Source organism: Amblyomma maculatum, chromosome 6, assembly GCF_055883805.1.
Source record: "Amblyomma maculatum isolate TAMU_Amacu chromosome 6, ASM5588380v1, whole genome shotgun sequence".
Lineage (NCBI taxonomy): Eukaryota > Metazoa > Arthropoda > Arachnida > Ixodida > Ixodidae > Amblyomma > Amblyomma maculatum.
In genome coordinates this window covers 50195009-50483366 of record NC_139349.1, presented here as the reverse complement: position 1 = coordinate 50483366, position 288358 = coordinate 50195009, and the positions used below count along the sequence as shown (strand labels likewise).

At 45.7% G+C, this 288358-nt stretch overlaps 3 protein-coding genes and 1 long non-coding RNA gene across 4 annotated transcripts; 3 read left to right on the top strand and 1 right to left on the bottom strand.

Annotated features, from left to right (window-relative positions):
* The first annotated feature begins 51213 nt into the window (after positions 1-51213).
* Positions 51214-200678, top strand: LOC146185721 (protein turtle homolog B-like). Its single transcript, XM_084607902.1, has 14 exons — positions 51214-51277; positions 81836-82171; positions 118871-118981; positions 122320-122526; positions 129394-129708; positions 135148-135438; positions 154418-154717; positions 171067-171378; positions 177942-178067; positions 178643-178670; positions 182222-182304; positions 184779-184912; positions 190495-190848; positions 199654-200678. Exons 1-13 carry the CDS (start codon positions 51214-51216, stop codon positions 190792-190794), a joined length of 2607 nt encoding a protein of 868 aa, XP_084464028.1. The 3' UTR covers positions 190795-190848; positions 199654-200678.
* A 6848-nt stretch (positions 200679-207526) lies between these two features.
* On the bottom strand, positions 207527-212302 carry LOC146185720 (acetylcholinesterase-1-like). Its single transcript, XM_084607901.1, has 2 exons — positions 210792-212302; positions 207527-207851 (listed from the first exon to the last, which is right to left on the bottom strand). Exons 1-2 carry the CDS (start codon positions 212300-212302, stop codon positions 207701-207703), a joined length of 1662 nt encoding a protein of 553 aa, XP_084464027.1. The 3' UTR covers positions 207527-207700.
* A 6770-nt stretch (positions 212303-219072) lies between these two features.
* LOC146185719 (uncharacterized) lies at positions 219073-229304 on the top strand. The gene is made up of 3 exons (XR_014707813.1): positions 219073-219443; positions 221435-221495; positions 229050-229304. It is a non-coding gene; the product is annotated as an uncharacterized LOC146185719 (long non-coding RNA).
* A 6028-nt stretch (positions 229305-235332) lies between these two features.
* Positions 235333-242044, top strand: LOC146185718 (uncharacterized). The gene is given in 2 exon segments (XM_084606645.1): positions 235333-237923; positions 237925-242044. Coding segments are annotated over 2 exon segments (4512 nt in total). The 5' UTR covers positions 235333-236435; the 3' UTR covers positions 240949-242044.
* The last annotated feature ends 46314 nt before the right edge of the window (positions 242045-288358 follow it).

Below are 288358 nucleotides of genomic sequence, written 5' to 3'. Positions count from 1 at the left end.
AAAGCACTGTGTACACCATAAGTTCATTTTCCTCGTATTACTGTGGATGTAGAGTTGCCGTGTAAAAAATAATAAGGTCATAATTGGCTTGTTTTTAATTACAGGCAAACCGCGGTAAGTGTCATTACAAAACCGGCTCGTTAAACTCGCGAAACTCGAAAGCCCTAGCGAAAGAAAAATATACATATAAAGTATCGAGAAACATTGTAAAAAAAAAAACAGCGAGAAGATAGGGACCGAAATTAATTAAGTGACCGCGTAATGTTTTCAGCCTCATAACTGTGTCGACACCCTGCCCATGTGTTACCGCTTTTCGGGTAGTTAAGCAATATAATCCCCCGAACTACGTCAAAGCGCACGTTGCAAAAGACTGAACGTGGTAATGTCATGCATTCAAACCTATGCTTCTTTCGATAGCTGCGAACTTTCCAACGTATAGATGTATCCTCCTTGTTTCGTTATGCATCGTTGCCTGCATTTATTGCGAAATGAAAAACCTTACTCAGAGGGTAACAGCATGCAGGAGCTAATTAAGGTTTCAATACAGGACAGCGTTAGTGCTAGTCTGAAAACCATTTAATACAACTTATTATGAGGCAGTGAAGGAAAATGCAAGCCTATAGCAAAGACAGGAATTAATTGTGCGAATTGTCTGAAGCCTCCGACGAAGGAAACGCCAATTACATAAAATGCTGTACTCTGAATATATAATTATTGATCTGGTTGCAACATATATACTCTCGCAAAAGGATATTCCGCAAATTTTATTCGTCCCATATCATCTATTAGTTATCCTTGAAAGGTACTGTCTGGTCAGTTGTGATGTTGCAGATAAAATAAAAGTTCATTGTTTTTACTGGGACTACGGAAAATGATCATTTTATAAATCGTTCCACTGGTTCTGCTTTATCTTAACCACATTGGCCACACCACCATGAAGTAGAATTCACGTCAGAGATGTGTTTTATGAACTCAACATTTCGCTTACAGGAAGCTTCCGAATGTTTCGCAACCCAGCAGGAAAAAGAGTAGATGGAACAGTGCATGTTCCAGACAGTGGGGCTATTTTAATTTCATCTTATTTATTTTGCCATCTGCCGTTTATTAAAATCTGATCATGTTGCTGCTGTCGACAAAGTGGCCTGTTCGGTGGGCTTGACGATAATCACGAAATGGAACGTAAAAAGAAAGAAATCCTGTATGACATGGTATGCAGGAGCCTGACACGGGCTGAAATGAACATACGTTGCTCCTGCATATTTCTGTACTCTTCCCTCATTCAATGAGAGCATTGCTGCAAAGTTATATAAATTTTTAGTTACGTGACGTCACCTTTTAATTCGGAAACCCTGTTGATCACCTGCTATTATCGCGAAGAGAAACACCCTCACCGCAGACCTACTGGTAGGCGTCAAAGAAAACTTGACGTCCCGCCACTTCACGCTTTGTTAGAGTGCTAAATTACCTGCTCAGTTCGTTCGGCGAATCCGCCTTCTCTACTCACCTTCCCAATTTCTCCGAACCTCGAGAGTTTAGAGTGACTATGATGCTCAGTATTTCTTTACAATACCTTGGGCAATAATGAGCATACCGACTATGCACTCCGTTTTCACGGGACGTAACAAACACGGATTTCGTACAAGTCAATAAGTCTGATACATGCTTGATTACACATTTGCTTTCGGTAATGGCGTATAGTCTCCCGTGCCCGTTACATCGGTCAACCATTGTTCCCTCTGCACACTAGCAACACTAGTGCTTTCACTGAAAACTTAATTCTTTTTCTGATGCTCGTAGGAGACAGCCGCTGTCACGGGATGAACACGAAGCGCGGAAAAACAAAAGCCGGGACGAAGTAAGAGCGCTGTTCCGCGAACATATTTTTGCCCCGCTTTTGACTCGAGGCCTGTCTCCGACAAGATGCCTTTTTCGTTCACGCACAATGCAGCCGGTTGAACGTCGCGCGTGCCCTCCCCCTCTCTGCGCCCGTAGCCGCGGCCCGTAACTGCAGCGTAGAAAAATAAAGGACAAAAACGAAGATGCAAAACAGCCCAGCGTAAACAGGCACATCGGAGGCGCTCGTGGTGCCTCAGACAATCGCAGCTGGAAAAGCGCTGACGATAGGGCGCGCCGCGCGCTTTGCCTGACATGCGGGCAAATGAAAGGCTGCTTCCTCTTTCATTTTCTTCATCGCCCTCTCTCTCTGTCTCTGTCAGTAAACCCGCACGAAGCCGGCGACGCGAGTCTCCGCGACTCTGAACTGTCGAGTTAGTTGGGACAGAAAGAAAGAACAGCAGCAACAAAGCCAGGGGACGCGGAAGAGAGGGGAGCGCGTTCGTTTAGCGAACGCGCGGGACAGAGGTTTAGTCGAATCGGTTGTGTTTGTCTTCGCGCGTCTCCGGACGCCAAGGTTTGTTCTAGTCCATGTCTTTAGCTTTCTTCTTCGTTCTGCTTGCATTTTTCTTGTAGTTCGCGACCTGCCCCGTCAGCGACGGAAAGGATGCGGGCACAATTTGCGCTAGAATTATCGATTCGAACTTGCCGTAGTCGGCTTCGCGCCGTGTGTCGATTCTGTCGTGTAATTAAGAGAAGTTGTCTCCCGCACAGCCGGCTTATTTCTTCTTTCTCTCTTTCAGCACTGTTAACGTCTTGATTCTGCGTTTTCTTTCTAGAGCGCTGCACGGAAGCAGCACTCGCAAAGCATCTTGCGTACATGTCCCTAGTAATGAGGAATAACGTCTAGAGAGCTCACCCGGTTGTACTCGTCGGAATCAACTCCACTTTCGTTAAAAGCATTTTTAACAACCGTGGGTTCATATGCATTAGCGTCAGCCTTAAAACTACACATAAAAACAGATTAATTCGCATGTGAGGCTTAGCGGGATGTATCATTATGGAGCGTCTTCGAGATCGCTTGATATAATGAGAACCGAGGTTTGGTAGGTAAGACACTTTCTTGGCCTCATTTCCGCCAAGGTTGTTCTATATATTGGAGCGAGAACAGCACTAATAAGCAAAAACAGGCAATAAGCAAGATGACAACAGCAAAATTATTAACTGGCGCAAAGTGCGTAAACAAATGCAAATGATTAATAAATATGTATGTGTTGTTGATTTCCAAGCAGTGAACAAAAAAAAAAAACACGAAGAACCTCGGATTTTTATATTACCGCCATTATCGTCCAAGCTGAACGCATGGATGATCAATTAACCAAATTATTGAGCGAGCTGTTCACAAGTTCATAAGAAGGCCTGAAAAAACATGATGAAGCACGGTGTGCACTTAAAGCAATATGAAGAAAAAAGAGAAATACTAGATTGACTTCAGCTACATTCTTTGTGATATTCTCAACACAGTAAATTTGAGATTCGCTTTAATACACATTATAGAGTCACAGTAATTTTTTTTTTAATCTTCTTCTTGACATCTAATCTTCAAGCCCTTAATGCAGGTTGTTTATTAAACGTGACGCTTCTATTCTTTGGAACCATGAAGATTTGATAAGGAAGGAAGGAGGAAGATGAAAATGAGGAAAGGCAGGGAGGTTAACTAGTAAAAGAAACCGGTTCGCTACCCTGCACGGGCAGAAGGAGTGAGTGGATATAACAGTGGTGGATAAGAGAGGAATGGGTGAAGTCAGTATAGTCACATCAAAGCCATGTAACGTCACATCACGTCACATCACATCCCGTCACAGTCATATCCCGTCACATAACGGCGAAATCACATCCTATCAATCAGGCCCGTGGTTTTCATGAAGCGGAGCAGTGCCTGCGAGGCCTTCACCGCCGACGATCGCCGCGGCCAGTGCCTTAGAATTTTTATTTCAGTGAGTGGGCGTCCATCTAGGCGCTCCGACGCATGGCAGAGACACTGTCTTTCCGCACTCTATATGCGGCACTCACAAAGAATGTGGCCTATAGCCTCGTCGCACACGTAGGTTGCCCATGCAGGGCTATTTGCCATAGCTATCACAAAAGTTTGTGAATGCTGCACCAACCCACAGGCGGCACAGCAAAGTTGCTTCACGTGGGGTAGGCCAGGTGGAAGCCGGAGCTTCAGGTCAGGAAGCCGCAATTAGCAAACTGGCCAGAATTCCACAATGCGAGCGTAGTCTCCCGCTCAAGTGCGCGAAGCCTGCTCGCTCCTTCTGGGGTCAAATTTGACCTACACATAACATATATATAGACGGGAGCTGTCTTGTTTTGAGCCAATGTTTTTGAGATGAATCTAACCTGTAACACGTAATACTGTTGCCTTCATGAGGCCGGTATTTGCTCCTGCCGAAGAGTGAGAACTAGGAGCGCATAAAATAATAAAGGTGAATCCGCTAAAGACTCAAAAGTGATAAATTTTCACACTGCTGATTCGGAATATTTTCCAGTTATTTCACCATAGGCTCAAATCGCTGTGTAACGCCTCCAGGAGAAGCTACTGCTTGGACTTAAATACTTAGCCTACCTAAAGCAATGTAATCAACAACGTAGTTTCAGAGAGCTACTGAAATCCAGATACCATCGGTGGCCCATCGGTTTTCCACAGGTTATAAGAGAGCCGAAGCCTACATCTCGACATACTCGGTGGTGAAATGTTTAGAAAGATGCCACTCCATACTTTCTTTTTAACCATATCGAATCAATTAACTGGCCAACCTTATTTGGTTTTTCGTATAAAGAACACTTTTAAACTTTTCTGCATATAGAAGGCCGAGCGACTTGACAAGCTACAATTTAAAGCATAGGACAAACGATGACTTCTTTGCTGCGTTCGCATTGTGAAGTAGTAGTCGCTAAATATAGGGTTCAGGCTTTACGAGATTCCTTAGTTCTTCACTAGCTGCCATATGGGCCCGTAAAAGAAACCGTTTGGTGGTTCCTGGTTGGTCGACTAGTGCGCTAACGGCACTAATATAGGGAATCCGTATCGGGTCCTAAATACGGTCGGCCTGAAGGCCAATAGCCCTGAAAAACCATCAATTTCTTATTTAGTGCAAATATAATGCAGGCTTCATTTCCCAAGATAGTGACATAAATCCTGAATATATATTCATTTCCTACTCCTTCCTCCTCCTTGAAGCCCCTCTCCAGCATCTCCGAGCAAAATCTTGCATCAGATTGCATTACGCACAGCATGGAGCCCTCGAATGTGGCATTGGCACTCCAAGCTACTCGAAAATAATGACTGTACCTCAAAATTGTTCCATTGAAAAACTGCTATTCGCAATGTTTGTTTACAAAATGTTGCAGGGTGGACTAATCAGTTTGCTAATGCTTGAAAGAGTATGATATCTGGAAGGGGAGAAATTGTAAACAGTATTTTTTATTTTCATTCAGTTTCTGAAGCTTTTGTTTCAAAGTTTTCTTGTTTATTGCAAAGTCACTAATAGTACGTGAGTGCCTTAGTGTCTAACGGAAGTAATATGATAAGAAACGCATTGCCTCTATTGATAACTGAAACACTAGCTTCGCAAAGAAGAATAAAAAAGAGACCTGCAGTGGCTGTCTCGGCATGCCGCACGAAAAACCTTCGAGACGACAGGATCCTTTGTCTCTATTACCCACTTCGCGCGAAGGTGCGATAAATTTGAACAAAGGTGCCCACATTTTCCGCCCTTGTTCCAAGCAGAGCTTCTCTCTCCGTCCTTTAGATTCAATGTAACAACAAAGAATTTTGTCACGCCAGCGCTGTCATGTCACGTTATCTCCACTTTTCGCATGAGCTGCGGCGCTTTGTTCTCATTTCCGGAAACTCCAAAGTTTTATTCTCCGCCGGAGTTCCCGTATACATTTCTGTGTTGGCCTTTTAGCGTAGCTACGCTGTGGTGAAGTTGTGTAGGTAAGAGGTTTGCGAAATCTCATTTTGGTATTGAGTGCGTCGTTGAGCCTCCGTACTATTTTCTCATTTGTTCACGTCATCTCTGTCGTGCGAGGACTACTTGTGCTTTGTTATTTCCACTTCCGATACGGCGCAATCATTGCACACACACTCGATGTGTTAGGCTGTCTGATTTACTGCGCTTCATTTCTGGCCAGCGCCTACGTTTATATGCATTGTTTATTTTCTCTTTGCAGCAGTTGTCTACTCCTTTTTGCGACGAAGTGCACATACTTGCAGTCAACGTTTGCCTAAGTGTAATAGTGACCATTTACCTGTTTCCAAACATATTACTCCGTGTCCACTGGAGAATTTCTTTGATCTTTGTTGTAATGAAAGGTGGTCATAAAATATGCGAACAGACTTCTTTCAATGTTCATTGCGCGCGCTCATTAGGTAGTCAAGCTGCCCTGTGCTGTCAACATTGCAAATTCACGCTGAAAGGCTTAGGAAGCGGAAAATATGTGTCACAACAAACTTATTGCTTTCGATTAGGGATTTTCAACCTCCTTCTAGTAAATCAATTCTGCTGTTAAAGAGAAAAAATGTTTTTCTTTCTGCAGAACACGATGAACTCACTGTTGTTCAAATTTTGGCTGCCGATAGCCTATTACTCTGCCTTTTCTTTAAAACCAAATGGTAACTTTGTGAATACATATTGATGTGTCCGCAGAAAATGCAATACCGCCACTGCCTAGTCCGGTTCGTATTATCCCCCAACACTTGTGGCTGCCATGCCAATGACCAGTATAATTTCTTGAGTCACTCTTGGACTTGGTCTTGATTATCTGTAGATGACCTTAATTCATCGCATCATAGCAGAAACGCATCTATACAAAATAATTAACAAAAATACATTTTTTCGTCGCACTATGTAGAAAGAATAGAATTTATCACATGAACCACGTACCTTAAAGTAATGACTCTGGCCAATTATATTCCTGCGCTCCTTTTTTTTTTTTTCTAGATCTCGATACTTTTTAGCTCGAAAGCACTAAAAGCGAAAGCATGGATTACAGAGTGTGAAAGCACTGATCAGTTCCGATCAGCAATCTTGCTTGTGTCTCACTGGTTCCCATAGTAACTGCGACGTCAGCAGTTGCCGAGCCACCGAAGCGGCACAACGGCGCGCCCAATAGATACCCTCATGGCAGGACCCCTCCACCCTCTTTCCTTTAGCTTGCCATCCCTTTCTCCTCTAGCGTGCCTCGAGCATGCATCGCTAACGAACCTTTATGTGTCGCCAGATTCCTCCTCTCTCGTATCAAATTTGGAACTAAACATTTCTTCATACAGCCCTCAGGGTGGTGTCATACCAGTTCGCTTTTAATTTTTCATCCATTTCCGAGTGAAGCTTAGCTTAGCTTGTGACAGAGACTCGAAACGATGTCAAAGGTACCTTCAGATAGGTCATGCAATAAAGACAACCAAAAACTTGTCAGTCTCTCTGTCAGCCATACTAGACCGCTAAACAAACCCATTCCAAGTCATGCCAAATACTGTTTTCGCGTGTCTTAATAGGTATAAGCGGATTTCAACCCCTGCTAATTTCTTTAGTGAGGTAAAAACAATAACCGCGAGACGGCGCTTTTAGGTAAGATTCTCAAGCAGTGCCGAGCCAATGACATAAGCCTAAACGGAACCCGATCTCTCTTCGAGATTCCACTGGCCTCTAGATCTAGATCTAGATTCCACTTGCATTCGTTTCTTATTTCCTTCATTTCTCCTGGACTCGGCTCACACGTCCTTTCAGTTTGAGACAATTTCAGGTAATGTTTTCCCTGATTACTGACATTTACCAAGTGGCGAAAGTTAGCCGAATATATATCAAGCTTTTAAACTGATGAAAACTGATGATCAACACACTCGCAACACACGTGCACGGGCAATCACCAGGTGTTATTTTCAGTGTTTATTAATTATTTTTCTCTGAACAAAATATAAAGCTTTGCGATCAATCATAGCTCTACACGAGCGCCAATTCTCCATGGTGCTCCAAGTATCCACATGTTTTAACTCAGCTCGCAGCGTAAACACTCCGCATACTCCAGGGAAATCACGGAAAGCGGGAAAGAGCCAGCAAGTGATACGCTGCAACATCCCTTTTGCAGGGCACATGAGCAACTTTGCAACAGTGGACTGCATGATATTCAGGGAAGAATAATAGTGGCAATAAAACTTGAGCAGGATACCGTCAACACCACCCACGGCCGCTTTTGTCAAAGCCATTCGGTGTGCTTGATTGGGGAAGCGGCAATGAAAGCAATAGAAATCGCACCGTCACTTCCGCACAACACAAAAGGAGCCGTTGGAACCGCATGAAAACACACCCAAAATCAGCGCCATCTTTTCAAGAAATCGGCTCCGCAATTCTCATATCGGTATAAAGAAACAAGAGGAGTGAGCGGGCGTGGAGATTCTATACAGAGCAAAAGCACCTCGCAATATTTCCAGAAGTGCATCCGCAATTTATCCTTAGCTGTTAATTGGTAAATTTCTGCGGAGCCTTTTCACTAAGCGAAATTTTTTCATTGTTATACGCCGGCCAAGGGCTAATAATTAAAATTTGAAGCCGACGAGAAAATCTAGTCGCCTTACGCACCACGGACAGCTTATTTATTTTTTTTTTTACAGCTAATGAACTAGTTCTTTTAGATATTTTTTTTACATAGCTACGTATTAACTTTATGCAATAAATGAGACTTGAAAATTTGGATAGCACCTTTAGAAGCACATATTCCATTATTTGAAACAAGTAAAACCTCGCATGTATCTTTTTTTTTATTTAGAGCAAGGAAGAGAACCACTCATATATATATATATATATATATATATATATATATATATATATATATATATATATATATATATATATATATATATAAAACCGTCGCATAATTATCAGCCTGTCACCGCAACGAGGCTGTAGAGCCAGAGACAAACCACGAATGAGAGCAAGTCAATCATGGCGCGCGAATGCGCTAGTCGATTGAATTTGTTGTGTGTGTGTGTGTGTGTGTGTGTGTGTGTGTGTGTGTGTGTGTGTGTGTGTGTGTGTGTGTGTGTGTGTGTGTGTGTGTGTGTGTGTGTGTGTGTGTGTGTGTGTGTGTGTGTGTGTGTGTGTGTGTGTGTGTGTGTGTGTGTGTGTGTGTGTGTGTGTGTGTGTGTGTGTGTGTGTGTGTGTGTGTGTGTGTGTGTGTGTGTGTGTGTGTGTGTGTGTGTGTGTGTGTGTGTGTGTGTGTGTGTGTGTGTGTGTGTGTGTGTGTGTGTGTGTGTGTGTGTGTGTGTGTGTGTGTGTGTGTGTGTGTGTGTGTGTGTGTGTGTGTGTGTGTGTGTGTGTGTGTGTGTGTGTGTGTGTGTGTGTGTGTGTGTGTGTGTGTGTGTGTGTGTGTGTGTGTGTGTGTTTCGTGGGTTTTGCTTGAAAGTCGAAAAAATAGATACCCGTAAGGTTTTTCTTATCGCGAATGTTTGAATGAATGTTTCTGAGGATGCTCTCCTACTTTTCAAGTGTCATTTTTGTCTGAAGTAAATATGTAGTAATATAGAAATATTAACTGATTATTTTTGGGAAACAGGAAAACGAATTTTGTGCGCAAGACGGCCGGTAGCTGTACGCAACTGGCTTCCCTGTCCGGCCTCAAATAAATAATTTTTTAGCCATTGGCTAAATTTAGCTGGCACACCCGGTATACGCCTTTTCACTTGATCAAGCGGAGGCCTTTTTTTCGGCTGTGAAGTGTAGTTGGCCTCAAACTGCACCCTATTTGCACTTTAGCGAAGAGGAACACGTGTTATAGAGTATGTGAAGCTAACGCTTTTCGCATACCATCAGCCCTTAGCATAGAGACATGGTCCATTACACTATCATTACCAGTACATTTACATTCGCTTACATACCAACATTACATGACACCAATGAATTCAACACCATGTGTACACCAGTCAACTAGAATGACAAACCCCGCCCCATTCTCGAAACACAGCGCATACTCAGGCTATCTGCTAGACCCCAAAAGGTCAGTAGCTATCTAAACAAGTTTCCATGTAGACACTATCCAATATATCGGGTTGTAGACCCGAGGCACTTCACGTCACTGAATATAATATGCAAATCTACTGCATAGTGTAGATTGTAAACTAGACATAAATTCTAGAAGACCTGGTCTGCCAGCTTACAAGGTTTGTCGCAAAAGCTGCGTCAGCACATTTATCCTAGCTATATCGTGTTGCCTCACCATCTCGTTAACCTTGAACAAGGTCATAATAGTCAGTTTGTAGGAAAATAATGATGTGATAACCTCTCAAAGTGTTATAAAAACCGGTAAGGCCATTAAAGTAACCCGACAGTCACGCCGTATCCGACAGCGGAATCGTTTTTAGTTAGTAACGGGATCATTTTAGCCAGGGCTTAAAGTTAGGGGTTCTCGGGTGGTCTGAGATGCCCCACATGTATTTAAAAGGGGTCTAAGGCCCCCTGCGCTCGAATGTGTAAGGAGTGCATGAATACAAAGGAGGCTGTCATTGCTTGTTTGTTTTTGACGGTGGCTTTCAGATTAATTCTTATCTATTGTTTCCGCAATCTCGCTGTGAGTTTTAACAAGAACAATTACCATATTTTTTAAAAACCCACGACAGAGAACAATAATTCCTCCCCTTTGTAAAAAGTGATGTGCGAAGCAGGCCACTAGTCGCTTTCTCTATCCCTCTGTCTATTTCTCTTTCCACCTGTGCTCGAATCACTAGAGACATCCGTCCGATAGAGCCAAACTTTAAACACCTCCTTAATGTTAAAGAAAAACTATACTAACCCGCAGTTCGAAACTGTTGGCCTGTGAAAGCATCACCTAGATGAACCTAAACTATGAGCAGCGTGTTGGATAGGCGCCGTCACACTCCAAAATTTACCCTCTGCCGTTATATAGATGAGATGAGCTTACAAGTTTGTGGGCTAATGAAAACAGGCGCATTCTCGGAAGAAGTTCCATTAGCGCAGGGGAGGGGGCGATACAATTGTCGATATAATATCCCAGCCTCGTAATGAATAAATCTTGTTCATTTTTTGTTTGTCACTTTAGCAGATACTGCGGTGTACGTTGATGAAGCAACAATACTAGTGACTTCTGACAGATTGCTTTTACGTGACCAGGTCGTCGATGTAGACGAAGTAAAATGCAGGAAATACGATGAAGAAAAAAAAAAGTGTAAAAACTGTTTCAGCACTCTGTCCTTGCTTCTGATCTCCTGCTGCTCTTCGATCAAAGCTAATAACAACGTCTATCTGATCATAAAATATGTAGCTGACGACTCGCATCTGCAAAAACTTCTAGACGTGGTCGATAATACCCCTCAACCATCTGTGTCTGGTGCAGTCAAAACAATACATGTCTGAGTAGCGGGGCAAAAAAGTAAGTTCATCTGATCAAAATTCAACTTATTACGTGCCCTTTTTTTTGTGTTTCTCTTGGTGCAAAAGTGGCTCAGACTTCTTTTATTTTTGAACTAGGTACCAAGCTTTAGTGTTATTTGGTTGCCGTGAATGTGTCTTTTTGTGAGCAGCACAGAAAAAAAAAAAAAAGAACCTTGGTGAGAGTAAAGACATTTGCGCATAGTGCAAGATATTCGTATGCTGCAGTATAATAGCTGAATCACCTCAGCTTGGACTAAGTTCGATAGGAATTCCTTGGTGTACACACCAAGACCCCAATGCCGGAGACTTCCAATATCGACGTGTTGTCCTTCTCTTCGACTGTTTGTCTCGCTCGTGGACAGAAAGGCTCCTTCAAACGTCTGGCACTCAGCGTGTCGTCGTAAAATGACCGAGCTAGAGACAGACCTTCAGCCAAGACAATTGACTTGGCTTCCCGAGGTCACTGACCCGAAGTTCTTAGACCAATACCTGTAACCGCCGACAGAAGGTAGTTTCTCCCGCAATAAGGGTAGTATTGAGGCGGTGCACGCTTTACAGGCGGCCACAGCATAATGTATTTGTTGACATGCAATTTTGAATACATCGTTGGTGTGACCCGTCTGCTATAAAATGAATAGATTAAAGAAATGGAAAGAAGAGGGATTTCAGTTTCGTTGATTCTTTTTTCGTGGCCTTAAAGGGTATTCAATAATCGGTATTCGCTATCCGTGGCGGCTTTGGGTTGGTGCTCTACGAAAAGTGTGAAGTTGGTGGCTCCGTTCCAGATACTAGTGGCAACATGTTGATGCACACCGAGCTCGAAAACTTCCATGTCCTGCAATTTCAGCTCACGTTGGGAAAATGAAATAGCACAAATCAAAGCGTAATCGTTTACTTTGATGTTTCATCAAGCCGGCTGTCTAAACATTAAAGCGCTACTATTAAAGAGGAGTTCTTTAAGTATGGTGCGGTGTCCATGAGGAAAGATCATTTGTTTCTCACTTTAATTTATTCCTTGCTCGGTTTTCGAGGCGACATGTGTCATATCATGTATTGCGTTTCACTGTATACAATAAGGAAACAGAGTGCAAATGCAGAACACAGACAGTCTCGTTTGCTCCTTCCTCCTTCAGTTGAGAAGACGATCTTCGCAAAAGAATCTTCATAGAAAAACTATGTTTCATGTTGCATATCACCTAAACTGCATGGCAGCTCGCACCAAGATCGTAGATGTGTAGTTTGCGGCGCTTGTTGGGGCTAGTCGATGCATGTCGATTTATACGAACATGCGCTGAGTTAAGGAGTGATATCGGCCTAGCCTGGCACTGCGACCAAAGCTGATCTCGATCTTCAGGTAACGTCCGTGGAATAAAGACATGGCAGTGATAAAGATATTTCTCTGGATACCCAAACTTCTCATAATCTGCGACTTCAGTAAGTTAACTGCGTCATTTTTACGCTGACAATATACTTTGTTGTCTTGAAGTCACCTTTCATAGCCCCCCCCCCCCCCCTTTTTTTTTTTTTTTTTTGCTCTTGAGAAATGAAATGTGTGCATGTTATTTTCATTATTATTCTTTATCCCGACAATTCGCGTCGCCAAACGTTTTGCGCTTTATCTTTGTCGCTGCACAGTTAAGGTTTCCGTCTCTAAGGTGCTCCCTGCTTCCCTGACTCGCTGGCGACCCATAAAGCCTCTTTTCTTTCTCTTACATCACCGTATTACTCGTGTGCTTGTGGACCCTTGTCTACCTACCCAACAGCTCTCAAAGCGAATTGCCGAGACAGCGGCACTCTGTCATTTCCACGCGGCGGGGCGGCTGCGATGTGTTACGCCTAATGGCGCCGCACGCTGCTCGTTCGTGTCACCACGTTTGCCGCCGGCGAACGAGGCCAATTGTTCGCCGCGTCCAGAGCGCTCGCGATGATGAGGGGGAGCGATGACTGCTCGCTTGGCGAGGGTTGCACGCCGACGTCCAGACGGGTTGGATCAATTCGCGCTGAAAATGGCGATCGTCGGGCGCCTTCTTGCGAAGTGTCGCCACGGTTGGACCACGCTCCCTCAGCCGGCGTAGCTTTGTCCGGCTATTGTTGCACAAGTCCTGACAGCCTACGCCTAATGATTTGCTAAACGCGAGCGCGAGCGCCACTTCGTTGCAGCCGTTGCGCTGCGCCCTATCTTGTACTGTATCTTGGCTCTAACGGCAACTGGCCGTCCATTTATTTATTTTGTATTCTGTGCAATTTCCCGCAGTGATTGCTGTGATGAATGACGGCTCAGAAAGCAGGAGCAAGTTCGCTGTCATGACGTACAGTTATGAGTTCTTTATTTAGCCAGCTCTGAGAACAGTTTTACAAAGAGAAAACCGAAGCAAAGTATGTCTATTGGACACGTGCGATTCTCTTTGCCTCCGCTTAATCGCATATTCAATAGCATCTTTCTTTAACTTGTGCAGACCTTCTACTCAAAACTTGTATTAATATGATAGTAAATTAACATTGCGCAGATGCTATAGTACACACAAACTTGCTTTCTCAGTCGCCTTTCGGACAGACTTGCTGTACGACTCACCTAACTAAATATCAGCAATCAGCAATGTGTACTAGTATAAATGTTTAGTGTGCATACTTTAGTAACAACGCTCAAAAAATAAACTCTTGATGAAGTGCCAGAACAACCCAATATCTGGGGCTGTTTCGCTATGTCTCACCATATATATCTTTTTTTTGTTTTTTAATTAGCGTTCGACGCTTTACATCATCGGAATACGAACAGCATGCGCTTCAATCATGTTTTGCTTGACGCCGGTTAGAGAAGGAACCGCGCTTTATACGCGGTTCCATAGCGTGCGCACTGCGAGCAATGACACCTCGAAACATTCAGGGGCGTCGTCCGGGCGCCAGCGTCCACTGACGGACAGCTCCACCGTAGGCCGAGGACAATGGGGCACTCTGCAACAATGCGAACCAACGGCGGCAACTATATTGCCGCTTCGCCGGTCCCCGCCACAGGGAACGCCCCTTTCTTTTGTCGTGCTGCGGTTCGTGAGAAAATGAGAGCGCGCGTCTCCCTCGAGGCTGCTGATACATCCTCAGCATCAACGCGAGACGCTCTGCTCGCTTTTCTTCAACGAGGCGAGCGCTGGACACCTTCGTATGAATATTGATTTTACTCGGCCCCTATTAAGTATTCCACTTTTTGTTCTCGGTGTGTATAAGCAGACGCTGAGCTCTTTCTCGCCGCATCTGGCCTGAATTGGCCGTTGCTGGCACTTATTTCCCCTTTTCGTTTCTGCCGATCTTTATTTATATTAGACACTCCTATAACCATGCTGCTGCCTGCTTCCTGAAGGCCATAAATCACTGTCGCAGCGTAATGACACCAGAAATTTCTACCGAGCTTCATAACCAATGCAAGCAAAAATCTCGTTTCGCGTTTTACAGCTAATGTACAGAAATAATGGAGACGTTTCTTGTAGAAATTTAGTTTCTGCCGCCACATTTTACCACACTAAGTGTAAGCATTTTCCTAACGGAGTGCTCTACCCTTCTAAGGTAAAACAATTAAGAAAAGGGGCCTTTGATGTGAGTGATAACAAGCCAAGCACGTTGGTGTGGCGCTATTTTGCCAAGCTTCTTTGCTTCGTTGTAACAATCACAGTTATTCTCCTTCGAGAATCATTTCGAAGAACGTAAATCTATGCTCTAGCAGCCAGGTTTCTCTAGGCCTTTTATAGCTACATTTGCAGGAGCATAGCGGCCTTAGCTGTGCCGTCTAATCTTTACTTGAATACGTCCTCTTCGAAGGCCTTTCATAGGAAAATGAAATTTTAAACATTGGTGCCCATTTCTTTTGCGTTTCCGAGAATCAAGAGACTTTCATGACGGCTTATTCTTCCGCCAAACGCACTCTTATTTCTTTGGATTATACGTCCTGTAGAATATATTTTTTTTTATAATAATTGATCTTCACTGGGGCTCAGTTCAAGGAAGGGTTCATAAAAAGCCTACCAACTTTAATTTTCGGGAAAGACTTTTATTAGGTTCTAAACCCGGACTGCCTAAGGCGATTCTTTCGCTTCGACTTTATAAACGTTTCATATAATAAGCGGTACGAATGAACAAATGATAATGTTTTACTTGCTTGTTGCTCTTTTCTCGTAGTTTGCCACATAGTTAATATCGACTAACAGAATACTAAACGTGCAGCTTATGCTGCATGTGGGGCTAATCGATGCAAATTCTCGCTTCACGTCTGCATTGAAATAGCCTTGTCTATGCACTGCGTTGTGATATGAAACGCAATATACACGAGATGAATTATAGGAGAACCTAAACAGCAGTAGCGGAAAGAACAACGATTTCTTTCTTTTCATAGGTGATATTACGTGAATCCAGGTGAGGTTCCCGACATTCCGCAACTAAGCTAAGGCCTCAAACAGTCGAGGAGAGCCAAACAAGGTAAACTACGGAAAAAATGGCGGGGAGGAGATGTGTGAGAGGGATGTAGAACGGTGCACATTGCGTTACAAGGTATTTGAAATTATCTCAGAACAACCAGTTCATAAATGCGACGTCCACAGGCATGGTTTCATACCCTGCAGCGGATAAAAAATTACGGGAAAGAATCCTGAAAATAGGAGGAAGCGCAATTCAGCTTCAAATGTATGTGTATATATATATATATATATATATATATATATATATATATATATATATATATATATATATATATATATATATATATATATATATATATATATATATATATATATTACCAGCGGTCCAGATACCACCGCGGTTGGATTACCTGCAAAGCACTTCCACAGTAAAGAAATTCGGCATGATTTCGCTATATGTATAAGCCAAATATTAAATATCGTCTTTATAAACGGTCTGCGGCCAGGTTCCACGAGCTCCAAAAGCTTTCTGAAATCATATACGAGCGTTTCCTTCTTTTATACGTTTTAAACGAACGTTTAAAAGGGAAATAGGGTGAAGGCAAATTACCTTTTTGGTATAAAGTTTCCCGTTTTGTCGGTTTTACGCCCTTATTTCAATTTCTTAAGAGTCTCGACCGGTTCGTCTTAAAATTCCGCTCGTTTCTTTCCGTTACGACTGTACGCTTTCAAAACGCCTCCCGCCGCCCAGCGGCGCTTTATCCCGGTGCCGTGTGCGGCTGCACGGCCTCCCGCATTCTGCCGATAGTCGCGGGCTATAAAGCCGGCTCTCAATGAGAGTGAGAAAGAAATGAATGCATCTATAAATCGGTGGGGGCCGCGCGCGTTCCCAAATGAAAATTGAGGCTTCCAAAGGCAGCGACGCGAACGAGACGCCATTTTTCTGGGGAAAGGGCAAAGGCAGAGCATAGATGCGGAAGCGACAAACGAAGAACAAAAACGGAAGAAGAGAACAAAGATCGCGAGGGTGGAAGAGAGGCGTGTCATCCCGACAATGGCGGATGTATTCACAAAGCGTTGAGAGGGCGCTCGCGGGCGGCTGCTCGGTTTCTTAGCGTGGCGACCATCGCCCGTTCGGCTATGATGCGCGACCCGTCGAGAATGCCATGAGTAGCGGCAGTAGCAGGAGCTCTCCACCTAAAAACAGCGCAGGCATCGGGTTTGCACATAGTAGTGGGAGACGGCGCTCTCATATAATCCTGCCTGGTTGCCTGTCGGCGCCATTTGCGCTGTCCTCCTTTAGCAGAAGTGCTTGTATGGCGACACAGAGCGGCTGCTATTTTTGCGCTAGCTCATTTTTCGCTTTATTTGTTTCGTCTTTTGTTCCTCTACTTTCTTCTTTCGATCGCTCGTGCCGGGCAGCCTCTTGATGTCGAAAGGGAACACGTTTACCTCTTTCCCAGCGCGCAAAAAGAGATAGAAAAAGACGGAGAAAATGCCTTTTGTCGCTGAGGCCGCCCGGACTCTGGTGACCAATGAAGAGACGCCTATAAGCTGCTGACCCAACTCTGAAGGAGTGAGCGCGAAAGCGGAGGAGATTCAAGGGGAGTGCTGCGCATGGCGTAAGAGAGTGTGTGGGCAGCGAATGCAGCTCTCTTCAGGAAGCAGGACTGCGCGAGGAGCATCTCGCTATCAGAGACGCCGTCTTACGCGCGATGCACACCTCAACTTTTCTTCTTTGTATTTTGCCTCTAGGCAAACTTTCTCAATTGGTCTTTGCTTTGCCTACCTTTTTGCCTTATCTTATAGTGCAATCGACCATCGTTTGCTTGTGTGGCACACCTTACTCGAGCATATCTTGCTGTCCTGGTTCCCTTCCTGGCTTCTCGGAGTTCAGCTGTGTGCGTCCAACAACTCGCGTGTTTTTCCAATCGAATGCTTGTGCGTTCCTCCTCATGCATAGATGGATCCTCGCTGAAAAAGGAATCGTCGCATCGCTTTGAGCGCCTGCTCGCATGGAACCTCTATGCATCCCGTATCCTCGCGAGGAAATATTCGTTCCCATTCTTTTCCTCAGCCGCTCCGCACACACGCACCACTATTGCCGTGGCGTTGCTTTCACCAATCATTTCCGTACTGTGCGCCCTGGGTCGCGGTTTGTCATTTTTGTTTGGAGTGTTGTGGCACCGGTTGGGCCCTTTCGGTAGCACGAGATCTGAAAAGAGCACGTTTCTCCCTCAACGACGTCATTTGCCTTTGTTGACGACCGTTCTCCAAAGTCGTCGCATAGGTGAAACTATTTACGGCGACTTTATTGCGTGAATGGACGCCATTCCTTTTATCAAATCTCAAAACGTTGTAACTTCACGCAAGATGCGACGCATTTCTCCTCGTATATAATGTCCCTAATATGTCGTTAGCGTCGGGTCCCTTCCGGCCACCCGTTCTCTGAATACCGTATCACTTTTATTTTTTATATTTTTGCGTCAAGCGTACATTGTCAGGAAGCAGGGGTTTAATGACTACATCTTCTTTTTCTTTTTTTTTCTTTTTTTCTAATGCAGAAAGCGAGCCTTGAGAACGACCGTACTCTGAAGAAGCGTTAACTTTAAATATACTTCTGCATAAATGGAGCTTTTCTCCACCTCGCAGTTGGCACCTAGGAGTCGGGTACGTTCATTTTGGCGTGCTATAAGTGCATGCTGCCTTTAAACGACAAGATGCGCATAGTGAATATTTTGTGCCGTTGATTAACTTGTGGCATTAATATATTCATTTTATGTCTGAAAGATATTTGAATAAAACGAAAGAGGAAAAACAAATAGTGCCTTAGATGTGATTCGAATTCATGAACTCAAATTTCGCGTTCGATATTCTGTTAACTCTGAAATAACGACGGCTTTGTGAAAATATCCTACCATCATATGGTGTGTAAACTATTATAGATGGTGTTAACTCGCATCACCCTCTTCCTTAATGGCGGGCGTAGTACGTCCGTTACTACCGAGCCAGTTGTTCTGGAATTACCGGCGGTAGTGAGCAGTGGTGCCGATTGATTTGTCAAATCAATCACCAAAATTAACATGTTCAGGCTACAGCGCGGTATCAAGCTATGGGATGCTAAAATATGACAAAACGCACGTTTGTAGGTGCCTGCCAAGCTCTGGCCCGCGTTTTTTAACTTTTTTGCCAATAGTCTTGTTGACACATGCTTGGCCCGCGTGGGAGGCACAATGTTCGGCTACGGGCCGCGTGGTGTCACTTTTAACTGCTGGCTGCTCAGAGTCTTATAATGTGGAATGAGAGCAGCACATATTGCATGCCAAGGCATGTAATGTGTGCTGCTCTCAAGGCATGTGACATAGAAATTTTTTTGTCCTTTTGGCTTCGAGACGTCCGTCCAGGTCAGAGCTCACATAATCAAAGTTGTCTACTTCTTGCAAACCTGTACCTTTTAAATCACGTTCACCTTCCTGGACCAAAATGAAACATAAACCTAAAATCCTTCGATTTTCTGTTCTTTAGTCATCGCCAGTCGAGTGTCGCCTGCTCCCAACGAAAGTTAAGTCTTGCATAGTGCATCGGGTTCAATAATGAGATCTCGGTAAGCTTTAAAAACGCAAAAAATGTTGCCGGCAAGCCAACGTTCCTACTGATGTCTTAGCTGGTACTCTCCTTGTTATTGTTATTCGCAAGAAATCCCGCTGTCAAATGGCTGTTCAGCCATGTGTCACTCACTAAATCCGACCCGCGAAGCAGAATATCTCACGAGACATTGAAAGCGCTAATTTATGTGACGTTTGGCTTGACCACGGACAAAGACTGCAAACGCGGCCAAGACCCATCCTATTGATGGGTCGGGTCTTGGCTACATTTTGCGGCCTGAAGCTGGTGCGGTGGCCCCTACTAAAGTTTTATTTTCGCACCGTGGTTTACCTATTACACTGTCAAATATGCGTGAGCTATCAAGGCATACTATAATTCAAAATTTAAGAATTCGTTGCAACCTAATCCCGTTGACGAAACCCTGTGTGTGCACTCTATTCAAAGGAAGTTTCTAATGAAATTACGGCGACTTATGCGTTGACTTTCAAGGTAGTGTGCACTAAATAGTGGAGATTACTGAAATGTTCAAGCGCCGGCTCTTCCTTTCTTTCTTTCTTTCTTTCTTTCTTTCTTTCTTTCTTTCTTTCTTTCTTTCTTTCTTTCTTTCTTTCTTTCTTTCTTTCTTTCTTTCTTTCTTTCTTTCTTCGCAATGGAAAATGCAGAGGGATTAAAGACTCAAAGTACAATATCACTAAAGGCGCCATCATTCGGTACCCTGTTTTTCTACGTGCTAAGCTGCCGGTCTTTCATTTACCCTTCACATGTATCCTAGTCTTCATCTCCTGTGACAAAGTTGCATTAAATGCCGCAATAGGTTATAGTTATATTGAATTGGTGGCTGTATTTTGAAGCGTGGCGCAAAAAGAGGGTGACGTTGGTGCTACACGCGCGATCGTGCTCTGCGAACGCCCCATTTTTCTGCCGCGTTTTATAGGTTTTCTGGGCAAACCTGCACCATAGAATAGTCTACACGCGTGAACAGAAGGAGCCAGGGATAGCCTCTCTGCTTATCCGGGCCGGTTGGATTTGGCGCCGTATATCGCCATGCTAGACAGTGACTCGAAAACAGAATATACAAGCTGTGTGAAAACGTTCAGGTTATACGACTTGATACAAGGAGCGCTCAAGCCCATGCGAATCTTTCCGTAGTGCTACAGCGCCTTATTAGTCGTCATCTATCATATACTCTCTGTAATTTGTTGTTTTTCTGTCTTTATAACGGCTAGTTTATGCGAAACCCCACAGACTATATTGAAGTTTAAGAACCAAGAATTTGATCAGAACCGCGGACTGTTGCATTTATGGCTCTAAGTGAGGCTAGTGAGAAATTGGAAGGTGGATATTTTTGAGTACTTGCAGCAAAAAATGTCCTGCGAAAACAAAAAAGATGAAAACAAAAAAAAAAAAACATTTAGTCTTGGTATTCAGGAAGGGAGTTTTGGGCGGAGTCCCTAGTAAGCAATAGTCCGGCTGGGATCACGAAGTCTCTTTGGTTCTCAGGGTTCCGAGTCGGACAGAACAGCCTCCGACACCTCTATATTTGGCGTTCTGTCCCCGTGAAACTTTCGATTGGTCGCGCAGAGCCACACCATATGGCGCAGGTCCGCCCCCTGCATTTGGCATCAAACGAGCCAGAAATAGTGGTCTAACTCACTATTGTACACTTCATTCATTTGATCGAAGAAAAACACCATTGCAATTTAAGCTACAATTAAGCAGAAACCAACATATTGTTCTGCTCACACAAGAAAAAAAATGACATCTGGAGTGATACATTTGTAGAAAATACAAAGAGTAAAAAACATCGGCCTCGAAGAAGGGGCCTCGATATAATAACTAAAGAGCGACCCTATAAGATCATCGAGGATCTGATAAATCACGTCAGGAACCGGCCCTCCACTGCTCCATTGCACCCAGCGATGCAGAAATGTTCCATCAGCCTTTCCAAACCGCACTGCTGAGAGCGATGCTTTAAACTATTTCGACAGCCACATACGTTCCCATTCCGCCGAGAGTCGCACCGCAGGCAACAAGGCCAGAGACAAATGGTTCCTGTTTTCTTTTCTCCTCGCGTGCCACGAACCGAAAACGCAACTCGTAGTGTATTCCGCCAGTCGTTCTTCTTTATAAGGTTCCCCCTTTCCCAAGTGGGATTCACTCGCCCCGGGCTCGCTTGCCTGGCGCAAGCCTAGAACAAGGACGACGAAGACGAGAGGCAAAGCACAAAAGGCCGTTTCGGTTGCCAGCCCACGCATCCCGCGATCACGATCGAAGTAGCCGCGCTTCCAATGAGCGGCAGAGCCCAGCAGGTTTCTCATGCAGTACTCCTGCTCGAGCCATTGCTCGCGGCGCTGCAGCCAGAGAGCCACACCAGTGTCTCGAGCTAAGAAAAGTGGCAATACCTTCTTCTTCTTCTTCTTGGCGGGGACGCGTGCTATACGAGAGACGTCGCCTCGCTCGGCCGACCCAATTTTTTTTTTTTTTTCACGCACCACATCCGCAGCACCTACCACGGCTGGAGAGAGTGGTGGCAGCAACAGCAATGCGGGCACCCATGCGGGAGCGCCCTCCCAGCGCACAACAGAGTTCCTGGGCCGCGCGTTGATTCTCGCGCGCAATTCACCCTGCAGCACTGGTGAGCCGTTGCCTCTGGTTCCGAGCGACTCTCCGCCGCTTTGCTTCCACTTGCCAGGCCGGTCTTCTGCGGCTACGAGCAGCGAGGACGATGCCAGAGCCAAAGAAAAAGCTAGGTGAAGGCCAAAGGGCAGAGCGCTTCCGGTTCGTTCCGAGTCATTTCCGCCCGCGCAGTTTTTCGCCGAGGCTCATATCTCGAGATGGAAGAAAGCAGTGAGTGTGCGTGAAGAGGAGGGAGAGTGGCGGACCTCGTCCAGTCTGCTGGCCAGCCGCCTACGAGGGAATAAGTGCAGGCGCCGCGACCGCCTCGCCGCCGACCAGGGCTCACTTGACCCTTGCCAACCCGAGCTCGCTCCGGAATCGGCCCGCGGGAAGAAAGCTCGACGCTTAGGCCTGGCTTTGAGGAAGCACAGCACCACCCGCAGCGTGACCGCCACCCTGCGCCCCCGACGGCGTTGCTGCCTGGCTACGATACTCACGCGTGCGTCCTGCGGTCATATTAAATATATCAGCCCCCTCTTTTTCTTCCTTCTCGTGGGTGTCGTTTTCCTCGCTGCTCTCGCGCCTGCACCGCCAGATGTGGTTATGTTCTGAAGAACGCAAGAGCTTGCTTTACTCCGGGCGCTCATGACGGGGCAGTTCCTAAATTGGTGTTCGAGACAGAGTATGGGAGGGGGCTAAATATGTTGCGCAGAGCACTCGGTGCGACCGTTCTGAACATTCATCATCAAGGCTTGCGCAACTTCACGGGAGCGGAACGATGATTCGTTTTAGGTGCAAGAAAATCACATCCTGCTCTGCTAGCGCACTTTCCCACTTTTAGATCTATTATCATCGGCCGCAGCTGAATTCACTTCAGTATGAAACTCTCTTTCAATTACGTAAAAGACGCGTATGGCTTACATTTCTCGTCTCGAGCTTACGTCTTGTTCTTTCCACTTTAATACTCGCTGGGCGAGTGGCCTGTGCGGTGCAAACAGAAGGTTGCTATAGCGCCTCTCACTTGTTTTCGCTGTCTACAAACAAACCCGACCCGGTGCGAGAGCAAGAAGGACGATGGGAATTGGATTTCGGGGAGCGTGCGATCTGTTTTAGAGAGCGGTTTTGTTGGCGTAATGTTTGAGGATGTAAATAAAAGTGGTGCCAGGGCAAATGCCCCGCGCACTTCTAATGCACTATCTTCCCCGGACCGCTCGATGTGTAGCCAGCTTTAGAGGGTGCTGTAAAATCATTGTTCTTTTCTCACCACGGGAAACAAAGAGGACAGAAATGTAAGTTTGAATTTCTGAAGCAGGCGATGTCGCCGCACTGAGATTTAAGTGATAAAGTCTGAGCCCTGCGCTTTGCAACCGTGTTAAAACAATTGCTTCATCATACTATGTATCGACGGGTCTGTGGAATAAGCGCGATTTCATTTTCTTTGGACTCGTGCCTTCATTTGAACGCTTTAGAACGGGCCTTTTAAGCTATCGAAAAGTACTCTGCTGCCGTCTAAGCGCGCATGCCAGTCCTACTTTTGATTCCATCGAGGTTCCATCGAGGAAGGTCATAGAGCATGCGCTTTTGAAGAAAAAGTGTATTACCGCTCTTTCAATCTTAGCCAGTATGTTTCCGATTGACCCATTGAAATCGAGCAACTTTTTATTATGTAAGGGAAGTTTGCGGAGTACGCTTTTATCTATTTGTCTATCCTCGGTGAAAAAAACAAACAAAAAAAAAACTAGCTTGGTAAGCCCTGCATGCACTTTTTCACTTTTCGAAAAGGATCAAACGAGTATAAACATGGTCCGGACTGCTTTTTGTTCCATATGTGAAGCTTCTGCTTTCTATATTTTCTAATATTGATTTAGCAGCCCCACGCCACGTGATTGAAACTTCCAATCATGTACTTTTTTTTTAATTACTGTAAAATACAGTTCCATTCATGTGTCGTGGTCCGCAAAGGTGTCTTTGTCCATTTACGCAAATTTCTGCGCATATGATTAAATTTTGCGCACAAAAGCAGAACACAAGAAAAAGACACTTCTTATTTAGAAGGGAGCAAATTAAGAAAAAGATCGATATTTTCCTCTATATAATTTTACCTAGAGGCCTTCAATGCGGCACAGTCCCATGCTGTGCCGTGCGACACGAAGTGGCATTAGCAGTCCGGGTCTTTTCCCCACCGTCCTCCGGCCGCTCCCCGTAACAAGCACTCTGCAGGCTTCGCCTCGAAATGAACTCAGCGACGACGTAATATCGGCGCCAAAAAGAGCCTTTTCTTCCCGCGAAACCGCCTCCACTGACGAGATGAACAGCTGCGCCTGGAGTAAGTTATAATCAATTAGGCGATAGGAGTGTGTAAAAGCCTCAAAAACAGACTTTACGCAGCCACGCTTTCGAGGCTGTCGAAAATGCGAATTTTTCATCGATTTCCCATTAGTTGGCATGTGTTAGTCGGCGCCAGTTGCATTGACAAACAGTTAGGCGCGGCGTCGCTAGAACGCTAATCTACGAGTGCGCCGATCAATGTCTGCTGTTGTTTTATCACCGGGAATTTTCGGGCGTGACGTTGGAATGTGGCCACCGATTGAAGCGTACGATACACGTAGCAGCAGCAAAGTGTATTAAAACGGATACCCTGAAAGGCCGAGACGCTCCTGCCATTGTCATTAGTTTTTGCACCCACTGAGAAGCCAGAACGTCGCATTTGAAATATAAGCGAGGCTATAGTAACCAGTTTCCACGGCAACGTTTCTTCTCGACTTTCCAGCCTCCTGAAAGTCCCCCATCCAAATTTTACAGCAGGAGATGGCTATGGGGCGAATACCTGCAAAAGGCTTGCGAATAACGAAATTAGACGCTTTCATCTCGTGTCCATTGAGTTTTTGCGCCGGCTTTTTTATTCAGAATTTGATTCTTAGTGAAGAGCCCGCAATGTTTTCACCTCTCTGAAAGCGCGCACGTGCGGTTTCCGGCTTACTTGATAAGACATATATCTCAATTTAATTACATACCTTGGTGTTGGTTATTTCGTCCAAGCCGCTTATTCTGTGCCAGAAAAATATGCGTATGAAAAGAGCTATATGCAGCTGGCCGAAGGCTTTTCTTTTTTTTTTTTTTTCTATAACACTTAACGCTCGTCTTTCAATCGCATTACAACAGGATCCGAAAAGAAAACAAAATGTAGTCTATTCCTCACATACCACTGTGAAGCTTCCTTTGTGTAAAGGGTGAGGAGGCACACTTTTGAGCCCTTTTTTTCGTGCAGATTAAAACAGGTTCTTGGGGAAAAAAACAACATTCTTGCACGCCATGCTGCACAGTCATTTTTCTATGCTCCGTTAAAGGGCCACTGTCCAGGGAAGGCCCTTTTAAGCAAAGGAGCCCAGTGTTTCAATCAGGTACCGGAGATAGTCTGTGCAAAATTCTACAGCGACACGCGCGCCGCAAAGCATCGAAAATACAATTCAAATCTCTCTCATGCTCTCCTTTGAGAAGCCAGCTTCACCGCCTCCTGCGCTGGCCCGACGGGCCCCGATAATGACGTACGTACCGTGAACGACGTCCATTGGTCCGTCTCGCTGACTGACGGGAGAAGGATGTGTGTCTACCGCTCGCAGCCAGCTCGCAGCGCGCTTTTCCCTCGCCACGGCCAGACTGAATCCAGCGGCGCGCGCTCCCTCGACCGTATTTTTTTTTTTTTTTGCGCTCGCGGAGAGCCACGCCCACCTCCCGCCAAACGCGGAGGATGAAGGGGAATTTGTATTGCGGAGGCTAGACGACCTCGGGCAGGAGAGTGAAAAACCTTTGCGAGGGAACGGAAGGAGAGAGGCATGACAAAATCGGGTGATTGCGGTGGCTGTAACTGCGTTATTAGTTACTCTTTTCAAAAACATTTTGCGGCCTTGCGTTCTAGGGGCGAAGTCTCAGTCACCGGGGAAGAAAATATTTTCGACCGGAGGGTGGACAGTGGGCCTTTAACATCTAACTGTGGATGGAGCGACTGGATCAACTTGAGCGGCCACCTCTGCATCCAGAGTGGGAAGGCGCCCTATAGAAATGCATGTGAACGAACATTTTTAAAGATCTGTATGATTCCACAGTGAACCTGTGAAGTCTTGATGAGCAGTCGTGTCATTTTAAATTTCATACTTTTTACCCGCCTTTCCTTTTTATCGCCCAGAAACCAGGGCTTGCGAGTAATACGTGGTCAGCCTGTACGGCAGCTCCATACGGTTTCATGCTGATTTATCCTGCACAATAAACTGACGTAACCAATCCGCATAAATTTCACACCAGATATTGATAAAAGCAACCGCTTCCAACGCGTGAACTCTGCCCGATGAGAACTTAGACTTCCAATGGCCCTCACTTGTAAACCAAGGCCCAGCAAAAAATGAAAAAAAGAATGAAAAAGAAAATATGTGGGCATGCAAGCTGCATAGCTGTGATTGCGAAGAGCCGACACGGAAACTTACCGAAAAGAAACTAACTTCCTGTGGCACCGCAAATCGCAGCTTTTCTTTGCCTTCCAACATTCAGTGTGTCTTTTTGCCGCCTTCTTTGGATATAAAGATGCGCATGCAGTTTCGATCAAAACTTGCCTAACAGTTCAGATATGCAACCCTCAAGCACATTAGACAGCCTCCGCTATCTCTTGCAAGTAATGGCGTCTTTACGAGTGATAATGGACTATTACCGCGATAGCTGTATTTCTGTTCTCACTCTCCTTTGTCTTATAAGAGCTTTTTTTTTTTTTTTCATTGAGAGTGGTATTTTGGGGATTATGGGGCGGTACTTTATCGATACAAGTCAACTACATTTTTATCATCATTTACCCAATAGAAAGGTACTAGGTGCGAATCATAGAGCTAAATTCGGCGAATGCTAACGTACAGCAATAAACTGGCGCTTGTAAAAGGTGACTCAACAAATCGGCAAAAAGGAGAGATAACCGGGCTGGCGCAAACTCTCGATATTATTCGGGCGTACAGATAGGCGAACAGGATAAACAAGAAACGGCGTGTGTGTGGAAAGGTTATGATATTTTATTTGCACGCCTTGGAACCAGTCATTGGGCGGTGAGTGAAAAACTTCATAAAGCTCACGTGCTGGTCAAAAACTTTGGATTGAAACATCCGCCACGATTTTCATTATTTTGCTTCCACTGTAAGTTAATATTGAAGAGTCCTTTATGCGCTAATTGCGAGCTACCGCTTTCCTTGTGGCTTAGTGAAACAACTTCCCGTTTGGCTAATGTGCACTGAAACGCACCGTCACGATTTTTGCCGAAGGTACAGAACAGTAATTGACTGCGCAATCTGTCTTTCCAGCATTGACACGCGCTGCCCATTCGTTCCCACGTTCTAGCTCATATAAACACAGTAGGGAACACCAAACATGTCTCCCTAATTTTCAAGGGCAAATTACAGAAAGGACGAATCACACTGCGTGAAGCTGGTCCTGGAACGAGATAACAAGTAGGAATGGAGCAGAGAACGTGAAACGTGTCTCCTCGTTTTTCACCGGCAAATAATAGAAAGGACGAATGACCCTACGGAAAGCTAGTTCTTGAACAAGAGACCAGCCAGAGACGAACCGAACCAACGCGTGATCTCTGATAGTAAAAAAGAAAAAAAGGTCACAGTCCATAGTTGTGATCACTTTAACTCCGCGAGATTCTTGCGGCTTGACTCCTGTTCGAGGAAATGCCTTAAGACCTAGTCGCACGCACTGCTGCCTCTTGCAATATTCGACGATTCCTCCTGCGGCTTGTTTCCTGGGGCAAGCGTAGCTAAGAAAGAATAAACGTTCTTTGCGCCGAAGTAGGTGGATGAGTGGAAATGTTTTGGATCAAAATAAAAAACAAGGTGAAAAATAGATGTTAGAAAAGTCCTGCAGATGCGATGCGAAGTCAACGAGGTCCAAGAAGCGAACACCCACAAACTCGCCGAGATTGCGTCCGATTCGGCTCGGGCCCGCTTTTACGACGAAATCGATTGGTCTGATACACGCTCTGTGAAATAAGGACGACCGGAGGTCACATGTTGGAGATACTTTCTCTCTCGGTTTGGACGACTTCTTTGTCGTTGTTTACTTCCATGTTCTTAACCCTGAGACATTTCCTGCACCTTCTATCGCTTGCTTCTTTGTAGTTATTCTTTTCTTCTCTAGACCTCGGCGGTCCTTCCCCGTCTCGTCGTGCCGTGCGCCTCTTTTCACTTCCTCGCTCGTTTGAGCCGGCGGCACGGCGAAGGTTTGTTGGCGGTGAAATAAAACTCGACAGCTTGGGGTATCGCATTCCGTTTTCGAGAGATCGAAGCGGCATTCCATCGGAAGAGTCGCGAGCGCGATCCTCGTCGGACGACTTACTGTCGCGACAGCACGGAAGAACCGGAGGGGCACCGGGGAACTTCGCCTACCCGTGCCTTCTCCGCCCCACCTCTCTTCCCTCTCCTATGCCCATAGCCTTTCTATGCGAGCCGGCGCCTACGCTTTTGAAGTATCTTCTGAGCCTCTCGTCTAGCTGCCGCCTTCGGCCCGTCTTACCGCAGTGCAGTCGGGTCTTAGCGAGGACAACTTCCGTGCTGTTGCTTTCACGTTTGTTTCATATAATGTTTTGCTCTCTTTCGGCAAGTCAATGTTAAGTCTTAAAGTGCATGGTTATTGGTTTTATATTTCAACCTTTTTAGAAGGACAAACACTAGCGAGCTGTGAATTTTCAAGTCTGAGTTAGGCCACTCTTGATTTTTTTTTTTTTTAATGCACTTGCTACCATATAATCCCAGAGTGGTGCTGTGAAGTAAATGTACATAAAAAATTCTGTTGCCTTCCTATCAGAAAAGGACTGGGCTCGAGGATTTGCTTGCTTCATCTACGAAAACTCTCAAGACTTTCGAAAGAATATGTGAGAGTGGCTGGCAGGTCTCAAGTTTCTTATCCTTATTACCATAGTGTGTTTTCTACTCCGCTCTTAAAAGGCTTTGGTGAACGTGTACCGAGCAGGAACATCTTCAATGAGTTGTGCTCTTGAGCTATCACTTTACATGACCTTGAATCCTTTCATAATATTTCAGCGCGAACAAAAATGTGATAGGTGGCAGATGATGTGCCTGGGCATTCGCTGGTCGGCATGTTATGCTATGCCACGAACCATGGCTGATTTAGTGTTCTGTTTTCTTTAGTAGTTAGGTTTTATGATGCTTTGTTTATTTATAGTTTCAGATTTCTCGCTCGAGCGCATTTTTGCTACACATTCATTATTCCTGTCTCATTCACCTTTTTTTTTTTTTTTATACACAACGCGTAAGTAATCTGGACAAATTTTATTTTATGCTGCTGACAATTTCCGAGTCCGAATGCGATTTCTTCCTCAGAAACCATTATTCTGAAAGTTTTATCTTTTCACACCGCAACAAAAGAAAACTGCGGGCTCCTTAAACCCATTTGAACTTTTCTACAACCTTCTGACTCGCTCGAGGCTCTCAGCAGGACAAAGGGCACTGCAGCAGACAGTTACTTCCGATCAAAAACGGAAAAAGCACAAACTGTGTTCATTCTTTTTCGCACCGGCACGCTGACGGCGCGTCGAGATGTCCAGAGCTCGCCATTTTCTTTCGCTTTTCACAGTGGGGTGCTTTTCTTTTTTTTCTTCGCTTGTTTTTTGCGTCTCTGAGCGGCGGGCGTCGTTCACCGCTCGGGGTCGCGGGGCGTCAATGTGTGGATGTCACGTATCATTAGGCCACCGGCGCCGGAAGAACGCCAGGAGAGGCGCTAGAATCTCAATCTCTCGCGTGGATGGGTGGTCAGCCAGCGACACGTCTCTTCGCGAGTCCTCCGGCCGCCATGGAGGAGGTTTGTTCCAGAGGGGATAGGTTAAGGAAGAGACTTAAAGAGGGTAAGGGAACCGCGATGTGAAGCGACCATGTGGCGGACATCAAAATCGCCACTCATAGACGCGATATTCCTCTTGCTTTTCGCTACGCAACCCCCCCCCCCCCCCCTTCCCTCCTGCCTCTTCGCTGTGGCAACAAAGAGGGGGAAAAACGACTCATCTTCGGTGCGCGGCGTATCTTCTCCAGAATTTCCGGAGTTAGTTCCGGTCTCGTGGTTCTCTAGCGACCCACGCTGCGCTCCTGCGTGCTGCTTAAAACTCTGCGGCGCGCCACGCATCCCGGACGGTTGGCTGAACGACGCCACCGGCTCCGCCGGAACGCCACGAATCGTGCACTTGGTTTCTCGGGTCTTCTAGCGCCCATGACGACGGAGACGACTCTGCGCCGTTCAGTTCTGTTAGAAAAGAAAAAAAAAATAAGAACGAAAAGCGAAAGGACGACTGAGAGCTGTGCCAACGGGACTCAGTGCGCGAGCGGAAAAGCTGTTTGGCTTTCCCGGTGTTCCTTCTTCTTTTTACATATTGCCAGTGCCTCACCTCCACCAAGCAAACGTCCGCCCAAGCGGAACGTTTGCTTGGCTTGGCGCACGCGTACTCGCTTCTCGCAGCGGGCATCTTCGACTGCACCGACTGTGAGCAGCTCTCGCGCGAGAGGGTTCCGCGAACAGCATACGGTATCCCGAGCACGCATACCGTTCCCCACGGGGAGCCCGGACCCCGCGATACGGCGGCGCGGCTTTAGTGTTTGCCTCGTCCGCGTCGCCGACGCCGCCTCCGCGCCCGCATATACGACCCTGTCCCCATTCCTTCCACTGGCTCTGCTTGGGCTTCCCTTTCCTCGTTTTTTTTTTCCTTTTCGTCCTCAACAGCCCCCTTTCCTCTCGGTCTTCTCGGCTATTGTTATCGTGAACCCTGACGAAACCACTATGCCAATCTCTTCTGTTCCTTGCCTAGGCCGGTGGAATTTTTCCTCTCCCGCTTCGCTTGCCCCCAGCCAGCGCTATACTGCAATTTCCCCGGCATCTCCCTTAGAAATCCAATTGCACTGTCTCCCAGGGTCATGTTTTCACTTCTGTCCACTTCGTGCCTGCCCACTGGGCTATACGTCCTGCTTCGGCATCGACGTCCTCGCTTGACCATACGGTGTTCTTCCTTCTTTTGTATTCTTCTTTTACTGCTCCCTGAATCTTGTATTGTTTCAGAATTAGGTTTACTTGACTTTTATTTGTTTTCGTGCTTGCTTTTCTTTTTTCTTCTTTACCGGATTTTTACGCCTCTTTTTCTCATTTTCTCCGTTTCCTCACCGTTTTATGTCCATGGTTCTCTGTTACGTGATTGGCTTCCTGTGAAATGAGACAACTTTCCTGTTTCTTCTTTTGTTTGCTTTAATTGGAAGTCGTGGTATTTCAGCAACCGAATAATATTAAAAGAGCCCGACTTGTATAAAAAAGGCAGTGTCATGTAAGTGAGGAAAAAAAGTAAAAGAAAAGAAAAGGGGGAAACTCGGGGCCTTGATCCCACTTGATGAAATAATATGAACCTTGCATGCGCAAGAAATTAGTTTAGTTGGAAAGCTTCTGGCCGTAGCCACCTTATCATTTTTTTTTTCTGTTTTGTTTTGCCGCTTCCTGTCGTGGGCATCAATTTATAGCTGATAACATCTCTTCTGGTCTTGGTCCTCAGAAATGAGGGAAAGCGGAAGGTGGGGCGGGGGGGGGGGGGGGGGGGGGGGGGGGGGGGGGGGGGTGATGCTGTTCGGCTGTCAGTATTCTTGGCGCAGCCGGATCGCGTCCTTCGCTTAGGTATCGACAAAACTAACCCGTACAAACGGCATTGTGAATGCGCTATTTTCAAAAATAAACAAAAAAAAAACTACCCGGGACAGGAATAGTTTTTCGCATGTTCTGGCCGTTTTCTGCCTAACCGTTGTTCTTTCTTTCGTGTTATTGTAGCGAGCAGCTGCTTCTATAGGGAGCTTGCACGAAACGCGGAGATCGAGCGCCATTTTCCTGTACAGTGCAGCAGTCGACGGTGAAGCGGGCTGCGGAAATAGCGCCAAAGCGAGGGTTTAGTGCGGTCGTGGGCTCCGCCAAAGCATACTAAAGCGTTAAAGTAAAATCCGGACAAAACTACTGCGGGTTTTTCAATGTACCAAAGGTACGATTGCACAAATGCGACAGGACCGGGAGCGATTGGAAAGTCGCAGACAAGAATAGCTTGCACGCATCAACAGACGGCATTCACTGAAGTCCGGACAAATACCAAGTGTGTGCACGTCATTTCGTATCAGGATTACAGTCGTCGAAAAGTTTAGACGGCCGACCTGCAAAATGAACACGTGAAGCTATAATGGTGAACTCCTGCAGCAATGCCTCAATGTATATAACATTCGAGGTGCGCGAAGCCACTCTCGTCTGCGACGTTCCGATCGCTGGTCTGGTCGCATTCGTGCAAGCGTACCTTTGGTATTTTGAAAAACCCGTAGTCATCTTGTCCTGGCTTCACCTTTTACGCTTTAGTCTGCGTTCGGCTATTACAGCCCACGACCGCACAGTAGACCATAACTTAGACACTATTTGCGCGGCCCGCTCCACGGTCGACTCCTGCACTGTACAGGGAAATGGCGCTCTCGGCGTTTCGTGCAAGCTCCCTATAGCCCTTCAGGCCAAGTGTAGAATATGGCGGAGCATCTCAAATATACATAGGAATTCTGAAATATGAATCCACCAAAAGCTGTAAATCATTGCATCTAATGTTGTTTGTTATTTCGTTGCTTCTAAGCCAATCATTTTATTTAGCAAATGGAGCAGTAACGACTGATGTTTTGTTTGACTAATTTTCATTTACTTGTCGCCCGCTACGGTCCAAACACTTGTTCATTGCTCATAAAAAGACCAGCGCAAAATACGGGGACAAAGGAACAGAGAACGACAGGACGGGTGCTTGTTCATTTTCTGAGTGTTGTTTCGCATTCTGCTAACTGCATCGGTTAATACTGCTAACAGAAACCCTAATTAGGTAACGTAAAGTTGGACCACTTCTTTCTTTTTAACCCCGCAGCTTCCACGTCCGAGACAGATGAACTCATTACACGCGGTCTGCACAGGGTCTAGTCTAGTTGGGCAGTCTGGCTTTTCAGGTCTTTGTAAGTCGCGTTGGACAAAAGCATTCGATATTTGGTCTGCTAGCTGAACAAACCAAAATAATTCGGGAAACTGGGCTCGTTAGGCTACTTGGATTTGGGATTGGGCACAAAAACATTTTCATGCCCCATTTCTCGGTCCCTATTATTTTGTTTCCCAAGCCTGATTGCGATCAAACAGTGCCCATACCGCAGCAAACAATTCCATTCTCTGCAACGGCGCTTTTGGGTTACTGCCAAAAGTATGCGTCAGTTACCTGCAGCCCCGGTTGCAGCATCTCGGATGTATAAGCTCTCGCTAACTTTTTATTTTGTAAGTACCTCGACTTGACCTTACTCCAGCCTAGTAATAGAATGGTGTACAATCATTATCATATTTAAGGAAGAAATATTATTCCTGCATTCGTCAAAGTTGGGTCAATTTTAAAATTTTATTTGACCAGTCACCTGAAGTGGTCGTTCGTCCGTAAAGTGAAAAAGCATACAGGCATTCAGACGTCTTGTTGTTTATTTCTTAATATAGGGGAGTGACCCGACTGACCAGAAACTAGGTATATTGCGTCTATATGCGCGAAACATTGTCCGAGCTATTCTCTGACAACATCGAAATTCTCTAAACATCATGATAAATAAAACCGACTTATAGTTATGGCAAGTATGTCAGTAATTCAAACACATAGTTTTAAAAACAGTTTAAAAAGACCATTGATGCATATTACTTATTACCTTATAAACACTAAAGCCGAGTAAATTTCGGACTTAATTTCAAAGCTTTACGCTACGAGTAGTGGAATAAAATTCTGAATATTATACTGATTTTAAAATAATGAGTGCTTTACCAAAACATTTAGATACTGCCCTAAAGTTTCAAGAAATCTTCAACCAAAATTAGGATCATACTTCTGAGCTCAGTTCAGCTTCTGCCTTTTTTGCTTCTCCATTCTCTCCTAACCGTTCCCATTTGCAGCATGTGGTTCTAAGGTTGGAACAATGCGAGCGTTGAAATTCGAGTGGTGTACTCACGTCACCTGGTAGGAATGAAAGTGACCCGAGTTTTTGCGTAGCGTCAGCAACCGAACGAATTGTACAATACCCAGTGGTAACCATTGTGGTAAGTGCACTATCATTGCCGAGTCTTTGATAAAGCAGAGAATGCCGCTCAAGAATTACTACTGTAGAACAACCAAGAAATACTTTGCAACGTGAGGAGTGCAAGTTTATGTGACGATTCAAATTAGCAAAATTATTAAGCTAAATGAAATCAAGCTTTACGTTAGAGTGCAGTCATTGAAAGTGCATCTTTGATAGGGGTGAAACGAGGCACGCGTGTACCCTCTCTATATTGCCCGGTTTGTGTTAGTACATAATGAAACGCGCACTGTCCGGGCCATCCCGAACGGTTTGGCTCATCCCGCAGCTGCTATCATGTTTCACCGCCGCCACCACCGAAGTTGCGAGCTGCTCTCAAGTCACCGGGGGATCGAACGACGGTCGCCTGATCACACCGCTTCCAGCCGCCGGCCGCCGATACAAGAGTCCGGGGAGAATCGACGTCAGCGTAGCGGGACAATGCTGAACACAATGTATATATATATATATATATATATATATATATATATATATATATATATAATATATATATATATATATATATATATATATTATATATATATATATATATATATATATATTATATATATATATATATATAACCACTTACCTCCTACCGCCCACCCCCCTTTCTGTTTTCTTTCGTTTGCTTCCGACACTTTTTTTTTTTTCTAAGCTAACACCTTTCCTTACCCACCTCCATCCCCCCCCCCCCCTTTTTTCTTTTTTTATTTTTATTTATTTATTCATTTATATTTTTTTTCCCTACTCCCACTCTTCGGCCGTCGTGGCCAGAAAGAGTGAAAATAGCCCGCATTCTTTCGCAGCAGAGACGATGCATCCAGGCACCTGTGTCAGCGCAGTTCGACAGGCCTGTCCAGCACCTGCGATGCACCTGCGATGGCACACCTGGACATCATCCTTCCCTACTGTATCTGTCTCTTTCCTCTGTCTCCCACGTTTTGTTTTCCTACCCAGTTGTGGTCTATGTCCAAATGCCTAAAAAGCCGCAACACTATCCAAGAAGATTCACTCTGAGAAAGATCGGTCTCCGATGGAAACGAAAAATTTTTAAAAAGAGTCTAATAGAATGTTTCTTTAAATGAAGCGTACCCTTCGCTCTATTATTTTTTAAGCGGCCAAGTACGTTAAATGTTCTCGCATCCTCTCTCTCTCTCTCTCTCTCTCTATATATATATATATATATATATATATATATATATATATATATATATATATATATATATATATAGCTGAGCGGCGTTACAAACTACACTGTGTGCCTCAGAATCAGACAAAAGTTTGAAAAATGGCGTACTGTGCAGCATGCGTACAAGAGAAGACAAAGCAGGCGGCATGTTTGCTTCAAAACATTCGGGGCTTATTAGACCAGGGCAGCTGCTTTTCGATGTTTTTGGTGCCATCGCCCATTTCGGCACTTAGAAAACAGAACTGAGTGCAATCGACCCCGCCGTGGTGGTGCAGTGGTTAAGGCACTCGATTACTGTTCCCAAGAATGCGGGATCGAATTCCGGCAGCGGCGGCCGCTTTTCGATGGGGGCGAAAAGCAAAGCGCCCGTGTGCTGTGCGAACCCCAGGTGGTTGAACTTTCCGGAGCTATCCATTACGGCCTCTCATGGCCTGAATCGCTTTGAGATGTTCAAACCTCATGAACTAACTAAACTAAACTAAGTGAAATCATTTAGCATAATTTATGTAATAAGTTATTTACCATGAATGTATCAACCGCGAAGCGTGCATTTAGTGTTATTGAACACACTGTTAGAAACAAAAAGAGAAAGAGAGAGAAAGGGATAGAAAATTTAATCAAAGGTAAGTTGGAGAGGTGGAAACAAAGAAGGCACAGAGGTAGTAGAGAAACTCTCTTGGACCTTGGCAGCGTGTTCAACCAGTCGATTAAAACAGATCGCAAAATTAATTCGTCCACTTCTTTTCGAAGACTCTGCTTTGAAATATTCTGTTTTATGTGTGTGTAATATCAAACATTAGCGTTACTTAACTATTTAACTAATTGGAATGCCTCTAGGTACTGCACGACGATACAGTAAGGGTCGCTCATACTTCAACTTCATTAAAGTATGTTTGCGGAACATCGATTAACGCGGGCCTCTTTTTCAGCCAACTCTAAAATGCCCCTAATTAAAACGCGGCCCCTCTGGGCCCCTTTCTTTTATGGATACGTGACCGCGAAATTGTTTTTATAAAAAAAAGTTTTTTTTTTCTAATACGGTTCGCTTGATAAGTATCGGTTTTCAATTACCGCGCACTCATTTTCGCTTTGTTCTGTCCTGTTATGCGTACAGATCTCGTTTTGCGGAGAGGTTTTCGGAACTGCTTCCACGTAGCTTTTTCGTTAGCCATTCAAAGTAATCTTGCTAATCAACATGAGCTACAGTAAAGTGTCCCTCGCTTTCCATACCCTCTTGAAAAATTTTATATCACTACGCCTTAGCTCGAATGCAGCAGTGCTTATCCTCTTGCCGCAACTTGTAGTTACGCTAGGTCGACTATTTTTCTCCGTCTGCTGGCAGTTTCAGCTGCTGAATAGCTTTACGGCGAAGCGACAATTATTTTAATCAACTGGACTAAACGTCACAGTAGAATTATTACGGTGGCTTTACACATATTCAAATGTGAAAACAACATAAGGTGCCATTCGAGAAAGCTTGGCTAAATAATCTCAGTATTTTCCAACGTTTGCGTCACTTCCTAAGATTAAAGAGCGCTTTTCACCGCTGCAGTAACTGTCATTGTAGTGAGTGAAGCTCAATTTATCCTCAGCTTGAAATTTTCAAGCTAAGTTTCTTGAAGAATTTTTTTTTTTGTTCCGAATGCACTTTTGTTTTTTATCCTTTTCTGTAGCCTAGTCTGAATTGTAAAATTTTTCAGTATTTCCCGGATGATAAATTGGCGCCCCGTCAGCGCAAATTCCAATAAAGAGCCCTTCATTTACAGTGACAATGCCGGTAAGATGAGGTTTCCTATTTAGCTTTGTTACTGTTGGGCCGTGAACGCGGATGCCACGAAGAATTTCTGGCTTCGCAGGGCAAGACTGTATGGTCAGATTAAATTACTTTATTCGCGCCTCTCACAGTTCTTCTATACATTTAACGCATTTGAAAGTTCGGTGTTCAGCTGGTATACATGAAACTTTCACATCATTTCTCTAAGGCTTGCCTGAAGACTACCCGCCTTATTAAGGCTGAATACGCATTTTGTGTCCCACAGTAGAGAATTCGAAGCCCAATGCGAAGCCTCTTCATCCCGGCATACCAGCGTCCATTTATGTTTGAGAAAGTTCAGCGCCGTAACCACTAGGTAACATTTATAAGCTCTAAAATCCTGATAGTGTCATTTTCGTACCGCGAATTTTTACGCGCTAAACCGATGTGCTAATCAGAGTACTGCCTTCGTCACTGTGAGAAAAGCTTCTACGACGTAGCAGTTATTATTTCAGTCGGTTTCTTTCTCTACTAAAGTAAGCAGTTGCGCTCTGTAATTGCTTGTGTTTTGCGGTCAAGTAAAAGGTCTGGCCTAGGCGCGACACCTTTAATCTCACTGCATACGAACTAAAAACCACAATCTTTGTCATTATTCATTATTTCTTGCATAACAGGGCAAGGTGTCCTGCGGCAACATTTATTAACTAGATATTACTTGACGAGCAGTGGGGCCTCAATGCTCGATTAGCGTCTTAAGCGAGGACGGCACGACTCTTACAAGCTACAGTCCTTTTCTTCGCTAATTATTAGCATCTTTTACTAAGCAGCGGAAGTTATTTATACCAGCTATTTACTCTGCAGAGCTTGCCTCCAAAAGAATTCACAATTTGCAGACAGCATTTATTTATTTATTTATTTTTTTTTTTTTTTTTTTTTCAAAACAGTTCACGGCGCTTTAGATTTTAAATGCCCGTGGCTCTCAAGGATAAAAAAATAAATATTTACGGGTATGAGCATGTCATTATATAGACTCTTGTCTGTTGTTCCTGAAATGATTTTTTTCTTTATATCACTGAGCCATCTGGAGTATTTTATCATCATCGTCATCAGCCTTACTAGCCTAACTAGCCTAACTGCATGCACACATTACAGGGCATGGGCCTCTACCATATCCCTCTGACGAACGCAACCCCCTTAAACGTCCTTATCTCATCCGTCAACCAACCGTTCTGCCGCTTCCTGCTATGCTTTTCATCCCTTGGAATCCAGTTTGTTACCCTTAACGATCATCGGTCATCCTCTCTGCGGACTACATGTTCTGCCCGTGCCCATCTCTTTCTCATGATTTCGGCTAGAATGTCATTAACTCAAGTTTTTTCTCTAGCTCACTCGGTACGCTTTCTATCTCTTAGAATTACACGTAGCATTTTCCGTTTCATAGTTATCGGCATTGCCTTCAATTCAAGTTGAACTCTTCTCCTTTAGCCTCCACATTTCAGCCCAATATAGCGATCACCGCTAAGATACAGATGTTATACACTTTCCTATTGAGTGATGCTGATAAGCTGTCATTCATGAACTTAGAGTACTTGACAAATTCGCTCTCTCCCAGTTTCATTCTCCTAGTTATCTCCCTCTTGTGGTCGTGACCTGCAGCCACTATCTCTCCTAAGTAGGTGTATTCCCGTACTAGTTCCATTGCCTCTCGAGCGGTCGCAAACTGCTATTCCTTTCCGAGGCATTAAACAGTATTCAGTCTGTATATTATTCTTTAGACCTACGGCTCCGCTCTGCCTGCTTAAATCATTGATCACTCTAAACAATTATATCCCCAAATCACTTATCAAGGCACTGTTATCAACAAATTTTAGATTATTGAGTCATTCTCTATCAATCCTTGTCCTCTACTCAGGTCTGTCAATACTTCCCCTAAGTAAGAAGTGAATGGTACGAGAACATTGTGTCTTTTTGCCTAGCACCGTTCCTTTATGGAAGTTTCTTTCTTTCTTTACGAAGGATTGTGATTGCTGGTTATCTACAATACATATATTCCACTACTTCCACATATGGCTCACCTGCACCCTGATTTTGTAATCCCTGTATGGTGGCTTAGGTTTCAGCTGAGTCAAATGCTCCCTCTCTCAATACGTAAATGTTGTGTATAAAGATTACTTGCATTTCGAGCATTTTTCTATCACCTGGTTGATAGTATGGATATGAACTAGTCCAGCCCACTTAAAAGGAACTTGATCTTCACGCGGCATTTGTTCGTTGTATCCAAAGTTCGTAGTAAGTGGACCACCTATAATACGGGCAAAAAGAGCAAGCGAGACGAAAGTTTACTTTATTTTTGAAAAAGCAGACGCGGCCTCGCCGACGACCCCCTTGAAAACAATTCCGTGGCGAGCCTTAAACCGGTGGAGCCATCCATTGCCTGGGCTGAAATCGGGGAAAGTCCAAAAGGAAGGCCAAGTCTTTAGCCTTGGAGAGCATCAGCGGTCCACTGATCGGAACGTTGCGAGACCGGGCGTCAGCGAACCACTTCAGCAGAGCGTCCTCAACGTCCGCATAGGTCGCCTTCCGAAGGCGCTTTCTAGTCGTCAGGTCGGCATTCACGGTAGCACCAAGAATCTTTTCCTTGCCCTTAGCAATGGTTGAAATGGTCGATTTGGACAGTCCGTACTTCTTGACCAGTTCGCAGTTTGTTGCACCTTGAGCAAGTTCATTAACAACGGCCATCTTCGTTCCGATGTCGACAGCTTTCCTTTTAGCACCTGAAGAGGTCGGCGTACAGTCCTCCATCGCACCAAGCGCAAGTCAAGCCCTTGGGCTCGCGCGTTGAGGCAGCCTTCAATTCCCCGATCTGGGAAAGGCGCGGATGCGGCAACGATGTCAACGCAGTGCCATCGCACAGAAAGAATCGACGGAGCAATGCCCTCAGCACGGGGTGGCAACGGAGCAACAAATGGAGAACCGGTTTGAGCCGGTAGAACAGGCGCCTGACTTTCCGGATATGCCGACGCAGATCACGTGGATTCCTTTCTCTTTCGTTAGCGCGCGCGCGCGCGCTTTTTCGTTTTCATTTTTCAACGCGCTCTTTCCTTTTTTTTTAATTTATTTTACCCGCAAAGGAGCGCCGGGGGACGCTTTGTGCGCTCTGTGTTCGCGTCGTGTCAGGGGAACATATAGTGCGCGAAATTCGCCTGCCGCGGGTTCGCAGTCGAGCGAAACCGCGCCAAACACCGCAAGCTCGGTCAACTACGGGGGCCTGACAGCTTCGCGTTCGCTCTAACCGAGTGTTGAGGCCACAACAGTTCGTTCTATATGAGACTCTGTGCCATTGCCCCAATATATATTTTGACGGTAGAACCGCCCTCATTCGTACTAAGTGAGCGTTCGTTATATCTGCGCTGCGGCTGTTATAAGTGGGCTGGACTACTGTGGAAAATTATTTACAAAAATCTGCCTGATCCTTTGGTTGATTGCAGTCTACAGTTATTTCAATACTCTTAGCGATTAGCTTGATAAATACCTTGTACGTAGAAGATAAAGTGATCGGCCTGTGTTTTTCAAGTCACTGACGTTCTCTTTCTTATGGATTAGATAACGGTATCATTGTTCCTAGATTCCGGTGCCGTCGACGTTAATAGGCAATGTTAGTACAAAATAGCTGTGTTCTAAGCATGATATCTTTATCGGTCCTCACCATACCTGCGCTTGCCCGATCCTCATCAGCTGTTCTCCCAATATTCATAGCTACCAATTCTTTCACTACTTTTTTTTTTTTTTGTTACCGACAATACATCTGAACGCTCTGGACTTCTGCCCCTCTCAATATTGTCCTGAATAATTCAGCTACAGTACAGGTCAGCGTATAACTTTTCGGATATGCTTTAACTACATTATCCCTATCGGGAGGAACATTGTCTGCCTTGTCTCTTAGCATATACATCTGAATTCTGGCCATGCGTATATGTATCCTTTCGACTATTTTAAGGCGACTGCCGCTCATCACAGCGTGCTCAGTTTCCTCCTTATTGTACTTTAATTCTTGTGTCGGACACTTTACGTTTATTAGTTACCTTTGGTAGCTCTGCCAATCCTATCCTGTCTGTTGGCATAGAGCCTTTCGTGCTTTGGCATTTCTTAATCAGATATATCTTCTCCTCAGATAATTCATGACCATAGGATGGCCTAAAGGCATCATTTATTGAATCCAAGTACCTAAGTTAGATTGAATAAATTTAATCAGACTCCCAAAGTGGCCAGAGCAATCCGCCCGTATGCGTATACGCAGAATATATTACAGCGCCTCGTGTTTTCTCCATCTGACCTTTCGGCCGAGCAGCCGACACGTTCAGTTCTCCCACGCGTCCTCTTTACAGAGCGACTAAAAGGCGTTCCCGCATTTTTATCTCCCTTTTTTCTTTGCGCGCAGCGAGCAACCCAAGACATAAAGAAAAGGGAAAGAGTTAAAAGAATTATGCAGCAAAGGTGCTTCAGCGGACAGAGTAGAAAAGGGCACCATGGCTCCGAAGACATTCGAGCCACCCGCAGCGGAGCGCTAAACGAAGGAAAGGGGCTCGAACTTGCTCTGGCGACCGAAAGAGCGAGCGCTGCTTCTACTGCGCCAATGGCAGCAGCAGCGGCCGCGGCAGAGCCCAGGATTATTGGTCGTCCGTGTTGACGATAATGACCGCGGCGATTTCGGCGGCCATTAATATCCGCCGATAACCCTTAACGCCATCAGCGGCACACGTCAGGAAACGAGGCCATGCGCGCAGCCTCGGCTTCGGTGACGGAACGCGCTGCACCTCCCAACGACGGCGGTATCCGTGCCCGAGCGCAATTAGAAGAAGCCCAAGAGGGCTGCCGCGATGGATCCTGCGCTGCGGTACTCGCCGGGGCAGAGGAGAAGCGCGGCCTGCGGCGTTATAGAACACGGACGAGGAGCGCAGCGTGCGTGCCGAAGCATCGGCTCCCGTCGCCGCGTGCCTCTATAGATGCGCCTGGACGAACACAGCGGCGGTCTGCGCGGCGACTCGTTTTAAGTAGGAGAGGGGACTCGGCAGCAGCCGACGCCTCCGCACGCAGTCCCGCCTCACGCATCTTCTATTGTACGCCTCGTGACGCGATACAATGGGCGCCTAGATTTCGGTGACGGCAATTGAATGCTCTCGAATTAGCGCTCGCGCGGGCGTGAGTCGGCCAGGCAGGGCCGGATATCAGCGGGAGCCTCGTCGCAACGGGTCCTCCTGCACTGTGGAGATTTGCATGTTCGAAACGCTAGCTATCTCTCTCGCTTTCTCGCTTTCTCACTCAGTACCTTCCCTTTGTCCTCTCGCATCCAAATGCCGCATCTTCTTGTGATTTCTTTTTTCTTTCTGGAGAGATACTTGCCGGTGGCGAAAAAGTGCCATCGGTGGCGGGCCGCCCGAACGCTTTCTGCGGTCGTAAAGACCGCCGCCAGCGTAAGCGCCCGAAGGTGCCTGCGTGTGCACGCAGTTCGAATCTGGCCTGTTCGGGGTGCTTTGAAGAGCGTGGGAGGCTCCATGCAAATGTCAGAGGGCGGCTTCGGTGCTACGGTGCAGATCTGCATTACGAGAGAAGGCTCGCTTTGAGAGACTACTAGCTTTTGTTCTGGGCTTCTGGATTTGCCTCACCTTCATACTGGCGGCCAGCACCTCTGTGTTTTTCCTTTATTTTCTGGCACTCTTTCCTTTCTTTTGTGACACTCGTATAGCCCACTTTCAGCTATCCGTCCGTGCGTCGGTGCGGTGCACTTTTACCGCTCGCCTACGTGTAAGGTTTAGGTTCCCTCTTTCCAATGTTGACCGCAACGTATGTACATCAGATGTTAACCTTCCTTTGTTGCTGGCCGATTCCCGCGCTACAACTGCGCGTTGTTTTCTTGTCTGGTCCCTAATGAACTGAGGTTTGTCTTACCAATTTTTTTTAATTGGTTATCATTTCTTGGCAAACATCGTCATCCCAGTCCCGGGCAATCTGGGTTTCGACGTGTCTCTTGATGGAGAACTATGTACTACAATCTATATGCGCTGAACTTCGCTCAGGTGCATGTTTGTCATATAAGGCTTGTATTGTCCTCAACAATCTTTTTTCTTCTCTGCGTTAACATTGGACAAATCAGGAAACAATGTATGGATGCTGCTTTCAAAAATGTAAGGCAGCACCCATACTTAGTCTATAATGTTTCAAAATGCATTATAGTTCGTCGCACAAGACGATACCCGCCAAAGCAGCCTTCAAGACGTTCGGCTATGTTCCCTCTGACCGTGTGCGCAGTTATTTCATCCAGATCTTATTCATTCCCAAAATATTACGAAACCACTTTCAGTGGTAGAATTTTTAATAATTGTTTCTGAAGTAAAATAAAGCAACACGATGCATGGGACTGTGGTGTTTTGGTGGCTAAGAAACAACCTTTCTCCAGCGTTTCACCTTTATTGCAGTGACTCGCCTTAAAGGAATCAAGTGTTCTTTTTGCTGAAGAGAAGCTCATCGTACGCCAAAAAAACATGCTCGCAATAGATGGTGGGAAACGTTCAAATCGAAAACAAAATAACTTTGCCCTCTTTATTCCATTCTGACTCAATCATATCTGTGCCCGTGTGAGCTGTACCTACTCCTAGGGCTTAGAATCGGTTATATTAGTTTTAGTTTTTTTTTCTCTTGATACCTTTGAAGACGACGGACGCCTGCGTTGATTGACAGTTTGCAATTTCCTTTGCATACAGATAACTGTAGGTAATCGTGGACAGAGTTCTAACATACCTGCGTTCCTCACCTGGGCAAAACTAATTAGACGAAAACAAAACGCTGTTCCACAGAAATAAGTGCGCTGTCGCAAAGGCCCCCATTCTCAATTTGCCTCAGGTTTTCTTACACCTGCTTTCACTTTGTCACTTTAATTCTTGAATTTGCGCGCTTATGATTGGTTCTCATCGTAATGCTGGCTTTTCAGTACTTTCCAGACATGCTTAATATTGGACAGGAGAGAGTCAGAGCATGCAGACTTGTTTACGGTTTTCGTTCGTTGCAGCGGGTCTCTAGGGCCTGGAACCACTGGCATATTCATCGCCGACGTATCCTCTAGGTTTGAAATATTCACCTCTACGCACCGGTGCACATCTCTGCCGTTTCTGCGTGCTAGCGCTATAAAGATGCTGTTTGAAAAAAAAAAAAGAAAGAAAGAAAGAAAGAAAAAAAAACATGTATGTGCCGATTTCTCGTTTACGCCGCGTATCAGTCGTGCTTGACCAAAGTTTGTACAATGGTCCACATCAAGTTGTGAAGAAGTAATCGAAGCCAAGAAGTAGATTTCGCACTATGAAATTGTAAATAATAACATATAGCATGCATAGTCAACCTTTCTTTATAGTAGAAATGCGGCTGTTTATAAACTTGTTCACATTTGTCAGTATTAATTATTTGCTTTGTAATTTCTCTACTTTTGAAATTTATTATTATTACGTGCGACATTCTGGAGGAAGACGTCGCTTTACGGAACTGCGCGTGAAACCATATGGCCCCGCTATGCAACCTGGAAATTTCCCGGAATATAGCTTTTGCTTTTCGCTGTTTTTATACATTGACATGGTTTCATCCGTGGTTCTAGTATTTATTTTTATTTTTCAGTCACTACAAAGTCTTACAAGGACATCGCGATGCGCGCATTTATGCACAATTAATCAATCTGTCCCGTTGGAGGGCTGGACACATTCAAGGTTCATGTAAGAAGATAAAGATGGGTGCTACCGATACAAAGAGGCGGCTTTCTTTTCTTCGCTGTATCTTTTCGTCTTTGTCAGAGTTTAATTACGGGCATACAAGCCATGGCGCGAATTGCTTGTCTTGGGGGTTTTCGTAAGACGCCTCGGTACCGGGCATGTATTCTGTCTGGGGCTAGCTCACCCACTTCCTAATTTTTTTTTTATATTTCCTTTTCGTTCTCGCGTCTAAACTCCACCGCGCTTCTTCTCCATACTACCCATTCTAGTTAGCTGTCGTTTTTTTTTTTTCTTCTTCCTTCGCCGCTCCGCCCCTTCACTGCCTTCATACCCCTATCGATGGAGCCAGCTTGCGCGGTATTACGCCAGATTGAATGCATCACTGGTCCTGCATTTAAAAGTTCGTCCGGCCGGCACACCGTCTTGCAACATCTCTGCGTTCGTGTCTTTATTGCTGACGCTTTTTCGTACCGCTCCTCGGCTGGATCCCCAACGAGGCTCTGGAAACCGCTGCAGCGAGCGATCTGGACCACGGGTTAAAAAATACACTTAGAATAAGTGCAGGCGGAGGGACAGAGAACCTGTTAGGGAAAAATAAAATAACGGCAGAAAGAAGCAGAGAAGACCGCGATGCAGTCACGAGAGCGGAGGCCCATCGAAAATGCGAAGATGCAGTGCAACGAGCGTCAGGAGAAACCGCAGGGGCGGCGGTGGTTTCATTTACATACACATTAGCATACACACGCTTCCCAACGCGTCGTCCCAGGGACGGACGATATTCAAAGCTTGGCGCTGGCTTTGACACCTGCTCAGACGCATACTCTGCTTTCTCCGCTTCGCTAGTGGAGGGGGTTTATTTTCCAACTTCATTGCCGGGATGTTATCCGCGAGGTTTCCTTTGCGCTGCATAAGTGTGTGCTTGTGCTCCTATGCTTATGTGTCTGTGTATCTTTGTGTTTCTAGTGCGCTCATGCCTGCGCATTCTGTGAAAGTGTACGCTGTTTAAACTGTATGCATAGGGCAGACACGACTGACCGCGCTCTCTGAAATCGTTGAGGCGAAAAGAAAAAAAAAAGATATGTCGACGGATCACGCCCAAAACCGTGCGTGCTCTGTAAATAAGGAAGAAGGGATTGCATTAAAAGGGGTTTATTACGTCCCGGGGATTAAAAAAAAAATCACGAATCCGATAAGTTGTGCGCGAACCACTTATTCCTGAAGCTCGGTGCTTTATGCGACAACACGCATTGAACGCGTGGGAACAGTTAACACCACCCCGGACTCCCGATTCCGTTTATCTTATGGAGGATTAAAAGTGCTGTTTATTTATTTCATTGACAGTATGCATAATTGAGCTTTCGTGAATCATACTAGAACAAAAGGCTTTTTCCCGCTCAGGTGCAGAAACTCGCATGCGGTACGGAAGAAGTTAATCCTCTCCTGCCAGCACCACTGATCTCGTCTCATTTAATTCGGCTTCCTACGTGCTGATTTTAACCCGACAGCGTTAAGGCTCCCAATCAGTGGCGAGCCCGGGGGCGCCGTAGCGAGAAAATCCGGATTGGTCTGAAATGTTTTGCGTCGCACGTGACGCGGCAGAAATATTCAAAAAAATTGTAGCGGTTCAACTATCCTTGAACCAAGTTTCACGAGCATAAATCATCTGCCGCAGCCACAGTCGCTGCTTCGATTTTCGCTCGCTTTCTCGGCCATGGAGGAAGGAAAAATTAGGAGGGAGCATGACGTCACGCGGCCAGCCTTCGCAAGCCAAGTGCCGATGAAGCAGCTCCCTCCCTGGTTCTACTACCCACATGCGCGCGGTAGTAGATATCACCGCACGCTATCAAGAGATCTGATACGTAGGGGCCGACTCGCTCCCTTTTATTTTTTGACTAGGCTTCACGGATATTGCCGCGCGCTCCCTCCTAGTTTTTCCTTCCTCCATGTTCTCGGCACCGGACTAGTCTGGTTTCCATTTGCTCGATGGCCTCGGCAGCCTGCCTGGCACGGCTTCAGTCTCTGTTGTAGCTAGAGTAGCTTCCTCTTAGCCACGCCGCCTGGTGGATTCATCGAACACTACGCTCGCGGACCTCTTCCGCAGTCGCTAAAATGTCGTATGATGAAGAAAACGTTTTATTGAAAGGAAAAAGGGAGGCGATTTATGGGAAGATTTGTAGTATCCTTAGTCCGAGATTCCTTTGGCTAATGCCGCCGCCCTCGCTCTGCCCACGAGAACTTGCTGGTCTTTGAAGTCCGATCTGGACAGATCTGCCTCTCATCCTTCCCACTTCGACTGTGTTATAGTTACTAAGGCATTGTTAGCCTGCAAGGCTCATACGATATGGTAGAAATCTGGTTTCTGCCCGCTAAATTTACGTTCCGCTGAGAAGGATTCTGGCGTGATTGCGTGAAGCTTTACTGGATTGCTAAATAACACGATTTGTCGTCGGCATAAGTTACACCATTCTGCTTTATCTAATCGCTTAATTGACTGGGCACTGAAACTTTTGTCTTGATAAGCGCGAGCGCTGTAATACGTCTGCGCAGGTTAACAATGGCTCGGTGCAGTCCGAGACGTCAAGGAGGGAGGGGGAGGGTCCCCGAGGAAGGAAACCTGGTACGGCGAGGTGTGCACGCAAATTTCCCTCTACACCCTGATGACCTGATACCCAAACAAGCTCTTTGCGCAATGCACACATTTCAGACTGTTTAGGAATATGAAAGGTTAGCGGCACAATTCTGCCCTGCATACAATTCCTGTACGCAGTCTGCGAAGCCGTAACGATATATTCGGAATTTAGATGCGAAGCTGCCATGGCGATCGCCGCCTCTTCCAGCTCTGCAATTTTCCCGCGCCTAACAGAAAGTCCATTGACCCTTTGCCCCTGATGCACCATCCGTACTGTCGACACCTCTTTTACAGGACCCGCAGCGTCCACAAAGTTTCCATGTAATTTAGAGTAGCTCGTGTTCATCACCTTGGTTCTCGCACTCCTCCTTGCTTGATAATATTCACGAAGCGTTTTTTAGGGAAGGGTAGTGTCCTAAACTTGCCGCTCCACTCCTTCGGAATGCCTTGTCTGGCTTCAACAAAGCAAGGGCAGCTGGGTTTTCAAGTCTTCCAGCTCCTACCGCACTGATTTTGTTCCAGACAATGTGACATACCATGCCATTGCGTACGTGCATCGCGTATTCACCATGGATAAACGGATTCCTGCGGCTCACGCTGCGCAGCAGTCATCTAGCTCGAGCACATAGGTAACCCAGAATGACGGATCTTACGGCAGAAACAGAGTCCGAAGAGTAGAATTTTCAATGCGCTCACTGTCAGCAGCCGGCTTCTTCAAAAATGGCGCGCAAATTTTCTGGATCAAATAAGAGGGACTTCAGGTTAAATATTTCTTGATTGCCTGTTAGACTTTAAGTACATGCGCCCGAAGAAAGCTTTTTGTGAGAAAATATAATGGTTCAGATTTTTTTCTTTCATTTTTTTTAATTAGGCTTGTAATCATGGCCTCCTCTATCAGCCCCTCTTGATACCGAATTAGCTTACGTATATCTTTCCGGCGTAAGATCCCCAGGTGGCCGAAATTACTCCGTAGCCCTCCACTACGGCTCCTTTTTTTTTTCTCTTTCCACTTTCGCTCCCACCTTCATCCCTTTCCTTACGATGCGGTTCAGGTGTCCACAAAGCAAGCGTGACAGATACAGCGCCTTTCCCTTCCTGTGAACCAATTATTATTATTATAGCCTGCCGGTGCAAGAGTTTCGCTAGAAACACAATGCGGAATGGTCTGGAACCAATTGAATATACTAATACCTGTCACATGCCCAGCCGGGGTGATGCAGTGGTAAGACGCCCGACAACTGTGCCGGAGTTCCCGGGTTCGAATCCCACCACGGAGGCTGCGTTTCGATGGAGGCGAAACGAAGTGGCGTCCGTGTGCTATGCGATGTCAGCGCACGTTAAAGATCTCCAGGTGGTCGAAATGACTCCGCAGCCCTCCACTACAGCTCCCCTTTCCCTCTTTTCGCTTTAACTCCCGTCTTCCTTCCTTCCCTTACGGCGCAGTTCAGGTGTCCATAGAGTAAGTGTGACAGATACTGCGCCTTTCCCTTCCTGTGAACCAATTATTATTATTAATATTATTATTTTTTTATTTGTGCTGCAGCACGAAGACCACATGGTTGTTCCTGCGCACATTAAATAAAGATTGATTGATTGATTGATTGATTGATTGATTGATTGATTGATTGATTGATTGATTGATTGATTGATTGATTGATTGATTTTTTTTGTGGGATTTAACGTCCCAAAACGACTCAGGCTATGAGAGACGCCGTAGTGGAGGACTCCAGAAATTTGGAGCACCTGGGGTTCTTTAACGTGCACTGACATCGCACAGCGCACGGGTGCCTTGCTTTTCGCCTCCATCGAAAAGCATATTATTATTATTATTATTATTATTATTATTATTATTATTATTATTATTATTATTATTATTATTATTATTATTATTATTATTATTATTATTATTATTATTATTATTATTATTATTATTATTATTATTATTATTCCTGTCACACAACTGCAAGGTGTACAGCTGTGAAGAGATTATTGCGTCGCGTCGAGCAGTTCTTAATTAAAGAGTCGGAGTGGACAGGTTGACACTGCGGAAGGAGACGGCATGTATGTGTCTAGGTGCGCTTGCGCGTGCGTGAGTGTACGTTTCTATTGAGCGAGCTCTTAGCCAGTATAGTAATTGTTTTTTTTTTTTTCGCTATACCGATTAGTTCTACCGGCTTGCACTTGATGTAGATTTTTGACTGACCAAATCACTATGGTGGTCAAACTTCTTGTCCATAATATTAAAATCGCTTTACCGCTGTTTTTGTTTTTATGATAAAATATTTTTCCCGCACAGCGCAGTAAACTAAAATGCGCGCACGAAATGGCTGTGTGGCAGAGAGTAAAGCTCGCTTGAATGATTAAAGAAGAATCGCCATGCAACTTTGTCCAAGGCGTAAGAGAGACCTAGTAACGAATATGTGTATTACAATGATATTTCGAGAACATGAGTGCAGCTTGAGTTTGTAAAATTTGAGCAAATAATTTTCTGTGTCCCGCGCGCAGCATTCACTCACGATACTTCTCGGCCGGAGCTATTAAAATAGATTATATTTTTCTTGCGTTTCTTTTTTTTTTTTTTCGTGAACAATTCAGAAAAGTACATCGTTCTACCTTTATCCCACTCTATGAAATAATTACTGAAATGAGGGTTTTCGTCATAAATAAGTGGAAAATTCAAAAGCCGAAAAAATAACTTTCTTCTATTTGCGCAGAACATTCTCTTACTAATCTTTTTGAAGCTGCATGAGTTATCGGAAGACAAAAACTTCTCTCCAAAAACAAAGCATTACTGACTAGAAAGCACTTTCCTTTAATAAGCTCACACAATGTTTTAATTTTATGAGCGTATAAAGTACAGAAATCTGCCCATTTCTCAGAATATTTATCAATAAGCAGTTCCCCACCTGGTGGTTTAAGTTCTCGTTTTTCGCAGAATGAGAAACCAAGAAACTGTTTCTTTATATCATAATTAATGAACTTGAGAGGACTCTCGTTTTTTTAATGAGCGCTTCTTGCGTGATTTTTCTATTCTGCTCGATTTTTTTTTTTCATACATTGAACATATAAGGGAAAACTTCGCTTTGAAACGCTAGCTAAAATGAGGATACGATAGCAATAATATTTGCATACCACTATTGGAATTCATTTAAACCGTCTGAATAAGCTTATAGAAAGTGACGGAGTCTTTCTTGTAGAGAAGGAAGCAGATAAAAGAGGAAAGCAGTTTCTAGTTTTTCGCATCATATCTAAATCAGTTTTCGAAAACTTTATTTTTGTTTTTAGTTTTAGCTTATGAGCGTTTCTTGAATGCTGTGCTTCTGCTTTCACTAATATCTCATAAAGTCCGCCTGCGATCTTTATTCTTTCTAGGCTAAGCCCTCTAAAGGCTTCAACAATACGTTAGCCCTTTCTGTTCTATATTTTCCTGTCAAAACAAATGCTTTTTTTTTCTTCAAGAACCACAGCTATTTCCTGGTTTCATTTATCAATTATACTCTATACTGATCATTATCTGCCATTTTATTCAAGTTTAAGTATCTTATATATTCAAGTCATTTTATTATTTGGATCCTCTTGTCTACAGCATCTCAAAGGTCAGAATGGGAGCTCATCGATCTATATCTTCTGTCCTACTGTACTTTATCTCTTCAGCTGAAAAAAAATTTCTTTTTGCTTATTCTGAAAGGCACGCAAGCAGGCACCTCACCTCTCCTTAACCTCTTAGTCATTTCCCCCCTCTTCAGTGCAGCCAGCAATCCTTAACGTCTCAAATCTGATAGCAGTTTGTCCTACCTCTTCAAACATCTGGAAGCCGAAGATGGGATTTCGCGGGTTTCGCAAGCTACCGCAGGATCCATCGGTCGCACGCAACTGGATCGTGGGTGAGTCCAAACCTATGCGCGTCCTAGACTGAGCCGAGCGAGGACGCAGTTAGGAAACCGACGACAAAGGTCTCAGGTGTCGGCGGAGAGAAGGTTAAGAGAAAGGGAAGGAAGAATGCGGTGAGCTCGTAGAAAAGCAAAAAGGAATCAACGAAAGCAGCGAAGAAATACAGAACGAAACACAGCGTCACCTTCCCGCACGGACAAGAGAAGGAAGGGACCGTTTAGAAGGAGGAGCGAACAGATTTCCGGTTCCGGTGCAGCGTGAAACCGCTTCGCGATAGCGGCCTGCCGCTGCACAGGAGCGAGGACCGGGGAGGCGTAGATATTTGCGGCGTTCTCTACGGAGTGAAAGCCAGTGAAGGAAGAAAACCGGAGTGGAATCAAGTGCAGGATCAAAACAAATATAGACGCAGCGTAATAATATTAAAAAAAGTAAGAAAATGCCGCATAAACTGCGATACAGGCTGCGCCGCATCGCCAGCGAGGACGACGACGAGCGTACAAGGCCACGCGCAGGGGTTGCGGTGGAGGCAAAGGGTTAGCGTCAGGGGGCCCGGAATCCATTTTACCTCCGCCCTCGGGGCATCATTTGCGTCGTCGCTGCCTGGAAGCTCGCCCTGAAAAGAGAGCAGGAAAGAAAGCGGGGGAAGAGATGAGGAAAAATAAAAATAAAGAGCGTTGATGCAAGGGAGTCTTCTGGGGGGCTTCAGCATAATACAGGATAACGCAGCCCGAGCGCTTGCGCGCGGAGTATTTGGCAACAGCCCGACTGGAAATGTGTTGAAACTTGTTCGCTCCAGCCGCGAGATTTCGCTTCCTCCATACTCGCTTTTCTTCGGTTTCATTTTTTTTTTTTCTTCGCAAAAAAAATTTGCCTCAAGGTGTTCATCGTCCGGCCAGGTTTGCTCTGGGCGCTTGCTATATACATCTCGACGCTCGCAAGCACAGATGCGCGAAGAACTTTTCGTGCCTGTCCAACATGCAGGCGGTTGTTTACGCTTCCTAATCTAGAGCAGTAAACACGCCTTAAAGCAGGCACCTTTGAAAAAAAAAAAAAAAGAAAGCATACACAGCGCCTTCCACTGCGCAAACTTCGAGTGTTGTGCTTACATCTATGTTTTCTTTCTTTCTTTTTCTGGGCAATTACAGTCGCTTTGTTAGCGCACCTTTGCCTAGCGTGCAAGGAGTTACCCCTTGCAGATGTGAAATGAGGGTATGGAACAATTATCCTTCAGAACACTTTAGCAAACAGCGAGTGCTTTTGCCCAGCTTCGTTTACAACAACGGCGCCTTGCTATGTTAATGCTGAGGGCTTTGCGAAAGTCACCACGAAAAATGGCTCGAAATGTTACATTTAGCGCATGTGCTCTTGGCACGGCAGAGTGCCATCTGTTCTTACTAATGCGCTCTGGCATTTTCGGTCCCTTGATGCTAAGGTCTCGCGAAGTCCTCAGTGTGTAGGCTAAGCTTCCAGCGGTGCGTAAAATGCTGCCGTCCACAGCGAGTTTCTTTCGCGTTACCGAATTAAGCGCAAGGGTCGCGCTACTAGTTAGAAGACGTCGTATTTTTTAGGCATTGTAAACATAATCACTTGATAAGTACAATTGCGAACTAGAGAAGTTTGGTGTTGGATAGATGGACTCGCACATGGGGGCAATTTCCTGAAAAAACTTGCTTTCAGGTATAAGAACCTTTTCTTCGTTTCACGAGAATCGTTTCGTCAGTCGGACTGAGATTTAAAGTATTGGGAAGGGGCGAGATGGAGCGATAAAGGGCAAGGCTGTACGCGATGGGAGGAAGTGAGATCCAGAGGCGCTTAGCTCTCATCTACCATGTTTAAGCTATTCCTCTTTCCTGGAGTAAATCACGGAGATTATTTAAACAAATAGTGGTGAACGTATGAACTGACATATCTTCAGAGTTTGTAGTTATGTGTGCAGTTCTGAGTTTATTTAAGAGGAGAATATAAACACATGCGCTTTTCAACTGCATAAGTATGTTCAGTTGAACCGATCATGCTCAGTCGAGGTCTGCTGACCGTGAAAGTCAGTCTTTCTTTATTCGGAATCTTTGCTAAGCAGATGCAGCCGCTATTCACCTCACATGACGATATTATAAGACAGGTATAAACAAATGTTGTCACAGATTATCTACCACCTTTGCTGAAAAGACGGTGACCTTCAAGTGACCTATGCTGAGTTCGGTAGCGTAGTTTTGTGCCTGGCGATCTAGCTTTGTTAGATAACATATTGGAGTCAGAATTATGTATACAACTAATTTTATATGTTCCTAAAGTGGAACAATTTGCGGCATTATTATCGCAAAGTTGGCCCGACCAGTAGTTAAAATCTCAAATGAACTCCATCTTCGCTATTTCATCCCATGATGATGTCTGCTGACAACACTGCAAGCGTTATGAGTGGCCTGGATTTTTTGTGTACATGAAAACGTACAATTTTGAACGTGAATATTACATATCCAGGATGAGAACTGAAAACTAAGTGCTTGAAAAAAAAAAGGAATGATTCTTATGCCTTACTCATTGCAGTGCGCAGCACATCGCAATAGGCAGACGGAAAAACCGGGATGTACCAACGCAAGCATGTACTTTTATCATTTAAAACGATGAATTGAACAGCGGTAATGTACTACGCACAGAAGTTTAGATAATTGCATTATAATTATCAACAACAGCAGGAGTCTGTAAATGCGGAGATGTATATAGTTCAAATTTCAAGTCTTTTCTTTGTCCAGTCGTGCCTGATCGTACGCTTATACTGGTAGAAAGCGTGTTTAAACGAGATCAGAACGCTGTTGGCTGTAGAGAAAGGGATTTAATGTAAGGAAAGGTGGAGGGGTGCGGGGCTGAAGACCATGGCCTGCTACTTCAACTGGGGAAGGGGACTTTATGTAGGGTTTAGGCCCCAACAACGTGCCAGCTGCATTATAGCGAGGTAATCCTCGTGCGAGTACTTTTGGATGTTTTTCTTCCCTTTTTTTTTTTTCTCTCTTTCTTTTTGAGAGAGACACGGACGAAGTCGAACACCTGCCGTGCCCCTTGAAGTGACAATAAAGGTTTCCTGTAATGGCTGATTTAACAGCTAGTCCATGGAGTGCTTCTTTGGCAGCTACGACAAAGTGATAATTCCTTGAAGAATAAGCGAGAGGGCCTTCGGTACCTACATAGATCCCGCTCCTACAGTGACTCTAGAGGCCTTACCAATAGTCGCCACTATTCAAGGCCTCTCATTAGCACCCCATAAACCTTCAGGATATACCATATCATCATCAGCCTGACTATACCCACTGCAAGGCGAAGGCCTCTCCCATATTTCTCCACTTAACCCGGTTCTGTGCTAGCTGCATCCACCTGACCCCCGCGAACTTCTTCACCTCATCCGCCCACCTAACTTTCTGCCGCCCCCTGCTACGCTTTCCTTCCCTTGGAATCCAGTTTGTTACCCTAAGCGACCATCGGTTATCCTCTCTTTGCACTACATGTCCTGCTCATGCCCATTTCTTCTTCTTAATTTCCACTAAAATCTTGGTAACTTGAGTTATTTCTCTGACCCACTCAGCACGCTTCCTATCTCTTAATGTTACCCCTACCATTTTTCGTTCCATGGCCCTCTGGGTTGTCCTCAACTTAAGTAGAACTCCCCTGGTTAGCCTCCACGTTTCAGCCCCATAGGTGAGTACAGGTAAGATGCAACGGTTGTATACTTTCCTCTTGAGCGATACCGGTAAGCTGCTAGCCATAATCTGCGAGTGCTTGCCAAATGCGCTCCATCCCAATCTACCATATACAATGATTCAACTGATTCAATACAGTATACACGCTCCATTCATACGGGTCGCATTCCTGAAGAACTGCAGGATGAACTACATAGAGCTCTTACCAAACTACGTCCCAAGACTGTACACTGAGGTGGATTCCTGGTTACGCAGTGCATCGCCTCGCCCGCGAACATCAGAACCGGGCGCCTGGGTTTCCCTGGCCTTATCCACCCCGTGGGACGCTACTCTTTACTACAAGAAAGAACAACAATTTCGTACGCTTCCTATTGCGGGTAAAACTCTCATTACCACGCAAATAAGTATTCTTCGACACATACACCTAAGTACACTTCTTACTCATACCCGATCGTTTCTCTACCGCACCAGACATTCTCCCGCATGGCAGAATTGTCCTGAGCCTGTGCTAACTTTGAAAACTGCATGTTTTCCAGTCCTGTTGCAATTCAGTCACCTTAATTTCTGCACCCTTCTCCCGCAACGTGGCAGACTTGGTCATATTCTGAGCAGCTGAAAGATCAGTTAGCCTTGATGACCCTGGCCTAGGATATACTCGACGCTTAATACTGCGGTTTACTAAAGTTGTTTCCTCCGCATCCTCCTCCTCCATCTTGTCCACGCCACCCCTGAGACAAGGAATGATTTGGAATTAATACCTCAGTCTTGGCGCATTTTTCACTTCACTCACTCGCGTTCCCGCTTTCCGCGTATTTCCCTACGCGCCACCAGCATTTATCAATCCTTCCTCTAGTTTAATCCGTGGCCTTGCCCAGAACGCATAAAAATAAAGAGAGAGAACCACTTTTTCGAACAGCGTTGTAAACGAAGGTCACGAGAGAGAAAAAATAAACAGAATACAAAGCGAAGTAGTTTAAGCATACAATTCCAAAAAATATATACATATTACGGCGATTGGAAAGGCGCCAAACCGCTGGCGAATCTCGCCGACTGCAATCTTCTGGCGGCGCACACCGCGCCTCAAAGCGGTGGCAATGGCGGCGTCGACGTTGATGACAAATAGTTACCCATCGTTACCAGCAGCGAGTCATGAAGTGGCAATGCATACGATTGCCATTGCACCCCCCGTCGTGGCGGCCACCGCCTTCCACCGCCCCTAACCCATTTAGGAGGAAGGAGAGAATGCATGGCCCGTCGGAACGCTGTTTTCATTTGTCTACTCCACTCTACTCTTTTCTGTTTCTTCATGTACCGCTCTCTAGCATTCGGCGCAGCGCAGGGCGTCGAAGTGCGTTCGGTCGCCGTGAGCGTGACTCTCTCGGTCGTAGGGTCTATGGTAGCGTCGCGAGCGAGTGTGCTCGCGCGCCCTCGCCAGCTCCGTCGCGCACCTCGTCGCGCACCTCTCGGTGGCGGGTCGGCTCGCTCCCACCATTTGCAGCGCGGCGCCTAAAATTCCAGTAACGATAATGCCCCGACGCCTCTGCACGACGAAGCAGCACTACGACGGTAGCGACGACGAAGGGGAAGTTGTTTCATCACGCAGCCGGGCCACGCGTGTAACGGGTAGGGCCGCTGCCAATTACGGGCGTGGCAATTTGGGCCCGGAAGTTGGAGATGCGCGCCGCCACCGTCTATCTCTCTCACTCGCTGCATTTGCAGGGAAATAAGGGGTAAGCGGCAGGCCCGCAAACTAAGGGTGAGGTTTTATGTGGGAAGTGCGTACGTGTGTGTATTCGGGGGCATGGAAGAAGGAGGGACGTAACAAAGGCGGGGTTATTAGATTTGCTTCCGGTGGAACGGGAAACGCCTTCCTGTCGTTCGTCATTTCCGACCGTGATGGATTTTGACGTCACTGGGAGACGTGCTTGCACCGGCGCACTTTGCCGCTCGCTCTTAACGGTAAACAGGCGAGGAGTGCTGCCAACGGTGTCGGTATTGCCGTAGGCGGCTGTTTCCAGCGCATATCACCACCTTCCTTAGTGCCAGCACCCCACCCCCACTCCTTCACTTTCCTTCAACGCTTTCGTTGAATTAACGAGTGCAAGAACAAACTGCCGCTACTCTCCTTTGCATATGGTCTCGCTATTGACGAGTTTGTGAACCTGCTGGTGTCTCAATGTGTGTAGAGGTCTCCGACCTTCTAATCTGCCGGTTTGTTTACTCCGTCCCACCTAGTTCTTGCTTGAGTTACGCGTGTTTAGGACGTGCGATATAGCGAGGCTGTCGTAACGCCTTGCAAATACAAGCAACATCAGGGAGCTAATGCTGCACTCGGAGGCTTGCGTAACGAAGAGTTCTTATTTGCTCTTCAGCGCCAGTGAGTAATAGTGACGGAAAGCGTTGACTACTGTCACATCAAACGTGAGTGCCTCAGAGAAATTCAACTCAAGCGGGGAATGTGCTATATCCTGCCCCAGCCAAACGAATTAGGGGCCAATTTCGCCTGCGCCTTGTTCTTTTTATTTTTCATCGGTGAGTTGGCACAGGACGTGGGCATCAACCGCAAAAATGTTAACATCTGTTTTTCGTTCTCTTACTAAAACCCTTCCTTAGCTGGACCTTTCTGTCCGCCCGAACTTATCAAAGGCCGTTCATTTAGCCTTCTTAGAGGTACATTCAAGCACGTAGATTGTATGGAATGAAAGTTATCTTGTGAAAAAAAGTTATCTCTTTCCTCTTTTCTCTTTTCCACCCAGCTCGTTCAGTCGGGCACGTCTTTAGGCAGGAAAGAAGAACTTCGAATTCAGACACAGTGAAGCGACAGCAGGGTTGTTAGCTGCAATGCGCTGCAACTGTGCCTTCGCGCACTAGTGGTCCCATACAATACAACGCGTTAAATCATGTCACTACTTTTGAGGTTAACATGCTGCCACAGCAGCGTATCTATCGCAGATGGGCTCTTGTCTGTATCATTTACTTGTCATTTCTGTTCTGTGCCACCACCCTGGAAAGAATTTCTGTCCATATATTAATCCGCATATGCACGGCACTTTGTCGAACAACTCTCAAGGACCTAGCACAATTTTCAAAACTCCTTTCAATAAATTGAGGACGCACTGTATAAAGTTTATGGCACCAAAAGCATTCAAATCGTTCTTTATTTTTCCTTTTGCGAAGAACTTTTGTCTGGAGCACGCGATCACTTGCTGCAAACAATATTCTGAGCACCAGCACTGTAATTCCACAACAGAGAAAAACAACTCATTCGCTATTGAAGGAAGTTTTTTGCTCAAAACATAAATCGAGCGAACATCAAATATTGGGCACCCTAGCTCGCACTTTCCTCTAAAGGAAGCGAAGCCAATAGCGGCTCGTTCGCTTACAGCCGGAGTCGGGTGTACGCTCGGACCAATCACCAAAACCTGAGTATGTTGCGAGATCAAAATTCGTGGGTGTGCCTACTTTTTTTTCTTTTTTTGTTATTATTTTTTTATCTACGTTCCTTGTTCCTTATGCCCCTTTCTCTTGCGTCCTCTCTTGTTTTGTTCTCCATTCAAGACCATCGTTTTGGGGCGTACTTTGCGGGTCGACCTCTCATGACCATTTGCGTTGGCCGGTCAGGCCCGCGAGGCAGTGGCGTTGGCGGCAACGGCTGGGGCTTCAAATCCGTCGGCGACAGCTGGCGTTCGTGTTTCTAGCCTGTCTTTGAAATGCGCTTATAGCCGGCATAAACTTTTCTCCGCTGGCCACACGTTCTTTATGGCTTGGCCATTGGCTTCCGGTCCTGAAAAGCTCGCAGACGCTTATTGTTTACGTTTTGTTGTCGCTGTTGTTTCGAACCTAGCGCACGTTTCATTTCTCTTTAGCTTTTCCACGCAATTCTTCTTTCCGAGTACCGAAATTTTCATCACTTCTGTCTCACTCTTCCCTTCGTCCTTCCCCTCTTTCCTGTACTGCTGTTCACTCTTCAGGCATCGTGACAGGGGTTTAGCGTCTTTTCTGTTACATTTTTATTGCGTTTCCTTTTCCTTTTGTAACCGCATAGAGGTGCCTCTGGCGCGACTTTTCGACGCCAAGTTAAAGAATACTTCGATGATCAGACATAAACTGTCGACTTCATGCGTCACTTTTCATTTTCCGCGTCCGGCAGCGGCTTTGTCGGTCTCCGTATATCCCCGCACAGTACTTATTTTTGTCACTGAGAGGGCCTCGCTTTGTCGCTTCACTTGAAGGCTGGGCTTGGTTCTCCCCGCGTCGACAGTTCGGTGGCCTTATGGATTTCAATACCCCCCGCCCTCTTCCTTCTCCTCTTCGTGCCTTGAATTCTTGGATAGTCTCCCTTTATTTATTTATATCGCACCTTCATGTTCACTTCTTGGCTGGTATCTCACAGGATACTGCCGAAAAAAAAAAAAAGAAAAAGATGTCAGTGCGAAAAGGAAGACGTACGAAAACGGCGAAACCATTCGCGAAATGAGTGCTTCGACGCCATCCTTTGTCCCATTCGTTCTAATTTCAACCGTTGACGTGAATGTCGCCAGGATGTTCCCGCTATTTCACTCTCTCTTTTTCCGTATTTATTTTATTTTTTCTTCCTGTGGTGGGGGCCCTACCGCTTTTCTCCCTCCTCCTTTGCTGGAGGCTTCGTAAATATCTGTCTATATATACGACATACTTATCGTTTGTTCGCGTGACGATAGGTTTCCCATCTTTTTTTTTTTTTCGAGGAGGAGAGGGGGGGGGGCTGATTTTATTGGGTTTCAGGGCAGAGAGAGAAAGAGCTGAGCTGCCATGCTTCCATTTGTCGAGGAGGAAGGGCTGCCCAAAGGCAAAAGCAAAGCTATAGCAGCGGTTCGAATCTTGCTTCGCTTTGATTTTGCTCTCCGATTGTGGCGCGCGCTTTTCTACGTGCTCTCTTTCTTAGCGTCTCTCTCTACTTTTCTACGTCATCGCCCATTTCAACCGGGCTCCTTGCGGCGTCCTCCCCGCACTGTCTTCGAATGTGTAATCCCGTGGGTTCGTTCGTTTTCGCGCTCAAGTAATGGCCCGCCTCAGGAAGCAAACTTCTTTTACCCGTCCCCCCGTTAGCCCCCTTGGGTCACGTTCGGTTCGTTCTCAGATTAAATAAGAACAGCCGTATTTTAGCCAGTCCCTTGCTCTAGCGCTCTTCAGTTCTAGGTTGTGTGTGTGTGTGTGTGTTTTTTTTTTCGCTGATTTCGTCTCTTTCTTTGTGTGCTTTTGCAAAAAGAATTTGTGCCATGCTTAAAAACGAAGATTTCCCGCCGAGGTTTGAATGCATTTTCCTTTTCAGCGAGCACTTTCGGGCTTCCTCTGCATTAAGTTGAATGTCCTTAAATAGGAAAGCGCTTTAAGTAGGAGGCTTGTGAAAGTAGGCCCAAGGGCTTAATCGGTTCAAGCAGACATACAAAGCATTCACTCGAATCAGGTCCCTCTGTAAGGTCGAAATTTTGTCCAGGTTGAAAAGGTGGTTTGCAGAAATTCCTCACTTGAGACTCATCGCCTTTGGCCAGCATAAAAGAGAGGAAAAGGAAGAAACTGAAAGCGAATTAAGCTGCACGCAGCATTTCAATGTCTATCTGATTAACGGTCAAGAGTTTCTTTCAGTGCTTAGCGGGTGGTCAGCTCAAAGCCAAGTTGTTTGCATCTGGAGCTATAGCAAACCGTTTATTTTTGTTCCTCTCATTCGTAAATCTTTTTTACGCTTTGTTCGTTTTCCAAGCTAACGGGTACGTGAGAGAGCTGATGGTTGGCATAGTCATTATCTCGCTAAGCTCAAACAGGGCAAAGTAAAAGAGTAACTTCTGTAAGGTTGAAAGTTGAGCGAGTTGAATCTGGTTCATTTTGTAGGTAGCGCGAAAAACGAGGACCAAGAGTAGAAGGACACAGCAATAGCGCTTTTTCACCACATAAATAGCTATTAGGGTGGCCAGCGAGGCTGGACTACAAAATGAACCAGATTCAACTCGCCCAACTTTCAACCTTACTACTATACATTTCTTCTACAACGGGTTCTGTTACGTGTTTTAACTCTCAACTCTCCAGTCCAACCTCGCTGGCCACCCTAATAGTTATTTATGTAGTGAAAAAGCGCTCGTGTTGTGTCCTACTCTTGGTCCTCGTTTTTCACGCTACCTACAAAATGAACCAGATTCAACTCGCCCAACTTTCAACCTTACTACCACACATTTCTTCTACAACGGGCTCTGTTACGTGTTTTAACTCCCGAATCTCCAGTCCAGCCTCGCTGGCCATCCTAATAGCTATTTATGTGGTGAAAAAGCGCTCGTGTTGTGTTTCTACTCTTGGTCCTCGTTTTTCACGCTACTTACAAAATGAACCAGATTCAACTCGCCCAACTTTCAACCTTACTACCACACATTTCTTCTACAACGGGCTCTGTTACGTGTTTTAACTCCCGAATCTCCAATCCAGCCTCGCTGGCCATCCTAATAGCTATTTATGCGGTGAAAAAGCGCTCGTGTTGTGTTTCTACTCTTGGTCCTCGTTTTTCACGCTACCTACAAAATGAACCAGATTCAACTCGCCCAACTTTCAACCTTACTACCACACATTTCTTCTACAACGGGCTCTGTTACGTGTTTTAACTCCCGAATCTCCAGTCCAGCCTCGCTGGCCATCCTAATAGCTATTTATGTGGTGAAAAAGCGCTCGTGTTGTGTTTCTACTCTTGGTCCTCGTTTTTCACGCTACTTACAAAATGAACCAGATTCAACTCGCCCAACTTTCAACCTTACTACCACACATTTCTTCTACAACGGGCTCTGTTACGTGTTTTAACTCCCGAATCTCCAGTCCAGCCTCGCTGGCCATCCTAATAGCTATTTATGTGGTGAAAAAGCGCTCGTGTTGTGTTTCTACTCTTGGTCCTCGTTTTTCACGCTACCTACAAAATGAACCAGATTCAACTCGCCCAACTTTCAACCTTACTACCACACATTTCTTCTACAACGGGCTCTGTTACGTGTTTTAACTCCCGAATCTCCAGTCCAGCCTCGCTGGCCATCCTAATAGCTATTTATGTGGTGAAAAAGCGCTCGTGTTGTGTTTCTACTCTTGGTCCTCGTTTTTCACGCTACTTACAAAATGAACCAGATTCAACTCGCCCAACTTTCAACCTTACTACCACACATTTCTTCTACAACGGGCTCTGTTACGTGTTTTAACTCCCGAATCTCCAGTCCAGCCTCGCTGGCCATCCTAATAGCTATTTGTGTGGTGAAAAAGCGCTCGTGTTGTGTTTCTACTCTTGGTCCTCGTTTTTCACGCTACCTACAAAATGAACCAGATTCAACTCGCCCAACTTTCAACCTTACTACCACACATTTCTTCTACAACGGGCTCTGTTACGTGTTTTAACTCCCGAATCTCCAGTCCAGCCTCGCTGGCCATCCTAATAGCTATTTATGTGGTGAAAAAGCGCTCGTGTTGTGTTTCTACTCTTGGTCCTCGTTTTTCACGCTACCTACAAAATGAACCAGATTCAACTCGCCCAACTTTCAACCTTACTACCACACATTTCTTCTACAACGGGCTCTGTTACGTGTTTTAACTCCCGAATCTCCAGTCCAGCCTCGCTGGCCATCCTAATAGCTATTTATGTGGTGAAAAAGCGCTCGTGTTGTGTTTCTACTCTTGGTCCTCGTTTTTCACGCTACCTACAAAATGAACCAGATTCAACTCGCCCAACTTTCAACCTTACTACCACACATTTCTTCTACAACGGGCTCTGTTACGTGTTTTAACTCCCGAATCTCCAGTCCAGCCTCGCTGGCCATCCTAATAGCTATTTATGTGGTGAAAAAGCGCTCGTGTTGTGTTTCTACTCTTGGTCCTCGTTTTTCACGCTACCTACAAAATGAACCAGATTCAACTCGCCCAACTTTCAACCTTACTACCACACATTTCTTCTACAACGGGCTCTGTTACGTGTTTTAACTCCCGAATCTCCAGTCCAGCCTCGCTGGCCATCCTAATAGCTATTTATGTGGTGAAAAAGCGCTCGTGTTGTGTTTCTACTCTTGGTCCTCGTTTTTCACGCTACTTACAAAATGAACCAGATTCAACTCGCCCAACTTTCAACCTTACTACCACACATTTCTTCTACAACGGGCTCTGTTACGTGTTTTAACTCCCGAATCTCCAGTCCAGCCTCGCTGGCCATCCTAATAGCTATTTATGTGGTGAAAAAGCGCTCGTGTTGTGTTTCTACTCTTGGTCCTCGTTTTTCACGCTACCTACAAAATGAACCAGATTCAACTCGCCCAACTTTCAACCTTACTACCACACATTTCTTCTACAACGGGCTCTGTTACGTGTTTTAACTCCCGAATCTCCAGTCCAGCCTCGCTGGCCATCCTAATAGCTATTTATGTGGTGAAAAAGCGCTCGTGTTGTGTTTCTACTCTTGGTCCTCGTTTTTCACGCTACCTACAAAATGAACCAGATTCAACTCGCCCAACTTTCAACCTTACTACCACACATTTCTTCTACAACGGGCTCTGTTACGTGTTTTAACTCCCGAATCTCCAGTCCAGCCTCGCTGGCCATCCTAATAGCTATTTATGTGGTGAAAAAGCGCTCGTGTTGTGTTTCTACTCTTGGTCCTCGTTTTTCACGCTACCTACAAAATGAACCAGATTCAACTCGCCCAACTCTCAACCTTACTACCACACATTTCTTCTACAACGGGCTCTGTTACGTGTTTTAACTCCCGAATCTCCAGTCCAGCCTCGCTGGCCATCCTAATAGCTATTTATGTGGTGAAAAAGCGCTCGTGTTGTGTTTCTACTCTTGGTCCTCGTTTTTCACGCTACCTACAAAATGAACCAGATTCAACTCGCCCAACTTTCAACCTTACTACCACGCATTTCTTCTACAACGGGCTCTGTTACGTGTTTTAACTCCCGAATCTCCAGTCCAGCCTCGCTGGCCATCCTAATAGCTATTTATGTGGTGAAAAAGCGCTCGTGTTGTGTTTCTACTCTTGGTCCTCGTTTTTCACGCTACCTACAAAATGAACCAGATTCAACTCGCCCAACTTTCAACCTTACTACCACACATTTCTTCTACAACGGGCTCTGTTACGTGTTTTAACTCCCGAATCTCCAGTCCAGCCTCGCTGGCCATCCTAATAGCTATTTATGTGGTGAAAAAGCGCTCGTGTTGTGTTTCTACTCTTGGTCCTCGTTTTTCACGCTACTTACAAAATGAACCAGATTCAACTCGCCCAACTTTCAACCTTACTACCACACATTTCTTCTACAACGGGCTCTGTTACGTGTTTTAACTCCCGAATCTCCAGTCCAGCCTCGCTGGCCATCCTAATAGCTATTTATGTGGTGAAAAAGCGCTCGTGTTGTGTTTCTACTCTTGGTCCTCGTTTTTCACGCTACCTACAAAATGAACCAGATTCAACTCGCCCAACTTTCAACCTTACTACCACACATTTCTTCTACAACGGGCTCTGTTACGTGTTTTAACTCCCGAATCTCCAGTCCAGCCTCGCTGGCCATCCTAATAGCTATTTATGTGGTGAAAAAGCGCTCGTGTTGTGTTTCTACTCTTGGTCCTCGTTTTTCACGCTACCTACAAAATGAACCAGATTCAACTCGCCCAACTTTCAACCTTACTACCACACATTTCTTCTACAACGGGCTCTGTTACGTGTTTTAACTCCCGAATCTCCAGTCCAGCCTCGCTGGCCATCCTAATAGCTATTTATGTGGTGAAAAAGCGCTCGTGTTGTGTTTCTACTCTTGGTCCTCGTTTTTCACGCTACCTACAAAATGAACCAGATTCAACTCGCCCAACTTTCAACCTTACTACCACACATTTCTTCTACAACGGGCTCTGTTACGTGTTTTAACTCCCGAATCTCCAGTCCAGCCTCGCTGGCCATCCTAATAGCTATTTATGTGGTGAAAAAGCGCTCGTGTTGTGTTTCTACTCTTGGTCCTCGTTTTTCACGCTACCTACAAAATGAACCAGATTCAACTCGCCCAACTTTCAACCTTACTACCACACATTTCTTCTACAACGGGCTCTGTTACGTGTTTTAACTCCCGAATCTCCAGTCCAGCCTCGCTGGCCATCCTAATAGCTATTTATGTGGTGAAAAAGCGCTCGTGTTGTGTTTCTACTCTTGGTCCTCGTTTTTCACGCTACCTACAAAATGAACCAGATTCAACTCGCCCAACTTTCAACCTTACTACCACACATTTCTTCTACAACGGGCTCTGTTACGTGTTTTAACTCCCGAATCTCCAGTCCAGCCTCGCTGGCCATCCTAATAGCTATTTATGTGGTGAAAAAGCGCTCGTGTTGTGTTTCTACTCTTGGTCCTCGTTTTTCACGCTACTTACAAAATGAACCAGATTCAACTCGCCCAACTTTGAACCTTACTACCACACATTTCTTCTACAACGGGCTCTGTTACGTGTTTTAACTCCCGAATCTCCAGTCCAGCCTCGCTGGCCATCCTAATAGCTATTTATGTGGTGAAAAAGCGCTCGTGTTGTGTTTCTACTCTTGGTCCTCGTTTTTCACGCTACCTACAAAATGAACCAGATTCAACTCGCCCAACTTTCAACCTTACTACCACACATTTCTTCTACAACGGGCTCTGTTACGTGTTTTAACTCCCGAATCTCCAGTCCAGCCTCGCTGGCCATCCTAATAGCTATTTATGTGGTGAAAAAGCGCTCGTGTTGTGTTTCTACTCTTGGTCCTCGTTTTTCACGCTACCTACAAAATGAACCAGATTCAACTCGCCCAACGTTCAACCTTACTACCACACATTTCTTCTACAACGGGCTCTGTTACGTGTTTTAACTCCCGAATCTCCAGTCCAGCCTCGCTGGCCAACCTAATAGCTATTTATGTGGTGAAAAAGCGCTCGTGTTGTGTTTCTACTCTTGGTCCTCGTTTTTCACGCTACCTACAAAATGAACCAGATTCAACTCGCCCAACTTTCAACCTTACTACCACGCATTTCTTCTACAACGGGCTCTGTTACGTGTTTTAACTCCCGAATCTCCAGTCCAGCCTCGCTGGCCATCCTAATAGCTATTTATGTGGTGAAAAAGCGCTCGTGTTGTGTTTCTACTCTTGGTCCTCGTTTTTCACGCTACCTACAAAATGAACCAGATTCAACTCGCCCAACTTTCAACCTTACTACCACACATTTCTTCTACAACGGGCTCTGTTACGTGTTTTAACTCCCGAATCTCCAGTCCAGCCTCGCTGGCCATCCTAATAGCTATTTATGTGGTGAAAAAGCGCTCGTGTTGTGTTTCTACTCTTGGTCCTCGTTTTTCACGCTACCTACAAAATGAACCAGATTCAACTCGCCCAACTTTCAACCTTACTACCACACATTTCTTCTACAACGGGCTCTGTTACGTGTTTTAACTCCCGAATCTCCAGTCCAGCCTCGCTGGCCATCCTAATAGCTATTTATGTGGTGAAAAAGCGCTCGTGTTGTGTTTCTACTCTTGGTCCTCGTTTTTCACGCTACCTACAAAATGAACCAGATTCAACTCGCCCAACTTTCAACCTTACTACCACACATTTCTTCTACAACGGGCTCTGTTACGTGTTTTAACTCCCGAATCTCCAGTCCAGCCTCGCTGGCCATCCTAATAGCTATTTATGTGGTGAAAAAGCGCTCGTGTTGTGTTTCTACTCTTGGTCCTCGTTTTTCACGCTACCTACAAAATGAACCAGATTCAACTCGCCCAACTTTCAACCTTACTACCACACATTTCTTCTACAACGGGCTCTGTTACGTGTTTTAACTCCCAAATCTCCAGTCCAGCCTCGCTGGCCATCCTAATAGCTATTTATGTGGTGAAAAAGCGCTCGTGTTGTGTTTCTACTCTTGGTCCTCGTTTTTCACGCTACCTACAAAATGAACCAGATTCAACTCGCCCAACTTTCAACCTTACTACCACACATTTCTTCTACAACGGGCTCTGTTACGTGTTTTAACTCCCGAATCTCCAGTCCAGCCTCGCTGGCCATCCTAATAGCTATTTATGTGGTGAAAAAGCGCTCGTGTTGTGTTTCTACTCTTGGTCCTCGTTTTTCACGCTACCTACAAAATGGACCAGATTCAACTCGCCCAACTTTCAACCTTACTACCACACATTTCTTCTACAACGGGCTCTGTTACGTGTTTTAACTCCCGAATCTCCAGTCCAGCCTCGCTGGCCATCCTAATAGCTATTTATGTGGTGAAAAAGCGCTCGTGTTGTGTTTCTACTCTTGGTCCTCGTTTTTCACGCTACCTACAAAATGAACCAGATTCAACTCGCCCAACTTTCAACCTTACTACCACACATTTCTTCTACAACGGGCTCTGTTACGTGTTTTAACTCCCGAATCTCCAGTCCAGCCTCGCTGGCCATCCTAATAGCTATTTATGTGGTGAAAAAGCGCTCGTGTTGTGTTTCTACTCTTGGTCCTCGTTTTTCACGCTACCTACAAAATGAACCAGATTCAACTCGCCCAACTTTCAACCTTACTACCATACATTTCTTCTACAACGGGCTCTGTTACGTGTTTTAACTCCCGACTCTCCAATCCAGCCTCGCTGCTACCACCCTAATAGCTATTTATGTGGTGAAAAAGCGCTCGTGTTCTGTGCTTCTACTTTTGGTCGTTTTTCGCGCTACCTACAAAAAAAAAGTAACTTCTGTTTGTTCAAACACTGCCCTCAGAAATCAAACCAATAACGTTCTATACAAATATCCCTAAAGCAATTACGTAACCGTGCTGCGGTCGAACTTACAACGGTGCTGGTTAAAGTTGCCGTTTCTGATTTTTTAACCGTGGTCAAGTACAAGGTCGGCAGTAGCCGCCACAAACCATATCTCCGTGGCAGAAAGTATACTGTTGTTACAGCTTCTCTAGTTAATTTACTAAGAGGCTTAGCATCAGAAAAACTATATATGTAAGAGTTACGGTGCCACTGGCGTGTGCGGCAAATAACATATTTCAATCCATTATTTTGTTTAGTGTTCAGTGGAGCAATATTACACACGACACGCAACATGATTGAAAGTTAGGAATTGCTTTTTTGTAAGTTATATTCTACTATAAGTTGTTAGTTGAGCAAGTGTTGCATCAAGTAGTCAGCCTGGCCATCGTATTATGCATAGCATCTTTTAGTTTAGCATCTCAATACCCCGCTTAATTAAAACTAACATACCTTACCAGAGTCTGGATGAAAAAGGTCTGAACAATCACTTCCACATCCGAGATAAAGGACTACACTGCAGTCTTTCTTCGTGCCCTCGACTCTCCCTTTCAGTCTTTTCTCCGAACTTAGTAAGCGCTGGCTGTTAGTGTTTGAATTGTCTCTAATGTCTGTTCGCGGAACGTATCTAACGAAGTTGCGTAACCACATGCACAGCGCGAATGAATCGGGTTCTTATTTGCTGATTTATTTTTATCTCTCGCTTCCGCATCCAATGTCGCTATTTGTTCTTCCTTTATTGGCCTGTGTTCGCATGCCCCGATCATTGCCCGAACAAGCCTTCTCTCACCTTCTCCTCCAATCCAAACATGAGAAACCATTAGACTTTTGGAACGCTGTAGAGCTTTTTCCAAACCGAACCGAAAAATCGACTCGGGCAGATTATTTGCACGCTGTGCGGGAAAAAAAGGTACAGTCCCAACTCGAATAGTGGTAAAACGACCCGCCCGCATTCGCTCTCGTCGCTGTATCGATCGCGCAATTTGCTCATTCGTCGCGCTTGCATTCGGCACTCGCGCCGAAGCCCCCGCACCCCCATCGGCCTCGAGCGCGCAACTACAGGCGCCAAGGCGTCAATAACGATTCACTCATTGGTGCAGGCAACAGGCCAAACCGGCATGGCGTCGTCGCTGGCGTGTCACTTTTACGCCGTTGTCTTCTTTCCCCAGGGGCCTTGTGCTGGAGTCGGCAAACTTCCCCGGGGTATTGCTTCCGCTTTCCCTTTCCCGTCATCCCGTGGCTGTTTCTTGTTCCATGCATCTCTCTTAGTTTCGGCAATCGTCAAGCGTGCGCTCTCTCGCCTCTCCGTTATAACAGGTTGAAAGCGGCGTGTTTGTGGCCGGGCATTGGCTTCGTCAGCGCCCGTTCCAGCGGTTCGTCGGGGCCTACCTTTGCTGACTGTCCCCGAAAGGCGAATAAGAAGTGCTTTAAATTCCGCCAGCTCAGTCGAGCGCCGAGAACCGTATACAGTGAGAGCCTCGAATAGGTGCGCGCCTCCCTGACCTCTTCCCCGCACCAACTGCCCCATTCCCTTTCCCTTCCAGGCCAGCCCTTTCTCGTGCTTTTTACCTACCTCTTTGGTGGGAATTGATTTTCTCTCCAAGCTTCGCTCTGGGTCCCCTTTTGCACAAGGTCTATCCATAGCGGATTGCTTTTCGTTGGCTTCGCGCACCGCATAACGCTGATGTCAGACCTTGCGCTTCGGGAGATAATTAAAACGAGCGCAGGAGAAGCAGCAGTATTGGCTGCGGACGCCACTGTTCTGGTTTCGCGGGGCATCGATTTTCCTGAGGGGCTCAGTTTTCGTGGGCTGCTCTCCACTGACCACCGTCCGAAGTGGGCTTGTGTGTGGGATGGCACGTGAGTAAGTTCGACGAGATAAAGAATAAACAGGGTGAGGAAGACGGGAAATTTTTTGCGTTGTCGATGGCGGCAGATACATTCCTTTTCATTACTCCCACTCTTGTGTCGGCACTGACCGCCACAATTTCTTACACAGCCTTTTCCTAGCTTCCCTTCTTCCGTTTACTTTTCGATGAAAGGGCGCTCGAGACTGCTCCACAAAACACTGCGTCTAAATGAAGTAGGCTGTGCATATTTTTTGAGCTTTTTTTTTCCTTGATTAAAAACAACGCATAAACCTCTGCGACACTTAGCGATTGCTTCTCGTTTATGCAGGCTAAATTTTTATCACGTTTTCGAACGTATTACAAAACAGTGTTAAAATATTATATATTATACTGCTTTTGTAAGTGGCACGCTCTTGCAGTTTCCGCTAGATAACAGTGGGCTAGATACTATGGGTAGAACTTGACTTCTCTCACTAGATTTTATTACACTTTGCCTTGCATAACCATTTTAAAGAGGAAAATGAAGCGAAAGTCGTTAAAATTAAGCCTATTTATCGCAAGCTTGGCTTCTTATATCATGAGTAGCGTACCCTCCAGTTATAAAAACGGTCCTTCAGCACGGACACTCCTGCAACAAAGAGGCAGCGACCAATAAGTCACCATTAGCAGCAAATATTACTAAACCAATGCCTATATCATCGCAGAAATTGTCTTCTTCCTATGAGTTTTGCATCCAGCCGTCAAATTCCTCTTTACATGCAATATACTAAGCCACTTCTATTTCACCAACATGCGCTCGTATCTCTTAATATGAGTGTCAATAGCGCTGCCTAAGTAAGACAACTTTTACCAAACATAATTGTAATTGTTTATAGGTGAAAAAAAAAAAAACCTCACACCACATACGAAAGAACGACGCAGCAGAGCGATGCTACTCACAACAGCTTTATTTTACAGAAAACACGTACGCTGCTTGTCAAAAGTTTAGTGCCTATAAGGGGTCTGCTTATAAGTCGTGTAGTGGCGCTCTTTTTATCAATCGTGGAATCCGTTCCCGTTGGAAAGGCTAGGACAAAAAATCTTACCTTACGAGTCACACGATGCAGCTCAGAAGCCAATCCCTTGGGCTGTGAACATTCATCCAAAACTGTTACATACGCGTTTATCCTCAATCAGTGACACTCTATCCTGTTTCCCTCTCTGTGTGTGCGTGCATGCGTGTGTGTGTGTGTGTGTGTGTGTGTGTGTGTGTGTGCGTGTGTGTGTGTGTGTGTGCGTGTGTGTGTGTGTGTGTGTGTGTGTGTGTGTGTGTGTGTGTGTGTGTGTGTGTGTGTGTGTGTGTGTGTGTGTGTGCGTGTGCGTGTGCGTGTGCGTGTGCGTGTGCGTGTGCGCACACTTCACTCGCCCCTTTACCGCAACGGTGTGGCGAATGGGTGAAAATTAAAGGAAGTACTGCAGAGAAAACAATATTTTTTTAATCGAAAAGTCAGGAGAAAATATACCTACTTTGTAGATACCTACTTTGTAGTGAATGATGCAAACCAGGAATGAACGAATATACGCACTAAGAACCACGTTTCCAGCTGGCAGTTCACAAGAGCATCTTTTATTGCGGGATCTATAAGCCTCCTCCAGTCACTGGTGCGAGTCTGGGTTATCGAAGGTCGGCTTCAACAAGCCAAGAAACTGCTCTCCGACAGCCATCAATCTTGACTGGGACGCTTACGGTCCTCTTGCTTCCTCGACCTCCGGCGGCCACGGCTGCGGCATCCGCCTCAACGGCGACGCTCCGACCCGTTCTTAGCGCTTATCGGTCGTCAAGTCCCCCTTTATGATCCTCCATCTTTGTTCCCGGTCTGCCCTCCCTTTTCTGGCCATGCGTGTATCAATTTCTCGACCAAAAACGCTCCTCCGCCGGCAATTTCTTTTTTCCTTATTCCCACTCTGTCTTTCCGGCGGGATGTTTTCGCTTACGCTTCTTCGGAACGGAATAAATAGAAAAGGGGAAGAAAACACCAACCAGGGAAAGACGAGCCAGCGATTCTCATCTCACGCGTTTCCCCTGATTCGGCCGCTAGCGCGCGTGCACTCGCTTGCTTTGGCGCGCTTTCTCCCTTGCGCGCGCTCCGCCGCGACCAATCTCAGCCACGAGTCGCCCACACTCGCAAGGCGCGCTTGAATTCCTGAGTGGTTTTCACGAGCGAACAGCTTTCCCGGCAATATCCATCTCTCTCCTTGGCTCCCTGTCTCATCTCTCTTTCGCTTTCTACTGCTTCAGCATCACCGATGTCGTGGTTCCTTTTTTCTTACCGTCTTTCATTGCTGCTCCGCCGTCTTCGCTTGTTCCTTGTCGTCGTCGCCGTCTTGTCGCCTTCCTCTTATATACGCCTCACCGCGAGCAATGAGGGTGCGACGTTCTCCGCGGTGGCCACCATGTAATCGACGCCGTACGTCTTGACGATGATGGAGCATCCACTCGACCGCCCACCGTATAGTGGTGGTCTCCTTCCGTCCAGCGCACCGATTCCCACTGGCTCGAAGGGTGCGACGCAGCGCGCACGCCGAGAGTGGTGGCGCTTGCTCCTGAATACGCATGTATCGATCATCGCTACACCTGCGGGAGTGACAAATGGCGTGACTGCTTTGTGGCGAGACAAACATCCTTTTCGCTGGCTCCGCCGTCAACTAAGTCCGCAGTGGACAGCAAAGAGTGGTCTGGTTCACCCTCTCGCCGGTCAGAATAAGCATCTGTAATACCTTCGTTTGGAACCACCCCCCCCCCCCCCTTTTTTTTTACTTGCACGAAAGCACTATTTAATTAGGTTTAACCGACTCGCCATTATTTGTGTCGTCTGCCCATCCACAATTTGCCACCCAGTGGAGCGCATACATATATTTGATTTAGTGTTTGTGCAGGTTAAGATCGCCTCTCATCTTGTCCAGGAAAATCGCACAATGGCTGACTTCTATATTCAAACGATATGACTGTATTTTTGAATATAGACTGTATAGACTATATAGACTATCTTTAGGCAGATATGACTGTTCTGCCTAAAGATAGGCAGAACAGTAAATATTGACCTTGGCTTCAACCTGTGACCTATAATATGTAAATAATCTAGAGCGTAATCAAACCTAAACTATAAGAGCTAAACCAAAGGCATACCAACAGTTGAACCAGGTCAAGCGTTGCTTTTGTACGTCTAACTAGTTCAACTCCTGCTAACTCGTTTTTTTTTTTTTGTTTTTTTGCTTCAATCCTTACCTGCATAAATTAAAACATGGCGCAGGAAAACAGTTGAAGCACGTGGGGCTAATATTTTCTTGCGTGCTTCGTCTTCATTTCCTCTCACAAGGTGTTATTTATGCGCGTATGACACTAAGAAACTCTTGAAGCCAGCCCACATTGTGTTATTTATGCAGGTATGACGTTAAGAAAGTCTTGAAACGAGCCTGTGTTACTTGCCTCTGCGAAAATAAAGCCGAGAAAAAGCAAAATAGCATGGCTTCCGCCCCTCTTCACCCACAGTCATGACGCCATTTTTTTGTAACACTGGGAAGATCACCTAATGCTCCTAGCAGCTTCCTGTTCACGTTATCAAGAAACCCATTGCAGTGTAGTCCCGCTACTGAACCCGATGTCGTAAGACAGCAACCTGGCCGCAGTGGTCGTATTTCTACTAATAGTGGATTCAAAACAAGCTCATTTGTTTTGCGCTGTAAGTGCACGCTGAAGGTATTCTAATCATTGCAGTTCTTTAGATTCCCTCAAACACGGCGTTTCCCGTGAACCCAGATGCCTTTTTTCGTGATTTAATACCCCTCTCCTATAGAAAACTATGAACTCGCAAAGTAGCCTGAAAGAAAGTGATTTTCCTCACATCATATTTGATGCTGGCACTGAACTTTCTTTTAGAAGAACACTCCTTAGTAGTTTGCTTCCAGGGCGACGGGCGCCTGAAATGGTTGCAACTGATCCTTGCTTACCGAGGGGAGCAACCAATTTCAAGGGTAGAGGGACGTCAAGTATGTTTCACCGCAAAACCAAAATTATTTCCTTCCTTGCTGCACATCATAGTGTAGCTGATAAAGCTTGTTCACTAAAAGAAAAAAAAATAACATATTTGGCTTACAGAAGAAAAATCTTTTAGTGGCAAAATTTGAGGCACTCGTACAAATACTAAGGAAGATTGAATACATTGAGTCAGAATATATGAGAATACATCATGTTGGTTATACATTTTGGACAATGCCATATGACTAACTACAGTATACACAGTGACAGAATTCTTCATTATCAGGGCCAGACACCGACGTCGGCTTGGGCGACAAGCGCGTCTCGATTTATCCATTTCAGGCGAAGCTTAAGGAAGCTGCTTTAAACGGCTGGATAACTGAATAACAAAATACAGTTACGACTCTGAAGTGTAGTTATTTTACAATGTACTAAATACTGTTGCTTATCCGGAAGTCGCCCAATTTCCTCAGAAGGGGCATTTCGTGCAACCAAATATGCACGATAAGCAAACAGCTAGTCGATATAGGAGCCGTCGTATAAAAAATTGAACATGGCCAAACTATAATTTAACTGGGCATCAAAAAGTTTTCAGGAGAGTAGAGTATGCTTAGGGGTTATTACTCTTTCTTTAAATATTTTGTTGTCATTTTGTTCCAATGTAGACGCCTCCTTCAACGACAGAGTTAGAGAAGTTGCGTTAAGTACGCACTCGTACCAAATTGAGAGTTAAGTTCTGCACTCACAAACAAATGAAAGCTCTCCAGAAAAATTCCGCAACGTTCACGAATATTTTTCCGATCTACCGTTCGCGGACCACGTACTTCCTGCTATCCATCATCCGTAGAGCCCTCAACCGGCGACAGCGAGACAGAGAAAGTAAATTACGTTGCAGCAGCCGCACCGGGCAGGCGTTGTTTATCGGAGGGGCGAAACCAACACTCGCCAAAACAAACAGTACTCATACGTACGAAGTGGGCGATCTCCTACAAAGCCGTTCTTCATCACGACCTTCTCTTCTGAGCTCACAAAAAAAAAAAAATAATAATAATAATAATGATGCACTCCTGCACTACTATAGAGCCCCGCGCACACCATCTCACCGCACTGCCTTTGTTCCATACTGGACTAGGAAGTCGCCTAAACGCAGTACTGGCTCACTCGCACGGCGAGCCGTGCCTCGACCAGCGAAGCTCCGCTGGCGGCGGTAGCTCTGTTTGCATCGGCGTTCCTCGCATTCGCCAGTGCGTGAGTAGGCATGCCTGTGTGCTCGCTGCTCCTGCTGGTGTTCCTGCGCGTGCTACTACCACACGGTCACTGCCCGTTCTTGCTTTATGTAGTGTTTGCGCTCGAAGCAGCGTTGCTCCTCTTCCACGTGTGTTCCCCTTTTTCCGCGTGCCATCGCTGTCTTCCGCCAGCTGGAGAGGCCGAGGTATCTGTTTACCCTGGTCCGGGCGGCGAAAAGAGCCTCTGTATGGATTGCGGGCTTTCTAAGCTCCACGAGCTTCCCCCCCCCCCCCCCCCCCCCCCCTCCATTCCTCGTCCTGCCTGCCCCGCAGCCACCGCCCTTACGCGCCCCCTGCTCTGTTTATACGAATGTTCGCGAAGCACGAGCCGTGCTCATGAATAGCTGTTTGGCCAGCTATGCCTCCGGCCGTCGTTGGCCTTGTACGGACCTCCACTAGTAGCTGAAGGAGAGGAATCCCGGCGAGTGCTCACGCACTTTTCCAAACACGATTTGTTACTGCTCCGATTAGGCAAAGAACGCCTCGCGCGTTGTGTGGGACTAGGAAGGCAGTGATTGGCGCAGAAAAGAAGGGGGAACAGGTTGTGGACTGGCCGTTCAGTCAATACCCGTTCTGAGCGTCACCGGTTTCGTTCTATAGGACACGCAGATGGGCACATCAGTCGATAGGTTTTCCTCCTCTTTTTATTTAATCTTTTGACTTTCTTTGACCGTTCTTAGAGACTAGACAAACAAATTTGTACAGAATTCTTACGGTTGCTTCGGCTATTTCTTACATGGTCCAATTTTTTCCAAAAATATTCAGCGAGAGTGCGCCCGTGTCAGTGGAACTTATGTGTTGATCGCGAGAAGTGAAAACAAGGAGAGGGGGAGAGGGGAAGGAGGAATGCTATATTTTCTAATGAAATAGTGAAACCGACGTCATGCGTACGTAATTAACTGTGTTGAATTTCTCGATGAGATTTTTCAGAGTTTAAGACATCATATATTTAGGTTTGGCGAGTTTTCTGAGTGGCCCACTGAAACCAAAATATTCCAAATTCATTTAGTTTAATCCTGGTATTCAAGATGCGAATTGATGGCAGCAGTAGAATACACTTATAGCTGTATACTAACGTATTCATCAACGTCACAATCATTTATTGTACATTTAAACATTCAAACATTATGGAAAGTTAAACTTCAGTCACCTTCAAAGGGTCTCGCAGCTTCTGAAAATGATGTAGATTGCATCGTTATAAAAATAATTATTGGTAAATTCGGATCAGTTTTGTATTTCGGTCAATTTTATCTCATTTTCTCTTTTACTCTTCGAGGCACTTCATTTGGCCTATGTTGCACCTTTGCAACTGCAGGCAAATTGACGCTAACATTACGCCGCGTATCTGCTCATCAAATTTGCAGTGTCGTTGTCCCGAATTTTTTTCATTTAATGTTGCTCTGTAGTTGTCATTGATCATCATCAAACAGAAATAAAAAAACAGCTGTGCGCACGTGGTATAAGGTAAAGACGTACTGAGAGAGAGAGAGAGAGAGAGAGAGAGCAACTATTTAATGAAGAGCAGGGAATTTAATCGGAATTAGTAATTGGCTGGCATATTACTCTGCGTAGGAAAGAGAATTAAGGAGAGAAGGGAGGGAAGAGAGGTGCCCAATCAAATTTTAAAAAATTAAGTTAAGGGTGATAGAATGTGACCATTAAGTGTGTACTAAGGTACATCGTCGAGGAAAGTTATGACATGAAAATATGAAATGCGTAGTCAGACAAATGGGCTCCCAAAGTTCGTAGCGTGAGAAATGCCTGAGGTTAAAATACGTACTGCGGGAACAAAAGACATACCATTCGGCGTAATATCATTTTTAGCACAGAGCTCTCGATGTTGTGTTTGTATTTGTACTTCTTGTTGTTATTAAGTTTTGAATAGTCTGTCAAAGCACGTCTCTTGAATACATATTTCAGTTCAGTAGTGAATGAAGATCTTTTTTTTTTTTTCACATTTTCTTCAGCCTAATGACTTGAGCATAATCATCACAGGGTGGCACTCATAGGGTGGCACTCAACGTAGGAGCGCGCGGAACTTGTAAACAAAGGAGAATAATTCAACTTCAATTTTATTCTGAGAATGTCTTCATTTTAGGTTCTGTTTAACAACGAGTTGAAGAATGGTGCGCTCTTTCGACTACCAGCTCTGTAACTGTCACCGCTCGATGCCAGAATGTCGCAACTAATTACACCTCTGCTCATTTGCATCTATCGCTGGTATTCCTCTAAGACGGCCACAAAGAGAGAAGAAAAAAAATGAAGGAAGCAATCATGATAAACACGAAAGCTGCGCAAAAAAACGGGAACAGAAAAGACAACAAACGCACTGGCTACTACCTACAGAAAAGCGATTTATTTGCTTGAGCAGTATACCTTTAAGAAAAATAAATACGGTGCGTGGTCGCAGGGGCAAAACAAACGAAAACGGCCGGAATGAAATCGATAGAGACCGGGATTCATAATTTCGAATAAAAGCAACCATTTCTTCGGGAGCAGGATAGAATGTGTGCTGACGCTAGTGTATGTCCTCGTCTGAACGATGAATAGCTCGCAAATTTGCCTTCACATTCTTTCTTTTTTTAAACCTCGTATGAAGTAGCTTCGGCCTCCTATAATTACGATTTTTGCAGTAGATTACTAACGTCGTCCCGTCTAGCCGATGCGCCGATATGTGTGACCATATTTTATCCGTATCTCCTTACTGCATTGTACACAGCAGATGTCGTTCTTTTTTTGTTTCTTTTTTTTTTATGCAGGACACACCTTTAACCTTTTTGAAATTCATTTGCCAGCATAGGCCACGAACCTTGTTAAGGGCAGGAAAAAACATACAAGCCTAATGCCGGCGGGGCTTAACGACTTCTTTAGCCGATTGGCTACCTAAGATACATGGGGAAAGATGATGGCCCTCGTTTTTTTTTTTGTTTTTTTTGTTTTTTTTTTAACATTTGCACTGTTTAACTTCGATTAGCGTTTGCAAAATTCAGACAAAAGCAATTTTACCAATTTTCTGAGGATGACCACCGCAAACTCCGCTGCTTCCAGCCTCTGTATGTATGTTCTAGTTAATAATCGCGCACGCTTACAGAGGCGCGAGAAACGTATAGTTACGATAACGTAACAGTAATGCCCGTTCACCTTGCATAATACCAGCTCCAGCTCACGTTGTGCAATCTGCCCACATTTCAGAAAGTAAAAATTTTAATGCAGCTCGCAACCATTCTTTTCGTATCTGACAAACGCTGACTTTAATTAAAAATGTAGGCCTGGAATAGAAAAACGCATGTATACTTAGCTAAAAATGAGTGCGAAATCTGCAGCAGCGAGTTCTTTGTTGTTGTTGCTTGTTAGTCTAGCTGAGAAGGTTGCCAAGATATTAATGTCAGCAGCAACCGTTGTCATTTACCTTATTCATCTTGGCTAAGGTATACATATTGAACTGCCTATTCTTTTAGGAAGAAATGGTAATCGGCCCGCCGCGGTGCGCAGCGGTTAGAGCACTCGACTGCGCATCCAGGTATGAGAGATCGAATCCCGGCCGCTGCGGTTACTTCTAGATGGAGGCGAGAAGGCAGGCGCCATTGTGCTTTGTGATTCAGTGCACGTTATAAAGCCCCAGGTGGTCGGAATTTCCGCAGCCCTCCACTACGGCTTCTATCATAGCCTGAGTCGCTTTGGGACGTAAAATCCCGTAAACAAGCCACACCATGCTAGTCAATTATTTGTTGTGCTGCCGTTTGAAGAAAACTTTTTCGCGTTGTGAAATACAAGGCCCACCGAAAAAAACTGGCTGGAGCTCACTGAAGGTCAGAAGTTCTAGGTATCTTGTTTCAAAGCAGCATCTCTGCCTTTCCATATATCGAACTTTCGACTTGTATTTCATTGTTACTTCTCATTTTCATTTGTATGATAGGTCAGTTGAGCAAATCTGCCGTCCGATAAAAGCAGTCCTGCACAGTCGGAATCTTTTCTTGAACCTTGCAAAACCGGCGCCTTCTTTCATAGTTGTACTAAACCTTTTTTATTTCTCGTTACCTTATTTTTCTATGTTTTCGCAGCTTGAGTTCATTCGATTCTCCATCACATAAGATGAAATTTGTTCTGTGTTTTGCTTTGAAAGGAGGTGACCTCCGGGGACCTTTCCCATAGCGTAATGAATCCACTGCCAGGGTAGACAGAGGGCAATCCTTTAAATGGGCATTGAGCAACTGTCGCTTGCGAAACTCTCCTCCTGTTACGTTCGTAAAGGATGTACGTGTGCCGTTCCAGCATCTCCGCTCTTTCAGTCAGTTTGGCGTGGGTGATATATGTCCGGCCAGAACAGTATCCAACGGATGGCTATGTTGCTACACTTAAACGGTATGACAAGGCTAAAAGATGGCTCGAGGCGGCATTGGCGGCGTAACTTTGGTGGCATGACTTATGCGATGCCGCGCACAGCCGGTGACGCAACGGCTAGCGGCGTTTTACTGCTTTTCAGGGGCCAGCGTCACGTTACTAGTCACGGAATTGTGAAGCAAGCAAGTTTTAAATAGGTCGATGTCATAAAAGGACGACGTGTTTAAACTACTTTGTCAGCACAAGGCCAACCCGCCAAAACGGAGTGAACGCTAGTACCTTGTATACTGCGTATATATAGATTGAAGGGGTAACAACTTGTGCGGTTATATGGGATTAATAAAGCCCGAAGTAATATCGTACACCTTCTGGCCTTTTCATTCCAATTGTTCCCTGGTTGATTTGTAGCACAAACTGCTACTTGTATATATCGAGTTTCCCAGGTAAACTTAAACAAATAAAGACGGTGCGATAGTCTTGTAAAACCGACTTACTGAAAGCCACAGGGCCTAGTTTGCAGTATACTTCGTTTTTCGAGCTTTGTAATTAGCAGAGACTAATTAACTAAAATTGATAGTTATTGGCTTGAGGAACAAAATGGAAATAGAAATCTGCTGACTATATTCGAAAACAACTGACTGAAATGTATGCACCGAAGCCACTTTTTTCGCAAAGCATCCATAGAAGTTGTGCCTCGTAATTTGAGCCACGGTTTTAAGTATGATAGTCGATTTCACGCGAATGAAACCGGATGCAAAAAGGTTGGCGCTCGCCCAGAACTACTCACGTGAGTTTTGTTTTCCCCGTAACTAACTGCTTAATAATGTATATTTAGTCAACTTTTTCTTTAAAGTGCTGGCTGCAGACACCAACTGTGATACGCAAAGTTGTAGAGCACCTTGAGAAACTGTTATCCCCAAGATATATATCACGCAGTTTTTCTTACCACATTCCGACGAGAGCCTGCGAAAAATTTAAGAAATGTAAAAAATATATTGAAAATATTAAAAAAGGAATAATAAAAACGTGACCGGTTTGCTGCTTTCAAACATGCTCCTCGATGCATGAATAACGTTGGCTGCAGTGCGACAGCTCCCCCCCCCCCCCTCTTCCTGCGAGGCTCCGGGTACCGAAGCGCCGGCTCGAACTGGGGGGCTAAAAGGGGGGCGGAACTAGTTACGAGGCCGACGACGCCGACGCCGACGCGAAACCAAGGAACGGGCGCCAAAGAGTTGCGCTCTAAAACATTAGTGGTGGTTTAAACCTGGAGTTCCGCGAGAGCAATCTACATGGCTACGCTTAGGTTCGGCTTCAAAGTAAAGAAATGGCGTTTGCACACAGTAGTTTACTCTATGGCTTCGGCTTTATTTACGCCATAGGGGAATCACTTCACGTATGAGCACCCCTTGCCTCTCGTCGTTGATTATTCTCATTCGGGTGTAGAAGACTTTTAGTGATATGAAATGTCTCTACGTCGAACTCCGGGGCACACCGCCGTCACAACGTTCGACTGAACCTTCTGTCCTAGCAACACGTTGTCGTTCGTCTCTACCAACTACCGAGTTATCTGTCATCATCATCGTCTTCTTCTTCTTTATCTCCATCTCCTCGTGACCACAGCCACACTGCAGCTGACCTTGTTCACCCATTGCACGTTTGAGCGCAGCGCTATAGCTTTGCGAAAGTATCCTGTTCCGCGGCTTTTCTTTTATATTTCGCAGTTTCTTTAGAACGCGGGGAAAGGAGCAAACTAAGATATTTCGTGCAGAAAACAATTTATTCAGAGTTTTCTGAAGGTTCTCTACATTATTGCATATCACAGTAGGGGCTCCAGTTAATGCTTAAAAAATAACTGAGTAATTAAACATAACTGGCAAATTAGTCAAGAAAAATATAACTATTCTCAATAATTTGGTGCTTGTACGAACATTATGCACCAGGTTTAATTCGCATCCGAAGCGCCTTTTATTTTGAAAACCTTGGCTGAAGTGACGTCGAACGGGCTGTATATCATCATTGGCCCCTCAGAATCCCAACACACGCCTCAGAGAACATCTGGGCTCATTTGCCTGAAACGCTCATTAGACTGTCTTAATTAAGTCGTCTTAATACACGTCCTAACCATTCATGGTTTGCATTGTGAGATACACGAGTCAGCATCCGGTCACGTGATGGCTTTTGCTGACATTAAATGTCGCTGAAGTACATTAAATAAAGCTTCGTAAACCGTACCTTAACAGAAACATCGCAAACAGCCTATATTCACGCGGTCTCGTTTGTATTTCCGTTTTCTTTCTCCAGCCAATAATTAGACTTTTCTAGTTCTTCACTAACTGAATACTCAACTTTGGTAAAAAAAAAAATTATAGGGGACACCTAAGCTTTGCCTTTAAAAGCGTGATGCGGCCGAGCATTTTTGCGTGTGTCCGCTTTTATATAATGTTTTGAAAGATCCGAAACTGGCTCTAAGAACAAATGCGTCTACGTTCATAATTATCTAGAGTAGCGTGTCGTAAAAAAGGAAACGCCCGAATAGAAATTGGCTGACAATTCTTCTGTCCTCTTTCGCAGCGTCTATCCTGTACACTGCCGTGATCAGGGGCAAGGTGGCGCTGCCTTGCGACATCACGCCCCCTTCGGCGGACGACACCGTGGCGCTGGTGCTATGGTACAAGGACGAGGGCCCGGCGCCCATATACACGCTGGACGCGCGCAGGGGTCATGTGGACCAGGCGCGGCAGTCTGCCGTGAGCGAGCTGGGAGCCAGAGCGTACTTCAACATGATGAACCGGCCGGCGTTCCTGCAGCTGGATCCTGTCGAAGAGGAGGACGCCGGGGAGTACCGCTGCCGCGTCGACTTCCGCAAGGCGCGCTCCGTCAACACCGTCATCAACCTCAAGGTCATCGGTGAGTGGAGCGTGCCTCCTTTCTTTGTCAGTGGCGCCATCTGGCATCGTCAAAATCAAATGCAATACGCACTGGCAGTGCGCGCTACGCAGTAGCCTATGCTCCCATTCCCGATATTAAAGTTTATTTCAAAAAGAAGGTATACGTTTAGGATCGGATTCTATTGTAGAAGAAAAACGAAGGGACTTAAGGTGTACTTTTTGAGACCAAAGATACCTAAAGCGAACTATTTGACTTCATTCTTCCGCACACCGAAAGTGCCCAAGAATACGCTGAGACAAGGTCAAAAATATTATGAACTGCGAACTCCATGCCTTGCAGTAGTTTTCGTGCTTTTTATTTTTGTAGCATATGGTAATACATTTAATTGTTCGTATTCAGCATTAATTTTATTTTAAGACAAATAATGTAACCAACGCTCCTCGGCCAGCAAAGTATTGCGACACGGAAAGATTAGCCGCAAAAAAAAAAAGAAAAAAGGTATAGCTGAACAATAGTCATTACTGAAAATAAACTTGCAGTTCACATGCACAAATTATGCCTTCTGTACAAGTTGAAAATGCTGATGACTTTTCGGCAAGAGTCGTTGAGCGCTGCATCATATTTCTCGTCGCTTGCGAAATGTACATGATTGCACAATGGTAAGAACTCCACTCCCATTCCATTCTTTATGGGCATAATTAATGCTGCTTTTCTCATCACCCAGTTTTTAAAATCTTTCGCAATTACCGCGGCTGCTGAGTTACTATACGACGCAGAATATCACAGTCAATTAAAGTATATTAAATGGTGCCACTGGCTAAGGTCGAATTTACCACACACACAAAAAAAAGAAGAAAAGATTGAAAAACGAACATATACTCATTATCATACAGACATAAGCTGCCACATATGTGAAAGACCACTCGACAATGATATAACGCCGCGCTTCAAACAATATGCAGGAAGATGTCTGCGTTGCCTAGGAGTAGCGTGTCTGTCTCGGGATTCAATCGTCCCGGATAGCTGTTCTGATCTCATTTCATCCTCCCATCTCAAATGTGCTGTCTGTATTGGCAGCTCCTGCCAGACTAGGTCATGCCATGTGGTCATGCGACGTCAAGCAACCCGACGATCAGTCAGTTCCCCTGCATGTCACCTGTCAAATATAACCTGCCAAACTTATGCCTGTGATTTTTCGTTCACAATGCCAACACCACCAACGCCAGATTTTCTGGGAAGCGAAGCATTTAGTGATGTCGCGTTAAACACATTGCACCCAAACCTCTGGTCGATCACAGTAATGCGCGCAATCCGGTGCCCAGGAAATGTACCACAAGTAATGCTTGACTCCGTCGATGTGTCACTCTGCCCATTTGGTCACACTGAGACCCGACGACGTCTACTTCAGTGTGTCTCCGAATTGAGAGCCGCGTTAGTAGTAACAAGCTTCATACCAAGCGTTGACCAACGCCCTCCTTTATAGGCTTATAACGAAAGAATCTGGTACCCTTTGCATTTTGTATGGCTGTCCTTCGCTGCATGCCTTACAGCAACGGTCGCTCCTCACCCAGTTCCTCAAGGATGTACTTAAGGCGGTGTCGAGCATAGTACGCAGGACATTATATATTTATTCCTATTTCTCATCGGCAACAAAGAAATCAATCGGCTTTCTCTTCAAAGTGTAATGTTGGGAACTGTTCTTTTCTTCTTTCATTTTTATTCTATAGATAATAATCACAAGCTAATCCAATTCAGCCGTATCAGAGCAAATGCAAGGCAAAAGAAAAGAACTATGCATAACGGTGACAGTACAGTACATCTCCAGATGTCTTTTTTTTTTTTTTCGTTTATGAAAACGGCTGCTATAAAGCAATTGCGTGACTTGGTGAGTAGTAAAGCATTTTCGATTATTAATTTACGCTATGAGATAGAGAGCATCACAAAGTGCTTAAGAAGCAAATTTCGCGTACACAGCCAAGAGACTGCTGCGAGGAATCGTCACGTTCATTTACGTACGCAGCAGCTTCCACGAAGGTTCATTAACCATTCATTATGCCTCTAGCTAGTCATATCAACAAGAAATGGCAACTGTTCTGTTACAAAAGCACCGGATTAATAACTTGTGCAGTCTGAGAAGGATGCAATTACTAAGGCTGTGTGCGCAGTCATACAAAAAAAAAAAAAAAACAAGATGCTCACTAATGTTCTATGAATGCGTTATATAAGGGGCAGAATAATGGTTGCCCCTTGCGAGCTACTAGCGATTAGTTGAGGTAATCATCACTGACGACACAGCTATTTAAGTTTCGTTATTATTATTATCGGGCGTGACTTGTACCAGATAACTTAAAAAGAGAAATACTTTTCTTTCACAATATTTTGCATCTGTGTGTGCAAGTCTGCTTTACTGATTTTACATGCCCTGGCGTGGTCTTAGAAAGGGTGCATGAAGTATGAGTACTAACTATGTAATGAAATAACTTGTGCGACTATTTGGTTTAGCCATCCAAGAGTTACGGCGTAGCGTAGTATAGTATCTTTGGGCTTGGTTGAGAACACGTTCGACAAAGGTCAGACCGTGTGAAAAAAGGGAGAATGTATTAACGTGTCTGCCGCAGAACAGACCTTCGTCGTACACACACACACACGCGCGCGCGCGCGCGCGCACATACATACATACATACATACATACATACATACATACATACATACATACATACATACATACATACATACATACATACATACATACATACATACATACATACATACATACATACATACATACATACATACATACATACATACATACATACATACATACATACATACATACATACATACATACATACATACATACATACATACATACATACATACATAATACATACATACATACATACATACATACATACATACATACATACATACATACATACATACGTACGTACGTACGTACGTACATACATACATACATACATACATACATACATACATACATACATACATACATAATACATACATACATACATACATACATACATACATACATACATACATACATACATACATACATACATACATACATACATACATACATACGTACGTACGTATGGGTAAGGGAACAAACGCAGGTCATTGACGTCATAATCGAAACCAAGGAGAAGAAATGGGCATGGGCAGGTCATGCAATACGAAGGCAAGATAATGGCTCCGGTGGGATAGACTGGATTCCAAGAGAAGACAAGCGCAGCAGGAGTTGGAACAAAGTTACTTGAACGGATGAGATTAGAAAGTTTGAGTGGGTTATGCGGATGCACCTGACACATTGACTGCGTCGACTGGGAGATGGAAGAGGTCTTTGCCAAGCAAAGTGTGTAGCAAGGCTGGTGGTGATGGTGATTATGATGATGATGATGATGGTAGTGGGAAATTTATCCCTCGGTACCCTTGGATCTTGGCTCAGACACACAACCCTTCATTACGGTAGGCACCGTAGGACGGTTTGGTTAAAGTGGTGTTTTATATCAACGTCGCGTAGCATTTCACATAATTTTGTAACAGGCGACTGTATGCGCATGAGCGCTTGCTCGAAACTAGACGCACAAATACGGAATTAGTGACTGTGCGAAAAGCAAAATGAATTCACGCTGAGAAGGATTCCCAAGAGTACGAGGATGCCATTAACGTTGTCGCGTGGTACTCTTAAACGAAGCTAAGTATATGCCCCCCCCCCCCTCTTTTTTTTTTCTTTCCATCTGGTCTGCTAGACGTCTGCGATATAATATGTGTAGCTTGCAAAGGACGTAAATCTCTATTTGATTAGAGCCCTTTACGAGAGGCACCAGCATGTCTCGCTAATCGTTACATTTTCTTTTCACTCGTAAGTCACGAAAGAAAAGCAAAATAAAAAAGTTGCGATAATTAGAAGTCTGCTCCTATTTCCCACTTAGGACCTAGCCTAGAACGTTGGCTAAGAGCATAGCGATACCTATCATATAACCGAAAAAAAAAATGGCAGACAAGTGCATTGTGCTGCCCCGTTATGACAGTCGGGCACAGGAGGGATGTAGTGGGTAGCTCTGGTCTTTAGAGCATTTCAAACTGCCAAGACCGGGGATGGTCTGCCTGTTTATCAGTAGTTATCCCTGGTTATCCGCGGAGACGGTCTCCTTGGTTATCCATGAAATTGCAGCAGCTTTACCTACTAAGGAAGACGCGGGAGCGCCAAAGCTCTTTTGGCGCATGGTTAATGCGATGATATATAAAGCAGTCCTCGCCAAATAAAACCTATATCAGGTTAGCTCTCGTCCTATTCAATTTCTACGTCCGTGTATTTTTTTTTTTTTTACACTCATATGTCTTCCTGAATGTACGCTAACACGCACAGCTACAAGTACTTCTCAGCTTTCACTACCTTTACTCCCGCCTAGCGTGGGCAGGATTTTCAGCTCTCTTTTTGCCAGATAATTTTTTATTGTCGCTGCGGGCAACATGCAAAGCTCAGTTATAAACACAGCGAAATTTTGTGCAGATTTTCTGCAAAGGCCATATATAAAGAGCGAACAAAGGACATTGTCCCTCAGAGCAGCGATCCAAAACTGTATACTAACCTTATTTTAGCGCCACAACTTGTTAGTGAGCTGACAACAACGCGTGAGTCAAACACATACTTCCACCTTCGATTCCTTATGCCGCATAACAAGGTCAACTTTCACTATCGTGACAAGTTGGACAAGCTGGTAGGTATTTTTTATTGCAGAAATTAGCCATGACAAACCCACAGAAAGACGACAGCCTAAGCCCTCACTCAGTTGAAATTTTATTGGGCTAAATAAAGTGTTTTCTTCATTATCATGGTGAGAAAGAGCAACATGTTTACAGGGCAAAGGAAAACAACCATCAGCGTAGCTGCACACAATTATCAAGTTAAGTAAACACGGACAAAATAAAAAAGAAGGGGAAAAGCGAACAAAGACGAGGAAAACTAAGAAGTTCCAAATCAGTCGAAAACACGAGGCGCTGGTTATGTTCTATCAAGAAATGCAATATAATCTGACGTGAGCGCGGTTGAGAGCTGCTGATAGAGGAGCTATTTCATTTTTCAGTATATTTCCTTCAAGTACTGTGTCGATTGGTTTCGACAGGTGATACGTGAGGCTCAACCTGGGCGTTCAGTGCCTTTTCTCGGTAAGCTCTCAGCTGCTTATACAGTGGCCAGCCGTTTTAATGCTGCTCAGTTCCCAAAGAATTCTTACTAACAAAAGTATAGCACATCATAACGGCAGCAGAACAGTAACGATAAGAAAGGATATAATACCAAGTAGTGTACGGGGTGCCAGATGACAGTACAGGCCTTGAACGATTTTGTGGCATTAGCAAAAAAGATGCATAAATAGAATTTTCCATACGCAATTAAGGACATGCCGCTCACTGCTGTCACTGACCATAAATATATCTACCTACTAATAACTCATCAATGTAGGGAGAACGCCCACGTAGATGGGATTACTTCAACAGCTCTAAAACGGCTTCTTTTACTGGACAGCTTTTACGATTAGCGCTTCAAGCTAAACTACTAGATGATAACCGATTAACCACATTTTTTCTCGAATATGCTTATGTCGTTTTGTTCCCTCGTAATAATCAAAATTTCACTTGAACCCAACAGTGTGAAGCTAGTATTTAACAAATATGAAACAACTCATTAATCAACTGAAATAATGAAAAGAAAGGAGTATAAACACTGCAAACTTGAGCTAACTCTCGCGGCTTAAAGCTTATTCGTCAACTAGTTCATCGCCAGCCAGCATCGGACGCTGCTAAATATATTTCTTTTTCTGAAGCAAGAGTAACTTTTCATAAACATGTGCATACGCTTAACGATCATCACTTTTACCCTGACTACTTAAATACTGATGTTTCCATTTACTAATTAGTGAGTAAAGCAATTTAAATCCTACAGATATTAACAGTTTATTATTGAGGGCACTTATGCTCCGCCTTTAGCTGTATGACGCGACTGCCTTAATGGCTGTAGCCTGCGGCTCCCATTGTGGATCCTCGTTGGAGTACGCGCTTGATCACTGACCCCTTAAAGTGTATCTCTGTTATCTCATGCATATGCATAGCACACAGGCAAGTGTGACGTGCCAATTCATGTGAAGCATCGACATAGATATCAAGCCCCGCGGCAACCGAGCCGTACGAGCATGCCTGCGGGGCCAATGTCTTACTCCTCCCACCAAGCTTAGCCGTGTCACGTGGTTTCGTGACGTCACAGAAACCGGCGACCAGTCAATGCGCGGCCATGCCACCTGCCTACTACTACCTGTCAGGAGCATGTCGGTGGATTTTCACATATAAGGCTGGCAGGCCGACACCAACTTTCCTCGACAGTGCGGCCTTAAAGCTGTTGCGTTAAGACGGAGGGAAATATTTGCGCCAGCTGTTGTATCTGCAATCGAATGCTGAAGCATCTGAGCTGAGGGGTATAGCTTTTTAGGGTTTGATTAGTTAACGCTAGTACTTCTGTTTTAGCTTTGTGTTCGTTTTGATTAACTTGCTCGCCTATATTGAGGGTATCGATTTTCACACTTTATCCCTCCTATTACGACCTCTTGCAAAACATTTCAACTGAAGTTAGTATTAATAATCACTAATTATGCAGTCAGCTAAGCAGTCAGTGATCCATGAACCGAATTGTCAGGCGCTGGCTATGTAGCTAATATTCAGTTGATGCAGTTGGCCACGGGCCATCGCAAGTTTACATACTCGCCTTGTAAAGTTGCGAAATAAAGATACATACATTTTCTTTCGGCATGCTTATTTACATGCTTAAAAATAGCGGCGCCTTCCGCTGACAGCCCTAATTTCTGCTCCTGCTTCTTTCTGGACCGCATGTCATGGCGAAAAACTTACCTAAGGTGAATAACCACGACATCCATATCATGATTACCGCTAAATATGCATTTATTTACCCGAGTGCGTCATTGCGTCGTTTTATAGCTCCTTGTGTGTCTTCATTGTGCTCTATAAAAAATAACTGAGGCTGTACGCAAAACGTTTCGCAAGACCCGAGTACTTCCATTATTTTTTCACTTTTTTTTTTTTTCAATGCGACGATCTGATCTTAGGTGGCCGTCTGCATGTCAGTTAGAGAAAGATGCAACAACAAAATAGGCGGCAGCGCGTCTAGGTCATAGGCCTCAAACATAAGGCCCACAGGCCGAATGCGGCTCGCGGAGTGGTATCATGTGGGCCACCGGCTCCAAAAATTTCGGCCTTTGTTAGGAAAGCAGCTGCCACCTTCGCAAGTCGGCTTTACCACCAGACTCCTCTTCATTCTTAACTCAACCAAAAGGACTCGTCCCCAGACGGTACACACTCTTTTCCGAAATGAAAAAAGGAATTGACCCCTTAATCTGCGCGAACTTTGGACGGACGTCATCTTGCGGCAAGAGCAAGGCGTCAGACAACCCGCCCTCTCTTTCATCTCCAAATCCACTTTTCTTCTTCGTAGGATAAGTTAGTGCTGTACCGTTCCACTAGCTCTCTCCAAGCGTACGTCCGGCATTTGGTCAGAATTCAGAAAGAATTGAAGTGTGTGTGTGTGTGTGTGTGTGGTAGGGGGGAGCCACTGGGAAGAAGATAGGTTGGTTGATGTAAATATATTGCATTACTATTTAATGGTCTTTCTTTTTTCCTTTTCTATTCGGACTTACAGGAAGCAGAACGAATTGATTCGACATTGTAACTCGTCGATCGTATAAAGGTTAACGAACGTACAAAAAAGGGAACTCAGATACTTGTACCGCTTGGGTCTTTCATTTTTCTCAGCATTTGGTTTTCCCCTCGAAACCTGCAAAATTCGACACGTGCAATGGCTTTTCCAGCGCCGCTTGCATAATAAGGAAAGGGCTGTTCTTTGCTTGCAAACTCCTGTGTCGATCTCGGTCGTACCTTGCTGGAGAAGTATGCACCAAAAGAACCGAAGGACTATCGCCGTGGGACAGTTGCGTAAATATTGTACTTTGGAATAAGAACTTCGCGCCGAACGCGTACTTGAGCCCTCGGACGCATAGAAAACGAATGCCTTGGAGACGAACCAATTACGACCTGGCAGCTCGTCTGACACCGAAAAAGGATTTTTAACACATGTAACACAAAGTAGACCTCGGAATTTCGAAATTGCAACAATAAGTCGTGTTTCAGAACATTTCGTACCGTCCTTTTTCTCTTTCTCTTTGGCCCCGCCAAGCCCGTGGCCTACGTCACTAGAAGCTCCGATCAGCGATAGACGGGCAAGTAGAAAAGCAGAAAATGAAACAAAACGTTACATAATAGGATCCAAATAAAGAACATTGAAAGCAGCTTTGACTGAGAAGTTCATTCGCTAAAACTTTTCGCGTACTCATTGCATGTTAAGGACTTCAGTTTCAAAGAAGTGTTTGCTTCTTCGAAAGAGAAAAAGAGAAAGAATGCGTTAAAACTTTTGGCGCCATATCAAATTGAAATTTTGCTTTGCAGTTTAACAATAGAAGTAGCTTGCATGCGTCAGTCTGTCTGCGTATTTCACTTTTCTTTCCCTTGGCATTTCCGAATTCGTTATTTTTGAATTGGCACACCACCACATTACATTTTACGGATTGATATATATATATATATATATATATATATATAATAGCTTTTACGCCGTTTCTAAACATGACCAGGCTCATTTTACTAACGTTTCGACTGGAGACCAGTCTTCATCAGAAGACTGTATATAATTAAGAAGATGTCTGTATAAATTAGAAAGAAGACTGTTTAATTTAGTTCTCATTTATTAGCTTGACTTAACCATGCTTTGTTACACTCCCCGCATTGTTTTAATACCCAGAAATGCAGGGCTGACGTGTTTTTCTAAGAAAAGCCCATACCTGACATATAAATTTTAATTAAAGTTATTATTCATGTTAAGTGCGTATTCTCGTAAAAGGCATTCTCTAAATTTAAAACCTTCATCGCGCTCTGCCTACCTTCCTCGCCAAGAAAAAAAAAATACCTTCTTGAAAGAAATAAATCACAAGGCTGACTGTCCTAGGAATTCTTTTTTTTTTTTTGCAATTGATTGGGACATCATATTGGCCGCCATTAATCAAGTCACGTGCTGTTCACTTGCTGTACGTACAAAAGCTACTTATAGGATTTCATACATGCTCACACAGTGCGTTCGTGTAAGCTTATTTCAATATATCAGATATCGGCATTTCATTTCGTAACCAATGTATAGCGTTATTGTACGCTTCGATGGCAATGCTTTATTTGAGTCGATCAGGGACCAAGAACGTTGCACCGTTTTTCGGCAGATAATGTGATGTTAAATGTCATATTCAAGTAGTCCTTGCTATATGAAGCAATCGCGGGGAGCCAAACGGTACAAACGAAAACTGGTGTATAAAACGCTGAATACAGAAGAGGAGGGAGAAAACGTCCCTGCCGGGCCATGCATCTTTCCTTCATTTGCATGACAAAGCATGGTGTTGCAATCACACCAGCTCACGACCGACTAATACGTTCTTTCACTGCTCGAAAACGGTGCGGACTCGAGCATTTTCAAAAATAAATTATTCATGGGGCTCTTATAGACGACAGTAGAAGTAAGGTAAGGTTAAGCGCAGAGTAAACACAAGGGGAGCTTTTCACGCGCTCTTGAACGGGTGAATCTTTAGACCACACTCAGAGCTGACTGCCTTGGTTCCGCTGTTTGAATAGGGTAGTGTCGAGTGCATAATGGGCTAGCTACATGGCGCTAACAAATTAGCGAAGTAACTTTGTTTTTTTTTTTTTTTTTTTTTGAAGTCGCCGCGCACACAGGCAATTTTGAATAGGCGCTGGATGTAACGAATTCCTTACGTTTCATGCTGTTTCGCCATTGAGATGGAAATTGTGCATTTTCGTTTCCTTTATTCTCGGATTAATCTTCCCTGCAGCACGAAATCCCGATGCAAATGTCAGCATGAGCGAAATGCATCAGCACAAAAGCCTTTCTTTGCGCTATCATATATTTTGCTCGCGCTATGCATCCTTCTTGCGAAATATGCATATACTCACCGAAGCGGCCAGATAAAAAGAAGTTTTCTACGCAGCCCAAGAACCTAAGACGAAATCTGCAATACAAAGAAAGCGAGAGAACGAATGCCTTTCTTCGATGTGCGAAATATCGTTGGGCTCACCTTTATTTTTCCTCCTTGCGCGCGTCGTCTTGCAATACGCTGGCCGTGCATTCTTTTCGCATGCGAGAAATCATAGATCTCTGATTCCTTTCTTGTTCCCCCGGAGGCTGATTTATCTCGATGGAGCGCGCGTCGGCACAAGCGTTGGCATGCGGTCAAATATGTTCGCGGGCACCCACTTCTCGCAGCGCCGCTTCCCGTCTACCCGTTGTACAGTGCTTGGAACAGCGCCTGCTAGACGAGCCGCGATGCACACAAAAGGAAAACACATTCGCAACAATCATCCGCGCAGTAGTTGGACATGGGCACCATGAGCTTCCTGCTCTTTGGAGGCCGAACCATCAGAGCGATATGCGGCGTGTCTGTCACGGCAAACTGCTCACGCGGCCATCGAAGGAAATAAAATAAAAAACGGGAAAAGAGGGAAACGGAGAAGAATCATCTCGCCGTAATTGATGATGACTGGCATACACGTTCGGAGGAACCGCGCCGTCTTAGTTTCCCAGGCCAGCCGCGAATGCAGGCAAGAAGAGCAAAGCAGGGACAAGAAAAGCACATTTCGATCATTAAGGTCGCACGCCTTCCGCTGCGCGCTTTGCTTTGCCTTTCATCCTCATTTTATTGCGAGCTTCCTTTTTCCCGCTGTGCTTCTAGCTTGTACTTTGCGTGCTCGTTTGGCTTTGATATCGCTTATGTCAGCATGCACAGCCGCAGTTTGTGTTAAGAAAACATATACGCGCATTTTCTGGGTAAAACGAAAACAGAGTAGGGGCAAGGAAGGAGATGGCGAGGGGGGTGGAGCCTTTCGCGACGTGCCGCAGAAGGCTGTTATTGCAGCGCCTCTTCGCTGGGCTTTCTTTAACGATCCGCGCCATGGACGTGCTTTGTGGATGAGGCGTCTTTGGCGGTGCCCCACAGACCCCTTCCTTGCCTTCTTCTGACGATCGGCGGCCATTGTGCTGCTACACATTTTTCTTCCTTGGGAGAGTCTTTTGTGGGATGTTAGAAAACTTGCGGATTCTGTCAAAATTTTCCCTTCTTCTCCGAGCTATCCCTTCCCTCGGTCATGTCGCTCCCGCCCCCTTTCTTCTTAATTTGTCGTGTTTGAAAAGGCCGACTTGGTTCCGTAATTTTCCCATCCTCCAGGATTCGCTTTTTCTTCTCAGCTGATTCATCTATCTACCTCGTTTCATTGTGCATTCTTTTTTTCTGCCGTCTCTTGTTCGGAGGGTTCGCTCCTCCCATTATGCGGTAACCTTTAATAATCAGCCCTTTTGACTTTTATGCATGCCTTAGCAGGGAGCTCTTCCAAGATTCTCGCTTGCTTCGTTTTCTTTCTTTTCTCGTTTTTTCATGTACTTTTGTACCATCGCTTCTCTCGGCATCTAGCGCACTTTAGCCCCTGGCAAGCTGCCTGTTCAAGAGCACGTATGTAGTCAGTCTCACGTTGCATACACAGAACGCTGCAACGCTTGCGAGCGCCTTCCTTTGCCTCGTACTCGCCTTCGGGGAATGCTGTAATGCCGATTTCGTGTTCAGTGTTTCCGAAAAGGGGTAGAAGAATAATGCCCTCAAGAGGTATGCTGGGTTCGCTCTCCCCTCCTCTTTTTTCTCCTCGTTCTTTTTGCGGAGTAAGCCTGTGGGCGAGGTGGAGAAGCTCGATGAGCGTGCACGTGTGCGTACACGGACAATGTACTCCGGCAGCAAATGCTGCTACAGCGCCACGTCATTAGGCTGGTATTCGTGCTTTACCGGAAAAAGGAGAAGAGTGCATTTATTTTTCTTTGCCCCGTGACCTTCCTCCTGCAGCGCACTGCCGGGCGCTTGCCGTGGTGTGGGAAAAGCCGACTGAGAGAGGAAGATTGCTGAGCCTAGGAAGAAAAATGGGGAGAGGATAAGGGAAGGGAACATGGTTGCGGAGGCGGGTACTGGGAAAATGAGATTTTTCGCACCGTTGCCCGACGGCCAAGAATTTGCGCAGAACTGGGGAAGAGAGTCGGATCTCGGTGGATGTGGGGGCCTCCATTCCCCGCCCGCCATGGTGGCCACGGCACGGTGGTCGCCATGGCTGCACGAAGACCCAGAGCTCGCGGCCTGCGGTGCGGGCTCGTTCGAACACAACCCCAGCGACGAAGGCGACGTTCGAGGTGAGAACGGTAATTAAATTGGGCCACGAGAGAGGGCACACAGCACATTCGCTGCTACTTCTTTCCCTGTTGTAGTGCTTCTTCAAGTAATGGCGCTTCCTCCTTCTCTTCTTTCCCGGACTGCCGAATATTCTTCTTCTTGGACTCGAGACCAGCTCTCGTCACAAGCAACCGCATCGCTCCGGGAGTAAGCAGTGAAGGGTAAACTGCACATCTAGCCACTCAGCCCTGGAGACCGATAAACACGCAGGGAACTTAGCGAAGAGATCTGGAAGCACGACGCAAGTGCATAAGTGTGCGCCGTGGGCGGAATTCTTGAAACTTGGAGGGAGAAGAAGCGAATAAAGATGGCTGCACTTGAGAAGAAGCAAGTAGTTACACAGAAAAAGTTTTTGGTTCGCCAGAAACGCTCTTGTTCTTCGAAATCTCTAATCGTTGTCGTCCCGACGTCGTTGCTTAATCGGAGCAGTCTGCTTGGAACAGCGTCGCAGTCTGCTGCGGTTTCTCATCCACTGCACTTTTCAACAAGGTCTGAGTACAAACTTACTGTGACAGTGTTTTTTGAAGCTTGTTTAGCGCATACTGCTATGTGTTCGTGGAAAAAAGCCTTCCCGTAGATTTCTTTTTCGTCGAAAAATGCATCGGAGGTCTGCTCACATGTGTCGGTATATGACACATTATTTTGTAGTCATGATGAAGAGTGAAGACAAAAATATACGACGTGTTGAGAGACGTGCAAATAGGTTGATTTTTTTTTTCGCTTCCTTTATATTATGTGATTTTGCTTTTAACACACACTTTGTTTTTGAAGTACATTTCACTTGATTTGCGAAGGAATTATGAGTCGTCAGAATTTTTTTTTCTTTGTAAGTGGTTGTTTGGTTGGAGCCACTGTTTGTGATTTCATTCATTGTTAACATGACGGACCTTTCAAGATGCTTATTCTGACGACGAACGGATCTACGCGGAACGTCATAGCGGGGAGAGCAAAAATGAATTTAATCGCAATGAATTTTTGACGGCACTTATCTGAATAACCACATTAACTTGCCAAGATAAAGAAAATTAAATTGCGCTCGCGCGACACTTCGTTCTTTCCAGTACTTGTCAATGGGCTGATTGTTACTTTGTTGACATAATGCTTCCACCCACTCCTTTGCTTTTGATGTAATACTTAGGATTCACAACAGGGTAAAATGATAAGGAAACAAGACTAAATAGACAAAAAGAGAAAATTTAAAGCCCGAGATCAAAACGGACGTCCACTTTCAGTGCACGAAATGGAGGCAAAACGTATAGTGTGGCATGCGCAAGCGTTTCGGCTTGAAGCCGTTTACAGTCGGATTATTCAGTACTTCTTCACACATGTTTTTAGCGATAGTAGTTTTTGAGTGCTAAATTTCATTTGTTAGGGGAGCTGAGATGTCAGGAGCATCCTAGGCATACGTTAGTCTAGTATGCGCGTCACTGCGGCCCGTCCGCAATACTAAATCTAAAGAAATCTGTTCCATACCACTCATCTTTCCGTGAATATATCTGTTGCAAGTCTCAGCAATCATGGCAGATACATTTTCGTTTTTAGTGAACGTGCTGATTTAGCCACAGATTATGTGCCGATCCTTCAAAGTTTTCAAAACGCGCATGCAATAAGTCTGAGGCGCCAACAGTGGCGGTAGAAAGGGAACATTGATTAGAACCAAGTCAGTTCAGTTCAGGCGTTCAGTCGTGTCCGACTCTTCGTGACCCTATGGACCATGTCACGCCACGCTTTCCGGTCTCTCACTATCTTCTTAACATCACATAGCTTCATCTGCAATGCCTCGAGAATGCCATCTAACCATCGCGTTCGCTGCCTACCGCTTCTCCGGCGACCCTCAACCTTTCCCAACATCAAATCTTTCTCCAGCGACTCCTCTCTTCTCATCAGATGACCAAAGTAGCTGAGCTTTAACTTTAGAATTTGACCCTCCAATGAGCAGTCAGGGTTTATGGTCGACAATATCGACTGATTTGATCTTCTGGCAGTCCAAGGAACTCTTAAGAGTCTTCGCCAGCACCACAATTCAAACGCGTCAATTCTTCGGCGGTCAGCCTTTTTCACAGTCCAACTCTCGCATCCATACATCACAACTGGAAAGACCATAGCACGGGTTATACGGATCTTGGTTGGCAGACTAATGTCTCTGCTCTTTACTAGGCGGTCAAGGCTAACCATTGCTCTCTTTCCCAGAAGCAGGCGTCTCCTAATTTCATGGCTGCAGTCTCCTTCCGAGGTAATCTTGGCGCCCAAGAACAGAAAATCTGTCACAACTTCCACTTCTTGTCCATTGATGCTCCAGGACTTGATAGGGCAAGACGCCATGATCTTCGTCTTTTTAATGTTCAGTTTAAGCCCAAGTACTTCTTCACACATGTTTTTAGCGATAGTAGTTTTTTAGAACCAAAGCGTCGTAATAATTTTCAGGTACGATTACAGGAAGGAGACTCGCATTTCTAAACGGGAGCTTGAGAAATGAGAGGTTCATATCGATCGAACAAGCGCTACTACACATTCATCTGCTCCTTTATATTTTCTTCTACGCTGTCGTTGCATGAAACTTGGCCATTTTCAGTTACCCTGTCTTTTTTTAGCTTCTTTCGTTGTGACTGTCTGTGTCGTGTTTCACCACCATGAGCCAGAACGCCTCTAAGACGCTCTGGCAGGGAAAAACGACGGTCCCCGCTTCCATCGAGGAGGATCATTCACGTGTATATTCTCGGAGCATTAGGCTGATACGCTGGCTCTACACTTTTAAGAACCGAGGTGGCACCCTAAAGAGGATTGACAAAAAGACTGAAAAAAAAAAAAAAAAAAAAAAAAAAAAAAAAAACAAGCAGCGCGCCAGGGCCGCTTCTAGATATTTATTGCTGATCGTAGGCTTATTTGCCGTCGGACTCGCTAGCACTTGGGATATGTCACACTGAACACGCTTATGCAGCAGGTTTTCTCCCAAAACAGCGCTCGCAGAAAATGACGACGTTCCCCGGCTAGCTGCTCTGTCGACACAACTGCTTCCTTCAGTACTCCGCGTAGTCCGAAAAGATCTGGCGGCTCGTGTCGCAACGCTCCACTCGGTTCATTTTAAACGCCTCTCAGGTTTCGCAAAGCCCTCCATGCATCACTTGTCGGTGCAAAAAAGATCCATCTCATAAAGCACCGCACGGCAAGCACGAACGCGCAAATGTATTATTAATCAAAAATTATTCCTCATAAAAGAGGGGGAAAATGCACCACGAAGTGCTGGAGCCTGTTCTTGGAATGGGAAACCTGATATATTTAATATGTACGCTCTTTCTGACATTACAGCAACTGCCGCCAATGCGCATTCTGCCCTTCACCTTTCCCAAATATTTTTAAACCTGGGTTCATAACTGAGCTCGCTGGTACATACTTAGGTCTTTTTGTTGCAGCAGATTAAAAAAAAATAACAGGGATGCAGAAAAAAAAAAAGCAACTTGTTCTCGTTCTGTGTGCTTTTTTTCTGGGTCTCCGTTCTTTTTATTCTGCTGCAACAAAAAAAAAAATACCCTGAATTTTAAACCTGCACTGGGACAGAAAGTTTTTACTTATAAATACTGCACGTTAATGCAGGTTTAATAATGGCTGCGTTTAGGCGAGTTGGTTAGCCATGCTGATTGTGAAAGCGCTCGTTCGTCTGTCTTTCTGCTGTTCGTGTTCTCTTTTTTGTGTGTGTGCGTGTGCTTTCACGATCAAAATGCAGGTTTAATGACGCGATATTCCACCTCTAGAAAAAAGGTTGACTAATAAGGGACTGTGTCATTTATTACTAACACTATCATTGCATCACAGATTCAAAGAAAGCTGAAGCACGGAATAACGGGTGCGGATTGCCTTAGTCTCAAATTCAACTCGATCGATTCTACTCTTCTCGATATCTTTCTCCTTTAATTTTTGTTTTGTGTCTCCCCATGCGACAGTGTGGTAGTATAAGAAAACATTCATAGTGATTAAGAACAAGGAGCGGTGCCATTTCGTTGCATTTCAGCCAGAATTGATGCTTATTTTGTCTGCGTGCCTGCTTTACGCCACTCCTCCCAGTTTTCCCTGCTCTGTTTCTTGGTGCGTTTTATAAGAGACGGCAGCACCACGCACTTGAGCTACACTGTTTATGCGAGGTTCGACTGTCACTGAGACGCGGCTTTGAGTAATACATTGTTTCGTGGTGGCATGACAAGCAAATGGAACACGGTGACACAACAGAAACAGAACGGCGTGATGACATGACGATGAAATATGTTTTAATGGCCATCGGGCCTAGCGCGAGTACACCGCCCCGCGCCACTGCCCGCTTCGTCGTCTTCGTAGCATGACCCGGGGCCATCAAGCGATCGTCCCAATCGATTGCTTGTAATCCAATGCATGATGTGACAAATTAATACAAGCGGAGGTCTCGGAGATGAAATGCTTGCCACCACAAAGAGTATACACGCATTGGTTGAAATGCACAAATTGAAGACCACTATGCCAGACTGGATTTCAAGAGTCGAACCACTATGCGAGCTGAAGGAACTTTAACTTGACAAAGGCAACTCGTATGAGCCTGCCGGCTTCTGTATTAACAGTGTCATGCTTGTGGTAACCGCTATGCTGTGAGCATTCTGTTTGTAGCGCGTTTTCGTTGGTTTTGTTTCGTGTTGGTGATGACCGGCAATAAAGAAAAAAAAAGCCACAATGAATGCGAAATAGGATGAATGTTCGCCTTTGAGAATCAGGTCCAACGTTCACCATTTGAAGAAGGCCAAGGCACCTGGACACGCCGGACGGCTTGGGCGGGGGGGGGGGGGGGGGGGGGGGGGCTGTCTTCGCTCGAGTCGTCGTGAGGTCGCTTCGTCGTGGGGTTGGTCGGGTCGGCTTTGGGCTCTTCCTGGTCATCGTGTGTTGTGGTCAGGGCTGGGGACGGGTTTAGGGAGAGCGGCTGGTCGGATCTGAGCAGAAAGAACTGGGCGGATCTGTACGGCGATCTCCACGGGTTTTCGGCCGACGGTCCCGGCTTACAGATGGCGTCGATGCTCCAATGCGAGGATGGGGATGACCAGCGCCTCCAAACAAATGTTACGTGGTGGCATGGCAAATGATGGAACACAGCGACTCAACAGAAACAGCACGACGTGATGACATGACAGCTGGCCTAGCGTGACCACTCCGCCCCGCGCCACTGCCCGCTTCGCCGTCTTCGTAGCAATATCATTGGCGGTTGGCGGGAGCTTCTAAGGTGTCAGAAAGCCCAGTAGTATAACAAGCAAACATTATACAGAATACCCAGTGCATTGGGATCATTAAGTGAACGATTAGTACGATAACAACGACGGATCTAATTCCGCACAAAATGCTGTCGAGCCAGCTGTTCTACCCCAGCGAATCTCTGTCGGGCGAACCATTGAGATAATCTACACAGCATTTTTATTGGACAAAGCTCTCAATACTACGGGGACATTTCCGGATGGTAGTTATTTGCAAAATATATTACTTGCAACTGAAAGAATCATTCCAACCTTTTTACCTGCATTGTAGTGAAAAAGAAAACTCTGACAGGCGCAATCGCTAGGTCATTCTAATCTTTGCCACCATGTCATCAGTGCAGCCAAGTACAGTTTTATTAGTCAAATGCCGCTCGAACTCGATATTACATTTAACAACGCAGGCACGCACAGACGCCCTCCCGTCCACTGGCTCACTCCCTGACTCGCATTCACGCAATCCCTTTGATTGCATTGCTTACTTTTTTTCTTTTTTTTTTTTTTACTGACTCATTAACACCTTCCCCCCTTTGCACGCAATTTGTCCTTCAGTAGTTCCGACCATCAAAAATATGCCTTTTTGCTGCCATTTCAGTGTAGCTGTTTAAAGTCAGGGAGGAGAGAAATTGTCAAATTTTCAGCCTTTTATGTAGTTTGTTGTCGAGGCGTTATATGCAGCCTCAATAAAAAGGCTTGTCAAAAGCACGAATGGCGGACCGCCGGTGAGTTTCGTAATATGCATTGATGGCTTCCTAACTGGACGGCTTGTTCTTCAGTTGCGTCATCGTGGCATCCTTAAGTGGATCGATATTGCTCCTTTTCTTCGCTCAAGATACCTAGTAATGAAATATTCCTCAGAGTACATAGTGACTCGGCTTGTCCAGGAACGGTAATAAAAGAGACGAAAATACTAGGAAACCATGCAATCAGCGATGAATGTAACAAAAATGCTATACAGTAAGGAGAGCATGATGGGTTCCATGGATACCGAGGGCGAAAATGCGCCTGTTGGAACAAGCTCGCTTTGAGAAGAGCGGATAGAGGAAGGCGCTGTTCCCTGAGCACGCATAGAGAGTGTTACCGGCGGTGTTGCTTTACCAGACACACAGGTGCGTTCTTTTCAACCATAGTTTTGTATTCAGAATAATTAACATTTACTTTATTCGCGGACCCGTCTACCATTACGTCATGGTACATGGTATAGCCATTGGGACATAGGCTTCCCTACTTGTAGACTTTTTTCAGTGCAGTGAGCGTATATACATGCAAGTTGCGCTACTGCCCACTGACACTTCTGTGGAAATGTATTTTGGACTTCTTACTGGTTAGTAATTGAACATCCTCTAAGGCCACGCGTGCACGAGGCGTGGCTGGAGCGAGCTTTCCGAATAACGGAAAACACGTTGAACGTCTAGCTCTTTTTGTACACCTCAGCAAGCAGCATTTTGCTTTGACCAACCTTCGGTTTCGTTGAACCCATGTCTTACCTAAATATGTTTTCCAGTTCGACTGCGTTTAGCAATCGGAGCGTGGACATATACTGAAATCTAGAATCTTACACTGACGCTTCTCATTAAGCCTTCACACCTCCCGAGTGTACCGAGCGCGTACCGGCATAAACACTGCTGTGCGGCTTCTCATATGTTGTTACAATGTTTTTCGAGAATCTTCTGCTGTTAACAGCGTTGCTTTACAGCCACCTTGCGGTACTTTGGGATGTTGCGGCAGCCTCCAGTAGTGATCCTGCTTGCATGCTCATGGCCTTTTCTAACGTAATGAAATAGACAGATTATAAATAAATGTCGCACCCTTGTGCCCTTTGAAATGTACGCGTTCCAAGTTTCATTTTTTTTTTTTACTCATGGCTTTTAATTTTTTTTACTCTCTTTAATACTTCTCTCTAATACCGCCTTTCAGATAACTCTATATTTGGTATTCTGTTAAATAACTTTATCCGTGTGCAATGGTCAGACCCCCTCTATGTGCTTACGGTGAATGGAAAACGTAAGCGTTCGCAACTGTGTACTGATGAAACTCGAAATCGTTCCCTGGTACGTTGTGTCGCTGAATGTGTGAGTTTTTGGCTCGTTATTAGGCCTGCCTAAATTATTATTATTATTATTATTATTATTATTATTATTATTATTATTATTATTATTATTATTATTATTATTATTATTATTATTATTATTATTATTATTATTATTATTATTATTATTATTACCTTACCACATCCAGTCGGCTCCGGCAAAGAAACGGTCGCATTTATGTGTTACCGTATAGGTAATGCACTGGAAATATATTTATATGCATATATATATATATATATATATATATATATATATATATATATATATATATATATATATATATATATATATATATATATATATATATATATATTTCACTCCGAGTTTTGCATCGAACAAGCGGAAGACGTGACGTAGAGTGAAATGAAAGACCGAACGGTCGGCTCAGCCCAGCACTAGTTTTTATTCTCAACAGCGACGCCCATGAAACGAAATGCGCTCCGCTGACCGAAGGGCCTTCGGCGGCCGTCAGACTGCCACCGACGTCCAGTACGGGCAAATATAAGGAGGGCGTCTATAGGGAGGAGCGAAGCCACATCATCGAGAGCCACCAGCGCCAATGCAGTCGCGTTTGAGTGACTCTCCGAGGCCGAGAGTATGTGCAGCCTGGCTGGCCTTTATAGTCGCGTCCTTCTTTTATTGCCGGCCACTGCTCGCTACGAGAGCAAGGCGCCTGGTCGAGCATATAGGGCTCCGGAGCTTATTATTTAGCGCCGCTACACGTGTCCCTTTACTGCCAATAAAAACAGTTGGAAGGCAAGAGGCCACTTTATAGGCCCCTCGCGAATGCCCGTCAGTGGCGCTGCGCGCTCTTGTTCCGGCCTGTCTATCCGTGCCTCTTTTGTGCCATTAACGCCATGTGTAACGACCACTTTAGGGGGCGCCCCCTGCCGACTTGCTCGCTCATCTGGTCGCACGCCGGTCGCATTGCTTGTTTCCTCGTTATATCGAGCTGGCTTGGCCAGCGCAGCCGAGGGAAAAAGAAAAACCTGTGGAGGAAAATAAAGATGCTCAGTTGTGGATCTACATATATAATCAAGTGTGGTACAGGGTCGCTGACGATATGAGAAAAAGGACTGATTACTGTGCATTTCTGCGTGAGCGGAACTGATAAGAGCAGTATTTGGTGCAGACGCTGCCTAAAAACACTTTACGTGACATGTCAACTTTCTGCTGATACCCTGTCGAGGAAGTAGGCGTGTGTCCGATAAAGACGTCACAGGACATAGGAAAGTGAAAAGAAAGCCTGGCCTCTGAACAAGTACCTCGATGAATGAGAGTCTTGAGAACTTCGCATTCGATCTAAAAGCAGTGTGCAATAAAAATTATTTCACAAGCTTGGTTTGGTTTGGTTTGTGGGGTTTAACGTCCGAAAGCGACTCAGGCTATGAGAGACGCCGTAGTGGAGGACTTCGGAAATTTCGACCACCTGGGGTTCTTTAACGTGCACTGACATCGAACAAGTTTCGCTCTAATACGGGGTAACACCTTATGTCTGAGAGGTGGTGGTAAGAGAGCATCTCGAGGCACTAAATTTGTCAAAACATCACAAACTCCTTTTGCACACTTTCTTGATTTTAAGTCAGCATCACGTCTTCTTTTGTTTAAACCTATTTAAACTATTTAAACCAAACCAAACCAATCAAGCCATGTGGCGCCAGTTATTTTATGATGAACTATCAATCTCTTCGTTGCTGTTGTAGCTGTCTGAATTGGTGACACGTTGCAATGAGAGAAGAGAAAACAATTACTTCTCGAAATGTACATGTCTCTGTTAGCTGTTTAAATGCAGTCCTCAGATGCTACCAACATGCGACACAGTTTCCAAAGGTCACTAGTGGTTCACCTGCCAGAGGCTGGCAGAATAAGGCCAGAGTACGAACGATGCAAATCCTTTGCCTTCCGACACATAGGTTGGAGCCTGCACCAAGTGGACCACCGTCAGCCTCGCCTTCGTCCCACGCGACCGTCACGGCTTTACCGCCGCCTGCCAACCGCACTCTGTACCCTGCGAAAGAATGCCGTCCGTTTCCCGCTGATTTCTCGGCTCTGAGCAATATCCGGTCGTGTCGCTATGCTTCATATATTCACGGCGTCCGGCGTCCTGTCCCACTATTGCTGTCAATCATTCTGACAGCCGCGCCGGGCACGTGAGAAACGCATCTTAGTTCTCCTTGTCTATAGTGTCATGTCAGGCAGGTTGCCATGGAGACCGCCACCGCTAGTTAGTGGTAGATAGTAACTGATAATGATAGTTAGGAGTAGGTAGTGTCTAGTGATAGTGATGATAATGACAAGATGACGGACTATGGCCTCATCACCTGGTGACGTCATGATGTCACCAGGCGATTCACGTATATACGAAGCTAACCCTGCCGGGCGTCCGATCCAGGCGTCTTTTTGGCGCTTCTTTGAACTCCGCACCAGACAGCAGACAGAAGCAGACGCAGAAGAGCAAGCATCAGCGGCAGAGATGTCGTTGTTGTAGTGGTAGGAAGCACGAAAAGAAAATGCACGGGCCTGCTACTGTCTCTGTAACTGAGCCACTGATTTATTTATAGGAAAGGAAAGACGCGGTAACTGTCTCACTTGTTTTCTGTGGACACCGCAACCGCGCCGTAAGGGAAGGGAGGAAGATGGGAGTGAAAGTGGAAAGAGAGAAAGAGGAGCCGTAGTGGAGGGCTACGGAGTAATTTCGACCACCTGGGGATCTTTAACGTGCGCTGACATCGCACAGCACACGGACGCCTCTTCGTTTCGCCTCCATCGAAACGCGGCCGCCGAGGTCGGGTTCGAACCCGGGTACTCCGGCACAGTAGTCGGGCGTCTTACCACTGCACCACCCCAGCGGGGCAACTGAGCCACATCCGCTGCCTCGTGCGGACAGAAGAGAAAAAGTAGAAAAGACAGAAAAAGAGGAGGGAGAGAAAAGCGCCATCGTCCACCACCGCGGGTGGCGGGTGCAATGACAGCCTACAACAGATAAAAATTCGGTGGCAGGCTAACCCCCCCCCCCCCCCCCCCCCCCCGCAAGCAGCGTTGACTTACCAGTCCCAGCCCCGTAGGGCCAGGAACAGCCACCCTGCACACCCCTCAGCGGCGGAGTAGTGGACGACGGCTGTTGCGATGCGCGTCTTTCTCTCCCTCTTTTTCTTCTCTATTTTCTTTTTTGTCTGCTCGAGGCAGCGGAGGTGGCTCAGCTACAAAGCCAATATCAGGCCCGTACATTTTCTTTTCCTTCTTCCTTCAGTCGCAACAACAGGCTTCAGCGGCGTTTCAAATTGGTTTACAGGAAATAAAAGGGGCAGTGTATGTCCCAATTCTCCGCGGACAATTTAAGCGAGCCGTAAGGAAAAGGACGAAGGTGAAAGTGAAAGAAGAGAGGGAGTTGGAGGTTAGGTAGTGGAGGGCTACGATCCACCACGCTTTAATGGCTTTCTCCTCATCGTGCTTTAGTGGTCCAACGTGCCCTCGATTTTTTTCTACGAAGGTCGCTCATTGCAAAGACCACGTGCGACATAAGCAAAATACCCAAAAAGAACTAATTTTACTAATTGAGGGTGAAAATACAGACAGCACAAGAGTGGCATCTGGGCTCTAAGGAATGTAAACAACTTCTTACCGGTTTTCGAGAAGCGTTCCCGGCGACCTTCAATTTTTAAACGTTTACATTGCTCTGGAAATTAATTCGACAAAGCGACTCAAAGAAAATTAAAATATCCTTCTATAATGCCACTCGGCTTCTGGTCTGTGGTCCTGCAGCTGTCGTGCCATCGCTGGAAAGTGCACAGCTCGCGAAAGATGAGTTTACTTTTGTGTCTGCCAAAAGCTTTTTGTATTTTCCTTGAAAATTTATTTGCGCCAAATACATCCTGGCAGCTGCATTCTGAAGCTCATATAAAGGTCTTGGGTTCGACTTTATACTGCGGAGGCCTTTCTTTTTTCTTTTACTCAGACCAAATTAAAAAAGAACAATTACGCACGCATTGCTTTCTGGAAGACTGAAGAAGAAACACCAGACAGTGGAAAAATAACACGGAGCGGTTTGATGCTACGAGCCTCATTATCTAGACGCAGCTATGGCATCCAAAATTTTGAATAATTGTTTATCCACTGCGGGCGGTTTGACCATGCACTTTACGCCCATGTGAGTTCGCTTTTTTTACCCCTTGAATGTTTCATTCTGTCTTCTACCTCCCAAAGCATGGCAGCTATTTCTGTGTTTTGTTTTGATCTTTCTCTCGCTCCACTTCACTTTCTATTCCTATATATACCTCGGCTTTGTTTCCCCAAATTCAAAGTGCTGCCGACGTTACCTGGTTATGCCAGCATCTCGCTTTGTATAAAATGTCTTCTTCGGGTTGTGGTAACATGTAGCTGACATTCAACCGCCTTTTTTCTACCTCTTAGGAATTTTTTTTTTTCTTTCCATCGCAGCGAGTGCGTCCTCTGCCTGCCATGACTGCGTGCAATAATTTTTCTCCGGCAGAAGTCTACAGATAATATCATGGTGACGTGAATGAGGATGAATGGTGCATCGCTGACGGCAAGCACAAAATAAAGCAGGGTACATTTTCCACTCCCTGGCTGGCTTTTGTAAGGAAAGCGAGGTAACTAGGTCAGACGGAATTTAATTACACAGCTACGCAGTGAAGTAAATCTCCTTGCAGTACCATCGATGCAAAACAGGGCTCCGCACAGAGCGTCAGGGAAGGAAGGAAGTCTCCCCCTTTGTTGAAGATACCGCACAAGCACGCGAGGCAGTCGAGAGGATCTAAGTTGGCGAGATTCTAATAGGAAAGAAAAACGAGCAACGTCGGGTAAAAAACACGACCCTCATAGTATCTCACGTCAGAGCTGCGTCGCTTTTAAACAAGCAAGCATCCGCCTGGCTGCTGGCGTGCTTTTGAAGCTCTTCAAGCGAAGGCCCTTCTCCTATCGCGCCTTCGTCTTTGGTTCCCGGTCGTTCATGCGCGTACGGCCTGCCGAAAAAGAGAAGAGAAAAAGCACGCAAATGGGATGCAGTGTGAGAGAAGGGCGGGCTTTCGGGACTAAATCCCTCCGTGCTCTTCCCTCGTCTGGTGAACGGCCGCCTGAGCTGTCTTCCCCGGCTTCCTGGCGGAGCTCGTGCTTTTGTTCTTCACTGCTCACCGCGGCAAACGGCAACGCCAGCAGAGCAGCGGCGGCAGAAGCAGTAGTAGGCTTGAGAGAAGAGAAGGAAACGAAGGCGGTGGCGGGCGCCGTTCGACGCTGATAACGCCCGCATTGCGCTTCGCGCACACCCGTGCTCGCGCTTAATCGTTAGCGTGCCGTCGCACGTCCCTCACGCCGGAATGCGCATGCGCCCGGAGATAACGCGCTTCGAGCCGCGCGACTAAACACGTCGAACGATGTGTCCTCGTCGACGTTTTCGAAGCACCAAGTGTTTCTCTTTGCTCGCCCGAGGAGGAGAAAGGGAACGAAGGCTTCGTCGATGCACAACGACGGGTTTTAGTACGCCTCTTCGCGGCCTTCGCCTCTGCTCTCGCCTCTCTTCACTCTGCGTGGACAGACACGCGCACTCACCCTCGGTTTAGGTCCCTTTTTCTAGCCGTTGATGACTCGAAAGGACTCGCGCTTCGTTTACGCTACGAGCCGTCGTGCCAACCTGTGACGTCACGCGCTTCACCACTGCTTTTAAGAACAGCACGCGCCAATATAATGCGGGCGCGCCTGTCTGTGTCTCACCAAAATACTTTGTTGGGCGAGTTGGTACTTATTCATTATTAATGTAAACAGCGCGAACACGAAGACAAGGGACAAGAAACAAGAAAGTCACAGTCAGCGCATGTACTGTGACTTTCTTGTTTCTTGTCCCTTGTCTTCGTGTTCGCGCTGTTTATATTAATAATGAATGTGTGTGTCTCGTTTATATTCTCGGTGCTTGTTTCTCCGCCAGAAAAGAAGAGAACAGAGATATAATACAAACGTCGCCTTCCACAAGGCGTGGAAAGAAAAGAATGAGAAGCGAGAGAAGCGAAGAAAAAAAGGAAAGGAACCTGTTTTGCAGGCGCTAGTCATATTTTCTGCGCATAGTTTGTCATTTGTCTCTACTCGTTGTCGTTCTTTCCTCCTTATGTTCAAGCGTGGCTAGGGTACGACGTCGGGGGTGTGCGAGACGGTATTTGCCTGTCACCGACATATGCACCAAACACGACGTTCGCTGACGTTCGCTAAAAGGCAGCTTGACTCGCTGGCATGCAGCAAACAATGAAAGAAAACGAAACTTGGGCTCTGCTTTATCGTTTCATTCCCTTTATCCTTATTTTTTTAAACTTGCTGGCGCGCATCTATGGAAGAGACTGACGGAGCACTGCTGTCCTTTAGTATCAGCGAGTCAGCTAAGAGCCCACGGAGCAGGTGCATTTTCCGTCGGCCCACTTGTCATGGATTTGCTTCTGTTGTCAACACGCCCAGACAGGGAGTGTACAATTCAGTCGGGATTGCGCACTCATGCCTGAATTCCGTCGACAGGCGTCTCTTGTTCGCGCTGTGCGCCCACAAACTGTCCCGGGGATTTCCGTGTCGCTGGTCGCGTTCGTGCCGCGCTTGTTGTCTCGGAAAGAAGGAAAAGCTGCTTAGATGAACTCTACCGAATCCCGCGACAAACATTCAGAACCCTATTTACGACTTCGAACGATAAACGTTTTGCAATGTCTTTGTAGGACCGTTGTTATCACACAGACGTTAAATATAAATGATCAGAGGTAGCTCTTTATAATCTGAACTTGAATAGCATTCAGGATCCTTGGGAGTCTGTGTAACGACGCGTCTACTTTGAGAAAGAAAGAGAAAGAAAAAAGAAAGAAAGAGAAATGACGAAGAGGAAAGGGAGAAGGAAAGGGGGAAAGGAAAGGAAAGGAAAGGAAAGGAAAGGAAGGAAGGAAGGAAGGAAGGAAGGAAGGAAGGAAGGAAGGAAGGAAGGAAGGAAGGAAGGAAGGAAGGAAGGAAGGAAGGAAGGAAGGAAGGAAGGAAGGAAGGAAGGAAGGAAGGAAGGAAGGAAGGAAGGAAGGAAGGAAGGAAGGAAGGAAGGAAGGAAGGAAGGAAGGAAGGAAGGAAGGAAGGAAGGAAGGAAGGAAGGAAGGAAGGAAGGAAGGAAGGAATGACGAAGAGGAAAGGGAGAAGGAAAGGGGAAAGGAAAGGAAAGGAAAGGAAAGGAAGGAAGGAAGGAAGGAAGGAAGGAAGGAAGGAAGGAAGGAAGGAAGGAAGGAAGGAAGGAAGGAAGAAAGGAAGAAAGAAAGAAAGAAAGAAAGAAAGAAAGAAGGAAGGAAGGAAAGAAAGAAAGAAAGAAAGAAGGAAAGAAAGAAAGAAAGAAAGAAAAAAAGAAAGAAAGAAAGAAAGAAAGAAAGAAAGAAAAAAAGAAAAAAAGAAAGAAAGAAAGAAAGAAAGAAAGAAAGAAAGAAAGAAAGAAAGAAAGAAAGAAAGAAAGAAAGAAAGAAAGAGTCGGGGCATAGTTAGACGCATTCTTCCTTTCGGTGTTTCTCTTCGCCTTATGCCCGTAAGCTTCCGTTTCGTACTTTTGCTTTCTCCTTTTGGTATTTCAGACCAACATGTACTATGGACACCTTCTCTACTTGCTGTTTCTAATTTTCCTCGCGGTAAGCTAGACTCCATTTACCATAGTGACGTAGACAGTGAAGGACTGACAAAAACAATTACGGTCTCTCTTTTTTTTTTTTTGCGCCTTGTTCTTCCTTCGCTGATTGCACAGTAGTGTTGTAGGACGATGCGAAGAACGCCTGTCAAACTCTACAGCTTCTATTCGCTGCATCTCTCATTCGACAAAGCCGCAGATGAGTTGAGGGCAGTGCTAGAGGACCAGGTGCCGTTGTCTGGGTAGGCTCCGAACGCAAACAAGAGAAGCAGCGTAGTTCAATATCGCTCTCAAGCAATCCAGCAACACCGGCCCAGGTGCCGCCGCAACGACACCCTCCCTCATGCCCCTTCCACGCATACAGAAAAGACCACGGCTTCCACCCCAGAAGCGGCCAGCGCGCTTTCCCATAATCCTGGATGGAGGCACTTCACCACAGATCGAGCCCTCATACAGGTTTAATGGCATATAGAAACCCCTCCATCGCAGCATTGCCTCCTCCTCCTTCTTGCAGAACGAGCAACCGAGAATCGATGGCGGCCGTCATAAACTGGGAACACCTCCGACGCGAAGGGTGGAGGAGTTATGCAGCCCCGAGTGCCCATTGTGTCCTGGCAGAAGCGCACGCGCGCGCACACAGCCGTCTGATCGAATCTCCAATCTTTGAGAGGAAGATTGCGGCTGAGGCCAGATCCGAGATGACCGTTGCTGGGGGCCAGGTTTCGGCCACTGCGCGTTTCGACTTCTGTTGTCCGCATTATTTGAGGAGAGAACACCTCTCTCTGCGATTCAGCTCCGAATATTTCTGAAGCTTTCTATCCCTCCGCGCATTTCTTGTACAGTATGCATTATTTATTATTTGAGCTCACGTTTCAACATCTTAAACGCACTCCAGCCGCTCGGCGCACGGGGCAAGAAGGTAATATATTGTAATGAGCGAGCATATGTATCACATCATTTACATATGAGCGCGCTCTCCCTTCCTCTATCTCTCGCTTCGACGTAATATTTAGCTTGAAGCTTTACGCCAATTTCAATACTTTAGGCGCGAAGAGCTTATGAAAAAAATATTAACAGAAAATTATCTTTTTTTCTCTTTTATAACATCAGCTTCTCACTTTTAAAAATGGCCATAATACGTTTCTTATTCAGAGTGGGCACCTCAGAATGAGATGAAAAATCCGCCGTGAACTCTGCTGCGGTAGAACGTGAAACTCGTCCATGTCATGTTAAGCAAAAATAATTTGCATTGACTGACCCCAGTAATATACGAAAACCGCCTTTACTTTCTCAGAACAGTTTCAGCTATCTTGGAAAGGTCCTCTCAAGTCATTTTTCTTCTCGTCCTACTCACTTTGTAAAAAGGAAGTAAAAATCTTTCTTTCCTGGCCTTTCCATCTTCGGCATAGGCGTCGGAGGCACGACGAGGAAAATATTACTGAAAGTGCCACTCCTACCCCTTCATGCGGCAACGCTGGACTCGTCGCAGAGCGCCTTGGAGGCATGTGGTGGCCTTCCAAATCTCACCCCCATCCCGCAGGGAGGAAGCTGCTCCGGCGCAGCGCCCCCGACGATGCCGGTCACGGGCCCACGACCGCTTGACGCGCCCCCAATGTAACCGCTGACGCAACAAACCGTGTCTGCAGGAGCGCCTGCGGCGAGTGTTGCGGCCTCTCGGCCCAAATTGGGGGCGACGCGCCACGTCATATCCCATCCCACCAAGACGTGGTGGCTGTAGCGGCTGCCGGAGGAGTGAACGCACAGGGAGATAAGGGAGGAGGAAGAGTAACGGGAGAGAGAAAGGGAAAGACGCTCTGCTTGGGCGTGCTACGCTCCGGGCGTCGCGTGACTGGTGGACTCTTGGCGGCTGGACCGTGTCTGCGTCTATCGGCCGTGCTGCCTGCAGCCTCCGTTCTACTTGAGAGGTGCCGCGTAATAATACAGCGCACCACCACCACTGTTACTCACGTCCCGTGCACATCGCAAACTTTCCCTCTCTCGCGCCCTCTCGCTGTGTCTCACGCTGAAAAACATGAAGAAGAAATATGTATTAAAACAGTCCGAGATTGGATCGATTTTCGATTTCGAAAGCAGGAGAGTCCGGCGATCTTCATCTATTCCTACGCTTATGCTTTTCTTGCTTGTGGCTCAATCTGTGTACGCTCAGATCTTTCATCTTTTATTCGTTTTACTTAGCAATTTTTCATTGGACCATATGTGTGTGTGCGTATACTTGTTTGTGAGTTCTTACAGGCAGCGTACATTTCCAAAGCGTGTTTTGTTGTCCTGCGTTTCGGTCCGTCTCTTGCTCGCTTCAGTGGCGCTGGTTTATTTTCCCGATTTGTAGCCTCCTTCCTGCTTCTTTCTGCTGCGCCACCACTGACTGGGACGCCATGAAAGCAGTAAGATCAGGAGCAGGAGCGCGCCGAATAGTCGCGGCAGCAGCAGTAGCTAGATCAGATGCAGGAGCATCATCCGGCCAAGTATACAAAAAGCACTTCGATCCACTCGCCTCCTCCAAATCTCTGCCTGATGAGTTTCAATTGGACATCGACCTCTCTTCGATCGCTTGCCCTTTCTACCCTTTTTCTTTTTCTTCTTATTTCCTTTCAGTCGCGTTTATGGCTCCTCGTCTGCCTCCGTATTACTTCATTATTATGGTATATCTGTATTTACTTACCACTTCCCCCTTCTTATATTCCACACTCTTGCCCCCAAGGCATTCCGCAGGCGCCGTTTTTCAAGTCGTTTGCAGAAACGAGGCTCTACCCAGAAATCGCTGCACTTTTCATTTCCTTGATGCGCGAGCGCCTGGATCGTCGATTCGCTCCTGCTTATTTACTGCTTCTTCGTGGCGATGCTTCTCCGTCACTTCAAAAATGAAATCCAAGAACGAGCTTCACATTCCATTCTCGTTTCTTGCTGCGTTTTATTTCGCTTCTCTTTCCTAACTTCACAAGACATTTGAAGGGGCTTTGATTGTTAGCACGCCCTTCGAGCTGCCGGATTTAAATGATAGAAAATTAATTACGGCAGCGCGCAATTATCTTGGCTGCGAAGTGAACTCTCAGCAGACCTTTGCTTTTATTTTTGTAATCTACTTTCATGCAGGGCTTCTCTGGACGGAGATCTGCCTTCCTAGCTTTTAATATCTCGTCTCATTGCTTTTTTTTTTTTTTTCGAACTTCTGTACACAGTCACGTTCAGCAAAATTAACGCGGACGGTTAGCGCAAAGAATAATAGCCGGAAATTGGCAAATGTTACTCTTTGTATCAGTGTGCCCTTTTACTGCTTCAAGTATCATATTACTCTTTAACCATTCCATAACGTAACTAATAGAGCATGCGTCTTTGAAATTCCGAAGAATGGCTAAAAATATATTTTTTAAATACTGGTATCCACTGACTTTCCTTGCTTTCAATGCTACCCCGAAATATTATTACTGAACTTCACCACGAAAATACTTATTAACAAATTTTTTCTTTAACCCGCGCTGCCTCTGCATAGCGGGAAAACACGAACAGTCGTTCCGCTTTGCTCCGTTCCGGTTTTGTGACTAACTTGATCGCGTTGCGAAGTAGATTTCTTCAAGGCTGTTCCATGTATTCTAACACAGTCTGTATTGCAGCACTCATGAAACCGCCTATGGCAGGTCAAGACATTCTTTCGTTTAATACTTTGGAAGTCAGATTTGTTGTATCCAATACCTTTTTCATTTTAGACACAGCAACGACAATTGCCTGGCAAAAATTAAAAGCTGAAACTTTGTGACTTGAGAGTAAGAGGCTGTAGGAATGGTTTGACTTGTGGCATACCAAAGAAGTGCTAGAATGTTTTTAACCAGCCTTCTGCGAAATTTTATTAACTGTGCAGGCTTTTCAAGTAATCAAGGAAGAAGTACATTGTAGAAAAGAGATCTTGAGATATATCCATGAAATTTGTTAGAGTAGTCATAGTGCTAAATATACTAAGCTGGTATCCGCTAGTAAAAACAAAAATTGATTTTTTTTTTTTTTTTTTGCTGAAAGTTGCGTCGCCCCCTCTTTTTAGCCGAATTAACGATTTCGTTTTATAATATTGCATAATTTACTTGGCTGAGAAAAGGTTCTCTCACAAGGCTTGTCCTAATTAGACATATCCATTGTCACCGGCCACTTTTTTTTTTTTCTGCAGTACCTGTGCGCTGCACATCGCTGTTACTTCCTTTCTCTTCCTCATCTCGCTATTTATTTTTATTTGCTTATATATTCAGACTTTATTTTCAGTTAAACAGCAAATCGTGTATATGAATGCCATTCTTTATGCAAAAGGAAAACCAAATAAATTTTGTCGCATTTGCTTTCCGCAGTACACAGCAATTTACCGGATGTATTATGCACCAAAATGCTTTCTGTGTTCGATCTTCTCACCTCCAGAAGAATTACCGTATCAAGTCTACTTACCATGTTCATATTTGTACCTACATTCTGTACTTCCTGTTCACTTAAGCAAGTTTCAGTGCTGCTTTGCTGGAAGGTTCTCGCTGCTTTCTTTATTCTGCAAACCAGTTTTGTTTTCCTTGCTCTATTTTTTTATTTGCCTTATTTTTTCATCAAATTGTTTGTTTCTCTGTTTTTCTCTTCTGCGGCGTATTTGCTGTCTTTTTCTTTTTTTTTTTTTAACTCGCATTTCACCTTTATGAACGCTGCCGGCATTAAAACCATACTTTCCGTCACTTGCAAGAATTTCTATTGTTCAAACTCTTTCGTACTTTCCGCACTCAAGGATTTCAATTTGCTGCCAAGCGTGATGCCTAACTTGTCTCTGTTACCAACGGAGGACATCCATCCCGGGAAAAGCATCGGTTCTTGTTGCTTTGTAAAGCGTGCTCTGTCGCAAAGCTGACCTTGTAGCGGCGAAACAAACTTAACAGCAAAAACTAAGTTTGAAGTTGTGCGTCTCTCTCGAGTCTTATGGATAATCTGTGTTGGCGGGTAGTGTCCAAAACTTTAGGATATCGTATTATCATTCTCATTTATACGCTAAACGAATGAGGTTCGACATGTCCGATATCATTATAAGGAAACAGTAAATGTTCCCAAATTTTAATGAGAAATCATTTCTTATATCATGGGCGGCGTCATCAGTGCGTCTCATCAGAGTGTCATCAGAGCGTGCCCTCATTATTCATAATTTAAAAAAAACTGTCCACGCCAGAACTCAAGCCAGCATCCTTCCGTGCGCCAGCCGAGCTCGCTGTCCACAACACTACACTGACTTTTTTTTTTTTGTTTATTGCCAGGCTTTGACAGACTTCAAAATAAACTAAAAAAAATAGAAGCAGCCAATTTCTACGAGTATGACTTTGACACACTAAAATTCTCTAAGTGCAACCAAGGGCTTTAATCTTAGAAAATTATAATGATTAACACATTCACAAGAAGTCAGCGTAGTATGGCCAAACTAGCTACGCTACGCTGACTTCCTGTGAACGTGTTCATCACTATAATGTTCTAGCGTAAGGATTCTGAAGAGCGTTACGGGAAGTAAAAATGAATATAAAAATAAAAACACTGATCATCAGACAAAATAAAACAGGCTAAAAATAAAAATGATGATGCGGCGAGCGTCACAACAGCATCGGCAACCTTCAAGCTTGCGCATTTCTCCAGTGCAAGTTCTGCAGTGCTCTCGAAGCTCTTTAAGAGATGGCTTATACAACCTGTTCGGAAACGCCGTCTGCGTTGTAGTAGTAGTAGTTGTTGTTGCAGTCGGCGCCACGTATCGGAAAAAATCGGGGGCTGCGTAAAAAAAAATCGTGTCATGATAATTTCTGATTCTAGTGATTGATTATTGATTGGTGTATGATAGGCGATGACGATTTAATAAAATTATTACAATTAATCGATTTCTTTATTAATTACAGAAATGAAAACCAATTAAGATTGTAAAAAAGGTTTCAGTGGTGTCAAATACCCATAATTAAAATCCAATTCTTGGTGATGGTAAGCAATAATATGCAGTGCGTAACTGGTAAGGTTTTCAATTTAAATAATAAAAATGAACCATTGGAAAGAGATGAAGTTAAAGATGTCGAAATGCTAGGAATGAGAATCCAAAGCTTGATCATGATAATTAATAATTAAGGTGTTTAATTGATCAAACAATTGAAATACTTGAAAAAAATGAAACATTAAAAAAGAGTGATAAAAAGGTATCAAAATGCTCAGAATGAAAAGCCAGTGTCTGCTGGTGCTAAGTATTTGTGTATAAAAATTTTATAGCGTAAAAAAGATGAAAAAAAAAACTGTCCGCGTGTGTCCTGCGTCATATTCTCAACGGTGGAGTCCCCCGGCGTTGCATAAAACAAAAAACAGCGCATTCCGTTGAACGCGCACTGGGACGTATCAAGTTTCAAGAAGGACGTCCGAGCTTACCAGTGACGTCATCACGCGGCCGGCTGTAAGAAAAAAAAGCAAATAAAAATATTGAAAAAATATTGAAAAATCAGCATCCGTGAGTGTTTACTATCGCATCAAGCCCTTAACGGCGGAGCTTAAGTGTCCTCCTAATTTTTTTAATAGTTTTCGAATTACAAGCACTAAGTTCTACTATGCCACGTCGTAATTTTCTTCAACGACAATTACAAAACCAACACCCACTTTGACGCCTCAGAGCATAATTCGCTCATCACTATGCGCTAGGTGAACGGTTCAACACCGTGATGGGATCCGTTAGTGCCGCTGTATTCAGATTATTCATACATGGAGCCCAATTTTATACGACGCAGCCAGCTCTCAACAAATTTACTAGCAAACCTTGCTTTGATGCCCTACTACAGTGGCTATGGCACAAATATAGCTCTCACCCTCTTATCTATTGAAATGTGCAGCTAATTTATTCGATGCTGCCATCACCTGCAAAAATGACATTTCCTCAATTTTTAATCTTACGCAGTACAGCTAACATGTTGACTTAGTGTTACAAACTTTCATTTGTTTGCTGTTGCGTTCTTTAGAGCTACTGCAATAATTACGAATACCGCGGCGCCACCACTACTCCACTGTTTTACACGATAATTCGTTTCGTGCAAAAATATCGCTTATCCGTAAAAATAGTTGACTCACGCTTACTTCGATTTCTAGCTACGTCTGTAGCAAAGTTACTCTATTCGCATCTGATTCAGTTTTGAAATACGTACTTAATGGCCGGCTTTGTTAAATTTCTGCCTTTTCAACCCGTGAATGGTGTTTTGTAAAGCCTGCTTCGCCGTTGCAAACATATTCTAACGGCAAAGCCAACCCTACAGTAAAACTAAACAATACTAACAAATACGAGTCCCTTCACTCTTATAGACCAACAGGCTTCCCGAAAACTAATCATCGGCTTATGGAAGCCCACGAAGCTCCACAGCGAGGCTATAGCATGGATTGAGAGTACGGCCTGTTCCTTTTAATGAAATGGTAATATGTTGGCACATCCTCGCGAGCAAGAGAAAAAATATCGGCGTGTTGTCTCGGCAACTTTCATGCAACCGATTTTCAACACGTCTAGGTCATTCTGCTGGAAAAGCTATTTGGGTCTGTCAAGTTTTCAGTATTTTTGCGAGGCAGCGAAGGTAGAGGTAGGCCTTCTGGATGGGATGCTTTAGTTGACGGACACTGGTACCTGTATCTTCAACAGCAGCATAGAGCCCGTTATTACTTTCTTTATGCAGTAAGGTTGCAACATGTTGTCCTCATTGTTTGAATATAGTAGAAGTATTTAACTTAGAACAAATAAATAAATAAATAATAACTAACTTCGAATCTACTTAGGTACGTTGAAAAGCAGTTTATCGTCGCTTGCATTTGCTGGATAAGTATGCGAATGCAAATGCGCTATTAAGGATGCGTGCAATTATCGCAAGGAATCAAAGAATGCACTCGGGAATTTAAAGTGCAATCACATGCTCGCCGACCGTTATTCGAGGAGACAGTAAGGCGTCATTATCGGCGCGCTGCTGGCTGAAAACTTGAAAACTGAAAACACTGCTGGCTTTGATGACGCCACAGCAGCCCTTTTTATCGCACATTTAGCAGCGTATTTCGACTCCGAAAAAAAAAAAACATAATCATATTTCTTTCCACTTTAACACATGAACGGGTATATTACTTCGTCGACACGGAAGCACTAATAAGAACTTCATTGCGCCTAACTTCATTTTACAAAAATGCCGTTATGTGCTACTGCGGACGAGATTGTTCACTCACGGGACGATTAAATAATGCTGAACCTTTTACTTCCTGGTTTGCCTTTTAGAAGCGATGAAGGTCGTCCTAAAATGAAGGCGTGCATGCAATTTTCGTAGGATTATTCGCATAATATATTTAACCTGAGACTGAGGGGTTTCTGCAGGAGCGTGGTACAACGCGCCAATGGTGATTTTGTTTTTGTTTTTCTAACGCAAAACATGAACTGTGGCATTGCTCATTAAAATATTTATTCTTGTTGTTGAACAAGCAAGTTCAGTGGCCTGTAATATAAATTATTCACATTTGTCAAGGAAAACCTGGCTATTTAAAGTAGACGGAATGGATTCTGAAGAGTGAATGCAGAGTCAGTAATTTCGCGTACATCTTTACATCACCCAGCCTTCCGAGGATTATTTTCTTTCTATTTTGTTGGCTAGAAGAAAGTTATAGGCAACACATACTTCTTCGAATTTTTTTTCTCTTTTTCTCTTAGTCATCAAGGAAGAAAAAACAAAAACACTCTACAGAACTATGCAAAGCAGAAATGGACACTTACGTGAAGTTTTGCGTTTTTAGGCCCCTTTTTTCATAACCATATCTTTCTTTTTTTTTCTGTATTTTAACATGCCAGCAAAATAAAATATCCATTCCTTCGAGGTCTCCTTGATTTAAAGGCTCTGAGCAAGGACAAAACACTGTTAGCCAGCGAGCAACATCAGTCTGGCTTCGAAACAATCCATCTGCTGTCATCCCTTCCGAGCTCTGTTCCCATGGCGCAACAGTGCCGCAGCTGCGCAGACAGTTCTGCGTATTGCAGCAGGCCGCATTTTTTCTCTTTCTCCTCATTTGCCGTTTCGCTAGCCGTTCGCCAGCCTTCGGCGTCCCGTCACCGCTTTCATTTCCTTCGCTACCAGAGCTGAGCGGAGATCTTGGAGTGCAGCTCCTCGTGGTGGTAAGCAGAGTTTTGAGAATGCTTAATTGCGCTCGCCGCTGGCCGGAGGCGGCGGCGCCTTTGTTTCCGGCTTTGCACAGTGAATGCTTGCGGTGCACCACAAGGAAGCGGCCACCGACGCCGCCGCAAAGATAATGAGGGAGCGCTTTTCACTTGTCTCTCGCAGTTCCTCCCGGCGATCCTGTTATCTTGGACGAAGACGGGAAGCAGCTGCAGGGACTGGTGGGGCCCTACAACGAAGGAGACCCCCTCACACTCACGTGCCAAGTGGAAGTTGGTAAGGGTCGTCGCCTCCGCAAACTGCGTGGCACTGTCTTAACTGGCGAAAACTTTTGGTGGAAGACCATGGTTACATTACCAAGGCTATTAAGAGTGGCTGGGCAAGGCCCCGCTGAGTAATATTGCGGCGCTGTAATGAGACACTTGAGCAATTTCTCTCTCCAGTACTCAATGTTCTAGCTTTTCCTGAGGGCCCGTAGCACATCTTTGTAATATCCGGATGCTTGATTTACGCCTTGACGCTCTGCACGTGTCTCCACGTCTGACCTCTAGCCGTCTATGGCGGACAGTGCGGGTCGGCAATACAGCGCATTGCATCGCTTGAGCTACCTGCATACTAGGCTGAGTACTTGTGCTACTTGGGGCTATATTACAGGGAAACGCTCTGAAGAGATTGATTTCAGCTTCTACTATCATGTATCTTTGCTCTGTGCATCATCATCTGCATGAGCGTGGTGCGTGTTTCTAATTGTTATATTAAGGTCATGTAAATTCCCTTAGCTGCCTGCTTAACACTTAAATCAGTTGGGCAGTGGTTCGAGCTAAACTGGTTGCAAGATGGAAAAACGCAAAAGAAACAATTATCCAGACAACTTTAATGCGGATCCCTGCCCAATAGAAAATGTGTGTTGCTATGCAACAGGCATAGTTTTTTCTTTGATGGCCAAAATTTTCTTTTATGATAGGTTGTTAGGGCTTTAATTTTTCTATTCGCACACACTATATTTAGTGGTTGTTCCAAGCTAAATGTGGAGAAAACGGGCTCTGAACAATAGGGCCTACACTTCCCTAGCGAAAAAACAGTATGAGTCACAATAACCTCATACAGATTTCTCATACTAAACTCATACAAGTATCATACAATCTCATATATTTCTCATACGTTGAATAATATTTGTATGAGAATATGTGAGATTTATACGAGTTTTGTATCAGTTTAGTATGAGAGATCTGTACGAGGTTATTGTGACTCATAGAGTTTTTTCACAATGGTTACGGAACTATCCTTGCCTGCTTTTCTTACAATGCAAGTTTTTGCTCATTTAATTTCTTCTCCTTGTCTCGAGACTCAGAATATCACATTTCCTGTTCGTCACTCAGTCTGGCGAATGACGATGCCTGTAGGTCAAGTTGAAGAGGCTCGAAAGTGAAACTTTGCCCAAATATAACAAGAACTATAATCTTAAACTGAGGTTCCCTGAAAAGGGGTTTGTTTTATTTTGCTAACCGTTTCTTGGCGAAGAATATTGAGCGTGATATGTTCTCGTCTCGTATGCTGCCACTGTATTGTCTGATAACGCCACGCTTTATAGCTAGATGATCTTAGAACTGTTAAATTGGAATATTAAAGGATTCTGAGGAGTAGAATAACTTGAGGCCTTTAACTTATAATGCTGAGAAAACTGCTAGTATATTCCTCACGAAAGAAACTCATCACGATTGTTTTCTTAATTAGTTGAACGCACTGAGAAAGGTTGAGATTTTTGATCAAGTGCATGGCAACTATCTTCTAGAGGGAGCCACCACTTACTTAACTGTAGTATTGCAAACCATCTTGTTCCTCTTTTGTTCTTCCCGCTGAATGAGTGTTGGCAATGCGTAGCTGTGTAATGCAAAATTCCGCGTACGCTGCGATGTAACGATGCTCCTGCAGCCCAGCGGTGAGGTTGAGCAGTGTGACAGATAAACAGGCGCCCACGGCACAGCTAGCAGTTCATACTTCGTGCAAGAAGCAGCTGTTTGCCTGTTTTTTTCGCCGGCGTATAAACAAAAGCGCTGAAAAAATGAACAGCTCATGCTTTGAAGTATCTGCGATGACACATGCCTTCTTTTCAGCAAAGCCGCAACAACCCGCAACAACCCGCACTTCTATCCTTCAGGTCCATCTAACAGTAAACTTGGACTAAATTTAGTGCCGAATGTAGAAAAGAATTAAGAAAAGACATGTTCACGGCAATGTTTCAGACTACAAGTGGGTAGTCATCGCTCCAGTTACATTTGCAATAAATCCTTGAAGAACGTTAGAGAGAATTCAAAGCACTGAAATGCTAACGCGTGTTTGGTAGAAAAAAGAAAAGCAGAGCTCTAACTCCTCGAAACTCGCTTGGAGTCCTTGTGCAAACCACTCTCCAGACAACCATCGGTCGTATGAAAACACTTAAAAATGTTAGGGAAAAAATGGCAGTGGCTTAGCTCTACTATGCCTAGATCTGCGCAGCGTAAAGTTACGGTTATGCTTGGTGCTGAGTTTGCACTGTCACTTAGTTTTATCGTGTGTTTAGTGCACCGACGAATCTTGGACTCACTTTCTTCCTCCTCTTGCTCACTTTCCTCCGGCTGCGGTTGCTGTTGCTTAGCGGCGGTTATAGCACATCGTTGAGCTTCCTGGCGACGTCTTTTCGCTAGGCGCTCTTCTCGTTCTGGGAAGATTCAGTGTTCCGGGCCTCTCTCGCGGCCGCTCTGGGAAAGCGTCTTGTGACGGTACATCGCGCCCCTTGTCGAACACAACCAGCATTTTATTGAATGCATTAAAGTTCACCGCCGTTCTATAATTCGTCTACAGGAAAGGAAAGGCGCAGTATCTGTCATTCACGGAATCTCGTTATCATTCTCGCTGTAGACAAGGGGAATTATGAAGAGCGTTTCACGATCAGGAGCATGGCCATTTTAAAGACCTACCCGTGGATGCATTCAGAATTCGATTTTTACCACTTGAAGATGATGATGGGCTACCGCTGGACATTATCATGTTATTGGACCTGCACAGTATCTGGAAATCCAGAATGACTTTCAGGCATGCAGATGTTGAGGCGAGGAAAATATGGCAGTATTTTCGCGAAACCGTTGCGAGTGTTATGGATGTTTTCAAAACACAAAGCGAAGTGCCTGAGTGCCTTCCGAGAATGAAAGTGTTGCTGCACATGCCTGATTTTTAATGGATCTCGCAGCCCTAAATCGCGTGGTTTTAACCATGTATTTGTGGAGTAATATTTTTATGTGTAAAATCGGATTATAAATTTGACGATAAAGAAACAAAATCCGGGGCGCGGCTCAGTGGTAAAGCGCTAGGCCTCCATACAAGGGATGGAGATTCGTTTCCCCGATGGAAGACAAGGTTTATTAATTTATTTTTCAAGTATCGCTTCAATGGTGATTAGGTATGAGACTTCCGATTGGTCACTTCGAATTTGGCGGCTCTCGCGCATGCGCAGAACGGGCGGCCAAGACTCACGCGCAACTCGGCTCTGACCCGCGTAGTGTAGCTTTACGCTACAAAAAAAGAAGCGCGAAGCGTGTGGGCTGCTGAAAAGTATTTGGTTTGTGTGCTATGCGCAGGGAAGCCCCGGCCGGCCGTTACCTGGTGGAAAGACTACGCGCAGCTCGACGAGTCGTACTTCTTCTCACCAGACGGCTCACTGGTCAAGAACAAGCTCGAAGTGGCCGCCATTACGCGCAACGACCTTCTGGCCACTTTCACCTGCCAAGCGGCCAACAACAACATCACCATCCCGGCCTCAGTCTCCATCACGCTCGACCTCAACCGTAAGCAACGCCCAAGCGACCCATATCGCAACTCAGTTCAGCACCCTTTATTCCCGGTGCCGTCCGTCATGGCTTAAAGCGCCATCCAAGTCGCATTAGCCGGACTCAGAATATAACCGCTCTGGAACTCAGCGCCGTTTGTGAGGGCACCACAATGCACGCGTCCGTAAACGGGATAAATGGCGACGACTTGAAGATTTTCAGTGAAGATCTGAAAAGAATTGTTATTTAGGACCATCTTTTCATGCACACCAAAATCTAGGCGGGGGCCAGAAACGGCTGGTATGAAAAGAGGAAAGAAAACTTATTAAAGAATATTCCACGCCGTAATGAAGAAAACTATTCTAAGAAAGAATGTATGACAGGAATTTCAGGCGTTGGCGGACGCGTAAAATGGCGAGACCGGTGAAAACGATTACCGCGTCCTTAGCGCCATCAAACATAAGCGGTCAACGCTCGACGAAGGAAATGGAGGGAGAAGACGACTGGTGAAATAACATAAATGCACTTTCTATAACTGGGCCGCACAATAATATCCCCATATCCCCCCCCCCCCCCCCCACTCCCTTCTGCTGTTCTCCCCTTCCTCGTTCCGATAATAATGTTTCTCATTGTGCTTCTGCAGAAACAGGGGGGGGGGGGGGGGGGGCGAATTTTTCTTTGTCAGTTTTCAGTGTGGTTTGGTGATGACAATCGTCCATGGACGTCTGCTAGCACACGACAACCCACCACATTTATGGGGTCGGATTCCCTCCTGCTGAATATATCTAGAATTTCACCTAAGTCAGTGCCACCGCTTTTCAAAATCAAAATCTGGTTTAACGTCAGCACGTTCTAGTCGACACTTTCGTGGTTGTTAGCATTGTCTGAGTAGAACAATGGCAGGGTGAAAATAAAAATAAAACGTAAACGCTAGCGATGCTTTCAAAATGGCGAGAAGAAGGGTGAACCCAGTTGAACATCAGTTGCTTCATCAGTGCTTCCTCATGGCCACAGGGATGATTCCCCTTCAGGGCAGGGCATACTGGTTATTTTCGAAATAAATGTTTTACATCATCGCCATTGTAATCATCCTTTTCAGTCACCAGAAAGGGACAACAGAAGCAAAGAGAGTGCTCATGGTTCTAGAAAGTGGCTGAAAAAAAATAAAAAGAAAACATGCAGCATGAGGGCTTCTTCCCCCTACCAATTTCCAAGAGAAAAAAAAATAAAAGCAGTTCTTGATCTTTGTATTACAGACTTCTACTTCTGCAGATTTTTGGAAGATGTTTGGAAAAGGTACCTGTCTATTGTCCGGTCCATATATAAGTTGACTGAAGTTTAGTTATACTTAAAGTAGTCTGCATGAATATGTATGGCTTTTCCTCAATTAAAGTAGTTATAATCCCTTAGGATCTAGCGAAGCTTTTATTTTTTATTGTCTTCCAGTGTGTATATCTTCCGTATGGTTATCTTAACACATTCTTTACTTGCAGTCTAGTTCTATTTCAGGTTTTAGTTTTAAACACATAATGAGTTTAGTGTTATCAGTCGCTTGCTAACAATTTATCGCATTTATTATGGGTATTTTGCTACAAGGTCTATTCTGTGCTCTTGCTCACAATGGGCCACGGGCATCGCTTCCAGGCCGTATTCGTTAGCAATTTGTGCAGCGTTTCGAATTTTTAAACTCAAGACCGCCGCGTATGGCTAAAACAATACAGCATAGGTGCCGAAGCGGCAGAATCACCTGTCAGATCGCTGAGATCTTTTCTCTGCTAACATTCTTGTGTCAGAAAACAAACCTGAATACTATTGCTTGTTTTCAAGGTGCTGTCTTAATACAGGCTACGATTAATAATTATACCCGAGATTTCGATCGAATTCGACTAAGTGATTCAGAAAGATCTAAGCATGGCTGGAAAAAGACAGGGGTTTCAAAAAAAGGGAAGATAATTGACAAGTGAACAAGACGACAAACGACGTGCGATAAATCGAAATTGCGCTCAACCTGCTAATGAGGCTTGCCCTCATTACACCCATCATTAGCCAGGCGAAAGCAAATGCGCCGAGGTCATTTGCGCAGGTAATCAAAGGAACAGTAAAATCTACCTCGCTTTCTGCTGAAGAATAGGGCGGCAAAAACGTCTTCGCATTACCATTCGTTTCCTGCCGTCTTTTTGACTTATTTCGCTGACCCTACTCCAGCTTCGTTGATACGAGGAAAATGAGCGTATGCAGTCTCTCTTTAATGAGCTGTGCAGAAGGAAGGAGGAGAAAAAAAAAGTAAGTTTGCGAAGGAAACGCTCAGGCGAACTTCAAGTCATCCGTATGAGATCACTTATACCAACGTTTGTACAAGACCCATTTGCGCCGGTTTCTTCCCTTTTTAATGACACAATATTTGTCACGTGCCCACCTGTTCTTCCTGTTCGCTTACGTTTGGATTCTCAAATAATGCCTGTGTCCTGCGTCGCGTAAAATGACATTCTATCTAAGAAGAAATTGAGCGCCCAGTGTAATTTTGGCGGGATGTTTAGTAGTAAGATATCGGCTGTAAAAACTAATGGATGTTAGAACCGTTGCAGGGCAAACAGTTCTCAAATAATGAAACACGTGCTGTAGATAATGCTTGATCAATTCATCAGAAAGAAGTCAGTGATAGCGAGGGGCACTCCTATGAATCCGATTCTTATTGGCTTCCAAGGCCTCTTTTTTTTAGGAGGGGGGGGGGGGGGGGGCAAGGAGAGAGAAAACGTGAATTCTCTTCATTCACGGTAGACTCAAAACAAGGTCGAGTTAGCGATTGATTGTATTATATCGGAGCATCTAAGCCTGTTTTCTGGCCGCTTACAGCACTCGCTGGGATGCCATTAGAAGCCGACGACAGCGCGAAAGGAGCAGGATAACTTTAGGCGTCATGACACCAAGGACTTCCATCATTTAATATACGCGGGCCTAAAAAAATCCTGAAAGCCCTTTAATATCCGTGTTCATGTTCGTGAAAGCCTGTTGTTATAATATTGCCTCTTTAAGGGAAACTATGAGGCTACATAGCGCTGTAGACGGTTTAGCGTAGAAAAAGAAATTGTAGCCTCCGGCATTGTCTGCTGTAAAATTTCCTAATTTGGTCGATATGGTTCGTGACGTCACGAGACTACTTGACATTGCCGAGTTCACATGAGCGCTGGTCACATGACATTGTCGAACTTGATAACGGGCTGGTCGGCAGTTGTAAAGCCGCCCTTTTTTTGTCCGCTCACGTGTCTAGACAGACCCCAGCATTGGGCTAGAATGAAGAAAGTATCAATTTGAGCTGTGTACACCGTAGTGAAAAATTCCCACAATCGGAGAGACCGACTACGGAAGTATGTCGCTTAAGAGGCAGCATCAAAGCCTCCACGGGTTCAGCATAAGTAGCGATAAATCTTCACAGGTGGTTCTGTGTGGGAGAATAGGGGAGCTAGAGCAGCGGTGTTTTATATTCCATCTGTGAAAATGGCCTATTCTGTGCACTTTACCCCAGTCGTGTCCTCCGCAAAGGCTGAAAGTGTTGTCACTGAGGCAGCCTTACGATATCTGGGGTCTTGCCCGTGTCAACCTATAGGCATTTCGACGAATCCAAAATCTCTTCTTCAAATGTTGTTCCCACTATAGAAGGGTGTCTCTTAGAACTCTGCACACGAGGTATATACTGCACAACAAAGGCTTTTCAGTGAGTTTTCAGTAGCTTTCCTAGCACATAGATGTCCTGGGTGACAAAGCGGCAGACAGTGTCGCCCCCCCCCCCCCCCCCCCCCCCCCATGCAGGGCTGTCTGAAAACTCAAATGAAAGTCCGTAAACACATCAAGGTAAGCTTCGAGAAAAATGTGTCCAATCATTTTATTGCCTAGTGATGTCTACCCAACAAACCATGTGTGACAAAGAGGCTGTGAGGATCTGAAGCCACTTTACTGCACCCCATTCGCACGCGCTCCGCTCGCATATCGGAGTGGATTCACAAGAAGGGCTTGAAATAGTATTCTCGGTGTTCCTCGTGTGATGTGTGCGGAGATTTAGAACGCTGTTTTATGATCTTTAAAGTTGAAAATGCGGAAAAATATGTTTGCTACTAGAAGGCTGGAACGCTGCACAATTCACTTCAGGACTTAGTTTAAATGCATAGATACCAAACAGGCAGAAGGAGGTTCTTCGTCTTCGACTAAAATTCCTACAAGACTCTGAAATGAGCTCGAAAGGGTGACAGCAGCCATTTCCTATTTTGGATGACAACACACATGGCGACACACATCTTGCAGATTATTGGTATGTGCGTTAATTAGTTCATTCGATTCGAGACTTTAATCAACATGTCTAAGAGTCAATCCGGTGGAAAAATTACCGGCAGATTTTGCAAGGTTAATCCTGGCAGTCATGTAACACATCATGCAATTAACTACCCCCGAATTTTTTTCAACACTATAAGCCCGCTGGAAAACCAGTCCACTGGAAAATCCAGCGGGCTGGTTCTTGTCAGCCCAGAGCAAGCGATTCAACTGCGCTCACCCGAAACAGAATAAATGCAATAAGGCAGTAGATTCGTGCTCGATCAGGGTGATCGAACAAATTAATCATGCGTCCGATGCGTCCGTAGCGCGCCTAAGGTTACACAGATCAGGCCGACAGAAAACTCGATCTCAGAGTCATAATTCGTTTACCTTTAACATAGCTTGCTGATAATCAGTGACTTGATGACAAGGAAAGCTCTCTCCGCGTTTCAAATCATCGACCATTTCCATCATGTGGATCCATCTAAGGCAGCGTTAAAGAGCCCGTATCCGTAGTGCATATGCTCGTAGTCAGCGAGTCATCTATATCTGTCGTCATATATTTATTTTTTTAAAACAGATCAGATGTAAATCCCATAAGGATGAAAATTATCTACGTCGAGCTAATCCGGAATCAGGCTGCAGCGAAAGGTTCATATTGATCGCCGCTATCACGCAACCGCTTGAGTAAGAAGCATTGTACCAATGAAACCAACGTCGGACAGGAGGGTAACGCCGTTCAGCCGAAACTCTCCAGAGGAGCCCGAACAAATTGCGCAGTATGTGCTCTGCCATTACTCAACCGCTTTTAGCAGCGGAGCAGAGGCGTATATAACGGCTCGCGTCGACGAGATACGGGAACGTTTCGGACCTAAGCAAAGGTGTAGCTCAACATGGATCACAATTGGTAGCAGAAACGATTGTCGAAGGTTATGTGCGGCGAGCTATCTTTAGTACGTGACAAGAGACCCCGGGCGAACGAAACATGCCTCACGTTGCTCCGCTCTAGTTTTACGCTGTCAGCCATACGCCTCCCGTTCTCCCGACTTGTTCCCGTACCTCACCACAAGGCCGCACTTTTCTTTATATCTTCCTTTCCAAGTGGTAGCTCGCAAGCTGCGCGTGTGTGTTCTTGGTCAACAAGGGAGGAAGAGGCACTCTCACGCTGGCCGTAACGGCAAAGTAATTGAGCGCCGTTTCTGTAACGAGGCATGCACTAAGCAGGGCCCTGTCATGTGCACAGCGCCGAGACAGTGACAACAAGGCAAGGGCCCAGAAGAAGCAAGAAAAGGCTGAAAATGGCTAATGTTCGGGATGGTAGTTGAGGCCAGCAGCGTTAAATACGGCTTCGGACCAGAAAACCAAACAATGGCCCGTGCGTGCCCGGCGTATCGAGAATCACCCTGACGTGTCCGGACTGGACAAAAAAGCTACGCCGCTGAGCCCACGTTCTCTTATTATTTTCTTTTTCTTTTTTTTTTCTACCCTGTTTCTCTTGCGCCTTCAGCTCGGAGCATGGTGTCGGCCTTCGAGACTTGAAACGATTGTAGTTTTTTTCTCTGCAAGTGAGACTCGGTGCTGTTGGTTAGCAAAAAAGGCAGGACGGATGGCCAACAGCGCCGCGATAACAAAACAGAACCAAACTTTCTTGCCTTCTTTTCACGCTTTCTGAACATAAGACATTCTGCTCTGTGTAGACGTTAAGCTATCACCGTATAAAAACCATTCAAGCAAAAGGAGAGATCTTCAGCACGTGGCACATTAGTATGCAGTTTGCCCGGTTTTTATGGCTCACTGCGTCATCAAGGGTCACTGCTGTACAACTGGAAACACTGCAATAGCTACAAGGAATCACGCAAACGTTTTGTCTCTTTTTTTTTGTTTCTTTTTTTCGTAGTATTTCTTCCCCCTTTGTGTCGTTCTCAGAATTCTGTAATGCAATTTAGTTTCCATGGCTCTACTGCCGGGTTCCATGCAAGTGTGCAGCAGTATCATCATACAGACGCTTAGTTCATGCTCTGCGTTTTAACAACCATAATGCGTCTGCCTCTCAAGAGTACGTTAAATATAGAGGTGATCTCGATTGTCTCTAGCACGCGAGAAGACTTCTACGAAGCGTACGAACCGAAATTTATAACCGGATACTTTGGTTAAGACAGAAATCTAGAAATTAGACGAAGTCACTATAAGAGGAGAAAAAAAAAAGAGCCCGAGAATCGTGCTCCAGAGAAAATAGATGTGCTGTTATTTCGCTTTATATGTCATATGTTATATATATGCAGTGACAAACTGCTCCAATGCTGTAGACAAGTTTGGTCATTTCAGTGCATGCAATATTGGCGTCAAGAACTGTGGATTCACACGAAAGAAAAAATTAAACTTAACACACCGGCACACGTTTTGAAAATGTAGAGCCTGATATATATGCGAATGGAAGGAACTCACTGCGTTAAAAAAGAAAAAAAGAAAGAAAGACCGGTATACTTAACTGTTCAACGACAAAAGAAAAATTATTTTACTGATCGTCTTGTGTCTTTTTTATAACTTTAATCTCTTTATGCGCGCCTCTGTCGCTCACAGTGAAACCGCTGGACGTGACAATTCAACCTCCCGAGCGGCCCCTGTCGGCCAACAAGGAGGTGGAGCTGGTGTGCTCGTCAAGCGGCTCGCGCCCGCCGGCGACACTCACGTGGTGGAAGGGTGGTCAGCAGATCCGGCCCGCGCGAGACTCCGAGGATGCCTCGGGGGCGGCCGGCGGAGGCCTGAGTGCCAGCAACTCGGTGCTACTCTTCACGCCTACTGTGGACGACAACAACCGCATCCTGTCATGTCGCGCCGAGAACAAGGCCATACCGGGAAGTGCGCTCGAAGAAGGCTGGAAGCTGGAGGTGTACTGTAAGCAAGCTTCTCTTTCTTTCATTTTGTCGGGGCTAAAATTTATCTTCGACGATTAAGGAAACATTCGTTCCAATTAAGTATCAATAACATCGTTGTTGATACTTAAGTGTCAACAACAACATAGCGGGAACATCGTCGTCGTTCTCGCTATTGTTTACAGAATATCCTCGCAACCATCGTCACTGTAGTTTCACTTTCTCGTAAATATTTTCTTATAACTTCGCTTTACACGTTGCTGTATAGTTATGCAAAAGCCAGAAGTGTGCAAATAATGAGAACTTTCCTCCTATTCGTTGTTGCCCTCGCAGCAAAGAGCAGTCGCTAACTTTTATTACGGACACGTTTAGAATGAATCTAGAATCGTTCTAAAAAATTTTGAATCGACCGCTAACCTGTAAACATTAGTGGTAAATCAAATAAACTATTGTTTTTCGTTACACCACGCGTGAGAATAAACTGCGGAAAACGTGCGTATAGTTTTGTAATAAAGTGACTAGTGCGCATGAGTTCCCTGCTACGACCAGTGAAATCTTTCATTCAGAATTGTTATGTTTGAATTCTTTTTCTCTCAAAAGGTTTCTTTTACTTCTCTTTCTTGTGTTTTTGAAGACTGTCAGGCGTCCTGTTCGTGTGCATAGCATCAAATCTGTGTCCAAATTCAATTTACTTTTATTGATCCAACTGAACAGATTTCTGCAGAAAAACTAAGGCGAGTGGGGGGATAAGGGTACTAATTTTCCTCCTTTCCTGAAACGCTATTCCTACTTCAAGTTTGTTGCCTCAGTGACACCGATCAATCATTTTTGGACACAACGGCGACTAAGCGACGAAACAATTTAGCAAGAGTAATGGGAAGCGGTCGAGTCGAGACACCCGCTTGTCTACTGCTAGGCCACTCAGCGGGACAAACAAATAAAGATGACAGAAGATGATTGAAGAGCGCAGGGAAGCTATGCAAATTAAGCCATGTTTACATTATCTGCACGTGTACGTCGGGAATCAGAGTTTGCAAAGATCTACATGTATACAAAGGCTCATACAGATGCATGCATACAGGCACGTTTTTATGGATTCTTCATTTATCATCGCAACTTATTTTCGCCATCAAGTATGCGTACTGTGCTGCTGTTTAAATCGCGAAATTGTACTGACCTTGACGGGTGAAGCTGCGAGCACTACTTTCGGCCGCAAATCTGTTCACGCTTTTTGTGTGTTCGCGAAAAATTCGCGAATGGTTATGAGCGCGCTGAGTCTGCGATGCATTTTGTAGTTCTTGTGGTTTTTCTGCCAAGAATGCGAGAAGAAGAAGAAGTAAAGAAAGCCTTGAGGAATGGGAATACGAGAAGCCTGCCGCAGCCGACACATTGCAATCCGCTCACGTTTCTTCGCCGGAACTCGGGAAGAAAGTTCTGCTTCCGTCTTTGGCCTCGTCGGTTCAAGAGACGGCTGCCTCCAGCTTCTTTACACCGATTCTTCTTGCTTGGTGTACGTTTCGTGCATTCCTCATTGTTTCGGGTTGCGATAAAAGAAAGTAAGCACCGACAGAATGTCTGTAAGCAACTGGCAGTTATACAATAAGTGGCAAACGAAGCACATTGTCTCTCTGGCGAGTGAAGGCCTCGAAGGGTAAAGCATCCTTTTTTATTTTGTTTAAGAACACTTTTTAACTCTTAGTAATCGCCATTGAACATGTGGCAAATAGTAGCACAAATAATTTAACTGGCAATTTTCGTGACTTAAGATGTGTGCGCAACAGTGAATGGTTTATCAAAGCGTCCTGTCGTACCGTGTCTAAAAGGCAAGCTCCGACATGGTAAACGCTCTTCTCTCAACCATGCATTAGTGTGACAACAGCTGTGCGGTGTGCGAAGTATGGGACGAGTCACTTGGAGAGCGTTACCGTAAAATTTGTGCTCAAGAGAAGCGACACTACACCGCTGGTCGAGAATGAGGTCTAGTGGCGAGCAAGAAGAATGTCATGTAAAAAAAGAAAGGAGAGCTAGGTGCAAGGTTAAACGTTCTTCTTTTTCATTTGTTATTACAGTTTCGTTTTCTCTTTATTTTTAAGCCTGGTGGCGGGGTGGACGGCTGGGAGGAATGTACGAAAACGAGTGTAAATACGTTCGTGTTTAATAAAACATTGCTTTTTTTTTTTCTTAATGACCCTGCGTTCCATACTTCAGTCCGTGTATAAAAAATTACTAAATTGTAAACAAAGACATTCCGACAGGATAAACAACGCCTATAGGAGTCTTTTAGGTGTTCATAAGCTAGGAATTTCGCACCTTTACGTAAGCGCATTTTCAGCGTGAGCCATGCGCTGAAAGCGCCCCGCTGCGAAAGCCCCGCAGGGATTAGTGTTAAAATAATCCGATGATCGCATAGAATATACCAGCTCCTTTCGCGCTTTAGTAAAACCGCTTATTTGCCTACAGATATGGGCAACCTTTTACGACCCGCATTGTTTGTTCGGCCTCTTTAATTCCTTCGTGATAGCATGCTAGCAATTGAGTTTATTTTTGTCGAATTTACATACTTTAACGCAGCGGCCGACCTTCGTTAAATACAGGTCGTCAGTGCTGTTTTCATGCCCTATTACTGCGTGTATGAATATTTTAACCATTTGTTGAAGGTTCCTCGTACCCTTCGCACACTTTTTATTCTCGTATGCTTCTGAGTTGTTTGCGCTATAATTTAATATGACTGAGCAAATTTTCTCACTGAAGTGACAATTCCTCCGACTGTCTTGGTATCTGACCAGCCAAAAACTGTTTTCATTAAATTATCGTTGAAAACCGATATTAGCAATGATGTCATTAATTTATCTGCCAGTAAAGTAACTATTTGTACTTGCAGTTTTTAATTCTTGTTAGCCGAGCGGCTCTTAGTTTATATTGTACTTATTTGTAGGATAAGTATTTATTTCCCCTGCGTTGTTTGGTGGCAGAAGAACAAAAGAACTGCTTTTTTGCTTTAATTTTTTACTACACAGATTTTATGGTTATAGAAATGATCGAACTCAAAAATTGGAATGGGCTCTTAAAGTATAAAGAGAGACTTGTCACGCAAATAAGGATAGTTCAAAGCATTAAAACTTCTAGACCCAACTTGGACTTCCATTTTTATTTAGATTGCATTCTGGCGTGCATTCTTGTCATTGAGTTTCTGGCATAAGTATGAGAAGCTTCGCCGAATCAGTAATTCACCGCGTAAATAACAGTGCTTTAGGTGTATGTACTCGCAAATTCACCGTGCTCTGAGTGATGAAAAGTGAAAGAAGCACTGTGTCTATTACATTCAAGTTTTCACTGCCTTCCTGATTCGACCTTCCAGAGAATGTATTACACATGCCGCATTATAACTCCGCTCCATCGTCAGAGGAGGAGGAGGAGGAGGAGGAGGAGGAGGAGGAGGAGGAGGAGGGGGGGGGAAGAAAGGTAGGGAATCGTCAGAAGGCACGTGCAAATTATTTATGGAGCACGAATGCGAAATGCTCAGGAAAAATGCAAATAGGACTTCTCGTAACCAACAACAAAGCCGAAATATATATATATATAGAAAATTCATGTATTAATAACGTTGAGTGCGGAATGCGTGTCTTCACTTTTTTTTTTTTTTTTCTATTAAGCAGACCCCGATTAGGTTTCTGAAGATATACTACCGCAAAATATTGGCCTGCTGTAACCCTCATGACATGTGAAGAAGACGATGTCCTGCACCACACCAAGTGGTCAAAACGCCGAGGGCTCGAATGAAGCTGAGGAAGGCGGGGCATTTAAAAATATACACGGTGTCCAAGCTAACTTTAGACAAGTGGATTATCGAGTCACAGCTAATTTCGTTCAATCAAACCACGACAGAAAGCACCACAGTCGTGAGGCGCGAATTCGCTATATTTTTGCATTTCGCGGTCTTTTTTTAGAGCTTGGAAAAAGGATACACGTGAGGCTTGCTTTATCGGAAATAAATATAATGGGGGCTTAAGAAAGTCCTCTTGAATTTGTAAATCACATTTATTTTCTAAAAGCAACAAGTAGTAATTTAGAAAACATATCATTATTACTAACTAGCTGATTGCAAAATGAAAAATTGCCTGGGGTGCGCCAGATGGCTGGCAGCTGTACACAAGTGGTTTCTCTGGCCTACCTCAAATGTTTATTATTTAACCCTTGGTTAAAGTTAGCTTGGCCATCCTGTATAATATTACCCAGCATGCACCGGATCTCGGGGTCGTTAATTCACATTTCATGATATGTGACAAAAACTGTTTCTGACATCCAATGCTGTTTGCTAGTCGTCGCGGCCTCTCCTTTCATTCGGCTCCTATTTCTGTCGATTTATCACTTAGTGACACCTGTTGCCCGCATCTGCCCCGAGTCCCAGAATGAATTGTGAGCCAGAAACTTAATCTATTAGTTGACCTACTTTGTCAACTTTCACCGGTGCACTTTTTATTTATTTTTTTTTTATTTTTTTTTAGTGACTTCTAGATGAAAGTCTTTTGTTTTACTGCCGTGTTTTCGCTACGTGTTCTTTTAGAAGAAATAATTCATGAATCAGTGGTGGCCCGGCTGCCTTCACACGTTCCTTGACCTCATTATTAACACCAGTATGGTATTGTTTAACTATAATGCAACAGCCAGAAGTGTGAGAATTCGTTTACCTAAATTTGACGCTTATGTTACGATTTTTCATTTCATATTTGTCATCAGTGTTTTATCAAAAGTGGTCTACGCGTCACTTATGCCTGGGTCATGGGAAAACCAGCTTCCTTTGCTGGCAGCGATGCCATTATTAATGCTATAGCACTGGAGTCCACATCACAAGAAAGAAACCTAGTGGCGTCCTGCGTTTAAAGTCCGCCCTGAGAGTATGACGCGATAGTGCATACCCGTTTGCAGACTTCCCTTGCGGACCCTCGTTCACATGCATTGACTTATAGTTGCTCGCTTAATCATTATCCCTTTAATTGTGCCTCTATTATCTCAAAGGTCCTCATCATAGGACACACACTATAGTAAAGGTCACAGCGACGCTTTCCGTTGCAACAAATCTTGTAAAGCGATTTCTTAAAGATTACAAAAGTGCCACTGTGCGGCTTAATAGACAACCCGGTGCCGTTAAGACACTATCACTTACACTGAAATTCACTGTCATTTTTGACATCCTACATCTTTGAAGGCATTCTGTAAACATTATGCCAGCGTCTACCTAGAAAGAAAAATCGCGAGAAATTTTAGGGAGGTTTTACATAAACAAATAAATAAACATAATGACTAGAATTGCGAGCGTCGTGATCCGGATTTTCTGTTCAAAAGCTGCCCGTAGTTTCTGTGCCTGCAGTACGGAATGCGTTCTGCTGAAGACCCCTGAGCGCAACAGTATTTTTTTGCTTTTAGCAGGATAAGTTTCAACCATTTTCTCCCGTGCATGCAGACACACCAATGGTAACTCTTCAGTTGGGCGGCAAGCTGAAGGACTCCGAGATCCAAGAAGGTCGGGACGTATACCTGGACTGCAAGATCGTGGCCAACCCGTACACCACGGACGTGGGCTGGCTGTTCGAGGGGCGCGAGCTGCCCTCCAACGCCTCGGCCGGTGTCATAGTGAGCACCCAGAGCCTGGTGCTCCAGCGAGTGCAGAGGGCGCAGCGCGGCAGGTACGCCTGTGCTGCCACCAACAAAGAAGGCCGGGGTGTCAGCAACGACCTCTATTTACGAGTAAAGTGTAAGTACAAGACATTCTGCAGTGAACTTTATCGGAGCCATAGTGAGTTCCTGCTTTGACTTGGTAACAATAACAAGGTCACGGAATCTAGGCCGCCGTTTTGCTACGGCATAAGGCCACCATAGCACTTTTCGAGATAAAATTACAGTGAGTGAGTGAGTGAGTGAGTGAGTGAGTGAGTGAGTGAGTGAGTGAGTGAGTGAGTGAGTGAGTGAGTGAGTGAGTGAGTGAGTGAGTGAGTGAGTGAGTGAGTGAGTGAGTGAGTGAGTGAGTGAGTGAGTGAGTGAGTGAGTGAGTGAGTGAGTGAGTGAGGGAGGGAGGGAGGGAGGGAGGGAGGGAGGGAGGGAGGGAGGGAGCGAGCGAGCCTCATCACCTCGACTAATTTTCTGCCACCCCCTGCTGCGCTTTCTTTCCTTTGAAATCCAATTTGTTGCCCGTAGCGGCCATCGGTTATCCCCTCTTCACACTGCCTGTCCTGGCCACCTCCATTTCTTCATATTGATTTCGACAAGAGTATCATTATTTCCCTGACTCACCTACTTAGTATGTGCAAAGTAGTGACTTAGTGCATACGTAAATTTGCCAGTGACCCATACCGCGAGAGAGCCAGTGAGTAAGCGAGGAAGTGGTCACAAAAAAGGGACAGTGATGCAGTCTTTCTTCGAATTCATTTTGCGCAGATTAGGTGCACATTTGTTGCCCTACTATTTTAGTTATGGGACGAGCATCAAGCACAATTTATGAGAGAGTAGCGCTAGAGTCGCCTGTTGTCTCTTGCCACCAAGTTTTAGCTGTTTCCAACGACTGTCTTCAGTGGTATGACAGTTCTAGTTATACTATTTAAAGCACGATAGAAATTATTTACCCCAATTGTCTAGCCATTGACATGTGAAAACAAACCTTAGCTACCCAACGTTTATTTTACTTTATTCTAACGAGCATTATACCTAAGAATAAAACTGCCATGGTTTATGACACTACCTTTATACGTGGGTTTCCGATCTTGTCACAAACGAAGCGTCAAAACTTCATCTGCACGAGGTTGTGTTACAAGGTTTCAAGCACGAATATTCAATATTCATGGTAAAAGTTTTGCGCATTTATCATTGCCCACCAGGCAAAGATAATAAATGCGGACACCGACTTTGAGAAGTAAATATGGCCTTGCTGATACAGAATAGAAAAAGACGAAGCAGCTTCAGCCTTCCAATTAGCCTGGCCAGTAATCTCCATGTTCTTATTGTTATTTCACCAGCCTCATCGGTCTCGACGCAGACAGCCGAATCGCGATTACCATCAGAACGTTCAAGTCAGAGATCGCTCTCTGGGCCGCTGCTTAAGCATCAGACGCAGTACGCGTATAAGCGGCTCACCAGGCGGGTTACATATGCGCTAGCAATACCGCGACTTCAAGCGCTGTGACAACAGCTCTTTTTCTTCGTCACTTTCCCACTCTGACTATGGTGCCTTCACGCGCCATTCTCTTTTCCTCTCGTGACTCCTCCCGTGACGCGCGCCCGTACAAAGCCTGTCCCTCTTCTCTATATCCGCTCTTTCCTATCTCTGATGAAGGGGTGGCATCCCCGTGCAGTTTATTGAAAGCGCTCATGGGGCTTTGCGTCTCGAGCGGCCCCGCTTTGTATGCATGCGCTGGGAGTAGCACTCCCAGAAGCGGAAGTGCGGAGAACGATGCCGGCAGCAGCAGCAGCAGCGGCGGCACTGGCAGTGGGTGAGGCTGTTAGATGCAGTCGAAGCTGCATTAAAGCCGGACTGCGCTTGCAAACAGTCAAAACAGCCCATAACGACGACGACTCGCTCCACGTATACATCGGCTCCGGGGCCCCGGCGCGAGCGGGAACCCCGGACCACTTCCCGTGTCATTTTTCAACAGATTTGCCATTCAAATTTCCTGCCTCTGTTCTTGAGGGTAATGCGAGCGACCCGAGCCTTTTCTAGAAGCCTTTTTGACTGTTTGTTTTTGTCCTCGTATCTGCATCTCTCTCTCTTTCTATCTCAAGCTTTGCATTTTCAGTGGGTTCTAATTTTCACGTGCGCGCATTGCTTTATACGCTTTTCCTGCCTCGCATTTGAGTTCAAGACTGGAGCCGGACGCGAAAATGCCATTCTTATTTCTTTCCTCTGTTTCTGTTTTCTTATCTTTTTTTCGTAGCTGCCGATGTCCCTCGCACCACGTCGTCATCGCGTACTTCTTCCTAGAGCATGTTTAGTGGCCTTGTTCCATAACGCAGGCGTACCGAAGCGCTGCTGAGGCATCCTGGTAACAGCAACGAGATCGGCAGCACCTAAGAGCGAACGAGCACGGCGTGTGCCTGTACGTGCGTTTCTGTGCGGGTATAGTGGAAGAGCTATAACCGGAACAGAAAAAAATGGAAGCACTGCGCGTCGTACGGGCTTCGAAGTTTCTTTTGTTTTCCTTCCTCGTTTTCTTTCTTGGCGGAACGAAGGTTATTTCGATTTTATGGCGCCGTAAAAGTTAACGGTTTGCGTCACACCAGGAGGGAAGGAAAGAGTGGAATACAGGAAGCAGGAGCGGGTTGTGTAAGGGAAAGGGTAAGCAAAGATATGGGAGAAGAGGTGTTCACCGCGGCAAACGTTGAGTGTCGAAGGCGGTATATAAGCAGCGAGAGACATGATGCAAGTGCAAAACAAACGCGAACAGCTATAGCATACACCCGCTCATCTCGAGGATGGCGTATCGGGCCTAGAATCGGAGGGGAGGGGTAAGGGCGACTTGTATACTGCAGCTTCGGCGCGAAAGGCGAGGAAAGTGAAGGCGAAAAAAAGGGGGTGTATGAGAGGATGCGTAAGTGGGCGGGAAAAGGGGGAAAGTAAGGGCAACGAAGGGACGGTTTCGGGATGGCGACCGGCTCCCGGCCGCTTCAATCTTTGATAACGGCTGCGCCGAGATGCAGCGCAGGTTTTGCACGAAGCAAGCGCTCGGAGCGAAGCGCTCGCTCTTCACAGAGTCGGTTATCCGACGCGATGGTTCTTTCGTCAGCGCCGAGCGAGAGCGCGTGGAGACGGTTATACGCGGCTGCCTCGAGCTTTCTGCGCCAAGGGAGCGTCCCACAGGGACCCAAAACAAGGAAATATGCCGTGTGCTGCTCTAGGCTCGGGAAAACCGGCGGCGGCACCGCCGTCGCCATCACTGGCTTCTCCCGCGAGCACACAAGCGCAAGGCGAGACTTTACTCCATCGAGCTGAGCCCGTATTTTTTTTTTTTTACTCGGTCATTTTCTGCTCTCTGTTCACGCCGTTCTGAGCAGCTCAACTTCTTTCGTTCTAAGGAACGAAGGAAACTGGCCTCGATAATGTATACGTCTTCCGTCTTTTCCCAACTCTACGCAGGCCTCCTCGCGTCCTTCCTCTCTCATTACCTAGCGACCGTTGGTGGACACAGTGTTTTATGGCTACTGCTCTTATAACGGTCAGCTTCGACGCCAGCGCTACCGGCACCGAATGTATTCTAACAGCTCACATTTCTTTGTCTTCTTGAAGAAACAGGGGAGAAGGAAGGGGATCATAATCATGACGCGTATTCAGTGCAGTTCGTGCCTGGAGTCCGATCCTGCAGCAAAAAAAAAAAAAAAAAAAAAAAAAACCTTCCTTTGCATATTGCTGTCTCTCTCTCCTTCCTCTCATCTTCCTGCTCGGATGAGAGACAAAAAGGAGAATCTTCAAATCAAAACCGCCCGCAGTGTTTTATCTAGGGCGCTTTCCAAAAAACGGTCCGCAATTTTTATATCTTTTGCAGACTTTATGGGCGCCTGCTTCTACCCGCGCATGAATTGATCATTGCCTTGGTGTTTAATGGTGCCGTCCGCTCTTGGGGACTGCCGGAATGGCTTCTCCAAGCGAGAACGTTCTTTTTTTTTTTTTTTTTTTTCACCTCTGTTCGTGCGAGCGGTGTTGTTCCCTGTTGTACTTGATTGAAATGAGGCATCGTTTCGGAAATCGTCCATGAACTGAATTCTTCGACACGCATCGCGCGCGCTTTATGTTTTTATTATGAAGTTTCTCCCCTGTGCCAGCTCTGTTTACGCTCGTGCCCTTAAAAAGGAAACGTTTATTTTGCTTTTAACGCACACGTGCTTGATGTCATAATTTGCCATTGCTTTCTTTTTCTACGCGCAGGCGATAAGGGTGAGCTTTTTAATGCGCATCTTAGCAGCTTCAGTGGTGCAGGTCGTCAAGTGTAGCTAGGAGTCTGTGATCGAATTATGACACCGTGCGCCTCGGGCCATTCGAGATCGGAAATTTGTTTATACGTCGCTGCGCTTAAATTATCACGTGTTTTCTCTCTTTCTTATTGCTATTATCTATTATGTCTCTCAATTTTATTCTTATTTCTCGCTTTTCTCTTCTTTAAATCTTTCTCAGAGCGCCCGTTGAATTTCATCATATTTCGTTGGCTTTATCAGTGTTCATAGCCCTGTCCAAACAACTGCATTCAAGGGATCATTTTCAAAACTCTGGATGTCGACTTCTCTGCACCGTGCAAAACATTTAATAGTGGCCGCTGAACTTATTCTGGGGGCAGAAATTGGATACAGCGCTGGAGAGGTCTATTTTGGTTAGTAACTCCACGCTCATTCCCGGCACGAGTCTGAATAGTGAGCGCGCCTCTTCCAAATCACAGCTTCCTACGTACAGTACACCCTTCCCGAGCTGCGTTTGCAAAGAAACGTTGCTCGTCAGGTTTGTGTGCGACATAGCGCTTGAAACTGAATTCTTTAGTTGCGCCTAACTTCTACCTCCCCCCCCCCCCTCCGCGGAGGGCCACACCGCCTTGGTAAAGCTTTTTTTTTTTTTTTTTTCATGTGCAGGAAAGCATGTCTTAACACAGTAACTGTCTATGGCGAAGATAAAAGCTTAAAAGCTAGACGCATTAGCCTAAATTAAAGCCTTGGCGTTTTTATTCCTTCTATATACTGATAGTTGTCATCGTGAGGCATTTTGTTGCACTGCAATGAATCGTTTACCAGTCACGGCCTTTTTACTTTAAACCGACATTGAGCGCTTGATTACGCAAAGCAACGTAACCTAGAAATTTTCGCGTTTTGTGTCTTAAACGCATTTATGACTAACTTAAACCATAAAAAGCAAAAAAACGGTGAAGCTTTTATCTTTTCAGGTAACGCTCTGATCAGGCTGGAAGTACCGATGATATTTCATTCGCTGTTTGCCCAACACCTACATTCATGTTTTGCTTGTTTGTTATTCAATTATTATTTTTCCCCAAGGCTACAGGGGCTTTCACATTGTGCTGGTCGTACAAAAGCGTCCTTAGAAAATTCGAGTTACCACATCTTTCATTCATATCTGTCCTGTTCACTTTACACTGGGCTTAAACTTCAATTAGGCCTACGGCACAGCCATCTATGCTAAAGTGGAACCTTATCGCGTTTTCGCGAACCAATCCATCAGTGTCGTAGGGCTTGAAGTAATATAGGGAAGGCCACCAGCGGCTGAAAGCATTCAGGTCTATTTTACTCTTGTAATAAAGATCATATAGACGGTTGTAAGCGATAATTACCTTTGCGTATAACAGTGAATGCGGAATTTTTGCTGAATGATTATGGCAGCCAATAATACGCCACCTATTTTCTTTTTGGCTGGTGATCCCGGTGACATTTTTTTTTTATACGTGTGTGTTAGTGATATCGATCTCATATTGTCTTCTCGCATTTCGCGCTCTCTCACAAAATGCAAGTGGTTCCTGAACTTTTCCTTTGTGTGACGATGCGGCACAAGTTTGTAAACGAAATAGGCAGTGCCTAAAAGAAATATGATACTGCAATGAATTTTTCGTTATATCCCATTGAATTTCAATTTACGCATAGATCCTTCGCATTGAACTCACGCTAGGTGCACACTTCTTTGTACCTGTTCTCCACGGGGTGTCCTCGTGTTCATTCGTGGGCTCCGGCTTTTTGTTGTGATTATTAATCCGAACACGCCGAGAGTTCCTTTTCTTTTTCTTTGCATCAATTCTGGCCATTTTGCATAATGTGTCGCTGCTCCGTTGCTGCATGGTTGAACTTTCAAGCGGATGATAACAAGCCCTGTGTATGGCACGTGTTGGGTACAGCCCCTAGTGAACATACAATAGCACAAAATTTAAAAATTTAACGAAAATATTTCAAGAGTGTTATCGAGGACCTGATACTTATCTTTTTTATTATTATTATTGTAAGGCCCTGATATATTGCGCTTTCTTTACGAAGCAAAAATATCATGTGGAGGATATAGACCCATATATTTTCTTTCCTTTTTTTTTTCCTCAACAATGAAGTTCGCTTTTGTGGTTTTCTCTTTTTCTACAAGCCGTCTATTTGTATTATATCTTCCCTGTGCGTTAGTACGGTCGAAAGCTTATATAGGAAAGTGTCCAGCGTGTTTTTCTATTTTTTTTTTCATATGGTCAGTTTGCTTTTCTAGACATTACCTTGTTGTTTTTATCTGTTTGCGGCTTCCACGTTCAGTTCTAAAATTCGCGCACAAGGCCGGGGGGGGGCCCTTACAAGCCATGTCGCTAAAGCATTCGTGCTTGCTTTTGTTGCTTGGTGGCCTGTTAATTGCTGCTTCTGATGATGCTCACGTTTGTTCTTGGGTCTTGGCCCTAACTTTGGTTCAACTGCGTCATGCGTTCGTAATAGGAGTGTGCAAATAGTACTTTTTTTCCAAATCGAATCGAATACGAATATTGTAGCTAAAAACCGAATCGAGTACTACTTGGATGCGAATCAAATACTCAGCAAGTTAGGGTCATATCGTCTGTAGGCTGTTTACGAAACATGAAAAGAGTCTAAATCAAATTTTATTCAAAATGGTATTTCATATATAGTTCACAACAATGCACAGCTGCATCAACCTTGTCTTCAAGCGCGATCAAGCCTTGATCCTATAAAACAAAAATATTGCCCAGTGCCATAATCAGTAATCAGAAGAAATTAGTGCTCAGTAAAGTCGAGTATAGTTGGCACGGGTTGATAAAATTGATGCAGATTGGCTAGATCTACACGCTGTCATTACGAGGACGCGTCCTGTCTTCCTTTGAATGACTTTCGTTTCTTTCGCTCTTTCTCACTTAGCGTATTTCCCGTTAGCTGGCGTTAGGCTACCGGAGATGGATAGTGGAGAGATTTATGAGTATGAGCTCACAAAATTCACACAACTTTCATTTCATTCGCTGCAGGCATAACAAACTTAACCTCAAATATTGCTGATTAAAGTGAATGAAATTTTCAGTGACTAAACATGTAAAGCGCCACTTCTCGGCAGATTAGAGACGTGTGAGCCATGACACGACTATGAGAATTGACTTCCGCGATTGTAGATATGTCTGATATTTAAGGCCTGTAATATTAATGTTTCCATACAAATGGACCGCGCCACGGCCGTACTGAAGCATGTAGACTACATTACACGGTAATCCCTGGTACTCGCGTAGGTTGATTGAGGCAGCAATCTGTAGTGGCTCGGAGCTGACGCTGCGTTCGATAGAGTAGTCCGAGGCAATGTTGCTTCGTGCCAATAGCTCGAAACGTATTAAAAAATTATTCGACGTCTTGCGAAAATGTTTGAACGGTTTCGTATAATTTTCAATGTCCACTTTTTGATTCGTTTAATGAATCGAATATGAGGATATTCGGTTCGGTATTCAAAAATTTCGAATATTCGCACAGCCCCAGTTTTTAACCTATAACTGCGTTTTTAAGCAACTTTGCATTCACTAGACGCGCCGTTACTCAGATTCAAACGTCGAAGCTTCGTGAAGGGGACAGCGGTCAGGCTTAGATTGCCACTGTTCATGCCTGAGCTCAAGGCACTTTGCCCTGTTCACACCGCTACAGGTAACTTGAGAGAAGTCACGGACACAATTCACAGCCTCAATTATGTTGTCCCTGTCAACCGTAAAAACAGCAAAGTCGTCTGCGTACGCCAATAGCTTCCCTTCGGCTGCCTGTAACTTAACCCCATTAATATTTTCGTGTTTCATTATCTTCATGCAAAAAGTGTCAATGTAAATACAAAATAAAAGAGGGCTGAGGTGGCAGTCCTGCCGCATTGATCGCTGCACGCTAACTGATGCCTCCATCACACTTGTTTACAATCAGTCTTGTCGCAGAGTTTCTATACGCCAGGGCCATGCCCTTGCGGATAACTGAGCCGAAATTCACATGTTCCAAAATTAAAAACAAAATGTCGTGAGCTAAGCAATCAGATCCTTTTTGAAGTCAATCTGGAGCATGGCAGGCCATCCCAGTAATCACAACACTCAAGAACACTTCGCACCTTATGAATGTTGGAAACAATCGACCTCCTATTTATACAACATCTCTGGTGGCGACCAACTTCGTCCTAATCACGGTCTTCATGCAACCTTGTGTCTAATACCTTCAAAGAATGTTTGTATTCAAAATTTGTAAGCGCTATGGGTCTTTATGCTCTAACCAGTCGTATTTATCTATTTAATCAGTTTTAGTAATTAGTACCGTGTTAGAAGACTCATATGATGGAGGCAGTGCATCTACCTTGTAAGCCTCGTTAAAAATAATGTTCAAGATAGGCGGAATTTTGTGCTCGAAGTATTCGTAAAAACCCTCGCTGAACCCATCCATTATCGGCAATTTCATCATCATCATCATCATCATCAGCCTGACTATACCCACTGAAGGACGAAGGCCTCTCCCATATTTCTTCCATTAACCCGGTTCTGTACTAGCTGCATCCACTTGACCACTGCGAACTTCTTAACCTCATCCGCCCACCTAACTTTCTGCCGCCCCCTGCTACGCTTTCCTTCCCTTGTAATCCAGTTTGTTACCCTAAGCGACCATCGGTTATCCTCTCTTCGCACTACGTGTCCCGCCCATGCCCATTTCTTCTTCTTGATTTCCACTACAATTTACCGTGGTTTAAACTGTCAGTTTTCTCGACTTCAGCCTCACCTGCACAATTCTAATCGCTATTTTACTTCGTTGTCCAGGTGCGGTATCTTATCGAGAAACTTCTTTTTAAATATCATAGTGTCTACTGAATGCGACGCAAAACGAACTTGAGAATGTAGGTTGAAAGCTGCTTTGATATGGTGTTACGACCAAGCATCCGCAATTGCGCGCTCTATTGTTCGCCTGTGGGCATGGATAAGTTTTGTGAATATGTGGTGATGGTCCAATGGCTCTAAGTGAGCCTGTTTCCAGGAATCCTGTTTTGTAAGCATGTTTTGCTTTGTGGACAACCTGCAAATGCCAAATTGACCCTGTCAAGAGAACGTCTGGAAAAACACAAAGAAACGTCCCCCTGAGGGAAATAGCAGGAAGTGCTTTCTTTCTTTTGTTCACCCTTCCAGTCGAGAAGTGCTATCCTCCAGTGATGAATGCCTCCTATCCAAAGGAGACGACAGAGTGACATGTCCGCTGACGTGCAGGACAAGAAAGGAGCATGACTCATACGGCCATTAAGTGATTTCCCGGGAATGCAGGAAAGATTTGCAATTGTCGAAAAGGGACCATGTTGGGAGCCCTATGCGGCGCCACGTGCACTCGGGTTTCTGAGAAGTAAAACCCCTTGTCAGAACCAGCTTGTGGTTTCTTTGCTGAAGAATAGAAATGTACCTCCTCTCCTCGCCGTACCCAAGCTTTTCCCGCCAACAAGTGATCACGCCCAACGAATGAATGCCGGACCAGTCAGTGCTTCAGACCATCAGTGCAGTGAAGTGTTCGATTGGATGCCGATACCTGAGGGGCGTGCCCTGGATTTGGTTGGTCAGCATCTTCAGAGAGGGGCTGGACATAGGGGGTTTTTAAGGACGCTGCAGAGCACGAAATGTCGCTCTGAGCCCTGGGTAAACGGCTCATCCAGTCGCTTCTCGCTATGAACCCTTAACGCTTGCCATTTTGCTGATGTACCCTTCTTTTTCGTGTAAATATTGTAAATACGTTTTCTCAAAGTGCCAGTAAACCTGCTTGTACATGTTTTACCAACTTCAAAGATTCAGTCCTTCTTCAACCCGGAGTCTCTGCACGCTACCAAGTGAAGGCCGGGTCGCCATAGCCCCAGCGTCACGACAACTGGTGGCAGCGGTGGGATCTGAATCTACAAGCCACAACATCTGATGACTGGAGTTGGGATCTGGATCTACAAGCCACAACATCTGGTGATTCGAGGTGGATCAGAATCTACAAGCCACAACATCTGGTGATCGGAGGTGGCATCTCAAGCAACAAGCAGGAGCAACAATCGGCCAACAAGAAAGCAGCTCGGAACATCGATCGCATGTGTGGGTGAGTGCTTGGCTTTTCTTCTGATGTGGACCAGGTTCTAGAACAGGGTTAGATTTTAGAACTGGTAAAAAGTGTTGAAACGCCTTTAGGTTTGGTAGTTTGCACTGTTGTTTTGGAAGTAGCCGACACTCGGAGCGATCATGGACCTACAAAAGCTGCAGAAACCGGACCTGTTGCTATTGTGTGAGGAATTGGGAATTGATACAAGTGGTTTGGCACGAAAACCCTTGATTATAAAGGCAATCACTGATCTGGGAACCGATGATGAGGAGCTCAGTGAAGCATGGAACCTCATCGGGCAAAAAAAGGAACAGCTCAGACAGCAGAAAGAGCGGGAAAAAGAGGAAAGGGAGCGCGAACGTCAGAGGGAAAAAGAGGAAAGGGAGCGTGAACTTGAGAGGGAAAAAGAGGAAAGGGAGCACGAACGTGAGAAGCTTGAGAGAGAAGCAAAAAAGCGGGAGCTAGAAATTGAGCTCCGGAAATTAGAAGTAGAGTTGAGCAAGAGGTCGGGCAATTGTCCCCAGCTAGCGGTACCTCTTCTCAACAAGGAGGCAGATTTCAAGATGTCAAAGTACATGCAGCCATATGTGATATCAGGGGATATCGGTCTGTATCTGGGTAACTTTGAGCGAACTTGCGAAGAACTGTCCTTCCAGCGAGACACGTGGTCTCAGAGATTATTGACGGTTCTGCCCTGCGAGGCAGCGGAGGTTGTCGCGCGGCTAAACAAGGAGGACGCGGACAACTACGAGAAGGTCAAAGCTTGCCTTCTGATTTTCGGAGACAGAGATGTGCAGGCCTTAACACGTTCAAAGGCGCGAGAACTAGCTACACTGCTCATTTCAGAAAAATCAACAGCGGAGGAAACGGCAGTTAAAACAGTGGTAAATGCGGAAAATAGCGGGCCAGAAAACTTTGAGAGCGAGGCATCTCAGATAAGTCAACATGAAAGTGAGCTTGATAAGACACGGAATGAGGACGTTCTTGAAAGTAACCTCTTGCCGCCAGTGTCTAGTAATCTCACGAGACTTTTAAGTGGAACCCGAGAGGACTTAGCTATGGAGCAAGCCAATGATCCCAAGAATAAGCTCGAAGTACAGTGGGAAGGACCTGCTAAAGTCGTTGCAGAGCTTTCTGACACTAACTACGCAGTGAAAATCCCCGATAGGCGTAAAGCAGTGCGCATTTATCATTGCAATCTTATGAAGCCTTATGAGCAGAGGGAAACCATGGTAAATCTAACGTTAAACCTTCCTGAGGAGATTGGGGATAACTTGATTTGCCTCAGCGGAAAAGGAAGCAACGCTCAGGAGCTTCTCAGAAAGACGGAGCAGAGAGGAGAACTAAAGAAATCCCAGCTCTCCGATCTGGGCGAAATAATAACAGAGTTTGAGGCCTGTTTCGTGGACAGGCCAGGCAGGACTGATTTGACTGAGCACGATATTGAGCTGACTTCAGACGTGCCAGTGCGATCAAGGTGCTACCGATTCTCTCCAAGGCAAAGAGAAATTCTGGATAGGGAAGTAACTCGCATGCTGGAATTGGGAGTAATAAAACCCTCGGAAAGCGATTATGCTTCGCCTATGATCTTAGTAGAAGCTCCAGGTAAAGACCCTAGGCCTGTGGTAGACTACCGAAAGCTAAATTCTCTCACCAGGGATCAAGTGTATCCTATTCCGAATATTGAGGAGAGAGTAGAACAGGTCAGTAGAGCGGCATATGTGACTACGCTGGACCTTACTCGAGGATACTGGCAAGTACCGCTCACTGAACGCGCCAGCAGATACGCGGCTTTCGTCACTCCGACGGGCAGCTTCCAGCCAACAATGATGAGTTTCGGGCTCAAAAATGCTCCATTTTGTTTTTCACGACTCATGGATAGGGTTTTAAAGGGGTGTGAAACATTCGCGGTGCCTTATTTAGACGACATTGCGGTTTTTTCCGACTCATGGGCGGACCATATGGTACATCTAAGAGCTGTACTGAGCCTTTTGCGTCAAGCTGGACTAACCGTAAAGGCCGAGAAATGTTGCCTGGCAAGGGCGACCGTGGACTACTTGGGTCACAATGTAGGTCAAGGTTTCAGGAAACCCAGCGAGATTAAGATTTCTGCGGTAGCAGACTACCCGCGGCCGAGCACGAAGACGGAAATTCGAGCATTCCTAGGTCTGACTGGATACTACAATCACTACATCCCTAACTATTCAGCTTTGGCCAGCCCTCTGACCGACGCTCTCCGCAAGACAGAACCGACAAATGTAGTCTGGGACGAACAAAAGGAAGCCTCCTTCGTAAACCTGAAGGCTGTGCTGATTAACCGTCCGGTATTGCGAGCTCCAGACTATGGCCGAGAATTCACGGTCCAGTGTGATGCCAGTGATCGAGGGTTAGGTGCTGTTCTCTGCCAGAGAGATGACGACGGTAATGAGCACCCCGTGCTCTGCTTGAGCAGAAAACTGAGTTCTAGAGAGAGGGCTTATTGCGCGTCAGAGAAAGAATGCGCTTGCATTGTATGGGCCATTCAAAAATTGCAGTGCTATCTTGGAGGGGCCAAATTCACCGTAGAGACGGACCATTGTCCCCTGGCTTGGCTGCAAACTGCGACATCGAAGAACAGTCGCCTTCTTAGGTGGAGCTTGATTTTACAGCAGTACAATTTTGAAATAAGATACAAAAAGGGGAAGTTAAATGGGAATGCGGACGCGCTTAGCCGCTCTTTCTAAGCGGTCCGAGATGTTCCTCACCAAGTATCCAAATTGATAATCAGGTTTTTTTTTTTTTTTTTTTTCTTTCTTCGTGCGCTTGTATATGTGTGACTATGTAAAGCAGCACGTTTGGTTTTCTAGGAATACGTGGGTCCTGAACGTCTTGAGAGTGGGCTTTTCTCGAACAACAATGGCAGTTTTCTTTTGACCTGGTCTCTTCAGACGGGAGCCGAGTGCTTGCTTCGACATGTGGTTGAGTTTCAGACAGCTCGAGCAATTTGGCCTACAACAATCAAGACAACGCGACAAGCAACAGCGAGCTTCAAGCGTTCACGTGCAGGCCATTAAGTCGTCTCTTCATGCAGCAGCTGGGACTGCTGCCCTCCGAGACTCTTCTGGCGGGGGAGGAGGCTGTTACGACCAAGCATCCGCAATTGCGCGCTCTATTGTTCGCCTGTGGGCATGGATAAGTTTTGTGAATATGTGGTGATGGTCCAATGGCTCTAAGTGAGCCTGTTTCCAGGAATCCTGTTTTGTAAGCATGTTTTGCTTTGTGGACAACCTGCAAATGCCAAATTGACCCTGTCAAGAGAACGTCTGGAAAAACACAAAGAAACGTCCCCCTGAGGGAAATAGCAGGAAGTGCTTTCTTTCTTTTGTTCACCCTTCCAGTCGAGAAGTGCTATCCTCCAGTGATGAATGCCTCCTATCCAAAGGAGACGACAGAGTGACATGTCCGCTGACGTGCAGGACAAGAAAGGAGCATGACTCATACGGCCATTAAGTGATTTCCCGGGAATGCAGGAAAGATTTGCAATTGTCGAAAAGGGACCATGTTGGGAGCCCTATGCGGCGCCACGTGCACTCGGGTTTCTGAGAAGTAAAACCCCTTGTCAGAACCAGCTTGTGGTTTCTTTGCTGAAGAATAGAAATGTACCTCCTCTCCTCGCCGTACCCAAGCTTTTCCCGCCAACAAGTGATCACGCCCAACGAATGAATGCCGGACCAGTCAGTGCTTCAGACCATCAGTGCAGTGAAGTGTTCGATTGGATGCCGATACCTGAGGGGCGTGCCCTGGATTTGGTTGGTCAGCATCTTCAGAGAGGGGCTGGACATAGGGGGTTTTTAAGGACGCTGCAGAGCACGAAATGTCGCTCTGAGCCCTGGGTAAACGGCTCATCCAGTCGCTTCTCGCTATGAACCCTTAACGCTTGCCATTTTGCTGATGTACCCTTCTTTTTCGTGTAAATATTGTAAATACGTTTTCTCAAAGTGCCAGTAAACCTGCTTGTACATATTTTACCAACTTCAAAGATTCAGTCCTTCTTCAACCCGGAGTCTCTGCACGCTACCAAGTGAAGGCCGGGTCGCCATAGCCCCAGCGTCACGACAATGGTCTATGGTCCGACAAGATCCTACTCATTTCTATTTGTCGATATTGTCACGTAGTGGTGACGAGGTCGACGACACAAATGAAGGGTCGATGATTGCACTAAAGAAAGTCTTTATTTGGGCTGACTTGCGCCCGCAAAAGAACTAAGCGACACGGCGGCGGCGATAGCAACAAACGTGCTGGTCGATCGTCGAACAAAGAATGCCCGTCACACTCGGCAACGCTCAATTTAAAGGCTGCACAGAACAATCTGGATAACGTCGCAAACAGCTACCAGCACGGGCTGGAACATTGTGGAAAGACACCCAAGAGGCCGAAACCTTCGAGACAGATCTCGGTGCATCTTGCGCTACAACAAAACTGATAAAGGTGTGACTCGCGACATCGAGCATTAACAAACAAAGATTACGGAACTGATACGCGGTCCAGAATCAAAGTGATAAGCCTGTATGCCGGCGGCTGTCAAAAAACAACAAATACTGTTTTGAAGGTTTCGCGGCATTACTCCCCCCTTAAAAAAACATCGCCTCGAGCTCAATTTAAAGGCTGCACAGAACAATCTAGATAACGTCGCAAACAGCTACCAGCACGGGCTGGAACATTGTGGAAAGACACCCAAGAGGCCGGAACCTTCGAGACAGATCTCGGTGCATCTTGCGCTACAACAAAACTGATAAAGGTGTGACTCGCGAAACAAAGATTACGGAACTGATACGCGGTCCAGAATCAGAGTGATAAGCCTGTATGCCGGCGGCTGTCAAAAAACAACAAATACTGTTTTGAAGGTTTCGCGGCAATATGGTTTCTTTCAGCGTTTGCTTTTTCTTACCTAAGTTCTCGCTTGGTTGGCGTCTCCCCTACTGCTGTGCTTTCTGCCCTTGCCCTTGCTGATGCTCCTCGATACTTTCTTTTTCCATTAATTCCGGTTATGGTTTTGTTTCCCTTATATCTTCCATTCATTTCCCAAGCGCTAGAGCTTCCATTTGAAGTAACTTAAGAGGCAGTTGTTTTAACTTCGTCTCTTCCTGTTTTTCATCAAACCGCATAAAGGATGCCCTGTCTATTGCTTTAATCTTTAAAGTTTCTTTACACAGCTCCCACTGTTGCAACATGTGTTCTTTCCTGGGTCTACTTTACCAATTTTTTCTATAACTGCATAGTTATAAAATTTGTCCTGCAGTAGCTCATTAGTAGGTCTGCAGCAGGCTAAGGCAGAGATGTCTTAGAGAGAGTTAAAATAATGCACGTGCCGCCAGGAGCAAAGACCTTTTCCTTTATATTGCATACTGAGCGTTACCAGTAAAGATGGAGAAAATAGATTTTTGTTTTTGTTAACGTTGGGAACGCATTGTCTAATATGCAAGAAACCGGTTGACGACGACGATGCAGCGCCGGCACGACTCTGACCTGAGCGCGCGCAAGCGTGGCCAAACGATCGTTTACGTCGTCGCCCGGAAAACATTAGACGCGCCCACAATGCGCTGCCGACCGGCCCTGATGCCATGTTTTGTTGTGTGTGTGTGTGTGTGTGTGTGTGTGTGTGTGTGTGTGTGTGTGTGTGTGTGTGTGTGTGTGTGTGTGTGTGTGTGTGTGTGTGTGTGTGTGTGTGTGTGTGTGTGTGTGTGTGTGTGTGTGTGTGTGTGTGTGTGTGTGTGTGTGTGTGTGTGTGTGTGTGTGTGTGTGTGTGTGTGTGTGTGTGTGTGTGTGTGTGTGTGTGTGTGTGTGTGTGTGTGTGTGTGTGTGTGTGTGTGTGTGTGTGTGTGTGTGTGTGTGTGTGTGTGTGTGTGTGTGTGTGTGTGTGTGTGTGTGTGTGTGTGTGTGTGTGTGTGTGTGTGTGTGTGTGCGTGCGTGCGTGCGTGCGTGCGTGTGTGTGTGTGTGTGTGTGTGTGTGTGTGTGTGTGTGTGTGTGTGTGTGTGTGTGTGTGTGTGTGTGTGTGTGTGTGTGTGTGTGTGTGTGTGTGTGTGTGTGTGTGTGTTTACATTGTTGGGTAGGGGTTTCTTTTTTTGGGTGTGCTGCAGCCAACAATAAAGAAGGGGTTTCCACTAGACTAATACGGAATGCAATATATGAGCATACGTAATGAGAACTGCGTACCTTCTGATGCAGTTATGCTTCTGGCCTCCATTGTGTACGACGCTCTATAATGACAGTCTATCACTGTGAGAGTGATGCAAGACCTGCTCGAATTTACTTTCGAGAGATAAATGAGATTTTGCTGAAAACAAAAACTTACGTAGGCTCTTCTGTCAGTGCTTCTTTTCGGTTAGGTCATGGTTTCTGCTCTGAGGTCCCACGTTGAAGTGACGGCCAGTCTTTGTAGTTATGTCAGCGGCACGAACATTCGCAGACACTTGGTAATAGGACGTGCCTGCAGTGTGTGCCAAGGCAGTGCGCGCCGAAACACTCTTGATTTTATAACTCACGCACCATTCTCTCCTACATTTTCGGGTTGCTCTGCTTGGCAAACAAAATCACACGGCTCTTAATATTTTGTCTAATGTACTCAGCTCACTCTGCACAGCGCTGTCCTCTTTTGTTCCGATAGTAATGGGGCGTATATTGTGATTACTGTACCGCATTCCTTATTATTATTATTTTTTTTTCTTTAGCCTATGCTGCATTGCCCATCACTTTAGCAACGAATGGGAGATGAAAAAACTACGCGCACATATGCCCTGTTTGGTGAGATAGGAGCACTTTTTTTTCTTTGTTCTTCTGTGTATATTTCGGGAAAACTAGACACCCGAACAAAATACTAAAACAAATAAAAAAATATTTCTCCTCGGGAAAACTAGCCACCCGAACAAAATACTAAAACAAATAAAAAATATTTCTCCTTCATTATTCTCCTGTCGGCATATGAGCCAAGAAAACGGAGCCGTGCTTGCTTATTACTGATCATTATCTTCCAACAGCGGAACGATAAGCCCAACCATCATCTCTTGAGAAACCACATAGTACTTCCGTTTTCGATTTTTTGTTTGTTCATGTTTTGCTTTTTGTGGCGTGATTTTAACAGGAAAAGCATGCTCAGGGTAGCCTATATGTAGTTCGAAGGGCTAGGGAACTTTAATGTGCAGTTGACAAAAGTAAATTTCGTGGTTTCAAGTTTAGTCTTTTTTTTTTCGTCCGCTTCTATATTTTTCGTCCGCTTTTATATGCTTAGTCAGTTATTCTCTGAATGAAAACAACGAAAGCTAAAAATAAAAATAATTGAAGAGTAAGTGCATTAGTCTGCTGAAGTAACTGTGATGCATATTTATTAGTTTTTGAAAGGAGTAGCTTGTAATGTAATTTAATTACATCACTGCGATATTCTTCAAATTAATTAGCAACGTAACATTAATTCCTTTTTTTTTAAGTAATTTTACCATACATGCCAATCAACTTAATTTTTTATTTATGAGATAGGTAGTCGAGGTGATAGAATTTTGCGATAAATGCGAGCAGTTTGGAAGATGTTTTGCCATTTGTGAGGCAGCGGTTATTGTGTTATTTCCATAGCCTGCAGCGGTAGCCACGAGAACGAAACAATATTTTGTTTGTGTACCTTGTGCAATCCGCTTTTTTATTGTGTCTTTTCAGTGCCCGAAGGCGGGAGGGGGGGGGGGGGGGCGTAGGCTGTATTCAATAGCTAAGGTATTCCATTATGTGGCCGGAGGGAACCATTTGAACAAAAAACCTCGGCACAGCTAGGTAAAGCAAGTCAGGCAGAACTTGCATTTTTTTTTTACCAAAGCCATTGCTCTGATAGAGCAGGCTAAACAACCTCAGCCAAATTCGCTGCCCTCGCCACAAGACGTTTGCAGTGTAGCTTACGACGCTGCGTAAGTCATTGGAGGTGCACCATTCCTTCGTGCACTGTTACTCTCGTCTATCGTTCGAGGCATCTTTATCCATGTTACATAAGGATCGTAGTTGCAGTGTGGCTGCTTAACTTTGGCCTTGCGTTGAAGTGTATTCAGTATGGCATTCAATAAATGCCCTTTTCATACTTCTCTAAGGGTGTAGTTTCTACGGTTCCTGTTAAGAAACATTGGTTTATTTATGTGCGCTTGCCTCTTCCTAGAGTGGGCGTTGATACATGTTCTCAAGGGACGTTAACAAATTCAAGAAGATCGAAATTAATTTGCAATTCTCCACTAAGATATTTCTCACGGCGCATGTGCGGAACTGAGACGCTCAACCCTACATATACTATATATATACCTACCATACCAACTTTATTGTCTGCAGCAACCTGTCATGAGGTATTTAAGGGTAGAGGGTAGCTCAATAGTTTCCAGACCACAGGGTGTACATTCAGGCTCCGCAATTGGGCACCCAAGGTAGCTATGAAGTCATCAAGGTCATTAGAGGTGAGAATGTTCTCCCTCTACTGCCTACAAGAGGTTTTCATTTTGGTGGTGTCGTGAACGCCCCGCATCATGGCTCAAACGCGGACAGTGCGGCATGGGAACTTTCGATCAAGACTTACGTACGTCATCCCAGTTCTCATTAACATACCACGTCTTTCTCCTCTTCTTTATGAAGACAGTTCAAAATGTTCGTTGTGTCCCTCCTGCTGCAGACGCGCCCGTCTGCAAGAGCCACCAGAAGTGGGTCTACGGCGTGTCGAAGCAGGAAACCGTGTCCGTGCGGTGCGAGCTGGACGCTGACCCTGCGGAAGCCACCTTTCGCTGGGTCTTCAACAGCTCCACGACCGGCCGACGTAGGGACCTGTCCCCGCAGGACGTCTCGTCGAGCGGCTCACGAAGCACGCTGTCGTTCGCGGTGCGCTCGGACGACGACTACGGCACCCTACTCTGCTGGGGCACCAACTCGGTCGGCATCCAGCGGGACCCGTGCGCCTTCTCCATCGTGCCCGCAGGTAAGGTTATACTTTTGCTCGCAGCCAAAGAAAGCGTTAATTCAGCAGAACCGTTCATTCCTGAAGCACCCCTTCATTCTGCGTGCGGAGTCTGGTGGTGCAACGTCCGTACTGCAATGGGCAGGGATCTGCTGGTTGTGTCAATAGGCGCCATTTTGTTTCTTTAAAACCCCGCATTCAGAGGCTGTACTGCAGCGGTCACGCTGGGTGCACCGCCGCTAATGGCGGCCACATAACGGAACTGAATGCGGTCCTGATAAAGAAAACACCTTACACTTACTTTTACATAGAACATCTCTGAGTTACAGATTTTTTTTTCCATCACAGCAATGCACTGCCTATGTGTCCTCAATGATATCCGAGAGCGCCATTTCTAACTAATCGAATGACGAGGCACAATGGAGAACAATCCTTTTTTGCACGTCACGCTAAGCGCCCTTAGAGCCGTTGATTCCAACATTCAATCGAAGAACGGTACAATTTGCATTCTGCTTTAATTACGTGCTTTAACTCCATTGACGCGAATAAACAGTGGTCGTTATCTACGTTATAGCCAAATATTCAATTTCTGTAAATCATACCAATTCTCAATATATTAGAGCAAGAACTCAGTTGCGCCAGGTTTCGGCAAAGTGTTCGGGTAGGACAATTTGACCTTGAAGCCGGGAACTTTCTTAGTTTAAATTTAAGTAGGCCGCTTAAACACGGCGTTAACCAATTACCTCAACAACATTGCTCTTGGCATTTATTGACTTGGAAGCTTAACAATAAGTGTAACCAATCCTGCAGAGCTCTTCCTCTGTACTATGTTTAGTGCAGTTACGCCTACATAATTTTTGTTGAACACTAATAATTCATCTGTCGTTTATGTTTTATGTAGAAAATGTTTTGAATTTATCTTATGTCATACCGAAATCAGTTAACCTTTTCAACAATTAACAACCAATCTAACAGCCTGACAGTTTTTGAAGCAAAAGAAATGGAGGATAATAAACTGGCAGCAATGAATACAAAACATTCTCAGCAGCCCTCACATAGCACGACCCAGCAAATAAACACGCTGTGTAAGACGACCCGGCATCCAACTCACGCACTGCGCCTCCTGAACAAGAAGATGACTCTACGCTCGCTTGCGCGTGCTGAATAAAACAGCACTAAAACTTTGCAGGTATTTTCGCGGCCCGGATCCTGTGTCCGATGTTTTTAATGAAACCAGACCTGCCCTCCATTTGTAGTAAGCGACTTTTCTCCGTTTAGGCGGTGTTAAATTTTCTTTCATGGTATAGTATCCTCACAGTTTTTAATCGCGATAATATTTTCGGTAATTGATTTTGTAAAATAGCCTGTTGTACGCACGTGCCCCCATGTCATTGTATAAACGTCGTGACGTTATACTGCTATCCGAAGAGCTTTTGGTACTTGCCTGAATTGAGTCTATATTATGAAGTTAGAAAATTGGATAGAATTTTTAACTCAGACGACTTTTGTTGGCAGCTGTTTCTGTCGACGCGACTTTGCACATTAACGTTTCATGCGATCTGTTTGCGCACATTTTCGATTATATCATCAACGTACAGAGCTTTACGTACTAGGTTTAAACTTGATTTGTCAAGAAAACCAGTGTATCGAAGAACAAAGTCTATCACGTATGCGCATTGATTGGGCTTGAATGCTTGGTTAAACTCAACAAAATAAAAATCGAATCAGAAGCAAAAAGTGCTTTCCTGCTAGCGCTGTCGGACATCTAAAGTAAGTAGATAAATGGTTGAAATTGATGCAGGGTTTCGTGCTAAACCTGGCGCTCAGTGAAACTGCGCGGATTTCGCTCCTTTCGCGCACCTAAGCGCCCCTTCGTTTCGCTTATGCACTCACCGAGCACTTGAGCTTTCATCGCAGCACCCTTGTTTACATTCCTTGCACATTTTTCGGCATTCCCCCTTCCCGCATCATGCCCCTTTCTCATTCCTAATCTCTTCGCGTTCAATATTTCCAGCTTTTCGGCACCAAAACCAAAGTTGCGAAAGGGCGAACCATAAAAAAAAAAAAAAAACATTGAGGTAACACCAAAAGGAACAGAAATAAAGGTTGCGAAGGAAGAGAATAAGGAAAAGGGGACTGCTCGACCCTGCGCTGTTCGCAAAGCGCTCGGCTCGAATTCTTCGACGGCGCCGATAGCTAGAGGCATGATAGGAGGGAGGGGGTGGAAGAAGATGCAGAGCTCCCGCGTACGGATAGAGCCCATTCATTTTCTTTGCCCCTTAAGGCTCCGGCAACGAAGGACCTTAGCGGTGGCTTGTCTGCGTGCAGACGCGAACGGCCTGTTATGAATCTGCGGCGGCGGCACTTTCGCTTACGAGTGATGCACCATCGCGCCCATATATGCATGTTATTGATTCTTCGCCATTCGCCAGTGACGCTCGTTCCTCGAGTCGCGGCGGTGGCGACGACGACGAATAGGCCTCGCCCAGCGATATCCGGCGCCCTCGCTAGCTCCCGGCGGGATGTGAGCGCGTCAGGAGAGCGCCCTCACGCGCGGGTCCTCCTCCGCAGCCTCCTCTTTTGGCGCAGACAGCCGTGGTGGCGACGGCGGCTGTAGCTTCGAGACCGGCGAGAGTCGTCGGAGCGCCGCAAAGTCATCGCTCTTCCTTTGTGCTCCACCATCGTGTCTTGTTGGCTTTTGCGCGTCTTCGACCTCAGACTGACTGGCTCCCACCAGGCGGCGCGGGATGCCCCGCGCCACCGCGGCCGCCAGCGACGACGCCGTGCCCGGCGGCCCGCCGATGGGAAGCGGTGGCGACCATTCTTCATTTTGTGCGATTACTTGGCGTGTTTCGCCGGCGAATAAATCTCCGTTAGCTCCGGCGCGAAGCCCTCAGATAAACGGGCAGAAGCGGGAGCATAGCGAATGGAGAAGTGGGAGCAAGGGGAGGGGAACGGGTCTGGTAGATACACTGTCCTTGCTGACGGTGCCGAAAGTGGAGAGGCGGAGGTTGGGGAAGGCAACAAGCAGAATAAGTAAGACTACTGTCGGTCTCCTGTTACCTCGTTCCCTTTTAGTTGTTTCTTCTCCTCGCTTTCTAAGCGATTTTCATCTTTTTATCAAACTTTCGTTTATTTCCTTCATTCCTTATATTTGTACCGCGAGAACAGAAACGTTGTGGGTGGTAAAAAGGAATAATTGTTAAACTCGAAGAAAGGGTGGGAAGGAACTGACGATGGTAGCCCGCGAACGTTTAGAACGCTATGTCGGCGGTGCGTTACGGAGGCTGTGGCCGACACTCGTGGAAACCTGCACCTTAAAATGGCAAAAATAAGAACACGGAACCTCATCGACATCACAAAGCGGGTGCAAAGAAGAATTATTGCTTATTCAAATTTTCTTTCCTTGCACATGGGCGACCGCTTTAGCAGGAGGGTATGCACGCCTGTAGAGAAAGTCGAGGTAGGTGCGCGATGAGGTAGCTACAATAGGCGAAAAAAAAAATCTCATAGTTGAAGACGCAGCTTTACGGACGATTAAAATAATGTATCGTATCTTAACGCCAGAGAATATTGATGATACTATAATGTCACACTTTTTTGGGTTTCAAAGCTCCACGTTCCAACTTCAACATATTCTTTATTCTCCTTGACAGGTTGCTAAATAAAGTATATTGTATTGGATCGTTCTTGGTGAATTTTTCTCCGCCTTGAAGGAGAGGGGTTAATCGATAGGAACCCCGCAAAATATTTATTTCGTTCTTTTTTTTCTTGTTATTATAAACCAGCAGCTCAATATATTCTACATGTTTTTATGTCGAGGCATTGTGATCACAGTATGCGAATAGAGATTGCGGCTGGAGAGGGCAAGTAAAATGAACTTGCAAGACAAAATTCTAGGGACACGATCTCCACGTTAAGGGTACGGCGCAATAGTGACATGCGGTCCTCACGAAGTGCGTCCGCGCACAGGAATCGAAGACCGATTCGCAGATTATACTTCGCAAAGCTACCTACCAACGAAGAACGCTGGAACAATGAAGGAACTCGTGGATGGATGGATGGATGGATGGATGGATGGATGGATGGATGGATGGATGGATGGATGGATGGATGGATGGATGGATGGATGGATGGATGGATGGATGGATGGATTGGATTGGATTGGATTGGATTGGATTGGATTGGATTAGATTAGATTAGATTAGATTAGATTAGATTAGATTAGATTGGATTGGATTGGATTGGATTGGATTGGATTGGATTGGATTGGATTGGATTGGATGGACGGACGGACGGACGGACGGACGGACGGACGGACGGACGGATGGATGGATGGATGGATGGATGGATGGATGGATGGATGGATGGATGGATGGATGGATGGATGGATGGATGGATGGATGGATGGATGGATGGAATATAGGAGCGTCCCCTTTGAAACGGGGTGGTACATAGAGTGGTATATAGCCACATAGCACCAATTGCGCCATCTGTCGGGGCAGCGCCGCGATGTGCATCAGATTGCAGAGGTGTGTTCAGATGGCCTCCGCATACCAGCGCGCCTCTATGTCACGTAAAGCGCATATGATAAGAAACGCGAATGTGCCCTTTACTACTCGTTCAATGAGTACCTCTGTAATTAGAACTTTAGAACTCCAGTAATTCAACCTAATACCTTAATAAAGTTATTAGCATTAACATAAGATACTTAACATACATTCGCAAGATTTTCCTTAGTGAAGCTCATATTCTACTATGTGTTTGCTGTCGACAAGAACGTTCCGCATTAGTTTTCAATGGTATCTTCTACTACTAGAGGCGCGCTAATTATAAACTTGAAAATAATGATTTCGCTACCAGTCGGAAGATAGCGTTAAAGGCCTCTTTCACCAGAAAGTCTGGCGTCGTCGTTTTCGGCGTCGTTGGCGGCGTCAGCGTTGGCGTTGCGAGCGAAAAAGCACGAGCATGGCACTGACAGGTGGCAGCTGGCACCTAACATTACCGAGCACTAACTGGACGTAGGGTTGTCTGACGTTGTGTTTGGCAGGAGCTGCCAGCCCCGGCATCTCTTTTCATACGAGGGTGATATCAGAATCAGCCTGCCAGGACTCTTGCTTTCTGTGTCAAACGCTTTATCCTTAGGCCACACAGGTGCGTTCATATGGCTTGGTTAAAACCGGGGCTTTAATTTTCGGACGGTAACGTGGCCCCACTAAATGTTTTTTTTTTTTTTTTTTTATTTATTGCGAAAGCAATGTTACGCCAGGTGTAACCGCTCGTCGCTGCGTGCCGTCTCAGTGTTCGTGGTATCCCTCATAAAAAATTCATCCTGCCATGACGTTTGAATTCATGTTACCCCTATGCCACGGGCAGGAGCTGCCAACTCGGGTTGCTCCTTTCGTATGGGAAGGTTGATATCAGAATCAGCCTGCCAAAACCGTTTGCATTCTCGTTACCCCTACGACACGCAGGCAAGTAGGGGAATAATGTAGCAGGCAAAAGAAGCTTCCGCCATTGCTTTCGCAATTCAACTAGGGTTAACCAGAGCTAAACCACAACTAATTTTTTTTCGTAACGTACCTCAGAATAATTCGCAGTCGCCCCACAATCAAAATCTATGTCCAAGGAAGATGGACTAGTTAGTGTAGTATTGGTAGTAGCAGTAGAGCAAGAAAATAATGACTGTTTGTCGTGGCGCTGGGGCTACGTCGACCCGGCCTTCACTTGGTAGCGTGCAGAGACTCGGGGTTGAAGTAGGATTGAATCTTCGAAGTTGGTGAAATATGTACAAGCAGGTTTAATGGCACTTTGAGAAACTTATTTACAAGATTATTTACACGAAAAAGAAGGGTACATCAGCAAAATGGCAAGCGTTAAGAGTTCATAGCGAGAAGCGACTGGATGAGCCGTTTACCCAGGGCCCAGAGCGACATTTCGTGCTCTGCAGCGTCCTTAAAACCCCCTATGTCCAGCCCCTCTCTGAAGATGCTGACCAACCAAATCCAGGGCACGCCCCTCAGGTATCGGCATCCAATCGAACACATCACTGCACTGATGGTCTGAAGCACTGACTGGTCCGGCATTCATTCGTTGAGCGTGATCACTTGTTGGCGGGAAAAGCTTGGGAACGGCGAGGAGAGGAGGTACATTTCTATTCTTCAGCAAAGAAACCACAGGCTGGTTCTGACAAGGGGTTTTACTTCTCAGAAACCCGAGTGCACGTGGCGCCGCATAGGGCTCCCAACATTGTCCCTTTTCGACAATTGCAAATCTTTCCTGCATTCCCGGGAAATCACTTAATGGCCGTATGAGTCATGCTCCTTTCTTGTCCTGCACGTCAGCGGACAAGTCACTCTGTCGTCTCCTTTGGATAGGAGGCATTCATCACTGGAGGATAGCACTTCTCGACTGGAAGGGTGAACAAAAGAAAGAAAGCACTTCCTGCTATTTCCCGCAGGGGGACGTTTCTTTGTGTTTTTCCAGACGTTCTCTTGACAGGGTCAATTTGGCATTTGCAGGTTGTCCACAAAGCAAAACATGCTTACAAAACAGGATTCCTGGAAACAGGCTCACTTAGAGCCATTGGACCATCACCACATATTCACAAAACTTATCCATGCCCACAGGCGAACAATAGAGCGCGCAAATGCGGATGCTTGGTCGTAACACTGTTCTATAACCATGTATACTGTGCATATCACTGCCACATTATTTACGCCATTATAACGTGAAATGAAAATACCCTCACAACTGTCATATAAACTCGTGTTGCACCATGATGACCATCCTGTAAGATGTTTCTTTGTTCATTTATTTTTGTCCTGTCTACTCTGACGGAACTTATAATGTATGGTTAGATACAACTCCAGTCTGCGGTTACCGCCACACAGACAAAATTCCTTCGTGCCTAAAATGTGTCCGATGTTAAAGTTCTTTTTTTTTTATGTGTTGCCTACACAAAAAGCTAATCAACAGACAAAATTGCATGCTGCTGAATTTTTATGTATAGTCATTGTTCGGTATAGCCAAGCATTTAAAGAATGATTTCGTTTGCTGTTCCGAATGAGCACCACAATCATGTAGGTTATAGCCCATTGCTACCAACTGCCGGCTATATAATGCACAGCATCCGTTAATTTTTATTTATTTTTTTAGTGCTGTTTTTTTTTTCTTTGTCTATAATAACGCACGCTAGCATTAAGTTCGCAGGCCGAAGCTCAGAGCAGAATTTACACGCGAGCAGCATGGCCGTTTTCATAATTTGCCACACCGCCTGTTCACGCCCTGCGTGTCCAAACCGCACATCGGCGGTTTGCCATTCACGGGCCATTCATAACCCACCTGAGCTATCGACTAAACACACACTCTTTTCAGCGTAGAACTGCGAAGCGGATAAAATCTGGCACACAATACGCATAGCCGAGGTATGCACAGCCGCAGTTTTTGGGGGGCGGGGACAAAACGACTAGTAACAAACTGCCCGCTCGAAATGCACTACCTAACTTCCTGTTCACACACCCCGGTAGCCTCTTCCACTGGAGCCTTTCATACGGGCTTCGATCTCGCCCCATTTCTTGCTTCGATTTTCCTTTGCACGCGACTGCTTCCGGGTCCCGCGTGTGAAAGCTGCGCTTTTCTCTTCCTCTCCCATCCCTTTCTCCCACTTGCCCCCGTCGATGCCCACGCTAGCTGTTTCCAGCAAGCAGAGCTGCGCCGCTCTGGTGTTGAAACACATAGTCACAAAGTGCAAGCAACGGAACACACACACGCCCACTTCGGAACGCGTGTGCCAGCGGCACACGTATGCCCTTTCGCACGCGCGCTCGCACTCATAAATGTAGCGACCCCCACAAATAGAAAAAAAAAAAAAAAGTCAGACAGGAAAACAAAAAATACACGCTCGGCGGCTCACCTTCGCGCCTCAAGCCCATCCCACTCAGCTCCCGCGGTTTACAGCTTCATGTTTCGCTCACTGTTTTCGCCTCTATAAATATTCCACGCTGTTGGTTTTACGGCGCCGGAATCTGGCGCATATTTTAGCGCGTCCGCTTCAGCGCACGCGATACATATATGTATGCGGCTGCTGACAACGCGGTAACAGTTTTTCGCGTGTGTTATATGTGCACTCACATATGCGTTTTGGCCTTTCCCGTTCTCCCCACTGTCGCGGCCACTCGCTCCTCCTTGTCTTCTTCGCAGGGGGAAATGCGGTACTGCTCCCATTTTCTGGTCGTTTCCTCCTTCCTTCTTGCCCTTTATTTGACTTCCTTCCCCCCCTTCCCCCCCTTTTTTTTTTTTTTTGTACCCCGTCTGCTTGTGCTTTGGTCAACAGATTTTGTTGTCTCTATGTTTTATCGCTTGTTCTTCTTCTGGTCGCGCACACAAGAGAGCGCTGTAAACAAAGAGTGAAAGCCAACGGCAAGCGTGCAGGGACGTCAAAGTTGCTTTACATTCACACCGGCTGGTGGCACCGGGCTTCAAGACCCATCATTTTAATCTTCTTTTACTCTTCCTCGTTTTCATTTTTGTACTTCACCTCATTCCTTTTTGTTGTTTCTTCCTTTTTGCTTTGTTCTCCATATTATATCCTCTGCTTCATGTGCCGCCCTGAATTTGGAACGCGGACAGCGGCCTCAGTCAATGCCAGTCGCTATTCCGCCACTGCCGGCAGTACCACCACCACCTGAAACGCGAAAAAGTACGCGCTGGCGGTGCGGAAGGATTCCATCTCAAATTGAATTCGAGTTGGATCCTCTTGGAGAGCGCTCGGCGGCCGAGCGGAATCGCGAGCTCGCGAGTACAGCTGGCACACGAACGCTGTGCGGAGAAGAAGGCAGAACACGCAGGCGCCCGATGCCTCCTTTTTTTGTTCTAGGAAAACGTCACGAGGTAGGAGCGCCGTGTTCGCGAAGCACAGGGAGGGGAAGTCAGGGGACGGGAGGCAGGTTTGCCCTGTGTCGTAAACAGACATCCTGCGCTTACGCGAGCGCGAAACAACGCCTAACGTTCTCGAACGCGGATGCAATGCAAACGCTTTTTCGGGGGCGGGAAAACGAAAACACTGATGGACGGCAACGTTAAATGCTTTTGTTCTTTATGCCCCCCCCCCCCCCCCCCCCCCCCCCCCCCCCCCCTGTTTTTTTCACGATAAAGCAAATTACGCTCAGGCAATACACGACAGGAAAGCGAGGATGGTTTATGACCTTTTAAAACAGAACGGCGGATATTCGTCCCTGCTTTTAATACGTTTGTTTTCGCAGCGGCAGGAAAGGCTAGACTGGTTTCGCGTCTGTGGTAATTTCCTGTCTAATTACATGGTCCCCCAGATATCAAAGCGTGCTCTGTCTACGCCTCAGCATGTGGGAATCGAAAAAGTAAGTTGGAGTCGAGAATTAGGTGCCTTGCTTCTTTTTTTTTTTTTTTTTTCTGCGCAGCCCGTGTATGCTATGAGGCCTGCGATTACGGGAAGATATAATAACGCCTTGCGGAAGGACAAAAATGCAATATTCCTCAGCAAAAATAAGCAATAGCCCCGTAAATGAAGTTTTTTGTTGCTACACTGTCTATTCTATCACGATACTATTGCGACCAGGAAAGCCGCAGTAGATACTTTCAGGAATGGGAAAAGGACCAAATAAAACAAAATACGAAGAAAAACTTCGAGTGGGCCGATCATCTCAACAGAGGGGGCGTGTTGAGCGAAATGGAACCGTATTCCTCGGCAAATTATTGTCTCGGTGAACACGGCAAAATGTTGAGTGTAAGGCTTCCGCGGACGTTTGTCTTCTATTATCCCGACCTCCCTACCTCCTTTCCTCCTCCCCCTTAACCTCTCATCTTTTCTCTCGAACTGAATCCGTATTCCGAGAGGCCGTCGCGTTTAAAACGTGAGCAACGAAAATGAGCCCGTGAAAAACGAGGTGGGCGTTTTAGCGAGCTCTGGGGGAGGAGAAGAATCGATACGCTAGTTCCGACCCCAGTAGGAATTATTCCTTTTATCTGCCTTTTTTTTTCTGTTCTTCCTTCGTACAACGGGGTTAACGTACCCGATACCCTCGAAGCGTACTCAGAAGCATACAGACAAATGCGCGCAGAGTACAGAAAACAAAGGAGCACCAACCGAATCGCTCGAATCCGCGCGCAAAAATCGAGGGAGCCAGCCACCTTCCAGCGCGAACGCTGCCGAGGCCTCCCATTAGAAATTCTTGTTTCTGGCCACCCACTTCCTACCCCCCATCCCCCCCCTTCTTACCCGTCAGTTTCCGACACGTCTAGCATCCTCCTCCGCGGCGTTGCGAAAAGCTCGCATTTCGCAATTCTGTGGGCGTTCATTCGTGGAAACATGACCTTTTTTTTAGTGCCGATTTATATCCACCTCGGTTATCTTTGATAGTATGCTCTTTGCTTTTTTTTTTTTTTTTTTTTTGATATTCCTTTGCTCTTTACATCTATCCTACGGTATTCTCGGGTTTATTTTACACCTCTACTTTCCTTACCAGGCATAGCTGACGACGTTGCAAAAGCGTTTAACAGTCTCGTAAACAAGTGCAGAGTGGATTTCCTTTTTTCTTTTTTTTCTTTTTTTTTTGCGACCACGGATTATAGGTTGTGTCGAAGAATTCCTGCGCATTTAGAAAAGTAACGGCACGAAGTGGGCAGTTTCCGACCGCTACAGAGTGTAACTACTCTGTATAAATTCTTTTTCCCCTGTCTTCTGGTTTCGTGACATTGTACAGAGCAATGCAGTGCGGACGCTCAGCTTCTGCAGTAAACGATTAATGTCTTGCACACACAAAAACGAGTAACGCGTATGTAGTCCCTCTCCTACCTAGTTACTGCGTGTTTTCCAGACCTCGAGCTCAAGACGAACATCTGCTAGCGTAAGAGAGAGATTGGTCATAGAGGGGTGGGGAGAATCCTTTTCGTATCACGAGGCAGAAGCAAAATAAAATACAATAAAAGTACATGACGCGACAATTTCAAGTCTGCGCCTGCAATTATCAACCATTTTGGTTCTCGCACGCCTGTTTTGTGCACTTCTTCATTTTTTTTTTATTCGTCTAATTATTTGTCGTTCTTGCGAAACAAACAGGTGAAATTGCGCGTTTCAAGGCATTATTGCTGCCTTATTTCTTTTTGTTGCAGGGGCGTTAGCTTCAAAGGGCACAAAACACAATACGCTAAGGAAATTTCAAGATGAAAACTGGGAATGTGGGAGAAAGAGACGAAGGAAAAAAGCTTTTTGTGCACTGCGACTCCTGTAGACGAGCAGCTAGCCAGCCTTTTCATGCTGAACGAGCGAATGAAAGAACAGCTAGGGAACGCACGCACACAAAAGTAAAAAAAAAAAAATGCCTGTCCAGGTTGTCCACTGCGAGGTCCTGAGCCTTGAGTAATCCTGCCGTAGTTTTCACACAGGCTCTATTAGTGCTGAAATTTTGAGCACCTGGCTCAAAGCCATCACCTCTTTGTGAGAAGGGAGTAAAATACGAGCAGGCGGTGGAGGAGGATGAGGAGGCAGAGGAATGGCGAATGGACGAGCCCGCAGGAGCTCTTAACGAACGCGTCGCCAAAGATGGCGCTTGCGTGGTGGTGCCTGTGCTGCGAGTGGCACCTTTTTAGGGCCGCTGAGGATTTGTCGCGTGTGCGCTCCCGAAACGCCTCCCATTTCATGTACGGCGAGTGGACCCCTTTGTATTCGTCGCTCTCAGCGTGAACCAACGCCACGCCACAAGCAAAGCTCATGAAAAGTTGCTCTTTTGGTAACGCTTAAGCTATCGTTCCCCTTTACCCCCCCCCCCCCCCCCCACACACACACACACACACCCCACCCTCCTTTTTTTTCTTTTTTACTGCACTCCTCTGCCTCACGTAGAGTGCGAATATTCCAGACAGGGGCGTCGTCCCGAGAGGTGTCTGCCCTGTGCATTTCTTCTTGCGCTTTCTCGCTCTAAAGTTTGCCCCCATCTCGCCTCTCTTCGCCTACGCTGAGGTGCCGCAGGCCTTTTGCTAACCAACCACGCACATCGCTGGTCGAGAGTCTTGCCGGTTGGCAGTGCAGGAGCAAAATGAAGAGACACTGTTTGCCTGGAAACGAGCTCCCTTGCATTGTACGACGCCGCTGGGTGCTCGGGAGAGCACCGGGGCAATGCAGGAGAAACTTTGCAGCGCCCGAGGTATTGATGCAGGGCGCGTGGCGGTGAGTTATAAAAGGCTACTTCGCTCATTAGCGCCGGTCTCCATTGTGCTCCAGGCATCCTCTCAGCGCGCTGTGGGCTTGGGCGGCGGAGAGTAAACTTTGATCTCGCCCGAGTATTGTGAAACTCGGGCGGAGTTGTCGCGTAGAGGGAAAAAAGGAGCAGACAAAGAAGATAACCGAGTAGACCGTGTCCCCATTAACCCTAACGTACGACAACGCTGGACATTTGATTGAGGTTATTGTTGCCACTCTAAAATATTACTAGGCTTCCTGTTGTGATATTAAAGATGTCATTATCCTCCGTCAGGCCCGTAATTAAGCTTTTCGGTATATCTGACAGTACGGTTAGTCTAAAAATAAACTGCCGAGAGTGAATCTCCTAGCCATCTCATCCAGAAGAATAAAGATCTCGTGTACGCCGCTTCTACTCCAAGCTTCCACTCAGTTGCCTCTTACCCTGGAGGAATTGGCAGGCCGACTAATGAGCTCGGCACCTAACAATAGCATACCTTCCTTCCTGGTCCACTTTGACCGCGAAGATTAAGCTACATCCCATGTAGTAGCTAAACCTAACCACTCACTTGACGATTCTTGCACAAGAACCAATTTGCGATATAAGCGAGCAGGAGAAAAAAAATAAAGGCGCGTGTGTGTCGTGTATTTGGAGGTGTGCTATAGATTCAAAACTAGTCGTTATAAAAATGTTGACCGAGCATGACTCTCCCTATCTCTTTGCACGAGCTGCAAAGAAGCTAGGCAAGCACTGCACTGTGGCAGAGATACTGAAGCTGGCTTGCGCAGTTTTGCGGGCATGTCGACATGTTTGTCAAGAAAACATCTCCGAAACAATCCGGATCTCACTCAAATATATAGGATCTCTATATCTCCGGAACAAGAGATCATATTGCGCAAGCGTTTAGTAGTTCCATGAATATTATTACACATCTTGCGTAGCATGCTAATCATAACTTTCTTATATTGATGCCGCATCACTCGACATAGATTGCCGAAGATGCTTGCTAGAATGCCACAAATGCCCTGGCGCAAAGTGGAAAAAAAGAACATTAAAGATTTCTAATACCGTGTGTCGACACTATTTCGATCGTTGTGATCACACTGGGAACACTTTTTGACTTTTGTAAAGAAGAGACTTCGTCAGTAGCATATTGAATGGGCCGTTCGTGTTGTTTATTGAGGTTATGTGTATTTATTAAATTTATAATCCAAGGACCCCGCCGGGGTGACGCAGTGGTTACGGCGCTCGAATACTGTTCCCAGGGACGCGGGATCGAATCCCGGCCTCGGCGGCCGCTTTTAGATGGCGGCGAAAAGCAAGGCACCCGTGTGCTGCTCGATGTCAGTGCACGTTAAAGAAACCCAGGTGGTCAAAATTTCCGGAGTCCTCCACTACGGCGTCTCTCATAGCCTGAGTTGCTTTGGGACGGTAAACCCAACAAACCAACCAACCATTTATAATTCAAGGCGATTTCCTTCCTTATTCCTTAGGCTTAGTCCGGCAGCCACGCAATGGTTCTTTTCAGCGCAAATCGATTTTTATTGTTCACGGTTGACGCTGCCTGAGTTGGGTTGACTTCTCCAGGCAACAGTCCAATTTCGATGTTAGAAAAAATATCTTCATCCTACCTATCCTCCCTTTGAGAAACTAATTTTAAGTCCAGTATCACTTCGTATCCTAGGTTATAAGAAGTCTAACCATTTTACCTTCCTGTTTCAGGCATTCGACACATACACGAGTGCTTTTCTAATCACTTTTGTGATATCTTTGCTTCCTCGTGCGAAGCAGCACTGCTGTAACCACGATTTGCTGTGGGATTCTAAGAAATGTGATATGATTGTCAACTCAAAATGGTCGAAAAACTCTAGAAAATTCTATACATTGGCCACTCCAATATCCCCGTCCTGAAATAAAGTAGGTGTGGGCATGTATATTGCAAATGAACCATATTATAAACGTCTTCACATAACAAAGCTTGTTCATTCGTATGGACCTCTTGCTTGCAAAGCGCCTCGTTGATTTGAACAAAATTGTGTCACCTGTCCAGATATCATCCACGTGTGGGCACCTACAGTAATTATTGTTTCATTTGTAATATATAATATGGAATTTTGTCCCTCACGAGATTAGATGCGAGAAAATTGTTAAGCAAGGGGTAATAATTGTACCCGTTACAAACGAAACAACATGTAATGCTGCCAACACTGATTATAATGCGCGGCTAAGAACTGGAAAATTGCATACTTTTTAATGCTTTCAGACTGAGTTAAAAAAAAAAAACAATAAAGCGTCCTGCTGCTATCTGTGTACCATCATAAACTGAGGCATTTCTCTTGCCTTTTTGTTTATGTTTCGAAGCGAGCACAGGTTAATGCGCACGCGCATTAAGCTGCAATGTGTAAGCTGCTGTAAATTACTTGTTCGTGCACTGGTCTTAATGGCACCAAACACATCTCCTTTTTATTTTATTATCTATTTAAAGCAAGCGCTTGAATTAAAGTGGGATCTTTAGAGTCGACTTGAGCAGAAATTTCCTGATTCGATTTATGCCCCGAAATTTCCTGATTTGTCGAGAGGCTGAGTATGTCGCAAGATCACATGGCATTTATGGAGCGTTGATTTGGCACCGCAATGTTTGATGGGAGGAGGGTATATGACATGGCCGAGATTGCAGGTGCGCTGGCGTTAGGCGGTTGCGCTGGCCTCGCGAAAGAGCCGAGAACGGTGGCGGATAGGTTTGATCCAGAAGTTCGACCCACAACATACTATAGGAAGTGAAATATATTGTTGCGAAGAAGAAGATCGGCAGCGGCGCGAGAGGAGTCCTCGCACTAGGCCAGACATTAAATCATTGTTCATCCTGTCACCATGTTGTTCCTACTCTTTGCTTGTCACCACGTAACAATATATATATATATATATATATATATATATATATATATATATATATATATATATATATATATATATATATATATTGTGCCTCTATTATTCCGCGCATATACAATAATATGCCATAGTACGCAGCAATTTAGGTCAAAGACCACTCTACATCGATAATTATAAAGGCCCGCATTAACCAATTCGTGCGGGCATGTCTGCGTGGCCTAGGAGTAGAGGGCATTACTTAACGCTCAAAGGTCGTTGAAAGTGCCGGCCTTTTAATGTAGTTTTGTGCTGTCACACTACTTGCTGAGCAATTAGTACCCTGCGATATCACCTGCCAATTACCACTTGACGGAGCCATGCTTATGATTCTTCGCTCACAGTGCCGACAACACCAAATTTTCTGCAGAACTGGGCAATCAATGCTGTTACGCTAAAGAATTAAAGAAAAGCGAAAACAAACATACCGGGCTGCAATGACAGGAGCCTATAGCAACAGTGTTTCTTCTAGGGCTATCGGATTCTTCCTCTAAGATGACTTATGTGCCTAATTTATGGAAACAATTTCAAACTGAAAAAAAATAAACAATGAGAGAGAGCAGGAGTTGAATACAATGAGAGCACCTGGACCACTGTATCACAGTCGGTGTGAACTCGCTTTATGTCAGTCTTTGACTGTGTCAATCATACCTACCAGCGAGAGGATACAGCGTCTGCAATGTCCCTTTCTTGCTCTGGTGTCATCATTTATTGCGGTGTTTTCAGCCCGGGCTTCGCTCCCTCAAACTAACAGCAAATGTATTTTTCTTTTTTTTTTTTTTGCGGTATGGAACACCTGGGAAGTGCGTGTCTGCTAGTCTAAAGAGACTGAATTCCATGGTTTTCCTCCATGCTTGTCAAAATCACCGCGACCAAGGAGATGAAGCGATACCGGAGTCGATCGGATGTCGTGTTTGTTAAACGAGACAAATAACTCAAAGTCTACAGCGGAACTAATTGCTAATTCTTGGTCTGTTTAGTTCTCTTCTTATCAATAAGTGTAGGCTTTCTATGTGGAAAAGACAATTTCGCCAGCCAGTGTTCGTCACTAAGGTCCTCTCTCCGTCTGTGATTTAGAAAGGGTTCTAGTCGTCCCATGCTCTGCATTTTGCTTAGGCTACGTCTCATTTCGCTTGCTCTTAATATCCGTTGTTATTTTGGAGTGTCTGGCTTTTGTACTGTCCACGTCAATAAATCAATAACCGCTGTTCATTGCTGTGTTTGTAGGGCCCCCGGACTCGGTGATAAACTGCTCCCAAGTGAACGCCACCGAGGAAGGCATGTCGCTCGAGTGTATCGAGGGTCCCTGGGACGGAGGTATGTCGGCGCCCACCTTCATAGCAGAGCTGTACGACGCGGACTCCGGCAGCTTGCGGGCAAACCTCACCAGCACGCCGGGCGGTGGGGCCGCCTTTATTGCCCGTGGCCTCCCGGGGGGCGCCACCTACCGCGTGCTCGTGTACGCGGCCAACGGAAAAGGCCGCAGCGCCCCCTACGTCCTTATGGCTCACACGCTCAGGCCCGCGGAAAAATTCACCGGTAGGCAAACTTTCTGCGCATAAAGTGTTCATTAATTGCGTGCACTTTCCTCCTGAGACACACGCAAGACGGGCATATTTAGCTCAAAATTGGAACTGAGAAAATAGCTGCCATATCTAAGTGATTTTCACGAACACGGGACTTTTGATCCCGGCTGCATATCGCTGACTGCCAAAACAAATAACATCTTAGGTTGAAAATTAGGTGTTTTTACGCACGCACTAGCTCCTCCGCAAGAACTTTTCTTTTTTTCTTTTTTTTTTCTGTGGCATATTATCAGGAATACGCTGGTTCTAACAGAGTCGGCACGGGAAAAGTGAAGCAAGGAAGAAGAAGGAAAAGCTGACACTAAAAAAATATATAATTCTTTGAAATCGATCGCCAACGCCCGATACGGTAGGAGGCAATTTAAAAAAAAAAAGAAAAGAAACGCAGTTGGCAGCAATTCGCCTCTAGTCCGGGGCATCCCGCTGATAAATTGCAGCAGTAATTTTAAACGGCTTTTTAGTGTTTTTGCTATACCAAACAAGCCAGATACATCAAGTTCTTGTTCTTATATTTTCTGGTGGCTAATTTTCTTTGTTTAGTTTGAAAAGAAAAGCTTAAACAGCAGAATATATTTTATCGCAGAAGAGTTCGATGTGGAGGTCACTCCAGACTTAAGTTACAATCGACTGCACTAAAACGTGTAATAGTGTTGCATTAGTGCTAAGAATTTAGTCTCCAACTATAGGTATTACGAACCTCAACTAATGTGGTTGCTTCGTGACTGAATTTACTAACACTACACCAGAAAAATAACAACAATAAATACAACAATGTGGAGCTGTAGTTTCCTGCTGAAAAGAAGAAGAAAACGCCATTTGCCACATTTTTCCAAACTAAATCGTAAAAAAAAAATAAATAAATAAATACAAGGCGCAAGTATCAGATAGATAAGGTGAAGGAAGAGAATGTTGGGAGTGCGTAAGCAGGTTAATGCGTTCCGTATTTTTTTTTTATTTTAAGTCATTTGGCGAACAAGAGGAGGCACTATACGATTAACACTGTTTATGTTTTCTTCACATCTCCATCGTCAATCGGCACCGTGGGTATGAGGTTTATGATGATACTTAAGCAGGGCCCCTAATGATATCAAGATTTTAATAGCAGGTTAGCGTTCGTAACCCAGAACAATTACGAACTTTAAATTGTTATCAGCTTCTACTGGAAGTGGTACAGCTCAGCCCGGCAGCATTGCTTTTGGCGGGATGAGCTTACAAAGTTAACTTTTCTTAATATTCCCTCCACATGCTTTCTTGACTCTGGCTGGCTGGCTTCTTTGTGCAGCTGTTCCACTTTACTTGTACTTTAATAAACATCCTCATGATATCCAATTCGGCGGATGCCACAACCGATCCTGCTAAGGAAATCAATTCGTACCACAATTGGCAGTTTATCGCGATCATAGCCAATGCGCCATTTACTAAGACTACGTATACTTCTAAAACGGTAAATGAAATGGCATACAGGCGACATCGTTCGGACCGAAGGCAACTTGGACGTGGTCTGCTCAGTTGCCTTCATCTAAGTATATTTAATTCCATTTCAGCTCGGGAACCCATGCATGTACAGATGGCAGAAATAGAGGAAAAACGTTACAAATATTTGGTTTGACTGGAGCTCGATTCAATGACAAATGCAGGCTAAGTGTTGAAATGACGTCATATGTCAAGGGAATGTCTACTAGTACCCGAAATCGTTATTCATTTTTATGCAAATATACAGTTTAAAAGAAACGCAGCTTTCGAATTTTTGAAGTCGACGGACGGACGGACGCAAAACTTTATTGTGAGACGGATACGGGGAAGTTACCTACAGGTCACCCCACCGCCTATAGACAGCGGCTGTTGGCTCTTGAGTTTCGGCGGCGTTTTCGGCCAGTCCGATCATTTGGAGTTAAGTCTCCGGGTCGGAGCTCCACATGTCAATATATCGGCTCTTGTGACTCGTTTTATATGTTGTCTCGAAGTTTCATTGCTGAAGTTAACCGGGAAGTAGTCCAAATAAGAAACTGAAAAGCGCACACTAATGGGCAAATTGGTTGGCCATTCCAAAATAAAAGACTGTTGGTAGGGTTGGTTTGTTTTACTAGCAACAGCACACCAGCCCGAGAACAGCAGAACAAGCGACACACTACACTGTGTTTGCGCTACGTGTCGTACGTTCATCTGTCATCTTAGTGCAGGGGTGCTCTTTAGCGTTTAAGGAAAAAAAATAAATGTTTCTTTAACTTTTTTTTTTTTTTTTCTTTTTGCAGCCGAGGTATCTTTGCGTCAGTGTGGAGGAGGTTAGCCGATGGACGTTTTCTTTGGCTTGAAGGTTTTTATTTCTTTATCGTCGAAACTGGTGTCTCTTCTTTATTTCCCGCGCTGAAAAACAAAACACAAAAAAACACGAAAAGGAAGAAGTATCAAGGTGCTGCCACGTGACTGCTCTCACGGGCGCAGTTTACGCGGGAGCCGATGGCGCAACGTCTGCGCTCGTGAACGGCACCTACGTTTGCCCGTCTCGCTTTCTGCTGCTTTCGATTCGGAATTAGGAACATTAAAAGTATTCGGGGACTGACAACCCTTCGAAAAAAAATCACAAAAAACTCACTTTTACCGAACATGCACCGACATCGCACAGCACATGGGCGCCTTGCTTTTCGCCTCCATCAAAAAACGACCCCCAAGGCCGGGATTCGATCCCACTTCCTTGGGCACAGCAGTCGAGCGCCTTAACCACTGCGCCACCGCTGCGGGGGCAGCTGAAGAAGGATACAATCCGAATAAAGGAGACGTCCAAGGCGCAACGGGCAAAGGGACAGATAGCATGCAACCATACATTGAAAAGTTCATCAGAGCTAAGCCCTCTGTAAAAATGAATATTTGTCCGCTCTACCTAAGATGACACAGGACCCGGTCTTCAGACCCGTTATTCACACACGGGCACTATTGTCACTCGCACCTATATTATGGGTGAGTTCGGAAAAGAACGGTAATTGAGGTCCCATGGCTTTTTTTTTTTTATGTTTTTAATCAATTTTTTATATGTGGTGGGCAAATATCTCGACACAAAGGAATGAACATTAGTTTTGCTGGACACGCCGTAGCTGTCTTCGAAAAAAAAATTGTATATCACTAAAGGTGGACAACGCCGTTTCAAAAAGTGACAACTTTGGAGCCCTGCTGCTTGCGTACTAAAATATTGTCGTGCGTTATATTTTACTAAATCTGTGCACCATTTAATTAAAGAATAGCTATTAAATAGAACTTTGTTACCGCAGTTATTTCAGTAAAAAATCGCGAATATTGGTTCAGTAGCGACGTGCTGTTAAAAGTGCATTTTTAGCATTACGTTTTGGAACGATTCGTTGCGCATCTTTTTTCGCTAAAGCTTTTCAGTTTATTATGTATGTTATGTTCTTAATTTAAGGCGAAATTTAAATATCTAGACCGTTAAGCTTCATGGCTTAGGCTTCATGGCTTATCACTTAGACAGTTATTTTTGCAAATTAAATTTACGAAATATGTCCCTACTTCTCAGGAACTGATTTCGCCATCTCCTTTGCCACACATTGCGCCAGAAAGAGTAAGCATAGAGTTACGAGCATCTCTTCAAAACACTCCAACTTCACCACTCGTAGGAGCCAAATGCGAGATTAGCGCAACGTGGGCAGAACATAAATCGAAACAGTAACTCAGAATTTCATGTCACAACCTTCTTCAGAAGTAAACACAAGCAAGCGAATTCGTGTGTCTTGAAACAACCGTATTCAAAGGGAGACAAGGCAAAAGATTTTGAGATGAAAGGGCGTGCGGCAAAGGCTATGACAAGCGTGCATGTCGAAGACAGACGAAACTTGACTAACTCAGAGTCGGCAAGTCTGAGTTAGTTTTTCGGTTTTCATGCGCTGTACGCGTGAGCGTAGAGTTACTTTTATTTCCATCTGAGGCAACCAAATCGCAACGTCAAACTCAGATTATCTTCTTTGTCTGCAAATGTTTTTTCGCCACGTGCCACAGTTCGAGTGCGGTTAGTATGTGTGGCTAGTATAGTAGAAGCGGCATCGAATTTCTCGCTCATGCAAAAAAGGGAACCGAATGCTTGGAAGGGACAGCAGAGCATGCATGTACTCTAACACACTAACCCATTTTATTTATTGATCGTCAGGCTTTTTTTTTCTTTTTTTGCTAGAACCGAGAGCTAAAGCAGGAAATACAGCTCAGAAAAAATATATATAATTAGGGCACAAAAAGAACAGAAAGCATACTGACAACATAAGTGCACATTTTATTGTACCTCTATGGCAGACAGTGCTCCAATGCTGCAGGTTAGAGAACAAAGACTAAATTAAGGGGAGTTGCAGGATCGAATTTATTTAGAGCACGTTCATTTGGTGCCTAGCTACAGGACGGTAAAACAGGCATGGATGTCTTTGGAAAAGAAAATTCGATCCTTGGTATTTCGAGGCTACATAGACGTGCTCTCTAGACGCCTGATTCTTACCGCCTCTCTCCTTTGACCACCGTGGATTTGCCTATGGCCGGCTTCCTGTCATAATGGAATTTAAAAAAAAAAAAAAACGTAAAACATGTTTGTCAAATAACGGACTTGTGTGCAGTAATAAAGTACATATAGAAACTCTCGAAGGTTTCGTGTGGCACTTTAATGCTATCTTGGGAAGAATTTTTTTTTTTTAAGAAAGGCGTCAGTTTCTCCCATTAAAAAAAATAAGAGGACGATAAAAACAAAATAGAGTAATAGCCGGCTTCTGCACATATCTTTTTATCCCTTCTTCACATAGTTTTATTCTCTCTGTGCTGTGTAAAGAGGGAAAAAAGAGAGTGTAGTAATACTGGTCTCATGCGTATGCGTAGGGTTGTGTTAACACTCCACCTTCTGGTGGAGTGTTAAAAGCGCTATAAAGCAATGTTTCGAGGTCGTGCCAGGAGACTGCCAGAAATCCGCATCGATCAGCTTCGTGGTTATCCACAGCATAGCAACTAGTGGATTTCACATTGGTGCCTATGAAATGGCGTCCGCTCTTGCAATTGGTTGGCGGCACTTGCTCGATCAGTCGTCTCTAATGATATAATTTTTACAGGGCCACGAAATTGACGAGTTGCTGATTTTAGACTCGAAACTCCTGCGATCATAGAACAAACCCCTTGAAATAAGCTCGAAACGGTGCATTGTTGCAGTACCCTGTAACAAAACTTGCAAAGAGTCAAGAACAGAAATTAGACAGCTTTGTGGATGGAGGTGGGGGAATTTATTGCGGTGGGCGTCATAGACGCAGATCCGAGCTCCTTAAACTCCACTGGTAGCCCATGTGCTGAAAGCGGCTTGCTCGTAGGCGCCATGATTGTGTAGCCGAGTTTTTCGTGCGCTGTTGTTAGCATGAAACGGTCATTTGCGACAAACTACACCACACAATAAAGGTCGCAGTCGAGAAACACGACATTCTTAAGGGCCCCTAAGCGTAAATCTTGATGAATCGGGAGACGTAAACGTGGCTTGACTTTTGAATCTCATTTTCGGTTTTCTCACTTCTTGCATCACCTGTGCAACAAATTTCTTCAGAACTGCCTCGTATGCATTGATTATGCTTGTTTTGTAAAACCCCTGAAACAATTCTGCAACTCTAGACAATCTGGGTTCTTTAATTTTATAATTTTTGAATTTCTAGTTTGAAAATTTATTCTCAATTCAGACATGCTTACAAACATCGTATTGCAATAACTCACACCTTAAAAGTTGTGTTTCACGAAAAAAGAATTCTAAGCATCTCTTGACATATTCGTGAAAATATAAAATTGCTCTTTTAGATAAGACTTCTTCCTCAATTTATTTTTTCAGCAGCCTTCTCACAAGATCAAGGATAAATATATGGTTTAAAACATTGTTCTTAAGCTATAGCACCGGCATTTTGTAAGAGTATATATATATATATATATATATATATATATATATATATATATATATATATATATATATATATATATATATTTGGATTTTGGATAAACGATTTTGATAGTTGGCCTCATTATAGCAATGAAATATAGATTTTCAGTAGTCCCTAAATGCAGTATGCAGCAAACATTCCACTTTTTGCAATTTTTATTATTGATGGCCTTATTTCTGCTAAATGCGAACATCTCTTTTCCGCTAAGCTTTGCTCCACCGTGTGACCACAGGTATTATAGCTTTCAGCATCTATTCATGATAAAGTAACCAGGCTTCAAGGTTTTCCTCTCAGTTGTATAATGAAGTACTTATGCCGCCCGTCGAAGCTCTGAATCTCTGTAAAGTAACGAAACACCTTCTCTAACCTTCCAAGGCCTTTCAGTTTGTAGGAAATTCGTAAGAGCTTCACTCTGCGCTTTAGAAGGCTTGTTACACGGTACGTCTTTCCAGTTTCTAAATATGTTCTGAACAATGTAACTTCACGAACACCAGCCAATGCTCTCATAACGCGTACGGCACCACTCATTCTCTTGCACGGATTTTCTCTATTGGTGTCTTTGCAACAGCAGGTGTTCAGGGGATGATCGTCATTCGGCCATTTCTAGGAGTCCTCATAGGCATCGTCATTGCCCTGGTCATTGCTGCTGTGGTAGTGATTATCGTCGTGCGGTGCAAAAAGCATGGACGAAGCAAAGGTTAGACACTACCCAATGTTTCTTACTATCGCGTGTGCACACAGAGCTTCATTTGTTATTATTAGCAAGTATCAAACTTCAAGTATCAAGTAGCAAGTATCAATTTTATTCGGGTTTGATCTCTTTTTCTGTAAGGTTCTACAAGATATATTTTATTTTGAACAAAATTTCAGTTTTCACAGCATCAGAATTTCTTAGCAGCTCGATTAAAAATGATCATTATAAATATACCTCGAAACAGCTCTTGAATAAAACAACTATGCTTTCGGGAATAACTTGACTTTACAGCCTAATATCCACGTTTAAATTTGATATGACTATCTTACGCAGTGTATTTTACAAAGAATGAAGATTGCACAGCATTGTTTCGAGACAATTTGTAATCTTCGTAGTGTATTAGGAAATGCATGGAACAAAAAAACAGCATGTTTTTTATCAAGGAACACGTTGCAAGGAACACCAGCACACACCACTGTGTCTTCTGTTTTTTCTCCCCAGCTTCTTCTTCCTTTCTGGCGTCCCGAAGCCGTAACAATACCATTTAATGCTTTGCTTGCTTTTTTTTTTTTTTTCAGGTGCAGAAAAAGAGCAAATGGAGGACAAGTAAGTGAACAAGGGCCTATCTGCATGAGTATAACTACTAACTAGTACTCACGTACTGAAAACAAAATTTCAATGAAGATCCGCCTGCAAAACTAGATATATCAGCATATTTACTATAACTCGCTTGCATGCAATTTGCTACACGCTTCATTAACAATTCCGTAACGTGTGCTTCAATTACGTCACTCACACACACACACACACACACACACACACACACACACACACACACACACACACACACACACACACACACACACACACACACACACACACACACACACACACACACACACACACACACACACACACACACACACACACACACACACACACACACACACACACACACACACACACACACACACACACACACACACACACACACACACACACACACACACACACACACACACACACACACACACACACACACACACACACACACACACACACACACACACACACACACACACACACACACACACACACACTATGATGCAGTCGTAAGCGTGAAGTGACCCGACATATGTATAAAGCTGCACTTTAAGCAAGCCGTACGGAGCCATCTGCATGGTCTAGTTTAAAAAAGAAAGGAAATGGAGGCATGTCAACCTCTCATAGCAAATATTAAAGATTGGAGCTGACAATAAAAAAAAAAATGATGGCTCCTGCGCGGTCTTTTTTTCGCATATTTAATTGTTACCTTGCTTCGTAGCTTTTAAAAGCCACAAAACCTTGAATTTTTTAGCATTTATTATATAGAGATGAAGCTAAGGATTGTATCCTTCATTAAACGTATCCCGACGTACGTTTCAACCTTAAACCGGAGAATGATTGGGTCAACTTAGCATTTTTGGAGAGTAAAAACTACAGGCGTTCCCATCGCTTAGCAAATGCTTGCCTTGCTGTGAGTCGTGCGCAGAGCAGGGCCTTGCCATGTGAGTTATAAAGCCTTAGAATTCTGAACACTCTTTGTGAATGCAGGAAGGAAAATCCCCACACATGCAGTTAAGTGGTGTCTGTTACCAGTGGCTGACTAGTGGTGCTAGTTTCCAATGGCCAGGAACGCTTAGCAGGAGAAAACAAGAACGCACTGCTGTCTTCATTTTTGTAATTAAAGCAAGAGCGTGTCGCTGATGAATGTAATTACCGGTGCTGGATGGCGGCCCACACCACTGGAGTTATTCGATGCGATGAACGTCCACTGAATCGGAGATAACTACAGGGGATGCAAAGACTCTTAGTTCCAATTTTCCTTTCGAAAACTAGACATGTCGTGAGCAATATTGCTACAAAACATGCGTCGTAATCAGAGCCGGGTTATCCAGGGTTCAAAGGGTTCAAATAACACGGGCCCTCCGTTCTCAGGGGCCCCAGAGAGCTGCAAAAATAAATTGTGGATTTTGAGGTTTGGTTCGAAAAATAGTCAGATCACATTTTTGCTCATTTTCTATTATTAAAATTAAACCTTAATTATGCATTGCAATTTCAAATGCTTCAAAAGCCTCATAGTTCACAAGTCGAAGTACAAAATTTTGTACTCGCCCAAGTAAATGAAAAAATTCCAAATGGTTTTAGCTGGTTTTGAATGAATTCAGTTGATTACAGCTGGTCCCAGCTGGGGCTAAACGGAAATTAAATTGTCCAAGATACCTACAAGCTAGCAGCTATTGGGTCCTGGTTGGTGGTTTGGCGGAATCAACGGGTTCAGCTGGCTTTTAGTTGGGAGTCAGCTCGTACCAGCTGGCAAACAAACCGAGCTCTATCATTACTGCCGTTGAGGTCAGTTGTGTAGTTTATTATGCCGACGCGTAAGTTGTAATAGCTTTAACAAAAGGATTAAATTATTAGTTAGAGATTTTGACGGCTCATTGCTGACAGCCATCTTAGAAATTCCCAGTTGCTGAAAGCGGAGACAGAGATTCTCAGGCGGGAGCGCTGAAGATCACATCAAGAAACTCATCCTGCAAAAGGCTCGAGAACGCGCTTATAGAGGCGTAACTACCTTACTTCACTTCTTTTAAAGAGGAATGAGAAAAGCAGAGACGTTATAATAGTACACACCCCATTTAAAACTTGAATTCCTATGAAGTATTTAAACATGCATTTGTTTGTTTGTGTAAACATGTACTGTATCTATAAAACAATAGCAGTATGCTTAAGCTTCGATGCGATAGCACCGCTGAAGTGTTCACTCTATTTTAAAGGAAAGTGCATTCTTGTGAATGAGGATCTGCATGGGAAGACGGCAAATAGGAGCCATTAACACTTTCCCATAATGCATCTACTTACAAGCGGTGCTTAAGTGTCAACCCTATTTTCGATGCCTGCCCTACTTTTTTCCGACCGCCGTTTACGGCGGCGGTGGCTTCTCGATGGAATGAGCTGCATACGCTATATCGTAAAATGGGAATTTATTCTGTAAATGCAGAAAAGATTTTTGATGCATACAAAGTGCTTCCTTTCGTTTGCAATGTGGAAATTATGTACAAATGTAAATATGCTGTATTTGTAAATGCGGACAATTTGTATAAGTGTAAATATATATCACTGATTATTTTAGCTTGTTTTTAACTCTGTGCTATTTCAGTGGCGATGTCATTTTATACAGGCGCCATTATTTCGAGAAGATTTCGCGGCCCGGATTTGACAGCGTTTCAAATAATAAACAGTATTTGCTTTATTTTAAGTGAGCATATACAACATAATATCCCATTACTTTAAAACAGCGCTAGAACACTGATAGATAGAAAAAGACAAACACACAGGGACAAGAACGCAAGAGACAAACCTCTGTCCGTGTTCTAGTGCTGTTTTAACATAATGTTCAACCAACTCGTCCAGCAAGCCACTCTGCATAATATCCCAGTTTTTGTAGAAACACTGCCTTACACGATCTTCAATTCGTCTTGCTGGATGAACTGACAGAGCATTTAGATGATTGGTGATTCGAATAGAAATTTGTTTCACGAATCGGCGCGTTCTGATTTCTGAAGGAGGGTGTTGTATTTCCTGTCATTTCCTGGAATAGTTCAGTCTAGATGGCAGTCTGTCAGTGTGCTCTGCGAGATGTCAGGCGGCATTCATAAGCAGTCCGCATATTCTTCGAGTAAATATGACGCATGTTCTCCGGAGAAACTTCTAAAACGCATGTCTCAAACATGACAACAGGGGGCGAGGTACGTTACAGAGGGCCCTCTTAATTTATTTATTTTTTGAACCGGGTCCTCATCACCGTTAATCCGGCCCTGGTCGTAATACACTTCATCAGGCCAATGTGCATTATCATGGAAACATGCTGAGCTTCCGTATCTCGAGCTGTTTTCCCGGCCGCAGCTCCTTCTTTCCTTTCCGGAATATTGATGTCTGTTTAGCCTCACATGTATGACATATACATGTGTAGGCTCCCTTGTTTGCAAATTTTAATGCACCTAGCAATGAAGGCATCGTGTTGTCGTTCTATTTTCCATCTTAGAAATTCCACCTGCTATGAAGTACTTTACTCCGGCAGGTGTGAAAACGACTGCGTTTTATTCATTTGTTCCTAGGTCGATGACACTGTTGAAAAAAGACCCTGATGAGTCCGTTGACTTGGAAGAAAAAGGCCCTGACATAATTCCAGCAACTACAGGTGAGCCTGCTAAGCTCTTACGGCTCCTGTTTTTTAAATACAATAACAAATAGCGTTAAAAGTATTTCAATTCATGTCTTGAAATATTACTGAAATCGTGAAGATGCTCTCTTATAAAAACAAAAGCCGGCCTTCCGGCCGCTTACATTGCAGCGACGTACCGCACCTTTCGAGGAGATCGCTGAAATAGGCTTGCGTCAATGCGCAGTTTTTTTCTTTTGTGTCCATAAGGAAGCGCATTCGCTCTAAGTGTGAGCATGATAATTTTTGTTAGCGCAACCCTCAAAATATTTGTATTTCATGTCATTAGTCAACCACAATTCAAATATTGCGCTACAGTACTGGCGAAGTGGCTACGAATATGCCGCCTCTCATGTGTTCGCGTTTGACAAATTTTTCAAGTTGTGATGGTTCGTGCAGGAGCTATAAGATGGCGCCACATGCACGTAGCGCTACGTCAGTGCAGCAGTTTTTGAAATCTGAGTCAGGCGACAATTTTATAATCATCGGCTATATTCTGCGTCTCACGTATTTATATGCTGTTAACTCATGAAGTCACATTAAAAAACTATTTTGGCGTTTTTGTTTCTTTAGAATCTTGGCAGGGCCTTCGGCAGGACACAAATATTCCGTAGGCGTCCCGGCTAAATGCAACCAAAGTATATAAAAATCGGTTTTCCTGCTTGGTCTAGTGCCGCTTATATCTTTTTTCTTTTTTTTTTTTTTCATTTTACAGACTTTAAAAATTAACTTACACCATAGTTATTGCCTTTAGGAACAAAGTTTTAATACAGAAGTTGTAGATCGTCTTGAAACACAGCTACAGTGTTCTAGAAGATTTTGACCGAAATATTTCCACCATGCTAGTACCGTCTACGTAAAGGTAGTTGGGGAGAATCGATGCGTGCGTCTTCGAAGTCCGCGCGTAGTGGGGCGCGTGTATCGAGGCACCCTACGTAAAGGTACGTAAAGGAGCTTCCTACCGCCCTTAAGCGAGAGCTCGCGCTATAAAAACTCCCACGTGACAGCGGTGCAACCTGAGCTTTCAGAGACTCGTCTCGCAGAGCAAAAAATTCTAGAGGGCACTTTGGACCAGTAAAATGCAATGAGGCGAAAGCCATTATAGCGCTGTGGATCGCAGTCATCCACAATGGCACCTCTACCTCCCTCTCTTCTTTCGTTCCCACCTTCCTCCCTTCTTTTGCGGCGTGGTACATGTGTCTCTTTCTCTCTTTCCACTTTCACTCCTACCTTCCTCTCTTCCCTTACGGCGCGGTTGAGGCGTCCACAGCAAACAAATGAGACAGTTACCGCGCCTTTCCCTTCCTTTAAATCAATCAATCAGTCCGCGGATGATTGTGACAGTTACTGCGCCTTTTCTATCCTGTAAATCAATTTTTAACGCCGCTGATGCGCCCCGCCGGGGTGGTGCAGTGGTAAGACGCCAGACTACTGTCCGGAGTTCCCGGGCTCGAACCCGACCACGGCGGCTGCGTTTCGATGGAGGTGAAACGAAGTGGCGTCCGTGTGCTGTGCGATGTCAGTGCACGTTAAAGATCCCCAGGTGGTCGAAATTAGTCCTTTAGCCCTCCACTACAGCTCCCCTTTCTATCTTTCCATTTTCACTCCCACCTTCATCCCTTCCCTTACGGCGCGGTTCAGGTGTCCACAGAGCAAGTGTGACAGATATTGCGCCTTTCCCTTCCTGTGAACCAATTATTATCATTATTATTAACGCCGCTGATGCCGGCTGTACTGACGCCTCCTAGACTTCTGTGTGGTGCGGAAGCGGCAAATGAAAGGCGCCACACGGACTCCTGGATCGGACGCCCGGCGGGGTCAGCTTCGTTTATGCATGAATCGCCTGGTGACGTCATGACCTGTCGTGACGGCACATCGCACGCCCCTTGTTGGACACAACCAGCATTTGGCAGCACATTTGGACACAATGCCAAACACGTTCCTGTGATAAATGAACACAGTTCTATTTTATCTCGTGATGTTTCTGCTGTACAGAACGTGTTCTTTGCTTCGGATGTGGGAAGAAATCCTTAGCGCAGGGAATTAGGTCTTAAAAGGAAACTCAGGACAACATTATACAATCATTGTTTAAGTAAAAATTAGATTTCTTTCCATGTCTGACCACGTTTACCTTTATCCAGTAGCAAAATACGCGTTTATAAGCAAGAAAAGGGTATTTAAAAATCTTCCCTTTGGTCAATGCAAACCTTAGCGCGAACAACGGGTCTGTCGTCTTCAAACATAGCCACCGAGACCCGCGGTTGGAATTCGATGCCGCCACAGTGTTATACTTTTAAAATCAACTTCTGATGATCGTGAATGCTTGCATCTCGTTTTTTGTTATGGCTTTTTACTCTACCTGTATTAGATTTGTCCTTTTTCATTTTCTGTGTGCGTGTGCGTCAAATTCCATGTCGGATGACAGCGGGCAACTTGTATTTCCTGTATTGCAGTTTTTTCCGGGTATGACGCAGCGCACGAAAAAATGGTCGCACTGACGACGGGGATGGATTCCTACTCGGCACCTCTGCCACTCAAGGAAAGTCTAGAAAGCCTAGGAAACCATAGAACAGCTTCTCCAAAGAAGGTAAGTGTAAGTTTTACCACAAGGGGAAAATTGGCGCACATGTCCGGTGACTATATCTTCGGCATATTTAATAGCATGGAGGCACGAAGGCTGGTTAAAACGTGAGAGGAACAATGTTAGTAATAACCTGTGAAAGTGCGAACGCTCTTCGTTTTCCGTTGTTTTCGCACTAGTGACCACGTTGGAGGTTAAACAAGGGCCGACTACATGCGAACATCTTCTTTAGTTAGTGACAATTATGGTTATATGTGTACATTCGGGTCTATAGCGTGGTCATCATGCCTGCTTCTGCAAAATTGGACTCCAGAACGATACAGGAGGAGATCTGCTTTGCGCTTGTAAAGCCTCACGTTGCTGAATATAATGATTATAATATCGTATTTCGTGCATTGTCAACCAAAGAATCCGTTCACAGCTGCGGAAAAAAAATGACGTTTATCGTACCGAAGCAGTGTTGTAAATTTCAATGAATCCTTTGTAATAGCTTATATGATCCTGGATTATGCCAAAGCGCCCATGTCTGAACTGCTTTTGCTTGTTCGTTTTGTTCCTCTGTTTATATAAAATTTTAATTACTTTGGTGTCGAAGAAAGTCAAGTACGTCAGAGGCAGTCTTTAAATTCGCGGAACTATACCTTAAGGCACCACTTTAAGGCCCTGAACCTATGAGACTCTGTTCTGGAATTTTAAGGAATGATTTCGATAAAATCACCACTCAGCGATAATATTGTGTAATTTAAAGCTGTATGTTTGTACTGCAGAATCCTATCTGTACCTGAAAAACATGCTTTCACTAGGTGAATTCCGGCGAACGACTAAGACATTAAAAGCTTTCATGATTTTGAGGCCATCTTAGCAGGTTAACTTTTTTTTTTTCAGACTACATTGTTAAATCTGTCGCATGTATGGTGAACTGGTCATATTCAATCCATTATTGTAGCCGTTATCTGCGCTGCTAAGAGTAGAAAAGCGCGAGGTACTTTGACTCCAAAGGTAATTGAACAATCCCGTGCTCTTTTTCCAAGTCAAATAGTATAAAACTGCCCGTTGACAATACCAGGACAGTAGTTGCAACACGATGAGCTTTGAAGAACATAAATGTAAAACAGACGAAATGGCTGTACAATGTGAAACCCGTACGCTTTCGGCATTGCGTTGGATAAGCTTCCATATGTTTTGAATCCTTGACTTTGAAGCGAACAGTTTAAAATAGTTATTTTCTGGTCGTGGACGACACGGCTCCCTTAATGCGCTTACTATAAATAGAAGGCTTTCTTTCATGTTCACCTTTGCAGACAGAATGCTGGACCGTGTCTTACCGGAATCGAATGCCGGGCGTGCCACCCACATTTATGAGGGCGCAATGAAAATCGCACCTCAGTACGGTGCTACGTCAGTTCACATTTGGAATATCGGGGGGTCAAAACTAACCAGGAGCCCTCTACACGGCTTCTCCGATAACCATATGTGTAACTCTGAGATATTGAGGCCCTGTGCACACTAAACACAACTCAGTTGAACTTGACCGCCGGCCGATCGTCGGAAACGACCTGGCAGAGCTCGGGAGGCGGTATTCTCGGCCAACCAATGCAGACCTAAATGCGGGTCCTGGTTGGTTGCCAGTAACGCTGGTTAATAGTCGGCCAACAACATTGAGCCAACAATGGTCAAATGATAGGCAATTAGTCGGCACCCAATGCTTGGGCAGCCAAACATGGACCAAATTAGAGCCACGGTTGTCTTTTGATTAGGTTGGCCAAGTATTATGAGCCAACCACAAGTCTCGAGCAATAGGCGGTCTGAAATTTGTAACATAAAGTTAACTACGCTAATTAATTGATCTGCTAATGTATAGTTAATTCATATGATTTTCGTGAACCCTGTGCATGCACTGTAAATGGAATATACTGAAGCGACATAATAGACCTAAGAGAACTGTCTTAAGAATTATCATGCATGTATTAGAGAATGTATAATGTGGGCACAAAGATGACAGAACGGACTTTTATTGCGAAAGCAATACTACTCTAGGTTCCGAGCCTTCAGCATAGCGTGGCCGGTAGCCACGTCTTACCCACGTGACGCTTTGAAGTCACACCCCACGTGACACTCGGGTGAGAGCTGGGCTAACCAACTCAAGCGGTCGGCAGGAGCTGTCAACGTGGGTCTCTCGTTCCACATGGGACGGTTATTTCAGAATCAGCCTGCTAGGACTCTGGCATTCACGTTACCCCTATAGGTCAACCACGTTCATACGGCTTGGTTAAAGCGGAGCTTTATATGTGGGCTGAGGAAGAAGAAAAAGAGAAGAAGAAGAATGCTCGGTCACCCGCAGCTAATGCTTTCGCTCGATATTTGGTTCAGCAGCATTGAAACCTTGTAATTTTTTTAATACAAAAATGTAATAGCATGACCAGGCCTTGTTTCATTTTTCATTTTTGCCGCCACAAGCCTAAAAGTGATTTACATAACACATGTGACTGTTGCTGGCTCTAATTAAAATGAGGACCTCGTGTGGGGCATATTTATTTATTTATTTCAAATACCTTAAGGGCCTTTGCGGGCATTACATAGGGGGAGGGGGGATTCATCAAATAATCACAATTTACAATACAAGCAAACAAAAAAGTTGCAAGCAGAAATAGGTGCACAAAAAACCATGAATAATTTAGGCGACTGGAGCAGGTTTTCGGAGATTACAAAAAATGAACATCTAACAAAACAGGGAAATACAGCACTTCAAAAAAAGATTAAACGATCGCAGTCGGAAGTTGCGGAACATGGAACAGGGAAAGGTTTCAGGGCACGTAATGGAGCACGTAACATAGACGATAAATTGAAGAGCTAGAAAGGTAAAATGCACATCAGATTAGGTTCGTGAATTCAAGTGTGATTGAATAAGCTCGCAGAAAGTTGCGGTTATCTATGTGTGCATACCACGATTGTGTTTCCTATTTCGTAGTGTGTCTTATACGAATGACATTTGGACCTGGTCTCAATGGAAATGTTTGGGTTATGTGCACTGCCCCTTGCATCTGCCCTTTGTTATATCATCCGCTTCTTGCAATATATTGCCTTCAGAAGTAATTATATTGGTTTCAATATTATGAAGCTCGCTGTTGTTTCACATGGAAGGTACGAGCGTTGTGACACGAATTAAGCAGCATTGTTATTTTGTTCATTACTTGTCATTCAAACTCAGGATAACATCATATCAGCATTACCTAAACGTCGCACTAGCGTTAATGTGTAACATTGCCTGCCGATAAAAAAAATGGCATATCAATGTTAGGCAATATTACGGATTGGGTAAAAATATTCAGGCAATCGTTTTGCCCTGCACTGGGTGGACAGTGTCTGCGAGGTTGGCCTCCGACTTTCGTCCTATGTCGGCAGCAGAAGGTCGGCCGGTGAAAGACCAATATCCGATCCCAACCTCGGCTCAGCCTTGTTGAACAAGTTTAGGCCAAGGTCGGCCAAGTTGTCTGTTGACGTTGAACCAACATAAGATCAAGGTTGCTTTCAGTTGCAAAACTACTCTGCAAAGGTGTCAATAAGTAAATAAAACGTCTTCGAGTGCACTCCCCGATAGGAACAGACTATGCTGATCAAGCTCTGGAGTATATTTTGGTCTATCACTGATTATTTAAAATACTTGCGGATGCCAACGTAAGTACATTCCCCCTTCAATATACGCGAAATTGTTTCGATAACCGAGGTTTTAGACCTGGCTTTAGTGTCCTTTAACTGCTTACGTCAAGGCCTCCGGTGCCGCACTAATGGCCCTTTTCCTTTGCAAACAGCGTCAGGTCAGTTTTACTTTGAGGTTGAAATAGGCTTCTCTTGCCATAGCACCGCCGCACTTAATTCATTGTAGAAATTTACGCCGAGGTTTAGGCAGCATATTGTAGCCTATTGGGAGCGCACTAGCGCCGTTTGTCTCCTTATGGGGTGAATAATGTTTGCAGTGTACGGCTACCGCGTACACAACTAATCTACACACATACACTATCGATGACTGGGAACAATGGGCACGCCCATTTTTTGCGTCATCGCCGACGACACGTATACAATGCGAGTGATGCTATATGTTGAAAAATTAGCCTTTCATTTTGTGGAATAGCGCGAACGAGACAAGGGACAGAAGAAAGAGTATAGACGTAACGGGCGCTATTCTTGCCCGTGTCGTCTACTCTTTCTTCTGTTCCTTGTCTCGTTCGCGCTATTCCACAAAATGAACTACTTCAACTCGCCCAATACAGCGTACTGTTAAAGTAGCCTTTACCTTGAAGTTGACGAGCATCAAGCTCGCGTGGTATTTATTTCTTGCCTTTGTAGCCGGTCTAGTTGTTGCAGCCACTTTTGAAAGAAAAGATGTAGCTATGGCGTTAATTTAAAAACCAGGCGCAGCAGCACTAGAGCACTCGGGTCGTATTATTGAGTCTCGAGGAGAAGAATGATAGCTGTTCGCTTCCATTAGTGGGCGATTCAGATATATGTGTACTACGATATACGACAGTTCGCCCTCCCTGTCCTCAAAGTAATTTTTTAGCATGCTCTTCGGGAGCTAAATAACTAGTTCTTGTCAGCTGCACCGTTGCATGTGTAAAGTTGATATGCCATCTATGGACTGGCGGAAGCAAGCAAGCGCGATATGCGTCTAGCAGCAGAAGCGCATTTGCCCGAGCGCCATCGCTCAAGACCATCTTCGCAAGACTGTCGCTCTATGCGCAAGACTGTCGCTCCTGCTCTCAGTAGGTTCCAGTAATAGTTCGCAATTCGTATTCCAGCTGGATTAATTCTCTTTTGCTTGCTGCCTCGGATTCTCGTTGTCCAGGAGCCTATATATACCCGGATAATACTCAAGAATGCAGAGGTGGTTTCTTCTCACAGGAGGAAGACCTCCAGTCAATGGCGCCAACCGATCCGCACTATGCGGCGGTTAATCCCCTGCTATGAAATCTCTGGAGAATGGTAGCTGCATCCGTTAAGTATACAGTTAACCGCAATCTCATGAGAAACGGACAACGCCATAGGTTCGAGGGCCTCCTCTGAGAGGTTTTTGCCGCTGTATTTTTTAGTTGCCACTGATCATAGTGACGCATCCAACACTCAAGTATCGGTCATTAATAAGCAGGTGTGGAGCCTTGCTAGGATGGCACGATTTTTTATGTTTAAAAAACAGCTGAACGGCCAACAGCAACACGTTTGACTGATCATCGCAATTATAGGGTATATGATACCAAGGGCATGAGCTGAACCCGGTGATGTCAATAATTGGTAGTACTGTGGGTCTACCTTGATAGCATCTTGATGCTATTACGAAACATTGAAAGGCGAAACAAGCATTGATATGACTGTGTCGAAAACAGCAGCTTCAAGTGGTAGCTCGGCAAAACTGCTCAGAGACCAAGCTGACGAACCGACAACTTCCAAACAGCGCTCCTCAAAGAGGAAGATCAGCGTGTCATGTTCTCGTGGCGTCTGCTTTCTTTTCCTCGCAGCCGTCTTATTCTCTGACCACCATGTTTGCTGTCGCTGGGGCCTCAAATAAGCCTGTTCCCGTCTTGGTTCGTCCGCAGCAGGACATCTGCAGCGGCGGTGGGGGCGAAGTGACGTACGCCGAGCTGTCCTTTCCGAAGGCCGTGGCCGTGCTGCCGGTGCAGCAGGGGGGCACATTACGCCGGGCCGCCGCTGCCTCTGCCGTCGCTGCCGGTCCCCAGCTGCCGGAGCCACCGACGGAGTACGCGCGCATCGACTTCCACCGGACGCTGCGGCCCGTGCCTGGAAACTTGGGCCTCACGGGCGAGGAGCTGGAGGACGAGGGAGGCAGCAGCTGCGAGACGCCGCTCATGGCCAACCGCAGGGAGAGCACCGTCTAGCGCCACCGCTCCTGCTGCGCCACCGGGGACTCGCCACGACGACAAGCAAGAAGCGTACGTGGTTACAGGGCACGTGTCTGGCACTGATTTTGAAATCGTTATGTCGTGTCTTGTATTGCTTCATTGACTGGCCTCTTAAAACACCAGCATCGAGCACAGACTTTCGTACTATGTCACATGCTGGAGACGCGCATAGGCAACGTGCCGTCGATATAAGTATACCGGTGTATTCGTTGTGCAAAGCAGGATGCTGCAGAAATTTGTCAGGACTAGCTAGTTCGTTATGTATCAAAGTAGTATGGGTAGCTGTGGTCAAAGTAAGCCTTGGTCTACATATCTTTTTGCACCGAGTCGGCTCAGAATATGCCCATTTTTTTTTTTAACAAGGTCTCGGTTCTCGTAAAATTGAACTGTATATAAATTGTGAGCAAACTGTGCCCATGTTTGACTATAAAAAAAAAAAAGCAGCTTAAACAAGCAACGCGTTCATTTAAAAGTGGGTCGGCTCCTTCGGATCTAATATCGCGCTATGCGGCAAAATTGCCTAGGGAAAAAATTCATTGTTCTGATACGTCGCTGCTATTATTCACGTCATCATTCATATTGTTACGGACTTGTTCTAAAACAGAGCACGGAGGAAGAAAGAAGGAAGAGGAAGAAGTGTGCGCGCCCGTTCGACCTTTGTCTGGTGGCACTTGTGTCGTTCCCGCTAACCGTGTGTACCTAGCGTACTGAACCGACTAGAACGTCTCCGTCGCGACGCTAAGGGCGTAACATTGTGGTGGAGAAGCCGGGTAACGATCCCTGGCGCTACAGACAGCACCGACACAACTGGAGCCTCGCCGGAGTCGTCGCCTTGCGGGCCTCGAACCGCAAACCAGCGCCATGCAATCGGCCAATGACCCGCAAGCAGCCCGTGGTGACGCGGTGATCCAGGCTGAAGATCGGCCTGCGGGTGCAGCGAACAGTTCTTCGCATCACTATCGGGAGCCCCGGATTTTCGCGGGAGCGGCAGGCGAGGACGTTGACGAGTGGTTGACCCACTACCAACGGGTGAGCCGCTACAATCGATGGGACGCCGCCGCTAAGCTCGCAAACGTGGTTTTCTTCCTAACCCATACCGCTCTTGTTTGGTTCGAAAACCACGAAGACTCTCTTACCACCTGGGACCGTTTTGTTACTGAATTGCGGCAGTGCTTCGGTGACTGTCTTGCACGAAGGAAGCGAGCTGAACACACGCTTACGCACAGAGCTCAGCTACCTGGGGAAACATGCACAACTTACATAGAGGAGGTCCTGAAGCTATGTAAAACTGCAAGCGCTAATATGACCGAGGAAGATAAAGTAGGACATCTTCTGAAGGGCATCGCAGATGATGTTTATAATTTTCTAATTGCCAAAGGTGACCTGAACGCCGTCTGTGATGTCATTCGGCATGTTCGCACATTCGAGACATTGAAGACTCGTCGCATAACGCCAAAATTTGGGCGGCTCGCCAACGTTCCATCTGTGGCGAGCATTGAAGACAACTTCATGGACTTGTCGTCGACGATCCGGCAAATAGTTCGTGAGGAACTGCAGCGGTTTGAGCCCCCTGTACGGTCTCCATCATCATTGCCCTCTGACGTTGTCGGCTCTCGAGGGCCTCCCTCCTTGCTCCCGTCGATGCCCGTTGTGAATTCTATCAATACGGCACAGGCGGACGCTTACTCCAACAGCCCGACGCCAAGGTTCGATAGCCCTGGTCACCCGCCTCGCGCCCTACTAACTTCTTGTCGCCCTATGATCAGCACTATGAGTACCATCCTCAACCACCACCTGCTCGCTATTTACGGCGTCCAACCCGAAAACCTGAAGATGAGTTTCGCTACCCAATGCACCTTGTCTCCTCGGAGCCCTCCAGGGAACAAGTTTTTCGTCGCACAGCCCCCGTGTGCCGACGCTGCGGCATTGAGGGGCACATAGCTCGATACTGCCGCAGCCGCCCACTCACCCGTTACGATAGGCCCGTCCAAAATGCTCCGCCACGTAACCGTTTCTACGACTCTAATTGGCAATGGCCCCCATCTTCGTATGAATATCCCCAGACCAATGGACCGCGCAACAACTCTCCTGCTTCCGAACGAAGTGTCTCACCACCACCTGCCTCTTCTGCGCGCCGCTTTCCGTCACCACGACCACGAAGGCGGTCGGCATCGCCTTTGCCGGAAAACTAGTCAGCGCGGCTGCTGGAGGTCAGGCCGCTGGAGACTGTGCGCTGCCTGAAGAAATTCCTCCATCTGTTGTTATGTTAAAGAACACGGTCTATGTGCTTGTGGATGGTGTGGCGACAATGGCTTTAGTGGATACCGGGGCAACCATTTCAATAATGAGTTTATCGTTTAAGAAGCGGTTAGGACGCAAAGTTATGTTTGTTTGGGACAGAAATGTGAATTTTCATGGCGCGGGTGGTGAGGTGTTGTGTCGCCTGGGAATTTGTAGTGCTTCAGTGTCCCTGGGTGGAACGGTATTCGCAGCGGAGTTTGCAGTGCCTTCGCCATGCACACATGACATAATTCTAGGTATTGACTTTTTGAGAATGTGTGGTGCTACGGTCGACTGCCGCTCTGGGGAACTCTGCGTTGATGGTTCCCTTCCTTCTGGACTCTTAGAGAAGCCGCATGTCCGTGAAGATGTGTTCTGTGTAACAGAGGATACCAATGTGCCAGCCTTGTCTATGGTGTGCGTCCCAGTTTTGTGCCCCAGCCGTGCTTCCGACACCTTCGACGCTACAGTGGCACCGCTTCATTCTAACTGTGCAAAGAAATACATTCTGGTTCCTCATTGCCTACTGTCGGTGGTCAAGGGCTGCTCACGGCTGTGGGCCATTAATTGTTCTTCGCAACCAGTAGTGTTGCCTGTGAATATGAAGATTGCGACCTGTAGCCAAGACGACGCCCCGTCGGTGGCTTTGGTTACTGATGCACCCGGCGAAAGTGCTGCCGCTCCAGCCCCTGACTCGCAACTACATCGGATGATCAGCCGCTCTCTAACCAGGGACCAGCGTGACGCTTTGGAGGCCTTACTGGTCAAGTATTCTTCCATATTTGATTTTTCCGAGCCTAGCGGCTCACGGTGCATTCCCGTGACACGTACCCGGCATCGCATTGACACAGGCTACTCACACCCAATTCGACAGAAGCCGTACAGAGTGTCACCAACAGAATGCCAGGTCATCAGTGAGCAGGTTCGGGATATGCTGGAAAAGGGTGTTATTCAAGAGTCATGCAGTCCCTGGCCGCCCCTGTAATTCTGGTGAAGAAGAAAGATGGTACATTTCGCTTTTGCGTCGACTATCGCCGTCTGAATGCTGCAACAAAGAAGGATGTGTATCCCCTTCCGCGGATCGATGACGCCATAGATTGTCTGTTCTCGGCATCATATTTTTCATCCGTCGATCTGCGATCGGGATATTGGCAGATCCCTATGCACCCTGACGACAAGGAAAAAACGGCATTTATCACACCCGACGGCCTGTTTGAATTTAATGTAATGCCTTTCGGGCTCTGCAATGCTCCTGCAACTTTTGAGAGATTTATGGACTCTATCCTACGGGGACTAAAATGGCAAATATGTATGTGCTACCTCGATGATGTCGTCATTTTTGGCCGGACATTCGAAGAGCACAACGAACGCCTCGCTCTCGTGCTTGACTGCTTCAACAACGCCGGTCTAGTACTTAATTCGAAGAAGTGTCGCTTCGGTGAGCGCCAGATTTTGGTACTAGGACACCTCGTCGATCGTGAAGGCGTCAGACCTGACCCTCAAAAGACTGCGGCCGTTGCATCGTTTCCAACACCTCAGAACGTGAAGGAACTCCGAAGTTTCCTAGGACTGTGCTCATATTTCCGCCGCTTCATTCCCCGTTTTGCTGACATTGCTAACCCGCTTACGTGCCTTCTCCACAAAGACGCTCCCTTCGAGTGGACATCAGAGTGTGACTCTTCTTTTTGCCAGCTCAAGTTTTTACTAACGTCACATCCGATTCTCCGGCATTTCAACCCTTCTGCTCCAACGGAACTGCACACGGACGCCAGTGGTGTTGGCATTGGTGCTGTGCTGATTCAGCGTTACGGCGACAAGGAACACGTTATTGCTTACGCCAGTCGTTCCTTAAGCAAACCTGAACGAAATTACACAATCACTGAGCAAGAATGCCTCGCGGTAGTTTTCGCCGTTCAGCGATTTCGCTGTTATCTATACGGGCGGCCCTTCACAGTGGTCACTGATCATCATTCCCTGTGCTGGCTGATAAACCTCCGTGACCCGTCTGGCCGTCTTGCACGGTGGGCAATTCGTTTACAAGAGTTTGATTATACAGTTTCGTACAAGAGTGGACGCCGGCACGCTGACGCGGACTGTCTCTCACATTTACCGCTTCCCACAACGGAATGTGACGCCGACAATTTTGATTTACATCGCTGCGGTTTTACCTCCATTCCCCGATACCCGTACATTCTGCACTGAGCAGAGGAAAGATGAGAATCTCCAACCATTCTTTACCGCTGCAAGGGACCCTACAGCTTCCACTCCCTATTGTATACGGAGGGGTCTTTTGTACAAAAAGGACTATTTGTCCACTGGTCTCCGCTACCTTCTGGTGGTGCCCGTCAGCCTACGCTCCTGTGTTTTGCGCGTTATGCACGACGACCCCACTTCGGGACACCTGGGATCTGCGCGGACGCTCTATCGCATCCAAGAACGTTTCTACTGGCCCCGGATGCGTGAAACCACCGAGAAGTATGTGGCTAGCTGTGCTCAATGTGCGAGTCACAAACGCCCCGCCGGCACTCTTCCTGGTCTTCTTCATCCGGTGACGCCTCCAAGATCCCCTTTTGAGAAAGTCGGGGTAGACCTCTTGGGACCTTTTCCCAAGTCTCATTCTTGCAACCGCTGGATCGTCATCTGCACTGATTACCACACTCGTTACTGTGAGACGGCAGCCCTTCCATCGGCTACTGCACACCAAGTCTCCCTCTTCCTGCTACACTTTGTTATACTGCGCCATGGGCCTCCCCGAGTGTTGATCAGCGACCGAGGGCGTCAGTTCACCGCTGATGTTGTCGAAGAACTCCTTCGTTTGTGCCAAACGCATTTCCGACATTCTACCCCGTATCATCCGCAAACGAATGGGTTGACCGAGCGAACCAACCGGACACTCACCAACATGCTTTCAATGTACGTCGCCGCCGACCACAAGGACTGGGACACTGTGCTACCATTTATAACATACGCATACAACACCGCCCAACAGGAAACAACAAGTTACAGTCCATTCTTTCTCCTCTATGCCCGGTCTCCTCGACACATCCTCGACACCATCCTCCCGTTCTCCACAGATGACGAACCTGAGATTGCTGAGATCCTGTGCCGGGCTGAAGAAGCCCGCCGGATAGCCCGCCTGAGAACTCTCGCCTCACAAAAGCGCTCGAAATCCCGCTACGACGACCACCATCGCCACGTCACCTACCTCCCTGGAGATATGGTCTGGCTTTGGCGTCCACTAAGGAAGCGTGGCTTAAGTCAGAAACTGCTCGCGCATTATATCGGTCCCTATGTTATCCTCGAGGCAATTAGTGACCTCACCTATCGGATTGCGCGCCTTACAAAAAGTGGCCGACGTTCTTCACGAACTGAGCTTGCCCACGTCGCGCGTCTGAAACCCTGCCATCCTCGTGCTGACGATTGACTCGCCCGGAGGGCTTCGCCTGCGACGGGGGAAGTGTTACGGACTTGTTCTAAAACAGAGCACGGAGGAAGAAAGAAGGAAGAGGAAGAAGTGTGCGCGCCCGTTCGACCTTTGTCTGGTGGCACTTGTGTCGTTCCCGCTAACCGTGTGTACCTAGCGTACTGAACCGACTAGAACGTCTCCGTCGCGACGCTAAGGGCGTAACAATATATACAGGGTGCTTTAGGGGGCCATTAAGTTATTTTAGAAATTGTGTTTTCAAACTTAAAAAAATATATTGAACAAATCAAAGTTCCTGCAACGGTGGACCCAGTATTATACAACACTTCTCTATGTATCCAGCTAATCAACTTAAACTAATTAATTAACTTTCTAGTTATCGCTGTTTAGTAATTAGTCCCAATAGGGAGTTTGAAGCCGTGAACAAGAACGCCCTTGTTTTGTTTTGTTTTTTGTTTGTTTTTTTCGTACGAAACCGAAACTGAGCGTGAGAGCACCGAGCTTCTTGCTTTATCTCTTACGGTCAGTTTCGGTTGCGCACAGAAAATAGCTCCTGATTTCCTTGCGTTGCAAGGCTCTATAGCAAAGGAGTTTTTTGTTTCTAAAACTGATATGGGGGGGGTGGGGGGCGGGGCATCATCTTGTTCACGGCTTCAAACTCTCCAATGGGACTAACCACCCAACTATGATAATTAGAAAGTTAATTAGTACGTTTAGCTAATCAGGCCTATAATTAAAGGTGTTTTAATGCGCATTGCGTCCGCCACGCCGAGAGCTTGTTCCTGTAAAGTTTTATCCAATTTCGAACCACTATTCCTTTAAGTTAGCTAAAGTCTTCCCTGAAACACCCTGTATACCGAAATCGGACTGCAATGAACTGTTGGGAGCATATGCAGTAATCATCAAAAGTCCACGAGCCATAAGATCGGCTTTTGAACTTTACAGTAGGTATTTGACCATACCTCGAACCTTGGTAACTTTGAACTTACCTTAAGTGTCAGAATGTATAGTGCTCAAAAGAAGCTCTGGTGTCCTGGGAATTTCTCATGTAATTCACAATATTCTCGCGCAAGTTATGAAAGATTTTAGAAATTTGGATCTCAGACGAAATAGATTTCGCGAAATATCGTAATATGTTGATTGCTTGCTTTAATATCCAGTATTTTCATGTTGCCGAGCCCCTGTATGATCACGCAACCTGCACTTTGAAAGAGAACGGGCCCAGGCACACTTTAGCGGTGATATAGAACCCGAGAAATAGCTTGTAATTATAAAGCCTCTGCATTGTCAACACAGCTTCTGCTCAGTGAAATATTGCTATGGCAGCCATCTAAAAAAAAAATGAAATGAGTGGAGTATTTCAGGCGGACGTAGAGCCTAGACTAAAGAATCCGATGTACCTATTGTATTTTCATGTAAGTGCAGGTGTTTTATATATAGACCAATACACTGTGTCAAATTTGCAAGAGCATCCCAGTTTATACCTGGCAGGGCACAGCATTCCATTAAGCAGAAGCACATACCGTGAGGTAATATAGCAAGTTAAAACTTTGTTCCACACGCTCCATTATAAGGGTCCACACACGTATCTTGCCACACACGCCACACTGTAAATGTTTTGCCGCCTATTGTAAGGTCTCTGAAAACGAACGAGAGGGAGAAAAGGGAGCGATCAGCACATTTCTCATGTCACCTATATTCATTTTTCCGCAGCCTAACGCATAGAAAGTAAATGGGGGCTTGTGGCTGCGGGGTAGTAGACAAATACAGCTGGATTGCACAGAAAGTATGTATAATCGCATACGTGTAGATAGGACGCAGGGAGCAGCCAACCGGCGCCGAACTGTAAAAAACTGATAAGAGCGGAAGATCGGACCAAAAGAAGAAACGGTATGTTAGCCGCCTAGCGCATGCAGAGCAAAGGTGTGTGTGTGTGTGTGTGTGTGTGTGTGTGTGTGTGTGTGTGTGTGTGTGTGTGTGTGTGTGTGTGTGTGTGTGTGTGTGTGTGTGTGTGTGTGTGTGTGTGTGTGTGTGTGTGTGTGTGTGTGTGTGTGTGTGTGTGTGTGTGTGTGTGTGTGTGTGTGTGTGTGTGTGTGTGTGTGTGTGTGTGTGTGTGTGTGTGTGTGTGTGAGAGAGAGAGAGAGAGAGAGAGAGAGAGAGAGAGAGTAGAAAGGCAGGGAGGTTAACTAGGTAATGCCCAGTAGGCTACCATATATGTTGGGAGGGGAACAAAGGGAGGAAAGGGAAAGAAAGAAAGAGCGCCAAGGAAAGGAGTCTGTCACATGACTGGAGGTCTATAGTAACAGGGGGTAGAGAGCGTACACTTAAAGTCTTGAATTTAACCCTGAGTCCTCTGAAAACTTAAGGAGCGCCTTCACTGCTTTCCTTTGTGGTGAAGGTGTTGTCAAAGGGCCCAGAACCTTAGCTTGTGTAAGAGGGCAAGGGTCTAAGCGGCGGAGTGTAGCATCCGGGAAGCAAAGATGAAGTCTGCATAGGCCATTAGGCTCTACAACAAGATCTCGTCTCAAGCGACTCTCAGCCCGCGTTTTTAAGACCCCTGCTCTTGTGGGTGCCATGTACGTGCGCGTGAGTTCAGAGAATGAAACATTACATTTATTGAAGTTAGCCTCATGATTAGGTCCACTCGTGTCAGCAAACGTACATGCACGAATCTTGTGAATTATCACAAACCATGATCCTTGTTTGTTACGCTACCTCTTATTCCCAGCTGCTCACGTTACTTCAGAAAATGAAAATAGTTTTCTTTATTTTTTTTTCTATTTTGCCTAAAAGCAAAAAGAAATAGAAAGCTATAAGGAATCCCTAAATTTGCAGTTAGGAAGATGTGGGCTTATTACAGTAACTAAATACAGTGGACTTTCATCAATTCGAACTGTCGATTTATTCCAACTTATGCATTGAGACTCATCAGCATCAGATGCACTGAAAATAATCTTAATTCGGCCTCAGCGTAACACCAACTAATTTTAGATTGCTGTCTATTCGAGTCATTAAGAGGCAGTGATGACACTATTACGTCGCTCTTTATAATAGTGACCGCAATCTACAGCGAACTCTTTTCCTTAATAGAAATTGTCGTGCAACTAAAGATTTTTTTCTTACTTTTCCAGAGCGCCCACAAGGGCACATGCGGTGCTCCTTCTTCAGTATCTGATACGATGCTCAACTAGGCCTGCGTCACCACGCATGCGGCGATTATGACGCCGCGATAAGCGACTGAAGAGGCTTCGCAAGGTTTGCTGCAGTCGGACTTGGTGCCGCGAGTTAGGACCGTGAAGTCAGCTGACAGCTCCAAGCGAGATGTACGGGGGACAGGTGCTCAGTATAGGATGTGCAGGATGCCACGTGTTCTCTCACTGGACCTGTGAAAAATGTGCCGTGTTGAAATGCATGCTGTTGCTTCAGTGCTCCATATTGGACGACTGTGGCCAAGTGCTTGCTGGGCACATGCAAGCTGCTGGAGACTGGCGTCGAAGAAGTTAGATATTGAAAGCGAATTACAATGAAAGGGAAATGAAAGGAAGACAAATGCTTTTCAATAGCACAAGGAAAAAAAAAAAGAGACGTGAAAGTGTGAGCGCAGTAAAAGGATGGAAAAAGTGTCTTTTTCTCTTTATGTGAGGCAAAAAAAGGAAGCTTGGGTTATGAGAGTCATCTGCTTTACAGTCAACTTAACTCTGATGAAAACAGCGATTACAGCTAGTAGTAAACATGTATGCAGCATAACAAGACTTCCTAATAGAGCCCACTTCCTCATCGGCAAACTACAGGTTAAGTAGGTTAATTTTCTCTCACCAAGTTCCTGATTACACATTACTGTAAGTAGATTTCCCTGAATTATCCTTTCATTTAATAAGATTTCATAGGAAGTGCAGTCTGTAGCATCATGGATGTGCCCAGGTACTTGTGCCTTCTTACTAGTGTGAATGTGACTCTTTCTTCTGAGTGGATTGAAGATCATTGTGTGAAGGTGCACAGCAAAGCTAGTCAATTTTCTTTCAATGTACATATATTCGCATGTTTTATCATCAAAAATGTGTAATAACGAAGATTCTTCATGTATATTTATACAATAACATCACTTTTTCATCATAAGCAGTTCGGAAACATTCTTAGTTCTTTAAGCTCTCTATTCTTTCACACATTGAAATTACATGTATTTCAGACCCCCCCCCCCCCCCCCGCCCCTCCCTAATTGATATATCACTTAAAGCAACCAATGTCATTTATTGATCGCGGGAATAATTTTTATCTGTGAAATACGTGGGCTATTTCATTATTATCCAGCTATATTTAGAATAGATGAAGCGCTCGGTGCAGTTGCAGCAATGTACACAACCAAAAAAAAATGCCAACTAAAAATTTAAATACTGGCAGAATTGTGTTACACAACTTTGTGGTTGCTCTTTCCCCACTTAAGAACATTTTGTCAAAGGTTATTTCTGTGCACAACTCTCTCAAAATCATTTAGCTGCATCGGATTTAAATTATTTCCTGAAACGTTGCAAACAATGATTCATGTGCACAAAATAAGCTCGACTAGATATTGATGTTAATGCAAGTTTTGATGAATGCAGCATGAATTACGAAGCTACAAGAAGTATGCTTTTTTGTATACCATTGTATTTATACCAAACAATAAGCCAAGTGATCACGATGGATGAAAGTTGTGATAAAGTGGATGGCGTTTCAAGCTATCGCTTGCGGTTTTAATGCATCATACACATCGTACACAATGCGTATGTCAATAGCATCTGCTGCCAACTGCTCACTGATGGCTTGTGGTCCATCATGTTTTCTCCCCAAAATACAAAACTATGAAAGGTAACTTGTTTCTTTGCTTTAAATGCTTATTTTTTGGCAGTAATATAAAATAAAATAAGCTCCATTCGACAGTTCATTAGGCAAAAAAGAAAAAACAACATCTGAAGCATTAACAAAAACAAGGCGGCCAAGAAAAGCTTTCAGCTGCATTTACGAGGAATCAATAAACCAATTCCAAATTTTGTCCTTTCTAAATGTATTCATTTGAACTTGTGTGGGCCTGCCTCAAAATTCACAAGAAATTATAACAGGAGCGGATTTGACTATATTTAAGGAAGCCCTTACATGAAATCCATACAGGTAGTGCTGATTGCCACTTTTGCATATTCTATTATTCACTGTTTTAGTACATCAAGTTGCAACATATCATGCTTCCCAAATATTAACGATGTTCAGGACAACATTTCTGTGCACCTTATATTGCTTTATTCTATGATTCTATCACTTCCCAAAATATAATGCTTCTTCAGCTTCAGTTTGTATTGATCATTTGATAGTTTATCATGCCTGAAACAGCTCGTTCCGCATTTGAAAGGTTGTACCATAGTATATGTTTGAACTGCTATCTGTAGTTTATTTACAATGGCGTTTGCGTTCCACATTTGTAGGGCATCTTCTCAGGGCTATGTTGCTATGCTACATTTTGATGCTCCTGAACTGCTACGACTAGCAACTATCCTGTCGCGCCATATACGTAAGACATAACGCCAAGCAAATTTTCTGCATTGGCCTCATGACTGATTGGGCCACTTCTCAGTGCTTGCTTAGAGCAAGTATGCAATCAAAAGGAAGTGAAATGGCATACACAACACCTTGTAAATAACTTCACCGTCTGCTGACCCAATGCACATTGTATTAATGAAAGCGGTAGCAATGGGTGGTATATGCCTGCTCATAGCAACCACAGTTGTTGTTGTTTTTTTTTCTTATCATTATTAACACTAAAAAGGGTTGCATAGGTTTGTCATCTTGTCTGTACATATATACGCCGAGGCAGTCAGACGATGTGAAAAGCAGGTGCTCACACCATTTGATGGGCATTCCTTGCGAGTATGAGTCACTCGATTCTTTATTAACTTTTCCAGTTGTATTATTTACTCTGTGCTTCAGATGTGTTTTTGTCATGTGATACAACTCACAAGTGCCTATTTAAAGCGAGATGACGACAGCAGTAAGAACTGTATTATTCCTCTCGGAGATGTTCAGCGTTGACGGCAGATGCCAGGTCGTCCTAGCGAAGCGTGAAGATACTTGTGCTGACTATTCTTCACGGAGTATTGTGCATAGTGTAAGATACTAAAATTATAGTAGGTCTGCTTTTTTTTTTACCAACCGGTTTTCTGAGTGTTACATATAGGCTGTGTGCATCAAAATGAGAAGTTATGAATCTCCTGCAAATAAACTATAGTTTTTTTATGTGTTCAGAGTTTCTTTTTCTCTCCATGTCAACATTATTGCTATGTAGCATTGCCAATGTATGGCAGTATAGTACACCTGGTCAGATGCGACCTAGTATAAGTCGATTATCGACTGCACTGACTTGTCAATCCATTCTTTAAAATTCAAGGTTACCCATCAGGTGTGAAAAAAAAAAAAACACTATATCGACTCTGGACCTTAATTAGTATTTTCAGTTTATTATGTAAGAGGAGGCACCCCGCCGGGGCGGCGCAGTGGTTACGGTGCTCGACTACTGTTCCCAAGGGCGCGGGATCGAATCCCGGCCTCGGCGGCCGCTTTTCGATGGAGGCGAAAAGCAAGGCGCCCGTGTGCTGTGCGATGTCAGTGAACGTTAAAGAACCCCAGGTGGTCGAAATTTCCGGTGTCCTCCATTACGGCGTCTCACATAGCCTCAGTTGCTTTGGGACGTTAAACCCCACAGACCAATGTAACAGGAGGCCCGGATTTCAAGTACAGATATTGATACTCGATAGGATTAACGAAGATTCAATTGACCTATCATACTGAACTAATTTTTGAGACACCTAACCTTACTACTCACATGAATCCTACCTTATATCTGCAGCGGTTTTTTTTAAGTGAAAGCTATATTATCTGGGCTGCAACTCCAGAGTTCAGCGGGTACCAATGAACGGCCTTGAACTAGTGGGAGTAAAATGACCTTCAAAGCCTCACAAGGTCAAACTAAGAGTTAGTTATTTTGGTGGTAATTTAGCTAGTCCGCATGTATATTACATGCTTTCACTTAAAAAAAAAAAAACAACAACATTGGAGCTGAGCGTCGAGTTCTACGATCGAGTTCAAACTCAGGTTATGTAGCCAAGCGTCTTAACCACTGAGCCAACGACTAAAGACATTTCTATGATAAATTTCTGCTACGCCCTTTGTTTGCGGCAAATAAAAAAAAAATTAAAGAACATCATTGCGCATAAAAGAGTACGCCTCCTCCAAATGTATTTAAGGGGTACCGGTAAGTGCGCTTCCGCCTACAGTGCGATAAATTGGGGTCATATGGCTACCATGACTGAAGAAGATTGTTCACTTCAGTCCTTCAATGCGCACATATAAACTGAGCACATTTCTGCTTTCTTCGGCAAACGATCAAGCGGGAAGTTCGACACGCCATCACCTGTATGGCTGCACGGTTTTCTTTTATCCCGGCCTCCACTACACTGAGTCATTCTTAACGGAAAACAGTTCAACCTCCAGGTAAGATCTTTTCGCGGCGCAGAATTCATATTTTGGCAAGTAAATGACTGTCTCGGGGGCATCGTATCTTTTCTTCGCCTTGTCTTTTTATTTTTTGTCGCCATCACCTTTTTATTGGCCCCTATCAACTATCTGTCAACGTTGTTGGTATCAGCATAAGTTCACTGTTTGATAAGAACACTTCCTGTCTACCTACCCCCGCTTTGTTTCGCATCAACGTGGTCGTCGTATCCTAGGGGCGTATTATGGGTGCCACCTTGAAAACAAGCTCACTAAAAAGGACGGGACAACGCTGGACAATCGACAGTCTGTATTTCAGTGGAGATCACGTACGTATACCTTCTGCAATGAAACTAGACATTCGCACACGTTGCAGCTCGCATGAAGAACTCTAAAAGTAGAAACACGAAAAAGGCGTCGCTTTCGATGTTAATTTATCTCAGTACTCTCAAGTATTTAACAATTTATTTATTTATTTATTTATTTATTTATTTATTTATTTATTTATTTATTTATTTATTTATTTGTTTTGCACTGAACAGAATAACTGAAATGTCACTAACGCAAGCATATCCTTTTCCGATTATAGCGTGTTCCTGTATATTTTCACGCTGGCTCTTTGCTTTCCCAGACCCATGAATGGTAGCGTTCTTAAATAACAGGGTACACTTATGTTTTTCTTAGTGCCCAGACAAATCCGCCCCGTTATCTGAGAATGGAAGCCATTCATGCTGTATGAGCCGGGCATTAAAACTATAACTACCTGCCAACTAGCTTAGTTCTCCCTTATACTGCAGCATTTCCTGGCCTGTCTGTGTCGAAATATTGACGTTTTATATATCTTTAAAAGGGAAAATAAAGCGCTAAGGGTGAGAGGGATTTTCTTCCGCTCCTCCCATTTCAATCCAAGCTGTATGCCATCAAAATATTATTCACCTTGCACCACAAGGCACCCTTTTAGTTGCCTGCTATGCTCGCGTTCAGTTAAGGTAGAAATATCGCTCATCCCAGGCATCAGAAAGAATTTCGCAAACGACAGCTCAGTAAGGCAGTGTGGCTAGCGCAAAAGGAGCCCACAAACTGAAAGAGAAACGACAAGAATCAAGCTAGTTCTGTATGCGTGCGTGTGTGTGTGTGTGTGTGTGTGTGTGTGTGTGTGTGTGTGTGTGTGTGTGTGTGTGTGTGTGTGTGTGTGTGTGTGTGTGTGTGTGTGTGTGTGTGTGTGTGTGTGTGTGTGTGTGTGTGTGTGTGTGTGTGTGTGTGTGTGTGTGTGTGTGTGTGTGTGTGTGTGTGTGTGTGTGTGTGTGTGTGTGTGTGTGTGTGTGTGTGTGTGTGTGTGTGTGTGTGTGTGTGTGTGTGCGTGTGTGTGTGTGTGCGTGTGTGCGTGTGTGCCTGCGTGCGTGTGTGCGTGCGTGTGTGTGTGTGTGTGTGAGAGAGAGAGAGAGAGAGAGATCTGTTGGGCTGGCCCAGGTAAAAAAAGAAATGCGCAAAGTGCCTGTCTTACAGTATTGCAGCAGTCTTCCAATGTTATGCTATTTATTTATTTATTTATTTATTTATTTATTTATTTATTTATTTATTTATTTATTTATTTATACATACTGCACCCTCGATGAGGCTATGGCAGGAGTGCGCAAACAAAGCAAACTGTACCAAGCAAATACAAACGTTATATATATATATATATATATATATATATATATATATATATATATATATATATATATATATATATACATACATATATATAAAAAGGCATTGGGAAGCAATGGCTGTCAAGAATTCTTCAATTGGTAGCGAGCGGACGTGTCCAGGCAGCGAATTCCAGAGTTCAATGGTCAGAGGAAAGAAGCTATGTTTGAATGTCTCAGTGGGGGAAAAGAAAGGGATGAGATTCAGGCTATGGGAACTTCTAGTTATGGAAGGCTTGCTGATGTTCTAATAATTATTTAGTGATGGAAGGCGCTGAGAGTGAACCAGTATGTGCAAAAACTTCAAACATTCTATTTGACGGCGAGATGCCAAGATGCTGTGATCATGAACGTACGATCCTGCAGTCTAAATAATACGCACCACTCCGCCATGGTGGTGCAGTGGTTAGGATGCTCGACCGCTGTGCCCAAGGATGAGGGATCGAATCCCGGCCGCGGCGGCCGTTTTTCGGCGGAGACGACAAGCCAAGCGCCCGTTTACTGTACGATGTCAGTGTACGTTAAAGAACCCCAGGAGGTCCAAATTCCCGGAGCCCTCCACTCCGGCCTCTCTCATAGCCTGAGTCGTTTGGGACGTAAAAGCACGAACCAAACCACAAAATGTACTGGAAATAGATCAATATATTTGTGCATGAACGGTTCACAGCTGATAGTTTTGAGTGTTTCTTGAACTCCCGATGTCATAAATAGCCAGGTTTATGAAATTCTCACATTTGGGTACCATGAAGGTTCCATGACTGAAACCATAAACGTCTAAGCTACAGAGTGATAGTGTCTCCACTGTGCTAGAAATCTATTAACATTTCGCATACGGCTGGACGGGTTATCTCTACTATACCTAGAAACGGGCATTAATTTTAATGTTGTATACACGCTCAGTCTCTTGACCGACAGGGCTAAAATAGACGTCTATGGGAGGCGTTAAATATCCAGTCTAATTACCTCATGGACTCTTACTAATGTTTTTGGTTTGCTCAGAAATCAACCACTTCCCGAAAAAAAAAAAGAAATAAAAGGCTAGGCCCGCCGGCTTTCATTAAAACGTCATCTCACTGTCATCGGTCATCTACTCTCCGTTTTCTTTTCCTTTATTCATCGGCTTGTTGCCTCGTAACAATATATATATAGGGATCTCAAACAACTTTCTCGATTATCCTTTTTTTTTTTTTTTTTTTACAGACAGTTTCGGGCGGTGGAAGAAAATTCGGGAAAGTTGTGTCATCCTTATTGAATTTCCCTGGCCCATTTGTCAAAAGCAAAAAGTGACTAATTTATTTATTTATTTATTTATTTATTTATTTATTTATTTATTTATTTATTTATTTATTTATTTATTTATTTATTTATTCATTATGCAATTACATAGTTAGGCCGGTTGCAATTATGCAGATATATATAAACATGTTGGCCGCACCTATAGCTATCATTTATGGTGTACGTTCTTTTTTTAGGTTTCAGCCTGTTGTCCCTGATCGTTTTATTCTTTTTTTTCTTTTCTGATCATTTTTTCTTTCATACTAAATGGTGTAAGCGATTATCTCAGCTCCTAAGATACATTTACTCTATTTCTCTAAAAGGCCTACCTTAAATGTTTTACATTTTACTGCGTTTATAAAAGTGAGTAGGCTTTCCTTTGGGCTGAGATGCATCCTTTTTAGCGGGCAATTCCTTATTACCTCGACCATTCATCTTCCGCGCTTTGCTGAGATTCTTTGTACCAAGATTGAAACAGACTATTCTATATATACGCCGCATTTATTGTGTTTTTACAGTTGTATCTGTATAGCCTTTCTCGTTTTATTTCTTCATACAGCAAGAGTGGCTTGTAGAGCCACAGACACTCTCACGCAGCTTCAGCGCAGCTTTTCTGATCTGATGAATGTTTAATTGTGACGAACGATCTGATGAATGTTTAATTGTCTAATGCATTTCCTTTTCGCTCGAGTTAAACTCATACGCTTCGTGGATAGTACTTTCTCCAGAATTCACACCGTTCGAATGGATCCTGCTTTCTTGCTACGTCACCAGAGTCAATCTCCAGGTAGTCAGGCGAGGAGGACGTGTACTGGGGCCAGTCCGTGTCGGCGTTTGGTCTGGGTAGGCTGCGAGTGGGGGGAAAATGCAGCGTCAATAATACGCTAAATGAATTGACATTCAAACATAATGAAACCTTGAACAGATTAGTTGCATGAAGCTCAGAACCCTCATTAAAAATTAACACAGCGAAAACTAAAGCAGTTTTCTTTTTTCAGATAAAAAAACTAATCACTCCTTACGTTACCCGTACTTATGTGTGGCTTTCAGCGCATTGAAATAACTCCCTCAGTAAAGTGTCTAGGAGTCCTGCTTCATTGCAATTTTTCCTGGGACTCGCACATCGATTACGTTGCCAAAAAACTGGCGAGAGGCACAGCCATGTTATGCAAAGTTCATTTTTCATCACCTCTAAGAATCAAGCTTATAATTTATAACGCACTATTTTATCAAACATTTGCTAATGTGATTTGGTGTGGGGTACAGCAGCATGGTTAAACACAGATAGGTTACTTAAAATACAGAAGGCTGTTCGTAAAATTACAAACGCCCCGTTTAAAGCTCATACAAAACCTCTTTTCGCATTTATAAAAATTGTGACAGTAAATTAACTATAATTTTTGTTGCTGAAACGTTATGAAAGATGCCAAAAAAATATAATATATTTTACAATGATCTAGCTAACTTACACCCCAACAGCATTTATTACTTAACACGTCAAAAGCGCGAATAGTATGTACCATCGCCTCGTATAAATTACGGCTGTCAAATGCTGCGTTTTAAACTCCCCAAGCTATCTTAACTCACGTTAAGATAGTTTAACCTGCTCTACACGCTCTTCAATGAATTGATCTGTATTTATTGCGTCTCTATACGTCAGTGTTTTCACAGTTATCACTTATGTGTTTTTCTTGTTAAGGATTTTTATTTTTTTTTTGTCTGGTAATGCTTAGCTATGTAAAATTATTTTGTTGTTATGTTTCTCTTCATGTTCTGTCCGTGCTCTGTTGCTGCCGCTTTTCCTGAACGTATACGCTGGCATCACCTCTTCGTAAAGCCAGTTCAAGGCTTTTTGTTGCACCTCTAACATCCTTAATGATGTTAAATAAAGGTATTTGTATTTGAATTTGTCTCTATATTTGTACACCCGGCCCTGTAATTCACTTGCTTTAATATCAAGAAGCTGGAATTCGAGATGCCATCAATCACACTTGTTCTCGGTGTCAGTTCGAAGTAGCATTCGAAATTTAATACGAGCGCAGATTGAAAAGTGCATCGCACCAGGCGTTCAAATCAGCCGCTCGTTTACAGTGCCGTGTTCTATATAGCTCGTATAGAAAACATTTCAGTGCTGCGCCGAATAGCGGAAGCTTGCGCATTTAAAAATTGCACTGTATTTCTTCAACTCTCTCCAAATGGTGCAAAATAATTTTCGAAATGCTCCCGCAGTATTAGCCTTCTGAGGTGTACTAGAATTCGTAATTTCTCATAGTCTGCGTGATATACAAAAGCAGTTAAAGTCAAAAAACCTTTTTACAAAAAATGAGAAGGGTTCAACGCTGCTGAACCGATATGGAGCGAAGAGCACGGAGCGCTCTTCTTCTTCTTCTCCTTCTTCTTCTTCGCTGCTGTTCACGGTCATTCGTGAATGCGGCCACGGACTACGCGATGCGCCGAAACCTGGCGCAGTATTGGCAATAAAACAAAAGCAGAGTATCGCCGTCAGGACCAGATAGCTATAGGTTGCCTATTAGGAATGGCTGCGAGACGAAACTGTCGGCAGTGGGTACATTCGATCTTCCAGTCCCGGACTACTTGCTGGCAGGTCTCGGCTTCCACTCTTACAGGAAGTAGCGGGATGGTCACATGACCTTGCAAGCTCCCTCCATCGGGTGCTTTTAGCAAATGATGCCAAATGCCAACCATCAGACACCACGACTCCTATTTCTTTCGCAGTGGCGCCGCGCGCACGTTTATCTTTTGGCGTACATGTAATATTAAATATAGATAACACAGTCGCGAATCAATCGGTGCTCTTCACGAACGGATGTGACATGCCTGAATGCCAAGCGTTTTACAGAACTCAGTTTGGTATACGGTTTGCTTGACGTTGCTGCTCGCGTAGTTCTTCCAAGGGCCAGCTCACTCCACTCGAAAGCAGGCGAAAACGTTAGCAAAAGCATTTACAACAAGGGTTAGCTGCTACAGGGCACAGCGGTTTACTTGCGACAATTTCAAACCTGCGCGTTGAAAGGTCGCGAAACAGGTGATGAACTTGTGGACAGCACGAACAAACAATCCATGCTCAGGGCTCTGGACCCTTCTGTGGGCTGAAATTCAAGACAAGAAAGCGAACGCGAAGATTCAAGAATAAAACGTCTTACAGCTGCTTAGAGACCAGCTACGGAGTGTGTGTCATTGTTTAGCGCACGATATTTCTGCAGTAACACGAAAAACACTCATTTGGTTGAAGTCTAACTCAATATGGCCGTCGGCCCGGAAGCTGTACTGGTTGGCGGAACTTCTGGGCTGTCCGAGGAAAATTAACGCCGGACAACTCTCAGAAAGCAGTCCAGGACTGCCCAGGACTGAAAATCTAACGTGCTCAGAGGAGCCTCTGCAGCTATAGAGATAAGTATGCCCACATTCTTACTGAACGAAAACTACCCATCATTTTCCAAAAACGAACGACGTGCGTTAATCTCTAAAATGTTTCAGCTGATTTTACTCATATTCCTGTTCCTTACACTCGCCTTTACTGCCTGTAAAGGATAAAGTAAAGCTGAACTCAGGCATTTTTTCAACTATAGCCTTCTCGACTTCTCGCGTTTTGCTAACGTTTGTATGCATTCAGCGCTCTAGTTAACGACTTGCACAAGCAGATAGACTTAGATAGACTGACTCACGAGTACCGTTCCTTAATGTACAGAGGCACTGGCGACTCTGTCTGCGGCGGCAAGAAAAAGATCACAGCGCTTCTACAACATCATCAAACAGAGTTGACTTACCCAGTTCTAACAAAGGATGTCAACGTATCCACCATTATTCTGCTAACGGCTGCGTCCTTAGAAGAAAATCTTTCAGGATGCCTCAGAGGGACACCGAACAAGAACGGGACGTCGTCGAAATGTGTGCTTCCAAACCAGTCTGGCCAGCGACTGAACGTGGGTCGGTAGCTAAACTTGTAGAAGAAAGCTTTCATCGGTCTGTCTCCGTAGGATTCCGCGAAAAACACGGCCGGACAGTTCACGAAGATGTCGCCCAGCGCTTGAGCCAACGCACTCCTTACCGAGCCTTCGCGATCGTCACTGCTGTTGCCGAAGTAGAACTCAGCGACCTCATCGCGAGACGAGGAAGGAAACAGAAAGAGAGCGTCGTTCAGTGCGCGCATCGCGGACTCTTTAGAGACATCGGACGAAACGGACTTCGGGTCGAACACGGCTCTTTGAAACGCCATTCCCTGCGAGTAGCCGGCTTCGGAGGTGGCACCTATAAGGATATCCACAGGGAGGACGTTTCCTCGGGCGACGGCCCGCACAGGGTCCATTGGAACCAACTCGTCGCGGTCCCTCGGCCAGAATGTGTAGTATGCCTGCTTGAATATCTCACTTTCGGCCCTAGCTATGGTCTTTGCTTTGGCGTCTCTGAGGCAGCGAGCGACCACCGGAGCTGTCCTCACAGACGTTGAATCACTACACGACAACGCGCTAGTCAACATGAGCGCACGCACATAGCTGGAGCTCGAACTCAGCGGATCCACAAGCCAGTTGGCGGCACCGCCGATGAGAACAGCCCGTCGTATCAGCCGGCGACTAAGCGGCGAGATCAGGTGTAGTCCGACGGATGTTGCTCCAGCATCTTGACCAGCGAGGACAATCCTCTTGGGATCTCCACCGAAGTATTGAACATTGCTACGGAGCCAGCGTAGGGCAAGGTGCTGGTCGTACAAACCCATGTTTCCCGGTATGTCCGACACGTTGAGGCTAAGGAAACCGAAAGCACCGAGCCTGTAGTTGAGCGTCACAACAACGATATCTCCAGATGCGGCCAGCGTTCCCCCGTTGTAGACATCCATAGTGGAGGAACCGCCTCTGAATGCGCCCCCGTGGAGCCATACCAAGACTGCCTTTAGTGGACACGTGGAATTGACTGCGACGCACTCAGTAACCCAGACGTTCAGGTAGAGGCAGTCTTCAGAACTAACGCCGTCGTCAATCTGAAACCACGGCAAGTCTTGAAGGGCACCGTTGAGCTGCATGCATGGAGGTCTGAACTCTGTGGCCAGGATCATCCTGTCCCTCTGCCTGGCTCGCACAGGTCTTGAGAATCGCAAGTGGCCAACCGGAGGCTCCGCGTAAGGTACGCCGAGATACGCCTTCACAGTCTTACCGAGATGCTGCTGCGTCACGCCGTGCAGGGCTGCAGTCTTGGTGACAACAAAGTCGCCAGAGTTGGCGTACGCCCATATCAGCAGGTAGGTAGCTGTGTAGATGCACTGTAGGGCGGTAGAGGCTTGCATTCTAATCCCGTGCCAAAGAGTACGTTGCCTGACACAACTATATGAGCGGCCTTTTTGAAAATGAAGGGAGGCAGCAACACGCGAAGCCAGGCCCTCGGCATCTGACGATTCAACGATGCGCGCATTCGGGGCAGCAAAACGAGCGCAAGTGTCTTATCGTTGCTGTAGTCCACGCTTTCTTCGGGACACGGTTGGACGTCGCTCGGCTGGAACGCCCACGTACGCATAAAGACACTGTTTTCGACAATCTGCAAGTCAATCAGAAGAGAAGGCTGAAAGGGAAATAACTTTGTTCGCCGGCAACCATTGTGACGAGCGTTCAGAAACGAATGTACGTTTTATCACAGATGGACTTGCTCTGAAAAGAACGGGGTAGTAGTTCGGTTTCCTCCTACTGATTTTTTTTTTCCTTTTGCTTGGTGTTGCTTAGAGATGGGAGTTTTTGAAGCGATTTAAAGTGCCACCACGAGCGTACTGAAGGTAAAACCTTTACGACACACTACTCTTTAACCTAGAAGCGGCTCATTTTAATGTCATCCTGCTCATTAACCTATATGAACACAATTGCAGGTACAAATAACAACCAACTTCAATAATGAGTGCAGTAACAAGCTCAAACATTTTTACATTTTAGTCTATTAGAGTCACCTTGTTTCAGTCGTACCAAGAAGTTGCTCGAAGGCATTAGTAGCGGACTTACGAGGAGAAAAAGAAAATAAATTTATATTCAGCATAAATTACACACCCCAAATCCTGTAATGCAGGGGCCGTACAATCAGGAAGTAACAGTAAGATGGTCAAAGTAATGAAATATGCACGAGTAAGAATTCGATGGCTGAGCCTGTAAAGAAACTATCATGTGCATTAATCGGAGTCCTAATTCTTCATAAGTTACGACGTCTAAACACATCTTTCTAGCAGAGAAGTTTTCTCTCCTTTATGAATTTCTTGTGCAGGTGCACCAGAACAGTACGGGCACCAGAGAACTGAGGTGTAAAAGAACACTATCTGCTAGCGAGCCTGTATCGAAAAATAAGCTCCCATTATGGCACCGTATTTCTTGCATCGCTTTTTTCTCTCCGCCATTTTAGCCTTCTTCGTTGGTGCATTACTTTATTTCGACGCAAGACAGAGAAACAGATTTAGTTCTGGGAAATGTGATGTGGTCTGCCGGAGAAGCATATACCTTTGACTTGTTACTCCCCGCTGGTGAATGTGAGATAGAAAGTAGGCGAGTCTCAGGAACAGCTTTATTCTGCTACGAGTAGAAAACACACTCCAGGTGGTTATATCTGCGAGGATATAATGCTCAACTATGCCAGTAAAGGATATATGCCAGCAATGAAGCAGTGTCGCTTCATGTACAACACGTCCTGTAGAAGCCAACTGGTGAAGCTATACCACTTCGGGGTAGTTGGTCTAGATAGTTCATGCTATACGCTACCGCAGTGCAAACAGCACAAAAACGCAGGAAGAAGAACCAGGAAATACAGCAGGAAAGGAGGTCCTGTGGTTGCTGCTAACTGTTCTCGAAGATCATCATTGTCGTCGGCAATACCTAAGACATTTTCAGCCGAGCGTATAAGAACGAAGCCAATATTGCCAACTCCGCCTGTATACGTGTAAGCGAAAGCCGCAGTATACTTCTTGTGGTGACGCGGCCGAACGTCTGTTAAATTCACCTTGAGGAGCCTGTAATGCAAACCGTTCCTGGCTAGCATCTTGTGATACCATGAAAAAGCACCCCTGCTCCTACGCATCACTGATTTAGCTCGCGTGAACGCTGACATTTTCGCCAGCACTCATCACATTTTTTGTGCGTTTGAGCGGTCAATATGTGCTATAAAACATTGAGAAGGGCAACGTAAAAAACTGTCAGTGTAATTGACAACTTTCTTGGCAATAAAATATTTTAGTGAGCCTAAGTACTGATTCGAAAACAAGAAAACAAAACCAACGGCGACATACATGCCAGTGTTCTAAACTTAGAGCACGTACACCTGTTCCTTGCCAAGCTGTCGCTGTTCAAAACATTTTCACATTTGTTCTGCTAGGGTGACAAAATAGTCGGCCTTCTTCCGGTCTTTCAAACACTATTTCGTAGTTATCTACACCTTTGCGGCTTACCTTGAACCAAGAGGCCATCAAGCGCCGTTCGTTGACGCAGCTACGAAGGAAGGCCACGGAATACAAACCCTTTGTCCGCCACAACTGCCACCACAGCCTGGGCAGTTGACGCTCCGCTCCAAGTAGCAATTATATGTAGAAGACGCTGCTGGACGCTGACAGCGCTGGTCAGAAGGCCCGTCCCGCTCGGATACGCCAGGCCCTTTGTATTCGCGTAATTGCGCGTTTCTCGCTGACTTGTCCATCCGTTTCCGCCGCATAAATTCCTGGACGCAGCCGTCAGTGTCTTGAGAGTGTTCTGCTTTGCGATGATAGAGACGTCGCTAGGTCCCTCAAACGGGTCATCTCCGTGAAGGCGATGCAGGATTCCTACAATACACGACTGGGTTGCGAGTACAAGTGTACTACAGGACACAACTCGAGAAAAAAAAAACCGTTGCTGTAAAACGAAAAATTAATGCTTGTTATGTGGTAGTTAGTAGTAAGTAATAAGCATCAAGCTCTCGTTCTAAGCATTTTTTTCCTTTTTCTGACCTCCTGCGTGGGCATACCAGACTTGTTTTAATGTGTACATTCTTGGCTTATGCGCTGTTACGACCAAGCATCCGCATTTGCGCGCTCTATTGTTCGCCTGTGGGCATGGATAAGTGCTGTGAATATGTGGTGATGGTCCAATGGCTCTAAGTGAGCCTGTTTCCAGGAATCCTGTTTTGTAAGCCTGTTTTGCTTTGTGGACACTCTGCAAATGCCAAATTGACCCTGCCAAGAGAACGTCTGGAAAAACACAAAGAAACGTCCCCCTGCGGGAAATGCAGGAAGTGCTTTCTTTCTTTTGTTCACCCTTCCAGTCGATAAGCCCTATCGTCCAGTGAGGAATGCCTACTTTCCAAAGGAGACGAAAGAGTGACATGTCCGCTGACGTGCAGGACAAGAAAGGAGCATGACGCATACAGCCATTAAGTGATTTCCCAGGAATGCAGGAAAGATTTGCAATTGTCGAAAACGGACAATGCTGGGAGCGGATGCGGCGCCACGTGCACTCGGGTTTCTGAGAAGTAAAACCACTTGTCAGAACCAGCCTGTGGTTTCTTTGCTGAAGAATAGAAATGTACCTCCTCTCCTCGCCGTTCCCAAGCTTTTCCCGCCAACAAGTGATCACGCCCAACGAATGAATGCCGGACCAGTCAGTGCTTCAGACCATCAGTGCAGTGATGTGTTCGATTGGATGCCGATACCTGAGGGGCGTGCCCTGGATTTGGTTGGTCAGCATCTTCAGAGAGGGGCTGGACATAGGGGGTTTTAAGGACGCTGCAGAGCACGAAATGTCGCTCTGAGCCCTGGGTAAACGGCTCATCCAGTCGCTTCTCGCTATGAACTCATAACGCTTGTCATTTTGCTGATGTACCCTTCTTTTTCGTGTAAATAATCTTGTAAATAAGTTTCTCAAAGTGCCATTAAACCTGCTTGTACATATTTCACCAACTTCGAAGATTCAATCCTACTTCAACCCCGAGTCTCTGCACGCTACCAAGTGAAGGCCGGGTCGACGTAGCCCCAGCGTCACGACAGCGCGAAGCGCATTGTATGGGTGTACGGAAAGTGATCGCCGTGGCTATGTAGCTTATATGTCGATTATAATTGAAACTGACTAATCGTAGTTCTCAATTAATTGCTCTTGATTAGTTAATTGTGGTTGAATTGAAGGTCTCGATACATCAATAAGTCATGTATTATTGGATAGAATAAGTCGAGTATAATTTCCCTGGACTAATTCTAGGCTCTAACTAATTATTCATAATTAGTTATTTCTGATGTTGAACGTTACGATACAAAATAAAGTCATATCGTTGGATAGCTTACGTAGAGTATAACAGAACTAGGTTTATTAAGGTATCTCAGTTTTACATGGTTTGATTTTGGATTGTACTCGTCTAGATCTTTCCACGGTATTATCTGCCTTGACCTTCAGGTGTTAATTACAGTTACCTCGTTACCTACTGCTAAAACCTACCATTAGTATAGTGCAGTCATACTTGACAAAAGCTATCCAACATATATGACGATGGTGTACTATTAAGTTCCGTCTTTAATCACAATTCGCTTTTAGCGGTAAATCATTTAAAGCTATAGCTTTTAATGATCACAATTCGCTTTTAGCGGTAAGTCATTAAAAGCTATAGCTTTTAATGATTTACCGCTAAAAGCGAATTGTGATTAAAGACTGAACTTTGGAGTACACCATCGTCGTATATGTTGGATAGCTTTTGTCAAATACGACTGCACTATACTTAATGGTAGGTCTTAGCAGCAGTTAACCAGGTAACTGTAATTAACACCTGAAAGTCAAGGCAAATAATACCGTGGAAAGGTCTAGACGAGTATAATCCGAAATCAAACCATGTAAAACTTGGATAACTCGTCTAAACCGGCTTCAGAAGCACGCAAGAGAATCAAAATATTGGCCTCAATGCTACTATATGAAGTAAAGCATAGCAGGGGGCGGCAGAAATCTACCTGGGTAGATGAGGTTAATAAATTTGGAGGGGTCAAGTGGAGGCTGCTAGCACAGGACCGGGTTAATTGGTGGATTATGGGAGAGGCGTTCGCCATGCAGTCCGGCTGTTTGATGATGATGATGATGATATGTTACAGTTCACAGCAATCATCGCCCTCATACGGAAACAGTCCTGTCTATAGCTACAATGACCTAGTCTAAACCCATATCTGATGCAACCTGTGTCGGCTCCTGAGGGTGGCATTCAATTCATTTGCGATAAGTTGTGGTTTGACAGCGTCCTTATCTTCACCTATTTTCTTTGTTTCTTGCCGCTTTCTCTTTCGCCTCTCATGTCCCGCATTTACCTTCCCCAGTATAGAGTAGCCAACCGTACCGCCCTTCTGGTTATCGCCCTCATCATAGTCATCACCACCAGCCTGACTATACCCTCTGCAATGCAAATGCCTCTCCCATATCCCTCCAATTAGCCCGGTCCTATGATCTCATCCGTCCACCCAACTTTCTGTCACCCCCTGCTACGCTTGCTTTCACTTACCTCCTTATACCCTTCTCGTATTCCTCTTTGTCCTCGTGCTCATTACGTAAACTAATTTCAAACTGCCGTTGAAACGCGGCGCTGACCGTACTGTTTGGTAATATTGTGCACCCCTAGTCCGGCCTGGCAGCGTTTCGATGAGCGTAACGGCCGCGCTAGCCTTCGCTTCTCAACAACCTGTATTGCTTGACCAAGAAACTGTAGAAACCCCCTTTGCCCGGTCCACAGTGCAAGCAACGAGATTTCAGTGATCGTTTTTGAGGCAGGTTCAGTGTGAAGGCGATCATTCTGCGACTCCCGGCGCCAAATATTATCGATATCTTATGCTGCGTCAAAGTAAGAGGTTGCGATGGTTGCATGCCACCTGTGGCATGCAACAACCAGATAATGCTTATCCCGGCGGCAATTGTTTCACCTTGGCGCCACTGAAATATTGATAAAGTTAGCATTAAATTTCAATATTACTAAGGGACTCGGATCTTCACTCTATAAATGGTTGCAGATGGTGTGGACTTAGTATAGTATTATGAGTCATTGTAAGCATAGGTATAGTGACAGCCGATGTAGACTATGTACTATCATAAGTGAGTGAGTGATTAACACGATACACCCTCTAAGTTTTATGTATGTGCCTGCGTCACAGTAAAGTTTTAATGCGATACATATTCGCTGAAGGAAAGTTACGTCATCAAACCGGAAATTACCACTGTACGTTTCGATGTATCCATCTTCCGCCCGTGTCTCCTCTTGTGAACATATTCGGAGAAACAGTTAGCCATCAGCTAGATGACCCATTGAGATGTCTGGTTATTTGCAGACGGATATATAGAGGTTAGCAAACAGAGTCATGAAATAATCACACTAAACGTCATTTAAAGACATCAGCAGCTTGTAATGCTATCGCATTGACAGCACATAATTAGTTAAGCTTCCCTGTAATTTTTTTTCTGTCTTACACGAGCTTTATGCGTCAGAGTTAAGCGCTCTGCCGCAATTTGTTTTTGCCAGAGGAACAAACAAATTACATCAACATAGCTGACTTCTTCCTACCCCGAACCTTGGCTGTATCCTTCATGAAAGGGATCGTAACACTGAAAACAATTTCTCGACCTTTAGAGCACGCCGAAGGCTGATTCGTCGGCAGGAACAGATATTGGCAACTTGCTTAGTTCCCCGCAGCAGCGACCGCCATGGAGATGCGCCCGATCTCGCGGCGCTCGCCGGCGAGCGCTCACTTTGTCATGGGGGCGTGTCTGGTAGTTGGTTGCAAAGACCCCGGACCGCGGTTCAAGCTCAGGTATCGCTTCTCGGCCTTTTGGCTAGTAACGTTCCAAAAGTCCCGGTCAAGTAAACTACACACTCTTGCCGTCTTTCCTAACGTGACGAGCGGACGACGATTCGCTCGAATTCGCATTAAAAAATATATACATATAGCTTCAGCACGATAACTCGGGAGACTAAAGCCAAGATAAAAGATCACAATCCACCGCCCAAAAAGATCAGAACACGCGCCAACTCGGTTCGAAGATAAGGGCTCACGCTTCTGCCGGGATAGCACGCGAGAATTGACGAGATTTGGCTATAATTTACCGAGGTTGCAACGAAAAGTCGCCAGCACGGCTTCCCTTTTTTGAGCTGAGGTGTCATTGTTATTAATGACATCGCTCTAAACTGCTTGATTGCCAGGGCTAATGAAGCCCTTCCTGCCTGTAATAGCTAGGGGCTTGTGATTTCTCTCCAGATAAAGATTTACAGAAGTTTCGACCTCAGCTACTACCGCTCCTGACAACATCGTGCTAGTCCGATAGCTGATCGAGTGATCGCCGCCAACCACGGAAGCAAGACTTGCCGAAGTGCCCCTGCCGTGTGTTCGGTTCGGTGTTTTCGGCATCACCTCACCAATGCGTGCACGCTTCATAGGACGAAGCCGTCCCAAACCTTGATTGGAAGCAGCAAGAGCGGTAAGTGCGGTCGCAATTTGTGCGCTCTGTAATTCGAACGGCTTGATCCTAGAAACTAAAAGGTCGTAGCTACGTAGTCGCCTGTTTTCGAAAGGGTAGAAGTAAGCGTCGAGGTTATTGGCCATTGAACACGAACACATAAGACATTTAAAGTAGAAGTTCAGTTCATCATGGTATCTCAGAATACCAACCATTTTACCTATATGCTGTAGCATCCCCCGGTCAAAAAGAAAGGAACGCCAGCTTAATTCATCGCGAAGAGACTGGTTTGCTATTTGGTGCTCAACACTATAGCCAAACGGGCGAGTTGGTGGAACATATTGGGTGGAAAAACAGCGCTAAAGACAAACACAAGAGCAAAGAAACACAAGACGTCTTGTGTTTCTTTGCTCTGGTGTTTGTCTTTTGTGCTGTTTTTCCATGCAATATTTGGTGCTGTTGGGTGGGACGAGGGGACTTAAAAGTGATGAAAATAAGGGTAAAATGCATTTTTATGAAATATAAAAATTCCTCCCCGCTCGTTGCACAGAAGTCTTCAATGTCTAAGTCAGCACGATGTGCTCAACATGGCTCGCATCGGCATGAGTTCGGGTGCTTGTTTTTTTTTTTTTTTTTTTCTATTTCGCTCCCATTTTCAAGCTATGTGCATGAGAGTTTCAAGCACAAACACAAACTATGCGTGGAGTGGAGGGTAAATGAAATTTTGGCTCCCCGATTGGTGTATATTAAGTTTACGTTTACACCTCAGGACATACACCGCGTTGATTAGCAATAGTTAGCATGAAAAAAAGACTACGCACTGCCACAAGCACTTCGTCTAGTTTGGGTTGATCCCGAAGCGACTTATGTTATGTGCCACGCCGTAGTGGAGGTCTCTGGAAATTTCGACTACCTGGAGTTCTTTAACGTGCGCTGACATCGCACAGCACATGGATGTCTTGCTTTTAGCCTCCATCTAAAAGCGGCCGCCGCATCCTTGGGTGCAGCAGTCGAGCACCTTAACCACTGCGCCACCGCAGCGGTAAGCACTTGGCAAGGTCAGTGGACATAGGTCACAAAGGCGAGGCTTGGCAGTGGTCTGCAACTAATTGCCAGAAACCTCAGCTGTAGTAAATTTTCGGTACTCACAAATACGCGGTGAGAAAACAGCGATAAGATAATAATATGCTTTTCGAGTTCTTTTTTTATATATAAACCAGTATTCTCATTATCTCTTCCGGCCGGCGGCTCTTCTGCCACACACCTACGAATGTTGGTGTCATAGAACCGCACTCTTATCCCATTCAAGCAGTAAAACAAAAAGAGAAATAGTTGAGGCCGTCGAAATCAAGTCTGCAGAGGCTATAAAATGCATCAGCAACGCGTCGTTGTCAGTAAATGAATTAGAATATCTTAGGCTTTAAAGATTAGTTTTTTTCCTTTATGCATACCTGCATGCTTGTGTGTTGTTGTTGTTTTGTTTTTGTTTTTTTCATTTTCTATTTTAGAGCGCAGTTTTGAGATCATGCGGCGGTTGAGCCGTGGCGCCTTTGTTGTGGGTGTAACCGAGCGAAAGAGTGTCACGGGCAACTACATAGTCCCGATCCAAAGGGAATTCCCCATAAGAAAACAAGAGCCGCGAGCTCTGTGCTGCTCACTCTCCGCTTTTCTTTCTCTTCTGGGAAATTCTTTTTGGCTCGTAAAAAAAATAAAGAGTGCTTTGTAACTGCAGATAGTTTCCCTCAAATTATCCGCCTTAATATATAGCATAAACGCTTAAATAGCTCCTTTACACATCATCGCAATCATTCTTAGAAGCTTAGGTCCTCAGTTTCTCCTGTTCCAACAAGAAGAGTCACTATTGGTGTACATTGCTGCAGAGATCCCACAGCCGCTGCAGCCATGCAGTTGGTGCTCAAATTGGAAACGGTCGTCGAGGCAGGCTGGGGATCAGTGAGTTTAGCTATTGATTCTGATTGTTAAAATATAAACAACTTTTTTTTTTATTTTAGATGGCAACGTGAAGTCGGTAGTTCTCTAGGGGAAAAAATCGGCACTTACGACTGTTTACACGTGAGTATGCGTAAAGTTTGTGCACACTCTACGCCTTGTAATAGTTTACTTATGGTGCGATTACTAAGGATATACGTTGCAAAATTTATATCAGTCTCGGCACGACTATAACTAAGTCATAAGTATATCGGCCGTCAAGTTTAATCATTCCTGACTTTTTATTTATTTATTTATTTATTTATTTATTTATTTATTTATTTATTTATTTATTTATTTATTTATTTATTTATTTATTTATTTATTTATTTATTTATTTATTTATTTATTTATTTATTTATTTATTCGATACTGTCAATCCCATCAGGGATCGTAACAGGGCGGGCATTCCAAAGTACAAAGGCACAAAAAATAACAATGAATCGAAGTACATAAAAAATATGACGCGAGATTATACGCAAGAAGATATATGTATAGCAGTTAAACAAGAATGAGGAGCATGTGACAAGGTTTTGGCGGACAAATAAAACCACAAGCGAAAACAGAAACGAAAGGAATAACTTCGTAGTGACATAAGAACTCAATAATTACTGGGATATAAGTAGTTGATTTTCCACACGTGTGCTGAAGGAATTTAATGAAGGGTTAGTAACAATTGATGTGTTCAAGGTGTTCCATTCGCGTATAGCACGAGGAAAGTATGAATGTTTGAAAGTCAGTACGAAATGAAAACTTGTTTAGAGTGTGCATGTGATTATTACGTGTTTGTCGCGTTTGTGATTTGGATATGTATCTTGAAGTGCCGATTTTTAATTAATTGTGTACATGGTTTTAAGGCGCGCTAGTTTTGCTCTGCTTTGAAGGGTTAGTAGTCCTGCGTGTTTGAGTAGTTCTGTTGGTGAATCTGTCAATCTGTGTTAGTTAAATATACATCTGACCGCCTTCCTCTGCATGCCATCTTACATGCCTTGTGGCGCCATACACCGGCGTTTTGTGTGATGTCGTTTACATTTCGCGTCATGGCCGCTGTCGCCGGCTTTTCAGTTCGCATAGGTTGTCTCGTATCGTAGGAAATGTGCTCGCATTTCTATCTGGTTTAGGATAGCGTGAACTTAATGTGGCAAGTGCCTGTTGGCAGGTCGTTTTTGGATGTCGTTTTTCGAGAGGAGCGGAGTTTCTCTCTTACTGGCTCTTGTGATGTTTTCGCTTTAGATTGATCCAAAGGGTTGTGGCAGGAGGTTGTCATAATGTATACAGTTTAATACGACGGCGCTCTGACTGACTCCTGGTTTCCTTCCTAGTGGCACTTCTAAATCTTCCCCTTTGATTGATCTAATTGATTGTGGAGGGTGGATGTTATCATGTGACTTTATGAAGCCACTTTTAGTGGTCTATTACTAGAAGTAGGATATCTGCTTGACTCACTTTGCTTAGCAACACAGCATAGCAAAGCTTTCTCTAACATTAACGGGCACACCAAGCCGCAGCCATTTTTTCAGCCATGGAATAGTTAAACCACAGCAAATCGTGTCTGGCTATGCTTAATCGAGCTTCCACTTTGTAAACTAGATTATCTACAGTCTAATCTGACTTAGCAACAAAGTAAAACCAATTATAACAGTGCTCTCGTTTGCATAACCGGGCTTAGCTGAGCTAGTCGCTTGTCCCGTGTCCCTCCTTTTCTCTTGTGTGCGTGTGAGTTTTTTTGCGCTAAGAATGCCGTCTGTAGCTGAGCTAGAGCGCGGATAACTTTTTTTTTTTTTGTCGCCGGCTCTTAATGGCAACGGAAAGTTATTTAGGGGTGCATTTAGTGAGGACATGTCAAAAAAAAGAAAGCCTCAGCAACGGGCATCCGCCCTTTGGATACCCGGGAGACAGCGAAGAAGGCTACCGTGAAGAATGATTCTACCTATCGTAGGAATGCTTCCGCAATGAACAGAATCAACGGCAGCAACGGGCATCCACCCTTTGGATACCCGGGGGACAGCGAGATGAGACGATGTGCACAAAGGCACACCACCTCGCCTTGTCACACACGGCGGCCGAGTGTACAGCCAGGCCTCTCTCTAATCGCCTGGAGTGCCCCGGATCGGAATCCCGGTCCCCGCATCGCAGCGATCGCAGGCACAAGCGAGATTCGAACTCGGGCCTTCGCGAGTGCGAGCTCGGCACGTTACCCACTCGGCTACCGTGTGGCGCGGCTTCCTTGTGACACTTCTGACTGCTGATTCAAGAGATGCAAATAAGATAAGCAAAGCAGCGTGCGCAGTGACGCAGTGCGTTTCTGTGCAATATTTGGCCGCGGCGATGTAATCGGGAGACATGTTTGACAAGTATGCTCCAAGTATCATGCATCATGCAAGGCTGCAGGGTACAAATGATCTCAAATGCTATAGTGTGTTTATTTCGATGATATGGCTGGCTGAAATGCTCCACGCCTGCAGTGCCGGAAATGACGTCGAATGTCGCATGTCGCGCTTTATTTAGCTGCATGAACGTACTTTTTATCCACGAGTTCACTTTTAGCACTTCCCCGAGAAAAAGAAAAGGAACGAGCAGTGAACACACAATCGAGCTGACATGGACAGATATGAAAAAAAATGCTGTGTTCAGAATAATTAAAATGAAGTGAACATGAATAAAGGTTATGTGAAACACCCGGTATTCTTTTTTTAAATTCCACCTAGTCGAATAATCAGACCGCCCTCAGTAACTATTAGTATTTATTAATATCACTCTAAACAGTTATGTGTGAATAGGAAAGGTTACGAGCGCTGCGAAAACGGGCGGACCCAGCTACGTAACCCTTACAGCACATGACGTCATAGTGTAGGCTCGTTCAATATAATAAAGCCCCGCTTTAAGCAAGCTGTGTGAGCATGCTTGCGTATTTTAGAGGTAACGTGTTCGACTCCGCATTAAGAGCACTGGAAGGTTGATTCTTCATTCCGTCTTCCCACCTTAAAAAGCAAGAAACCACACAGCACGTAATGTATACCGTAGTAAATAGAGACATTTAGTTTAGCGCTGCCGCTTACCGCGACCGTCTACCACTACCGCGCACCGTCAGCACAGCACAGCACACGCTGATAGGTCCGCGCGTGGCGTCCGCCGAAATTTGATAGGAACGTGGCGCCATCTTTCGCCATTGGGGTGACCTGCACATGCGTACTAACGCTCGCGCGGTAACTTAAGGCGGTAGCGGTAAGCGGTAGCGCTAAACTAAAAGTGGAGATTTAGCTTACCGTGATCCGCGATTCTACCGCGCGTGGGCGGGGCTCTCAAGCTGATTGGTCCCGACGCGGCAGGTCTGTGTGCCGGATGGATGGATGGATAGAATATAGGAGCGTCCCCTTTGAAACGGGGAGATAGCGGTAGCTATCATGCTCATTTTTTTCCGTATATCTTAAATATTGTTTTAGATTGATTAACTATACCATCATTCTGTTTATTGAATTTTTGTTTCTACATTACTAACATTATGTCACTTCTCTGCTTTTAAGCCACCAATCTTGCAGTCGTTTTTTGCTAGCTTCCACAGCCGGTTTATTCACCCGGCCACTGGTATCTCTAAACCCCAGAGCTTCAGGAACAGCGACTACGCCTGCATTGACTTCTGGATTACATTCGAGTATAATATGGTCAATTGTTTCACTGGAGTTACCACATACAGCACATGCGTCATCTTCATTGTTAAATTTCTTTTTTAGCTGCGTGTTCTAAGGCACCCTGATCTAGCTTCAAAAAGTAGGGCACTGCCTCTTGAGTTATCAAAGAAATCTTCCTTCCTGATCAGCATTTTCCACTTTCGGTATAATTCCACACTCTGTTTCTTTTCCATCCAATTTATCCAATTTTTACCTTCTGTGTTTTTCACCTGAGACTAGCATACTTACTGGTTAGTTTCCTAGTTCTTTTCCTCCATTGTGAGTCAACGCGTTTTAGGTATAGATTTCAAATACTTCAGCTGCCCATCTGTTACTGTCCAATTTCCTCAGGCGTTCGTCATATAATATTTTACTCTGAGCTTCCGGTACTTCGAAAGATGCCCAGGCCATATCTCCCTGTACCGCCTCATTTGTGATTTTGCCGTGGGCACCTAGGGCTAATCGTCCGACGGCTCTCCGATTTATTTCTAATGTCGACTGTACCTCTGATTTTAGGCACAAAACCGCATTTCCGAAAGTAAGTCCGGGCACCATAATTCCTTTCCATATACCCCTCAAAGCTTCATACCTGTTATATCCCCACATTGCCCTAGGCTTCATTGTCCCGGAATTTATTCGCCCTTTGGTCTTAAGTGATTGCTCATGCTTTCCAATGTATGACGATCCTTCGTTTACCTATACCCCGAGATATTTATATGCTGCTACTCTGGGTATTTCATGGCCTTGTATTTTAAGACCCTGATCAGTTGAGCCGTTGAAAATCATCAGACCTGACTTAACTGCACTAAAACCGAAGCCTTCGTCTCCGCAATACTTAACTAGAGTTTGCAATTCTTCCAGACTCTCAGCTAGCAGCACAATATCGTCTGCATACATCAAACCGGGGAGGCGCTGCTCTACCACCTTTCCACCTAATCTATATGACAGGTTAAAACCTAGGTTATTTTTTTTTTTGTATCCTCCTTTCCAGGTTTATCATATAAAGCATGAACAGCAGCGGTGATAGAGGATAGCCTTGTCTTATTAATCCTTTGCATACTTTGACATCTTCCGTACTTCTTATCCCTTCCCATGTAATTTCTACTTTGTTAACCCAGTATATTTCTTGTAGGAACTTTGTTATCTCATAACCGATGCCTTCTTCTTTTAACATGTTCCACACGAGTTCCCTGTTTACGTTGTCGTACGCCCGGTTTATGTCCAGGAAGGCCATAGGTCTATTTTCCACTCCAGATATTTCGATGCATTGGGTAAGCCCGAACAGGCTATCATCTAAGCAGCGCCTACCATTTCTAAAGCCGTTCCGAAGTTCTCCGAGTATCTTGTTACTTTCTATCCATGCTTGCACCTTAAATTTCACCGCCTGTATGGCCAACCTGTACATAACAGATGTTATGGTAATCGGCCAGTAGAATTTTATGCGCATCCTTTCTCTTTATAAATCAAATTCATTTTACTCTGCCGCCAGCTGTCCGGAATTTGCTTATTCGTTATGACTGTTTACAAAGCTTTTAACAACGTTTTCTTACTTCTTTGACCAAGTTCATTAATCAGCTTGATCGGAATTCTATCTATTCCTGTAGATGTGTTATTAGGAATATTTTTATGCCTTTTTTCTAGTTTACATTCGTCAGTTCTAAGCTGCTTTGTATTCTGATATCTTGTGTTGCTTCTTGATTTGCGGATATTACCCTATCGTTGCTCTGAAATGACTCGGCTAACTGACGTAATGTAGTTCACTGCGTTGTCTCCTTTTAAACAATTTCCCCCGTTATCTTGAATCCGATCTTGCTTTCTTTGATTCTTTTTCCCTAGCCAGCTTATATGGTTCCAGAATTTTCTTGCTCCGCCTCTAGAGGCATCGTGTATGTCAGCCATCCAGCGATCAGTGGACTGTTTTATTTTACTTTGGATGGAGGACCTGTACCTCAAGTTTGTTTTGTCGATATGATTCCCATTGCTGGTCGATTTTCTCCTGAGATACCTGTGCTTTCTTTGCCTCTCAGTGTTCCCTTGAAGTAGCCCGTCGTCGTTCAATGGCTTCCCTGATTTCCTTATTCCACCAGCTCCGTGGCTTCCTCTCCATTCCAGCGGTTTGCTGCTTTAACTTCCCTAATTTTCCTCCTTATTAGTAGTTCTACCTGTTCATAATCCCAGTCTTCCATGGGGCTTTTCTCTATTGCTTCCTCTATGTCTACTGCTATCTGTGCTGTTTGATCGTTGTTTAATTTTGCGTGTACTTTTTGTCTAAGTCCCATTTCTCTTTTCATCAAGGGCCCCATCTGCAGACCAGTACGTTTATGATCACTTCCCAGACTACACTCCCCTTCTTCGTCTATTTCCATTTTTGTGACCTTGCTATAAACTCCCTGCGACATTAGACAGTAGTCAATGGTCATCTGCCTGTTACGGAATTCCCACGGGATTTGGCCCTCGCATTTTGTTTCTCTATTTACTGTAACTAGGTCGTGCCGCTCACAGAAATCTAGCATTAGCTTCCCGTTACAATCCGTGTATCTATCCAGATCGTCGATGTGGCCGTTCTTGTCCCCCAACTGGCTTATATCGTCACTGAGACATTCAACAAGATCCTTGCTTTCTTGCCTGCATTGGGGTCCTGTTCCTAAATAAACTACCCTTAGCCATGTCCTTATGCCGGCAATTGTTCCTGAAACCCAGATACGTTCTTTACAAAATGATTTTATTATTTGCCAATTTGTTCCCTGGTGTATCAACATACCTACCCCTCCACCCTTTTTTTTCCGTTCTCGTTCTGTTGCACCCTTCCCAGACGTATATAGCCTTCTATAAACGGGGATCTTCTAGATCCCTGAGATGAATCTCGCATATAGCGTACACACCTATTTTGTCATCCTTCAACTGCTGTTCTATCTCTAGCGATTTCGCTCTTTTTCTACCTCCTTGCATGTTTATGTTGCTGATCCTAGTGTTAATCTTTTTTTTTTTTGTACTTTTCTTTCTCGACCTCCTCCTTGCCATTTTTTGGGGCTCAGCCGCCGTTATTACGCTTTCGTCTGCTTCACTTGTAACTACCTCTGAGCACGGAGTCCTCGCGGACTCCGTCCACAAAAAACTACAGCCCTGCCTGCCAGGCGCCAGCCGATCTCTGCTCCCACCCTTCTGTTAAAATTAATGCCATCTCGCTGAAAAGCCCTACTAAAACCTGCTTTATGCACCTCCCTGTTTACCTCAACCACTTCGAAACGCTTCTCCAGGCTTAACTTTCTTAAGTCCTGATTAATTGTCACCATGTCCTTTTCCAGCTTTCCGTTCGATCCTAGCACCTCCGGTACTGTGCATACAACTATCTGCGCTTGCTGAGTTATCTCCCTGATATCGTCAACTCCCTTAGCTAAACTTTCCACCACTCCTGCAGCGTCACCATTTAGGACATCGTTTAGCCTCGCGGCTACTATCACCATACTGTGCTCTGCGGAATTTTTCAACAGCCTATTTTTGCTCTCTTTCAGCACTCTTGCCAACTTTCAGTATGTGACGCCATCTATCGGCGTCAAGGCGGGTCTGGGCATGCGCAGTGGAACGCGTGGTGGCGTATCACGGTAGCGGATCGCGGATCACGGTAAGCTAAAACTCTCTAATGACGCGTATGCGCGGCGTATGGCATCATGACTCGAAGGCTATCTGCCAGTGGGTTCGAGTTTTATATGAAGCGTGTTTTCAATGTTTCCAGCCCCTGCAAATGCGAACATAATATGCGGTCCTGCGACATCACACAAACTGCCGATCAATCAATCCATTTGGTCTGACAATCGCGAACTTCCGGTGACTTGACTCCGAAGAGCAGGCTTCACACATCACACAACGTCCTAATGGCGGAGTATAAACTGTATTATTAGCCAGGAACTTCGTTCTCACCCCGTCTTTGTCGTCCTGTAAGTGACCACTAATGGTTCCATTTGTTTTCCAGGTAATCTCACCGTAGACGTCTGCTGCAACGGAGCGCCGACAACCGAAGAGGCGGGAGACCAATAGTCGTGACGAATATTTACAGCCTATACACTTTCAACATCGGAATTACTCGTTTGAAGTGCATCCTAGAATCGTGCGACGAATCAATCGCACCGGAAGTTCGCTTCCTTGCAAACTGCAAACCTTATGTCTACCTCCTTCCTATTGCAGCAGAGGTTGTGCCAGCCGCAATAAAGGACGAAGTGAACTTACCAATTGCCGAGAACGTGTACTTCTGTTCACTTGCATGACGTGCCGACTCCTCTGTTCTCCTTCCGATTTTCACACCAGTTACCACTCTCCCGAAGGTATTTGGTAGCCGAAATAAATCCAGTGCCGAGTAATAAAATGCGGAAATTACGGCGGCGACTGCATTAGCCGGGTATACGTCTTGTCATCCTCAGTGTAAACGTACTCACGAAAATTGTTCCGGATTTTATGAACTTCACTGCCATAAAGCGTGCGCGTACGATATAACAATAATGCCTGCTTGTGAGCACGACAGTGAAGTTGATGCGAACACCACCAGGGAAGGTGCTACGTTCCTGGTGTCGAAGTGCGTTCACTGACAGCGCACCGCCGGCCTCCCCGCTAAGCTTACCATCTGTCCAGAGGGATTTTCCGACATACGATACGCGACAGCGCGCAAGCATACAGGAAAGATGAGCGCTGAGGCGGAAGACAATAATTAGAGGAGTCGAAGAGTCGCCAAACCCAGGTGAACATCACAGCATCGAGTATCGAATCCATTCCACTAGCGTGAGCAGCGAGGATGCCTCCTTAACAGATAAGTTAACAGTGCGCCACTGAGTTCAGACTGTAAGCCGAATTAACGGGCGAACGGTAAGTCGTATACCTGGAGGGCGCTGTCGATAGCAGTCGCAAACGAGGCGGAAGAATAAGCCACCAGGTCAGGGCTGAATACGGAAGATCGCAGCGACAGTAAGGAGACCGCTGAGAACGCGGAAGCCACATGGGAGGCGGCGGCATATGCCGCGGGATTTATGCCGAATGCACAGGGTGCGATCGACTGGACGGCACCACGTCGGGGCTCTTTCCAGGGCTAGCGGGAGCGGCACGCAAGGCGGCGGCATATTCCCGGGCTGATCACGGAAGATCGGAGCAATGGGATGCGGACCGCGAGGGAGCCCTCACCGCAGCCCTCACAAGCCGAACGCCGGGCGGGTGCCAAACTCACGGAGGCCGGACTGAGCGCAGAAGGTGGGAGTGGGCCCTCTCCGCAGCCCGCGGGAGCATATGACATGATCTCCGGACTGAATGCAGGAAGTTATATGCACGGAGCATGGGAGTGACGGGATGAAGACCGCGAGAGCGCACTCTTTAAGGGCTCCGAGAGCGGCACTGAACGCGGTGACCTACGCAGCCGGGGCGCGGGGTGAATGTAGAAGGTGGCAGCACGGAGATGCAGACCGCAAGGCCGACCTCTCCACACACTGTAAGGGAGCCGCATGGGAGGCGGGGGAACAGAGAATTAAATCTGGGGTCAATGCTGAAGGTGAGAGCGCCAGGATAGCGACGAAGAGGAGAGGGACCATGCGGCCGTGCTATACAAGCGTCCCCCTGCCCGGCGCCCGGCTCTCTCAGGGGTGTGCGTTTGGAAGATGCTCTGCTAACCCTGATGTGCTCCTTCGAGGGCTTAAAGTTTCGAACAAACTCATGACCTGCAAAGGTTGGGTTCACATAAAAAAAGAGCCACATAATGGGATTTTGCCGCAGAAGCGGACTTATTGCGGACTTATTGTCGTCCGATGGCGGAACTGATCATTGCCACATCGGAGGAACTATTTGAAACATATGACCCCTTTCCCAAACATTTCAACCTGAAGAGCTGAGCACCAGGCCGAGGGAAAGCTTGCACCCATTGAAAAGCCGGTGAGTACCCGGCGGCACCAGGGATCGAACCTGGTACCTCCCGAACACGAGGTGGATGTTCTACCACAAGGCCACGCTTCTTCCTTTTTTTTTTTTTTTATTGCATGAATTGGTACAAATACATCAGTAAAAGATCGTGGTTGCCATGCACCTTGGCTGACAACCGTGTCTAATGGACTTTCATTACCACAAGTTCGCCCATCAGACTCAAGACCTCCTCCGCAGCGTCTTGCTGCTTCAAAATTTCTTTTAGTTTATACACTTGTTCAACAAAATAATCACATACAGATCGTGCATCGACATCACACTGTCTATAAGCCATCCTACTCCTCCAAATACTGTGAAGGCCCAATAGCATGATGAGGTCATACTGAAAATCATCATTAACAGTTGTCAAGTACCGAATTCCAAGTGGCGTCAATGGCAGGTCTGTTTTAAGTGTCCTCTATAACACATCCCAGTAAAACACCGCATCCCAACAATCCAGGAAAACGTGCACAACTGTTTCAGGTTTTATACATAGTAGACAGTTTGAGCCCCAAGGTACAAAAAAGCCCTTTTCTTCCATCCATGTTTTGACTGGGAGGGTTCCTGTATGCAATTTAAAAAAGAATGTTTTTACGCCCGGTGCAACAGTCATGTTTTTAACTCGCTTGAGCACGTCTTTCCCTGGGCCTTCACAGTATAAGGTTCTGTACAATGGAGCTGGGAACAATTGTGAAATAAGATCCTTGTACAGCCGTTTAGGTGGTACCGTCGCTAAATACTCTACAGAGTACCGCACGCGCAAAAACCTGAACGACCACACCACTTCTCGCAGGAAGCGTGAAACAGTGTATCCCCGAGCAGAGCATGAAGAGACTATAAACTCTGGAATTGCACTGGACAGCATGATTTGCATAAAGGTTCTCAGGAATGCATCTTTTTGGTCACGTAGGAAACAAAACCTTAAAACCATCTGCCGCACATATAGATGCATTAGAGACAACCCTCCGTCTTTAACTCGCCGAAAGAGATTATCTCTGTTAATTCGTTCCCAGTTGGACGACCAAATGAAGACCGCAAATACACGATGGAACCTTTGTATATTGATTCGAGCACAATACAATACTTGAAGTAAATACATTATTCTTGCCACCAAAAAGGTATTGCATACAGTCGCACGGGCGAAAATAGAGAGATTACGTCCCATCCATCCTTTCGTCCTTTCCCGTATTTCTTCCGCTTTTTCATTCCAGTAATTCGTATTTTCCCCGTATTTGTCCAATGGGACTCCCAAATAAACTCCGGGCTTTGTAGCCCATCTTACTCAACAGAAAAATTTCCGGTTCCTCTTCCCATTTCCCGTGCCAGACTCCGAGACTTTTCTTTAAAATAACAGCGCTAGCAGTCTGCCTGCAATACCTTTGTGTTACTTTCAAAGCTTCCGGAACGCTTTCGCGGTCTTCACAAAAAAAGCGCCACATCATCAGCGTATGCCAATATTTTCACTTCACATACTCCCAACTTAAAACCACGGATGTGTTCGTTCGCAGTTACCATTCTACACAATGGTTCCAAATATATAGGAAAGAGGAGAGGAGATAGTGGACATCCCTGCCGCACAGATGCCCTTACATCAATTCTTTCAGATAACACTTTGTTAATCATAAGGCGTGTAGAACAACATGCATAAGCCATTTTAACTCCTTTCAATACAACGGCACCAATACCAATATGTTCCAACAAACAGTACAATATTTAATGAGACACACGATCAAATACTTTTTCAAAATCAACTTGAACCATGGCCACTCTCCTGTTTAGAGCATCGCAGCACTCGAACACACTACGCGCTACATGAATATTATTAAAAATGATTCTATTCTTTATTCCACATGTTTGATGAGGTCCAACAATATATTTTATAATGTATTGCAATCTCTTAGCTAACACCTTCATCAGAATTTTATAATCAACATTTGTTAACGTGATCGGTCTATAGCTTGTAACTTTTAAAAGCGTGGCTGGCTCATCAGTCTTGGGAACCAATACCGTATGCGCGTTGCTAAACGACGGTGGCAGATAACCCACATCAAAGCACTCCTTGAAAAGCCTATAGAGCATGATAGATAACTGACTTTTAAGGCTCTTGTAAAAGGCCGCACTCAAACCATCTGGTCCCGAGGACTTTCCGACATTCATCAATGGCTTTTTCTATTTCCTCCACACTTATTTCGTTCTCTAACTCTTCAGTAACTTCTTTGCCTAATACTGGCATCAGAGGCAAAAAGTTATCTCTAAACCCTTCTTCACTTGGTGCTTTGCTCGAAAACAGCTCACGGTAATGCTCCACGAAGGCGCTCGTAATTCCGCCTTGATCATCATGCCTCTGCACCTTGTATTCAATAACCGTTATCTCGTTCGCGCGCGCATATCGCTTTTTATCAGCGACGGTGCGTTTTGTTGGCGTCTCGCCACCGAGCCATTTTTCCGTGCGCGCTCTTATCGCAGCGCCTCTGTACTTCTGGGCATCCAAAGCTTCTAGCCTAACTTTGATGCCTTTTATATCATGCATGAAGATACCCGGCATTCGTTCTTCTTCACGCCCTAAATATTTTAAGAGCTCTTGCAGATGCTTTTCTTCTTTCTTTTCCTCATACCTAATAATGGAAGAGCGCTCAATTGCATTCATATTAACCTCCTGTTTAAATCGTTCCCAGGATTCAATACAGCCTGTTTCGCTCTCATAAAAAATATCAATGCTTTCCTTAACTTTTCTTAAAAATAGTTCGTCTTCTGTAAGCCTCGAGTTTATTTTCCATAAGTCCCAGTTCATTTTTGATTTACACTGCTTCGTTCCGCCACGCTTCGGTAGAGCCCATGGGAGCAGCACGCGAGGCAGTGGAAAACGCCGGCAGTTCCTGGCAGAGTGCAGAACATGGCAGTGACGGGACTAAAACTCGGAGATCGCCGTCTCTATAACTGAAGGTGCTGGTTGATGCCACCGGGGCCGGACTGAGTGCGGAAGATAGGAGTGAATAGTGCGGGGACAGCTTACGGATGGTGCGATGTCACGAACGGCAAAGGTCAGGATGTGGTGGGTTTTGGCTTCGAAGGCGTCCTGAGAGGGCAAGGCGTACAGGAGAGAGGGGCTGGCGATAGCTACAAATATGGCCGCGGAGATTTCGCAGGACCACACGTGTTCCTGCGTACGAGGCTTCGTGAGCATACCTGGCACTGGTTCTGAGAAAACAACGTAACGTTCTGCAGGTAAATTAATAACGCTGTAATAATATTAGTGGGACATGCAATGATGTGGGGTTTTATAGACAGATTCATTCGGAAGAGCTGTTGTTTATTCAATTCCATGGATGTTCCGACGTGATCACCGCCGTAGCTATATGTTCCTGTGCCGATCTGCAGTAGCTTGCCGCGGCTCTCGGCAGCAGGTTAAGGATTTGGCTGCGTTCGAAGCGAATTACCGCTGGAGAATCTGGAAAGACAACTAAATGTGAACGGTGAATTACCATGAAGAACTCACCTACTTCTTTCCGCTCGCACCATGCCGGACAATCACTGCCGACGCCAGCCTTATTCAGTGCATTAATCAGTACCTTCGAGCACTTCCACAACAATTCTATAGCAACTACCACAAGGCCGCCGCTTCCGTGGTACCTTCTGGTACATCCCGAATGGTATCTCCCTCTAGTACAACTCCCGGGAAAGTGCGCAGGTCTGGTGGCCATATTGGTGGTGGTAGTTTATTATTAAATAATCGGAAAAAAGGAAAACAGTGCTGCCGGCTGTCTAAAAATCTGAAGCACCTAAAAAAAGGGGATAGGGAGATGGTAGTGAGGGGAAGTACAGAGGGGAGCGATAAGAAGAAAGCACAGGGGGAGCTTTGTACTTCTCACAAATGCTGCGCTGCTTAGTTGTACACGGACAAAGGAACTGGAAAAATGCTGAGGTTAAGCGCAATCTACCAACTGAAGTTTTATTTCTTAGAAAAGGAAAAAAGGAAACACAAGCACGCGACGTAATTTGAGGATCGTGAATACACATAAATCATAACAGTGCACTGTAACAGCAAGAACAACTAAGGAATGAAACCATGAAAAAGTGAACAATAAACACCTTATTTAACACCTGAGCTTTGTACATTATTTGTAATACGAAAGGTGAACGAGTTCGCGTCGCTCGCGCGCAAGTGTCTGAGCACTGTCCACAAATGACTGCGCGCGAGTGGCCACTACAGTTTTTTAAAATACAGTTACATCGGTGTGTATTATAGCCGCGCGCACTACCATCCTATCGCAGACATATCGCGCGCGCAACAATGCACAAGCTGCCGGGGTGGGGCACTGTTACGTTTCTCCACCGAGAAGTGGGACAACTGACGCGGCCACCGCATAGCAACAGGCAGAACCGCGAGCGGATCGGCCATTTCGACGCCGTTCATCGGCCGCGCAACGCTTCCTCCCGCCGACAAGACTCAGCGTGTTCCTGTGCGTGCGTGTGTGTGCAAAAGCTGGTCAAGCCTGGAGCTCGAGGGAAAGTGCGTCGCCCTCTCCTGTCTGCAGGAGGTGGAGGAGATGAGGTCGGAACACCTGCGATTGAGTCATTCGTCGTGAACCAACATGTTTGGCTCTCCCTTTCCTGTGAGGGTTTACCCTTTCCCTGTGAACTGGAAAAACTATAAAAAGCAGCGGCCGACTCCGCTGAGAGAGAGACTACTTTGACGCGCCGTTGGCACGACGCTAGACACCAGCTGTGTGAGAGTGTCTGTAATCTCTCCGGGTCAGCTTCACTGCCCGTTTCTTCCTGATGTTACAGTAAAGGTTGTTTCGTTAAAAGACGCCTCGTCTTTGCTGGCACCTTTGATGCCGTCCGCCGTCCACGGAGCCGCCAGGCCAACGCTACCGAGAGGCCGCGCGCCGCAGCGGTACGCTACCCCGGCGCTCGCGACCCAAACCTAACAACTGGCGTCAGCGGTGGGTTGAGCACGCGACCGCAAAATCTAACAACTGGTAGGCATCGGTGGGACGACCAAGCCGTAACCGTGGTTGGAGGGACGAGCCAGGCGATACCGTCGTCCAACAACTGATGAACAGCGGAGAGACGAGGTCGACCAAGCAGTGACCGTGGTCGGTGAAACGAGCCAGGCCTGACCGAGGTGCAACATCTGGTGGGAAGAGCGGAGATGTCACAGGCGTGACTCGTGAATCAAAGCAGCTCAGCGGAAAGGCGGGAGCAGTGCAACGAGCCCTGTGTGATGACTGGTTGCCTGCAGCTGAACGACTGCGTTGGATTCTTGGCTGCGAGGTTTGGTGAGTGCGGGACTTTCTTCTACTGAGTTTTGCCAGGCTTCTGTTAAGTAGAGAACAGAGCTGGTAATTGTGTTGTCGTTGTTGCTGGGTTAATTGCAGCAAGGCAATAGTGGGCAGTAGAGAAGGCAGCATTCGGAACAGCCATGGATTTGGATTTGAAGTCGTTTCGCAAACCGAAATTGCTAGAGCTTGCGAAGGAGCTGGGTCTGAATTTGTCAGACAAACTCAGAAAACCAGAAGTGTTAAAGGCTATTCTTGAGTCGAAAGCTGAAGATGACGAGCTTTTGGAATGCCTTGAGATCATTGAAGAACGTAAGGAAAGGCTAGAGAAAGAGGAGCGTGAACGTGAGCGTGAACGTGAACGTGAACGTGAACGTAAGGAAAGGCTAGAGAAAGAGGAACGAGACCGTAAGGAAAGGCAAGAGAAAGAGGAGCGAGACCGTCAATTCTCTATGGAAATGAAACGTCTCGAAATAAACGCGGGACGCTCTGGCAGTGCAAGTCGGGCTCACGGTGCAGGAGAACGGGAATCGTTCAAAATGAGTGACCTAATGCGGCCGTTTAAGCTTGGAGAGGACATTGGTTTGTTCCTGGTTAACTTCGAGCGAACGTGCGAGAAGCAAGAGTTTTCTCGGGAAACGTGGCCACAGCGCTTGCTCACTTTGTTACCCGGTGAGGCGGCAGACGTAATCGCTCGCTTGACAAAAGAGGAAGCAGAGGATTACGACAAAGTTAAATCGAGTCTGCTAAGAAAGTACAGGCTGTCAGCAGAAGCATTCCGTCGGAATTTTCGAGAGCATGAGAAAAGCAAAAGTGAGTCGTATACAGAGTTTGCCTACAAGCTTATGTCAAACATGTATGAGTGGCTCAAAGAAGAAAAAGCGTTTGGTAACCACGATAAGATTTTGCAGTGTTTCGGGCTGGAACAGTTTTACAGTCGGTTACCCGAGAACGTGCGGTATTGGGTCATGGATAGGCCAGATGTTAGTACGGTGGATAGAGCCGCCGAGCTAGCTGAAGAGTTTGTGACGCGTCGGGCTCGTGGAGCTAAGGACGGTCAACAGGGGGAATTCGGCTCTAAGTTTGAGAGGCCGAAGTTCAAGCCCTTTAAAGCTAAGGAGAATAAACGTGGTGCGGATGCGAGTCAAAGCAGTCCGGCCGGCGATAAAGCGACGGAGGTAACCGAAGCCGAACGGAAAAAGAGGTTCGAGGCAAGGCAATCGCGCGTCTGTTATACGTGCCAGAAGCCTGGTCATTTTTCGGCGCAGTGTCCAGAGACGAAACCAAAGATCGTGTTTTTGTCGTTGTGCAGAAGTGACGAGAACATGAAGCTTCTCGAACCGTACACTCGAGACCTCCTCGTGAACGGGAAACAGTGTCGAGTGCTTCGCGATTCTGCGGCCACCATGGATGTTGTTCACCCTTCTTACATAGAACCAGAGATGTTCACGGGTGAATGCGCGTGGATCAAACAAGCAGTGGAAGCTCACAGCGTATGTTTGCCCATAGCCAAAGTGCTTATTGAGGGGCCTTTCGGCGCTCTTGAGACAGAAGCTGCGGTGTCATCTATGCTTCCTCCTCAGTACCCGTACCTGTTTTCAAACAAGTCCGATCACCTCTTGCGCGAAAAGGGGGCTTGTTTTTGGAGAGGCTAGCGTACTGGCCTTAACCAGATCTAGAGCTCGGGAGCTAGCTGCAAAGGCGGTAATTCCGAAGATGAGGTTGTCAAGCGATGAAAAAGGGTCGGAGGAACAGCACGCTGAGATTGAGACCACGTCCGCTGTAAACACAAGTGAGCCTGAAAAATTGAAGGCACCGGATACAGGAGAGAAAATGCCCAACACGGGTAGTTTAGAAGAGCTATCTGCAGGTTTGTTCGTCGCGCCTACGTCAGAGAGTCTTAACTTGTTGCTGAATGTCAGCAAGTCTGCTTTGATAGCCGAGCAACAAAAGGATCGCAGCCTTGAGAACATCCGCTGCAATCTAAAAGAAGGTATCGCCAAGAAAAATGTCAGTTTTGAAGTGAGAAATGGGGTCCTGTACCGAAAGTATCTAGACCGCAGGGGAATTGAGTTCGATCAGCTGATCGTGCCTGAGTGCTATCGTCAGGATCTGTTGCGCTTGTCGCATGGAGGTTCGTGGTCAGGACACCTAGGAATTAAAAAGACTAAGGACCGCCTATTGCAAGAGTACTATTGGCCAGGATGTTTTCGGGACGCAGAAGAGTTTGTAAAGACATGTGACACCTGTCAGCATGTGGGCAAACCTGGGGACAAATCGAGAGCGCCGATGAGGTTGGTGCCCGTCATTACGGAACCGTTCAGAAGGCTCGTTATTGACACTGTGGGACCACTACCGGTAACAAACTCAGGGTATAGACATATTCTGACAGTGATTTGTCCCGCGACAAAGTTCCCCGAGGCAGTCCCGCTTAAAGAACTCAGTTCAGTGGAGATAGTGAATGCACTGCTGTCCATATTTGCGCGAGTTGGTTTTCCTGCAGAAATCCAATCAGATCAGGGCACAGTGTTCACTAGCGCTTTGACCACATCATTCCTGGAAAGATGCGGAATAAGGCTCTTGCATAGCTCCGTGTACCATCCCCAGTCGAATTCCGTTGAAAAACTTCACTCCGTCATGAAGCGGCTTTTGAGAGCTATGTGTTTTGAGCGAAAAACTGACTGGGAGCTATGCCTGCCGGCGGCGATGTTTGCCCTAAGAACCGCGCCGCATGAAACTACAGGGTTTTCGCCAGCAGAGCTCGTGTACGGTCGGACGCTGCGATCTCCTCTTCGCATGCTTCGTGAATCGTGGGAAGGCCAGGGCGATGACCCAGTCGTAGTAGAGTACGTGCTCAGGTTGCTCGAACGTTTGAGGCGGGCGCAGGAGTTGTCAGAAGAAGCCATGATCAAAGCTCAGCAGAGGGCCAAAGTCCATTATGATAGGACAGCTAGGACCCGTCGCTTTGAGGTGGGCGATGAGGTAATGATCTTACGCCCATCGCTGAAAAACAAGCTGGACGTGCAGTGGGAGGGTCCGGCACGGATTGTGCAAAAATTGTCGGACGTTAACTACACAGTGAGTCTGCCAGGAAAACGGAAGGTACATCAAGTTTACCATTGTAATCTGCTTAAGCCGTACAGGCAAAGGGAAGCAGTGGTGAGTATGATGGTGAACATGCCCGAAGAGCTTCCGGTCGAACTTCCGGGACTAGGTACAGTGACGAACAGGGAAGTCACCGAACAGCTAATTAGTGAATTAGTCGCTAAAGCACCGCTTTCGCCTGAGCAGAAAACCGAATTGCACGAACTCTTGCAAGAGTTTCGAGGTCAATTCTCTGATAGGCCTGGTAGAACTTCTGTCCTTACTCATGACATTGAACTTACCTCCTCTGAGCCTGTACGGTCCAAGGCGTACCGTGTACCACCCCGCCAGCGCGATATTATGGAGGCTGAGGTAAAGAAAATGTTGGAGCTGGATGTTGTGGAGGCCTGTGAGAGTGATTACACCTCCCCTTTGATTTTGGTTGAGGTACCAGGCAAGGACCCTCGTCCTTGTGTCGACTACCGCAAGCTAAACTCCATCACTAAGGATCAAATTTATCCGATCCCAAACATCGAGGAGCGCATCGAGAAAGTTAGTAGCGCTCAGTTTATTTCCACACTAGACATTGTCAGGGGTTACTGGCAGGTTCCCCTAACAGAGCGGGCTAGTAGGTATGCGGCGTTCATTTCACCAATGGGAACTTTCCGTCCTAAAGTTTTGAGTTTTGGTTTAAAGAACGCGCCTTACTGCTTTTCAAGCCTCATGGACAAAGTGTTGCGGGGACTTGAGGAGTTCGCTTTGCCTTATTTGGACGATGTTGCGGTATTCTCGGCATCCTGGTCGGAGCACATGACACACTTGCGGGCAGTGCTAACCCGTTTGCGCCAAGCAGGCTTAACGGTCAAAACTCCCAAGTGCCAGTTGGCACGTGCCGAAGTTGTTTACCTCGGTCACGTGGTTGGACAGGGTCGTCGCCGTCCTTCTGAAATAAAGGTTGCCGCGATACGAAACTTTCCTCAGCCGCGCACAAAGACCGATATCCGGTCGTTCTTAGGTGTCGCCGGCTACTATCAGAGATACATCGCCAGGTATTCTGATATTGCGAGTCCCCTGACAGATGCTCTCAGAAAAACGGAGCCTCAAACAGTCGTCTGGGACGAGACAAAGGAAAGCGCTTTTAGAGCCTTAAAGAGCGCTCTAACGTGCCAGCCTGTGCTACGATCGCCAGACTACACTAAAGAGTTCGTGGTTCAGTGCGATGCTAGTGAGCGTGGCATGGGAGTTGTACTATGCCAGAAAGAGACTGGAGGAGAGGAACACCCCGTCCTGTATGCTAGTCGCAAACTGACCGGTCGTGAGCAGGCGTACAGTGCCACCGAGAAAGAGTGTGCCTGTCTCGTGTGGGCCGTTCAGAAACTATCGTGCTACCTTGCCGGCTCGAGGTTTATCATCGAGACGGATCACTGCCCTCTCCAATGGCTGCAGACAACTTCTTCCAAAAATGGTCGCCTCTTGCGCTGGAGCCTCGCTTTACAGCAGTATTCTTTTGAGGTGCGTTACAAAAAGGGGAGTCTCAACGGTAATGCCGATGGCTTAAGTCGAAGCCCATAACTTGAGAAGAAGCCTTTATTCACTAGTTGGTGTTTTTCTTCCTGACATAGGATTTTGAAAATTTGTATTGTAGTATCTTTGTTTGAAGTGCTGTTTTGAAAATGCGATTTTCAAATTTGTGGACGCGTTCCAAGTGCTGCTAAGCTGCCCTTTAATATAGATGGGGGCATAAGAGGGAAATAGTCTGGCAGAACTTTGTGAAGTTTGTGCCGTGCTTGCTGGCTGAACGGTTGAGTCTTTAGCGTGGTTGTGACGTTGTGGGCTGCCAGAAATCTCTCTTGAAGACAGGTTGCAGAGTGCCTTGGAAACCCGGACTTGCCAAGGACTTCTTCAGGCTGTTTGAGCTCAAGAGAAGCTGAGTTGGACGACCCCAGCTAGCAGCAACATCCCGATCCCTCCGGACAGCGGATGCAGTCCCCTGCCCTTCGGGATCTCCCTTCCCCGGCGGGGCAGTCTGTTACGTTTCTCCACCGAGAAGTGGGACAACTGACGCGGCCACCGCATAGCAACAGGCAGAACCGCGAGCGGATCGGCCATTTCGACGCCGTTCATCGGCCGCGCAACGCTTCCTCCCGCCGACAAGACTCAGCGTGTTCCTGTGCGTGCGTGTGTGTGCAAAAGCTGGTCAAGCCTGGAGCTCGAGGGAAAGTGCGTCGCCCTCTCCTGTCTGCAGGAGGTGGAGGAGATGAGGTCGGAACACCTGCGATTGAGTCATTCGTCGTGAACCAACATGTTTGGCTCTCCCTTTCCTGTGAGGGTTTACCCTTTCCCTGTGAACTGGAAAAACTATAAAAAGCAGCGGCCGACTCCGCTGAGAGAGAGACTACTTTGACGCGCCGTTGGCACGACGCTAGACACCAGCTGTGTGAGAGTGTCTGTAATCTCTCCGGGTCAGCTTCACTGCCCGTTTCTTCCTGATGTTACAGTAAAGGTTGTTTCGTTAAAAGACGCCTCGTCTTTGCTGGCACCTTTGATGCCGTCCGCCGTCCACGGAGCCGCCAGGCCAACGCTACCGAGAGGCCGCGCGCCGCAGCGGTACGCTACCCCGGCGCTCGCGACCCAAACCTAACAACTGGCGTCAGCGGTGGGTTGAGCACGCGACCGCAAAATCTAACAGCACCCGGCAGTATACGTCGAAGGCAGCGCGAACGGAGCGTTCGGGTCATGCACGCACTACCCGGCGAAGAGTAAGCCCTCCTGCCCCGGGATGCTGTCCGGGATGATTCCGAGCGCCCTGTGCGCATTCCGAGTACTTTAGTATCGCATGAAGACGATATCGCACGTTAAACCTTGACCGAAGTAATACCCTTCAATTTATAGTATTCTGATTATGGTCTTGAAGTCGCAAGCGAACTGTACGTGTACAGGAGAAGATAACGCTAAATAAATGTAAACGGCTTCGCAAACTCTTCCGTCTGCAGTTCTAAGCGGCCCGAGCTCAGTGGGTTCAGGTACTTTAACCTTCCGCGAACTCTGCAAACTTGTCGGGCTCCATGAAAAAAAGAGAGAGAAAAAAAAACGAAGGAAGGAATTCTACCTCTGTTTAGTATATTTCGCATTACGCTCACGTCCGCGCAACGTCACTGCGAAATAACCGATGGTTTGCATCGTGCGCTAGAGAAGACGACGGCGAACAGGTAGGACAACAGAAGCGAATCCTGCAAGCAAACTGCATACGCTCCCATTATTAGCGATGATAACTGTACACCACGAACGGTCAGATCGCGCATGCTCCGCTTCCTTCTACCATGGTCATCTGCAATCAGCACTTCTAAGCGACGCGAATAAGCCGCGCCACACGGTAGCCGAGTGGGTAAAGTGCCGAGCTCGCACTCGCGAAGGCCCGAGTTCGAATCCCTGCGCCTGCAGCGCTTGTGCCTGCGATCGCTGCGATGCGGGGACCGGGATTCCGATCCGGGACACTCCAGGCGATTAGAGGCCTGGCTGTACACTCGGCCACCGTGTGTGGTGGACAAGGCGAGGTGGTGTGCTTTTGTGCACATCGTCTCATCTCGCTGTCCCCCGGGTATCCAAAGGGCGGATGCCCGTTGCTGCCGTTGATTCTGTTTATTGCGGAAGCATGCCTGCGCTAGGTAGAATCATTCTTCACAGTAGCCTAGAACGTGTTCGCTGAACCGACGGCGCGCCGTTACCGTAGAACGCGGTGACGTTGGCTCCTTCTCTCTCTCGCCTTTACGCTCGCTCACAAAGTCCTGACAGAGCCATAACTCCAAGCTCTTCCACGGAGGACTTCCTAGAGGGCACCGACCTGTCGAGTCTAGGAGACAACCATGGCGCTAGCGATGACGGCGAGAGCGGCATCACCCCCTTCCAACATTCCATCTCCTGTTCTCCCTTGACGCGAACTCACGCCGTCATCACCCGCGTCCAGTCTCCCCTCACCTAAACGTAACCTCGTCATACCACCGCTATGAATGTTGTATCTTCTGTTTATCACCTGTCTTCGGCTGTTATGCTCTTGTTAATGAGTAGAAAAGAGTACAAACGTATAGTTTACCAGCCGTGGCTTTTCTCAGCACTGAGCTGTCGCCGGCGAGAGAAGATAGAGGGGAAAGAGAATGGCGCGGAAGGGCGAGGGTATAACCGTTCTTTCTTGGATTTAATGTCCCACAGCTATGAGAGAAGCTGCAGTGGTGAACTCCGCATCCTTCGACACAACAGTCGAGCGCCCTACCACTGCACCCCCCTGGCGGAGTATTCAAAGTAATTTTCTATAGTATGTACTCTTACCATACAAAATATGAAAACAGGGACTGAACCCGTAGCCAGAGGCTTGGTGCATGATAGAGGCATGATGGCAGTGACACAGCATTGATGTAAAACAAAAAAGCACAAAATCACAGCGAAAAACTAAACTTCAGCACACTATGACAACAAAATAAAATGTGCATTTTACAGCAGAATGAAAAAATCTGTCGTGAACAATATGGTACAACAATTACCGCAACATGCCAAATAGGAAGAAGCGACACACTTCAAACTCATTAGGTCTCATAACCGCTGAGAAGCAAGCGACTTGTGCAATTTAACGTCTGTGGACACAGTGCAATAGTAGTGTGGTGGGCCCATTGCGCACAGATGGAAATTGGTGAAAACAACGGCTTGCAAAGCGCAGCGTGAGAGAGTGGCAGTATAGTTACACACCCGCTGTGATCGGTCGCCGCGATAGCCTAGTGGTCTCGCGCAGTGGCCGGCGAAACTGATCTTTCTGGCACCACGGGATCAAAACCCACTTCAGAGCAGTTTCAGCCATATTTATCCTATTGCTGTCAAAGTCAGAACCCTTTCCCACTGTTCCGGCTGTCCTCCTACAAACGCAACAAAGCTCCCTGATAACTGATAAGGATGGAAGTTGGCAACGCATCGCGCCTATACACTACATATCATAGTGTATACTTGTTTGACGTGGCCGGGTTGCTTATTAGCAAACCATATCCCGTAGGAGCACTCGAGCAGACGACGCTCTGGCGCGTGATTCCTCTGAGCAGCGCCACCAAGCGACAAATAGTGGATATATTGTCTAAACAAATAAGAACATATTTAAAGCCCACCGTTCCCGTCGTTTTGGTGGCTCAATGGATTAACACCACGCATCTGTTCACTGATGCCACTTAAACATGCGTTCGACTCCTGTGTTTTATTGTTTTTTCTGAATATTTTTGTTTTTTTTTTCAATTGTCTTCACTGTAATTATATTCTGCCTTCAGTGAGCGTAGGTTACCTTTAGGTTGCGTTTATAGACACCTTTAAGTAACAATCGGTATGACAACAGTTACACTAAGCAATTACCTTTCCCACAATCATTTCATGCCTCAGTGAGTGTATGTTACCTTTAGGTTGCGTTCACTGACATCTTTCAGCAACAATCGCCCTTTACAGTGAGTGTATGTTACCTTTAGGTTGCGTTCACAGAGATCTTTCAGCAACAATCGCCGTTTAACTCGCTGAAAGCGTCGTCTGTTCCAGTGCGCCTATGGGATATGGTATGGCAATACGCGGCCGGGTTCAAATGAGATAACAAGATATTTGTTTTGTTTTTTTTCTAGCATGACGAGTCGTTGTCAACTAAGCGACATGTCGTATGGTCATGTACGCCGATACTACGGGTTAAGAATTACCTGAGACCGGCGATTTGCAACATTGAAAAAGCTGTCTGTTTATGCTTACTAGTTATGGTTTATGGGGTGTAACGTCCAAAAGCGACACAGGCTATGAGAGACGCCCTAGTGGAGGGCTGCAGAAATTTGCACCGCCTGAGGTTCTTTAACGTGCACTGACATCGCACAGCTAGCACACGGGCACCTTGCTTGCAGCCGCCGCGGCCGAGATATATCGACCCCGCATCCTTGGGCGCTGCAGTCGACACACTGCACCACCACGGTGGGGCGCTTACTAGTTGGGGTTAATCATTGCATTTAAAGCCGCAAACGGACAGGGACACTTCAAGCTTTTTTGATAAGAACATTAGCAGTAAATTCATCCCCCCCCCCCCCCCCCTGCCTCGCCCCATACTGTTCATGATAGGCGATGTTTCGCATTAACAATAGGTGTCGGCGATGCTTCAATTTCCTTCTCAACATGCGTAAGCAAGTGCAAGCTAAGTCAAGGCTGCCGCGGGCGTTCGATAACCCTTCAGCGACACCTAATTGTGTGTAACGCTTCCTCCACGTTTGCTGCAGCACATTGTCCGAGAGAAATATAGGTCGCTAGGTTGGAGTTGGATGGGCATTCAACGTACTTACCGCGCTAGTAAAATATTGAAGGTTTCAACACTGAAGGATTCGGCTAGCAGTGGTGCTTCTAAGACCCATATGTCTAAGTCGCATATACCGTTCTTGCTGGTCCGGTTGAGGCTTCAAGAAATGATCATGCCAACAACGCCACACTTCGAAGACAAGCCGGCTGTGGCACCTTGGAAGGTATTTTTTCTCCCGCAAGAAAAGAGGCTTGTACGCTCGGACGAACCCTGCACAAACACGACACTGTCAGAGGCCGACATTTGCTGATGCCTTTTTGAATGTCTGTTAGGCTATAGCTAACAGTACTGTCAAGGCTCCCGCTAAACATGTAAACCGGGCATTCAGGTGACGTCACAATTCGATGAGGTGGGCAGGGACAATTTCATTAGTCCTGTGAATAAAGCTCAGTTTCGAATAAAGCCACGAAATATTAAGAAAATTGCACCTGAGCACCGCTAAAAGAGCGAAACCATGCTACCGGAATAGGCTACAGCTAAGTCTCGCCAGTTTTTGCGCGCCGGCCAGTAGAAGGGAAACGTCTTATCTTCAATCATAGTTCGAACTGTGTTCGAACTGAAGCCTTAACAACGACAATGTCTAACTTTTTTTTTTTTTAAGAAAGTAGGCGGATTGTAGTGTTTCCTTTTGATTTCAGCCTCTCGCCATATTAGTCCTGACGACTTGGCATTATCAGGCTGGTGTGCGACAAACGATACTCGATAAGAAGACTTGTGCTGCAAAAATTTTGTTTTGAGCGGAGCCACCATACCTAAAGAAAAATTTGCGTTTATAAAGAATCAGCATCGCTGTGGTTTAAATTATATTTCAACACTATTTAAAATTTTCGATTAGCGGATCGAATGTCCTCAAACTTGATTTCTCGAACAAATAAATTTTTATCGCACTGCTGTTCGAAAAACCGGAACAAGGTTCGAATAAAACTCGCCACATGCTTCTTTTTTTTTTTTTTTTTTCGACGTTGCAGAACACACAGCGAGGCCGCACACTATCCTAACACAATCAGTACGCTTAGGACAACGGGTTCAGCGCCGACACGTGGCTGATGTTGGCGGCGACGCTCATAAAGCTTACATGTGTATATAAGCTAACGTACTTCTCCCTGTCATTGCTGCTTTGAATGTACCCGCGAGTTCAATATTGAAACAACCTAGCAAAGCATCATTTTTCAGGATAGCATTCATATTGCTACTTAGCGGTATTAGCTAGTCGTGCTGAGGATGAAGAAGTGCGACAGACTCCGAGAAGACGACGGCGCTGAGGGTGTGAAATCGGTGCTCTGATCAACGTTAGTTGTGCGGACAGCTTTCGGACTGTAGATCTTCCACGTAATATCTCTTGGTGGAGATGCTGGGTCTTGGCCTCACACAAAAGGGGCTGCAACAACAGACGATCTATTAATTATTCAGCCCATAATTTGCGGCTGTAACCAGCCCTACTGACTCATGAAACAGAACCGTAATTCAATACGACGCCAGAAACAGGGAAATCGCCCCAATTGCATATTTGCGTCAGACAAACTAAAGAAAGTTACGACGAAGACTAAAAATTTTGGTATTAAGACGGAGCGCCAAAGTAATGTCGAGAGTTTTCAAAAAAGGCAAAGGAGCCCACTTTGAAAGGAGAGTGCCGAAGTATATCCGATGATTGGTGACCCCTAGCAAACTGCAGTTGTGATGCTGATTAAAGTGCGATGCAGACTGAAAGGACGTCACTGAAGGCGAATAGCTAGGAGGATTAGCGTGAGAAAAATTTTCCCAAACGTGGCACAGAGATGTCCCTGTTCATTGTGACATTTCAAAATATTGGGAAACTGGAAACTGGCAGGATATTGGGAAACTTACCGGAGCGCACGAGCGCGCGTTCCTGGGACCAGATGCTTGGGACCTCCAGCACGTTGAAGTTCAACGCTGCTTAGAAAGCCAGAGAAAGGCCGGGACGAGTGCAATATTCCAGCAACAAGCAACATTGCCACTCATCCAGACCTGCCCAAGGCTAATCGGGGGCAGTAGTTACTGCCTAGATGCTGCGCTCCGATGATACGGTTCCGATCGCGGCCTCCTAAGAAAAAAAAAAAAAGAAAAAAATGCGAACATGGCGAGGCTGCATCGATTATGCATATTTCATGAGGCAGTGTACACGTACCACGCCGTACACGCGTGGTACGAGCACAACACGAACTAAGCGATTTAGATGTTTTCTTCTCATACCGAGAACGCCGCAAGACATCCTGTAAACTCGCGGGGGACTACCTCACACACAGGAACTCGACTCGTGACGCACATCCGCACGGGACTAGCTGCTCGCGCCAGGATGCATATAAAGACGGGTAGACTTCCAGCTGGTAGAGAGATCTCACGCTGTGTGCATCGCAGCCAAGGAAATGAAATACGATCACCCGCCGCCCGGCGCTCATTGTTTACGCGGCTCGTCATCAGAGCCAGCGCGAAGTGCAAACCGCCACGAAGAAAAAAAGAAAAAAGCGAAGCAAAATAGCGGGCAGCCCCTGTACGCGCAAAAATAAGCATTGCTTTATTCGCAGCTAAGCAGTCGTTGCTCACGTACCCATTTTTCCTGCTGGTCCAACGACTCCACGGCTCCGCTCTGTTTTATGGAGGTCAATCCGTCAAAATGCTAAAATTAAAATGTATAACCAGTTCAAATTGTGGATAAGAAGGGGGGGGGGGGGGGGGGATAGCAAATCCACTGCGTGATTTAAGTTCTGAAAACGCAACCATTCAGATCATAATAAAGTCCGGTGCCAAATAGTGCAAAAATAAGTAAACAACAATATAGAGTGCAGCACTCCAGCATTATATCCCCCCTCCCCCTCTGTTATCCTCTTCCCCACAGTAGCCTTCATACTCTGCTCAGCAGTTCGCTTCCGAGATCCAAGTAGTACACGCTCTAGACTAGTACCGGCTCTAGACTCTAGAATGCGAGAACAATGCCGCAATAAAGTCCATCTCGCCTCCGGTAAAGGGAGGTCGGGTACGCGCAATGAGACAAAAGAAGGAAAGGCGACCTTCCCGCGCTTCTCACGATGGCAGGCTGCACATCTGTCGACCGTGGACGCGGCGTGCGCGCTCTACATTTCTTCTGCGCCTCCCTTTTCCTGTTGACGCGGCCTGAGCGAGCATGCAAACAGGAAGAGACGACCACAGGAAACGAGCCCACCTCGAGAGGTTCTCACGATGCCGTGAGCAGCAGCAGCAGCAAACAGCAAGCGGATCCGTCTAGAGCAGCAGAGTTGCACGGTGCGTACACCCTGGAGTCCGTTCCCAAAAACCGGCTTCGTCGGCGACCGCTGCACACGCACCTCAACTGGTAGCCAGGTAGCTCCAGCGTGCAGCTCAAGCGGACGGACGGCTGAATGGTTTTCCACTCCCGAGCTACATAAGGATGAAGACTGAAGGGGCCTGAAGAAAGAGGATGGGGGGAGGCGGGACGGTCGGGGCTCTTTCTCTCGGGTTTCCCGAGGTACAAAAGCAGAGGGAAAGAAAGAGGAAGGGAGGCCAGGTCGCGCTTCTACCTGTTTGTACACAGGCGCGGTCAAAAGAAAAAAGAAAAAAAAAAGAGCCTACCTCCCCTACCTCCGAGTAAAAGAGCTTGCGCGGGGCGCTCTCTCCTTCCGCGATGCCGAGCGGCAACGAATTCAGCAACGGATTCTCGGGGACTCGCTGTTCCCCTTGACTAGCCCTACTGTGCACTACTACGGGCTGCACCCAGGTGGGAGCTAGCGAGAAGCTGCCATTGTTGTCGCCCCTAGCCAGCGAATGCGAACGACCGGTAAGGTCCGACGACAATTTTTGGACTCGCTCCCGAGGGCGTTGGCGAGCATTTCCATTTACGCTCTTTCTCTCAGCCCCCCCCCCCCCCCTCCCCTCTTTTTCTCCACGATTTCCTACGGGTAGCAAAGCGTGTACAGAGGAACAGGAGGCAGCAGGGGGTGCAGGCATGGAGGAAGCAATGGGAGCTCAACAAAAGGGGAATGCGAGGCCGTACGATGAGCCCTTGAAAAGGAACGGCGCTGAAGACAGGTTTCCCATGCGGCCTTGCACCGAAGGGAAGGAAACGTCAAGCGGGGGGGGGGGGGGGGGGGGGGGGGGGAGCGAGCTCTCTTTTGAGCTTCCAGGTGCTTTCCAAAGGCAAGGAAGGAGACATACCAAGAAAGCTCTTCGCTTGGCTCTCATGGCTTCCTCAAGACGCCCTTCTTGGACGGACGAACCGAGGCACAGTTCCGGCATCCGTACTCGCAGCGTCTCGCTCAATTTACAACCCGCAGCAACTAGACATCTCCCTATCCCTGCAGCTTGTGGATGAACATTGCACTTTGGCTGAAGTGCACTTCCAACACTTCACTTAAAAGGGAGGCGAATGCAGTACGGCACTGCTCTCTTCGAAATCATCTCCATCTTGTTCCGGGGCACGAATACAAAAATGCACATTCATCTATCACAGATGTACTGTGACATATAATGAATGCTTTAACGAGCCGCACACATCCTAGGACAAAATAGCACAGCTTGTGCGAAAGCATCTAGCAATTTGTCACTAGCACCTGCGACAAAACAGAACATGAAGCTCGAACGCGTAAAAGGAAAAGCTGATGCAGCTGCGAGTCGACTGCTGCAGCGAGGCACGTAATGAAACGCGATATTCCTGTTGACAGCTCGGTTGGAACCATTGTCCGCGGTACCGTCATGCATTGCCCAAGCTTTCTGCAAGTCTCGATCGGACATCGGACGCCGGGCGGATATACGTCGGCGCGGTCCCAAAGTGGTCGGAGTGCTTCAGCGCGTCTTTCCTCGTTCTCGCGTTCCATTTCCACCTGACGCGATGTTGAAAAGCTGCTGCTGACGTCATTCCACCTAGCGTTGCACATGTCGATCGCAGCTTCTCACGAAGGCATCAAGTTCCGTAAGGAGCCTACTTGGTCGCGCCACACTATCCTTGCACTGTGCGTTAGAAATTTCAGGTGAGCAGCGAGCGACACCTTGCAGGAGGCTATCAAGAGCGCATTTTTCGCATCAGACCGCACCCGCCTGACAGCAGATAGCCGAGCAAAAACAAGGCACTGAGAAGCCCTTCTTTGAGTGTCTGCGTCCTAGCCATACGTTGAAGCACGTCAATGATAACACGATCTTAGTTCATGTGCTTTTACCGAATATGCCAGTAGGCGCGAATTTTCCTTTCAGTTTGTATACTGACGAAGCAAGACCTACGAGAAAACAAAAGCGATATTCCCAATGCAAGCGTTAAGAAGTAGAGGTACATTATTAAAAGCCTCACGTCTGGCCATTGTTCACTGCGGGAAGCGTACTGGCACCAGTTGTGTCTATACTTCAAATTGTTTGCACATATCCAACATTCCTGTGAAACTTGTTATTTGCCAGCTGCTTCCGGCTTCAAAACTTGCCAGCCTTTTCGTCCACGTCGCGCATTGAGCAATCCACTGCCGTTATTTTAATACATTTTGTTTTGACTCTGATCTATAGCCTCTTCTACGGCATCCAAGTCTTTGTGTCACGAGCACAGTGAAGGAAATGCATAAGACCTTACAATAACTCTATTCAACTTCCATAATCGATCCGTTATCGAAAGATTTAGTATATGTCAGAGGCGATCCATTGGGACAGTGTGTGTGTGTGTGTGTGTGTGTGTGTGGGGGGGGGGGGGGGGGGGGCTTTAGTCTCCTTACAAGAAAATAGTGCCTTGGGTCCCTGTCGAAAAACCAATTCTTGGCTGCGTGTCTGGCATACGCGGAGCGGAGGCGTAGGCTACGCGTAGTTCAGACAGATATCGATTTGACGTCAAGGATATCGTTGAATAGTACATCTTCCCGCACTAAGCCACATTCGTAACTATAGTCACAAACCAGCGTCAGAGATCACGTGACACACGGCTGCCTTCCTCACAGCCCCTGCTACCTGTGTCTGAATTTTTTTCAGGCAGTCTCCACACTGCACCAAGCTGTGCAACCACTCGAGTTTTCGTTTGATTACGAAAAGTAGTTGCCGTATGCAAGGCTCATTTTCTCGTTGCAAAGCCATATCAGGTTGTTTGTAGAACGAATACCCTAGCGCTTTCGGGCAGCCCACACGGAGCACACAAGTCGGCGAGAGCTCCGCGAGACCTCCGAAACGCCGCACACTGGAAGCATGAAGAGTAGTGCGCCTTCACGACTGTTCGCTCTCTTCCTCTCTACCGCTGCCGCGTCCGGGAGGTGGCGATGGCAGTAGCTGTTCCGTCTGCATTCCGGGCAGTCTCCGCTTTCCCTCTTGGTTCCACAAAGCGGAGCAGCGAACAAACACAGACAAGCAAAAAACACAGAACCGAAGCCCGGAGGCGAGCGGGTCGCGCATACCGCGCGCGGGACCCAGTTTTGATTTAAATGTCCGTTCTTAAGCGTGGGCCCGTCGAGGCGCCACGCGGGAGGATCCACCTCTGGCCTCCGTCGGTGCTACCGCCTCCTCCTCCTTTCCACCTCGTCTTGCGCGAAAGCCAAGCACCGCCGATGCTGTGGCGCGGATTCTCGGAATCGCTGCGGCCACGCCGCTGCTAGCATCTTCCCTTTCGCGCCGGGCCGCGCGTTTTTTGGCTGGCGAAGCAAGCGGCGGCGGCGGCCCCTAGGCAACAGAGCGCAAGCAGCCCGCGCACCTGGGAAGAGGCGTTGCTGGAAAATGAGCGCCCCGTCGTTGCCAGCAGCTACGGCGTGCCAAAGTTCGCCGCGCGCTCCCCTTCTCTGAGGTGGCTTACACCGACACACGCCTGCTTTTACCCACCGTCGAACGAGTGCCCGAAAGAGGTGACAGGTGTCACGACGATGGCTCCTGCGGTGTTAAGCGACGCTCATTTCCAAGACCGCGCCTCACAAAGCGGCAGACTACGCCGAAATGCGACTGCGATATTGGCGAACATTTTATTTACAGCTGAGATAGATATGCAGTATAGCTAAGGCTGACTACAAAGGAAGCACACCGAATCCCCACGAATTAGAGCTTTCGGCTTGCTCGAACTGACTACTGGTGCCCTCATCATCAAGTGCATTAGGAATGATCCGATTACATCTTCAAGTCGAACCTATCGAGACTAGGTTGTATTGACATCCTATGATAACGCGTGAATACTTTATATAAAAACACAGTAATTGACCGGCAGCTAAGACTATTGGCTCTCCAGCGTGAGCCATATACTAGTGACGCTGACAGTGCGTATTATACAAGAAACAATTGTGCCGCCTAGCAGCATTTAACGTACTCAGCGGAACTGACTGCCCATGAGTCAACTGTCAAAAGTAATAACCATTAAAGACAGAGGTAGTACATGCCTCAGTGCGTATCACTCTTTTCGCTTTGCCTTGCTTTCATTGTCTACACCATTATTATGCGCATTACTGCGCAAGTCAGTGTCGTTCTAGTTATTGGGGCGGGAGGAACTGGGAAGTCTACTGCGTGTGTCATGAGGGCTTTTCATAACTATAACGCTCATTTAGCTCCCGAAGATTGCGGTAAATGAAACTCTCATCATGCTAGAAAATTTAAGGCAAAGTGCTGTGTCCGTTTCTACGCTTAGGAAGCCTCTTATGATTACCCTACTACATACGGCGCAGGACGCCGTCGAGAATAAAAGCTTCAGGAACCTAAGAGAATAGAAAAAACCTTCACAGTTTTTAAATCGCCAAAACGGATGCTTCGACATAAAACTCTCGATCTGAAAGCATGCGTTCCAGCCGCGCCTTACTATTTATTTTGTTTGCATATGCATCACGATAATCTGACTTATTTGACACGACCTCGACTTATGTGCGCTCGAATTTAAAGGAGTATAGACACCCAAGTTTTTGTCGCATTTTTCTTGTTACGATGCGGGAGGCATTTCTATGTATGTATTACGAGGTGACGTTCACCTACGATCGCTACTAATAATTGAATTTTTTTTTCTCTCACCAGTTTCAGTCTTGGCTTTAGCAGCACTATTAAGTCAAGGTCACGTAAAGGAAGAAAAAACTGCAATATAATTGCTTTGTCATTCCTCTTCACAAAGAAGATTGGCTTTAGCGTAGCGCATTCAAACAACAAACGTACAATCATATCGCTGTTTTTTGTTCATCCCTCACGTGATCTAACTTGACTTTGACGTCACAGCCATAGCTCGGCATTTGAAGTCAGAACCGAAACAGATGGGAAAAGAAATTTCATTACAAACTAGTCAGCGGTGGCATGCGAATATCAAGCGATGATTCGGGTACAGTATTGCCTTACGCATCATTACAAAGGAGAAAGGTCGAATCCAAAATATAGGCGTATATGCTCCCCTCACGTTAATCGTACGATCAAAAGTGGGCGCATGCCTTTCGGTGACCATTTTCAACAGTCGTAAGTAGCACTGTTTTTGAACATTCATTCAACTTCTGATGCGAATTATTCTCTGACGCATAACATACGATCAGCAAAATGCGAGCTGTTCGGAAAATGAAAGCAGTAACTGACAGGAACACATTACGCTATTCCTGCCGCTTGTGGAGCGCGTGATTTCCTGTGCTAAGAGCTAATTAATTTATTCTACTAAGTACCAATGTAGGGACGCTGAACAGAAAAAAAAAAATACCGCGTCTGAAAATGCACCGTGCATTAGGGTATATACATACATGACGCTATTAGCGGGTACGCCTTGTGGACATCGAACTCAAGAGAGAGAGAAAAAAAAAAAAAACTGCTGCTGCTGCTACTTATAACAGAGGCACGAGTAGCGGCTGCGCTTGCTTCTCTAGAAGTGCCCGTGACTTTTTTTTTTTTTTCTTCGCAGATGCGATCTCTCCGCCTTCGATTAACACGGGCTGCCGCATCTGCGCGCATTCGATGTCCAGATGCTCCTCGGCGCTTTTCCACCGCGCTCATAACTAGTGGAAACATCTGCCGTGGGAATAGCAGTGGCCGATGCTTCTCTGCCGCGCGGCTGACGGCATTCGGCCCCCGAAAGACCGACAGACGCTCTCCTCTCCTTCCCACGATATCCGCTAGGTAGCTCTTAAATGTTTCTTCTCACCCAAAGAAATAAGACCGACGTTAGAAGTGAGGTCAAACAATAGGAGTTTTAAGCGGTCTAATCCTGACAACTGGAACAGAAGCGTTCCCCACGTCCGGTGCTCTTTTAATTCTTTCCACGCATTCTTCGTTATTTCGCCCGATTGTCCTCCGCATGACAAACAATATATACGTAAAACGTAGTAAGCCAAACTTTTTTTTTTTTTCGTGTAATAGTTCTCGTTAAAAAAAAATAACGAACAGCAGCAGAGAGCTCTCGCTGCTCAGCGCGGTTGCATCCAGAGATCCGAGGCTGTCGTGTAACTTTGTTTCAAAAAATGTAAACGAGCCAAAACTAAGTGCTGACTTCGCCGCAATACACACAGGCAAGAGGGGAAGCTGACAAGAAAAAGGAAGGAGGTTTTATTAGTGCGTCGCCATTAAAGTAGCAAGGCAATAACACTGCAGGCTATGGATGACACTGTAATCAAGATTAGACCACGCGGGACTATGAAAATGTACTTATAATGGGGTGCGGGAAGAGTAGTAACAATTCACTGTGACGCATGGCGACGAACAAAAATACAGCATCAACCTTTGCAGTTTTTTGTGATGAGACGTTTTTAGTGGCGATTCTACATATGCTGTTTGATAACGTCTCTTCCTTCTCGCTTACTGCTGGAACCAACGTCTTACACGTTTATGAATTATTATACTTAAATGCGTGAGAATGTTCTAGTTCAGGACGACCTCGTCAATTCTTAATTCCGCTCGAGTTAGATCAAAGGATGAACACGTGTCTAACTATGAGCATAAGGCAGGAGACATGCATTTCATTCACAATAATTAACACGGTTACTTATCTCTATATCTCGACTCTTTGTATGTCAATATATGTACCGAGACGGTGCAGTCACATAAGAAGTGCTCATTCAGTGCTGTCATTTTCTCTCTAATGTGTCCCTTATACCACGTTACCGTCAGTGCTTGCTTAACAAATCGAGGAGGGCTCAATATCAAATCCAAAGTTCCGTGAGCTTGACACGCCCATGGATGAGACTGGAACTCCGGCTCCTTACAAAGTGCGCGAGTGTAGGATACAAAACCACTGCTGTGCAAATAGCTACTCTTGTGTGCTTGCGTGTGTGCTTGCGTGTGTGCTTGCGTGTGTGCTGCTAGAACTACAATAGCAGCATTTACTTATAAGTCATAATTACCTGAACTGGCGTAAACTAAAACAGCATTGAATGGAATAAAAAAAAAATCTACAGAAAGGGTTTCGTATGTTTGCGCGGATATTTGCCCGCTGCGACCGAATAGCTGTCGAGCAAAATTTTTAACAATATTTAGCGCATTCTAAAGAATCACATCTTATCTTGAGCATTATACGCCGTAATTATCCGCTATATAACTTGCTCAGAAACACACCTACCCCGTGTGGCCTGACGGCATCAATTTTCCCAAAATGGTCCCTTGCTACGGCTCACATAATATTACGCAGATATAGCGTTCTATATATAATTATAAAAATTCTGGTAATTTTTAAAGGTGCAAATGCGAAGACAAGAGAAGAACAAAACGTTTGTTGCGCGAATATTGCGGATATTTCCACGCGCCCAAAGTAGCATTCAACGCGATCTGTACACTGCAGTATTCTGCTCCTTCTAACTTCGTCTTTCCGCTTATTTCACAAGCGTGGTAGCGGACTGAGAAAAATATCGCAGACGTATGCGAGGTTTGTGACTCGGGAGGGCTATATTTTGCAGTATTCTGACGCAGAAGTTCAATAGAAACTTCAGATTATGCGACTGTTTTCCAGTCTCACGTAAATGCCATAAATGTTTTAGCATCCAAATAAGCCAGGAGGGAAAATGAAAAAAGGGTAGCTCAAGAACTGCCCCGTTCGAGCCAGGTATACGAAAAGGCAGGAGGATATGGCGAACCCCCACAGCGCCGCTCCAGTTACCAAAGTTCGATATCACTTGCAGCTCAGCGATAGCGACTGGGGCGGATCATTTCCCAAAATTTCTCTCGCCCGAATCTCAGTATAACCAAATTTTCGAATTCCGCCTCGAGAACTGCTCTAACCCGAACCTGTTATTTCACGTTTGGCACCCAAACATCTCGGCCGGCTGTCTACGTGCATAGTTCGCAGTTTTGGGGCGCGCAAACCTCGATTCCAATCAAGGTTTCTCTGCGAGAGTCCGCTGCCGCCACTCTCGGCGTCAGTGGCGCCCTAACGGGTCCCCTCCCTGCCAGCGAGGAATGCGCGCACGTGGCCCGCGTCTCGGATGGCTTCATTCACTAGGAGCGACGCCGCCCGTCGCTCCGTCACTGTCATCACGCCCCGGGCGCCCTGGCCCACTTTTCCAATCGATCGAGACGGCGACGCACCAGCCACTAGGTCACCCCCTGCTTTCCTGTGGCAGCGCCGAAATGCCAGATTTGGCTTTCCTATTTTCTGCTCCCACGCTGTGGTTCGTCAAGCATTTTGAGCGTACGAGCGCGCTCCCGTAAAGACATCTCGAACGCCTGGAAGCCAAGCGCACACCGCACGCGCAATAAGGCAATACTAAGATATTGGAATACTGCGTCTTTAAGAATCCATTCTTGAAAGCACCAATTGAATTTACCGCCAAAAAAAAACTCATCTTATTTATCTAAGACGAGAGTAGTAACATCATCTAGGATTTGTGATAATGCAGTAATTGCATCCTGGTAATGGGGAACAGCACACAGGGAGATTGCAAAAGGGCGACTTTTACAGCGGGCGCGGAGAATGTTCATTGATATTTAGAGAAACGATGTAAGCAGTGGCTGCTGAGATCCTTCAAACGGTAGTGATAGCCTACAGGAAACAAAAATAGTAAGAGGCTTTGAGCGGACAATTCGGGAACATTAGGAAGTCAAGAAGCCGTAAGCCCAGTAGAGCCGTTTGTGCGCCCCAGAAAGCTCGTGAAAGAAAATACTGAACTCATTTTGTTCACTTCTGTAAATTCTTACGAATGTGATGATTTCTAGTTGTCTTTTTCGATGACTGGCATAATTACATGAATTCAGTATTAGATTACCTCATAAAAATCAAGCATAATGGTATTTATTTTCTTTAGTGGTTTGCCTTGCTGTCATCAATGATCTACCTACGCTTTTAGTTACGTCTAAGCTGAGCTTAATAATTAAACATACGAACTGTGCACGTTCATCAATTCAATGAAGGTGTTTCTGAAAAGGATCCATTCCACTGGGTTGAAGTCGTAACAAAATACTCACTCCGGTGCCACGTGGTACTGTGCCATTCCAGCGGCGATGGTGCTCTCGGTGACAAGAGAGCGCCCGGTCCAGGATCCGGGCACCATCTCGCACAGGGACAACCGTAGGGAACAGTCCTGGAAACCGGCTACACATGGCACCCGAGCCCAGCTAGGACACCGGTGTGACGAAGTGGCGACGACAGGACGGAACAGTCTTGGAAGACCTTCGGACGGAGGTGTCCAGCAGTGGAGGGTGACCCCTCGGCCACGAGGTCTAGGCGAGCTCTGACGTCCGAAGGGCAACGCAGCCGCGTTTCTTGGCCGGCCCCATCGCCAGATGGCTTCTGGGACGGAGAAGGACTCAGAATGAAAATATGAAAACCACGCTGGCGCCGCGCGTTTCCACACACACGAACACGGCGGGGAGACTGCGACCCGGGAGAAGGTTACGGGGCAGTTCTATGGGCACCGGAATTAAATAAAGGAAGGGGGGGGATAAGAAGAGACCTTAGTCCAAGCGAAGAGGTGGTAGCAGATGGTCGTCGAACAAAGGGGCACCTCCCCTCTCAGAACAGGGAGAGGAGGAGACCGGGTCTCTTGCGTCGACATCTGCTCACCTGGGCCGACCGACGTCCCAGCGCGAGTCGCGCAGGTGGCCACAGCCTAATGAGCTTCTACACGCTTCCTTTTTCCGCCCGCTTCCCTGGAGAGGTGGGACGCCCCTCTCCTTCCTTCTCGTCTATCTCACGACGACAATCGACCATCTTCTCTCCCACAGTCACCACCACCACCTCTGGAAATCATCGGCCAATCGCGTGCGCGGTTTCTTCAGCCGTGCGCTCGCGAACCCATGGCGCGGCGACACAAGGCCAGGTTTCATTCGGGGAGGGAGACCGGAACCCAAGCAAGGCCTGAATGAAACGCGAGGATGCGCCGACGCCTGTCAATCAGCTAAGGCTGCCGCAATGATGCCATCAATTTTGCTCGGCGTCACGCCCAACGAACTCGCCTGGGGAAAAAAAATATATATAGAACCACCGGGTGTGCAGCCCAGCAGGAGAGGAACAACTGCTGACAAATTTCATAGGTGTTGAGTGAGAGCGCACGCTGTGTACGGTCGCCGGATACGTAGTTCTTGAATGGTGCAGATGGTGCTAATAAAACCACTATTTCACTACGGTTAGGTGCTATAAAAACGCCAACACGCTAACGGGTGAGTTCGTAACAGGATCAAGCAGTATGCACTATTTAATGTATGCGCGCTGTTTGCATTATCATTATCATATTTCTCAAGAGCGGGGTAGCAACGCTAAAGTCCGAAGACGTCTTGTCATCGCGATAGTTTACGGAACACAAGTAGAAGACTTACGTTGGAGTTCACCCTCTTACAAATTTTTTCTTTTTTTTTTTTTTCAAGTACGGGCCAGAAAATAACTCTAGCAGCTCTAACGGAAGCAAACATTTGTTCTTCCTTCGATCACCAATAATAAAACTCTGTAACAATGGCGGTAGCCTAGAGCAAGCAGATTCCATTTAAGGAAGTGTCTACTGCTCAACGTCACCATGACTGCAGTCATACGGCCGCGTTGAAAAAAAAAAAAAAATCAGAAAGCTACGCATCGCTTTCAAACTTCTGAATACATGAGCCCGACGCGCTAGGTCAATTCGGGGGGAGGGGGGGGGGGGGATTGTCGGGCTATCCGGGTTTACATGAACCCGTTTCTGCCGGACCTAGGGTGCCTCAATGACTAGCCGGACCGAGATCGCCGCTCACTTTGCGTCGAGTAGCGAACCACGCGCAGGTGGGCAAGGAGGAACTTTGCCAGACCAGCAAGGAGGCAACATAGAAGGCGTTGACTCTCGAGCCAACCTACTCCCCTGCATTCGAGCCGACTCGAACCCGAAACGACGATCGTTTATCTCGACACGCTAGCGCCGGACAGCCGGCTTCCAGCCCGATAGGTCGACTCGATCAGACTTTGTCGGGTTTGTGTAAAAAGGGGTTATGCGGGTCCGGAGGACGGGCCCGCACTTGATCAACCATGCTAATGAGGCTGAATTGATCCACTTTGAAGTGCGTGCAATGTTAGCCCAGTGTACTTAGGGAAATTCCCTCGAAACTCGGTGGATCCTACCTAAGTAATTATTTATTACTGTCCACCCACGCCTTCTACTTAGCAGACACTGCAGTGAAGCAGTACATCGAACTTGTATTTCGCTTTCCACCTTGGTACTGCTTCACGAACCCCTTTATTATTAGGTATTGTTTCATAATCCCACGATCGGTAAGCCCCCACGAAACGTTTCAATCATTGCCAGGCACGTACGCCCGTCATATGAAAAGAAAAAAGAAGAGTCTGATAAGAACACCAACAGCCACGTCTCAGACAAGCCCTTGCGCTATAAGCTGAATGCTAGGTTTGGTATCTTGTTTCACACGCACAAGAGATCTGTAGAGCGACTGCACGGATGCATTTTCTTCTTCGCATAAATATTACGCTACGCGAGCACCGCCCTGCTTGATTGCGAAGTCCTTGTATTTATCACCCTACAGCCATGTTGGAAATTACCCACACGAATGAGCACACACAGTAAATGAAACTTACTACAATGAGCTGCCCTTGTGCTTTATCTTCACCATGTGCGTGCGTGCTGGCTGACGTACACTGCACGTGGTACCGCTCCTCAGTTGTTCAGCCTAGACCGTTTAGCCAGCAGAGCTGAAAATATCACGCTTTGTGAACATAGCATTCCATATTATTCTTATATAGCTCAATGCACGTTCCAGTTATAAATGGAATTTACGTGGATATTTTCAGAATGTCTCATTCGTAACTGGTACTTATGTGGAAGCCGATTATGACTAAAGGAAGACGCAGCGGACAATCCAGGGTAGTTTAGCTTAACCCAGTGTCCACTCAAGGAATTGAGAATTGACATAAACCGGCTTTTTTCCTTTGTTCATCGCAAATTTTTAAATACTTGTTATATGCGTGACTAGGGAATCGTTAACCGCAGAAAAATCGAAGAAAAACCAATCCAACTTCTTGCCGACCAAAGGTTTGAAAGCAAGGAAAACTCAAGGAATCGAAAACCATAGATCAGCCGAAACAGCGAACAAAGGAAGAGAGCACAATGACTGGTCATCACCACAGAAAGGTAAGAAGGTCGGAAAAAGTGCGACCGGGAAGGAAGCCCGACGAACAGTGAAAGAATAGAAGGAAAAAAAAAGGCAAGAAACATAAGGACAGACGAGAAAGTGGGCTCCATTTTCCGCGAACTCGGCCGGACAAGCACAGTCACGAAGAGAAAAAGAGGAGGAGTAGAAAGGAGGGAGCATTGTTGGAGATGGGTACGGGACGCCGGAAGAAGCCATGCGGCCGTAAAAACGACACGCGCGGGCTCAGACGGCGGCGGAGACCACGCGGGGCCCCCGAAACCGAGAAACACGTTCTGCGAGAGAAAACTGGCCGAAAACTCCGGAAAAGCGGTTCTACCTGTTCCACTGCCGCGAGCACCATATCCGTTTCCCGCCAAGTTGCCTTCCAGGCGACTTGGACGCGCACGCTGAGCACCGAACCCTGTGCTTTGGGGAAGAGGGTGCCAGAAAATATCTCTTACCAAGGCAGGCTTGCCGGCTTTCCTGTACGGCGTAAAGCTAAGCTGATATTCCTGATTATGCAACTCGTAGTTCTCCGCGCGCATACGGACAGTAGTGAACTTTTTTTTTTTTCCCACGTTACATGCATACAAATGTTCACAGAGGGGAAAATATTACCGCGAGAATTTCAATGCCGTCATCTGGTTACTCTAAATTTAAAACTTGATTTCGCTTACTGCTCGAATGACTGCTACACTGCGGGCCATCAGCTATCTTTGCCATCTGCGACTTGTTTCTCTTAACTCGAATTACTATATAGTACACTTGTCGCACGTTATCTATAGCCGCAAGCAGTCTGACTCCATAGGAGGGGGGTCTGTAGTAGTTCGAGCACAGGTAAATAAAGAGGGAGAGAGAAAGCGGCTGGTGACCTGCCTCGCACATCGTTTTATGCAAATTAAGAACAGAAATCATTCTTCTCCTTCCCGGGTTTTAGAAAATGTGTTAATGAATTCTTATTAAACTCTTATTAAACTTACTGAAAAATTGCCGGTGAACAACAGAGAAGGAATGATCTGGCAGCGGAGGGGTCTCAGACCCCTCTTAAATGCTGGTGAGGTGTTTCAGACCCCCCTGGCTTTAATTTTAGCCCTGGCCGCAGGAGCTATCATACTTCTCTACAGAACTATAATAATAGCACGTCATTAATAATAATAATAATAATAATAATAATAATAATAATAATAATAATAATAATAATAATAATAATAATAATAATAATAATAATAATAATAATAATAATAATAATAATAGCACGTCATTAATAGCCGCAAGTTCACTGCCCTACAGTAAGCTTTGCATCGAAGTGTCAACTTTCGACCACTTGCATCCTTTCACCTCTTTCTCTGGTGCAGTCTTAACTAGGAGTATTGAATGGCCGTCGCTTGGTTTATCCAACTCCATTCTAGCGTTGGTGGAGGGAGAACTAATAAAATGTCGCATTATTCGCTCTCTCGGGGAGTCTAAAGGAAAACGGTGAAAGATGTTAACTGCAAGATGCCCACCAATTAGAACCCATCGCAGTGGGCGTCAGTATGGCATTCTCTCGTCGTATTATATTTATTCGCTCTTAGCAAGGTAAACACAGTCAAAATGCAAAAGGTCATGATGCTAATTTATAACACCTTAATTTCGTCTATAATTGTTCAGAACGTGTCAGCCTCCTTTCACACCCAGCAACTGTTCATCAAATATTGAGTAATGCTAATTGCAACGCTAACAAATATTGCACTTGTAGGACACTCAAACAACGTTTATATATTGTCTTTTTTTTTTATTGGCAACCCTGGTCAATGTGCAATTAGCTGGCCTTATTCACACAACTCGACACAGCGAAATATAAGGAGTAAAAAGATATAGAATTATATATGGACAACTATAAATGATACAAAACAGACTGTCAAGGCTACCTAAGTGGCTTGATAGAACATTCACCTTATTGAAATTAACTTCAAATCAATACGCGCCATTGTCAGCAACTCCTGAAACAATGAAATTTAAGGACAGTATGTTAATTCGATTTTCTATGCCTATGTTCTGTGCACTCTGTAAATTTCTTTTTGTTTTCAGTTATTTGGCCAGTCATAGTGAAAAGCAGCGAGAAATCAGGACGCATGAAGAAAGACAACACATATATACAACACAAGATATGAATCAATACCAGCTCGCCCAAATTGCAGGCTCAATTTGGACAGTTTTGCCTCATATTTCACAGTTACACCGTAATTATTGCAAATGCTTAGATATGCCGGCATTGCTGTATTGACAGTCGTATTTTTTATTGTTTATGGTTTCTGAGCTGTTTTGTCACGTGATGGCACTATCGGAGCGTGGGGCTTTGTCAACGTGCCCATGAGACCTTTTCCGTCGCGTTTGCAGTGTTATATACACACTGTACGTGATACAATAAATGCATCTCAAAGCCTCGCCATGATTTGCATCATCTTTCAGTTAGGTATGCTTAGAACGGGGTGGCGCCGTCAGTCACTTTAGCGCCTTACTACTTTCTTCCTTTGTCATACTCATGTTTTGAGTCGCCCTCAGCAGTTATTCTCACCGCCTCAAGCAGCATAAGTGTGCCTCAAGTGTACCAGTAATACTAAATACCGGACTTTCATACGCGGATGATGCGCGGTGTTTCGCTGTTGATGCGGCCAAAGCGCTATCAAGAAGTGGACGATAAACGCTGCCTTCTGTCATCACAAGTGTATAGACATGTGGCCTGAACTGCGTCACACACTAATGTACTCGGGACGCATTTGACTTCATGGCAAGAAGATATATAACTTGAGAAAATAAGAAATGGAGTACTAAACGATCACCCGTAACCCGTAACTGCGTTTAAAGCCGAAATTCTTTGAAATGGCTTTTAAGCGCCACTGAGGATATCACGTGTCAAAAGATTAGTTCCCTCGAACGAATTCAACCGAGGCTGCCCATGGCCGCAAACAAACCTGAATAACTTTGAAGGCGGCTTTTTAGACGATTGCTTGTCGCAAGTTACAGGTGCAATTGAAGCCTTACGTAATCATAAGGGCGTGCAGGCATTAAAGATAGATACCTGTTAAAGTCACCGCCAGTTGATCTTCAATGACCCCACTTTTTTTTACGCAGCGAAAACCTTATTATCCAAAGCGCTAGATATCAAAATTGTTGTGTCAGGAGCTGTGGAAAACAATTTAAGGAAAATACTTCGGCAAGTTCGGACTGCTTTATTTATTTTTACCCCAATGCATGTTTCAGCGGCCACTGGGCGTGACGTTTCACCGCGATCGCATGTCGGCCCAAACACGTTATCTTTGGTCGAACAACTCAACCGCAATTTTGACACGTGACTTAGGTCGGGAGCTTTGCCGCTTTGCTCATTAGTTATAGCTTCTACTTTTCTTGCGGGCGTGTATGTGCGCAAACGCACTGATGAAGGCAGCGGTGTTGTGAGGGCTACGAGGAACTCCTCTCCTCCTTTATCCTGTAATATCATGGACAAATGTACCAGTAGACGCTAATACCTTTTCATTTAAACAACAATCACATCACGTTTTGTTGGCCACTTGTCGGTTCACGTAAAATGCCTTCAGATGATAAGTCGTGAACACTGTGCGTGCAACAAAGGCTGCCAGGCAAGAGGTTCGTAAATCTCGCTCTACGTTATCAGCAGCTGCAACCATACCCTGGCCAGCCGTCGAAGCAAACATCGCTCACTTATGCTCACAATTCAGCCACGACGCACACTTTCCTAAACGGACAGCGCTCAAAACCTCACCCTACATCCGTGTTGCCACGGTAGCGTCGAGACGTCGGCACTTCATGAGCGCGTTTTTTTTTTTTTTTCTCATACATACTTGGCATGATTTCGAAAATAGACTAAGGGGCTTACAGCGCGCACATCGCTACCGTTATGTCATTAGACATGCTTGGTGTGCCATAATTTCGCCTTCTTTTTTAAATATAAAATAAACTGGAAGCACTATCCGAGCTCATTATTTCGCTCCATACTTCTCAACTACCGCGTTCCTATCGCTCTAATGAACTTCGCAAAGGCGCGAGAGAAAGGGAAGCTATACTAATCGCCCATAGACCCTTCTCGGCCGGGTAAGTGTCATGTCGCAATGGCAAAAACAGGAAATGATATCCGATTTTTCACTTCTTAAATTACTTCAGCTATGACGTACCCTCTTTAATGGTAGGAGAGAACAGGAAAGAGCGGACGTTCTATGGGCCGATGAAGAGCCCGACAAAAGTTCTAGGCTTTCATGGACTACGGTTTGTCGGTTGCACACTAGGCTCGTGATCCGTAACGCTCTGCCAGAGCACATGATGCAGCAGAGAAGCGCAGTAGAAAGGCCAAGTCAAATCATTTTCTACAGCAGTAAACCAAAACACATATCAGGGTGTCCTTAGGGTACTCTCGAAAGAGTTCGGTCGAGTCCTAAACGTGGTAAACATTGGTGAAGAAATTAACCCAACCGTCTATTCTCGTCACATGCGCTGCCTCCGGGTGCTTTAGTCGAAGACACTTTTTTTCAAGACCGTCGCACATATCGTTCGCCGAGGCTTTTTGCCAGTGCAGACGCATCTCCGCAGACCTTGCGTAGGGGCCGCCGAACCGTAGCTTTTTCAAAGCCGGCCGAGCAATAACAAACCCGCCTCCTAGAACAAAGAAACTAGAAAAACCCCGAGCTACGGCGAAAACAGGAGCCCTTTCCCATTAACACGCCCCTATTTAGGTCCCGATGGAGCGAAGCTTCTGACAGGTCGCAGCACCCTAGTGCATGTTTTGTTCTTTTTGTTTTTTTCAAGGTCGAAATGGAAGCCAACGCGACTGCAGCAACTCACGCGCGCGAACCTGCATTGAGCGGACAGGCCCCCTCGTGACAACGACTGGGCTGCGGAGTAGGAGGCGGTCGCGTGGGTGCCTGCTTACCTGTTGCGTAGCGAAGACCACCGAGGAGCGCACCGTTGACGCAGCAGCAGCAGCGCGTAGTCTGGAGTGCCGCAGATGTGACGGCGGGGTCTGCGCGAGAGCGGAGAGTCTGGCCCGGCCCAACGGCGGCGAGAAGGGGCCGATCCGGCCGGTTTGCCCCCTTATTTTTTCCCATCTCTCTTCGTCGTCGCCGTCTCTCGCTTCGCCCCTCGTCCCGAAGCCGAGCGCGCCGGCAGCAGCAGACTTTTGCCGCCGCCGTCCGTAGACTCACGAGAACTGCAGCAGCAGCTGCCGCCGCCGCAGGAATGCATCTGTGTTCTCTGACACTCGGCGGGCGTTCATGAAGCCGTCGCCCGATGCAGCAGCCGAGCGCGCGCTGCGCACATAGGCTGCGGCAACTCGGCTGGAAACTAGGATCGTATGTCTCGCCTCGCGGCTATGACGCAGCGACGCGTTATAGCAAAGTTGCTCTATAGCGTCGCTTGGCACCATTGGCTCCCAGAGCTTGCGTGTGGATAGGAAGGTGCGCTTACGGGCTTGGTGGCTGTACCGTCAGTTGGAGGTACAACAAAGCAAACTCGGCTCCCAATTGGCGGTAATGGAAAATTAGCAGTGTTATCATTAAAGCATCACTGATGCTAGCGATTCAATCAACGAAAGGGATGACAGGGCCAAACAAATCACATATGTTCCAAACGACGTAGTGTTTTGCTCTGCAAGAAACAAACCGCAAGAGTCACAGAACAAAGGCTCCAGAAGTGCACCATTGTTTTAGCAAACTGGCCTCTCATCATGAAACGGCAAAAAACTGATAGACAGCAAGTCAAGTTTAAGCACAGAAGAAAATAGTGCCGAACATTTGATGACACTCGCTTCTATAACCAATTAAGTAGCCATTAAATTCTTTAAAGCTATCACAAGCAACGCATCAGACGGATCTTTAGTGCAGCAAGTTTCCCAAGTAAAACAAGCTAAACAAATCAAATGAACTCCAAAGTCAAGCATGCCTAAGAAACAGGCGATAACTTTCGCATAATAATTTCGCCGTTTAACTTTGATGTTCATAATTTTTTTTTATTCCTCTATGCCCCCTTTTAGAGCTGACATAATAACAAGTTAAATGATTAAACTAGACAACGACGGAAAAAAAATCCCAATCACTATTGGACAATAGCAAGAGCCGCTCATAGAACTCGTACACAGGATCGGCTCTAAAATAGACCAGCATTAGGGATTCGACACACGTAGCCGCCGTTACACTTACTAATTCCAGACCACAAGACGTGGAGAGAACGCCAATGTAAACGGACAGGGTCTCCTGATGTCGTCTTCTCTCCTCGATGTCAACGGGAACGGGAGGAGCAGGAAAGCAGCTCGCTGGCGTCCACCATGCTTTGTCTCACGCACGCTACGCGCGGCACCGGCTCCACGTGCCAGCCAGCGAAGAGCGCGCCGCCACGCCGCGACATCCGGCGAGCCAGGCGCGGCGCACCAAAGCCGGTCAAGCCGCTCGTTGCGTTGCTGGACCCACCGAGCTGGGAACTACAGTGCTTGCCCCCCTCGCTGCGCCGGCGCGCTCAATGGTTATGAGAACGACGGCGGCAGAGTCACGTGACCTTGACGAGAACAAAACCCACCATGATCGCTGGGAAGAGAGCCCCGACCGAGAGGGAAATGCGAAAGGTGGGGGAAGGAAAGGGGGCAGACAGGAATGGAGTGAAAGTGTATGCATACCGACCGACTCTGCTGCGTTCCCAGGCAAGGATCATCTGGCAGCAGCCGGGCTACTCTCACCCAGTACACGCGTCTGCTGCTGCGTTTCGCCGAACAAGCCACGTCTCCCCTTCTCTGGGCGGAAAGGGAGGATGGCCGTATCAAATTCGGATGCCTTTGCGAGGAACGCGATTTTTCTGTCTTGGCGTGCAGCACATTTCCAGCGGAACATCGCACAGTACGAAATGGAGGGAGTTTCCTTTCAGTAGCTATCTTCCAGCAGATGCAATCGAGCACGTGCGCAGAGCTTCCGTTTAGGACGTCCCTTTCCACCGACACGAATATCATTTCTTTATGGTTATCATGCCATATCTGACCCACGTGCCACGTTATGCACGAAAGAGCTGTTCGCTGATAACTCGCATTACAATTTTAGCTGCTGTTGGGAAGATAACGAGAAATTCTGCGACCACATTGCTCGATTCGGTCGACGCAGGCAGTGTGCCCTATTTTCTTCTCCGGATCCCCGCTGCTCCAGTTCCAGCAGTGTCTCGCGGCGTCGTTTTGCCTGAAGTCCATTAGAGACACCATAACAAACTGCACCTAGGCTGTTAAGCGAGCGAAAGTTCCTGTTTACATCGCTCTGTCCGTCGCCGTACTGTTTCAAAAGATACTGGAGGCTGAAAGTCCCACTGTAAAGTATCCGAAGTGCCGCAGCACGCGGGACATAGCACGCATCGCTCACGGAAGCCAGGCTGAATACAAAGTAACATCAACATTCTCTGCATTACAGCCTTGATCCAGTTTCCCGCGTCTGAAGTAAATTTATGCTGCGCCACGAGTTTGCCTGACAGCCGCATATAGGGGCAGAGACAACGCTGAAACAAATGTCGGCTGTCAGGCCGGAAGTAGAAACCTGCGGGACGGTGGCTGCTTCGCTTTCAGAAAGCGGAGCGCGTTGCGATTCGCTCCGCCAACTGTTTCGTTCCTTTTCATCTGGGAAAGACACAAAAATTAATGACGACGTTCGTGTTTTGCCTTTTTCACTGCGCACCTAGCAGAGAGTTCTAGATTTGCTCCGGCACTAAAGGATTGAGCCACGCAAATTGCTTTCTTTGCTATCTTGTTCCCGAGCAAGAGAGGATCACTTTGGCCTGTGGGGTTTTGCCATGACGATGTTTTCTACTTTTTATAGTGCTACTCCGCTTTCTTTCTTTCTTTTTTTTTTGTCGCGCTCTGCGTGATGGTTATAGCTACATAGTTTTCATCCAACAGAAGTGAATAGTAGGTTCATGCGGACCACGCACTGTTCCAGTGTGATAACTAACGCCTCATATGGCACAGAATGAATATTTCATAGGCCTCTCAGCATACAGATTTGTCTTTCTCTTTATTTTTTAAATACAAGGCAGGCTGGTCGGCCTGATTCTCTGTTCTGTTACCCGGCATTGTAGCCAGGGGTACAGCGATAAAAGGAGTATGTCGCGCGACGATGCGTACGTACAGAACGGCGAATATATACAACCATATCGCGGATTCAGTGGAGGCAAAGGGCAAGGCGCCCCTATACCTTCGTGATTACAGTGCACGTTAAAGAACATCATGTGGTCGAATTTGCCGGAGACTTGCACTATGGCTTCCCTCCTAACCTGAGTCGCTTTGGGACGTTAGGTCATATTAAATATAAACCGACCAACCAGTTTGCCGGATCAGAGCCTTAAGTACGAATCTATGCTGCTTAAAAAGGGCATAACAAAGCGTGGTTGCAGGCCACTTGGTGGTATATCGTAAGGAACAAAACCGCAGAAACGACAGGACTGAGAGGCAAGGCGGCAACACGAGGCGCCTGTGTTGCCTTTCCTTTGTCCTGCCGTGTCTGCGGGTTTGTTCCTTACGATAAAAAAGCAGTAACAACTAAACTTAGACGTTGATGTCTGCAAGCCTCACGATAGCCTGGGGTCAAAATGCTCCACTGAAGTTCACTTAAGCGGCCAACAGCAGTCGATCATATACGCCTAAAAAGTGAACCGTAATCGCAGCAATTTGGCACGAAACATTGTTTCCCCGCCTCTGAGTCCATTAATACCATATGCTGCGTGAAAGGCACACCGAACATGTTTATATCCACAGCGGTAGCGCGGGAAACCGTCGCGAGGGCTTCTCTAAACTTTTGTTTTTGTATGTGTAGGTTAATGTCATGAAATTTTTTTTCATCGCGTCATGCCTGGCCGCCTCAGCCCGGCATGCATGGTCCATGCATGACACGCCTTAATTCTCATTGTATGCGGCTGTAACACATGATTCGCAATCAGTTTAAGAATACCGGTCGGCACCCCATTGACCTGTCAACGTCAACAAGCAAATTCAATTATTTCCGTGAGCAGATCATCGTATACAGAATACTTTGCAGCCACTTATCTAATCGAAGCTGGATCATTCACTCCGGCAATGCCTCTGATAGGCGCTTCACGGAATAACGCAAAGTATGATGTATAGGGTAAGAGCGCGATCTATATAGATAGTGATCCGTGTGTATGATGTATACCAAGACAACACAGTAAATTACACAACAAAGATTAGTAGACACACTAGCGCTGAACTTACAACTGACATTAATTACTGCTGATATACTTATTTCGGGAAGAAATACATGCGTCGGCAGTGTAACAGGGTGCACCAGAGTCCCTTTGTTGAGTGTGTAAATGGCAGGGCATATTTCATTTCCCTTTCATGAATGCGAACAGGTTTATGTCGGCCAGACGGGAAGATGCCTGACTGAGCGCCTGGAAGAACACCGACCATTACAGGACGTGCGAGACAGGCACAGGGAATTTAGCCCCTGCACATCGATGCAAGCAAAACGATCAAGATTCCGGGTTTGAAAGACAGCGCGCACCGCACCTTTCCGCTGTTCAGTAATCAGTTCGCACTCGGACCAAATAGCGCGGATGGTCGTAGAGGCCACCGAGATAGCCATAGCAACCTATAGACTACCTAAGTTCTCACCCTCGTTTGACCTGGCAAATGCAGAATTCCTCTTTCTGACGATATGACTCACGAATGTATTTTCTTTTTTTTTTTTTTTTTTTTACGAAATAAGTAGTAGTTTCATCGAATTAATGTCAATAGATGTCACCTAGCTGAGATCACTGCTTCATTGTCTTCTTTGTGCCTTTTGCTGTGCTGCGCTAGTATACATCACAGGTACGATGGAGCCACCGACCACGTTAGTCTCTTGTCACTGAATGACTGACTGCAGCGAATATCGGTTAATCACCTTGCACAGAGAACTTAAACAATTCTAAGTTTCTGAGAGATAGAGGGTACACATGAAAAGAGCGGTCGATCAGGAGAATATTTGTCAATACATTGCAGGCTTTTATTATTACTTTTTTTTTTTTTTTTACGAAATGGTCATAATAATATTAAAGATGCGAACCTTGTACATGAGTTCGAAAGCTCGCGTACAAGGTTTCTGAAATGACTTAACTTTATTTCACCATTCGCATAAAAATCACATCCTTTCTCAAGTGATGCATGACGAAATTTGAGCCTGCTGTTGAAGGCCAGCTCAATCTATAGAGCGCAGATTACGCGAGTGACACAGGGACATTCCTTAGTCTGCCATCGTCTTGCTGTCATAGTTTTAAAGGAAGCCTGCATATGTCGTCCTTGTTGCTGGCTTTCCATCACCACTGCGAGACAATAGTGCAGAATATTAAAGTACGCAGTATCAGTATGCCAGGAAACTGAAAAAAAAAATGAAATTTTAACCAGTGAAGCCTGTACCGGCTAGTGGAACAAAGACTCCATCTCAGCGCACTTCTTACGTGTATAATCAGTGCATTCAAGACTCGTCGAAACTATATCTTTTTTTGTTGTACACCGTCCCGATCATGGTCCCAAGCACCGAAGACTTAGTTGAAAATATTGCGAGGTGGTCTTTGCGCTCTCACCGCTGCATTTTGACTCCCCTTCTTCCTAAAAGACGTTTGCGGAGTCAGCGATTGTCAGCCTATGCTTCAAAGTGAAAACTTTTTTTCGCATTTCTCCCCGTGATCTCCTCATACGCCCTCTTGCAGAAAAAAAAAATACGCTTCACCGGCTGTTCCTCGATCCGGACCGAGCCGGCACATCGGCACAATGGGCTGCGCGGCGCCGAAAGGCTCCATTTTTCTCGGCCGGCCACTCCTAGAGCAAGCTGCGCCCACGTAACGGAAGGAGCGCGAAGTCTGTCTATCCCATGCGACCGCGGGCTGCCCGAAACGAGCTAGTGGGCGCGCACAGGGCGAAGGAGAAGGGCGCAGGACGCCCTTGAAGCGGTTCGCGCACGCCGTCTGTTGCTCCAGGGCCGCGGTCAAAAATCTCGTCGGCCAAAGGCGCCTTCCGAGCCGCTGGGTGACGACAGACGTGGCTGCTTTGCTTGCCTTTTTATGTTTTTCTTTTTCTCCGTTAATAGCTCTCTTCCACCCCTTTGCTCGGCCTGTCGATCCGAGTAGGAACGCGCTCGGGTTGGCAGCTTCTGGTTGTTATATTGTGCCGTTACTCATTATGCTAATGTAATCGCTTCGAATGAGGCCTACTTCCTGAGGATATCCACACACGTGAGCGTGCATGCAGTGTCCTTGACGAGCAACAGGTCTTTAACACGCGCGCAGGAATACGAAGTGACAAACATGGGCTGGGCTAAAATGGCGGGTTGTAATGTTAATCAAGAATTTCGAGCACAAAGGGAAATTAAAAAGATAATGGCTCATATGAGGTGGGTGTGCACTATTTATTGGTGGCTGAGATGGTAGTGCGAGACAGACAGTGTTGCCAGTGCCAGGTAAGGAATCAGCAGGACTGTACACCAGTCCGCCAGAATAAAACGTGCGCCTTGTGATGAAAAGCCGCGCCTATTGTGCATTTGCCCGCACATTCGCGGATCATTTTTATTTGGCCTTCGGTATGGTAAATAAGTCTTTATCGCTGACCCCGTGAAAAACAGGCATTGGACTAGGTCCAAGTGAATGGTGCGGTAGCGTGCGGTAGTTTCGGCCACTCTCATGCATATATATAGCTCACTGAAGCGCCACGGCATCTGAAGATCATTCTAGCCGGCAGAAATGCGACAGGTGCGACACCCTTTAATCATTTTTCAGGTTCTATACTGCATCATTATCTTTTCTTATCTAGTAGGGCCAAAGTCGCACTTAATTACTTAGTCAACAATATGCCAGAGTGACATGATATGATTAAGCCGCGCAGGTCTGTTTTATGCTATCTTACTTACGCCTTTCGTGAAATTCAGTCAAGCCTCCCCTTACTTTCATTTCTTTTATTTTCAACACTTCTGTCATTCAGCCTGTCTCTCTTCACTGCCTTTTCCTACACAGAGTGCATGTCAGCGAATCCTAAACGCCGACTAAATTCTGTGCGTTTCAATGAATAGCTCTCTCTCTCTCTCTCTCTCTCTCTCTCTCTCTCTCTCTCTCTCTCTCTCTCTCTCTCTCTCTCTCTCTCTCAGTCCTTGTTATTTATTATTACCACTAACGTATACGCTTCGCCGTTTCTAAACCACTGTTTCCAGAAATAAAAAAACCCAAAGGACCACCTCACCACCATGTTGGCAGCGACTGAAGACATGTAGCGGGTTCATTTCCTGAAGAATATCTCGTTATTATTTTTTTTTTTCTGCACGTGCGCGTTTTCTACTTGTTTCTCGAGACATCCGCAATTATATCTTCTTTTGCGTGCGTGTGAGCAGATAAAAAGAAAAAAAATGCATCTGTGTGAATTGAATTTAGAGGGGTTCGCGCTGTTTCACTAGTGGACTATCTTCTGGGCAAACTTTCCATTGAAAGGAGAGCTATACTGCGAGACATCCCAGCATGCAAATTATGTGACACCGACACTGCAGGCGCTGTGACTTCATGCAAATATGTCTCAAATATATTATAGCACTTCCTGTACCGGGCGCAGCGTCAAAGGTGCTATTCACGGCATGTTTGGACGTCCCACGTCCGGGCAAGACATCGGCTGCATGACACATGATGCCACTTTTCTATTTCAAAACGGTCGCATGAGAAGACTTCCTTGTCGAAAGGGAGGGGGGTTTCGGCAGGGGGGTTCCGGCAAGTTATGAGACTACACTCTTAAAAATAAACTCGTGCGAGTTGCTAAGGAATCTAGAAACCACATCTTCCCGCGACTCTTGCTAGCATGCTACTGCTAATTGTTTACTACCCCAAACACAGTGCAGGTAGTAACTGGAGTCCTTGCAAGGTAGTTGGTGCAGCAGCGATTACTAGTTACTAGAACTGAACTAGCAGCGGTTACTCAGACTAAAAAAGTGAACAGAATTTTGTAAAATAATGTGGACAAGGTCGCACCAAGACGGCAGAGCGGAAATTTAAAATAAACATTAGCAACATGATCATACACGCTTGTATGTTTCGTTTTTGCCATCTCAAGCTCAAAAAGGATTGAAATATTTTCTCTGAACTTGCGAGTGCCCCTGCCTCTAAAACAGGGTGTCATCATGTAGGAGATATAAGCTCGCTGAAAGTTGCTGTTCTGTGTGCGCGCGCAGAGAGATGGTGCGCTTCGCCGTAGTTCTTCTTTTCCGACTGATATGTATGACCTGGTCCGCGGCGTGCATGTGCTAATAACGTGCTCTGTCAAAACATCTGCAACGTTACGGACCGATATATGAAGCCATTCAGGCAATGTTTCGGCAACATTTTGCGTTGCTTAGGTGGTTACAGGTCAAAACCTAGTTCTTATTACTAGGCTCGCCTGGATAGGTTAGTTACAGGGGCTAGCTCTTTGAACTAGCAACGGTTACTACCACTCCATTTACTAACTGCAGTTACTAAGAATTTAGCAACATATGTGACAAGCACTTACTAGGTTTGCCTTAGTAAGTAGCACGACCTTTTTTTTTTTTTTTTTTTTTTTTAATAGTGTAAAGTATATAGATACAACTTAAAGAAAAAGCAGCTCCTAAACACGCGGGTACTCATTCCGCTGACCAGAAAACAGCGGCTTTTGCTACTTGACTGCACCAAACAACTCCAAGGCATCGAAATTCTTGCTCTTTTAATTAGCTCTGATGGCTATTTTTTTTTATTATTATTATTTAGTAAACAGAAAAACCTTAACAGCGACTTTTTTTCACCCACGAAGGAAGTTTTTGCGGTGGTTACAGCAGACATAAGTTGTATCCGATTATACCTGCTTTCTTGTCCTTCTCTTCATGCATGTTCAAACTCCCATTTAGAAGGATTAACGAAAAAAAAATCTTTTTCGCTTAGAGGGCATAGAGAAGTGTGCTAATATTCGAAATTTTAGAATAGTGAATCGATAATTTTTCTATTTGATTAGCTGAATGAATAGGAATCAAATGAATGAATCAAATAGCATGCGTTCAACTACTGAATGAATTATCGAATATGACTACAATTAATCATGCGAATAGTTTCCGAATAGTAGGCACACATTTCGAGTAGGGTACGCTGCCGTTTTCTTCCCCTGCCTTTTTTTTACTTTTTTTTTTTTTTGAACAGTGCTCACAGTGACTCCACACAACATGAGGCTACGATTAAGCAATTTTCAAGTACGATCGGCGCGAATAGGGGAAAGTTGTAACAACACGAGCGACACGTAACCTCCACCCTTCGAGCGCTAGCTTCTGCGCGCTGCACCAGCACCTCCTATATATACAGGTACGAGGTAGGTGTCGACTGCAAGGGTGTTTGCGCTCCGTTATTTCTCTGCCCTAAGCTACAGGGTGACCCTATATTAAAAACTCGATATCGCCTGTGCGTTCAGCATTGTGATGCAGTCTGATGCTGACACATATAGCCTCTAAGATTGTGTGGAGCGGCAGGGTCAAGCCAGGTCCCGCAAACTGTCTTCTTGCCCTCTGTCAGAGGCCATGGCTCATGGCTTGAGTCCCTCGCATCAACAGAGATGTGGGCCTAGTTTGTGCGCTTTCGGGGTCGCAAGGTTAATTTTTCTATGCGAACTGCTTTGTGACCGAGGAATTGATACTCATAGATTTAATCTGTGTTACGTTCTCTATAATGATGATCAGCGTTGGATCAACGGTGTTCGTTGGTTGTATATCCTCCGATGATGGCGCTTTATCTCCACGAGTCGAGTTACAGCGGCGCCGTTATGTCTTCGCTGTTTCGGATGAAGAATTCCTTCTGTACGAATATTCGCACGTGTAGCGAATAATATGCGAATTGATTCTTATTGCAGTTGATTCTTCGGCTATTCAATTCGAAAGCAAAAAGGCTAATCGTGTTCGATTCGGTTTTTAAAAAAGTATTACTCTCGCTTTCCTAGCTATTTACTCGTCAGAATCATCATTCACCTAAGCGCAACTATACAGATACTAAGGAAAGTTACGCAGGTGTAATAATCAAGCAGAACAAGGTTTCTTAGAAGAGCGACTGAATCGGACCAGGTACTATACGCTTTCCAGGTGGATGCCAGTATTTGCCCTCTAACTGAACTAATTAAGAAATGGGGGCTCCCTCAAATCTCATTTTCCTTCTTTTGCTATGATGACGTGAATGGCTATAAATAATAAAATCTGGTAATTAATCTCTCACGGGCAATATAGTTGGCAACCCCAAGAAACCGTGACCGCTGGCAGCAATCGAGAGCATACGCCGAGAGATATGCTCTAGGGGCTGTAAATATTTATTGGCGATTCAGCTGCCTACAGTGCGTGTGCGTGGGTGCGAGTTGGCGACTGCTAGGGGGAGGTTTCATAGCCAAGAGTTCGAGTTCTGTGTCATTTTATTACGAATAAGTACGTTGCAACAAGAACTTAGTCTTACTCTCATGTGACACCGTAATTACTGCGCTCTCCGTGCTGGCGAACCTGTTGAATGCTTTTTTTTTTTTTTCCAGGAGCCTAAATTGCGGGCTGCATGCTCCAGCAGAGGAAGCACGCGCGCTCAGAAGCATTGTGACGAAGGGTCACTATCTCTTGCGAGAGGCTGCACTATCCAGGACGACTCCCATTGTTCGTGCACGGCCGTAACGCACAACTCGGCGACACAAGAGGGTGTGTGTACGCGGAAGCGCTCGGGATACGAGCCGCGGCCGAGGTCTCATGAAATACTACGTGTCCGCCACATTCGCGCGTGGCTATGTGACGAGTGTCTTGGCAAAAGAGAGAGCTAAGCCCCGCCTTGCGCTGTGCTTGAAATACTCTTGGCTTCAGTGTCGTGCGTGCTGGGTAAACGTGGACAAGTGGTCTACACACCCTGTCGTGTCCTGGCTTAATTCCCATTTTCTAGTCATCTCCTAGACCTCTTCTCTTGCCCTCTTTAATTTTGTTTTTCTAAAACAAAAACTGACTTTCTAGAGTAAAGTGTGTTCCGCATAAACTACAGTCGCAATTTGCTCTGCAGTGAAATCTTTCGGTATGTATTCGGCGTTTTAGAAGCTGTCCCGGAAACAATTCTTTGGCAGTCAGTCAGCTAGCAAGGTGCTTCAGGCGTACAAAGTCTACGGAGTTGGTACCTAGCATCTTGAGAACACCTGTACACGAAGACAGAGACCGCCCTTGTTTCCTGTTTCCACGACCTCTCCCGCTCGCGTTCGGCCATTACACCGTCCCTGAAGTACACAAAAGGCAAGGTGAAATATGCAGGTTAACGCACGCTTTGCTTTCGCGAGTCGTTCAATTCGCGCGTAGCCTCGACCTGCCTGAAAAGTCCATTGGCCGAAATGCCAGAGAAAGCAGCATGGCGCTGTTTCCACCGCTATGGAAATCACCACTCGCCGGGGGCCGAAAGCGTCGTGCTGACACTACTTTCCACAGGCACTGTGCTGCGGTAAACGAAATATTCCGAAATCAGAGGTCAAGAGTACCGCTATTCGAAAGCCCGCGAATACAAAGAAAACGGAAAAAGAATGTGATTACCCGAGAAGCACTGAGAGAGAGAGAGAGATAAAAGAACAGAAGCAGGAAGGGAGGACATTGCTATCTAGCGATCGATCGATCAATCGATCGATCGATCGATTGATTGATTGATTGATTGATTGATTGATTGATTGATTGATTGATTGATTGATTGATTGATTGATTGACTTTCTAAGAAAGATTCTTTATTGTAGGACTACGAGGACTACATTGCGCGTTCGTTCCTTCGTTGGTCCTCGGCGACTAAGCGTGCATATATGCTGCTAATCGAACGCTCTGACCATGTAGTATATGAAATAGCAGTAAGCAAGAATGGGCCACGGTCCGCGGAATCCTGGACGACCCTGCTGCCAATCACAATAGCAAACGAAATCAGTTTTCTGGTGCTTACTTGTGACAAAAGTCAGATGCATAAATATTTTTGCCCTCCTAATTTCGTATCGTGGCTAGCTTTTGTTTAAGAAACATGAAACAGTGGACCTACTTTTTATTACGAGGGAATTTCGTAAATTGGTCACTGTTGACTTAAATATAATATAAAGTATCAGGATGCCTGAATTTTTTTTTCTAAGGCCTGTCTTGACCGATCAGCAATGGCCAGCTGATGAACACACCCATGCGAAATAACGCACAAAACTGATACTATCAAGTTAAAAAAAAAAGGGGGGGGGGGGGGGGGGACGATAATACGTGCCTGCAGCGGTAGGAGTGAGACATAAAAACGCTTTATACGTTACTGCTTTAAATTTTCCATGCCCGCTCCCGTCACAACACGGGTAGCACCAATCTATTTTCATGAATGAACACAGAGACGTTTAAAAGTGCCTGTGATTTCCATTGGAAAGCTAGCTGACCGAATTTGATATTCTGATAGCAGTTCCCTCGAGAAAAGCGATTCAAGCACGTGTTCAACATTCTTACCCGCATCACGAACTGCGCTATGCGGGAATGGTTCCCGTCAGTTGAAGTGGCATGAAAGCAGGCCCTGGTCGCACGCCAAGTATAGAGCCTATTTTTCCTCAGTCGTCTAATAATTCAAAGTTCTCCACAGAGGCCGATAAGAATGCAAGGCCCTTTTTCAGAGCCTATGTAGATTTATCTATTTTGTTGGATAACTGCTTTTTTGGTAAAATGATGTTTGAAATATTTACAATGGCTTTATTACGTTTCTTGATTTTATTTTGGACGTTAAACACCATAAACCAAACTTTTATTTCGATCAATAAAAATATTAGTAGCCTTTGCCATCCCCGAAGTCTGATGCAAAAGGGCAGACAAGGGCAATGACGTAGTCCTTTCTGAGCACGCATAGAATTTGGACTACCGCGCTACTGGAGTTTCTTCAATTACTACTGCTAACATTATAGAAAACATAAGCGCAACTTGCTTACCCAAACAAATATCCCCACGAGCCTGAAAGAAACGGGAGCAGTTAAGCATTGACTTCATCGCTGTCCCAAGCAGCGTACGAGCGTCAGCCATATCAAAGCAACATTGAGCCAGATGGCGACGAATAACGTTTCATAATCAGCATTATTGTTTCATATCACGTTATAACTAGTTCCTTTCTTTTTTGTTTTCACCTAGCTCTGGTGGCCTGTGCGTCAATAAGCCGTGCGGAAACCGGACTACTTCGTAGTAAGGTCATCATAAGTTATTCCTTGTACATACTCCTATCACGAGTACGCATGTACGTCACAGTTGCGGCTATTTCGTGGTGCAAGTAACACAAGCAGCGAAGAGCTGCAGATATATATAATTGTTTTACCTCCGCCTGATGCGGTTTGCCCTGCAGAAGCTATCTACGCTTCGCACCACAAGATGGCAGCCGCGACGTCACTTGAGTAACTTCCTAGTAGACCTTAACTGTGCCTTGTCTATTGGCGAAATAAGGTGAATTAGTTAGTGTTCAAAGCATAGTTTTTCACTTCTTTAGGGCCAGTTGAGACTTCAAAAGGAAAACGCTTTTTTTTTTTTTATGTAAGGTAAATGTTTTAGTTCTATTTCAAAACATCACAAATATTTTAATCGGAACGGTAATGATTAGTGGACGCTTCCAAATGTACTGTACGCCGCGACCAGTCCATTGTCTTAGTTAGGCTGACAACATTCGTCCGCGATTGGTCATGATACTTGGAATATCAGCATCTACAGAAATACCAATGGTCACTATATACGTCGGAACACATATATTCGCTGATGGCAATTAAAAATGGTCGCTTTTCGACCCGATGGCCAAGACACGCAAAAAGCTGAACAAGAATAGTTTCGCGCCTGAAGCGGGAAGACGGAGTGGTGCCGATAACCGTATCGTTACATTCTAATATAATATTAAATATGTGAAAAAAAGTTTTTGTTCAGCAAGACATACAAAGGCACTTTGTTTCGCTATTAGTAACATCGCGCGTGAACAACTATAGTATGCAGGTGTGTTTTAATTATACACGCGTTGTTCTGGTGGGACGGCTTAGCACTCGCGTAGTTAAATGTTTTTTTTTTCTTTTTTTTTTGCTGCACTTTGCTCCTTTTGCTGAGAGTCGATAAATATGTGCGACACAGTGGACAGATCTATTCATACTAGAAGCTTTTTGTAAAGAAACCAATTAGTTTGCGGTGGCGCTGACAATGTTTTGTTTGCGGTTAGGATAAACAAAAGCTTGTTGGGAAAACCAGTGTTTTAAGTTAGATTTCTCGATCTAAACGTTGCAGGTTTTCTCCATTTGTTTAATGCCCAACTGTGGTTCCTACAGAGCGAGCAGTGTACCCAGGGTCCCACGCCTTGAGACCTGTATTTATCCATGACTTTTGCAGTGACATATTTATCCTCTCCGATTTCTTTTTCTTAATCCCTTTCTTTCCTTTTTTTCTTTTTTTTTTTCTTTTTGCGCTCGATCGTTACTGATGCAAGGATAACGATATTTGCTGCCCGGTGTGATTTACGCTCCCCATAGTGACGCTGACAATAAGGGCGTGGAGCAGTTGAGTCGGATGGGCGTGCTTTGCGACGCCGGGGTGCACTGACTCCCAAGGGGCAAAGAGCTCGATCGTCGGCAGTGCCACGATGCACACTGCCGCTGCTGCTCCGAGGAGAACCGGCACATACCAACGGCGGAGCGCCGCGGTCGTACATATACATAAAGGCGACTTTCACCTGCTCCAAGCTCCACGGTGCGTATGTACGTCAGGCAGCTGTAGAGCGGAGATAGGTCGTTCTTGCTGCTGCTGCCGCCGCAAGAGGCCAGCAACCAACGACACCGGGGAAGAGGCCATTGTCAGTCCCTCCCGATGGCGTATCACGAGTCCGTTCAACCACAACTGAGCTATCGCCGGCCGCTTTTTCCAGCTGTGCGTCGCACTACGTACGCCGACGACCCTTCGGCCGCCAATTCTGCCGCGTCACTGCCCGAGGGTTACGTCTCTTTGGCCCACCGTACGCGCGGCGCGGCTGGACCTGGTAGTTTTGCGGCATATCTCGCTCTGCCGAAAGAGGTGACCTAGCCGACAGCGCGTGGGGTAAGGAAATACTTTCGCTCAGCGAAGCCGCGTGCGAACTTTCACAGGCGTGCTAAATCAATGCCGCGCCGACGGGGACGTTGTTGCTAGCACACTCACGACTGCAGTGTCGTCGCGCGTTTTGCACGTGACTTCGAGCGCAGGTAGAAAAAACAAACAAACAATAAACTCGCTTTAACTGGAAGGTGTCGTAAGCTCCTTGCTCGACTCTGCGAAAACACGTAGGTCGGAAATGCGTGGGGCAAAGCTCTCAGAAGGGACGTGATTGTACCGCATACTTCACTCAACACGTCATTGTTGACAAGCCGTATTGTACGAACATGAAAGGCGTCTTTTATAGCTTCTGCGTGATTTCATCTGCCGTCTTAGCAGTCTTTATCAGCTTCTCCGCCTTAACGGGGTTGTCACTGTATCTTCTTTTACGTACGCCATTTCTGCAGTAGCTGAAGTGCTTTTCGAATGTTTCGAAGAAGAGCTTTTAAGACCTGCTGCAGCCGTCTATGCACGCCATGTCATTAAAAATTCAAAAAGCAGAGAAGTATCCTGTTTTTATTTTCCCACCTACCTTCTAAAGTCGTTAAATGAAGCTAATTTATGTAAGTGGTGCCTTGGTACAAACATTTCAGCAAACTATTCTTCAAGATGATCTACAACTTCTATATTCCAATGGTTAAAAAGTTGGCTAATTAGACCTTGCTAATAAATTAACTTCGTAGAACGAAAAAATGACACTGCATACTACACTCCGTTTCATACATCAGGTGCAACGCAGCGAAAGCTACGCAAGTAGTCCGCAAGAAAAAAAAAAACAGGAGGCGTATCACTACGCGCTCGTTCTGTAGGCGAGTGGTACCTGCCGAAACGGGCTCTATTCCGAGCATACACGTTTGCAATAACATGCTTCGCATGCTTAGACATCTTCACAGAGCGAATCTTATAGAAAAAATGCGCACCAAAGAATCATTTTCTCAAAAAGAGATGCGCAGCGCGGAGGGCACAGCCAGCGCCATCTGGTGGCACAGCTGGCAAGGTTGCGGGGCAGCAAAACGCGGCACGAACAAAAACGGCATAAAAAAAAAAACATACAAATTAGCCGCATCCGATTTTTTCTCCCTAAAAAAGGTGCTTTTTATGAAGTTGATGGCAAATGTAAAATGTATTAAGCTTGCAGACAAAGCACCTATTATTTTCTCTCGTCAAGAGCAGGCACTATTTTTTATCGCGGATGCGGAGAGCGCAAACAAGAGCTGTAGCTTTGGTAGTGTTGCACTTGATGTATGAAACGGAGTATAGGTCCCATCACTTTCAACACTCCTGAGTTGACTTCTCTGGGCTAGAACACAACGTCTTTTTTTAAACCTTGGGTGCCTTTAGCTGAGACACGTGGTACTTCGACGCCAACGAAGAGCCTAATAGCCATGCCACTCAGCCCTTCTCGAAGACCTTTCTAACAAAGGAGTGTTTTTCCACCAAAGGAAAGAAATATGCAAGGATCAGCGAGCGCAGCTACACAGAGCAGCTCAAAGGCGAAAGAGGAGATGAGGCCCAGCACTCGCTGCTGTGCGCAAGTTGGCAGAAAACTGTTAAAATGAAAGGGATGTTTTCTATTCATTCCTTGAGCTCTGGCATATATTTAAACCTATTTGTTTCTTAAAGGAGTATAGACAAGAAATTTTGGAGGTTTTTTTCTTCTTGTTAATGATTCTTCGCGACATTCCTGTATATGGATCCCCATGCGCTTTTCACTAACGACCACTAAATAATTTTTAATTTAATTTTCTTGTCTCACCAGTTCCGGTTTCGTTTTACGCAGCAGAGAGATGACTGTGACGTCACAATCAGGACTAGGTCATGCGCGGCATGAAGAAACAGCGATATAGTCGCTCACTCTTCACTTCTTGCGATTCCTGTAGTGGAGCAGGCTGGTTTTCTTTGCAGTCAGTTCAAACGGCACGGGAACAACTATATCGCTGCTGTATATATATATATATATATATTGTCACGCTAATGACGACGATGAGGGATGGTGATGGTGAGACAGAAGAAGAAGACGAAGCGTTGGTGCCTGGGGCTAGTAGGCTTCACCTTATCCCACTGCCATATCACTGTAAATAAACACCCCTTTGCTATTTCATCGTAACAACTTGGTGGAAGGTGCTCCGTTCGATCCCCAAGTACGGCGCAGCAAGAACCACTGGAGTTTCGACGTAGTCGCCGCCTTGCTGGACTGCCACCGCTTCCAAACATCATGGACCACAGCGATTCTAACCGCGCCGGCCGCGACGCTGCAAGCCAGGCTGGTGACAGGCCTGCCCCCTCCAGCTCTATTCCCTGCCAGCCTTACCGGGAACCACGACCGTTTGCAGGAGAGGAAGGTGAGGACGTTGAGAAGTGGCTGCTTCATTATGAACGAGTTAGTCGGTACAACCGGTGGGACCCTATCAACATGCTCACAAATGTCGTCTTCTTTCTAACTCACACGGCGATGACATGGTTCGAGAATAACGAGGACAATTTGACAACTTGGGAACGGTTTGCCACCGAGATCAAACAGCGTTTTGGTGACTCTGTACCGAGCAAAAAACGGGCTGAGCAGACCCTTGCCCAAAGAGCTCAGTTGCCGGATGAAACTTGTACCACTTATACAGAAGAGATCCTCCGATTGTGCAGATGTGTCAATTCCAACATGCCCGAAGAAGACAGAGTCGGCCACATTTTGAAGGGTATCGCGGCTGACGTGTACAACTTTTTAATCGCCAAAGACAGCCTTGAAACCGTCTCCGATGTCATTAAACACATCCGCGCTTTTCAAGCTCTGAAAACGCGTCGTATTGTGCCAAAATTTGGGCGGCTGGCCAACGTGCCTACCGTGGCCAGCCTTGATGACCACGCCCAACTAGATCTTCCGTCGACGATCCGGCAAATCGTGCGGGAAGAACTCCTGCGGCTCAACCCACTTCCCCTGCACGAATCTGCTGAGGTCTCTGTCCAGAGGGTATCTAGACGGCCGGCTTCACCACCACAAGCGATTACCGTTCAGCCTTTCCCACAAGCTCCTGAAGTTGCAGCTTCCATTGACTATCCTCCTATGCATTTCGCCAACCGGAATGCGTCGGTGCCTGACGCCCCAAGGTATGACGTCGCCTCAAGTGCCCATAGATCTTCCATTCGATCTACCAGGATTCCTGAGCAGTATGACCATTCAGACAGAACTACGACGCACCCAGCTGTTCCCTGCTCTTATTCGCAACAGCATTTTCTACCTTCTCCGCCGATATGCTACCGCTGCGGCATCGAAGGTCACATCGCCAGATACTGCCGCAGTAGGTTCCCACCTCGCTATAACCGTCCGGCGCTTCCAACAGTACCCAACAATCGGCAATACAATCCCGTTTTTCAACAATCAAATACTGAGCGTGGGTATTACCGCAACATCCATAACCAGAATATCCGCGACCACTCCCCTGCATCTGATAGAAGTGTTACTCCACCATCCGCCTTCCGTGCGCGTCGTTCTCCATCACCACGACGGCGCCCCATGTCGCCTCAGCATCCTCAGCAGGAAAACTAACCAGCGCGACCAATGGGGGTGAGGCCGCTGGAAATGTGCTGTGTGCCAACATCCCTCCAACTAATGCTCAAAAACAAAATTCGTGTGTTTATTGATGGTGTGTATACATTAGCTTTGGTGGATACGGGTGCGACTGTGTCTGTGATGAGTAATCAGTTTAGGCGCTTGTTGGGACGCAAAGTGATGTTTGAATATGACCGTGCTTCAACGTTTTGTGGTGTGAGTGGAGAGGCGTTGCGGCCACTGGGTGTGTGTAGTGCGCAAGTGTCTGTGGGTGGTGCAATTTTTCAAGCCGAATTCGTAGTCTTACCCCACTCTACGCATGACATCATTTTAGGAATGGACTTCTTGAAGTTTTGTGGCGCTACCGTGGACTGCCGAAGTCAAGAGGTTCATTTTGATGGCTCGCATCTGCCGACACTTTTTGAAAGTGGCCGTGATGAAGAAACAGTTTTTAGTATTACCGAAGACACAGTAGTTCCACCCTTGTCTGCCATGTTCGTCCCCGTGTCCGTTCCACTTCTTGAGAAGGTTTCATTCCAGGCCATGGTGCACCCAGTTCACTCAGCATGCCTGAAGAAAAATGTAATTATCCCTCACTGTATGATATCCGTGCATCATGGTAGTGCCTCGTTATGGACCATCAACCCATCGTCCGAGCCCGCAGTTTTACCAACGGGATTGAAGCTTGCCTCCTGTGGACCCGATGCGCCCCACGTCGTTGCTTTGGTCACAGATGCTACGAGTGTCACCGCACCTTTGCCTGCTGATGAAACTTCAATCTCCCGCATGATCAGCGCCGATCTCAGCTCACCTCAACGCCGTACTCTTGTGGATATTCTTCTACCTTTTTCGCCTATGTTTGACTTTTCTGAAACAGATGGACCAACCTCTCGCCCTGCACATCGGACCCATCATAGCATCGACACTGGTTCGGCTCGTCCCATTCGTCAAAAGCCATATCGCGTGTCCCCATCTGAGCGCAAAGTCATTCATGAGCAAGTGGAGGACATGCTACAGAAAAAGGTGATACAGGAGTCATCTAGCCCCTGGGCTGCCCCTGTTATTCTTGTACGCAAGAAAGACGGTTCGTGGCGATTCTGCGTCGATTATCGGCGTTTAAATTCTGTTACGAAAAAGGACGTCTATCCTCTTCCTCGCATAGACGATGCCCTCGACTGCCTCTCTGGTGCGTCCTATTTTTCTTGTCTTGATCTCAGATCTGGCTACTGGCAAATTCCAATGGACCCTGCGGATAAGAAAAAAACAGCCTTCGTAACGCCAGATGGCCTTTATGAGTTTAATGTTATGCCATTCGGGCTGTGTAATGCGCCAGCTACATTCGAACGCTTTATGGACACAGTTTTGCGCGGCTTAAAATGGGACATTTGTCTTTGCTATCTGGACGATGTCGTGATATTTGGGAAATCCTTCCAAGAACACAATGACCGTCTAGTACGTGTCTTGAATTGCCTGCACAACGCCGCCCTAATTCTGAACTCCAAAAAGTGCCGCTTTGGAGAGCGCCAAGCGCTGGTGCTAGGACACCTTGTCAATGGTGATGGTGTAATGCCGGATCCCCAGAAAACTGCCGCTGTTGAGTCTTTTAAACCCCCGCAGACAGTGAAGGAGTTGCGCAGTTTTCTAGGGTTGTGCTCGTATTTTAGACGCTTTATACATCGCTTTGCTGACGTTGCTTACCCATTGACGTGCCTTCTCCACAAAAACTCTACTTTTAACTGGACACCAGACTGCGACGCGTCATTCCGTCAACTGAAATTTCTTTTAATATCGAAACCCATCTTACGTCACTTCGATCCTACTGCAATGACAGAAGTACACACGGACGCTAGTGGAATCGGTCTTGGTGCAGTCCTTGTCCAACGGCACAATGAACGAGAGCATGTTATCGCGTACGCAAGTCGTACCCTGAGCAAGCCGGAGCGAAACTACACAGTCACCGAACAGGAATGCCTAGCTGTAGTTTTCGCTGTGCAGCGTTTCCGTTCATATTTGTACGGACGTTCGTTTACTATCGTAACTGACCATCATTCACTCTGTTGGTTGCGGAACCTTCGAGACCCATGTGGTCGCCTCGCACGCTGGGCCCTCCGGTTACAGGAATATGACTTTGCCGTGGTTTACAAAAGCGGGAGGCGTCATGCAGACGCAGATTGTCTTTCTAGGATGCCAATGGCCACGACTGGACCTGAAAGCGACGATTTCGACAATTATATATCGACCCTCGAGCCAGCGTTCCCCGACACGAATGTTTTCAAAACGGAACAGCAAAATGATACCAGTCTGCAGCCTCTCTTTGCCCAAGCCAACGTACCTACAAGCCGTTTTTGTGTGCATGATGGCCTCCTATGGAAAAAGAGTTATTCGCCTGTCGGCCAGCGATACCTACTCGTAGTTCCCAAGACGTTGTGCACGGACGTATTGCGTGTTATGCATGATAATCCAACTTCTGGGCATTTGGGATCGGTTAGAACACTCCACCGTGCTCAAGAAAGATTTTACTGGCCCAGAATGCGCTCGACGGTTGAACAATACGTTGCCAGTTGCAAGCAATGTCAACGCCACAAACGTCCAACTGCAACTCCGTCTGGCTTGCTGCACCCTGTGAAGACCCCGACAGCACCGTTTGATCAAGTAGGCATTGACCTCGTAGGTCCGTTTCCGAAGTCCGTGGATGGAAATCGCTGGATTGTAATCTGCGTGGACTATCTCACACGCTACTGTGAAACCTCCGCTCTTCCATCTGCTACGGCGCATCAGGTGTCGCTTTTCTTGCTGCACTCAGTCATCTTACGACACGGGCCGCCACGAATTGTCATCACTGACCGGGGCCGACAATTCACTGCTGATGTTGTTGAAGAGCTCATGCGTTTATGCGCCGTAACTTTCCGACACTCGACGCCATACCATCCCCAGACAAATGGCTTGACTGAGCGCGTCAACAGAACGCTTATCAACATGCTAGCCATGTATGTGGACGCAGGGCATAAGAACTGGGACACCATACTGCCCTTCATCACGTATGCGTTTAATACCGCCACGCATGAGACGACTGGGTACAGTCCATTTTTTCTGCTTTATGCCAGACCGCCACGCTACTCTCTGGATACTATCCTGCCCTTCACAAGCCGTGAAGACCCCTGCCTGGCTGAGACCCTCTGTCTCGCCGAAGAAGCTCGGAGAATCGCCCGATTACGGTCTGGTGCTTCACAAGAACGTTCCAAAGTGCGATACGATGCCAGTCACCGGCAGGTCACGTACTCTGTAGGTGATTTAGTCTGGCTATGGCGTCCAATTCGGCGCCGTGGCCTACATCAAAAACTCTTGGCCCATTATGACGGCCCATATGTGGTTATCAAACGCCTTAGTGATTTAACTTATGGAATAGCCCGCCTGACAGCATCGGGTCGCCGGTCTGCCAAAACCGACCTGTGTCATGTTGCCCGCTTGAAGCCGTGTCAGCCTCGCACGACTCACGAACACGCCCAGAGGGCTTCGTCTGAGTAGGGGGGAAATGTCACG

Excerpts from the sequence above, each read along its gene's own strand:
- LOC146185720 (XM_084607901.1), bottom strand. The coding sequence starts at position 212,302 with ATGCAAGCCTCTACCGCCCTACAGTGCATCTACACAGCTACCTACCTG. Across the intron at positions 207,852-210,791 it reads ACATCCTTTGTTAGAACTGG|CCTACCCAGACCAAACGCCG; the intron begins GTAAGTCAACTC and ends CCCCACTCGCAG.
- LOC146185721 (XM_084607902.1), top strand. The coding sequence starts at position 51,214 with ATGGGATTTCGCGGGTTTCGCAAGCTACCGCAGGATCCATCGGTCGCA. Across the intron at positions 171,379-177,941 it reads GCCCGCGGAAAAATTCACCG|GTGTTCAGGGGATGATCGTC; the intron begins GTAGGCAAACTT and ends TTGCAACAGCAG. Across the intron at positions 182,305-184,778 it reads CATAATTCCAGCAACTACAG|TTTTTTCCGGGTATGACGCA; the intron begins GTGAGCCTGCTA and ends CCTGTATTGCAG.